The sequence below is a fragment of the Falco rusticolus genome, chromosome 3, assembly GCF_015220075.1.
Source record: "Falco rusticolus isolate bFalRus1 chromosome 3, bFalRus1.pri, whole genome shotgun sequence".
Classification (NCBI taxonomy): domain Eukaryota; kingdom Metazoa; phylum Chordata; class Aves; order Falconiformes; family Falconidae; genus Falco; species Falco rusticolus.
Genome location: NC_051189.1, coordinates 104141331 through 104426728, shown reverse-complemented (window position 1 = coordinate 104426728; position 285398 = coordinate 104141331). Strand labels below are relative to the sequence as shown.

Here is a 285398-nt window from a genome sequence, read left to right as displayed (position 1 = left end):
CCAGCTCCACAACAGATTTCTTGTTTTAAGGCAGACCAACAAGTATTGGCCCTGCTGTGCATAAATGTACATGCAGTAGAGGGGTGTCCTTATACTTCCACCTTCACTTAATCATTTAATTATTCATTGTGAGAGTCCACATATAGTAGCTATTTCATATTCTGCAAAATTCCCACCAATAAGGTACTACACAAACAGGAAAGCATCAGCATGGATTCACCGTCAGGGTAAGGGTCCACAGATAAAGCTTGAAGCGGCTTTCCCAGCCAGGTTCTCCCATCCTCAATGTGCCCTGTGGCACATCCAGTAAATCCGTGGAGACACCATGGCAAAATCCACTGGCCAAGCTCCTGCACAATCCCCTCTGTGTTCATCGGTGGTAAACAGAAGTGAAGCAGCAGCAGGGGCACTCAGGCTCTTAAAGTGGGTTTTATCAGCCTAACATGCACTATTAAACAGTGATATTAAACATTTACTCCCTTATAAAAGTGCAATTATCACAGCCCCTGTAACAGAGAACTAATTCTAAAGACAGCAGCATGAGGGAAGAGCTACAATATGTAGATGACTGATTTTATGGTTTTTTCCTTCACGGTAGTCAGCTTGTGAATAGCAAGTGCTTGGCTAACCTTTTACCAAAGGCTTGTGTAATTTCTTCTAAGTTCAGAGCACCAATAGCTCAGCAGGCTGCCTCTCACCACAGATGATGCTTTTACAGGAGGGTTATGTTCTTGAAGGAAGAGGGTCATAATAAGAAGGCAATAGCAGAGTGCTGCTGGGGCAGCCGAGCAGTAACACAGGCCATTCCCTACAGCCAGCTACCAGCGTGTCAAGAGTATCGTGGCCAAGTCTCCCAGGTCAGAATGTCGCAAAGCCTCCCCCAACCTGAAACCACCCCCACAGAGGAAAAGGGCACCCCTTCCAGTTCCACCAGTTTTGGGTGTCCAGGGACCGCAGCATGTGGGACCGGAGTGCTCGGTTCATATCACACACACACGGACCGGATCCTAAACCTTTACTGGAAGGTTTCTGCTTCGTTTTGGTGCTTTTGGTGCTGAGTAGGCAGCAGCCATCTAATCTGGGCAGCGAGCAGCAGGCAACTCCGCGTGCTTGTCAGCACCTGGGATCTGCAACGCTGACAGCTGTCCTGTACTTGAGAGCACTGGATCCCTTCGGATGGAACATCCATGCTCTAGGTTGCCTAGGCTGTCCCAATAACCAGGCAGAAGAAGTACAGTAACATCTCAATTAACAAGTTCCCATTGCCATCATCACCCCATTGCACACATCCCTCTGCAGAGGTGCAGTGTCAGGACAATACAGAATTCATACTGCTTAGATCCAAATCTACTCACCTTTTGGTTAGAAAAAAAAAATAATCCTGTTTTCCACAGAAAAGCTCACTCAGGAAAGATTTTTTTTTCTTCCAAATGTGCTTATTTTCTTGCAGTTTAAATTTGATGCTTTTTGCATCACAGACTGATTTGCTTACATTTCCATTCTCTGCTGAATAAAAATTCAGTTCTAGCAATTCTTCAGTAACTTATATTCACTGTGTTAACTGACCTTTAGTCACAGTGCAGTAGATATTCACATCACAGGAGAACACAGACTAAAAACTAAACCAAACCCCACATTCACCTGGGCTATGCTTACACTGCTGTCAACCATGCTTTCGGGGCTCTGCCTGAAATGTAGAAGCCTTCAAGCCAACAGTGTTTCTGAGAATTAAAATTTGTTCTAAAAATCTACACTGGAGATAATGAAGGTTCCATCAGAGAGCAGTTCAGACATTTGTCTCCCTTTTGGAATTAGATTAAGTACTCTCCCTGCTGAATGTGAAGTGGGAATCTGGATAATTCATGAAATTACACGCTCCGTTCATCTTAATCACTGTTCAGCTCTGAATCTCCTGCAAGGATATTTACCTGTAGAACCAGATTAGCTCTTGCTCTGTTATCTGAGGGCAGCATATGCTTTGAATTAGATTTTCAAATATTATCTCTCCACTTGTTCCCTTTGTTATATTTTCCAATTGAGAATTCCTCATGAAGTAGAAGATTTTTGACAGGTTGCAAACTAAAATTAAATGCAACATTAGGGCTTTTTCTCTCCTCATTCAACACAGAGCCCTTCACCTACCATCATGACAGATAGTAAGATTCTATTTACCGCTCTCACTTAATCAGAAATAAATTTTCTTACTGAAATTGTATTGTAGAATGACAAAATAATCTGTAATGAAAAGTAAAGCAACCACCATTATTTTATCTCCATGGTGTACATATCAAAAATTATTCAAAAGCCAATTCAAATGTCAAATAGTTGTGCTGAAGGGATTCCTGATCTACTATAAAAATGTAATCTGGAGACCACTACTCAGAAAGACTGGATTCTTTTTCACGTTTCATACTTTCTTTTCTGTCTTGCCATTCCACTGCTGCGAGGTGCTACAACGTGCAAAGAATCCGCTCTGGAGTGGCGTCCCGCATATTCCAAAGCCACAGACACGAATCTCTTGTTTTAACAACCGCTGCACTGGCAAAACTCCACCAGCTGCTTCTATTTTGGCTTCAAGGGAGCAGACAGGCAATGAAATTTGGTGACAGACACATCAGGCTGGTGCGCGCACACTTCATCGCAGAGCTGGGGGCTGCTTCAGCATCTCTCCTGGTGTGCCAGATGAAGCGTAGGTTTTGAGATCGTGCGTGTACCACAAGGTGTCACTCACATACCACTGACCATCCCGCGAATCCGCTGCTCAGAACGGGTCCTCCCTTCCGAGCTGGTCAAAGTTTTGACAAGGAGCTTTTTAAGGAAGGGTGGTCCAGAACATGACGCGTAGCACCTCCGTTTTACTCAGTGGTGGTGACAGACACCCCAAAGCCTTCTGAACTAACCCTGGCATGAAAACTTTCCCAGCCATCAGAATTATGCTAAACTCTTTCAAATCCCCCTCAAAATAATATTAGAAGTTTTCGGTGCAGCTGGACCAGAACAGAGTTACTACTGGTTGAAAAAGAAGAAAAAACAACCTTTTAGAAACATGGAAACATGAGCTTTCAGAAGAACCTTCTAAAAAGTTTTGCACATCCAACAACCATCACGGTGCAAACATGCACAAATAAGCATAGAAGGAAAGTGACAATTTGATTTGATCCTCCAAAGTGTGGTAGCAAGACTTATTAAGGCCGTGGCAGTTTGCACTATTGGTGAAGCTGGCTTGCTGTTCTCTGAAAGGAAAAACCTCTGACAGCTGCTATGCCATTACAAGGCAGCTCTACATCCCCAGAAGTTTACCAAAGAGATAGTTTAAAATGAAGATAGTTTGCGCAAATCACGCGCAGGAACTCAGAGGAGTAGAGAAAATCTTTTACACTTCGCGCATGAATAGGCTCCTGCCTGTTTCTTCTGTCGGAGCCTCTATCAGCTGTGGAGCAGGGGGCAGCATTCCTGCATTGCCTTTGCTGCTGGTCTGTGCCACGGCTTCCTGCCACCCCCTCCTCTCTGCCCGAGGTGCTTACATGCACTCTTTAGAAAACACTAGAGACCACTCCAGCGGTAGCAGAGCGCATTAAACTCTGATTAGAGTGCTGCCGCCATCCTTTCCCTGGAGACAAAGAATCCTCACCTAAGTGGCACTCACTCTGCTCACTCCTGGGTTTTGGAGCAAGCGCTGCCCACGGAGATGTTTAGAGCATGAAGCCTTGACAAGCCTCTATTGAGCATGTAGCACAATGCCAGCTTTGTCCAACTGAACAGGCTTGCCTTTCTTCCTGAATACAGATACAACCACAGGACTCTGAACCTCTCAGGAAAAGCAGAGTCCTCCAACACCGGGCTGGGGCACAGAACCAGCGCTGAATGAAGCCCTGGTAAGTGCTGGTAGAACAATGGTGAAGGGGTGGAGCATCAGCCATGCAAACATCAAATAAAGAGCAACCGCTTCTCTATAATACACCCCATCTCCCGCTGCAGGGGTGCAGGATGCACGAGCTCTAGGAGGAAACACCACCTAGCTAGTGGCAGTATCCCTCCGGAGCCCTCCTAACCCTACTGCACTCTGGAGGAGGACAGGACCGAGTGCTCAGCAAAGTGCGTTAGCACACAAGCCATCTTCTGCGAAACAGACACTGGAAATCAAAATGGCTGGGGTCTAAGCCAGAGGGCTTGCATGGACAAAAAGTCTCTTGCTCTGGAAATGGAAGTTAGCTTTCTTCCACAGCCTGATGAAGGGCACCGGGACCCTAAGGAAAAAACATGCTGCATGAAGTCCTCAGTACCCGGCACCCTGCTGGCACGGGCCACCACCTGCCTTCCACAGAAACACAGGTTCGTACTACAAGACACATTTAGAGGCAGAACTGGTTATCGGTATCTGCCTACAGCTTTTGCTTTAAAGAGATACCAAAGATCCATACGCAAATAAAAATCCTAAGTGGTGTAAACCACAATCACTAGAAATCGGTTTCTTGCACACATCACAGCTTTACGCACTCAGCATCACAGGCCTCCTGTAGTAGTCATGTAACATGAATACAATGAAAGATCCTTTCCTTTATAGTTAAAGTAAACACCATTAGCACTAGCAGCTTACCAGAACCCTTGCTCCTCAGATGGCATGAACAAACGAACACTACCCCCCTGTGCCTACCCAACTGCCCTTTAGGCAAATTGTTCTTAGCCCCAAGAACTGCAGGTCTGGCTGGAATGCGATTTTGCTGCAACAGGACAGGTCCTGTTTCCATACTGGTCATAACCAGCTTTTTGTTTACTCCTGTAAGTCAGGGGTTATAAAGAAAGCACTTATCTCTTTGAGCCATCATTGTTAAAGACAATTCATTCAAGACTGACGCAGTTAGTACAAAGTGTTCAAATGTAACAAGAAACAGGTATCTCCAGCCATCTCTTCCTGGATTTAGCTGTAAACTTGTGTTTCAGACTGATTTAGCTCTTTCAACAAGAGGAGAATTCTTAGAAACAAGTCAGAGGAGAGCACTCATGATTAGGACTAGCATTTGCTTTGAGCTATACCTAGTTAGATATCTGACTCCAGAGAACAGTCTTGCCTCCAGAAGGGCAGAAGCTTCCCTTCCAGCAAGCATCCAATTAATTTTTTTCAATTTGCTCCTGCATGATGGCTCTTGAAAATAAGTTCTGTTTTGGAGATGCAAAATTCTCATTTACCTTGTCTTTAGAAGGTGCATTTTCAGCAAAGCACAGATATCGCAGAGAATGTACATAAGGCAGAAAGGGGATCTTGTAGCTGGCAGGAATCATGATTTTCATAAATCAAACTTAAAACAGTTTGACAAACACACAAAGTCAGTCCTGAAGGAAATGGAAGCCTCCAGTATCAAGACTCTAAACAGAATCTAAAACTTTTGGGACACACAGACCAAGTGACAGTCACCATCAGAATACCCGATACTTCACTGGATAGAATGCTATATATATATATATATATATATTAAAAAAAAAACTAGACAGGGCACTTGTTCCCCACTGTTTAAAGCAAGACAAGTCAGTGATTTACTTGTGAAATTCCTTAGGGGAGAGTGAGAGCTTTCCAAAGGTCGTGGTCCTGGACTTTGTGTCACCCAGCAATAAAGAGCTGTGCGGTGTGCTGTAAAATGACACATCAGTAATATATACCTTGTCTTCAAACAATATTTACTGGAATGCTGGTAAAAGCAAGAACAATCAGACAGGCCTTCGAGATAGCGCCTGGGGCAGTGGGAACCGCATTGTACAAGAAAGGGGTAGGGTAGGGTGGCAATGCACAGCAGATTTAAGAGTTCCTTGCTAGTAGCAAAGAGGAAAAGCAGCATCAGTCTCGGTATACCTGGCCTTTGGGATGTGCATGCACCAGCTGGTCATAAACCTGGTGGCAGGCTAGAGGGTCCGTGTAACACAGAAAGCTGGTAAACAGCACAATTTGCCCACATGCAATTCAGTAAACCAAAGACAACAGACCAGGTTCTGGTGTAGAAGAACAGGGTTTAAGACTCCCCACATAAAAAGTCCACCTAAACCCACACATTTTCAGAAAAGATCCTGCTGTCAGTATCGTTAGGGCTGCAAGACCACAAATTCATCACTGCAATGGTCTTTCCTCGCATGCATTTATTTCAGGAAGATGCATGCGAGAAGCCCAGGTTGTCGCTGGGCAATAAGCATCATCCAATTTCATTATTTTCCATGGTGAGATTGGGTATTCCAGATTTATTATGTGCAGATATGGTACCAGCCTCAGAGCTTCTCAGACTCTTCAGTCTTCCTTGCCAATACTTGGAAGATTAGCAGAGGTAGCAGATTATCAACCACATACCAATAGCTAGAATCTTTGCCCAGAAAAACAGATATAAAGGACAAGTCCTCTTCTCTCCTTGAGCCCGTCTGGCCTCAGTAAAATCAATACACTCACAAGGGCATTTCTGCTGTTAAAAGCCAAATCTTTGCTCGGTTACATAAATCCAAGGGAGAGCTAGAGAAATCCTCTTTATACATGCTATACTCCAAAAACATCAAACCACACCTGTCCTAAGACTGAGCCGCACCTAATCCCTACCCTTGTGTCTGAAGTTGGATCCCATCTGATGAATCTGGAGATGCTGTTAGGAGCCTGGCTGTGTTATAGTAAGCCTTAAAAACTAATTAGCACTTGTTTGCTGTGATGTAAGAGAGAAGCTTCTAAATGTTGCTGATATAGTTGTACTCAATTTATAATAACGGTCGTTTTAAACAGCAAGAACAACAAACAGCTTTGTTCTAACTTTGAATGAGCCAGAGGAACGCAGGAAATACTTCAAATGCACAAAGTAATCTACACAAAGAGCAATATTATAAAGAAGTTTCAACAATCCTCCTCATTTCCAAAGTCCATAGAGAGTTGAATGCATACAATAATATAACTAGCACGTCAAAACCTTTCAGCTAGGTCACCCAGTCCCCTCACCATGGACCTACTCACATGAGATCTACTCAGAATTTGGGCTGGAGCATCAGTTATGCGAGTGGTATGGCTTTTGCCCTTCAGACAGAGAAAGACAAAGCAATCAGGCTGAGTATATGGGAGAGTAAAAATCTGCTTTGCCTCTCAAAATAGTTACATGTTCAGTCCTGGTTTAAACCTGCAACTCATGGGTCTTCGGAGCCTGATGTCTGATAGCTACCACTCTCCAGATCTCCTGCCCATTTTTCAGATCACCACCAGAGTCCATTCTCCCAATAGGAACCTCTGTCACAGAGTATAGCAGTTCTCCATGGAGCAACTACAACTCCCCAAGAAAAACCTGCCTCCCTCAAGCGTTTACTTTGTGGCTTGGCTCCCTGTGGAGCAATACTTTAACTACTGTTTTCCTCCCCCACTTCCCTGACTTCTATTGTTGGCCTGGCACTGGATTTAGCAAGCTTCAGGATGAGCTGGTTTTGTTAACAGATCTTCTTGTTCACCCTTTCTTCCCCAGTACTTCAGCATTCCTTTGCAGTTATAGCAGGACTTGGATATGTCGAGGAGGGCAGGGACACGGGCTCACAGGCAGAGCTACTGCGAGATGACACTCTTAGGTGAGAATGTCTGAAGCTGTTCCCATTTACTACTCACTCCCTGAGTTTTCAAGTGGTGCTTAAGTTCTCTATTTGCATTGCACTCCTAACACCATATAGCTAGAAAGTCTAGATATCACATCACACACTTACATAGAGCCTGAGCACTTGCCAGTCCTCAATATGCTCTCCACTAAGTCTGAAAATAATGCTGCCTTTTTGTTCTCACGTAACTTGTTGAAGGTCAATGAGGAAAGCCTAAAGGAAGGATTCTTGCATTGCAGTCGCAGAATTATCCCTCTGCTCACCCTGAATCCATACAGAAAGGCAATACACTCTCATTCGTTCGGGATGTTGTTCTGAGCATAACATAACTCTAATACTGAAGCACAATGGAAGAGATAAAGAGAGAACAGGGGTGAAGCCTGCAGGCTAATTTCCCAATCCTCACCTGAAGGCACAAACTGCAACACAAACAATAGTTTCAAGACAATATTCATATCAACAGGCATGTAAACACTCCTCAAATTCATCAGCTCATGAAAGCTGCTGCAAACTTGCATCAATGATATCTATTACAAATACAGAAAGCCTGATGTAGTTCTCTATGCCCGTGTTTCTTGCTCAGCCTGAACCTCTGCCCCATGCTTCAATGGGCTGTTAAAATGATAAAAAACTGATACACACACACACACCAAAAAAAAAAAATCATGGTATCATTTAAGTTAAAAAAGACCTTTAGGATCACCAGGTCCAACCAGCACTGCCAAGCCCACCACTAAACCATGTCCCCAAGCACCAAATTATGCGTATCATAAACACCCCCAGGGACAGTGATCCCACCACCTCCCTGGGCAGCCTGTTCCAGTGCTTAACCACCCTTTTGGTAAAGAAGGTTTTCCTGATGTCCAACCTAAATCTCCCCTGGTGCAACTTGAGGCTGTGAGTATTGTTGAGGGCAGATTTAAGATGATGCCTCTCAAGAGATAATTAAAACATTTTCCAAATTATGAAAGCAGAACTATAATAGTACACTTGGTAGACTGGAGCAACACCATTTGGAATTTCTTGGTTTCCTCTTGGTAGCTATTTTTTTTTTAAACAATGCTTCCTTTAAATTGTATTGAAGTTGAATTTCTTCCTTTTTTTATTTTTTTTATAAAAAGGAGGATAAAAGCTAATGTTCCAAAGGTTTTCAGCAGTGAAACACTCTGTGTGGTTCAGAGCACACCCTAATCTACCACACAATTAACTTAGTATCTTTGCCATCCTCCTTGGAAATTGATGAAAAAATAATTAACAATGGATGCTCACTTACAGCTCCTAAAAGCTGCCAGAATGATTGACAGCCCATAAAGAATGGAAGTGCAGAGCAGCAACAATATGAACAGAGCCAACTGCTTTGCTAGCACAAAAATTTGTGCCTTACAGGTGATAAAATGCATCCTCACTTGGTAGCCTACCTGATCTTTGACCATGGCTGAGACCACTAAGTCAGGAGCCAGCAAGTTATTCAGAGTCCCCTTTTTCATGGTGTGTGAATCTGGCCCCTGTCTGAGATTCTCCGCATTCGTATCAAACAGGAACGCTGCACTGGCCCAGCCCAGACGTGGGCTAGTAATGCACCCCATGCAGCACTGTCAGTGACCTGTAGGAACAAGAAGACGCTCCCTGCTCCTTCCTATATCATATTTACAACTCATGGCAGGGCAGGCAGAACCACCCACAGCACCCTCATCACAAACTCCGGAGAAGGAGAAAGGCAAGGTAAAGATTCCAACAGTGCCGACTAAGCACCCAAGTCAGAAGAGAATATAACAGAGCCCTTCAGCTGCGCGAGAACAGCGCTGCCCGGCTGCAGGCTAAATCCAGGGCACCCAAATCAGGTGGCAGGGATTTCTTTTCTTCCTTATTTTGTAACTAGCATTAAATCAACCGCCTTTAACTAACCACCTCCCATTCACCTAGTTTGAAGAGCTAGAATATTGACACCTGAAGGACTGACGGATTCAACAACTGATGCTAGGGGATTCAGCTATTTTCTGCCTTACCAAAGTGAGATTAGGCAACGAAAATCACAATTAAGCTCTCCTGATCATGGTTACAACAGGAAGTATTTCTCCATTATGTCTTCTTAGTCTTTTTTCACATTTCACTTCCCATCTTCAAGACTGACAATGTTAAACCTAGACAAAGAATTACACCATTACTTTCCGTGAGTCAGCTTTCTACCAGGAACATAAAAACAATCATCATCACTGGGCTGACTGAACTTCCCAGGGGGTTTCTTAAGAAAACATTTTATTTTGATAAAACCTGTCTTTCTTACTATGTAAAGCATAAAGGAAGTCTAACTGCAAAATAGCAACCCTTTCAGATTCAGGATTGCCAAGGTAAATAAATTTGAAAAGGGTTAAGAGTCAGCAAGATGTGCTTTCCTGGGGTTGGAAAAAAGCCCCGAGCAGTTTTGCCCAGGAGTAAAAGCCAGGCCCACAGAGAGGCACCAGTCAGCTGGAGACTGATCCAAACCCGAAAGAAAGTCCAAACGAAGCCTTTGGATGAAGACTGACATCATCCAGCAGTAATTTTCCTGACGCCACCCACAAGCAACACGTTAGAAAGGAGTGTTCACCGACTGTGCTTCCCCTGCTCTCTCTTCACACCCCCCCACCCTACAAAGCGCGAGTACCGACACAAGAGAGTACGGAAAGCACAACTAAAAGGAAGAAAAATGGGGGTTTGAATTCTGCTGCTGTTTCTTTTATTGGGTGGGGGAGAGGACAGTGCAAATACACAACCTAACATTCCTGTCCGGATGGATCTCGGATCGGCTGTACAGCTGCAGAAACCAGCAGGCAGCTTTGACTCCGGGGGGACAAGCCATTAAAAACACCCAGACAGACGCAGAGCAAAGCTACAGGGGACTGAAGCACCCACAAACCAGAGCTGCCCGCACGCCTGGGGCTGCCGTTTACCACAATCTCTGCGTGCTATTCGCAGCCTCCCAAGATACCCCCCACCGCTCCCCAGCCACCCCTGCATGGCTACGGCCAGGCTGCAGCACAGCCCCCCGGCCCGCCCCAGCACCTGGAGCAGCGCGAAGGCACATGCCAAGTACCCCCAGCAGTTCTGCCTGACCCGCTCCGCGCTCCGCAGCCCCAGCCCGTGTGCCGGGGGGCTGCGCCTGCCTGGACCCTGGCAGTGACCAGAGGGATCCGCTGCAGGAGGCACCAGCCCCCAGCTCCCCTCCGTGCGCCGCAGAAACGGGGCCACGAGCCCCTTCAGCCCCAGCCCTCACATCCTCAGGACCGCAGCTCTGCGCGGGTGTTGGAAGGCCAGTTCCAGCGCCAATCCCAGCGTTCTCAAGAGCCGCTTGCTCGGCGGCGGGCTGCAGGGGCTGTACTGGGGCCATCTTTACCACCTCAGAGGCAAGGAGCAGCCTTCACATCCAGCACCAAACACCACCTGGGAGCCTGCTCAAGCTCCGCTGCGCTGCCTGAAGAAGCCACACGCGCCAAACCGGCAGCGCGACACCGAGCACTGGGAGGGCCGGCGCTCAGGCGAGTACAGGACAGACACGCAGCATCCCAGAGCCTCCTCCGCTCAGCTTCCTACTGATAAGTGGGGTTGTCCACAGTTTGGGAAGCTCTACTTCTGTACCCACGTTGTGGAAATCTGCAGATAGGACACTCCAGACTCTTCAAGTCTCAGATTAGCCTGTGCAAACTCAACAGAAGAGCAAGAGCTGTATTTCTGGTTCATCTTGCTTGGGGATCCAAAAGACTATGATCCAGAATGTAACAAAACAAAAAAACCTCCCAAGCCCCAAAATACCAAACCCATAAAAACAAAATGCAAAACACTATGCCCCATGCCGCCCTGACTACAAAACTCAGAAGAGTCTGATGAAATTAGTATCACGTAAGTAATACTTTAAAACCTCAGAAAAATCAGTACTTCATCTGTGACACCAGCCACCGTGCTTAAGGAATACAAACCGCACCAAGAAATCAGGGCATGATCAAAGCCAAGATATGAGGTTTAATTTCATACCAAATTGCAGTGTGCAACACCATATTCCATCTAGATAATTGTCTATATCACTCCAGCGATAGCAACATAACTATCTGGCCTAAGTAAAATCTCCTCCTCTCCTGCTTTAACTGGCTCTTTAGTTAAGGTACAGACTGTAAACTCTCATCAAATAAGCATCCAGTTCAAGTTATCCTTCACCTTCACTGGGGCAAGAGCATTTTGTCAGGTATTTGACCCTGGAATTGCAGGTGCAACCTATTCCTTTAAGAAAGAAGGTATGGTTTACTTCATCCAGTTGTTGGCACATATATACAAATGGATTATCACAACTTGCATCAACTGTTCCATAACAGAAAGCTGTTATCACATTCGTCTATGTAGTCTGTCAGCGCAGGCAATAGAGAAAGCTAGGTCAGCGCGGATGCTGAAGGCTCGGCGAGGGAGCAGAGTGCTGTAGAGCATGCTTTTTCTCAGCTGCTTGGATTCAAAGCACAACATGAAACCGATCACACCTACTGCCTCTTTGACTTCTACTGAGTGAGGAAGAAGGTTCCCGAGGGTTTTATCTCATAGGCATGTGAAGTATGATATGGAGGCTCAGGACTGCACGCTCGAGGACAGATATGTAAAACTGTGTATTGGTGCCTGCCAGCTCTCTGAGGCAGCAGGACAGAAGCCAGCACTGATTCAGGAACTGTTTACCCACAGAGCTCCTTAGAGCCCATGGCTCTCGGACGGATGCGTTAGCCTGGGTGCACTCCCACACTATCAGGGCTGCGGGGGGTTTGGAGGAGAATTTGTTCAAATCCTGCTTATAACCGGGGCAGCAACAAAGCTACTGAAGGACTGTTTGCACCTATGTAAACTTGCCCTTATCAGATAAGGTCATGCTAAAAATAATTCTGTAGTGATAAGGGTCCCAAGACCTGAAGAATCTTGTGTCTCATCCATAATTTCTGCACTACCAAGACTGATTTGTGGTTTGCTTCTGATTTTAAAGGTCGTGGTCCAGCCAACGCCATTGAAATATGACTGACTGCCATTTTTGTCTTGTCTAGAATTTTGTGTGCTGGGAAGTGGACTGCCAAACCCATTCCACAGCAGTCAGGCTGAGAAACTTGCAGTCACTGAGTTGGGCTCAGTGTGAAATGGCAGCAGATGCTGATGAAAAACATTTTTTTTTCCTCATTGTAACATCTAATCACAAGTGTCCTCAGTCAAGTAAGGTCCTAAACCTTACTGCTTAATGGCTCATTTCTCAGTACACTATAAACTAGCAGCTAATATGTAATGTATAAAGTTGCATACAAAAAAAGATGCCTCCCCATAGTTGACTTATTCCTAAATTGTTATCTTCAGCACAATTACTGCTAAAAACATTTCTGTAGCTGTCTTAAGTTCTGCCAAAAATAGTTTGAGCAGCATTTAAAATTAGCTTCCTTGTGTGTGTGTAATATATATATTTAAAATGAACTCTTTCTGCAGGTCTCCCTTTTCCTTACCCCCATTGAAAGTTTCAGATTTCACTACACATCTAATAATTCTTCACGTAATAAGGAGCACCTACAAATGTTGGTGCCACCTCCTGTCCTCTGTAGGTTGTATCTTGGGGACCTGCAGCGTGAACACAATGGAAATAACAGAAAGCAGCAAAATGAGGTTTACGTTTGTAAGAAAAGATCATGCTGTAGGAAAGAACAGTTACGCATTGGTATTTAAAGTGGAGTAATCTCCATCAGAAAATAACTGGAGTTTTAGAGGCACTGGCATCAAGTTATGGTAATTTGATGAGCTGATGGACTATACCACAGCACTGTGGAACAGCCTGAGCATTTTAGGAAGTTGAGCATTCCTGTGGGGACTGGGATTGCGAAGCAGAAGAGAACATTACAATTTGATAGATGTAGAATTGCAACAAAACAGATGACTTCTTTATAAACAACACTCATTACAAAATCAGTATGACACATCTAAAACCTAACCCCTTCTGTATTAGTCCTGTTACAGAATACAGCAACCTCAATGGTAAAGACTGAATCATTTGGAGCGAACACCTCAGAGCTGCATCACATCTTATTGAAACTATCATTTAAAAACACTTTTAGCACTTACTAAGGGACGTATATCACCAGGCTCTGAAACAGGAAGTGCAATTATCTGAATACTGTTGCTTCTAATCAGTTAGCAATAAAACCATGTCAAGGCTATTAAAATGATAAACACTGTATCATTTCAGGTTTTTTTCTTCAGCAGGGAGCTTTAAAAATAAATGACAAAAATGCAAAGCAGCCTTTAGCCATTTCAACAAATCTCAGTGTTGGTAGCAAGAGCAACACAAGCACACTTCAGATATCAACAGTATCTTAATTGCATTCTTTCCAACAACTTAAAATGGCAACCGAATTAATTCCAAGTGCAAGCAGGTACAACTTTTGTTTTCTTAATCAAAGTTACTCTTACACCATCACAGGCACTAGCTTGGCGCAGCAGAGCTACACTTCTCTGCCAAGCTCAGCCATTTGTAGCAGACATTTCCATGCAGTCACACACTGCTGAATCTCTCCACCCAGTTACCTACAAATCTCAAGTAGGTGAGAGAGCCTCAAGCTTTTGTATTAACTTAGGTACTCTTCCATTCTCTTTGCCCACACAACTTCGATCGCGTCCTGTGTAACTGCAGAGGGACAAGAGCAAAATTGTTCCTTTTTCCTAATTAGCACCCAAGCTGCCCCCTGGCTTTTTTCTAGTTCCCTTCAATTTCTGCTATAGTTTTAACAGTTTTCAGCCGGCAGAGCTTACTGTCAGGGAGTTACAGATTTGTGCCTGTAATCCCAGGTGTATTTCCAAGCAATATTCCCAAGAATCTTTTGATGGAGGCAGGGGAGAGAAGCGTGTAAAAAAAAAAAAAAGAAAAAAAAGAATAAAGAAATAAAAACCACAACAAGAGACAACTTCAGAACACAGTTTCTGTGAACTTTGATTAACTCCTAGGGGAAGGCAGGTTGAACATAAGTCATTATGTTTGCACAAAGCTTTATGACTTCATCTAGCAAACCATGCAGTTTCAGAGGGGAAAATACTTTAGTGTCTGTATGCTGTATCATTTCTGTTTCATTCTTTATGCATATGACACCAGCCTTCTGGAGGACCTATAAGTAGTTAACAGATTTTAGTGAAACACAATGGTTTAGACTTACAAATTTAAGAAATGATTGTCACAGTCTTTCATCTACAATGCACTCACCTTCAGATGGTGTCATATGGATAAGGGAGACAGCTCCTCTCAGGTGTGCAAAATACAGTCTCAAATTGCTCCCTGTTGCTGTACATCCCCTTACAGCTCGCCCCAGTTCACTTACTGCCAATTTCACCTACTGAATTCAGTCAGGTGACTAATGAGAAGGACACTTAGTACTCCTTCTTCCTGAAGCCTGTAATATTTTGGTGTGCATGGTGGTCAGAGTCCATTTAACTGACAAATCCACTTTTAAGTCTTCCTGTCCCAGTGGAATAATTTTCCAGGTCAATTTCTCTTTGTATGCGACACTGTCACCTTGGCTTTGACAACAAAGTTTATTAGACTTTCCACAGTGCATGCACAGTGGGCATCAAAGCATTTGGCTTATTCTTACTCATCAGCATACTTCACTAAAAGTAGCATATTTCTCCTACATCAGGCTACTTCAGCTAGTTTTGCGAGGGAAAAGGGCACTGCTGAATTCAACTACTAGTATTTCAGACCATACGGCTCAGCATCCCATTTCCCTTGGCTCACCTCTGGGTATTATGGATTGTTTTGGCAAATGGAGTTACAAACACAAGATACGTTTGTAACAAAAGTACCAAATTCCCAGGAAGAGAAGGGAAAGAACACACTTTTTAAACTTAATCAGAGATCAGATATCCAAACTCTCCCTCAAACCCAAGACCAAAATCCTTCACTTCAGCTGATAAGAAATCATCCTGATTATCTCAGCTTCTGGTACATTTGGCACTGCTTAACAACATCCTTTTTTTAGTTTTCTTGCAACTCCTGCTATCTCCTTTGAATTTAAGCCAACATATGCCAATATAAAAACGGTGTCATTTGCTTATAAAGCTACATTCTCTGCCAAAGAGTTACTTCCATGCCACTACAGGCAAAACCATTATGGGTGGCTTTTGCCATATGGTTAAGGTAACAAGATGCGAAGATACAGTCTACAGAAGAAGAGCCTGGCTATCCTACTGTAGATCATTCAGCAGCCCTTTTTTTTTTTTTTAGAAAAAAAATCACCTTCAGTTCTTGTGGAGGCAATATGCCATATGAGCTGGAAGAATGATCTACTTTGGGTGTTAATTTTCCTACCTTCTTTCTGTACTTGAAGAGGAAACACATGAATGACCTCCACAGTCATTAAAAAAGCTCAAATGTTTATTTTGGCACAATTTAAAAATATACAAATACATTAAATATCAGGGTTCATTAAAGCAAATTTTTTAAAATATATATAGGTATGTATTATTATTTTAAAGGGGGATGGAAACCAAAACACCACATTATATATTTAATTTGACAGTGCAAACAAATGAGAAACTGTTTAGACCAGGAGTCCACTGTGTCAGACAGCAACACAAAAGCTGAACAGTTCCTGAAACACACACACACAAAAAGTAAAATATTTGCTGCATTTAAAAGAGTTTGCTGGGCTGGGGGAAAGAGTATGGGAAAGGGAAGAGATGTTATCATCGAGAAAAACTTGACTGCAGAGAAGTTAAAGCATTAGATGCTTGACATTAAGCTAAGTTACAAGACAGGATGAGATAGGGTTCAGACAGTACAATGACGTGAATGATCCTTCAATAATTTATGTATAGAAAGAATATATTAGCAACTAAGCAATATACAAGAATGCACTATCATCAACAGGTTTGCAAGCAGAAACTCCCTGCTTTCAAAGTTGCAGTTTCTTGGCATTATTTGCATAGTTACTCCTTTTCCTTCGCAGTTAGGAAAATATTCAGCAACTAAGTTCAGGAAAAACCTATGATCTCCAGACATAATTTCTACCTGTGGAAAATCGCAGCAGCACAAAGATAACAAGACATCAAAAATGACAGAAACAAAACTGCCACCTACTGAACTTGGAACATCTGAATTATAAAGCACATTTTATGTTGAAAGCTGAAGGGTCTCAAAATGGCTTTGTCTGCTGTCTTAACCTTCTCTTCTATTGGACAAAAACTAATTTATCATTGTGATAGACAATCTTAAATTTCTCCATACTGCAATTCAGGCTTGCCTTTTTTTTTTTTTGGCACAGGAGTCTCTCCATGGTTTGTTCTTTACCCCCAATCTTTGCCCTAACTTGTTTGGATGCTACAAGAGATCGCATTACCTTGTCAAGGGGAGCTACAAAATACAACTGCACTGAAACTTACATAGAAACAGGTCTATTCAACAGATAAATATATCTCCTCCCATTCCAGATCTCATCTTTTTGCTTTGAATAAGCTTTTAACCACAGAGAAAGGGAATCTGGGTCACAAGGTTTGGACTCTCCATATGGATGTCATGTCAACTCAAGACAGTTATGTTCACATTTTCCTGAAAAAGAGAACTGACTGTTCCAGTTTATGTTCATGCCAATGGATGCTGATGAAGAGCTTCCAAGTAATTTATTTTAGGAGCACAGACCCATAATGGAGTGCCAGCTAAACCAAAACAGGCAACAGCAACACAGGTAGGTGGGAACGCACAAGCTGCATAGTTATAATTTCACATACGGTGACAGTGACACTTCAACCAATTTAGCAACCTCAGGTTTTTCACTTATTTCCCAGTCACCCACTCTTATGCCCATACCACTGTGTCCATGATGCCAATATATGTGTTCACATGGCAACAGAGTCAACCATACCAGGAAATAAATTAGGGAAGGATAACCTAGCCAAGAAGTTATTTTACAGCTACTTTAATTTCCTGATCAAGTGACTACTCAGCCACACAGCTGGCATAAGATGGGCCAGAACAAGCATCTGAGAGCAGGGGTATTTAGGCTGGCACTTTCAACAAGGAAATACTTGTTGAGCTCTGTCATAAGGTGCTGGCCTGCAGATGTCAGGCACGTTAACAAAGGGCTTGACCAAAGAAACCCCTTATTGCATTGGCAGAAATTCACTTGACCTCTCCAGTTTGTCTCAGTACTCACCGAGATGTTTAATGGATGCACAGCTACCCTGCAGGAATTTTGGTTTCCCTTTAACTACTGTGTTAAAGGAAGGAAGCTATCAGAGACAGCCTTTGCAGGACAGACATAGCAGCCTATCAGTTACAAAGCCATAGCAAATGGCTCTTTATCCAAGGACAGAGTTGAAGCCAATTGGAAAAGCTTCCCAACAAATTCCCACCCTCGGGATTGGACCCATACCGACCATGGCCTTCAAAAGCACCAAGAACAACAGTATCTGGATAGTGGGTCTACATTCACAGTTAAAACCCAGGGTCAGCTATGTCATAGGCTGAAGAGGATGCTTCAGGAGGCATCGTTTTTTGCTTCAAAAGGATACTGCGTGTTAAGTATCGTTATACTGTCCTACAACATTAAAGCAGTGGCACTTAGTGTTAGCATTTACAAGTGGGTCCTTCAAACAAGTCCACATCCTTGAGTAATCGCAGTATTTTGTGTTGGCCTGCAGCACTGAGACATTCAGCTCTGGGGACACAGAACACATCACAACACAGGAAGAACTTGCCAAAACTAAAAGTGTACCAAAGAAAGGCAGATTCTTTAAAGACTTAAAACACAGCATCTGTAGGAGACAAATGAAACCACAGAGCTGGAATAGTGCATTTCAAGATCACCAAAGCAGTTCACCAAACTGGATGTAGCCTGCCATCAGTATCTTTGCATTAGTTCACTTCTCTGTTAACACTTGGCACAAACCCTTTGATACGGTAATTTGGCTTCCATTTAGGTCAGCTGCTTGCGATGTTTTCCTGGCACTTCAGTGGATTCAGAAAAAGTTTCTTCGACACTGTGTACACTTATAAATTCCTCAGTCAAGAATGAAGGCTAAACATTGCTGACCCTGGTTTCGGAAGAAGAGATCATAGCAGCAGATGCAGACGTCACTAGTGACCGTTCTCGTCTGACATATCGTGGCTTCCGAACTGAAATGGTGGGCACAGAAACATCATTAGCACCTGCTGTATAGACATGCCTTTATCATTAATTCATAATACCACATGCCATCCAATAATTCCTGACTGACCAAAGTCATTCTGGACCTTAAAAAAACCCACAAAACCAACCAACCAAAAACCCAAAACAAACCACAAAAACCCCTACAATGAGCTGATATAGCAAAAATCCACAAATAAACTTTTTTAAACAAGCTTCTAATGGCCTACTAAGTAAAGGTGCTCATTACAAACTGGCATTTCCGTTATTTGTGAGCATTTATAGCACTTTTTAAGCCCTAACAAAAGCCCCCTCAACTTGTACTTTCTTTTTAAACAGAAGTATGAATTAAGGTAAGGAAACTATGACTTTTCACAAGCAGCACTGGCTGTCAGTTTAACAGCCAGACCCAGACCAATTTTGGAACACATCTACAAAATGTTTAAAAGTTAAAGACTGCATTAATAAAAATCAAATTTTAATTATAGCATCTTGATTAAAAAGGCCTATGCATGCATAAGAAGTGAGACCAGAAAATTTGCTGAGCTTAGGTGGCCATTATTTCTCAAGTTTTTTTACAAGATGTGGTCTGTCTCACTTTTGAGTCACCAGGTTCTGTCATTGTCTTGAAAGTACACAGATCAAGCATAGAGACAAGATATTTTACTGTATTACCCTGGCCAAATAAATCCAGTTTCCTAGCCACTCTAAATTAAATTTCATGTATGTAAAATTTTCTGTCATTTGCAAAACATAACCTTCCCTACCTACTTCTTTTTGAACTTTGTTACATGGTCAGAGACACTTAAAAGAATGCCTCGATTTGATTAAGTGCAATCCAATGCCCTTTTAAATACGTATTTTGGGAGAGTCACATTTAGATATTTCATGCTTTATCAGGCTCCCACTGGCTCATTAATAAGAGCAGCACGTACTATTTCCTAGAAGTAGCACAAATTTAGAGGCCCACCAAAAAAGTTTTTGCTCTTAGATTACCCAGATCTGGTCTGAAACAGTGGACTAGAGCGCAAACTTCTCAGTAATACTTATATGTAGAAATTACGAAAAACTGGGGAGGAAAACTGAGACATGCCAATTAGTTGAAATCTTCCCCAAGAAATAAATTTCTGCTAGAGTTTCACATGAATTAAAGAGACAACCTACAAAAACTCCACACCTCACATACACACACAACTGTATATTGCAAACAGTCTGTGTTATTTGTTTGAAGAAGCTAATAATCTTCAAATCAGCAAGCCTGAAAATGAGTCAACATGGCATCATCAAGAAGATTCCAGTCCTGAAAATAGATCCCAGGCTGAATAATTTATTTTTGAGCACTTATGAAAAAATACTGCATCTAGTTGTAAGGCTCTGTCTGTTAGGGCAGGGAAGTCAGAGATCCATTTTAGGAGCTGTCAAAGATCTATTTTAACGTAAAGTACTCCATCAATACTGTATGCCTACATTAATTAAAACAATAAATCCTATCAAAAAGGTCTACTAGACAGATTTCACTGAATTTCTGTCCCCTCAACAGATTCCACAGTTTATACCAGGCTTTACAGGTGATTGTTTTGACTTTCTGTGTGTTCTTTGCATATCCACTTTGAGATAGTCATTGCCTGCTTTTCAATAATGAGCTGCATAAAAGGGAAGCCAACAGGTAAAATATTTATAGCAGCATGCCCCAGAGAACAGTTCCTCACCTGAAGAAGCTGGGGGAGGTATCATGGATGCCTGCATAACAGAAGAATGATCATGTCAAAAAAAGCACCTTTTGTCCTCACAGTCTTTCATTAAAAAACACAGGAACATTATTCTAGGGATCCGATGATATTTACTGTGTACATAGTCTTTCCTGGAGAAAGTAACTAGAATCCATACGGTCAGATATTCATCTTTCACCTTTTTTTCCAGTTTGGACAGAAAAACCCAAAACATCTTTTTTTTTTATTATTTCAGCCTCTCATACATCAGACTAAGTAGCTCCCTAATGAACTGGTAAAACTTTTGAGTTATTGCTTACTTTGTTTTATGGTTGCTTGTTCCTATTGGAAGGACAGAATTTACTTACTGTTTCACTAGGCTGGAGAACAGATGCTAAAAGAGAGAGAAAGAGAGAGACTAACCATCATTTATCTAGAAGGGTAGAACTGCTAGTTTTCTAAAAACACATGCATGCAACAGAATAGTTCTATTGTTAAAAAATAGATCTTTGTCACAAAGACTACCAAAATAGATCAGAACATTCAGAAATCCCATTAGTAGAATACATTGTCTGTAGGACTCTTTTCAAGATTAGAGATAAATGGTTGCAAAGGTCTCCAAGAACGACTTATTTTGCTTTCAAAGAAGGTAGCCACAGCAGTATCTCTCTAACATGAAGAGGTTTCAATAGGAAAAATGGCACTTTGAGCCAACTACCAGAAAAAGGCAGTACAAACATATAACAATTGAGCAGTGAAAGATGCAACCGTTTTATACAAGAAGTTGCTGCCTTTATTGGCCACATGATAATCATCATCCAGACAGAATGAAAGCTAACATGATAAAAAGCCAGATATTTTTTTCTAATGCTTCTCCTTCAAAGGGGGGACATCAACACTTCAGCCTGCTGGACCAGAGTGAGCTACCAGTACAAAATGGGGAAGTCAGGCCAGTATCACTGAAGCCTCAACAGAGGCCTGGTGCTCTGCCACCTTAGAAATGTCATAGGACAACAGGTCTTGACCCACTTAGAAACTGAAGGAGAATCTTGTACTAACTAAATCTACTTAAAGACACGTGCAAAAGCAACCTAGAGGTTTCAATATGGCAGTTGTGATTAGGAAACAAACAGTTCCTGTGGCACTGATCATTTTAGACTTCAGGCAGCTACTGTTGTATACTTTCACATGAAATTATACCCCAGAGACTGGAAATGTGATGTTCCATCAAGTTACTACTGACTAGATACAACATTCTTAGCCAAACAATGGATTTGTAGTGCTCCACCCACTCCTTTTTCTTTTTAAGCTTATTTCTATTGTGGTAGTCTAACTTGAGCTTGGTCCTGTAAGACATGAATGAAAATAAAAGGTCTATTTGTTCAGCAGACCCAACCAGTAACCAGCTTGCTTTCAACAGAAGGAGCTCTAACACAGCAAATGTTGTGATGGAGGTTGTCATGGGAATCATTCAAAGGGACTGCACAGAAGGGGTGAGACAGAGCCATAGATGAGCCTCAGCTTCATGCAAAACACTGGGTGAAATGGAGACTTCACCTAGACACACAGAACAACTTCACAGAAACTGAAGCATCTGAAAAAGCCAGCTACGTAAAGTCTTGGTGCGCTAAGGCTAAGCACATCCCAGGTATTCTCTCCCTAGCTTTTCTGGAATCACTTTGGCATAAAGTCAGATCACTGCATTTCAGTTACATGGCTTCATTTCTCAGTAACATGAATGGCAGAAATAAAGAAAAGATTTCATTATAAGTGAACACCTCAGCTTTTCTTTTTTTTAAAAAAAAGGCAGTTAACTCTTCCAAGCCCACATAAATCCTGCATTTAAAGGGCAAACACATGAATGAGTACTGCAATAATGAGGAACCTCAAATTCCATTCCCTTTCTCCTGCTGCTGATATAACTGAGGTAAGTAGACTGCCCTTTAGTATTATAGTTCCCTTCTCTTGAAACAAAGAATAAACAACTGCTATTTGTAAAGCTTTAGAAATGTCTGGCATTTTGTGTACTGAAATCAACAAGTGTTATTAAGTTCTATAAAAATGCCCTCTGTGCAAAAGCACCGCCTGACTTTTTTCTTCCTCCTTTTTGAAATCAGCTATCTAATATTCAGTGACATCTAATATCAAGCATTGTAGTCTGGTAAATCTTTGAAAGCTACAAAAAGCAATAGCTGGGTTAGTGAGAGATACTGTGTGATATGCACCCACCTAAGCACACTTAGACTGACCACACACATACTCTGCATTGCCATGAAAACATGATACTCCTAGCAGGAGAAAATTTGTCATTACTTTGCATTGCTTTGGATGATCAAAAGACATAGCAGGAGCTACATTAAGTTGGAACAGACATGAAGAAATTTAAAAGGTTTTAAATTAAGAAACAGAGCAAGGGCCAAAACTTCAGAGATTAAATAGACAATTAGAGGTATTTTACCTTTGTTTCTTCTGTAGAAAACATTAGGAAGTTTATTGGCACGTTTGAGGTAGAAGAAAGAAGCAACAGACAGAATCAGGAATAAACTGATGAAAAAAGTCCCTAAGATGAGAGAGGCTGCCACTTCTGGGCCCCCTGTACAGGAAATAAAAAAAAAAAAGGGGAAAAAAAAAGAGAGGGGAGGGAAAAGACTATTATTGACTAGAAATTTCTTCTAACAGAAGGGTAAAACAAAGGAAAAAAAACCCCAGTGATTTTTTTTAAATATACATGTAGACCTCACTGAAACATTTGCAAATGTATCTTTCAATACTCATTTCATTAAATGAGCAACTCCCCCAACCCCACCTGACAAATGTCAGGAAAGCCTTAGTCTCTACTTTCCTGAAGACAGTCACAATTTTTTCATCCATCATTCTGTTTCTTTTACATAACTTTCAAAACCAGTGCTGGGAGGCACTCAGCGTTAACATTCTTTTATTCCTTAAAGTCTCCTAAAGACGACATACCAGTGGTACAGTACACCCAGTATTATGTTTTCCACAAGTGACTGATATGGAAACCATCTCAGGGAGGCAGACGTTAGCAAACGGTGCCCTCCCTCCCCTCGATTCTGCTTTCCCTCAGAAAATGCCCTGTAAATTTATTCTGCTATTTTATTTATTTGGAATTATGATCCCAAAGAGGAAGTATTTTAAGAAACAAAAGTCGTTTATGATCTTGCAGACAAACTAAGACAACAGATCTATCTGATAAGCTCTGTTTGAGAAGTCCACACTCTGAAGAGCACCAGATACTTCAAGTATACACACATGGCAAATGTTAGAAAGGGCTCAGCAGCACCCAAGTTTGACATGGCTGTTTAGCATTCCTTTTTAAGAGTGCTGATGGTAAGCACTCACCCTGTAACACTAAATCACTTCATGCGGTATCCTATCTCTTCCTAAAGTGTGCAATGCTGCCATCTAAATATTCTCAATTTGTATTATTCTTACCAGTGTCGAACAAGTATTGTTAGGAGACTAAGCAGAAATGACTGGCCAGCAGTGATAAAAATCAACCTACAGAAAGGCTAACCAAGATGTAACCAACGTGTAACATATTGCCTCACTACTAAAATGAAAGCTCTTGCAGCATGAGGTTCAAGACTCAAGTTATGGGGTTTCATAAATCACCAGCTCAACCCGTACCAGAAGATCACTTGAAGATCACTAAGACAAGATGAAAGAACCATTTAGTAAAATAGTGTTACCTCAAAATTCAACTCTGAGACTTATAAAAGACTCTTTTTGACAAGAAGCAAGAAAAAGTAGAAATGGCTACTGCATTTAGAATTAAACATATGGTACAGAAAAACATTATTTTACAACTTGTTTCAAATGCCATGACATGAAGTGGCTGGTATGCAGTGAACAATCACAAAGCCTGCACTCAGTAACTATTTCCATTTACTCACCTATGTTCTGTATGAAAGGAGTTACGGTGCTTATATTCATTTGGAAATTCATTCCTCTGATACCAGCTGTAATCAAAAAGAATTTTTTAAAGTAAAATCCGACAAAACCTACAGATTTATTGAAAATCTTGGTAAAAAGCTATTACACTTCTCAGTAATTGTTTGACGTTGTATAAGAATCCCGATATCTCCCATGAAAAATCCATTCTTTACATCACTTCTGAGAATTTCAAAAAAAAAAAGGAAGCAGACAAGCATCATCACAATTTGTCCAAAAAAAAAATCATTCGCTAGTGCATTTCCCAGAAACTTAGATAAAGTTTCTTATCTCTTTCATTAAAAATATTTAGGAAGGAATTGAACGGTTCTCACCTTCCAAACAAAGAACACATACAAAATTAATCTAGCCTTCTTAATATAGATTTTTCAAAGAACTCAAGTACAGTCTGAGCTATTTTGTGCTCTGGAGAAGTCCCTAGCAAATGCCCACAGCAAATACCTTTTTCTCACAGCAGAAATTAAAGCAGCCACAAAATTCAGTATTCAATGTATATTTGATACAGGTCCCACCTTGTAAGTTTAATCATTTTGATGTTTAGGACTTTATTTTAAAAAATTACACTGGGCAGAATGATTTTTTTTCGGGGGTGGGGGTGGGGTGGGGTGGCTGTTAATGTTGCATTTGTCTTTGCAGATTAGGTACTGGAATAGTTCCACAGCACTCTGCAAAGTTTCTGCAAATTTTCCTTAAGTTTTGTTGCATGTTCAAAAGCTCAAAGTTACATCAGGACTTTGGAAAAAGTTGAAGTTTTACTGGAGGTGGGGGGGAATCTACAATATTTGATGCCTTCTTGAACAGTCTTTACTGCACCATGCATGCATGAAGAGATCTCAGTGCCAAAAAACACCCATCAAAATAAAGGAATGGTAAATGACTCACTATTTCTGCATTCAGTTAGATTGGAAGCAGACGAAACAGGAAGGGTTTCATTTTTGCATTTAATGCAGCTGCTACTACCATCTTCATTCCATCGCCTGTAACAACCTGCATAAGATGTACTGAAGTTTGAAAACAACAAAAGCGACACTGGAGATATTTCCTAGTCTTCAAAAAGAGGCAGGGGTAACAGAAATTCCCTCCCTTTGGTCTACTGGTTACAAGCATCACCTGCTTCCTATTATATTACACAAGTTAAAAGGTTTCATTTCAAAGTGTTTACTCCAGAAAAGATATAACCTTTTTGAGGGCCAAAAAGGAGTTACAAGCAAAGGACTCCCAGAGGGCAATTTCAGCACAGCTCCATTCACTGCTTCACATGTTTTAGTTTTGAGAAAAACAGGAAGCGTAACCACCTGTAACTATTCCAAACAATACTAGAAAAGCAGGAGAACTTTATGTTTATTTTCAGAGGTCATACACCATTGAAACAAAATGTAATGCCATTTTAATATATAGCACTGAAAACAGAAGTAGGCAGGGACAAAGATGCTAAGAACCAGAAAGAGTATACTTGGATGAAAAAAGATGCTGGCATCTCTATATTCAATCACTTGAAGTGCAGCAAGCTAAAAATATGAATACTGCCATAATACAGTCTTTTTCCTGTGCCTCAGTCCTGTCAAGTATTGTACTATTTGTTTCACTTTAAGAAGAACCCAAGCCTGTTTAAACTATACTGTGACAGATGGCGAGTGTTTTATATCAGTCACCCTACCATGCAAGCTGGAAACTGATTAAACTTTAATCTTGGCCTATGTCTTTGATGTTCAAATCTCAATTTATGTTTAAATGCACATGCTGCTATGTCTTTGTTAAGAAAAAAATATTTTAGGGCACATCTTCAGTAACAACTTCATTTTATACAATAAAGCTGTGGTGGTTTGACTTGAGACATGAAGATTCCTATTAGATCATATTACAGTCTACACTTAACAGAAAAAATACTGGGCTGGCTAAAATCCAGTTCTATAGAGCCCTGCACTGAACTGGTATCAATTATCCCATAAAGCAAACCATTAGTAAGGTGCTGATTTTAAAACAGCTCTGCTGCTATGTTTTCCTTAAGAGAGAAGCAGTATGTTTGATGCCCACAGTAATAAATTACTTCTGACATCTAATCTAAAACCAAACAGACTCGATGTAAGGGCAAAGACTTTCTACAGTAATAGGAAGGAAGCATCAAAGCACTCATCGGACACCAAAGATAGGTAGATTATCAATTTACAATAAGATTTAAAAGAACACAATCCCATAACTTAGAGACAATTGTTTATACCGTATCTAAGATCATTTAGAAGCAGAAATGAATGCAATAAATGAGGCAACAGTTAAGAGAAGCTAACAAACCAGTAAAAATAGATATGCTTAAAATGCTTTAACAACCAGCACAAAGAAGTGACTGAACCCAGAAGTGGACCCCAATTTTTAAAAAGTCATGAACTCTCCTGTTACTATGGGCTCTGAAGACATTTTCCCGCCTTTACTCTCAGATTTTAAATAAAACGGCATTAAAAAAAAGAAGTACCCTTTTGCTACTGCTGGGAGAGTGACACAAGTTTTTAACTCAATTTAGAAGAAAACAACTCTACATATATGGCACAAGGAAGAATGAGGCATTCTGTGCTAACAAGACAATATTGAAATTATTCTTAAAGTTCCCTTAGATACACATTACAGCATTTTTGCTTTTTTTTAATGCTCATTGTATGGGCTTTTAAGCATTTACAATAGCTCTTACATAATCCAACTTCACACTAAATAAAAGATAAAGAATAACCTTACTACTAGCTGTCTATTCTCCTTAACATGCAAAACCAACATTTCACATCATAAGAAACATTACCTTCTTTATACAGAGGAAGAAAGACTTCTATAGGTAGATGCACTAATAATTTTTTTTCACTCGTCAATTAATCAGGTGCTGTATTTTGGTGTTAACTGTCAAAAACAATCTGGAATTTTATTAAGCAATGACACACTATACCTGGACTGCACTGGTTGGTTACTGGACAGGAACTGTTTGAATCCAACATATCTACACAGCATTCTGTTTCTGAAACCTAAGAAAAGTAATTACATTTCATACAGGTAAGTTTACTAAAATGCTTCAACAACAAAAATCTATAGAGAACATAGAGGAATAAGCAGTAACTGCACTTAAAACGTGCTGCAACTTTTTCTTTTTGCATTAAGCAACCTTACAAGGAAAGAACAAGCTCAATGCACTATCAAGCTGATTTTGACCTGGCAGCAGCCACCCAAATGAACACTTTGAGAACAAACGCACACTTGGCTGTTGACATGAGACAAAGCCTCAAAAAACTGCTTTAGAAATGTCCTTCACTGAAGAATTTAGGAAGTGTAATTCAGAGGGCGAGTTATCCTTCCCACAGCATGACACAAATGCCCTGACAGGTTTCCTTAGAAATACTATTGGCAAAATAACTGGAAAAAACCAGTTTTCACTAAATGCCCATATTGCAAGTGATAACATCTATATTGGGCAGAGCAATCCAGCAGAACTACAAAAGCTTTTTCCTTCAACATTTAATATAGAAGAATAACCTCACATATCCAGAAGGCACATAGTTTATTTTTATTTTTTGTTTATATAAAGCCAGTTTCAAAATTATTTACAAATTACAACAAGCTGTGACATAAGCTTAGAGAGAAATGGTTGTTGAAAACCCTGTGGTTCTTTTGATAGATATTAGTAAAATCCCATATAGACCTGGGCATATATCCACTCTCTGGATCCGTACAAGAAAAATAAGCCACAGATTTCCCACACCTTTTACAGTTTTGCAGGTACATTACCCTAAAAAACACAGCAAGTGAAAACAGTCTTAAAAAGGGATGAAGGATTCTTGGTCAAAAGTAACAAGACCTGATCTATATTCAGCCATCGAAGGAACTTAAATATACCTAACACATAACAGCCAGTATTCTGCTTATCAGCAAACCCCATCAAATCCAGGGGTGGGAAAGCTCAAAGCTATCAGAAGAAATGGTTGGGACTGTCAAAACTGAAATTAGTAGGGTGACTTCACACTGTTAGTGCATCATGAGGAGGCAGACTACAGTAAAGAACTAGATCTATAGATAGCATGCTTAAGACCAGTTTCTTAGAAAGTTTTGTTGGCCAAACTCTCCTGCAAGCAGAATTTTAGTCTGACATTCTTCTACGACTGCAAGCAGTGTTTGCTTCAGAGCTTCTCAGTCATTTGAGAAGTTAACATTTGGGTATCCATATTTCAGATGGCTTGTAATTAAACTGCCAAGCAACTTGAAAAGTGTTTTTTTATCATCAAGGTGCTTTTTCTACATGGTGTGAGGCATTATCAGTTGCATCCCTGCTAGCCTACAAGCACACGACTAGGAAGAATTCAATGCTTTAATAGGCAATCAGCTATCATAGCAAATTGACTCACTGTAAAAGTTTCAGTTAATGACTGCTAGCAGTATAGGTCTTTCCTGTTGAATTAGAAAGCCTTCCATAAACTGCAATGTGAGAGGAAAATAATCCGATTCTTCTGTTTTCATAGCACCTAGCATGACAAAAAACATGATGAAGTACCTACCGAACTTTCAGTAGATTTGCTCACAACTTCTGCTATGAGTCTAGTTAAGAGAAGGACATATGGCACCTCCATGCCCAGGAAAGATGCAGATCTAAATAAGAACAGGGAAAGAAATTAGAATGTCTTATTAATGACAGAGAAGTTATACTTTCCCTTTGTCAAGGAACTTTTGCCAACACATTCCTTTTATTTGAATGCAAAGGCCTTTAAATCAAATATGCTAGGGAGGAATGACTTACCTTGCTTCAAGATACAAATTTGAGACAATCAGAATTTTCCCTCCAGCTGCAGAGGGGCAGGTTTCTGGCTATGGCAGACTGTGGTTGCTAAGAAACAAGGAGCCTTATCAGTTTGCTCCGAACTGGGCCATGCAGAGACTATTCCACACCCAGGATCTAAAAATCAATGTGATTGCAATAGAACAGTTACAGCCTGGCACCACCACTGATAAGCCTCCCCACAGCTACAGGCTCCTCTGGCTGCAGCATTGAACTCCAATGGATTTGTATCGGGACAGAGAACACATGCCACTTCGAAAAGGCAATACTGCAATTAATTTCTCCCATGACAGCACAGTCATGAAACATTAATGAAGTCTGTCTGTTAATAAGTAGTATTTCTCAATTGCCCAAGAACAGACCTTGTCAACGTGGAACAGAATATTGTTGACAGTCTGCTACAAGCCTTTTTCTCTTCCCCTCCACCTTTGCCATGCAGCTCCACACGTAACCTAAAGCAAGCCCACATTTCTTACATTAAATTGTTTGGATAAACTAAAAGGCACTATGTCATGCTTGATCTGCATTTTTCAGATATTCCCTATGTCAATATTATAATATCTGCCTATTTTCCAGTCAATATAATGTTGGAAGCCACATCCAGCTCTCAAAACTATTGTATGTGCAGCCTGGTAGCTTTAGGAAAACAGAGTCTTTCATACTATAAATAAAACATTGGGGCAGGCAAGGCCCTCTAACCAGAGCATAGTAAGAGGAAAGCATCTGACAGAAAGCGTTCAACTGTAGGAGAAAACTCCTTAGTGACTCATTTCACAAACTGAAATTCATTACTATTTTTGTTAAATAAAAATCCCGTGGATGAGTTTTCAATTACTGCAAAATATGTATCATGACCCTTGGCAAGTTGTTTTTCTGAAGAACAAAATCATTGAGCAGTTCCTGTGATTAATTTCCGTTCAGGTTTTTAAATCATTTACACATAGTCTGTTGCCTCAACTTCAAAATAAGATTAGTTCAGCTTGGTGGGAAAACTTGCTATTATCCCCTGCTGTCAGCTGAAGTCCCAGATCAAGGACTGAAAATCCTGAAAACCAAACTCATCTTACTGCTACAACTAATTTCCGCAGTTAGTGAGGACTGGGGCAGAGCAGGAAAAGCTTGCACTGTGGTAATACATTCCAATTTAAGCATAACAATGGATGTCAAGTCTGTCATTGTCAAGCTGCAGCACCCATCATTTCATCAGTTCACATTTACATACATATAAATAAAAAGACACCTATACTAAAATGAAAAGCAGACAGTCAGTAAGTGCACAACGTGTGCAATGCCAGCTGACAAAGGATGAGCCACTGCCTGATCAGCCTTGCTGCTGGCAATGTAGATTATAGGAACCAAGGAATGTCAGCAGCGATGAGCCTTTGTACACACAGAGGTCCTCCAGAATGAGATACTCGGTGCTAGTTAGCTTCAGAAATCGTACCGACACCACACCCTGGAGCAAAAATTAAGATGTATTATGGCAGTTCACAGAACAGCTGGAAAGTGATGGCACTGCCAAAAGCAGCAGGGAAAATTTAGCTTTGGGAATTCTACACAAAGATGGAAAGATACATTTCTGATCTACAGCTGAGCTTATAAATTGCTGACCAAAAAGCTTTAATGTTATTTGTCAACAACACCTGAGGTGACAAGGTACCTCAAATGCAAACACCTGTTTTAACAGAAAGGTGAAGTCATCTCAGAAGATAAAAGGAGACAAACTTTCTAGAGTGCAGTACATACCCCCAGAAGGCAAGAGCACCTAGCTTAGGGCTTTGATAGCAAGTTTCTTCTTGAGCACATCTGAGCAGGATAGAATCTACTTAGGACTCAAGAAACCCTTGCTGATGTAGGTGTTGCACCTGTGTAGGTTGACAGAGCTTTCCACTTGTGTATGACAGTATAAAAGAACTTATATAAATGCTATGAATAATTTTGGTTTAGATCACATTTGGTGTAACTTTAATATGCATGTTTAACCTTGTAAAACCAATATTTTTTTCTTTTTATACCTTTCTATTGCAGTAAAAATTGAGTATCACAAATCTAGGATTTTTCAAGGCAGTCCAGCAGAGTTTAATGTTAAACCAATCCTCACGATGTGCAAATGGATGGATGCATTTTAAACAAATACATATGCAGAGTTGTCCTTAATATCTATAAGCTTTCTACGATCTGTCTTCAGAAATGAGATATTGCTTCTTGGCTGAGAAAGTTTTCCTCTGGGGAAACCAGAGTTGGTAAAGACAGTTGCTGATAAATTCTTCATTGATTTGGATGCTACGTACAGATTTTTGTCAATACCCGATTATTATAATAGCTGTAAATACGAAAAAAAGGCAGATGAAGAAAGAATTTGCTTAAACAAGTATATTCTCGTTAGCTAGAAAAATACTTATTTTCAGGAACAAGTCATATTAAACAAGAAAACATTTGTGAAACTAGCCACTTTAAGTGCCAGATCTTCCTCTTTGTGCTATACAGCATAAATTCAGTATTGGTTGTTGTTGCATTAAAGGAGAACGGAATAATTTAGCAGGAAATACACTCACCCACCCCCTGCCTTCAGTGTACTGCCTTCTGTTTTTCCCTAAAGGGTTGTTATAATATTAGATCTGTAATTCCCCCCTCCAAGCAATGTCACAACAGTTGTATTTCCAGTCCTGAAATAAATCAAGATACTAATCAACAATACTGTTGCATTTATGGGCAGATACTTGTTCACAGCCACTAGTGATTGTAACAAACTAGAACATCTGCCCTGCAGCTGTTCCAACAGAAACAGGACACCAGATCTATTTGCTCTCAAATCATCAGCCAATATTTTTTATTTCTCTGAGAGAGAGACAATACCTAAGCCTTTTATATATATATATGTATATGTATTTGCTGTCATTTGGTTGGTTTTTGTTTGAACCGGTTTTAACTACAGTAAAAGGAAAGCAAGAGATGAACAAGCTGCTTTAAAGCTTCCAAACAAATGGGATTTATTTTATGTTTACTCAATTTACATTTTACTCCAGGTCCCAAAACCACTTCTTCACATCCTACTGGATTCTCTTATCAGCCAGTAAAAATTTGATGCTTATTAGCATAATATATAAATAACTTCTGTCTGAATAATGCAGAAATTCAAGTCATGAATGTAACACTAGGTATCTTTTTTTAGGGTAATGCCCACAAAAGACATCAGACTTAAGCATCTATAATCTTTCTATGCAGTAATATGAAAAATAGATACAATTTATTATAGAGATATAGATATATTATAGATAGTGTTTCCTAGAGTCTGGTTGTGCCACACCTCAACAAGGTTGGAAAGAGCTTGTGACTAGTAAATCAGAAAACAACTCAAGTGCATAACATCCAAGACAGCAACATCAAGTAGGGATTTGTACTGTTAATTGGCCTCCCCATACAAAACCACAGAAGTAACACAACTCATTGTACTGCTTTGCAGCCACAAGTCAATCAACCATTCTATTGCCAACACAAACAATATTTTACACCATAATTTTAACTTTAGAAAGGAAAAGAGTCCTACAGCCTCTAGGACATTCAGTATACACAAATACTAACCATGCCTCTCTGAATGAGGTAGCTGAAGGTTTTTTTAAATTAAGTACGTGAATTTGATCAGGACTGGACACCCACAGCAAAACAATTTACAAGCCTACAGAATGAGTCTCATGTTTGGCAGCATTTTCTCTTTGGATTATGGAAAAAAGATAATGTCATGCACAAACTGGAGCCTAGAGTAAAAAGTATTATGCCTGAGATGCCAGAAGAGTTCTGAGAACACAGACATTTTAATTAAAACAAGTATTTCACACCAGAGTTCTACATTTGAAACAAATCTCAAATCACTGTCAACTTGGATCTCAAGTGCCACAATACATGTAAGATAAACACATCAAGATTCACTAAGGGAATTCTTCCTCTTGTTGCTTTTAAAAAAGAATGCAAACAATTCATGAACACTAAGCACTAGAAGACTTGCCTCCCACTCCTGGAAGCAAGCATTCTTTAATTCATCATTATGTCCACATTTTCAGTATCTTTCTTGCCTGAAGTATTCTGGAGCATTGTTTGAGCAAGGTAATTTTTTCAGGTACATGGAAAAAGATGACAGTAAAAAGAAACATTGCCTAAATTTCAGGTAGTTTTATAATCCACTTGGCAGATCAGAGTCTGAAACTATACCACACTCATTCTGCTACCAAAGGCTTTTTAATTTTTATGTGACCTCAAATCAGTCATGATAAAACAGTGATACCAGAAAAGTCAAAATGTAGTCTCACAAACGACAGATTTGTAAAGGCCTGAACTCTCACTTACCAGCTCCTTCAGAGGTATGCACTAGAACACTGCATCTTCCTCAGCTCACACAGAACGCTTGTGGTATGCGGTTTACTGCTGATTTCTCATTAACACTGCAACTGTTTCACAATAAACCTGCATGGTAGAAGAGCAGATATGGGTTGTGCTTAGGACAATCTTGTATAAACAAGGCTGAAGGAGGACTTGTTTTTCCAGCTTTCTTAACATACACCCATGAAGAGAACTGCGATCCCCACCCTTACATCAAAATGATTATGTAATAGGCCAGCAACCAACAATTAAAAAAACACACCTTCTGCTCAAGACAATTAAGGTATCTACTTTAAGCTAGGCTTTGCTTTAAAAGCAGTTACATACCTGGAATGTGCCTAGAGCACACACTAATTCACACTAACTGAATTTACTGTCGCTCAGTCAACAAAAACTTGGCAGTAACACATTCTGCTGTTGCAACAGCCGTTGCAGCCTTGAAAAACTGTGAGCAGAAATGAATACTAGTGTGATTTGGTTGCCAGTAGTGTAGCCTACACTACAGGGAAAGATGCTTCGGAACCTGAACATATGCATGGCCTGTTTAGGGTCTGGGGGTTTCACCAAACAGTGCAACAAAAATGTGCGTACAGGGGTACGTATTTGCTCAAAGTTTCCCCAGGAAAAGAAAAACCCAACGAACAACAAAAAGCCATGGAACACCCACAACCCTAAAAAGTCTCACATTGCCAAAAAAAGGGTAGTAAACCGAGTTAACTAGGAAAAAAGTATCCAAAGTTTTACTGGGCCATGGGAACGAGACGATTGGTTTCCAAACGCCTCTCGAAAATACCACACTCCAACGCAAACCGTCTCAGGAAGGCAGGAGCCTTCAGCAAACCCGGGCACAGAAGAGCGCGGGGCGACTCTCCCCCGCTTCTCCCTACACGGCCACGGCCGCCGCCGCCCCCTCGCCCGCCGCCCGGCCCACCGCGAGCCCGGGGGAGGCTTTCACCCCGGGGATGCGCCCACCCCGCCGCACCGCTCGCTAAAGTCCTTCCAACCGGCGCTGCCCACCCCCAGGACGCCGCCGCCGGGGGCCGGCCCCAGCCCGCCAGGACACCGGAGCGGAGGGAGGCCCTGGGCCGCGGCCAGCACAGCGCTGCCCTCCCGGCGGCACTGGCGGGGCCCGCTACCGCCTGCGGCCGCACCGCCCTCCCCGCCTCGCCTCACCTGCCCGGCGGCGCCTCCCACGCCCCGAACAATGGGGCAACGCCCGGAGGCTCGCCACCCGCCCGGGGACTCGCTGCCCTCCTTCCCTCCCGCCTCCCTGCACGCCGCCGCCGCCCGGGCCTGCCTGACCACCAGCCTCCACCGCCTCCTTACCTGAGGAAGCAACCTCCGGCAGCACCGGCGGCAGGTTCCCTTTCGTACCCCCCGCCCTCAGGCGGCGCCCTGCCCGCTCCTTCCCACGGCGCCCTGGGAGCTGTAGTTCCCGCTGCTGGCCGACGCGCAGGTTCTCCGAGCGGGGCCGTTCGCTCAGAACTACAATTCCCAGCAGGCCTCGCGCAGCGCCCTACCTGTGCCCGCCTCCCCGCAGGTAACCCCCCTCCCCCCGCCCGCCCTCGGCGCCTCTCCCCCGCGCGGTGCCGCCTGGGAAAGGGAGTCCCGCGCCCGCAGCCAGGCCGAGGGCGGGCGGGGGCCGGCACTGCCACTCCCAGCGTGCCTAGCGCGGCCGCCGCCATTTTAGGCGTTGCTGGGCGACGGAGACGCCCCAGGAGGGACGGCGAAGCGCAGGCAGTCAGGCAGGGGGCTAAGGCCTTTTCACCCGTCCCTCGAGTCTTCCGCCAAGTGGGTGGTATCACGATCAAAGTGTTACAGATCTGCTGATAAGTTAGAATTAATTGACTTTATTTGATTTTATAAAATCATTTGGAATAAGAAATATATTTTAATGCAACTTGTAGTTGCACAGCAAAAGCTGCTATGAAATCCTCTGTACAGCCCTGTAGCAAGGCCAAAAGAATAGGTCAGAACCACCTAGTAGGAATGATTAGAACTTTGATAATAGACTTAAGATTCAAGATGATTGAAGATAATTAGATACAGTATTTACAGGTAAACTGGGGAGAGGATTTCTTTGTAGTTGACTAGTCTTCCGTATGTAGTAAGTGTATTGAAATGTCAGAATATAGAATTAGTGGGAACTGGGGAGAGTTGACTGGAACAACTTGTAGTTACCTGCCAAGAAACCGTGAACTTCAGTAAAAGGTAATTCGGCAGGTGGAGATCGCGACCACCGACTCATATACCACTTACCCAAATCGTACCCCAGACCCATTTCTGGACCTTTCTAACCTTTACTGCGCAGAATCAGCTATGGGAGGAGAGTATGTTAATGATTTTTGGGAAATACTATGATTATGCATGAATACTTAATGAATATGCATGAATAAGGTCTATATATGGTGTATGATTTTGAAACTTGGTGTGCGTTGATCGTGAGAGGACTCACTCACGCACCCGGCCATCAATAAAGAAGCGTCTGCTTATCTACATCACATTGGTGTCGATAAGTTCTTCATTCCGAGATTTCAGTAACAAAAGGATTAAATATTTCATTAAAGAGGCATCAGGATAGGGGACACAAGGAGGCTATGGCGCGTCTGAAATCCCCCCAGGCCTTTACTTCTTACACAGTCCCTTTGGTACCACCTGACAGGGGCCTCCTGACAAGCAGCAGGCTTCCAGAGACAGAAATGAAGCCTTGAGAAATGCAGCTCAATGCTCGTGTCCAACTGGTGACACCGCCACGGGGCTGCACACCCCGCACCCCGGTAGCAGCAGGTTAACAGCCACTGCTGAAATGTGGCAGAAAGGGCAGGATCTCTTAGCAAAACTAGGACTTGAAATGGGAGCCACGATAAAAGCTGCACTTCTGATCTGAAATCTACACCTTCGGTGCGACAGGAGTTACATAGCTCTTGAAGAGGAGAAATAAAATCTCCGCCAAGTTTGAGATGGCAGTACATTTTGCCACAAGTTTAAAATACGACGATTACGACAATGTCAAACATCATTTGGGGAAAGGTATAAACTCTATAGAATGCTTTTTTAAAAAAAGAAAATATTTTGACATATTTAAATTCTTTGAAAGTTGCTCTCTCTTGGACCACATACAAAAATATTTTTCCAGTAACGAAGAAAATAACTACTTGAGTGTAATAACTGAATATTTATATAACTGTGCAGAAGAAAACTAAACACAGCTCTCTACAAATTCCCTAATCTGGATACCTTAGAACTGCAATGTATTGTGATTTTTTTTTACCCCAAAGTAGGTGCAATGTTTCAGAGCAGACCCTAGAATCTCAAAGAAAGACTTAAGTGCACTACTTATTCTCAAGACTGAAGAAGTCGGCAGGAAAAAGCCTTCAATGAACTTTTGATACAGCAGTCTTAGAGTTTCTCCCACAAAGTGTGGGTATGCTAGAATTCAGCACACTTTGCTAGAGATGAAAGTGGGTGGACAGACTTGTTTGCTTTGTGCTCTGTGTCTAGCAGGCAATCATACAGCAAATGCAGCTTCTGATAAATATACAGAGTAGCAAAAGTGCTGAAACTGCATGTTTCAATTACGGCTAGAGAACCTTGAGATGCACAATTCATCCATTAGCAGAACATTTTAAACAATTCTCACATACCTTTGGATTCAGTAAGTTTACTGGATGCAAACATACACACAAAATTATGCTATGACAAAGTATTTTGACTTAAAAGCACTACTTCATCTCAGTATCAAATTCATCCTTACCTCTTCAAAGATTAAGCCTTCTGCCTTTTATTCTGTTCACTAGCTATACAACTTTTCAATGACTTCATAGCCAGGAAAAACATTTCTTGCCTTCTTTTCTTAGCTGTGTATTGTAGTTGGCATTACTTTGTAAATGTGTCACTTGAAATTTGTTCTGCAGCTTTTTAAGTTTTTTGTGATCCATTCCCACCCCAGCTTTCTATTGGCATTTCACAAAATAGGACACTTGGCTGAATACGTAGTGTGACAGTGTGATTGGAATTTTTCTTGCCTAACAGATACAGTGCATGTAAGAGGCTGTGATTTAAATCCTATAAATAGTTTAGTAGTTGACACCTAAACTTATTACATTTTTCCATAACCAGTTACACTATAAAACTCAGTATATTTCTTTCTCTAAACATGTCTGTGCAGGAAAAGATATGCTACTTTCAAGTTTATGGGTGGAGGAAGGAAAGGTAGAAATGGTGAGTTTTGAATTTAGGGTCAACATCCATCTTAATTTATAAGGCAGAAAAAAGTTCTGCCACATGGGCGGATATAACCAGGTTTTTTGGAGGTTTTGGTTTTTTGAGGTGGTTTTGGTTTTTTTTCCCCCTCATAATTCAGGGCACTGCTGTAAAATAAAATTGCTGGAAAAGAATTGTAGATGCTGGCAAAACAAATGAATACACTAAATATCTGTCTTTCTGGCTGGTCCCATAGTTATTGCCACTGCAGTACTAAAACTAAAGTACAGCCCTTCAAAACTAGGTTACTGCTCATGAACCACATATTTTACCAGAACAAAAGAGTGAGTAAATCAATGGGCCGTACGGTTCAAATAGCTTTTTGCTATGACCTTTCCAGTCTGAGGGTGGGGGGAAAGTGGGAGATTATGGAAAGTTCCATTGTGTGGAAAAATACAAGCTACTATGACAATTCACTACAATCAGATACATGATTAATAAAATCTTTTCAAAATGTGTCTACTATACCTCAATAGTGCTTTTAAAATAATTCCATGTTGAGTTTTTCCATTCAGCTCTGTTTATTAAGGTTCGCTCACACAACATGTCCAGACATCTCTTCAAAGTGATGTTGGCAGACTTAACTTTGCAGCGGTTTTAACTGTTGCATATGTTTTGAGTGCCTGGCAGAAAAGGTGTCAAACTTAACATTATTTTAGTAGACAGAAAATTACAAATTGCTTCAAAATAAACAAAACAACTATGATTGCATGTTACTTAAGGGAGAGATCTAATTATCAACTCTGTTGTCAGGCTGTGAGAAACAAAAAACCCCACTCTCTTAGATCATATTATCCATTTTCTCTGTAGGGTATTTCCAGTATATCTGTGTAATACGTAGGCATCTCCAGAAACTGATATAGCTGGGAGGAAACCACACTGCTTCTGCTGTGTTTAGGAGGTACCTCAGCATCCTGCATGTTTAAGTCTAGCCTTGCTTTTGCAGCAATTATATTAGTTAGATTTCTGTACTCGGCTTCCTGAGTTGTCTCTTTCTGCGTGCAACTGTCACTGAAGTGTTCTATCATTTTGACTTCCTGATTTGTGGCTTTTAACAATTGGTTGAGGCAGTTACCAAGATTTCCCCTAAGAGACAAAGCAAAACCACTCTCACTTTGCATGTTACATAGCAGCTCTGAAACAAAACAAAAAAAAAAATACAGTACACAGTTATTCAGGCGGTGATTTTCTTCAGAGAGATTTCTGTTCTATGCAACAGCTGCTGTTAGGAAAGATGTTCTGTAAAGTTGCTAAAGGCACGCTAGCAGGTAGCCTGATTCCTTTCATCCACAGCACAGACAATGACCAACTGCTTTCTGATACCGCTGTCTGAAAGGACGCTTTGATAGATTTGGGGAATGGGGTAGAAAGCTGGATGCCTCTGAGCCTGCTTTATTCCTTATCTCTTTGACCAATGACATTTTCCAGTGAATACCACATCCTTAAGGAAAAAGCTTAGAATATTGACTTATGTGGAGCATAACACCATCTGTACCAAATGCTGACAAGTTTTCCCAGATCTGACCTACTATACTTCTAGTAAATTAAAGCATCAGTTCTTACATGTACTTGCTCGCATTCAACCTGCCCCAAATTAGTTGTGATCTTTAATCTTCTACTCTGAAACTCTACCTGTTAGGCTGCTTGCCCTGACAGTGTCCCCAAATTGCATCACCTCAAATATCCAGGATTTCTTGTCACTGAGCAAGCGCTGCTGATTTCATATTGACAGTTTCAAAGGTCTGCTTTTGATCAAAGCAGGATTAGGAAGGCTTAAGACTTTTCTCTTTCAAATCAGCTTTAAATGATAAAAGTCTGTTGGTAGATTTGCATTAATATTAAGGAAAAGCTTGAAAGCTTTTTTTTTTTTTTTAAGAAGCATATAAAGTTATTTGTAATAGGGCTCAAACACCACATACCAGATGGTATATGATACTCCCTTTCACAAATACACTTGCTCATCCTGTACTTTTCCTGGAAGAGTACCTGGCTGACACACAGCGAGGCAGCCAAGCAGAAAGTTATTGCTCTTGAGCAGATATGACCTACATCCTACATAACAGATTAGTCAAAACATTAGTTGCCTTGTCAAGAGAATGACTGCTAGCATTGGCATAATTTTATGGTCTACTAATCCACTGGCAATATTTCTGTTAACTGGGGAAATACCTTGAAATATTCCTGACACACAGAGCAACCATTCAGCAGAACTACCTTACAGTGTGATCACATAGACTGGGGCAGTTTAACAATCGTAATTTTGAGCTTACGTAACTGTCAACTGAGAAATATGAAGAGGATTCCCTGATTTCTCATTGTTTGATTTATGGGAATTAAAGACTACTTTGATAAACACCTTTCAGCCAAGCCAAAAGATATTTCAAATGTTAGCTGTTTGAGCTAAAGCATACGGGTCTATCTACTGCCATGTATGATGCTCCTGTCAAGCAGAAGCCCTTTACTTGAGATTTCCTGCTCCCAATACACTCTTTACTTCTTTCATTTGCTCACTTTTTTGGGGAAGGGGGCAATTCCAGACCAGTTTTCACAGACAATTTGAGACTAACATAGCACCGTCAAGGTAACTTGCTCTACTATTATTATTATTAAGCTGCAATTTTTAATACTACCACGATGAACACGCACATCACTCGACTTACCAGCTATATTTTATTTAGAAGTTTCTTTTAAACAGCCTTTTCCCTTAAAGCAGTGCCCTAGAAACGAAAAATGAAATCACAACTGCTTTTTATGGTAAATCCTGAATGTTTAAGAGTAGAAGACAAATGAAAAGCAGTCACAGACATGGTGCATACAGGAGATGTTCCCAGAGTTGAAAACAAAACAACAGATGGGCATAATAGCTGTCCGGGTTACGCAGGGTATAAGATAAGCAAGTTACGGGCTACATGTAGTCTGATAATGAGCAAAAGGCATTCAAAACCAACAAGAAATTATTCTTATGTCCAAGGTTCCTATAATTTATGACAGAAGAATTCAAGTTCTTTTTTTTCCCCCAAGCTAGAACCACCCTGTATTACCTTCCTGCCTGTTAATTTCACAGTGCAAACATAGAAGTACCATTCCATTTAAAATATTTTGTGAGTCTGTGTTTAATATATACCAGCTGAATTTCAAGTTTTATCCTGAGAAATACAGCTAGAAAGAACTGAAGATAAAAGCAAGTAAGAACAAAAAGCAGTTCAAGAAAATCTGAAGTATTAATAAGAATATTGCATCGAAACTGAAGTTGTTCCTGTTCAACAAACAACAAACCCAAAACCAAAACAAAACTTCAAACCATGAAGGTCAGGAGCATACAATATTGTCCCCACTGATGGTAAACCTTCTTTCTGATCAAAGTATGGAAACCGATGCTCTGTAACTGTGTTTACTGTAAAAAATGTATTGCTACACTCTCACTGGTAATCTACTGCTGTGCTTGTGGTTTTACCGACACCAGTGGAAAGCTAGGAGTTATTGTAAGCGTAACGCTTATCAGATAGCCAAATGGCTTTGCCTGTAACATTATACTACTAATTGTAGTATACAATTAAAGAACAGAAGCTTGAAAACTTGTTTTGTACAGTGTTCTTCAACCTTTTCTGATTTTATATTTTTTAATTTTTTTTTTTAATTTTTAACAGAGGTGTAGAGTCCTTTATGAAAAATTCCTGTACAGGAGGAAATGCCTTTGTTTTTCTTAGCTAAATACCGATATATAAATCCCTTAAAAGTAACCTACATATTCTCAGATGTCTGCAAACCACAGATTAGGAACCACAGGCACAGCAAGTTTATTCTGCAAGGGGCTGTCATTATTATGGCTTGCTGTTTTGTGTGGTTTATTTTTTCCCCCCCTTTAATCTGTTGCTATTTTGCACATATATGAGCACTAGCAACCTCCTCAATTCTAGATCTATCCTACTGCTTTGGAGCCCATGTATATTTAAATTTGGCATTTCTAAGTGAACTACTCATTTGCATCAGGTGTTTTGTCATTAGGCAACAGTTGCAGGTTGACAACAGAGTTGTGGCATGCAAATTAAAAACCTTTTAGGCTTCATCTGGAAGTTAGACATGCTGGAAATTGCTCATCACCTTTATCTTGCCTTTGCCCTATACCTGCAGCATGCTAGTAGGACCCAAGAGCTGCTGTCTCACACCGGTGATGCTGTTCCACACCGTGAGCCCCATTCTGGCCGAGCGCAGCTATCACGCTGTGAAGTACTGCCCAGCGTATGACCCTGCCAACAAGAACCAGGCTGGGAGGAACCTGAATGTCATTACACCATGACCTGGACCATTATTTCTTAGCTTTGTCTACATTTATGATAGAACCTGAGATGTTAGCATGTATTTCTAGTAATTTTATAAAAAGCCTTCTCCCACATTGCGATACAATGACCCTATGTGCTCCTTGACCTTATAAATGCTGTTACACAAATTTGACACTGTATAAATGACAACTGCAGCTTGTAAATGCATAAAACCTCCTAAAAGTTGGTAAGCACTTTTGTATTTTCTTTGGTAAGGAACTATAATTTCTGCTTAGAAATCTAAGACCATAAATATTATGTAGTTTAATCAGTCTAAACACCTATATGTAACCAGAGGACCATAGCTTCCAAAGCAAATTGTCCCATTCTAAATATTAAAGACCGTGTTTACCTGGAAAAAAAGTATTGAAAATAATTATCCAGGTACAAAAATAGTCTACAGAACTAAGCAATTTGTATAGATTAATATAATACTGATTGAAAAATCAGTAGATTCCACTGTATTTAAACAAATTCCCCCTACAACTCAAACTATCTGCTGATTTGGGACATGAGAAGCATCTAGTTTTCCACTTAAACTATTTCTGTGTGGACATGGAAGCAATTCATGGCTATTTATGATGTCTGTTAGTTAAGCTTTTCTAGTACAAGAAGTTGTACTCTGCAAATTGTACAAGCAATATTATAGATTTGGGGTTTTTTCCTCTCTGTTGGTGTTCATTCTTTGTTATAAAAAACCCCAGTGTCCTCATATGCAAATATTTGTAAAGCAGGCAAAGGTAGGAGGTGGAAAAACATAAATATTCATCATTCTTAATGAAACATTTTTTTCTGCATGTTTAATTGAAGGTAAATTTATCAAATACGATAATTATATGAATTACAGCTAGTAAGGTTTAAATCTGGTTAGATTTCCATGGCTTTGCAAAAATTATCAATACCTTTCTCACAGGGGGAAGGGGAGGGAGGGAGAAAAGCCAGTCTTGAGGCTTTTGTTGCCAGTACAAAGATTAAATACAAGCTATATAAATATACGTGAAAGTGTATTAAAGTTGTAATACTGTCAGTAATATACAGCTTTAATTACTATCACATTGAAAAGAGATTTTCAGTGATATATTGACTTCCATTTAAGTTTTATTAAAAAGTAAATTGTATTCTGCTTTGCTAGAATTTTTCATGTGGCTTGATAAGCACAAAAATCAATGTCAGTGAAAGTATATATTTTAGCAGTCTGAAGAGATCAGTGTATTGCACAGGTGTCGCAGAATGTAATATGTCCTGGCACGCATCACGTGCTATAAAATTAACTGGAATATATGAATGAATGAGAAGTACCTGGGCAAGTTGAGCAGCAGTGGATCTTACCAAGTCGAGGGCAGGAGCAATCAGAAGAACTGCTACTGGTTTTAAAAATAGTGTCATGAATTCTGCATCCCCTGGATTTTTTGAGTTTCTGGTGGTGGTTGGTTTGTTGGTTTTGGGTTTTTTTTGTTTGTTTGTTTGTTTTCTTTTCTTGGTGGCTGATTAATTTACTGGAGAACTGCTATATGGAGTAGCACTGTTTTAAAAAATAAACTATGGTCTTAAAAGGGAAGACCTGCATTTAAAATTTCACTAGCTATTATCAATACAAGACTACGGATGAGCCTTTGGAACAGAGGCTATAGAAAGCTAGGGAGATTACTCTTGTCTCATGACCTTTCCAAAATGCCTTGCTCGGTTTAGAAGCCTAGCCATGCAAGAAAGTTTCCACAAGAAAAGTAGCTCTACAGCCCTAAGGGCCTCTTTTTCAGTAGTCTGAGTCTGGTAGAGGAACACTGCATCTATTTGTCTCCCTCCATGTGGTCCAGCCAACTTCCACTTGCCACGTAACAGGATAAACTGGGCATCTGCTTTTTTTGTTGTTGTTGTTTTGTTTTTTAATACAAACTCTGTAGCTCCATGCCGTTCTACAATGCAGTCACAACATGGCATTCACAACTTGCATTTGAATCTAAAGCATGCAAAAGCGTTGTTAAATACAATCATTGCACAGAGTGCGCTACCAAAGTCACTGCTCCGCAGGAAGTTTGGGCTATAAGGACATTTGGGCTATTGGAGAATATAACTATTAAATAAGACAGATACACCTCTGCCATGGGTCTTTTTATCTCCCCAGCATTTACTTAGAGCAATGATACAGTAGATAGCAACTTATTTTTTATACATATAAAATATATATTGTTTTATATATATATATATCCTTGCATATGTGTCTATATGTGTGGGTGCAGATGTAAAAACAGGAAAGATCACAGTCCTTTCAATATGTAAGGTATATGGTCACATATACAGAAGCAACTCATTTTTCCTTTTGCACCACAGAAAGGAGTCTTGAGCATCCCAGGCACATCTGAGCAGTTATCGGAGAGGCACAACTTCAAAAGCTGTGAAGAAAATCTGCTCTACTCTCCTGAAGAACTTCCTTATCTGTACTGATGCAAACTCCTGCATTTTTTCGCTGCCTTTTTCATGGTCACAATTCAAGGCATTCCTCCTTTATCAGCACCTCTTTCACATCTGTGCTCTGTTCATGGAAGACTCGGTTGCTGAGTCACAGAAAAATCAGTTCACAATTCAATACTTACACATTTTCCAGGGTGAGCAGAAAGAGGACTAGAGCATCCTGGAGAGAACAAGGTTAGCTTTAGGATTTCTTAAAAGGACGTGAGAGAATAGTCAAGCAAAGAATAAATCAAGAAACAGTAAAACCTCAGTTCCCTCAGTCCTGCGGAGCATTCAGAGATGGACTGTTTCTGAAAAAAATTACAGGACAGGAAGCAACAAGGAAACAGATTTGCGCAACAGGATTTCCTGCCAGGAGGCTTCTGTCTCAGCCACTGAAACTGGGCAATTTGATGGCTCTCCCACTTACAGGTTATGAGGTTTCTGCCATTTATTGAGCTGCCCCTGGGGGCTTACGTTTTCCATTCCTGAGCAAGCCGTTGATGCTTTGTAAATACCTTTCTCATACCCAGGAAATTCACAACATACTTCAAAAGGCATGAGTGTAGCTGCAGAAAGAAGGAGTCTGGCAACTTTTTTTATTGCTTTTATGAAAGTAAGTAATTCCCATAGTTTCTGAGAATAGCAGCACATGACACCCAGCCTCAGATTCATATCTCTGGATCTCTCCATTAAAGCTCAGGGCAATTTTGTCTCAGCTATTCTCACAGCTGAAAGCTTAACAGAATTTGTCTAGAAAAAGCTATTGCCTCCTACAAAACCTCACTTTTGCATTCCCAGACTGGCACAAATTCAGCTTTCAGCTGTCCTCTTGAATAACAGGAAAAATCCATTGCTAGCTTTAAAACATATTTTGATTTAAATCAGTTCAGCTTATGGCAAGAGAGGCTTATAGAAAATAACCTGTTCACTAAGTTTAGCTACCCAATACACATACTAGAAAGGAAATTCTCTTTGAAGAGTCACTGGTGACAACCTTATGCTATCTTCCATAAGACTGCTGAGTGACATAGCTTCCATAAAATAGAATTCACCACCAGCTTCCATCCTATAGCTCACAGCCTGTCAGAGAAGACATTAATGGACATCAGAATTGTAATTACAACTCACTTTCTTCAAATTAATCTTCCAACACTTGATTAGCGCTATCCTCTCTTCAGCTCATGAAAGAGAACCGCCGCCCCCCCCCCGCCAAGAAGAAAAAAATCCTCCCTAGCATTGGGCTTGCCTATCTATACTCCTCCAGTCCTCCCAAATTAACACCTACTCAATGGGCACACCTGCGGGAGCTTGCAAATCAGATCTCTCACCTGGAATATTTTTAACTTTATGCTTGCCTTATATTAAGCAAAAGATAAAATGATTTCTCTCTTTTCCCCCCTTCTTTTTTGTTTAACAGCTATTAAATCTCTCATTCCATATCTCCAGTTTTCTGGGTCCAGAAGCATGTCATCTCCACATGCAGCAGTATTTAATTACTACTTTGTCCACAGTAAATACGAATAAGTAAAATAAACAAAATGTTGTATGAGTAACTGAATGTTGATAAAGATTCTACAAGGAAAAGTAAATAACTAGACCCAGGGAAAAGCATAAACATGAATATGTCAATCAGTATAATGCAATAAAAAATTAAGGCATTCATCTGCCGGTTCATGGAAATGCATGTTTAACCCTTCAGAGAATAAAACTGAATGCTCACCCTAGTGTAACTTTTAGCATTTTGTCTGAAGATCTGAGGATGGGATGAGTGATGGGGAAGATATGTTCTAATCATGGCTCTGACAAGCTCTTTGGTGCCCAAGGCCATAGCTCCACAGGGGCTCCACGGGGTCTGGTGGGCACTGGTACCAGGTAGAGGTTCTGCCAGCTGCCTGTTCCTGTCCTACACGGTGCACCAATACAGCCATCAGGAGTGCTGGGAACCCAGATCCCTAAACCAGCCTGCTTCTCCTTCCCCATCACCTGGGGGCACGGGAGAGATGAGGCAGTGTGTGTCTATCCAGAGCTGGAAAGCCAGCACGTAATGGACATCCTTGCGGACACGGGACATGAGCAGAGGAATGAGCAGTTTTCCAGACACCCACTTACAGCTGTAAAATCCATACTGTACTATACTAGAATATCGCACTTGTGATCTGCTGCTTGCTGGAGGCTACCGCGCTCAGAATGACATCTTTAGGGCTGTAGTAGTTTAAAACTGCCTCAGCACACAGTCAACAGCGTAGGTTTAAAAAGCTCTCTTACAGCCAGCCACGTCTTGTCATAAACAAAAAAGCAGAATGAAGAGAGTTGTATTTTTGTTTCCTGGGGGTGGGTGCTTTGGGGTGGTGAGCATGAGATCAAAATCTCTGATAAAGTTCTCCATACAAAAAGGAATGTCCTACACACAAGATGCTTGGATCCCGTCGTGTTTGAGCTCACAGCTTATGCATTGCACAGCTTCTCTTTTCTCTTTCACTGTAAATACTGCAGGGACAAGCCAAGGCTTTCTGTGGGTCTTATAGCTCACCACAGTTACAAAAATAAAAACTGCTGCGCGCTCCTCTTGTTGCTAATAATAAGACTAAGTAGGATGTTCCCTGTTTTAAAGAAAGACCATGGAGATGGCCTGTCTTCTATAAATGCTTCATCTATCTTTTTCTGAAGTGACACCATTTGTAAGTGGTGCAGCACCATCTATCCCACTGATCAGGCAACAAGATACTATTTTCATGATATTACAGACTGTTTCCAGGACTATAATTCTCCCATCAACTCAGCACTGTGATTGCACTGCACTTGAAACATGAAAGGAGTAGGTATTGGTGGGTAAGACAGGCAGCTGTTTGTCATTCGAACTATTTCAAGAACATTTAAAGTAAGTATGAATGATGCACAAAATGAAAAGTATATAGCTAAAACTTGTTACAATGTATTTTGTTGTAGAATTCTTGCTTTTAGAAAATAGCAAAAAAGCAAGAAATGGAAAGACAAATCTTCCTTATGTTTGAGAAACTGAAGCCCCAAGATTCCCAAGCCCTTCAGAGATGCCAGACCTGTGAGTATTTAACTTTCCTTCTGTAAAGAGAGTGCCATGAAGTTAATAGGAACAGTCATTGATATAGCAGTTTGCATTTGGGTGATCATTTGAAATATGAGGTTTAATCGAAGTTGCAACTCAAAAAGTTGCCATCTAATGTTATCCCAATCATTTTCAGGACAAGGAAGAGAAAGAACAGCAACAGGTTCTAGAGCTTTTTAAAATTTTGTGTCTCCTTACCTATGTGAAGAGGTACCCAATGGACTGAACAGTGCTCATAAAGCAGTCATTCAGTCTGGCCAGTGTGTCCATCACAGGACGAGTCCTGGAGGCATGAACCAACCCCTTTAGCACTGGAGCCACACTTTCAAGTGTTACACATGACATGGAGGACTGAGACATTTGTTATACCACAGATCTGAAGACACACAGAACCAATGAATTGTAGTGCATCTCACAAATCTGCGAAGCAGTAGGCATGTCTTTATTTGTTTTCTTCTCCATTTTTGTCACCACTGTCATGGTTCACTGAGATCTTCCTAGGTTTTTTCCTCATCTCTGTTTCCCTGATGTCAGTTTTGATCAAAGGCCCTTTTATAACACAGAGACCTGTCACCTCCTGACACCTGCATCGTAACCAATATTTTTTTTAAGCCTAACAGGCTGTTCACAGGTCAGGAGGCACAAGATGTGGAAAAGAAAGGCACTCAGGGGACCCAGAGAAGCTTAATACTCTTCAAAAAAATCATATCATATTGATCATTAGCAAGAATGGCAAGAAGGATTAGAGAAACTTAATTATTTATTCCATGTTGATCGTACAAACATTTAAGATTGCACTTTGGAAAAGCAAATCGGTACACAGTTTAGCTGTACATATCATATCCCTTGCTAAAATACTGACTGTCTGCATTAGGTACGTTAAAAATACATCAAAGTCCCTGCAGAGGAGCTCTTCTCTCACTTGATGTTCTGATCAGTGAGGACTATTTACTTGAGGACTAACTAAATCCAGCTGTTGACCTTTCAGGGGGATGTTGCTTGGGTGATACTGTACCTGGGCGAAGGTCCAGACAAAGGGATGGGCAGCCTGCAACACAAATTTGCAATTATGGGAAGGCTGGAGGCCAGTCCTTTCCTGCCATAAGTTCAATCACTATATCTGTTCAGATATTTTTCTTTCACAAAAGGTCCACAGCTAAGCCAGAGAGCCTAAATATCTTCACTAATGTATTTCGCGGAGATGGAGTAGTGATAGGAGGAAACTCTAAGGCATGCAGGTCATGTAGCATCTTGAGGCATGTAAATCCATATGACATCCTTGAAAACTGAATTTAGAATCAGGTCTTGGGGGGGCTGCTACCTCAGATCCACAATCTAGAACTTAGTCTTTCATCCTGCTAACTAGATGGAGGATTTCTATGGAGAATATGCAGCAATTATATTTCAGCTTCAAAAGATTTCCTTCTTCTGTTGGAGTTTTTTACTCAGGATGAGTGGCAAGGCACAATGCTGAATTTTTGAGAGCCAAAGGTCTGTTCCTGGGAGCTGCTGAGCATCCTCATTTCCCACTGAACTCACTGTAAGTAGTTGTTGTTTAGCATAAGGTTAGGCTTGAAGGAAGTGAGCGTAAACCAACCCACAAACATTTGTATTTTATATGTAAACTAGATTTAGTATCTGTATTAACAGATGGAAAATGGATTGCACTGTGAATACAAATATTGTAATGTTCCTCTGTGTTTTATCACATGCATAAAGGATTCTGCCTTTCATTATTTGCAGAGGGCCAAATCCCACAGCCCTCTTCCAAGTTCTTCCTTCTGCCATGCTGGGACAGACAGCCCGTGGCTGGACAGAGTTCCTGCCCAGTAATTGCGCTGGAATATTGTTGTTACACTGGAACTGAAAGGCGCCAGTGCTCTGTGCTGTGCAAAGTGCTGCACAAAGGATACAGGGCATATCATTTAGAGCATGCAGTGTGTAAAGACCATGGCAGGATGATGTAAACAGAATGAGAGCAGCATTTACCTGTGCAACTGTACACATGCGTGCCTACGTGCACTGAAGGCAGGAGAGCTGCCCCGGGAGACGCCAAGGCTGCTTGAGTGCCAGGCTGCTTATTCCTCTGGACCTTGGATCCTCAGTGACTGTGAGCACACTGGGGAACTCCAGAGTGGCCCAGTGTAAAACCCGCTTGTATCCACTGAGGATCTGGTGAGTTATCCCCTAGTTTTGTTCTCTCTAGTCGCAAACTTACGATATGGCAGCTTTTGTGACTCTGCGGGTCCCTAGAGTGAACACCAAGTGACTTGGAGCTCGAGGCGAGAGCTGCGAAGGCCTTCAGTGTCCTACTTTGCTAAAATGGCATAATAAATATGTATATGGAAAACAGTAGAAATATATTAAAAGGACATCACTCAAGATTGCTCTTTCCCTTTGAATCATTAACTGAAATGATGTCTCTTGCTGGAACGCCGAGTATAAGAGTGTCTCTCCAGCTCAGATCTGCATGTCTGAAAGTGTTTGGGGACAGAACCAGACCCAGGGATGAAGTTATAAATTAAAATTTTATGAAGACACAAAGAACATCCTTTTGTTCTTTTTATATCTCCATATAAGGGTAATGGTGATAAATTATCTGATGCACTAGAAGGACATTTTACCCTTGCACCAATACTGACTGCTTTTCACTTTGCTTTATCTTGCTGGAACTCAGTTTACATGTCTGCATCTACTAATGTATTTACAAATCCGTATGAGGGTATGTTTTGCATTCTTGTCCTGCCACATTCTTTAAGACTGAAGTATAAATTGGTCTCTTCAGCATGAACAACTCACGAAGATATTTTTCTTACTGTATTTCTAGCCAGTCTCACATCAGGGATATTATCCTGTACTCCCTTAAGCAGTTGAATGATTAACTGTGTATGTTAGTAACACAAATGAATATCCAACTGCAGATATAATTACAAGAACTAGACTTATTATGCACTGGCCATAACTGAAGTATCACACTTGCAAAAACATTCAACCACTGTCTGGAGGAGTTCAATACTTCTCTATCAATACTTCTGAAACTCAAGGAATGCAAAGCAAATATAGACATCATATATGAAGCAGGGATATAAAATGATCAGAGTTTAAAAAGCACAGCTACAATGCCATGCCCTAAGTTTAACCATCACATCCATCATTTCTATGTTGCGTAGGTAGAGGGCAAAGAAGGACCGATTTCTCCCTAAGGGCTTTAGAGGAAGGGGCAGGGGGTGCGGGGTGGGGCAGGAAGGTAAGAAGCATTTGCCCACTGCAGAGTTTTAGGACTATGATACGGCTCAAGGATAATTAGGCTTCTGGGATGGGAAAGGGAAGGAGACAGTAGGTGGAGTCCTGTGCTTGCTCAGTGCGGGAGCACTACAGTGCTGCTGGGACCAAGGTGTGGTGGTGACCTTCCCGCAGCTGGAAGTTACAGAGGTACCACCTCCACCAGTCTGTTTGCTTTGCTGAGCTTCATGGAAAAGTGTCTTTATTGATTTCTCAGTCATACATAGGTACTGTGGGGGTTATATCTGTGGGGATAAGAGAAGGAAGACTGCTGAGTCATCCTTGAGGGTAGGGAGAATATGAAAAAGAGAACTTAGGGTCACGCTTGTCCTGCGAGAGTGCTAAGAACGTGTGTCAATCATCTGATCCTTCTCAAGTTGGTGGACTCCTGCTGGGTGAAGAAAGCAAAAGGGATCAACTCAGAACATACTATTTATAACCTGAAAAGATTAGGATTAGTAGAGAGCTCTCGGGGTATGAGCATTTACCACAGATGTCACAGAGAACCCTCTCCCTCATCACCACCAGATCTTTTTTGTAGTGATCTGATGGGGAGCCATGGGCTGGAATTCAGGTCTGGTGTCAGAAAACGTCCCTGGTCAGGTGCATTAGCATCCCAACACCCCCTTCCTGCCTGGATGTGCTCTGATGAGTGCAAACAACCCACACTGTGGGCTGAGGCATCTATTCTGCTGCTAGGATGCTGTACGGACACAAGTTGAGCTGAACCCTGTTCACTCGTGGAAGGGGAGACTGTTGCCAGCAGAGGCCAGGTGCCTTGTGACAGAAGGAGAAGTCACTGGAGAGGAGAAGCAAGATGTGCCTGCAGACATTCACTCCTCAGCTCTGACATCACAGGCCATTTCCCAAGTTCATCATGTCACCACACCGGGCCGGGAAATGAGTAACACTGCCGGAACATGACCTCTGCGGGACAATCATCAGAGCAATTATCAATGTGTTGGTGAGAGCATGTTAACGTTGCCCTTCACCTTGCTTCTATTGCCATCTCCTCTAGTCCTGCTGATAGTCTCCCTCATCAGCAACATGCTATGACTGCAGCTGCCCCTGGAAAACTTATTCTAGGGCTGGCAACAACAACAGCTGCCTTACTGGCCCACGGGAAGAGCATCCCCCTTGTGTTTTGGGCGAGTAATTACTTTGGTTCCCACGCACCACGCATGCAGTACACCTCAGCTCCAGCTGCACGTGGGCCACATACAGCAGCGAAGGAGCTGGCACTGCGGTTCTTGGGAACATCTATCGACCCTTTAACAAGGACCATTCCTTTTACAGGTCACATTGTGGGTGTTACCTTGACTGAAAGAACTGCCACACTCACGGAATACTTCCAAGGACCTTAATTCTGGTTTGATTTTCTCTTCCTTTGAGCTACTGTTCATGATTGTTGATGTCAAACTTTCCTTGCAAGCCACTTGTCACAGCACTCTCCAAACTATCAAGCTGCAACAAGGTCTTTTACCACCTCATCCAGCACACTCTTCATAAAGTCCCTCTGCTGCCTTGTCTCACCTCATCCAGGACCCACTCTCTTCTCTCTGCTTCTTCCTCGGCTGCTCCCCCTTCATTGGCTCTCAACCACTTAACTTAACCAGCCACACCTGCACCTTATCTACATCGGCCAACCCACCGCCCCTGAAGCCAACCCACAGTTGTATATTACCAATGCTAATTAACCCAGCTTCATTCCACTACACTTCCCCTTTTTTTTTCTTTTTTTATGTTTTTAACAATCATTACAACCTTTTTACAAATAAATTTTTCATACAGTCCTCTACAACTCCTCTACAGCCACTGTAGAAGCAGCATGGACATTTGGAAAGCCAACAGTCTCCTGGGCATGATATCATGGATCACCAATGATTTGTAGACCATGGTTTGGCCATTGCTCCAACTCACTTACTCCTTCAGAAACAATGGACTAGAAAAAACGACCTGACCTTATGTCTGGGGAATGGATGCTATTCTTGCTATTTGAGACTCTACCCGTGAGTGGCTGACTCACACAGCCTCGAGCCACTGAACAGTAATAGTCACGAGTTATATAGTATCAGCAAAATTGCTATGTTGCACCTGTACCTTGTAATGATTATCTAATCGTGGTGCTCCCTGGTGACTACAGGAAGCGAAGAACAGTGCAGTTAGGTGCCAGGTAGACCCAGTGTTTGAATGAAATTAAACTACAGAGGCACACGATTCCAGAAACACGGTTTACTAGTCAGTAAAGGTGGGCATCACTTAAGAGGACAGGAGTCACCGGAGGGGCACAGCCAGTGGCTTTATATAATAGAAGCATTTTTTCTCAAAATCTATATTAAGCTACCTTAGTGGACATTTGTTGGTAATGCACAACTCTGACGGTGTTTCCCACTCCACCACCTGTTTAAAGTCTTATCCCTCTGCTCTGGCAAGTGACTCGGCCGCTGCAAGGGGCACGGCTTGTCCAGGCATTGCCACTTGCACAGAGGTCACAACAGCATTTCTCAGTGTTGACTGGGCTTCCCATGTGCCACAAAACCTCCCCAGCTGTAAAATGAGATAATATCCTCGATAGTTACTGGAAGGCTCAGTTCACTATGTCTGTGAAGTGTCTTGAGATTGTCTGATAGAAACAGCTAGAGAAGGATAAAATATAATTACATTAAAAGTATCCCACGGTGAGTTCCCGTCTAGCTTATCTGATGACTCACCAAGGCTCTTTCCTGACAGTACATAATGCGTACTTTGGAATTTAAATAGCCCAGTCTAGCTGTAGGTGCAAACTGCAACACTGCCCCAATGATAAGCCTTCCCTGGTTAGGCAGCCAGCTGCACGTGAAGCCAGACAAATAAGAGAGCTCCACGAGTTAGGGAAACATCACTTAATGGTGCTGTTTACCACCCTGGAGCATTAATTGTATAGAGCATCAGGCCTCCTGACTCTGAGGAACGCTGTAGAACCAATAAGTGCTACTAGCTGGAGGCCAAAGAATTGTTTGCCAGGAAAACTCAGGCAGCAGTGGGTCTCACCACTTCTTCTGCACCCGATGAGCAGGCAACAGCGCAAGGTGGAGAGCTCAGCTACTGAGCGGGACCTGTGCCACCAGTCACAGGCGCTGGGTGTGGGGGGGTGTGTGCTGTATATTTTCACTGGTTTTCAGTAGTTTGGGAGCAGGCACATGAATGTGTCAGCTAACAGAAAACATAGTCTAAGTTGTATCCTCCTGCTGTAAGCGTTTAACCCTGCAGAGACTTCTGTTCCCTGTTGCACAAGCGTGTTTGGCTTAGACAGGCTTGTTCTCACCCAGTTAAAACCAGCACATCTGTCCTAAGCCATAGCTGTATTTTTCCCTTGAAAGTAAGGCGCAGCTCCATGAACCTACTAGACACGTCTTTTGTAGGCAGGAGTAACACTACCTGCACTGGAGTTTTGTCCTGAAAGGGCTGAGTCCAAAGCAGTTTGGCTCTTGACACTTGTGTTCTTCTGTAGCAACGTCTCCCTTGGGTTTCTCCAGCACAAAAGGCCTTCTAAATCCCCTCCAGGCTTTATAAATAGCTTTAGGATATAGCTCAACAAAGCAGAGCAGTAAACAATATCCAAAACATGAACAAAAAGGTATCACCACTAGATGTTCTAAGTGGTACCTAATAACGAGAAACTCACTAGCCTTGGGTGAAGGGAAAAAGAAATCAGAAAAAGTTTGTTGCTCTTTGCTTGGTCATTTCCGATTTTGATTTTTTCTTTCCACCCATCTTTATTTGGTGGCTTTAGCTTATCTACTGAGATTAATTACAGTGAGAATGAAAAGACTTATATACTTGGGCAGTAGAGGTAAAGACAAGCTGACGAAAGAGCCTAAAGCTATCACCAGCAGTCTGTTTTTATTACTTCGCGATATACTTTGCTTCGCTTCACAATAAGGAGCCTGGCTTGCAAGTTTTTAAATGGTCATGTCCTCAACCAGTTGGTAGTTGCTGTTAGAAATAATCCTCCTGAAAAGAATACATACCCTTTAGAAGACCTCACCACTTCACCCACAGTCCCGGATGAGATGGCAACGGTTACTGATGCTGGTAAAATATGGTGAGGTGATGGTGGGAGGGTCTGACAACTGAAAGCTTCGATACAGGTGGGATCCTACATCAGGTCGCTGGCTGGAGCCACTGTGACCAGCCCTATGTACCAGGCAACACCCACCCCTCCCAGGTTCCCATCTAAACACACAATCCAGACAAAGACTATGACCAAAAAACCAAAGACTTAAAATTCCTTTTCTGAACTTCTATTTCATTCACCTAATTAATTATTTATATAGGAAATGAGCCACAGAAGTCATTAATGGAAATTATTTTGCTCAAGGTCACAGTGCTTATACCAGAGAAATATATATCCTACATCTCATCCCGGTGTTCCAGTCACATCATCTTCATTCCTGCGTGGTTTAGCAAAAATCAGTTTAGAACAAGTAGTTTCTGCACACAGAGAATACCTCTGAGAAGCACCCGAGGTGTGCATGCGTAACACAAGTTCAAGGAAGTAACAGTATTAATAAAGTAACTGCTTCCATTTAGCACCACTGTTCCTTTAAGCACAAACATGAAGCATGTGCTCCCACAAGTGATTGCTCCCAGCCCTCTGGGATCCACCCACGACCAGCTGCAGCCTCCAACATGCTCAGTCTATTCCTCTGAGCAGAAGATAAAAATAACTGCAAGCCTCCCACTCACTTTTGGAAGCCAAGCCCTGCTCGTCATCCCAGCAGGGCGCTGGGTCTCCGCAGGCTGGGTCCTTGGGTACGCAGTGTATCCCCGCAGGGGGAGGAGCATGTGGCGTGTGTGGGGTGCTGGCGTGTGTGGGCTGCTGGCATGTGTGGGGTGCTGGCGTGTGTGGGGCAGCCCAGTTTGCCCCAGGTGCTCAGCTTCTGGGCTGGGCTCATCCCGTTCCCTGCAGCAGTCACGTTGAGGCTGGTGGCACCTCGCAGAGGCTGACACCCCGCAGCGCCGCAGCCTGCTCGCTGCAGGCAGCAATCCTGGCCTTAGCGGTGGGTAAAGGGCTTCAGATGCGCCTCTGTCCTTCAGAGCATGACCACAGAGTCAGCATTGCTCCGCTGACTACCAGGGAAAGGGTCTCAGCAAGACCCAAGCCAAGGACTTTTGTTCCTCAGTGTGTTACCGAATGTAACGTACCCCAGCAAGTTACTGAAAGGCTGTTAATTTTGAGCCCAGTTCACCAAAGTGCTTATGCAAGTGACTAAGCGAGCAAGACTTTTAAAAATCTGATTTACATCCATTCATCAGACATCCTGCTTTGTCAGCTGTAGACAGGGTTTGCTCCTGGCCTCACTCACCCCAAACAGCGACATAAATAGTTGGGGGAGCACAGTGGGCTGGTACCCCACTCAGCCCAGTGCGTGCGTTGCTGTCCCTGTGGTACACGCATGCTCCGCTGAAGGAGCTCTACCATCGAGATGCAGAGCTGGGAAAGTTTTAGTCTTGACCTGCTTTCTCCACTGAGGCATTTGTCTTCTAGTCACCCATGGAGCTCATCATGAGTCCACTGGAGGAGCAATGCTCTAGCCCAGATCCTTCTAACTGTGGAAGGATCAGGTAACCCTACTTTTAATCCTAAAACTGATTTAAAATGTTGGCAATTTCCACATGCTTCTTTTATTCTTAACAGCCTCCTTTTGGATTTCAGCTCACTAGAACTGAGCAGTGTGAGCTGAACTAGAAGAACATGGAAGCCAAAGCATCTGACTGCCACTGAAGTCTATGGGATTTAGACACTTCTCTGTCCCAAAAGATGGATACAGTTCCATATGTTTTTAGAGTGAAGTTTCTCAACCACTTTTTAGGAAAGGCCTTCCTGACACCACCCAGAAAAAAATCCACAGACCATGTTGTTGTTTCTTTGAGGAACCGAACAAAGAAAAGCAGTACTTGCAATAAAAAAAGAACGAGACTAAACCTTGAATGTTTGCCTGTTACTTCCCGCACCACCACGTAAACACACTTATTTCCTTATCTGCGTGTGAGTGTAAATTTGTTGCTTCTTTTTTCCGGATCATGGACTGATGTCCTTTGAACCACAAAAGGTTTGCAGGTCAAATAATATTTCTCTATGGCAATTATTACAGAAAGCTGCAAAGAATGAAATTCCTTCTCTGTGACAAGCCATACAGTATTATTTTAAACAATTGTATAGGAGCTTGAAGCAGACATACGATCATATAGAGTGGTTTGGTTAACTTTGTTTTGAAAAGTCTTTTTTGCTTTTTTTGCACTGCTTTCAGGCTTTCAAACTTATACCAGATTTTTCTGTTGCAACAGGGTTTTTTTTCTCAACCAGTCGCAAGAAATTTGACTGTCAGAATCTTGTTTCTGCTGTTAATCTAAGGCACTTTCAAATTATTTGCCCTTCAGGAAGAAACAAGAGAATCTGCCTTTTTAGGTGCCCTGAAATTTTCTTCCAGAAGATTTGCTGCCCCATGAAAACATGGCCAGTACATCTGACCCAGCCGGACCAGATTATGAAGGGCGATTAAAAAAACTCTCAAAGGTCATCGAAAAACTGTAAGAATTGGTCAGAAAGCAGGTGGCCTTCCCCAGTCCAGCGAAGATGAAGGAACAAGCATTTCTTACATCGCTTCCCTCGGGCAGGCTCCGGGTGTCCCGCAGCGCTGCCCCTTATCAGGAGCATTCCTGCCTGCTGTTTGTCACAAACCGGCCGGAGCGGGAGCGCGCAGCCCAGGCAGTGATTCAGTGGTGATGGGGAAGGGCAGGTGGAGCAGGTAAGTCACCTCCAGACAGGAGGGTATAAAAGACACTTGAATTACAGCAGCAGGGCCACTTGCACACCGGGAGCTGTTAGAGGTTACTTGTATTGCCAGACCTTCTGTGTGCTTGGAAGCGAGTCGGGAAGCTACCGGGGAGCTCGAATACCAGGAGGCAGCTTATAAATACAAAAGACCCTGAGCCTAAGACAATCCTCTGGAGAGAAGACTCTTCAGGGGTAGAAATCAAGAGCCCAGAACATGCTTTTCTCCTCCTAAACAGCACTTGAACAGGTATTTATAGACTTTAATCTGCTGTACACCTCTTAACTTGCTGGGTATTCAGTCTCTCTGAGTTAAAGATACCATTAGGGAATCATGCTACAGAACAGTTTTGGCCACTATCTTAACTGCGTACTCTCGTTTGTCTGGTTTTATGGTGTGGAAGTAGGTTTTCTAGGACTTGTTGAGAAGTGAAAAGTACTTAAGTACTTAGTTTTAAATCTGAGTTTACAAGTCTCTCCTGAATGGTTTTGTTATTTACTGATGTTCCCAAAGTTTCTGGAAAGCCCAGGTAAAGAGCTGGGAAAGTGAGGTAAACAGCTGCAGGGTCTGAGGGGATGCAGTGTGACCGTGCAGGTCTGAACAATTGAAGATATTGTCTTATATTAAAAAAAATAAATAAATCATGTGATCATGTAGCGCAGAAAAAAAAAAAAAAGGCCAATAGAAAAACAAAGAAATAAACCCCCCCAGACCCTAACTAATTCTATTGAGATTCCAGACTGCGTGTCTTCATTGGGGCTTTCCAGCTTTAGTGGCCGGCTCTCATTTCGTAGTACAGCAGGAGTGCAAGAGAAACCTTGGTCCCTGCGTTAGCTGCTGCCCAAACCCATTTTTTCTTTCTGAGCATCAGCATTACGGCAACACACCAAAAGACCCAAGCAGCGGGCAGAGGCTGACCTGTCCAGTGCGGCGCAGCGTGAGTTTAAACTGTCTTTCCCATGACTCTGTGCCCTGCTCCTTGTATCTTCCCAGTTTATCTTCCCAGTTTAAGTCAACTACCTGTGTCATGTCTGACCAAGGTGCCTCGTAACACCAAAATATTGATAAAAGTAAGTAGACTCAAAAGTTATTAAAACTAAGAAGCATCTATAGTGTCACGATCATCTGTAGCAAAGGCAAAACATGGGCAAAAGCTTCTATCTTCATTTAAAAGCAACCGTTGTGAGTAAACTTCCTCCAGTTTACTATCACAACACTGCTGTTGCTGTAGCTGTCACGTTACAAACTAGCAAAAACCCCAACAGAACAGCTTTTTCCCATAGGTTACGAAATTACAGTTTGCGCAAGCAAAGGCTCTCTCTTTCTGAGGTTACCAGGTTGCCACTGGTTTTGCTGCTCACCATCTCTGACAAACACTTGAAGCTTGAGGGACTGCAAAGAACTGGGCGTAGGGAATGCAGTTCTGCAAAACAGATTTAGTAAAAAAAAAACCAACCTAACTCAAAACAACTGGGGTTTTCCCTCACCTCTGTGCCAGCTTGGGCTCTGGATTTGTAATTCATCAGCATCTGCCAGATTGTGCTAAAACATGCACGGTGATCTGTAGCCAGAAAAAAATTTTAAAAAAAATTAAAAACCCATCACAACTTGCTGAAATGTGCAGATAGCCTGTGACTGAAAATTTAACTTGAGGAGAGGCTTCACAAAATTTTCTTCATTTAGAATAAGGGAAGAAAAAGAAGGAAGGTTCTTAAAGTTGGTTCCAGCTCCGGCAATGCTAGCTGTGATGGCAGAGGGGGGAATACTTCACTCTTAAATAATGGAGACTTTTTTGGTGCAATGTGAGGAATACGCAGTCTTTCTGATACCTCAAATTAGCTTTCTGTGCTGAGACGTGGAGTCTCTAGTCATGCTGGTGAGCCACTGCTGGAGTGATGGGAGACCTATAATTACAGCAGCAATCTGAACCTTTCTGGCTTGTCATCGGTAAATCTCCCAACACAAAGAATCAAGCCTAGCTAGTTCAGTGACACAGGCTACAAAAATGTTCCCCAGGCACACAGCATCAGGGCCATCGCTGGGAATTTCCTCCAGCTGAACAGTTGCTTTCAGGTAAAAGTGCTTGATAGCTGAAAAGTTGTATATATCTGAATATCTGCATGTATGCGAAGCTGCATGTCTAGCCTAGGGATAACTTGAGTTCAGGGCAACGCTTCGGTTGCTGAAAAGACTGGAGCGCATTGTAAACCAGTTTGCTAGAAGTGGCGTATCAGCCGCTCAGCTCGAGGCTCCTGCCTGCACACCACAACAAAGCAGAGAGCACATGGCAGCACACAGCAAGGCTTGGGCCGTGCTGGCACTGCTCCAGGGCCGAGGACAGGGAGGAACTGTGTTTCCCTAGGGAAACCAGAGCAACAAGGAAACAGCAAAGAATTCCCCTTGCTCTGGCGCCAAGGCCATTTCCTTCAATGTTGCTTTTCTTGCTGTGTCACAGTGACAAGACAGAAATGCTTCTTGTGCTGCTTGGAGTCAAGGATGAAATAAACTTTGCAAGATAAGGTGTTTCCTCACCTCCCTTGGGTTCTCCTGTGATATGGGGGGGGAGTTCAGACCCCGCTGTGGACAGACTAAACCAGGCAGCATCACCGGGTGGTGCCTCGCCTGCCTGCCAGGCATGAACCATGATTCAAGGCACAAAGCTCTGTCAGAGCACATCAAGAAAGATTAACCTCCCCCTCATCACCTCCACAACTGAACAGCGTTATCTGTCTCTTAGGCCTTGCTCATGCTGCCACCATAATATCTGAGTGCCTCCCAGACACTGGGAGACTGCCATAGCGAGGTCCCTGCTTGACCTCATGGAGTCTTCTGCTCTCCTCCCTGCTCAGGTTTCGGCGAGCACCAGCCGGGGTAGGTTTTTGTTGTGTTTTTTCTGCCCAGAGGGAGGCATGTATGGGGAAAGACTGCACCCATCTATAAGCCCATGGGGGTTCTGGTGAAAAGGCTTTGGCTGGATGGTGGATCTCTGCTGGTTGCTTGCTTCTTTGCAGGATGTTTAACTTCACCTTCGGTACGCAGCTTCAAACAGGCTACCTGTGTCATTCTCGTCTCTAGCAGGGATCTCTTCCAGGCTCAGGATGCCGTGGAAGTCACGAACTTGCTCTTTGTTCCTTTTAAGGGGTTACACACAGGCCTGGTGATGGGTGTGTTCAAATTGTTTGAAATGAAGGCTGTGGTTTTCTTCTCTTCTAGAGTCTCCCAGGGCTCTGTTCATTTCCTCGGGCTCCGTCATGTCGTGCTTCACGCAGCTGTGGCACTCCAGCACACCAGACTCCCCCACCAGCCCAGTCCCCACATCTCCAAGTGAAATCCCCATCCCCATCAGCCCCATCGTTGTCACCTCCCCAGGAGATGGCAAGAGGAAGGCAAGGTCCCCAACTGACAAGCCGGGGTCTCCAAACCCAACATCTCCGAAGCCAACCTCCCCTGTTGAGTGTTCCATTTGCTTCAACACCTACGACAATACCTTCAAGACGCCCAAGCTGCTCCAGTGCTCCCACGTGTTCTGCCTGGAGTGCGTGGCCCGCCTGAGCACGGGGCTGCCCCCAAACCAGCCAGAGGACCAGCTCCCCTGCCCCTTCTGCAGGCAGCTGACCAGCATCCCTCAGGAAGGTGCCCCAGCACTGGAGACCAGCAGGGAGCTCCTCGCCACGCTGCCTCCCGAACTCCAGCAGGAGAAGGTGCTCTGGATGGAAGGGACCAAGCTCTGCTGCCGTCAGTCTTCTGACGACCCTGAGAATCCAGACTCGTGTATCTCCATTGACGTTGCCATGAGCAAGCCAGAAAGCCCGGAGGCCCCCCCGGCAGGGTTAGCTGGGAGGCTGTCCCGCTGTGACATGTGCGATGACTGGAAACGCATCGTCCTCCTCTCCGCGTTGATCATCATCCTGTTCTGCATCATTCTGTGGCCAGTCCAGTGTGCCCTGAAGACAGGGAACCTCCGCTGCTTCACAAGGACTGTTGCAATGAGCAGGCCAGAGTATCTTCCCCCTAAACACACCACAGTGGCACCACCAGTGACACAACCCCCCTTCCAGTAGCAGCGAGGCTGCCAGCTCCCTCCCTGCAGCACGCGCGGCCGGCAGGACCAATGCCCCAGGCATGTTCCTTGTTTGCTGGCAGACCCTGTGGCCCACTCCCCACACTCCCCCTGTGCCTGCGCTTGAACACACGCATCCTCCTCCAGGAGTTCTGCCGAAACACTTGCCTGCCAAGCCGTCTCCAGCCCAGGAATGCTCCAAGGAGCTGCCTCAGCATCCTGCTGCCAAGCTCTCCATAGAAACGGAGCCTTCCAAGCAACAGGCAGGTTCCTCGGAGGTTTGCCACGAGTGGCACCGGCACCCACCGTGTGCTGCCTTGGATGGACCCCAGGTGACACTGGGTGCAATTCCTCTAACTCCCTCAGGGAATTAAAGGGCTATTTTTGCAAACTGAAGGATCTACCTGATTATTCCTAAGAGGAGCTGGGAACTGGAGGGTAAAGACATGTCAGAGTCGTATAAGCAGATGAAAATTATCCTTATTCCGCATGCCTGGGACATTTTCCAGGGCATTATTCAGTGCTGGTGGTGCAAATGCTGCCTCCTGCTGACACACCCGGGTCTGTCACCGCTACCCCCTTCCCGGCTGTGCTGCTATTCTGGTGAGCTTTTGAACGGAACAAAGCAGCCTTTCTACCCATTTTTTCCCTAAGATGACGCTTAAAAAAAAAATCACTCATCCCTACCTGGAAAGCGATTTTGAAGGCAGGGGGTGAGCACTGTTAGGACACTGACACAGTGGTACCACCCCGCCCCTCGAGTGACACCATCAGTGAACTTGATTCATACTCACAGACAAACTGTTACCACAACGATAGATGTTCCATCTTTTGAGAGCTTTACCCTCCTAATCTTAACGTGTCAGTATTAAGACACAGGCCAGTTCTTACACTTATATTTTTATTTGATCCAGTGATCTTCTGACAGTGATTAACAAAAGTCTTCATGATGACAGTGGCTTACAATTAAATGTTTTCTATTCAAACACATGGATGTAAGATGGCATTCTATGTAAGTACCATATGTGTATGTATTAAATTATGGTTTTATACAATGCAAGGTGTCAGTTTGTAGCAATTACTCCACATTTCCCTTCCTACCTGCAGCTGGAGGTGTTCGCTTAGCAGCCCCGAGTCCAGCTGCATTCCCAAATCATGGTAGCTACACAGCAGGTGGCATGTCTGTACTCTGGGTCGTACATCAGCTGTCCCAGCGTTGTACAATGCTGCACACATGGGCAGCTTTATCCTGTAAATCCACACTTACTACCATCTAGGTGGTGCTGCCCCAGATGCAACTTCCCTCTGTGTCTACCTGATTTGACCTGACCTGAAAAATGAGAAGCTGCAAAGACTGCTCATCTTTTGCTTCTTCCCAGCTGGATGAAAGTTGCTTCCAGTCTCCGTTTTCAGGAAATCTAATTTGAAATAGAAAAGGCTGAAGCAATGGCAGAAGTAACTCCAGTCTGTTGCTATGCAAAACTCCCATGGAAAGCCGCTGTGCGCTGTATCTGCAACACCTTTGTTGTTCAGCTGCAGGCTGGTATTATCTGCGCCAGCCATGTGTCTGCAGAAACTACTCCAGGCACTCTTAACAACTTCTGCCAAAGTCACTGGGCTTGACAGGGATTCTCACTTGTATCACCCTGTCCATTCCACTGTGCTTGCCACTGAAGGGATATCTTCACAGGACCAATTTAAACGTGCTCTTGGAAAAAGCGACTCACCAAGACTTAAGGCAGAGAAGGGACTTCCATTTTACCCGAGGTGCTTTTGGGGCTAAGCCCAGCAAACAGACACTAGTGCAGACGAAGTGCTTTGTCATCACATCTTCGTTACCACTCAGCTCCCACTGATGGGACCTAAGGGCAGGGGAGCGGGAAATAACATCTTCAGCCTATAAAATCTATTGTTACGGTGGCAACTGGGCCACAGAGATGTTCCCACAGTTCCAACTGCTCCCAATTGTCTGCCACAGCATCCTTGGGGGGGCTGTCCCTTTGCACCTCCCCTTCTCACTGTGGGCTTGGGAACACAGGCTGAAGGTTTAGCTGGAAGGCAGCTGAACCTCTCGCTCACGCATAACCAAAAGGAAGAGCCAAAGCAAGTGAAAATGGGGCCCTGAGCAGCAGCGTTTGGCGATGGGACACACTGGGGCTGCCCCATTGTCCGCATCAACTGTCAAGTCACTTTCCCAAAAAGTAAACTACTTCAGGAAAAAAAAACCAACACCAAAACAAAACCACCTGCCTTGAGAATATTCAATATTTATTAAAAGTGCAATAAAAATAAACAGTTCTCCTGTCCCTGGGACATGGGACCAGGAAGACCAGCCAGGAAATACAGCCAAGGTACATCATTGTGCTCTTGTTCAACCCCTTCTGCTCAACACTCGGAGCCGGCGCTCCAGGCACTAACACCCCCACCATGCAGCGAGCCCACCTTGTGCCAGGGACCTAGGAGGACCCCAGCATCAGCCCCACGTATGCTCTGGAGGTTCAGGCACTGGCCCTCAGACCCAAGGCTCCCCTCAGAGCACACTTCCAGACACGTGGATCCTGCAGGAAGGGGTTCTTTGGCAGGACTATTTGCAGGCCTTAGGGCTGGAACAGCAGGAAGCACTGGCAGTCACAAGTCAAGACTTATGACCAGAACTGGAATACTCCACTCAGTGACACGCTCATCTTCATAGCGCTGGTCAAGTCACAAACACTCCTACAACACCCTTACTCAGCAGACACAACACTTGCCATATAGTTGCAAGGGAGAAAGAAAAGAGGTCATGCAGCAAGGTAATGCAAGAGCTGCATCAAGCTTAGAGGGGCCCAGCTCAAAAAGTTCAGCTCCGTTAGTATTCGAGGCTGTTACTCACTAGGGGTGGCTAAAAGCACAGCGCACAGCCACAGCTGCTTTCCTGCCCTTCAGCACCCATCAGTTAGGTGAGATTTCACTTAGCTCAGCGCTGAGACCCACACAGCCAGGATGGAGATGCCCACCTCTGTCTCTCAGTTCTGCTATGAAACCCGCGTGCAGAGCGGCTAGCACTCCCAGGCACACACACGCGTCTGCTGTACTACAGCAGCAGGGCTTGCTCGGTGTGCTTTGGCAGGGTTGCATAGAAATCTAGAACCAGTACAGCCAAAAGGAAGTGTGAGAAGAGAACGAACAGAGGTGCAAATACCTGGGTCCAGGCAGTGCTCTCTATTTCTCACACTCACAGGCAGCAAAGTTACTCCAGGATTTAGTCTAAAAACACTTAGAAATGATTGACCTAATGAAAACATTGAAGTGTACTAACATTTTACTAACACCCTAAGTGGGCAACCCTGGAAAAGCTCCTAAGCAAATAGTTGTTTCCGTTCCTTTTAACAATTTGTATGTAAAAAATAAGAATCTTAAATTAAAAAAAAAAAAATTAAACTGAGCTTTGATGCCCTAATGAATGTCCAGAGGCACTTCCACATAAATATCAACCTACTGATACAGGGGAGAATGGGAGAAGATCCTTCTCACGAATAAGTTAGGTCAAGGCACGTTCTTAGGCGCAGACTCTGCTTGCTTCTTACAGTCAGCTTCTTCCTCGCTGAATCCAAGGTGCTTGGGGAAGGCAAGATGGGCAAAAAAAATTGTCTGCAACTGCAGAACTTGGGAAGGGTGGACGTAAACACTGTAAATCCTGCATTCCAAAAAACAAGAAGGAAGAAGGGTGGCAGGGTTTATAACTGGGAGAAAAGTGCATTGATAAGGCTACAGAGCTGAGACACTCCCAGCGTGTGAAGTCTTTCCTATTTGTTTGCATACAGTCTTGTTCTCCGAGTCTGACAGCCTCCTAACGTAACAGTCCAAAAAAACAGATCTCCCCCCACCCTGGTAACATTATAAATGTGTTTCCCTGTTCAGGTCCCGTTTTGCCATTCCCCCCTGTTCTCTGCCACAGCCACATTGTAGAATCACGCAAACATTTAGGTCGGAAAAGACCTTTAAGACCATCGAGTCCAACCGTTAACCTGGGACTGCCAAGTCCACCACTAAACATGTCCCTAAGTACAACGTCTTCAGGCTCCATCAGCTTTCATCAAAGCATAGCTGCCTTCCCTGATGCAGGCAGAGCCACGGAGGTCTGCATAAGCTGAGCTGAAGAGGAGGTAGGTCAAATGCAATGTAAACAGACTACGGTGACGCTCTCAGTTAATCAAGGGAAGCATTCCTACCTGTACAGCCTCCATACAGCTCACCTCCAGCTCCTTTATCGCCCTGTATTACTCATCCCTGAAACCTTTGGGCTTTTGATGTTAAGGTTCTCGTAGACGGAAGCTGACTCATCGTCAACCCTGTCAATAAACAAAGCCTTGTTATTAACAGCCTCACGGCTCTGGATCTTTTCCCAGAAGCAGGTGGCCAGTGGGAAGCGGGTAATGGCACAGCCAAGCTCCCTTTTTCCCTCCCAGCCTTGTAGATAGGATGACATCGGGGCACCCACTGTTCTCAAGCCCTGTTTTCTCTCCCCCTGGCCAGGCCACCCCTCCTAGGTTCAAATACAGCTTGGGGATGGAGCCTTGGACCTTCCCCCACGTCAGCCTTTCAAGGATGCAAAGTTCTTGCAGGATAGCGGATACAGTTCCCGGTGTTCCCTACTCCTACCTTCTCTACATATCCAATTTCTCTGGATTTTCTAAAGTGTAATGGGAGGAGAGGACGGCACCAAAGGCCAGAGCCAAGTACCCCTCAAGCAGGTTTGGCACCCAAGGGTGAACTCCCGGGGGCTCTCTGGAGCCGACCGTACCAGCCCAGCAGAGCTCTCCATGCTCGGCTCAGTCCTTGCCCCCATCATTTATTCTGAGTTGCAGTTTCAAAGTTGGGCATTTTAAACACGGCACAAACATTCCTAGAGCCCAGCGGGGAAGATCTCAGCTGGCCAGACCCCACAGGAAGGTTCACAACACCAGCGAAGGATCCAGAGTTGCCTTTAGCGCTGCATGAGAACAAGGTCTTTGCAGTTACTAACACACTGGGTGCAGTATGCAGGAGCCACCAGCACTCCAGCGGTGACCAAATGCCCAGAGAAGAACGTGTGACATCTCCTTTTGCTCTCCTCGTTTCAGTCGCATTTTTCATTCTGCGTGAGTCTAGCAACAGCATTTCTGCCTCCACTCTAACACCCGCTCCTCTGCTCCTGCCTAGTTCAAAACCAAATATGCAATTTCAAGGTGCCCAAAATCTCTTGTTATTACGTGTGACACACACCCCTACCCACTCACCTTCAACTTATAACCTCTCTTATCACTCACTGGTATCCCATTACTTGGGGCAAGAGGGAAGAACAGTGTGAGGTGTTTTATCTCTGCTTCTGTAAGGCACTCATGCTCCTTACTTAGCACATGCTCCCTCTCCACATGGGTGTGAATCCACCTCCCTCTGCTCTGCTCTCTTCCCGTCTTACTTCAGATTTTGCTATGAAAGTCCCTCAGTGGCAGTAGCACAGTTTCACTCGCTACCTGATTCTCCCAAGGCAAGGATATCGGGCTCGATTTCCTCCTCTCCTTTCCAGAAGCGTGGCACACAGGCAAGGTGCGCTGCCACCAGCCCTGATGATGGGGCGGTGGGGTCACCCCTCCATGCTTAGCCTTTCCCGTACGATACCCAGCAACTGGCCAGGTTTCAGGTATGGGAGAGGCAGGCTGGCAACAGATAAATACTGGGGCCTTTGCTCAAGCTGTTCTGTCTACTGCTGCAAGAGTTCTTAGCCCTGGGAGAGACGCTCAGCTTACACAGCCTGGGTCCGTGGTGAAGGGGGCTGCCCTTTGGCTCTGCCTTTTTCCATAGGAGAGTAGCCGATATTCAAGTAATCGCGCTCTTTCCTTTTATTCCTCTGGAAGAGAAAGCAAAGACAATAAAATCCCACTCAACGCAGATATAGAAGAAAGGTGCTGTATGCCAGCAGGGGACCAGTGGGTGTGGATTTATTTCCACGTGTTCAGGGCAGCATTGCAGCCCCAGGCAGATGGTGGGAGTGGAAGCGGTGCTTGGTGTGGGCCAACTTCTGCCCTTGCTTTTCCAACCAAGCCCAAGAGGACTCACCTGTTCTTCTTCCAACCTCTTCTGCTCAGCCTCAATGTACTGCTGAACAGCCATGTAAACAAACTTGTACTGTGCCTCCGTCTGCACCATGCCCGAACGCTGCCTGCGTACCATCTGGATAGTTTTGGGGATGTCGATATCGCAGTCCAAACCTGCCCAAGAGCGACAAGGTGAGGCTTAGGGAATGGGAATTAGATTGAACTTTGAAAGCTTTCAGTATCTCGCTGCACACAGTGTCAGCGAAGTCCCAGAATACTGTGAAAGGATTTGGTGCATCTCTATGCCTAGGACACTTCCCCCCCCCCCCCCCCCCCTTTTCACTTTTATCCCTGCCAGAGCACCTTGAAGTATGCATGGCTGAGGCAGGACTGACTTGCTTGGAGCAAGGGGAGTGAAGGGGAATTAGGTCTTTGCTGCAGCAACTTCCTGCAGATCCAGACATACCCCCTTGCACGGTTTATGAAATAGATACAACCGCTGCTGAAGAGGGTCCACCTGCCTCAAGGCTCCCAGGCCAGACCCAGAGATATTACAGAGAGTTCCACAACAGCTCTACAATTTCAGGGAAGGGTGACAGCCCTTCTACACAGAAGAGCCTGGGGGACTTTTTTCTAAAAGGGCTAATGGAGTCACACCCTTATGGAAGCTGTGTGCCCCCACCCTGCTCTCAATAAAAGAGGGCTGTCCAGGAGACCTTGAAATCCTGGCCCCACTGATACCAAGGAGAAGACTCTCCGGTGCTGTGTTGCTGAAAGCACCTCCCTTGCTAGAGGGCTGCCCACGTGCATGCCCATTTGGAGAGGGTTCACATTTCATTACGTTACAGCTCCGTTTCTTAGCCCGCAGAGAAACAGGGAACTGGGCACAGTGCAAAAGCCCTTCTCACCCTGCGTTCAGGTTAAGCCCACTGTTGCCCAGACAAGTCAAACCCACTGATCGGAGATCACGTACCCACTGCTTGCACAAGAGCAGGGTTATCCCGTAACTGGTCAGAGCAAGGCAAATGGTGAAACCCATGAGACAGACCAGGAGACATACCTTGCCGGTGAATAATATCCACCAGAATATCTATCACTATGATGGTGCCTGTGCGTCCTATTCCAGCACTGGAAAGAGAAAAGAAAAAAAAAAAAAAGTCACTGCAGGAAGAAACGTTCCCCAGAGTTAGTCATCTCAGCTCCCACACACGCCTGGTCCATCCTGGGCAGGTTTGGCATGGCTGCTATGAGATGAGCCCAGCCAAATGCCAACCATTACGAGATCAGAGTTGAGCAGGCTGCACCAGAGCTACCAACTCCAGATCAGGCCTGCTCTATCACCAGCAAGGCTCTGGAGGAGGGCTGTATTTTCCCACGTGTATACTTCTATCCCAATTGCCTACCATCAGCTAACGTGATGACCCAGCTGCAGGTGTAACAAAAAAAAAAAAAAAAAAAAGCGCGACACATTTCGATTACCCATCCCCACTGCAGTGCCCCTGTGCTGACAGCCCACTGGTTCGTACCTGCAGTGCACTATGATCGGCCCCGTGTCTGGAATGCTTCGCTGTGCCCGATTCACTTGGTCCAGAAAGCTCAAAACCCCTCCTGGTTCATTGGGCACCCCATGGTCTGGCCAGCTAAAATACTGATAGTGCTTCACCAGTCTCGGGCACTCATCCTGCAGGGAGCAGAGACCCACCACCTAGTCAGAAACCCCCTCCTCCCACCAGGAGGCTTCTCCTTCATTTCTTATTTCTCAAACCTGGGGCAAAAAATGGCCCAGAAATTCAGCAGTGGGACCATTAAGTGAAAAAATAATGATAAAACGGCCAAACTGAAACGCCACAGCTCCCTCCCCGGGGGTTCCAGCCCCGGCACGTTCCCAGCACACAGTCAGACAGCTGCAGAGGACTCACCTTGTCGGTCCGCACGATCTCCAGCTCCCGAAGGTAGTAGCCCTGGGCTTCCCGCTCGCTCACGTTCCGCACACAGATGCACCCGTACTCCTTGGTGCAACCCTTGTCCGGCCAGTAGCGGAAGCATTTGTTCTGCAGCAACACCAGAGAGCTGCTGGTTAGTGGAGACCGGGGAGCTGGAGGATGAACCCTCAGCACCTGGCGCAGGGGTGCTGCTGCACTCAAAGGGTGTGTGACCCCAGTGCAGACATTTAAAGCGGCCACACACAGAGCGTTTCCTTTGAACCGGGGCTGTACCCCAAAGGGCTGTTCCTATAGGAAGGACGCGATGCCTAGGGGGATCTCCCTCCCCAGAGTGATCTTCCTCCTCGCCTAGCCCCTGCCTCAGGCAGGCATCGCTGTGCCAAAGGCATAGTCCTGACACACTGCACCAACGGAGCTGTTGGTCTGGTCATCGCCTAATTCCTGAGGCCAGTTTCCATCCTAAGGGCCTACACGGTCTTCCTATACCCCTCCTGTCCTCCAGCCCACCCCCCCTTTGCTATAGTGACTTTGCCAATGCAAAAGAAGGTATGCGAGTAGCGCTACCTTTATCTCATGGCTGCACAAGGCTGTTGCAAGCACAGCCCCCACCTCATTCCTAAGCAGAGCAGCTAGTGCCAATCACAGTTAGCTCCTCTCTTTTCTAGGGACGGCTGTTCTGATAAATGGCTCTGTATGGAATTTCACTGTATTCTTTGGCCCCCACCAACCCACTCCTAGTGAAATGCACACAGGTGGTACACAGATAGGCTGTAGAATTACTTTTGTTCCTCACACAGCTTGCAACACCCCCCCTCCCCCCCCACTTTCCAGCTTGCTGTAACAGGCACGATGCTTTCTCTCTCTCTGTCACCTGCAATTCCCTAGAGCCTTGAAGCAAGTCATGCAAGGGGCACCCCATTAATATTTACAGGGCTGGGGAGGCTGCACAGAGCAAAGCGGTATGTTTCTTTCATGAAGAGCTAAAGCAACATTACAAGACAGAGGAGAAATGAAACGAAAGCCCGCCAGAGACAACTTAACCGAACACTATAGTACTAGCAGCAGGTAACTTTCAGGCTTGGGGACAGCACCCTATGAGTGCTCACCCTGCCCCGCTCCACCTCCTTAGTTGTCATGACAATGACGTGACTGTTCTCTTGATACACCATGGCCCAGAAGTCATTCACAGTTGTCTGCAGGCAGCCCTGGGTGGCTATATAGATCTTGCAGTGCTCAGAGTTCCTTCCATCTTCAGGGATGCTCTGAGGACCAAAGAAGAAGGGCAAAAAGCCAGCAATGCTGGAGTGAGGAATTGAGAATTGCTTTAGTGCACCTTCAGCAGCAAAATCTGCACACCTTGCCATGCAGGATTTCTGAGCTAGCTGATTTTCCTCAGCAGACCTGCAGACATGAACCCCTCTCATCACCAGCTTCAACAGAGTCGCCAGAAAAGTGCTCTGCCTGCCTCCAGGGACCTTTACGCTGCTGTACCGCACATTCCTGTGCCACAGCCTCTTGCCAGCAGGCAGCTGCACAAGGTGCAGGTGGATGTGGCTGCAGTGAAGCCACCTGAAGGTTGCCCAAAGGCTGGTGCTTAAGTGCCAGAGCAGCACTGCTGGAAATACAGCTTCAAGCAGCAATTAGCTTACAGATGACAATTATAATTTGACCTTAGAGACAATGTTCAATGACATAAGAGTCTTGGTCGATCCTCTAGGACCTCCTTAACAGGTAAGGAAAGGAGTGGATTAAGATAAACTTTCAGACAGGGACAAACAGGACATTGTAGAATGATGAGATCCCTTGGGATACAATAAGAAAAATCCAGTGTTTGGCCTGGACCCAGTGAAAAATACTGGTCCTGACAGTCCACTCCCTTAAGACTGACACCATTACGGCACTTACCCACCAGAAACACAGCAAGGGGCTGAAGACAGCCCCCACATGGTGTCTTCCCTCTCCCAAGTACCTTGATGTAGTTGGCATTGATGTAGTCTGACCCAGGCACGCTCTCATCTACATCTCGGAGTGCCACCCGTGTGGTATCAACTGAAGGAGAAGAGAGTCCGGAATGAACACAGGAACACATCACACACACAGGAGCACGGGTGGGCTTTGCTGCAGAGTGGTCACAGTGGCTTCCAGCGAGGGCTCCCGTAAGGCTCTTACTATGAAGTCACATGGGCAACTACTGCAGAAGAGGGCATAAAATGCTCTCCTGGTGACACTCGGCAGTACTCCACACCACCTGGCTCACAGTAACTTGGTGGACATCAGCAATACGCAGTGTTGCAGGCTAACCTGAGCTCAAGTTTTCCTGTATTTCCTTTGGAGGCTCTAGCTTGCTCTATAGGATTTTTGAACTACACTTGGGCTCTGAAGCATATTTAGACTCACTGCTAAATTGCTCTCCTCTCTTTGTGCTGTTTTCCACGCAAAAGGGAAGGACGAGGTTAGAAAGGGGATGACGAACACCGTGAGCTAACTGGACCACTCCACTAGGACAGGATACAGCTCTTTCTGATTCAGCTAGGATCAGAAAGCTCTGCAGGGTTACCCAGCCCCAGAGAAGGATGCAGAAACCGTCGTGAAAAAAAAAAACGAAACCGCTATTCAGTTCGTCCTTACAGGGAAGGATGTTCTTGTAGCGATTCTTAGCCTTGTTCTCTGGTCGCTGTCCCTCCTTCCTGGGGTAAAGGAGCTTGCACTCTTGCTGCTGCAGCATCTGTGGAGCAGAATACAAAAGAACAAACTATTCTGGGCAGACAAGGGGAGTCAGAAGCAAGGGAAGGGCTATTTCCACTAGCTGCTTGGCTTCCTAATGCGGAGAAGAGCAAAGGGAATGCTGACAGGAAGGGAAGGGGAGCCAAGAAGCAGCTTGATGAGAGAGTTAAGAAGTGGAGAAGGCACAAATCCCCGCAGGGAACAAAATGCAGGCAGTTCTAGGATGGGGAAGGAGAAACTGCCTTGGACATGAGGAAAAAGCAATGAAAAAAAGGACCAGGAAGTAACTCCAACACGGAAAACAGGGAAAGGAGAAACAGTGTTGAGAAGAGGTCCTCAGTGCTGGAAAACCATGATACTCCCACGCAAATAAAATATTCTGCACCTGCAGGCACAAGTGGGACAAAGCACAGAAGCATCCTGTACCTCAAACTCTTCCCAGAACCCTTGCTTGGCCTTCTCACTGTGATCTGCCATTTTGTTCAGCTCCTTCACTCTGTTTTCAATGTTAGCTGCATTGATGCGCGTGGCATTGAATGGCTGAAAGACAGATGAAGACAGAACAGAAATCACTTTCAATAACAGAAAGACAGGTAACTGTCCCCTTGAAAAAAACACAACCAAACAGTTCCCAAATCCCTGAGGGTCTTGGTAGGAGCTGGGTCCTTTCCTGAGACCCTGAGTGCAGGGCCAGGGACCTCTCTGGCAAGCATGAGCCTGGATGAGTGTGACAAATAGCCAGCGGGATGTTCTGGGAGCAGGGAGTTCCCAAAGAGCAGGGGCAGACCTTTGCACTCCCCCAGCTGTCTGGGCAAGCCCAGAACCAACAAATATGTGCTAGAGCAGCTATTACCTGCTTCAGATGAACCACAGCTCCAGATTTCTCCACCATGGGGTTTTTCTTATAGTGCTCCACCAGGTCAGTGAGCGTGTCAAACCTCTCTCCTCCCCCCACGTCGTACTTCCCGTCCGGCTGCGGGACAGAATGGCAATACCACAGGGAGACTCGAATGCACAGCTCCCAGCTGGGTCACCCACCCAGCGCCTATCGCAGGTGAGCAGGGACAGCACGTTTCCCACCTGGTAGTGGATCATCACATGGGTCACGTGTGGTTTCCGATCTCCTGTCTCCATCTTATCCTCATTTGTCAGCACCGACAATACAAAGTCTCCTGGTTTGCTCTGGCTCTCCCGCACCAGAAAGCTACCTGGCTTCCCCTTCTCTGTCAGAAGCTTCTCTGCCTCCTTGCCAGTGAGGTGCCCATGGTACCACCTAGGGAGCAGCAACAGAGAGCAAGGTCAGCTCAGAAACATACACAGCATTGCTTTTAGACATGGGCTACACTTGCTGCTGGGGACGGCGCTCATGGGAAACCCACTTCTAGGCTCCCAATCTGCTCAACCCACTGGCATGGCACTGGCTTACTTTGGCAACAGGCCCCAGCGACTTTCCTCCAACGCTACACAATGTCACACCAGTACCATAGCCTGAGGCTGGAAGCATCAGGACTTTGCTCAATCCTCCAGCCAAATGTGACATGGCATCGGTATATTAAACTGCCGTGTGACACATGACAAGCACTGTCACCTAGGGATAGGGCTCTGACGAAGCTGTAAGAAACACAAATCTGGCAGTTCTTACTTGAAGGTGGCTACATTCTTCTTTGTTTTTTAATATGGAAGAAAAAGAATGCTTGGAGTCAGCAGGCTGCGGTATCAGACAGCAACATGGGCAAACTGACCAGGAACAAGATGCTTTGACACAGTTTGGGAATGACTTTCAGAAGGATCCTCCTGGCCAAGTCACTAACTCAGCTCAGGTCTGGCTAAGGGAGAACAGAAGTGCCCTGCACGCCCGCCTGGAGTGGCAAAACCGGGTTCCCCACTGTGCCTACGAGGCTTCTCTCCCTCCAGCCTTCCCTGCGGCCGCGTCTGCAACCAGTGGCAATTACAAGGTGCGGAGGTTTGTGCTCAGCCCTTCCCAAGCCTCACTGTGTGGGCACGAGTTACTCCACCTCTCCATCCGTGTACATCTCGCATGCATGTGCCCCTGTTTCTCTACCTAATCTCTCATAATCCTTTCTCTTGGTCTGCTGACACGCTTACACCGCAGCCCAGTGAAACGCAGGCTACCTTTGAACTGGCTCGGCCAGAAGCCTGTAGCAGCCGTGCCACGATGCCTCGGGGTCAAGCACAGGATAATCTGCCCGTCCCCGGCCATGCCCTCCGCAGCAACCACGGCAGCGCCGTGCGAGCTCCATGCTCTGGCGAGGCAGCTCCCCCGCGGCGTGCATGGCAGCTCCCCAGGCCGGCACGCCTCACGGGCCAGTGCTTGGCCGCAGCCTTCCGTAGGCACAGGTGGCCGTCTGGAGTGAAGCAGAGCTGCTTTTTGCCTCTGAGCCTTCAATCCCCACACGCCATCAAGGGCTCTGGGCAGATGCCACGGGTTCCACTGGGAAGGCGCTGGCTCCGGGCCTGCAGCCACGCTGCCAGGAGTTCAGAGAGGCTCAAAAATAACCTTCCAGGGGCGATGCAATGGCATCACGTCACGTCTCAGCAACTTTGTCCCAGGGGACGGAGTTTATAGAATGGCAGTCTGCAATGCCAAGCCTTTCGAGTCCTGACTGAGCACGCTGTAATGGCAGCCATGTCAGGCCTGGCTGGGAAGACCCCTAAAGGGCCAGACTCCTTCCCCCTGGCTGAAGAAGGCATTAGGATCATGGGGCCGCAGCAGTCCTGCTGCTGCAGAGGGCAGAACCTCGGGCCAAGTACCTCGGTGCCTGCTTACAACACTGCTGCTATTCAGCCCCAGGTCTTGGAAACTGCTACCCTGACACATCCCACTATATTCTGACACCATCGTCAGTTCGTGTATTTAGAGGACTTGGACCCTTCCTTCTGCCTGATGCCACCAGATGTGTGGTCTGGAGCAGAAATCTTTACCGAGCTTCCTTGCCAAGCCAGACTTTCCTTGGCAGGAAAAGAGGGGGAAACCCAGCTGAAGGGGGTTTCCACTTTTCCTGAGCTTCTGCTAACATGAGCAGCTGCCCGGCTGCTTTTCACCCTGTGATCTGGGACGAGTAAAGAAACCACCCTGGCAACAAAGGGAGCACATGAGCTGGAGGGACTTCCCAGCGCCACGGCCCGCCGGCTCACATGACAGCGCGAGGGGAGCACCTCTGCCCTGTTTCAGGAACCGAGACCAGTCACAGCTTCACCTTACCCTGGCTGCTAAAGTTAGAGTGGTTAGGAGCCTGCTCTGGCATCACCGGCTGCCTGACTAGGCATTCCCCTTTCCAACCCCCCGCGTCAGCTGCTGCATATGACACTGGGGAAACTGAGGGGGAGGAAAAGGAAAAAAAGGGGTCACTGGAGTGTCACAGACAAAGAGGAGGAAAGAAGGTCACTAATGGGCTGGTGGAAACATCCTGAAGTAGCCCAAGGCAAGCAGCTTCTCGAAGCGAGCCAGCCATTCCCACCCCTGCAAGGCAGCAGCGCGCTGCTGCGAGGACGAGCAGCGGTTACAGACGGAGGCGGGCTGGGGGAAGGCTTCTCACAGCACCTTTCCACTCACCGTCCTGAAGGCAGACAAGTCACTTGCAAGTGTTTTGTTTCTTTTAAAACCAAAGCTATGTGTCTCCTAGGACATACCTGCAGGACCCTTTGCAGATGGACTCATGCTGCTCATGTTGGATGCTCTGAGCAATCTGATCTAGTTGAAGATGTCCCAGCTCATTACAGGGGGGCTGGACTAGATGACCTTTAAAGGTCCCTTCCAACCCAAACCACTCTATGATTCTACCATTTTATGTTCCCTGTTGCCTAAAAGCTAGAAAAAGCTTATTGCTACATGCTGACACTGAGCAAGTATCAGCTTCTGGGCCTAGCCATCTTTTCTGGTCATGTCTGCACGCAGAGCCACTAAGGAACCACCATCCCAGAGGTGGGCAGCTTTTGGGTCGCGACAGCTAAATCACACCCAGGCACACTCTGTTTCGGGCCCCTTTCCAAACCCAGGCCAGGCGCAGCTGTCCAGCCTGAGCCATCTGGGAAGACAGCAGCACCGCCACTGGGAGAGGCTGTTGGAGAGCCTGGCTTACCTCTCTGAGGTGGGGTCCTGGCAGTTGAGAGGGTACTTCAGCTCGATGACATTGCTGTTCTTCTCCCGCAGCAGCCCCTGCTGCTCGGTGTAGTACTGTACCAGCTCTGCAAGAGTGGCAAACTTCTCACCTCCATACAGGTCATAGTAATCCCCTGTGTTCTGGATCTTAATGTGCGTCACCTCATCGTTTCTTCTGAGGAAGGAAGGCAAACAAGACTGTGAGCATGAGGGAATGGAAACCCAGCACCGGCCTTCAGAGTCCAGCTGCCTCCTGACCACCACCCACCTCTTCACACTGCACCACACGCTCCCCTCTCGCTCAGATGCCGCTCATGCTGGCCACCCTTCTACAGCAGGGGAAGGGATGGATGCTCCTTGGCCAAGGTTACTGAGCCAAGAACTGCCTTGAGCTCCCACTCTGCTCCCAGGAAACCTCACCCACTGCACAGGAGATGAATAATTCCTCCTCTGCCATCCCTTCGTTTATCCTACACTACTTACCCTCTCAGCTGGATGAGTCCCTGACCTCACTCTGGTTTACAGTAAACAATTTCCTATGCACAAGGGTACTCGCTATCATCTAATTAGTTTTAAAAAAGCAGGGGCAAAAAAAAAAAAAAATCACTCAAACCAATATATTGCCTAATATTTGCAAACCCTATAAACTGTACTGAAAGGGTTAATACTTTCCCCTCTCCAGTGGTGCCCTCCAGGCTCAAGGGAATATGGCTGGGTGCCTTTATCAGCTTGTTCCAAGAGCCTCCTCAACTGGCAAAGCCCTGCCTCCTTCCTCAGAGGGCCACACTAACCTCTGAGAGGCAGGTTAATTGCATTTTAAATGCACTTAGCAGCAGCCCCCCTGAGCCGGGGAGACATGGCTGGAAGCCCGATGCTTGATGGACGAGCTGGGTCAGAGAGAGATTCGTAAATCTGGGCAAATTTCTCATTCTTTACCCTGCTGAGTGGCTCCCAGCCTCTCTCAATTTGTTGCCAAAGCAACCGTGACAGCAAGATGCAGGAGACTCAAGGTGGTGCACCAGGTCAGACAGAAAAGCCATTTTGTGGAGTGGGGAATTTGAAAAGCTGCAGTGGTCGCTGCACAAGGTTAAATGGAAGGAAGAGCTGGACCATGGCAGGAGCTCTGGGGCTCTCAGCAGTGGTCTCGCCTGTATCTCTGCTACCTTTCTGCAGCAGGGTACAGCCCCACAGCAATGTAATGACAGTCCAGGTATCTGGATGGTACTGGATATCTGGCCCCAGCTCCACACCACCATCTCCTGTTTAGCTTTCCTGGGCCGTAGGTACCGTCTGCCTGAGTCTGGACTCCACCTCTTGATTTCAGGGACAGGTTAAGATCTGGCTCTCAAATACAAGCAATGGCAAAAGGCTCCACCTGCCTTAGGGGATTCTGGCACAGCCCAGCTATGTCAGAGAGATGTGCACACCAGGGTGTGTGCTAGCCTCATTTCACCATGCTTGTCGCTCCCTAAGATTCCCGGTATCATTCTAAGTCTGCACAGGTTTACAGCAGTGTCATTTTATTTTGATATCTTTGTGCAAATTCCTCTAGTCTAGACAAGTGCTTGGAGCAGCACCAAGGTGACCAAGATCTCCAGCAGAGGGGATCCAGCTGCTTTTCCAGCCAGCCTCACACATGCAAGACTTGGCTCCTCAGGCAAGGTGAGAAATGACCTCCCTGGTACGTCCTCGAGTACTACACTGGCAACTGCAAGGTCTCATGGAAGTCCACCTGGGAGGACCCTGCTGACTTTGCAATAACTCACTCTCCCAAAAAGGCCTAACAGCAGACGACATCAAATTTCATGAGCCTGGGGCTGTGTATCTGCAGGACTGTGGGGTGACTGGCGAAGGGCACTCATACACGGTGACACACTGTCACACACGGTGACCACCGTGACGGGATGGTCACTACCACTACCACCACTACCATCAACTACCACTTGTGTTGCCCTGAGGTGTGGCTACCTTTATGTAACTACTGCCACGGATTTTGCTATTTCCACATCTTTAACAGTCATGTGAGGGGCTCGACATGTGCACAAGCAGATTAAATGCTGACTGTCCAAGAGCCATGCTAGAGTACACAGCAGCAGCACAGCAACGAGACAAGGCCAAGCTGGAACCTGGCGATGAAATCTGCGTGCTAAAACTTGCAGAGCCCACAGAAACATTAACAGCAGTGTGTTAGCACAGCCACTGAGCCCTTCCTCCAGATCAGCCTTTATTAGAGGCATGATTTATGATTAGATAGCAACCCTCTTAGCCACATTCAAGCTACAGTCACTACGTCATGTGGTTCTCCCTAGAACGCTGCCCTGACAGACGGCCGTATTCCCACTTACTCCATCCCAGTTGCTAAAGAGGACTGTCAACGTAGAACCAACAGTTCCAGTTCGTGCTCACACAGCCCTTCTTGGATGCTTTGTCTGGCACTGAGGTGGTTTCCAGTTGGTGTCAATTCAGCGACAACAACCAACTGAGTGTGAACAGCCAGAGGCAGGATCCGCAGTATTACCATCATCCCACATTAACAGCAGAAGAAAATCAGCAAGAGACTGACAAACAGGTCTGAGATGTGAAAATCTGCATCTGGATCCTGAAGAGTCACACTAGACCTTGACAACAAGGTCTTGGAGGCAGAACCCAACCGTCTGTAACATAGGAAAGCGATGCCCAGGAGCAGCACTCCTGGGTGTTTAGAGACATGTGGTTACTCTGGCACGTATAGCTCTGAGCCGGCCCGCCATGCCAACTCCAGCTGTCCTACGGGCAAAGACTTCAAAAGTTTGGCAATATTTGCATCCAGGGTATGAACAGAACTCACGAGATGGAAATGAAACCTGGCTGTGAAATTCAGATCCCGGCCAGCACTCTGATGACAATGCCTCTTCTCCCAGAGGAGCTGGCACGTGAAGCGCTTCTGCCATTCACGCCAGCAGCTGGACGAGAAGAGCCTTTGTGCCTCACAGAAGGCAGCAGACAAAACTGTGGTTTTGCCATTTGGCCTGAGGCTCAAAAGCTCCCTTCTTTCCACAGCTCCATCCCCACATCCCCACCCCATTACAGACCTACAAAGGCTCAGTTCACAGACCCACTCTCCACCCCCCAGGCCTTTAAGCACTTCAGGGATGAAAAGCAGAGAGATAATCAGCGTCATTTATCCCATGAGCCCTCAAGGCCATGCTAAACACAAAGGGCATTGATCGATCCCCATTTCCTTCCCATTTTCTTCTCTTAATGCTTGCGTCATCTCTGCAGCTCCAAACCGGGCAGCAGAACTGGACAGCAGAGTAGCAGCATCCATTGAAACCATGTCCTCGACACGCTGGCTGGTGAAATAAAGTACAAAGGAGATGCCCAAAGTACTCAGCTGCCCTGTGCTGGAGGGCATAGCTACTTCTGAATAACACACAGCTCTCATACAGGATGCAGCGCTGTTTAATAGCAGATGTCAGCTTTTTTGGCAGCTTCAGAGTCGCCTCCATTCCAAGCTAAGCTTCTTTACGCTATCAGCACAACTCCTTAGCTAGTTATCTAGGAGGGTTTCTTGATCCAGAATATTCCCACTTGTGAATCTGTGTCCATACTGCAGTGACAACCAGTGCAGATTCAGCCTGCTCTTCTTCACAACAGAGCACAGTCAATAAGAAGAGGAAAAAAACCAAACAGACCCTTTTTTGTCATTGAAAGCAAAAGAAACACTTTAAATGTCAGAAATACCTTTGCCTGTTGCACCCCCAAAAGTATTTTGTCATGTGCTTTTCCTGCCTGTGTCAGAGAAAGCCTAGGGCTTCACAGTGTGCACATATGAACCCTCTGACAAGCTGCAAAAAGCAACCTAAAAAAACCCCGAAGACTCTCCACAGAAAAACCAAGATGACTCTCCCACAGGGTTTAGAAACTTTGCTGAATGTTTGCTTTCAATTAAATGAGAGCTTGGGCTCTCAGAGAAAACTCACTATCCGCTAATACAACCCGACTGACACTCGCATGCAATGCAGCTCAGACACAGCCAAGTGAACTCTAGACAGGAGGTATGCGTTTTGAGTTCTTCACAGCTGATTCCTAGGAAGATGCAATTCAGCTGACTGCCTGCTCACTTAAGGTGTGAGAAGCTCCAGAAGCTGCACAGGGACCAAGGACATCCAACTGCCCAGCGAACCATTTCCCTATAGGGCATTTATGCTTTTTGCATTCCTGAAGGTGCTTCCTGCTCCAAAGAGACCCAGCCTTTTGCCCTAGGAAGGGATGTGAAGCAAAGACCATTTGCCAACCATCTGCCATCAAAAGGAGGCCCTCAACATACTCCTCTGCCCTGCGAAACTTGCAAATAGCAGCACACATGCACAAGTCAGCCAAAGGCATCCACCTGCTTGTATTACACCTCCAACTGAATGATTTGCTTCCAAATAAATTTGAGCCACTCCAGGACAAAAGTCCATTGTCAGAGGAAAACATGCTTTCTTAAGGGAAGAGGGATCTTGTGGTAAAAGCACTAAGCCACAATTTGACAATGTGATGTTCAGCACCTCCTCAAAGGCTTGCACAGTGACTCCAGCCCACCGTTTGTTTCCTAGCTGTACCGTGGACAATGCTTCCCTTAGCTGGCTGGACTACCTTGGAAGAAGCAGAACCAGGCTTATCTCTCACTGAATGTTTCTGAGAGGTAGGCCAGGATTAACAGGGCTTTAATAGGGCTGGCAGGTGCTATGATGATGAGACACAAGGACAACTACTTCAGAGAAAAGCTTCTTTAAGCCTTTTCTTCTCCACATCCAACTTTCTTCCCGTCCACAGGCAGCGACTCAACCCACCTAAGATCCCCCCCTAGTACTGATTTTGTCCTTCTTGTGGAGCACATATTCTATAGGGCAAAATCCTCCTTGATTGCATGTCTTAACCTGTACCCAGAGTGTATTTGTACATGCCTTTTGAAAAAAAAAAAGTCCAGTTACATATAGGAACGCTCAGTGGAAGCGTTAACAGGGAAACTGCTCTGGAAGACTATGGCTCTAACAAGAGTTTGTTACCCAGAAACACTTTGTACTGTATCCCATGAATGAGGATAAGATCTGTTCCCATAAAACGTGACCCAATTTCCAAATTAACAGGGTCTCTGACAGACTGTTCTTAACTGTCTTGGCATCTGCATTACTGTTGTGGCCACAGGCCAAGCACCACTTCGGCAAACTTTCAACATGCTTCTTCCCTTTGTTCAGGCTATTTACCCAGACCTGGCCAAATCTGTAAGAAGCTGTTCACTTTCTTCAGAAGCAATTCTAAACACTTGGTCTTCTGAAAGCATGCTCTGGCAGATCCCAGCAAGCACTGAAGGCTGGAAACACGGGGCACTGTCTGTGTGGCCGCCCGTATTTCTTCCCCAACAGCTCTCACTTTCAAAGGGAGGTCTATTTTGTTTAGAATCACAATTAAAAATTGGGAGACTCGGTATCAAAAGCAAACCCAGTACCAGGTCCTTCTAGGAAGCAAGCTGTGACATAGCACACAATCAAGGCAAGGAAGCTTTTCTAACAGCCCTTCACCAGAACTGCGACATGCAAATAAACTCTACTTGCATCCTCCAAAAACCCCCCAACTAGCTCTGCTCCCACCACACAGAACAGCTTCCACAGCTGCCCGGCAAGCCCAGCTCCAGCCTCCAGCCCCTGCCAGGCGCAGAAGCTGTGACATCCCTCCAAACAGCCCCATTCAGCGCAGGTTTTGCGTGCCACTCTGAAGAAAGCATGAAGTGCCAGAGTGCTGCCATTGCCTTGGGCAAACACTGGCACTCCCAGCCTGCAGGAGCAATCCCTGCAACAAGGAGTATCACCCACATTAAGTGACCCACTGATACAGATCTCTTACTGTCTGGGTTGAGGCAACAGTGAAATACCTCCGGAGAGCAGCGCTGCAGCAACTGCATGGAACGAAACAGGACAGCTCACGTACAGACGCAGCGGATATTACTACAGCCTTACTCAAAATGACTCTCCATCATCATTACAGTTCTGCTGAAGTTGCCAGACCACTTTCCTCCCTGTTGATGTGCTCCATGTATTTGCCAAAGCACCCAAAGAAGAAGATGAGCCAATAAATTCCAATTCAGTACCCAGTACTGACGTAGCACCAGCACACCAGAGACCTCTCAGGAACACAGCCCTCTGGGCACCGGACCGCGGCCAGTGGGTCCGATCCCTGGGGTGGAACAACTGCTTGAGCTTCTCTTCGGAGACATCCCAGGAAGGAGCATGTTTAAGAGGAAGGGCTGACGAAGGGAGCCACGTCTGGCCGATTACAAGCTGCCAGTAGTTTGGACTCTGAGCTGAGGATTTTTTGAAGAATTTTCTTCTATAATTTTCAGACCAGGACAAACATCACCCGTTAATTAACTGTATCACGTCCCCTCCATGTGGCTTGCCTCTTTCTCTTAAGAGCTGAAAACAAAGCCCTGTGAAGACTAGTTGGCAATGGCAAAGGCTAAAAGAGTAACACAGAGGTAAAGAAAGAAAGAGAGGGAAAGCAGCCACAGAGTTTCATGGAAATCTTCTCATAATTCTGCAGAATTATTTCCTAGCCTCTCTTCAGGGACACATATCTGGATACACACCAGCACATGGTCACTTGGTGTGTGGTCTGGTCAGCCAAAACGCCATCGCCTGCTTTCCTTTCAGCCCACATCCTCTCTGTAATTAAAACGAGCTGCATTTCCCCTCACTGGCTTTCAAAAACCCTTGAAGAAGCTGAAGAGGGGTTGAAAGAAAGAGGAATTGTTTTCCTAAAGGTACGCTCTCCTACTGACACCTCTATTTTAGGTAGTTTTTTAAAAGATACCAATATTGTTTCCTTTGAAAACCTTTATTTCTCAGGAAGCAAAAACATGTATCGATGTGTCCAGTTCCAAGATAAAAAACCCCACGCAAACAACAACAAAAAAACAAACAAAAGAAACCCAAACAAAAAACTCTGTCAGGATACAATTCTAGGTGAGAATAACACATTTGTTATTTGTGTGTGTGTAATGTAACAGGGAAAGAGGAAAACCATAGCGGGAAGACGGCCACCCAAGTTTTCAGCTCTCACAGCGCATAAAGCTACTCATTCTATACTTTGTTGGGTGTTGCAGCTCTAATTCCCAAGAACATTTAAGCACGTGTTTTGGAGCCATCAGCAGTGGGCAAAAAGCGTATCGCTCAGATGAAGTATGAGCAAAACTGGTCTACCTAACCTGGGACTATGTCCAAGCAAGTTTTCTGTACCTGAGACTACAGGGCAACCCCTGCCTCAAAACATGGAATAGAGATGGGATGAGCCAGGAAAGAGCAAGGACTTGCAGGTAGAAGTAGTCAGCGAAAGAATTCTTTCCTTATCTTTGATTTGTGATGCCCCAAAGCTCAACACATTGCCTCTAAGCTTGTGTGTCTTATTTAATGTGCTTTCCTGGAAACATGGTATGTGTCACAGTATTGGTTTACTCAGAACTGTGAGAGCTGGTCAGACTTTCCACTGAGGTACAATCTGTCAGTGGGTTGTGGTGATGCTGTTCAATATTCAATATTAAGGCATGCTGTATTGCTCTGCTCTTAACTTGCCTCTCATTACGGCAAGGCACTGTTCATGCATTAGGGCATTAATTGGGCTCTATCTTATGGCCAAACTAATACTGTTATTAAATATTTACAGCAACACAAAGGTCTCCCTGCAGTAGGAATTGGTCCAACCCCCCTCCAATAAGCTGATGCTCCCCTTTCCTCCCTCCTCTCTGCTTTCTGTCACAGAGAAAGCAGAAAGGGGTGAAGAAATAGTAGCAATAATAGAACTGCTCTGATACTCCATGGGCAGCCCCATAGCTGTCCCACGGGAGGCCAAGATTTTATCCGTCTCAACACGTGCCACAGCTGGAAAAGGGGAGGCAGCGGATCAGCAGAGGTGGAAGACGACAAACCACAACAGCAGAAACACACATGGCCTTTGGCTGAGGCACAGGGACAGAGCTCAGGGAAGAAAACCATGCAGACTTGTGGACTGACTCCACAGCACAAGGCACGAGTGCAGTAATGCAGGTGTGGGAACTCGCCCTCTTGGCAAAGCCATTTACCTTGCTATTTCGGGGTAATTATGCTGCTTGCTGGGTATCTTTCCACATCAGGACACTGTTGCACAGCCATAACCTGCATCTGCTTGCACACCGCCTGGCTAAGCAGGTGCTGTCAGTACTTCACTTTACAATCAGACACCTCTCTGACTCACAAAATGACACAAAAAGAGACGCGAAGCTCACATGAAGATAACCCCCCGTTTTACACGTATTCCCTTGCTGTCATAGCTTGCTCAAGGCAGCTTTCTGTGGCTGGGTTTATTTTCCATTTTAATTAGAAGCACTTCCTGCCTCTCTCATTACCTCATAGCCACTCCTGATTGTGAGATTACTGGGGAGCTAGCGAAGTCAGATCCAAACGCTCCCTACCCAGCCTATGCACGAGAAAAGCTGGACTTCTTCCCTTCTGCTGTGTTGCGCCGTAGCAGAAGAAGCTGTGGTTGGTCAAAGCCACCCTAGAGGCAAAGGGCCAGACTGCTGGGATGCATTCCCCAACACAAAAGGAAGCATTTGAAAAAATAAGGCAGCTGCAAACCCTCCCTCTTGCCAAGCAAAGAAATGACTGCACCTGGCAGAGAGGGCAGAGAGGAGTGCTGTTCAAGTCTGCGGACAATTGCAAGGGGGGAAGAAATAAGACCAAGAAGCCTTTCATCTGAGCAGTTAAGGCAACAAGGAGAGAGGGTGATGTCTCAGCGGAGCCAGGCAGGCATTGCCACGCTGCCAGCTGCGGGGCAGAGGTGCACATGGAGGGACCGAGGCTCAGACTCTGCTGGTACTCCTCACGTCCTGCTGGATGTCACTGCCCTGACAGGTGGAAATGCTCTGTCAATTCTGTTGTTTGCACAAAGTTTCTCTAAACATAGTGTTGGTCAAAGGATTTATAAACTCACTGGAGTTTCCTAAACAAGATGAGGGCTGTTTAAGTTAAACAGAAGCCACCACAAGAAAAGAAGTCTGTGTTGCAAGTGCCTGGAGAAACCTTTGCTGAGCTACTTCTCTGCAAGGCACCAGCTGGATGCCACCTTGAGCCCACAACTTGCTTCTTTTATTTCAGGGACTCACTGGGTCAATGTTACTCTTTGCCTCCTCCCTTTCATTCATCTTCAAAAAGTTCTACCCAGTGCCTCCGCTCCACTGCATTGTACGGGGCTACAGTCACAAAGACCGTTGGCAAAACCGCAGCCTTCCTTTCTGCAGTTGCTTTGGCCCCAAAGAACACAAGAGCACTTTACAGGTGATGCACATGACTGTGTCTGGTAACATGGGCACTGTGAGGCTGGTCAGTGAGCTCAGCCTCTTACGGAGGCGTGCCTGGGATCCCTGATAGACACAGAACACAAGTCTCTCCCAAAAGCAACTATATTAAGTTCCTTTAAAACTGGACTGAGATAATAGAATCACAGAACCATTTGGACTGGAAAAGACCTTCAAGATCATCAAGTCCAACCATTAACCCAGCACTGCCAAGCCCACCGCTGAACCATGTCCTCAAGCACTGCATCCACATGTTTTTAAACACCTCCAGGGACGTTGATGCCACCGCCTCCCTGGGCAGCCTGTTCCAATGCTTGACCACCCTTTCAGTGAAGAATTTTTTCCTAATCCCCAATCTAAACCTGCCCCGGTGCAATTTGAGGCCGTTTCCTCTTGTCCTACCACTTGCTATCTGGGAGGAGAGACCAGCCCCACCTCACTACACCCTCTTGTCAGGCAGTTGCGGAGAGTGAGAAGGTCCCCCCGAGCCCCCTCCTCTCTGCACTGAACACCCCCAGTTCCCTCAGCCACTCCACATAAATTCCTGCTGGGCTTGAACATACTCCCCCAGAAAATAAGCAGGCTTGTTGTTACCTTCCCTCCTCTGGCAACAGTGGCTCTGGAAAAACACGCCACAAGCACAGAGCCAGCCCTGGCTGGGCAGGGGCACGTGCAACCCACAGGGATGAACAAACCCAGAGTAGGGGGGTGGGAAGCGGTGTGTGCCTTTTGGCACAGCTCCTGCAGCGATGGGGGGGGAGTTTACTTTGGGTGGTACCACAGAGGGGTCATCTCTCCCCTTGCCCATCCATCAGTCAGAGCAGGGTGTGCTGGACAGCTTGAGACAGCCCCTTCCTCCTCCACAACCCGCCGGCTGCTGTCGGCTTACCTGACAGAGAGAGTGAAATCTCCTGGGTTGCTCTTACTGGGTCGAGCCAGAAAGCTGCCATGGACACCTCTGGTCAGGAGCAGCTTCTCTGCCTCAATTCCGCTGATGTTGGGATGAAACCACCTGCAAAGTGCAAACATGACATTTGAAATGGCAGTTAGCCTGGGCTTGCCCTGCCTGCCTTCCCTGCTGCCCGGGGGCAGACCCCACTTTCCTACCTGCAAGGCAGGTCCAGAGCCCCAGTCCTGCCCACCCTCCTCCCCACCACCTCACGGGGCTCAGCTTCCACTCAGAAAACCCTTCCCTTCAGATGTCACCGTGGAGAAAGTCTTCTCAGACATTTCTCAAGAGAGGTCTCTTCCCAAAGGACTTTGTCCTCCTGTCCCTCAGATCAGGCAAGAGCAAGAGCCCCACACGCTTTCTGTGGCACGGGCAGGAGATTCCCTCTCAGGAGGAAACCACTGGCTGAGAAAACAGCTTTGACTTTTCTGGGTCCAGGTCTGATCCTGGCCAGATGCTTCCCACCCTGCCAGGCTCATGCCCTTGGAGCTGCCAGATGAACTGGGCCCAAGAAAAGACCTGCGTCCCTGAGGGTGCTTAATAGAAATGCCTGAAGGGTTTCCTGGCATGTGTCACAACAGGAAAAAAGAAAAAACCAGAAAAAGCTCTAATATCAAGGGCCCTAAAGCTCTTGTTCTCCTCAGGGAGAACACAAGCCTCAGGACTTTGATCTCTCCCATTTCAAGTTTGTTAGGAAGAGGGGATGCTCAGAGCTGGAGAGCAGGCGGCTTTGCTTTGATGCTCTGTGCGGGAAGGAAAGGCGCGCTCTGGTCTGCAATACGCTGCAGCAGCAACAAGCCCGTGTACTGCCAAAGGATTTCTCAAGCACTGGTGCAAACGCAAGGGCAAGAGCATGTTCCCAGGTCTCCCTCTCTGCCCTGCCCACCAAAGATAACAAGTCTGCTCCAGCCTCAGCTAAGACAGCTTTGACTCTTCAACTTCAGGTGAAGCAGCCGCTTTTAAACTCATAATTAGTCATAGCCCAAGCTGTGGTGCTGCAGCCACCTTTCCCAAGAGCAGAGAGGAAAACGACCCCAGCTGCACAACTGCTGGGTCAAAAGCAAAGTTCTCTGCAGGGGACCAGCGCACAGCCAGGGGAGCAGCAGCAAAGGGAACGCTGCTGGAAAGCAACAGCGCGGTCGGTGCTCACGGGCAGCAGGGCATCATCGAAAAGGGACAGGCAGACAGCTCACCCTAAGGGGAAAAACGTTTCATCATATCGTGAGCTACTTTAGCACAATCCTTGTATTTTAAGTGTCACCCTACTGACCTCATTTCTGATGCTATCAGTCTTGACCAAGTTTTCTTGATGGAACTGCAAGACACTGTGTTTCCCCAGGCTTTAATGCCTACTAAATATGCATACTAGACCAATGATTCCCCATGTGGCACCAGCTTTACGGTTCGATCTTTCAGAAGCTGCTGAAAATCCACTTTCTAAATGCCAGGCTATTTTGAGTAATCTCACAAGTCACACAAAGAGCACCCCAAACAGAGTCACTCCATTCTGAAAGTATTGCTCAGTTTTAGATCGTGCCAGGAGACATTTCTGCATGGGACTGCTGTAATATTTTTTGTGAGCAAAGAGGAGGACATGAGCCACAACTAACACTGTATGACAACAAAGCTAGCTTACTGAGGGTTTCTGGCCAGCACCAACTGCAAGAAAAGAAGCTGCACACTCAAAACTCCCTTCAGAGTAAAAGGGCGATGTTTTAAGAGTTCCTGCATAGGCAGACACAACTGCTGCACCACTCTGAACCAAACGGCCCAGAACTGCAACGCTTAGTTTTACCAGCAAAGTGAAATGTGGGTTCTCAAGAGGAGCATATCTGGAAACATTTAGTAAGCTAATTTCTTGTATACAGCTGACTGTGGATCAGACTAGCCAACACACTGTCCCCCACAAAGGGTTTGCGAGTTTATCTCGATTTCTGCAGAGAAATGTGTAACCCAGCATCTCGCTGAGCGCCTGCGTTAGGAAATACACCCAAAGACTAAACCTACAACCATAAGCACAGGCACACTCATTAGAATGTGTTTGTCCCCAAAATACACATAGAAAAGGTCAAGAAATGTCACCATCTCCTCCACAATTTGGGATTTCCTCCCTCCCACCGCAAGCTAAACAGTTTTGATTAAAGATCCTTGAATTCTGGAGGAGGAGAGGTCTGTTAGGGAAGGGCCATGGAAACAGATGGTAAACAGGAATCCCAGCATTTCCAAGCCTTATATTCCTGACATCCCAAGAGTGACACGCTTTCATAAATCCACTGTCTGCTGGGCCAGCACTTAACCGTGCCGCAAAACTGCTACTGGCACAGCAATGAATGCCTCTAATGGAGCTTAATGGAGCTCAGGGACAACACAAAGCTGCCAAAGGCCACACATAACGTTTCCACTGAATGCCTAATGGCAATAAAACCAGCACAATATTGCTAGCCAGAATGCAGTAGGAAATACCTAAGGAAACATCTCTAGTAGAAGTGGGATGAGAGCTCCTGCAGGCATGTACCCCTAGCTGCGAGCACACAGCAGTTCTGAGTATCTCAGTGTAACAGCAGCACCTGCCCAGGGGTGTGCACCCCTCAAAGGCTGCCCTGACACCTCCCCTCATTCCCCTGTCACTCAAGGCTCCCCCATAAATACTTGCTGTCCTGGGATGTGGTACCTCAGCCAGAGCCAGACCTGTGTGATGCTGAGAACTTTGTGTAGGCTGTCAGCGTCAGGGAGAGGGCAGAGGTGCTGGGGCTGTAAATCTTCCAGCATCTGAGACACTCTGCTCCCACAAGGAAGGTGGCAACAGAAACAAAAGGACCTTATGTCCAACATCCCTCCAAGTGGAAGAATGAGTGCTTTGGAAGGGAGGACCACAACCCTCTTCCTTTTCCACCGCAACAGCTGTTGACCACAGCTACAAAATCAGTTTGCATCAGCCCCTTTTCAGCATCCTTTCTCTCGGTGAAATACTGAGAGGGAATAGCAGAGGCCACTTACTCTGCAAACACTCAGCAGTAGGAGAGCACTGTAAAACAAGACAGGGAAGGAGTACACTGGGGGCGAATCTGGGGCTCTGTCGACTTTGATGTTGTCTCTGTGTCACTAAACAGAAAACTAAATGCTAAACGCCCTTTCCCTTAATGACTCCCACTGCTTGGACAGGAACCAATTCATACATGCATACACGGACAGATTGTTATTTAGCTTGGAAGAAGCACAAACAATGAGCTGAGGAGAAAACCTTTGCAGCCCCCATGAACAGAAGAGTGAGGAAAGGTTATTTCCCAATTCAGCATTGAAAAAAAGATAAGAATGAAAAAAAAGAGGCAAAGCCCTCTTCAAGCATAGGCACCTCTCCCATGGATTTCCAGAACAAAGCAAACCTCCTCGCACAGCTCATCTTCGGAGGGCTGCATGTGGACGGGAGCGTATTGCTTGGCACTACTGCACACAGTCCGCCTTCTTGAGCCAGGGAAGACGCTACAGGCCTGTCGCAGGGTATTCTCAAATTCAAGGTAGTCTCCATTTGGGAATTCTGGTCCCAAAACTGAGCACTTGCTCCCCAGAGGCTTTTCTGCCTGGACTACATAAGAATTTGCAAAATCCAGGAGGTTTGTTGCAGCGCACATCCTCAACCCCTCGGGCAACTCAGAGAGGTCCAAATAACTCAGCCCCCACCCCTCCCACTCGCAGGCGATTCTGGCACACCTACTCCCACATCCCAGCTCGCTCCCTGTTCCTGTAACAGTGGAATAAAAAACAACAGCAAAACCAGCCAAAACTGAACTTAAGGATCTTTGGTTCGTGGGGGTTGCCCCATCCTACTCGTGTACACCAAGAGCCTTCTCTAAAGCTCTCTGCTTTTTCATCCTGTGGGTGAAGGCACAAGTGCCACGGCCACCGCAGAGCCCAAGGTGCTTTTATCAATACAGCTTGTTTTTCCCCTGGCCTGCAGCAAGCCGTACGTGCAGAAGGCATCTTTAGAGCTGTTTTTCACGATGGTTTTTACTGGAGTACATTTGTTGGTAAGCAAAACCAACCCACAACAGAGCAGACGAGAAGAAAGCACCAGCCCACACATCTCTCACTAAATGGCAACACTAAAATGTGCAAAGAGCCTTCGACAGCCCCACCGCCTGCAAGCTGCAGCCGTGCATCAGAGGAGCAAGCACCACCCACTCACAGGGGAGCCCTGGGCTTTGGGTCACATCTTCTGGACTCACAGATTGTTTACAGGAAGATCTGCAATGTTTTGAGAAAGAAAGCAAAGGAAGAGAACCCAAACTAGATCCCCAGCAGACCCAACCTAGATCTCCAGCACAGCGGGGGAGAAAATGTGCATTGTTACTATACCGTCACTGTTTTGATGTCAGCAAACTGCATTATTGTGCAGTAGGTCATTCAAGTCACCGCTCGATTTTTAGTGTTATTGCAGAACTGAGTCAATCCTAAAGAACTGCTTCAAGTAAGAGCGGGGATCTAGCAACTCTTCAACTCTACCGCTACAATCAAACATACAGTCTACTTTGGGCAATACTCCTTTTCCCTGAAGAGAAATGCATTTCCCTTCCATCGTTCAATCCAGCTAAAATCAAACTTAAATTAAAAAAGCCACCCATAAGTGCCTTTCAGGAACCAAAGCTACAGAAAGAAATTTATTAAAATAAAGAGAGAAAAGGGAGGGACTTGCATGTAGTGTTATCCCCAGCACAGGCTAACAGAAAGACAGCGTTGGGGCTGCCGGGAGGGACCCTGCAGAGCGGGAGGGGGCTCTGTGTCGGGCTGGGGCCAGGCTGGCCAGTGCACCAGAGAACGTTCATGCTTCTGCATGTTCAGAAGCAGAAAGGTCCAGCAGCCATGAGGCCACCAGAAAGCCTGCCGTGAGAAACCCAGCATGGCTGAGGGTGCCACGGGGGTGGCAGTCGCTGACGTGGCATGCCCTCAACACCACCTTCCTTGCGGGGAGCCCCTCAGAACACCAGCCCCAGCTCTGAACTCCTCCAGCAGCACCAGCTCTTCGCCAGCTCCGGCAGCCTGCAGCTGGCCCGCGTCCAGCAGCTCCCACCGCCCGAAAGCCTCGTGCGTGCTGATGGATGGACCGCTCGAGCGCCCCAGCCAGCATGGGCAGATCTGGGTGCGGGGCTGACAGAGGCAGATCAGCTTCGGCGGCTGAGATTTACCCACTTACACAAAAGGGCAAACCTTAGGCCAGCTGTCCCTCGCCTGTGCTCTGACCGATGCAATGGCTACAGGCCCTTCCTGAGACCCTGTGGGTACGAAGATAGCGACGGTGGTGACACAGCCCCCCAGGCCCAGGGAAATCAGATACAGGGACCTCTGGCTTCAAGCAGGTCCCTGGGTGGGAGCAACATTCCAACAGAAGCTCTGGAAAAGCAAACCTTTCTCCGTGTTAAAAGTTATCAAACAATTTCTCTTTAATTACGAAAGAGTCATCGTTTCCATACAGTATTACTCATTTCCTCTGTAACATGAGCAGGAATGCTTTCTTCTGCTGGAATGCATCCTTGTGCCCCTGTCTTGGGATAAAACAGAACAAATAGTTGAGCAACACCGTTACACCCTCAGAAATCTATAAAACAAGGCATTATTAAAAGCCTGGCTGGGAATGCCAGTGTTCTAAGCAGCTCCAGCAAACGTCCCATGGATAAAAAGCATCATACCTGAAACGATACTTCTGAAATGATTCAGAGGCCGCTGAATGCGGCATTGGGGAAGCAGGGTGCCAGCACCCAGACCCACCAGCAGATGAACTCTTGAAAATGACTGTCTGAGGTATAACAGAGGGATACAGGTCCCAGCTAATGCTTACAGGGCTAACCTATGGGTAAACAATGAAGTTCCTAAGTGAGGCCCCAAAGGAGATGGAAGCACCTTACTCCAGATCAGCACTTTTCCTTTTTCCCTCCTCTCATACAGCTCATGGAAGGCACAAAGCGCATCTCATGCAGAAGAGAAAGCTGCCAAGGAACACACTGGCTGCTGAGACTCACAGACCAGCAGACCCAGGATGGTTACCCCAGGACACTGCCCAAACGAAAGCCAGAGCCACCCCCAAAGACCTGAAAGCAGCTGCCACAGGGTTGGAAACCGCGTGTGCCCAGGGCTTCACCGCACTTATTCCCGGGCACCCCGGAGAAGCCACCCCCAGGCACACAGCTACTGCAGCTCCCGTACTGCCCGCATCTAAAAGCTGATTTAGTCCAACGCTAGCAAGAGAATTTGGAGCATTTTTAAGGGTAATTTTTTTTTTTTTTTAAGCTTAGAGAGGATCAAAGCAAATGTGGCTCAAGAGACAACGCCTACGCACTTCGTGTGTGGTTAGCACTGTTTGGTTCAACACAAACTCCAACCCAGCAAGCTGAGGTGGTTCAAGAAACTGGAAAACACAGAGGAGGGGACCAACCACCACCAGACTTCCCTTCTGCTATGCTGCAGCCTCCCAGCACTAGCCAGGAGCAAGGGTCAGCGCTCACAGCAGAGGCTGTCGATACAGGGCACAGGGACCCCCAGGTTCCCCAGCCAGAGCCCCCTCGCCTCCCACCGCAGTGAAGGAAGGGCAGGATGTGAACCCTGCCCTTGGAAGCCACCAGGCAAATAAACAACTGAAGCTTCTTCCAGCAGAGAAATGAGGCTGACCTGTGACAGCAGGCGTAAATTGGGGCAATGCAGCGTTTGCAAGACTTCAGTTTCCTATTCACCAAATGGGAAGAAGTCTTCGGAGCTGCTTAAAGGACCCAGACGCTTACCCATTTAAAGAGAATATAAAGATCCATCAGTTTGTTCTTGTGCTTGCACACAGCAGAAACACTCCTTTCAGCGCTGAACAGCGAAGGACACACACCAGCTGAGCTCCCACAGCATAGCTGAAGCAGAAGCGAGGCCGAGACAGCCACAGAAGCAATTCCCTCTCTGTAAGGCTATCAAATCCATAGAATGGAACCAACAGAATCATAGAATAGAATCATCAAATCATTTAGGTTGGAAAAGACCTTTGAGATCATTGAAGTCAACCATAAACCCAACACTACCAAGTCCACCACTAAACCAGGTCCCTATGTGCCACAAGCTTCTGGGTGGCACGAACACTGCTGTCCTGTCCCTGCGAGAGACCTCTGCTACGGAGGAGGAGGAGCACCCATGCATCAGGGTCCTGGCTTGGAGAACAGAGGAGCCTCAAAAGGGAGGCAGACTTATACTGGGACTGCGCCCCTGCTGCCTCTGGGAACAGCAAGGCGCCACAGCACAGTTTGCTCTCTGCAGGCAGCCTGTGGCCAGGGAATACCATGGCCACGCTCTCAGCCAGGTTGCTCTGGCCTCCCAGCTGCCTGGCCACTTGGCCACCCCGGTTATGGGAGGAGACCCAGAGCCAACTAATATTTAGACCCACTTGTCAAGAGTGCTATCTGCTGAAGAGACTGCTATGCGTCACGCTCAGTGGTTTCCAAGAGGAATGAAAAAGGCATCCCTCACTTGAATGTTTGGAGTTTTCTGCAGATACGGTTTGGGATCGGCAGCAGCTACAGCATCGCAGTGATCCAAAGGGCAGCGGGAACTTGCTTGTGTGAGCGGGGTGCTCCTCGCAGACCGCCTGGGGTGAAGCTGACAAGGAAGCCTGTACTGTGAGAAACCAGCAGCAGACCACATGCTGCCAGCAGCTCTTCAGCTTATAAACCCCTCAGGCTGCAAAAGGAAGAGTAAACCTCCTAGAAACCACTCAGGACCCCATGTAAAACAGAAAGCATCCAGAGTGTCAGTAGTGCTAACTTCAAGCATCGAACAATGTGGTTAGATTTGGAGTGTAGGGTTTGACATAGAAAACAGTAAAAGCACGGCTGTATTCTCCTCATTAGAAGACACTCAGGGTCACCCTATCCAAGCTTTTCTCTGGATTCACCAGGGCTTAAGGTTTGCTCTGCTCAGTACTGTTCTGATACTTGCTGGATACAAGTGGCGACTCCGAGAAAGGTGCTTCATTTGCACCAGGACCAGCAACAGTGCACCACATGGTGATGCTGACACACTAAGCAAAGATGCTAAAACATTGGCTGTCAGCAAAAATCCACAGCAAAGTGCTTGCATAGCATGGCATGGCACTTCCCAGGCCATCGGGGGGGTGGGGTGGGGGGGCAATGACAGATTTTCCTAAAAAGATGGAAATAAGCAATTCCATGTTAGCTGAGGGAGAGGTCATACTTGTCCTGTGACATTAAGGCTTAATTTAGCATACTGTGCATTTACTGTTCAGCAAGGCTGCTGTTGGTTTGAAGATGTTTCCATGCTGGATTATTAGCATTCACACCTTCGTTGAAAGCTGCTCTACACAGACATGGCTGCATATAAAGCACTTCTCAAACCTGACGGAGCTGCAGCCGCCTCCTTTGTTGGTTCTAGTCTGGTTCAATTCAAATCCCATCAGAAGACTCATTATACCAAGCACAGCCTCAAGGGAGTGTATTAAATAAATATACCCTGCACATCTATGCAGTTCTACCTACAGGTAAATATTTTCATTTTCCAGAAGCAATTAGCATCACAACAGCTAACCATGCCAGTGCACGTCATCTAATATCCCCCAAGACTTTCGTAAATAACTTCAAAACAAACTAACAAAAAATCCTTACTACATTTCTAAGTCAGCATACCCGTTTCCACAGCAGGTACAGGAGTCTGCATTGCATTCTCTGGGGTGCAACAGTCACTTCTATGGAAACCGGCTTGCTTCCCCAAATATTTTACACAGCGTTTTCCTAATGGATCTCACACTACGGTGAGAATAGTTAACGACTTTCCCTGAGAAGGCACATGTCTTATTTTCACCAAATTCCAGTAGAATCTAGTTGTCTAACGTCCTCTGGCTCATTTAAAGCGCCCAACTTTTGCACAAACCAAATTCTCACCACCAGCACAAACAGCCAACTCAAAGCAAACAAGGTGTTCATGCAGAAGGTCTGGCCTCTCTCCACTGCCATTTACTCCAACGCTTAAGGAACAGCACAAGCAACAGCAAGTAGCAGATGGACTGGTTACTGAGGCCCTGAACCTGCACAGAGGTTGGCGAGATTGCTCCCAACAAGCAGATTTGGAGTTTCCAGCCAGTTCTCAAATTGCCTTAGAAAGAAGATGATGCTCCAGCCTTCCCCAGCCTCCCTGATCACCCCACAGGCTGGGCAGAGGCCTCCAAGCCACTCCATACCCCTCTGCCGACAGGGCTGGACACCCAAAAACTCCAGTGATAAATCTGGGACAGACAGGCACAGAAGCTTGGGTCAACCTGTACTTCATGTGGCATCACTGAAGTCACCTGGTTCTTGACAAACCCTTCAATAAAAGGAACACAGGCTCTCACAGTACAAGAGCAGGTAAGCAGGGTAAAACCCTGCCATGCTTTTGACATGAGTAACCAACTCCCCAACTGACCTGTCGAGAAGAGAGCAGCATTAAGTAGCAAGGATGAAAAGGTGTGCAGGGTTGGAAGAGACTGGAGACCTTTCTTTGCTGCACAGCAGAAGTCAGGCTCTCACTTCAGGAGGGGCAGATCAGTAGTTTCTGCAGGCAAACTCTGGCTATTCGCAGGGTTTTGTAGACTCCTCTTTTAAGCTGCTGATGTGCCCCACTGGATTTGATACCACAAGGAAGAGCAGACGCTAGAACTCCTTTTGTGTGCAGTGGCCAGCCTAGGCTGAGGATGCACACACGTTTCCCACCAGCCCCACCTCCTTCAGCAAGGCCAGGTTTCCATTAACATCTGTGAAAAGAGCCAGGGTTTTGCTTAGTTTGGTTTTTTTTTTTTCCCCTGTTCAATTTTCAAGGCTTATGGTTAGTGAACATGTGTGCACAGAGGGACTTCCCCAGAGAAAACACAAGCAGAGCACCATTATCGGGGAGAAGAGCTGAGACAAAGTACCCCAGCAGGTACATGCTCAGCGAGGCGATGGTGGGCACAGGCAGCTTTGGGGTGCCGATCAGCCTAACTGCGCATTACACGTGGCCAGGGCGCTGCAGAACTCTTCTGCCAGGCTCAGGTCAAAGAGGGTCTCACCAAAGCAGCATGAGAGCCACAGACATGAAACCAGGTGCCCCGGTCCTGCATACCAGAGCCCAGGCTGCTAGCCCACTGGCAAGCCCCAGTGAAGCCCCTGGTGCTGTTTCTAACAGCTAGCAACACAGCCGTGAAGGGTGACCAGCACCGCCCAGGCACCATGCCTCACTCCACCGCTGGAACTGCTGCAGGGGCTGCTCAGAGCCCCTGGCCGTTCACTGCCCACCCGAACCCCTGGGGGAAGCCCTCCCGCCAGCTCTCTGGAGAGCCACGCTCCCTTCCCAGCAAGCCACTGCCTTCTCAGCAGCTTTTGAAGCCTGCTAGCGCATCAGAGCTCAAAGCAAAGGCAACTTTCCCGTTCCATTCAGTGGTCTCTGGGCCAGTCCCTTCTGAGACCACCCCCAGCCCACCGCTCTTGTGTGGAATGTGTCGCTCGTGCTGGCACAGAGTGGGCATCAAACAGCCTGGGCTGCAGCAACGGAAACCTCAAACCGACATCTCTGCCCATCAGGTGCTGGCCTTCCTGAAAGGCAAGGCAGAGCCGCAGCCCACCTAACGCCTCTTTACATCACATTCAGAGAGGGGTTTTAATTCACCACCCACGTTTCAGTTTGAAACTCAAATAGCACAGCCAGAAATGGTTTCATGTACAGCTCTTCACTTTTCCATAAATGTCACTTTCAAGGCAGTGCACTGGGCAGACTGGTTTCAGTCAAAGCAACTGGTTTTAGCAAGGGATTAGCAGTGGCCTCTGACTACACGGGTGAGATCGGTTTTATGACTTTGTCATTTCACTGCAGCTTCAGTCCTGTCCCTGGAGGAAGGTGGCTGGACAGACCCGCAGCTGCCACCCTGGGGGAGGGGGTGGCTTTTGCTCAAACAGGAAGAGGAGAGTACACATACAAAACTCAGAAACAGCAGTAAAAGCACTCCAGGAGCTCTTTGCTGCAGGCCTTACGAAAACAGGAGCAGGCAACACCCTCCTGGCAGGGAGCTGGTGCAGACAATTTCCATTTACTGGCTCTGGAACCTCAGCTGGCATTAATTGTTAATTAATATAAATTCACATCTGTCCTATCTCCCTGACACATGCAAGACTCTGCACTCATCTACTCCCTATGATTCAGTCCCTGCATCTAAATTATTCTAGTCCATGCTTGCCATTGGCACATCTTCCTCTTTTCACGTGCTGTCCCATTCATTTACCTTCTGAGCCACCCCCACCATCTCCCCCACCTCCTGAAAGCCGCGGTACATTCATGATCTGTCACAGTCTCTTAGCAAACGGTTTCAAGTTGATTCAGTGTCTAAAGCAATGATTTTGCCTAAGAAACTAGATAGCTTGTTAAATACGGCTGACATCAGAACAGAGAAATCACTCCAAGAACAAATACCACAAAAAACTCCCGTCACATAAATAGCAGCCAGTTAAGGCTACGCATCAGTCCCTCTGCCTGGGATGGATGCACAGACAAACATCATCTGGGGGACCTGGCATCTCTCTGTGGTCCCAGATTCTCTGCTTTGCAAAGGCTGCAAGAGTTCACACTGCTTCACTGTTTTAGTGTGAAACTGTTAAAATTAGCATTTTGACCGATGCTCTTTCCACTTCAGAAACAGACCCCACTCTTTTCTCATAACTCACCAACACAAACCAAAGCACACAGCCCAGTATGCCCCCCTCCACCTCTGGAGCCAGTGACCGGCCATTTACCCCCAGAGATGTAGCAGCTACGCCGTCCATGCCAGCACTGCTCCAGCTGTGTCCAGGAACAATGCTCCCTTAGACACAGCCTGGACCAATAAAGGTGTAACCAAGTCCTCTGAGCTGCCTTCAGGTTTAAAGCCTACAGTGACAAGTGCAGCCACAGAAGCCCTTCATTCAAGCACATTAAGGCACTTCCACATCTTAACTCGCTTTACAGCACAGTCAGGATGGGGAGCAAAGCCCCACTGTGACAGGTACTACAGAAAGCTCTCAGAGGGCCAGCCCTGCAACAGCATCTCATGATGCAAAGTCTGAGAAGAGCAGCGTGGGAGAGGCCAGAAGTAGTGTGGCTTGCTGAAGTTTACCCAGCGAGATCAGGACTAGGACTGGCACTTCACACTCCTATTAAATGCAGCCTCCAAGCTGGGCCTGATTTCCATTAAGGTTGATCCGCCTGGAAGGACAAAAGCCTGAGAAGGACCCGAAGCTTGCAGGCTGACTAGTGACTGCCAGTGGCATCTGGCAGTGACCCCTGTGCTCCCCACGGCTCCCTCAGCCTGGGCTCCATCGCCGACTGCCCGCTCGCTGAAAGCGCCTCTGCCCCGCGCAGCCCAGAGCACGAGCACGGGGGAAAAGAAGAGTCTGTGAGTACAAGCTCACTTCTCTAAAAAGGCTAAGATCTAAGATGTGAAGAGTCAAAAATGCAATCACACAGTCACCTGTTACCTCTCTGGGGAAACCCATGACTATTAATCAGGTCATCGGCTCAAAAATAGCAATTTCCACAAGAAAAGCCAGAACTGCAAATGCAGACCTTCCCTTTGTGGCAAGTACTTCACAGTGCACCGGCACATGGGTTTCACTGTCTGTGTCAAGAAGCCTGGGTGAACTTTACAGACAAAAGGTCATATTCATACCCTTCTCACTAGATACCCAGTGTGACAGCCTTGCTAAAAGGAGGGGGCGGGGGGGGGGGGGGAAGAGGGATAAAGGCCTGCCACAGTCCTGTTTTCCTTTTGACCCAAGCAAGCACTTGTCAGGCAGGAGGCTGTGACACAAAGCACTTCAGCCCAGTACCCCCCTACGGACTCTCGGGGTCTGCAGAGGCTCTCTGCCCCAGCCAGCACAACAGCCGTGGGCACGGATGCGGCAGCTTGGCCGCTGCAGGCAGAACAGCCCATCAGCACATCTCTTCTGCATCCGCCTCAGCTACTCACAGGAAAGCCAGGATGACTGCCTGCTGACAGCTCAGCCAGGGCCTCTGGCACACAAGCTGCCCCATTTCTGACACTGATTTAGTCACACACCTGTTCCAGCGACACTTCTATCTGGATCTTTCAGCTCTAGTTTGAGAGGCATGGCTCACCCTGGCTTCAGGAGAGATGGAGGAAGATCTGCAGGTCTAAAGGGGCGAACAGCTCACGGGAGATGCCGATTTCACAGCTACTAGTCTCAGCGATCCTTCCAGCAGCCAAGGTGAGTCTAGGCTATACCCAAGCCGAGGTGGCTGCAGAGAGTCTGATCTCACCCCGCACACACGTTAAGCCAGAGCATTCCATGGCTCTGCCTATCGCAGGGGCTTCCTCACAGCCCATCCCGCGCTGCCGATACGGAAAACCTCCTTCAGCATCGTGTCTTGCGCTCCCCAGATAAAGGCTCTGCAGTGACAAGGAAAGGAAGAAGGAAGCTGGGGACAAAATTAAGATCCAGGACACAACAATACACCATTTGCAGACAAAAAGGACAGCATGCCCTGGAGGACTCAAACAAACAGTAAGGCACTAGAGCACGAGTGCGTGACCTGGCTTTCAACAGCAGCGTGAAGCGGAATTGCATTACATGCTCGCACAGGCGCACATAAAGTGTGTGAAAGAGACTGTCACCTGCCTGCCATATTGCTGTCTCCTCCTCACTCATCTCAGTGAGCAGCTGCTGCCCATTTCACTCCCACCAAGCCCAGCTCTGGTACCCTCTGGGAGCCTGCAGCAGATGAGGTGCACGTACAAGAAACGGGAGGGATTATGCCTGTGTCATCCTGAAGGTCTCCCATCACTCATGGTCCACTGTTTTGCAAACACTTAGTCTAGCAGCTCCGGTCCTTAGAGCAACAGCTTGTGAACACTCAGCACATCTGTTGCTCAAGCTCTCCCCTTGCTCAAAATGCTTCCTACAACAACGTCCCAGCACCCTGCGTGCTTGCTTTCTGCCAGGCTGGCTGCAGCTGCAGAACCAGCAGCTCCCGGTTTCTCTTCGGCCAACTTGTGCAGCCAGGAGAGTCTGTCCAAAGGGTGTAAAGCCAGCATTAGGCCACAGGGGTGGTACAGGGGACGTTTACCATGCGTCAGAGAAAAGTCTAACTGATCTGCTCTGCTGTGGATCAGTGCAAAGCCTGTGGCTACCATATGCAGCATGCCTAACCATAGCTGCGGAACGACACTGTGAAAGATCAGGCTTCAGCTGGTCCTCTCTAGCCACAGGATGAGATGCTTCAAACTAAGAACTGAAGTCAGGAAGGAAGGAGGAGTTTAGTTAGAGAGCTTGGCCTCCCACCACAAGTGCAAATTTACATTTTCACTTCCAAAATAAGATGCTACACGCTCTTGCTCGGATGCAAGAGTTCCTTCTTTAGAGCATCACACAGTTATCTAGCCCACAAGGGCTTATCCCCATCAGTTTACATGTGTTATCAACAGACCCATGCCAGAACACTCTGAGGACAGAGTCAAATCAGAAGGAAGGCTGTAGAAATAGTGGCATATGAGCCATAACAGACAAAGAAAATGGGCCATTTATAGAGCAGCTCCAGCCAAGTCTCAAAGCTGCTACTGTAGATGCAGCTAGTTCTAGGCAATAGCCAAGAGAAGAGCATGCCCTGTGAAAAGGTCTCCCCTACGCTCAGTTTCTCTGGGCATAGCAGAGCCCTCCTAGCATGGGCCACCAACACTGCAAGGTAGCTTTTTTTTTTTTTTCCAGAAAGACTACTTTCTGCACCTCAGTAGCTTCCCTTGTTCATGTTTGGAAGTGGACAATGCAGCATCTTGCAAACTTTTCCTTTTGGCCCGCGTAGCACAGTCTCTCCAGTTGCACCTGAAGGCAGATATCAGAAAGCAGCACAGGGGGTCTCCCACGGACATCTGACTCAAGAGAGTAGGAGAAACCAAGCCCCTATTCTACCTCAGGGTGCTAGGTCAGAACGGACTGCCCTACCACCACATTGCAATATGGCATTAAACCATACACCCTGTGCTTCCCCAAAAGGGCTCCACAAAATTCATAACACAGCAAAGAATCCCAGCACGCTGGCATACAGCAAACCTGGCATGTTAACACCTGCCTTTGTGTGTAAATCTGTCAGTGAAGTTTCCCATTCTCGAGCACTGAAATGGGACGTAGTATTTCCACTCGTCATGCATTTGATTTTAACCCATGGCCACCTCAAAGGTCGGTTTGGCTGCTCAGGAAATAAACTGCGCACACAAACACAGCCCCTCTGTGCTGCCAAGAATGCCTGTCAGTTATAGGATACCCACATGATTCGAGCAGAGGGGCATTGTGTAAACTTTAACTCAAATTCTATGACAAGTGCACTAAAAGCTTGGGGCAGAGACTGCAGGCTAAGCCATCCATCTGCCTTTCCTCAGAGGGTTGTCTTTGATAAAGGACAAATCCTAAACCTGCCATCTCTCCCCTCAAACCATTCACACCAGTGAAGGATTTGGCTTTCAACCTATCACTAAAATTTCTAGCTGGTAGAAATCCAGGTGTGAAGTCGCTGGGGAGGGAAGATGACGGATTAGCACCTTTCTTTGTCATCTGCAGAGAAGAACCAACGGGACTTTGAGGAAAGACCACAAGAGGCTGGAAAGGGCATCAGTGCTACCCTGGGAAATGGTGCGTATTCCCATGGGCAGCAGAGGACTTCAGACACCAGATGCCTTTACAGATGCTCCAGCCAGGAGCTATGGCCGCTCGGCAGCTCAGCACAAGGCTGCTCTGGGAGGTCAGCAGGGCGTAAGCAGCACGCCAGGAACCGTTTGGCTTGTTAACGCTCCCCAAATGACTTTCCCACTGCTACCCCAGCCTCCACGCTGCCTGCACCCATTTAGGAGCAATTGCACATCCAACGGGTGCCTTCAGGAGCAAAACCTCTTCCAGTACCCAGCTGGTACAAGTAAATGCCACCGACCTTGCTGTGAGTTTACAGCCTAATACCCCAAGAGCAGAGGCTCTCACTCAGACAGTTGCGGGTTTTTTTTCCAAAGCAAGCATAAAAATCCCTTACCGCATTAATTTCCCCATTCAAATTCCAAATATTTGCTTATTCTGGAAACAACATCAACATTCAGCATGCTGGGTCCTCAACAGTGCACTCGGCTTTGAGGCTTGCCCCCACCTGTGGTCCACGGGTCCTCACCCTGCCCTGCCATCTGCCCCGGGCTTTGGGACCCCTCCACCCTGCACCGCCAGCCCTCGGCGTGGCGGGGGGCAGGGGGGCAGCTGCCAGCTCAGCACACGGTTTAGCATGTGGAGGCAGAGGGCAGAAAGCTGCAGCAGGAGCCTGAAACTGCTGGGGGAAAAAAAAAAAAAGAAAAAAAAAAAAAAAGACCAAAATTTTGCCTGACAGTTCTCGGTTTCCACAGAATGGGAGAGGCAGACCTGGTTTTATCAGGCCAACGTGCATTTCCACACCCAGCTATACTCACCTGCACTAGCAGGAAACTGGCAGCTGGGGCTCTTCCAAGTTGCCCAGAGGATTTACACCCATGTTCTCTTAATTAAAACAAGGTGTAGCCAAGTCCTTCAAGCTGTTTTGAACGCATCAGCCCCAAAGGTGTGTGAGATTATTATTTTCAGCTGCAGCTTTCAAATTTTCTCATTTAATTCTCCAAAATGAACTTATATTTGCATCAGCCTTTTCTACTCCAAGGGTATTCCACTGACAGGCCCACCATCAACACCAAGCTACACCTTAACCTCAGCCTGAGGCCTCAAAGGTCTAATAGTAGCACAAATCTCTTTTGAACTCCCTCCGTTCATGGAAGTTTACTGGCCTGAATATTACAAATGGTTTTGTTCTCATAAAGCAAACTTGTTTTTAACTGTCTGGCCCACCTGCCAGACAGTTGGATCATTAAAAATATGTATCACCGGCCAGCACCGAAAGTAGCCAGCTGTCATTTAACTGACAAGCTTCCTCGTGGAGCAGAAAAGTATTTGTTTAGCTGCTTTGCTATGGTCCAGTGAAGCAGAACACACCCAAAGAAGAGACCAGAAAGGGAGAAACCCCTCACTTATGCAACACGTGAGAGAACAGCCTTGCAGTAAGGTTAGTGCAAAAGCCTTGGGATGCTCTTGAGATACAAAGGAATGTAAACGACCAACAAGCTGTAGCAGCTTTAATCATCTGAATCCCTGCAGAGTGCTGCAGACCAGCCCACACCCTCTGCACGCCCATGGAAGGACGGAAGGAGGGAAGGAAGGAAAACCCAAGGCATGCTCCGCATTACACTCCGTGGCAAAAAGCCATAGCCACTTGCACAATGATCCCATTGCATTTAACAACCTCAAACACTGCTTCAGCCACAGCCAGTTCCTGCCCTGGACCCATTCCCTGCACTTCCAGCAGACAGGATTGCTTTCCTTGCACACATGCTCTCTGGCTGTCCCCCCCCCGGCCTGGCAAAGGGATCATTTCACACTCCCTTCCCTACTCCAAGCAGACCCCTTCACATCTGGCTGCTTTTCCAGTACGTGCCCCGTAGAATCTTCACTACCTTACAAACTGCTCTTCTGACTAAATGCCATTTCATGCAGTTCGTAGGTATTTGCAAAATTCAGCTAGAGGTGACTAGCACCTTGAAATTACAACGCTCCCACACAGGCAAGCTAGCTGTCGGTGCATGAAAGTGTGCTCAGCTAGAGACACGGCAAGGCAAATGAAGAGATAAGCGAGTAACTATTAACATAGCGTTGCTAAAAAGGTAATACAAGATAAAAATCTAATAACATCACAAAACGACAAACTGCTCACAGCAGGGGTAACTCTCCCAGACCGCAGTCAGCACCAAAAGCCTCTACAGTAATCATATAAATGAAACTGCTAACACACCATTTCCCAGTGCTGATGCCAGCACAAGGAGAAAGTTGCCATCGCCCATGTGCTGCAGAGGCACCTGAAGGGTAGTTTCCACTGGCAAATTTTGTATTTCTGCAAAGAATTTGCTAGTCTGTGGCTAGCAAGCACTGTTAATCACCATTCCCTCCCTAAAAGCACCCACACCTTTGTAGGTGCCCTCTGACTGTTACTAGCTCACAACCTCCTATAGCACCAGTGGAACCTTTCTGTGCAATTTAAACGACACAGATGATCTCCGTGCCTTCTCCCCTGTGCTTCATTCCCACTCAGAAATATCAGCTTTGTTAAAAATAGAAGCTGGACGTACACCGAACAGATATCCTACCTCACCATAACTGGTCAAGGCTCCTGACCCGGCAGAGTAGGCAGAGAGAGTCGTTAGTCCACAGAAACCACACGACAGCTCAAAAGGCAGTAAGATTCGTAGGATATGGGAGATGGGAAGAGCTTGCTCTAGGATGCAGAAGGCAGTTTGCTGCCCGACAGGAACGTTCCAGCCTCCAGCATCCTTCAGGAGGGTTGGCCAAGGTGGTGGAGCCTGGAAAGTTTCAAGTGAAGAAGCGACAGCTAGTTATTTACCAAAAAACAGCCCAGCTTATTCTGGAAGGGAGTAGGGGTGGAGAGAAGAAAAGGAAGTCATCTCATTCTCTTATCAGTACAAAGCCAGCAACTGTGAATTGAGTGCTGAGAAGGGGACTGGGGAGGGTAACCACCACACACACATGGTACGTGACGACATCTGTCAGTTTATGGGCAGCCAAAGCTGAAGAAAGAGAAAGAACAAAGAATGGCTAATGGGCAAAGCTCTGTTCCATGGAGCTCCTGTATCTAAACAGCACTTCCTATGGAATCATCCCCCTCCATGCAAGGCAGCAAGACAGAGTTCTGCTCCAGACCTTCAGTGCTGAGTGACTTTGCTGAAACAGCCGTCATCACCTTCAGCACAGCTGGGAGGGGAAAGCACCAGCTCCCGGGTCCGGGCTCTGCTCCTGCCGGGAACAGGACTGCCACACTCCTTTTGGGAAAAATCTTCAAGCTACTCAGATGCCCCAAAACATCTTTGCATCCCTGCTTGCTTTTTGGGGTCTCCTAATTTCGGCTTCAAAAGCAATCCCTTCATTTGGCTCTGACTCACCTCCTCTGCCCCCCAAGCAGGGTTCATACATAACCCTTGGGCACCTTATCTCTCCGCTCCTGGGGGAAACACGCTGCCCTGCTCGCCACGTTAAGCAGCACGTTAAGACAGCTGTACCTCAAGCTCAGAAATGTTTCTACACAGCCCTTCTGAGGTCGCTTTTTCTGGACGGTTGACGGGAGCGTGTAGACCACATAGCTGTAAGGCACCCAAGTTAAGAGTCCAGTCCCTTCGTTCAGGCGCGGAGAGAAACAGTCACTTCCTGAGGGTGATGCAGAGCAGAACCCAGTTCCCTCTGCCCAGACAGGGCACCCATTACCACTTAGCACAGGTGCCTCAAGTTAGACAGCCCAAGCATCTCAACAGGTCCAGGTCCAGGGCTTAACGTGGAGATAGCAAGGCTTAGAGGGAGAAATAACATCTTTTATTAGATCAGATGATATAATTGGAAAATATAGACAAGCTTTCAGGCACACAGACCTTTCCTCAGGCCACGCCTGGGCAGAAAAAACTTGTGTTCTCAGTCCTGCCAGAAACTAAAGGCGGCAGTGACAGAGGACAACTCCACTCTTCCAAATGGAGCCCAAACCCACCAATCTCCCGCTCTTGCCTCAGCAAGCTAGGGAGGAAGACCACAACACCCAGTCCTAGCAATCCTGGGATCATTACGGCCCTGCAACCGCATGACTGGCCAAATAGCTCACTCCTACCTCATTCTTTAACACCCTTCTGTCACCAGCTTCATAGAGCAGGAGAAACAAGGGCTCAGAAAGCTGTCCTCCTGTGGGCTGGCAAACAACTAAATATACATCAGTCAAGGTATTAAATAGCTGGGAATGCGGCTGCCTCTGCCATCCTGAGTATTTAGTCCATTATCCCACAGACACTTAGCACAATTATGGTTGCTCTGCGGCTAGCCTTTAATGTGCCAGCGGAGCAGCTGAGGCACAGAGGGGATTAGAGATCACCAACAGACTCAACCGCAGAGCAAAGCTGAGCACGCTGGAAGCCCTGTCTCGCTGCAGCGAGCTCGGAAATGCTGGGTGGGACTGGGGACTGCCCCGCAGAGCCTGGCTGGTCTCGGGGAGGGGGGCAGGAGGTGAACAGAACGGAGCTCAGTCTGGTTTTAGGGTTTGCCCCCACCCAAGTGGCTCCTAGAACAAGAGCTGGACTTCCCATCCTGCTAGAGTAGGAAGAGCAGCTCTTAACCTCAAGAAGGATGCTTACTTCCAAATCAGGAGGAAAAACTAACAACCCCAGAGGGAGACTGAGAGCAACTCAGGGGTGTAATTCCGGCTAGCGCAGAAAATCCAGGCAGCCCTCTGGTAGTGCCGAGCTTCCCCAGGTGCCAGATGCAGGTGGTGGGGACAGCCCTCAGAACAACACTTCACATGGGGACCTTGGAACGCTGCAGTTGGGGCAGTGAGGTGCTGAGGCTGAAATGCTTTGCTGCAGGACATGCAAAGCGTCAGTGGCAGGGCAGCACTAGCACTGCACCTTCCCTTTACTCAGCGCAGTTCAGTACCCCCTCTGCAGCTCCTGCTGTGCCAGCTATGATGGGCAAAAGGGAGGCGTCCAGACTAGAGGCAGAGTTTCGATGTTTCCTAGGTTAACTGCCATAAGACATCTGCTCAGCCAGAACCTGTCATCCCTACTTTCTCATGCGAGCATTGTAGCTTCCCTGACAATGCCACCATCCTGAACAGATGCCACTCTGTACAGCAGCCACCAAACAGCACCCCAAACGAGCAATGTTCCTGCCATAGTTTTCCCTGGATTTGGTGAGGTTTCAGCATTTGGAAACAACCTTTACTGCATCTTGGAGTGAACACAGGCAGCACACACTGCAGAGGTGTCAAAGAGTAAAAAACACCAACCGCTGCTCCCGTGCAAGCTGCCTGCCCTTGGTTCCTATGCTGGTGAAGGCTTTTAAGCTCCCATGGACCCTAGACAGCCTTTAAAGTGCCAGGGAGGCTTAGCATGGCCATTCTGCACGAGGCTGCACTGGCTCCTGGATCTGCTTTTTCATCCTTTCTCCATTTCTCTGGGTCACTCCCTACGCCCAGCAATGTTGTGTTCCATAATATGCAAGTCCTGGAAAAGCAACTCTAAGCCATGGCTCATGGCCAGCCCTGCACAGTACTTACAAACCCAGGAGGCCCCTTTTTCAGGGATATTTCTGCATCTCTTCTCATAGAAGCCAATGCTGCGCTAGTAGGAAAAGGAGGATTCTACACAGTAGTACAGCCTCAAAACACTTTGCTGTCTCTGGGAAGGGCATTGCTTGGAACTGGCACTTGAGCTCTCTTCTTATCCCTAGATTACCAGCAGAAGACAGATCTTCTGCTGCGATTACCCGAACAGCCAACAGGCAAACTCTTCTGATGACACACAACAAAATATCCAAGGAATAAAAATGCATCCTAGCTCTCTGTCGTCATTCCAAGGCTGAAAGCAACACTGGAAAACAAGCCACGTTCTGCCAAGGATCTGCATCTAGCTATCAAAGGCATCAACAGTTTCACAACTAGAAGAGGACTTTTCTTTATTTACTGCCAGAACTTCCGAGCAAACCTGTGCTTTAAAATATACACCAGTTTCCTACTTAACACTCGTGATTTTCCTCTGCTCGTGTAGGCAGACAGCACTACCCACCAATGGTCAGACACAAGAGATGCCAGAGATAACAGCTGCAATGATACAGCAAAAAGGAGGGGGGGGGAAGCAGGTTACATTGTGCTGGCCTCCTGTGGAGCCGAGTCTTCCCTCTCCACAATACATGTGTCCTACCATGTTTAGACAGACTGCCCACAGAGCTCTTCTGTTGCTGAGGCCTCGGAGCTCAGTGCTAGAAGCAAACTAACATGGGACTAAAACTTGTGTCTCGTGAAACCGTAGCAGTGCCCAAACCCCGTCAGTCCCGTATACAGAGGCCAGACTTCCATTCCCTTCCTTTGTGAAGGGTGCAGACGGCAGCAAAGCCTGCGTGTGGAAGACGTGTATCGCCCACGCCTGCTGCAAGCTACTGCTGCGAAGGGCTGCGCAGCCCCTGCTCCCGGCAGCTCCCACATCGCACTCTTCGCTGCTCCCGGGATGAAGGAGCCGACCCGCCAGCAGCACGCGGGAAGCAGCCACGGAGGGCACCCATCGCAGGGCTGGGGGAGAATGCTGAGCAAGGAGACACCTCCGCTTTCTTCAGCATCACCCGGACTCACTGATTTCAAGTCTTCCCACCTACTCAGCACTGGTCAAAAATCTCTAATTGAGCCTTCAGGATGCTGTGTTTAAATATAACCCACAGGACATTTATCGTTTGAAACCAGACTGCTAGAGCTAGGGCAGCAGTTTGCATGAGGTCCTGCGCTCTCTTCCTCAAGCCCTCTCCTGTATGCTTTGTTAAGGTGCTTCATTGTCACAGTGAGGGTTCTTCACAGAGTTCAGACTACATCTCAGCTTTCTCATGTAGTCTCTGCCTGACAGCATCACGCTCCTCGCTGCTCTTTAGCCATCCCTTTGTGCAGAAGCCTGTTCAGTGTTCCCTCCTCCCCCAACACGCTGGCCAGAACCCTGTGCCCTGACCCAAGTAAACCTGCAGCGGCTGAGGCAAGAGCCTTCTTCTGGGATAAATAGTTGTATAAGCCAAAGAGGAGACAAGAAATGGCTGTCTGCCTTTACATTAGACAGAGTCGCTGCCCCAACATCTGTGCATGAAGTGCAAGGTGACAAAAGGTGGGAAGGCTGCCCCGGCTGATGCCACCACCCCAGCTGCAGGAGCTGATGGTTCGTAGGATGGCTTATCACACAGGAGGGACCATATGCAGACAGCCTGCACTACTACCTGTCCCACGACCAGCAGCTGGCTGCTCTGAGGCACTCATCTAAACACAGCCGTGGGAAACACCAGCCCATTTTCATTTACATCAGTCTGATGACCCTTATTTCTGTGGCTTATGCCCAGCTCCGCTCAACACCAAGCTAGGGGGTTAAGGTTTGGAGAAGTCTGTTCAGATCCCAGAGATGCATTGTATCCCTCTTCTCCCAGAGGTCAGGAGGGACACCAAAACTGGCCAGTTTCAACCCAGTCAAACACTTCAAAACCATGCCCTCCTCGCTAAATTGCACTTGTTGAAGTACACCAGTTCCTCTTAGCTTTGACCATCATGATGACAACACTGAAAGTTTCCACTGCTTTAAAGCTACAGCAGCAACAAATACTTACACCCCCGCGTTCCAGCCTTCCCCAGAGCAGGACTGAAACTCTGTTCTGAGACACAGATGACAGCAGGCGGTGGGTCGGTGCAACTCAGAGAGCAAAGGGGCATTGCTATTGCAGCACATCCTTCCCTTGCACAGATTGGAATAAGCCCTGACTAAAGACATGCCAGGGAGTGGGATCTGCAGTCTGTATGGCAGGTCATGACCAAAGGGCAAGTAACAGGCTTGCGATGCACACGCAGCTGCACCTACCTGCCCTCTTGCCAAGACAGCCCCCAGGACAACCCTGAGCCCTGCCTTCTAGGGAAAGAAAGAAGTCAACACACCCAGCTTGCCAAGACAGCCTCCAGGATGATCCTGAGCCCTGTCTCCTAGGGAAAGGCTAGAGAGAAGGAAGTCAACACAAAGCCTGGCAAGGCAGAGGCACAGCAGCTGCCCCCAGGGCAGTGGTTACACCTCAGTGCCCAAGGGCAGCCCCCTGCCGAAGTGCCAGCCTGGCTCTTTTAAGTTCCTTTGCTCCATCTGGTGGTTAGACAGTTTTTAAAGCTGCGCAGAGCAAACAGGCGCTGCTCCCTTGGCATGGCCTGCTCATCTTCTGGGGTATCCGTTGGGAGAGGTTGAAGAGAAGCTTGGGATGAGCCACCTTGGTGAGTGCAGGGAAGCACCTGGAATGAGCAGATGGCCGCTGCACGCTCATGCAAGGAGATCGCCCCCACATCGGATGACCAGGGTCGTTTTGAGTATAAGAACCTGGAGAATCAGTTAGGCTTGCCCATGCAAACCCCAAGGATGGCCACTTTCTACAGCAGCAGTCCTCAGGCTGGCACTCCACAGGAATGTTTTGAGAGCAAGCAAAGCAGCAGCAGTCGGGCCAGAGGCGCTGCACCTGACAGCAGCAGAGAGAGGGAATCATTTGGCTCCCACCTTTCACGTGGGATGACGAGAGTTGGATAACGCTTAAGCATTCAGACCCGGGCTATGGGAAAACAAGTGGGCTCCACCCAGCCAGAAGTAAACCGACTTATCGTTAGGATGATGCCAAGGGCAGAAAACCCCTGATCCATCCTCCCAGGCGCAGAGGAAAACCAAGAGCAGCCCCCAAGGCAGCACAGACAGCCCAGGAGCTTTCACCATGAACCAGGCCCTTCCTCACTCAGCAGATGTCTCTCCAAGTACCACAACAAAATAAACAAGGCAATAAGGAAGCAAGGAAGAGCAAAGCCTTATGCTACAGCATCTTGGCTTCCCCAGGCTCCCTCCCACTTGGCTCCAGGACCAGCAGGAGGAGAGGAGATTCCTGCTGTGTTGCCCCTACCCTGACACACCACCTTTGCCTGCCATGGTCTGCCTGAGCCCACGGCATCACGTGCATTCCTGCTGAGTGCAGAAATCCTCAGCTTTCAGGATTATATAACCTGACGAGCTAATTAAAAATGAGGAGGTTTATTTTGGACCCGGGCAGGGTGACAAGACAAAAATATAACCCATAGCAGGCCCACGTCCCCTTTGAAGAGTCGCCAAGGCTATTTTTTAACTAGATACATCTTGAAGAATTGGAGAGTAAAAAAAATACCACAGATATATTTAGAATTAATCAGTGGCAGGACTTCTTAACTTCTTAGAGAGGAGACTGATGGAAATATTCAGGAGGGTGGGAGGAAGGGGGGGAACAAACAAACAAACAAAAACCTACCCCCAAAAAAAACCAAGCCAAAGGCAAATATAGCCCTGGCAACTACCTTACTGGTAGGGATGCTGCTCAAGGGTGTGAAAGGGGACTTTTTGTTGTTTTGAAATTAAATCTTTGTCACCTTCCCACCCTCTTGAAATCCCCAAGGCCAAATAACATGTCCTGAGGGATGGGCTCTCCTCTGCCTGTGTCAAGTACCCGCAGGTACCCCAACTCCCAAGGCTGCTGAAGCCGTCAGCTTCCCCCTGCCACGTGCCCAGCGTGGCAGGCGGTGGAGGGCAATGGCAAGCTGCAGCAAAGCCCTAGCCTGCGAGCAATCCCACCCTTACCCTGGAGGTAGCATCTAGCAGAGAGCCCCGGCACAACGGCTGGTGGTACTGCTGACTGCTTACCGCCCTGTCACTGAGAGCAGGTCTGCCCTCAGTTTCCCAGACTGGAATCATGCAGCTTTTACAAATACTTCAAAAGCTCGTTGGAGCAGCGGGGAAGCTGCACGTTCCAATCCCCTGCCTGTGTCCGATTCGTATTTTTAAGGCAGGTCTTTTACCATTTTTTTGTCATCCTCTTGGCACCCTCAGTGCCCCTCTCCTCAAATGCATCACCATGTCAAGCCAGAGAGTCCAAACTGCTCATCTCTGCTGCTCTTACCAGCTCACGCTCTGACAGAGGTGAGCTGCACCCCAGAAAGCGAGGAAGAAGGAAACAGGGTTTTCCGTGCAGGGTGGGAAGGGGGACCAAAGACCCTGGTTGGCACGGCTGTGCCACCCTGGATGGAGCACAGGGCCATGGGAGGGAAAGGGAACTGTCTCCTTGGGGTGCTGTGCAGGCTGCCCTCAGTCAGCTCCCCTCGGCTGGGTCCAGGGCTGGGGAGAGACAGTTCCCTTGAAAGCTAACTGGTACGTTCAGTCTGACCAAACATGGAACTTGCAAAACGTAGCATTTGGGGGGTGGGGGGCTAGGGGAAGCCACATTCTCTTAGGCACCACAGACGTGAACTGCAGTTTGCAGCCTTATTCTCAGTTTCAGCACCCCAGGGACAGAGCTAGGAAGCAGCCCAGCGCTGGAAGCAGCAGCCCAGTGGAAAGGGGAGAGGCATGGCCAGGTATGGAGAAGGGCTCCCTGGCCTGACCAGATGAAAGACAGCCTCTCTCCTCCTGCCAACTCCAGGCAGCTGGTTCTCCACTCTCACACAGCTCCTCCACCCCAGCATAGAGCAGTAGACTTCTTGTTCTGCATCTGCTCACAAGGAGAAGCCTTCTTATCTAGCTGTTCTGGTGCAGGCTATTGCAATGCAATTTAAAGTGAAAAAACCCCTTTTGTCGCACCCACAGGAGATTAGCAGGCAGCTAAATAGAGTCACAGTAAACTGTCCAGATAAATGACGGTACTTTGGGAATAGGAGGAATTTCCAGACCTTATTATCCTAAGGTCTCAGGCAGGTCCTTCCTCAGCTGGATAGGAAAAGGAAAGGATGGGATTGCACGAAAAGCCCTTGTGCATCAACAGCACAGACATCTTCCAGCTAACATGAAAGGTGACGCAGAGGCATGAGGATCGCCTGGACTGTAGGATGAAACCGAGAAACTCATCCTGCCTCAGCATGGCAGTGGAGACTGCTGCCCAAGACACTGGAAACCTGCACAGCAACCCCATGTCTGTGCATGAGAGGGACCACGTGGAGGTGCACATGGAGACTGCCTGCATTTGGCATGTGCCTTTCCCTGCCTTTGGTGCCTTTTCTCCCAGGTCAGCAAGCAGTCCCACGCCTGTGCTGGCATTTTCCTTGGGGAGATCAAGAGATACCAGCCACAGCAAGCACAGGCTGGGAACCTCCCCCACCAGCTTTGTGCACAGGAAACCTCGAGTAGATACTTGCTCAGAGACAGGGCTCTTCACCTGATAATGTAATCAGGACCGCTGCAGTGAACCCCAGCCCAGCCTAGAAACTCAGCTCACCCTCTTCCTCCCCCAGTGCTTCTTTTCCACACCAAGAAGCTGCAACAAGGAAGATAAACTTGATCACCCCTGCTGTGAGAGGCTTTCCCCAGCCCTTAAACCCTGGCAAAGTGGGCTGTAGGGAATGCTGGCTGTGATTCACCCCTGGGCATGCACATGCTCCTGCCAGCAGCCACAAGCAACGGGAGCCAGCAGCCACGGCTGGACTGGGTGACCTCCTCCTCAAGGCACTTCAGGAGCCCGCTCACTGCTCCTGGTGATGGGGACAGAACAGAGCTCATCTGTCTCCCAGACAGGGGTCCATGGAGGTCTCACAGCCTCTTCTGGGCAGAACGAGGGGCCAGACAGACAGAGCAGAGCAGAAAGGCTGGGGCTGCAGTATGGAGAGACTGAGCCATCCCCACATTAACAATCACAAGGGCATTTCAAAGAAAATGCAGCAGAGGATGATGTTTTCTCTTGTCACATGAAAAGTTCTGTGTCAGTCCAGACAATCTCCAACGCAGAGCCAAAGGGGCGCAAGGTACAGCCCTGCTCCTCCAAGGCCCCAGAGCCGATACTCAGTCACACACATCCCAGGCCACCTGACAGATGCTTTTATGCTGCGGGATCATGGCAACATCCTTTTCCGCATGTGACCTGCCTTGGGAACCTGTTGACAATGAAAGTTCAGGAGGAGATGCTGCAGTGTTCGTCTCTTCCAGGTATGTCCCTCATCCACTGCAATCAGGCAGGGGTCTTTGGAGAGAATATTGATACCAGCACGCATGATGAACTATTATGCAGAAAAAAAACGCGTATACAGGAAGCACACAGTTCCTGATTTCCAGCTTGGTTTAATGCAAAGAATTTCCTTCTTCCCTTCAGACTCATGCAGGAAGCCTGCAAACCAGACCAGCCCCGTAATCTGATTAGGCTCCATCCTACGCACATTTCCTGGAACATGCAATTGGACTGCAGAAGCCACTTTCCATCCCTCCCCACCACTCACATCAGAAGGTAGCACGTGCAGCCCTGCCCAAACCACTGCCATTTGGGGTCAAGGCAGTGAAAAAAGCAACAGAATAAACCCATTCCTACTGCAGAAAAAGGATTAATCTCTGCTTAAAGAACTGCAGCCTTAGGAGTTCTCCTCCCCTCCACTCAGCCGAGGGTGTGGGCCCATTTTCTAGCTTGGAAATAGGTGTTAGCTTTGTTCATCCCTCAGGGCAGGATAGAAACCCAAGTATCAGCATTGGGGAAGTAAGTTTTTAATGAGCCATTGGGAATCAAAGGGCATCTACCACTGCAAGGGAGGGGAGGGTGAACACCACAGAGACACTATGGAGACAGGTGATGAGATGGCAGGTACTAAAAGCGGTCGCCAGCTGGAACAGAAGAACTCTCAGCTCCAGGTTCCTCACTTGCAAGACCCTCCCATAGTGGGACCAGGGTGCTGGTTTGCTCAGGGAGTGACGGGGTGATCAGCACTAGGGATAAGGAGCCCGTTGGCTAGGCCAGTCCTTTTCAAATTGGATCAACAAGACAAAGCCCCAGTTACAGGATACAAACGTTCCCTCCAGCTGCCTTAGATGGCATCAGGGAGAGATCCAGCACGTAGTGAAAGGCCATTGCTGGGAAAAGCTGCAATGAGAGCAGGGTTTGCCTTGCTGAGCAGAGGAAGACCAATGCTTGCCCTTTGCACACCAAGAAGTGTCTCCAGTCAGGCTCTGGGACTGCACGAGCGCAGGTTTTCTGTGGCCATGCTCATGGCACTGAGACTCCGTCCCGCTTTCTGAGGAGCAGCAGCTCTGGCCACAGAGCCACAGGCACGCTTCTGCTGGGTCCCCACCGTGTGCCTTGGCCAGCTGAGCCATCCTTGGGGGAGAAGGCTCTCGTTGCAGGGGCAGCTCAGGCACTGTGGGCACTGGGAGCAGCTTCCCCCATGCCTATGGGCTGGCTTGCAGTGGTCACGCAGCTCCATGCCGAGCGAGACCTGCACCTGGACACCTGGGCGAGTCCAGCTGGCTACGGCCTGCCGCTGGCAGAGCTCCGCTGGACCACAAAGCTCCGATTCATTCATTCAGGTGCCTCTGAGGCTCCCGAGAAGAATCGTCTCCTAGAAACCCAATTAATTTAAAGCCTGCTGGAAGCAGCAGCGAGCAGCTCCAGTACCACCCAGCCACAAAGGAAACTCGCCCTTGATCCAGCTTTGGCAGTACCAGCTGGAAGACTGGCTTCCTCTTCGGTGCGCTTTGCCTTTCCCTGCCGCTGCAGACAGCGAGGAATTCTCCTTGGCAGCCCGCAAAAGAAATACATACAGATGCATCCGAGAAATGCGTTCCAGGGCCCAGAGCGCTTCATTTGTCTTGGGACCATAACAACAGCAGCTCACTTCTGCCTTGGGAAAACCAGAGGATACTGGAAATCACTCAGATCCAAACCCTCTCCCAGGCAGGCTAGTTTTCTCTTTGAGCTAGGGCATTAACCGTTCTTATTCCCGTCACTGGAAAAGGGGAGAGAACAGTGTATTTATGCATTGTCATGACCTCCAGTAGGAACTCAACCCTATCTGGAAATAACGAGAGGCTGGTGCTTGGAGTTGAAGTGAAATTTAAGTTGCTGCCAATGTTCTCATCCTCATTTACCACAGCAAAGCCTCGTGCAAAAGCACGTCTGCTCCTTGCACTGCATTTCTCATCTCTCACCTCCCACCTGTCACAGGCAGAGTACGTACGGGCAGTCTCAGCACACATTTGCAAGAACCCTGCACAAAAGCCTTTAAGCTTTGATTTTCCTGTACTAATAGTGCCTGTGTCCAAAGACATCTTCATACAGTCTGGCCAGAGAGAGAAAACCAGGGAAAATCTGAGCCGAGATTCGCGTGCAGCCACAGCAAAGAAGGGAAGCAAAAGGCATCAGCTGCCTTGCTGGGAAGGTCTTGTGAAGCCTGCTTATCTGAGCGAGCCACCGCAAAGGAAGCCAGGGCATGAATTCAAGCTGCTGCTGTGACCTGTCTCCAGCCACCCAGGCTGACTGACCCTTTTTGTGCTGGAGCTGAGCACAAGCTGGCTCCAGAGCCAAGTGATGAGGTACTGCCTGAAGAGGTGGAAATGAACAGCTCACAAAAATCTGCCAGAGGACATTTCTGAGCTTACAACTCTGGGCCGGCACTTCAGAGACGCAGCAGCCCTGGGCTTGAGCATGCTGCTGCCAGCGAGATCCGCAATCATCCTGGTTCTAGCCACCATTACCCTAAGCTCTGCCCATGATGTGTTTGTTGATGAATATCCACGATGCCAAAACACTGACCTGGTTTTGCTTCCTGAACCAGAAATTACCACCTCCCCACCACTACCCAGGTTGCCAAAGTAAGCAGCTATTGCAAATACTCAAGGTTAATATTTACATTTGGATTCAGTGCAGGAAGCATGTGTTTTCTCACTGGTAAAGGGAGCAAGAAAGCTGGGGCCACACGAAAAAGTCCGCTGGTCAGGGGACTGGCATTGTATTTCCTGTCCCTGCAGCAAATGCTCAAGGTTGGACAGCAAGCAAGGTTTCAGGATACAGCTGGATGCATTTGGTGCCTCAGATGCACAGCAGTGTGGCCTGCACAAGGACGGTAAACCATCCTGGAGAAAGCACATGCAGGACTTTGGCCAGTCCCAACTGACCAGCCACGCTGCAGCAGCCCTGCTTCCACTCGTCATTACAAGTGATCTGAGACTTCCAAGGGAACCACCCACAACACACCATAAAATCAGCACAGATAAAGTAATTCAGCTTAGCAGTAAACTAGGTTTTTAAAAGGTTCATCAGAATGCAGGAAAAAAGTTGTCAAACAAGCGTATGCAGCTCTGGATATGAGATACCACTCAGCAACTCTTTGTCAAGCCTACTACAGCAATGGAAGCATTTCACCCAGCGCGCCGCTCCCCCCAGCACTGCGATCCAGCTTGTCCACTGCCCTGAGAACTGGAGACTTGGTCCCTTCAGTCTCAGCGTTCCCCTCCCGGGGCAGCCTCACCCTGCCACCCCTCCTCAGAGTCTCCAGGACAGGAGCTGTGCAAACCAGCCGGGCTCCGGGCGCTGCGCGGCAGCATCCCTCCAGCCGGCTGTGAGCACGGGCAGGGAGACCCGGGCCGAAGGGGTTTTACACACCCACAGCAGCTGGCTAATGCACACAGGCACGTTGTGGCCCTGGAGGAGACAGCACTGTCACCGCTACCATGGCCTCGGAGCCAAGAAGGAAGGCTCCTCTCATACATGCACAGGCAAGGAGAGTAACTGCTATCGGAAGGGCATCACAGAAGTTGGGCTACCCACTTTCTGAACCAATAAAAGAGTAACTATGTTTTCTCATGGTTCTCACATTTTCACACTGCTACAGAGCCGAAACGCACGTTGGAAATATCCAGGCACTGCTCCCCCGGAGAAGGGGCCAGGAACGAATCTTCTTTGTGTTTCTCACCCCCACCCTAGTAGCCACGTCAAGGACATCACTAAACTTAGGGTACCTGCTTCCTGAGATGAGAAAATTGACTAATCACTTTTTTACTCATATGGAACCCAAAGCCACATTCCGAATGTCCAGCCATTGCTCCCATGGAGGAGCAGCCAGGAAGGAATTATCTTTGTGGTTCTCACCCTGCCCTGGTAACCATGTGAGGGACATGACAAAAGTTCTGATACCAGCTTTCTGGGGTGAGAAAATTGAATGCTCACTTTTGCACTCGTACAGACTCAAATGCTCCATGGAACCATCCAGCCACAACTCCACCAGAGAAGGTGCCAGGAAGGATTTCTCTCGGTGGTTCTCAATTTGCCCTGGTAGCCATGTGAAGGACATCACAAAAGTTGGGCTACCTGCTTTCTGAACCAATAAAAGGCTCCACACCAGGACCTGCTTCACCAGCAGTAGCAGCACTTGAAGCACCAGAACCACAGTACAAAGAGCGATGAGGAGAAGAGCCTCCATAACCTATCGCACACAGGCACCAATTCTGTGACAGTAGCACTCAGTCCTGCAGAACCAGGGCAACCTTTGGAGAGACAATCAGGCTCTGGAAGCTGGCATTTACTCATTTCCTCCAGACTTTCCCTTCCTCCCAGCCATCGCATCCCAGGAAACATGGCTGTAAAGAAGCCTGCCCTGCAGACCAGGGCAACGCACAAGCCAGCTGCCACCTACCAAGTGCTCCAGACACAGTGCAACTCCTTTCTAGAAAAAGAAACTAAGCATTTGGGATCTGCAAGCCGCAGATCAGCAATGGGGATGTGAGGTTTATCCACCAAGATCTCTACATGACAGCAAAAGGCCGCTCATCGCACCCGAGCGGACGTACGCACCAAAGCAGGGGAGGGGCAGCAGTAACCCAGACTCCCAGGCTCTCGCTGTTGCAGAAGAGCCAGGATTTCTCTGTTCGAGCTGGGGGTGGTCCGCCCCTGACCTCCAAACCCTTCCTGCAGCTGAGAGGTCACATGCCAGTAAAGCGGGGAGAGGGAAAGAAACAGTCAATTCTTTCAACAAGTGTTTTTAGGAAATGAGGCAGTAAGGCCATAGCAGCAGCCTGGAGCTCAGTATTTGCAACAGCTTTGTGGTTTAGCCTGATGGCAACAAACTTGTTTTATTTCTGCATCAGGGCTTGATTCTCCCTCATGTCACACATGTGCACAGACCCCACACTGACACATGGCCGCTGCTTTCCAGGCTGTCCCCTCGGAAGACCATAAGCAGTGTGACCAGCATCTGCCAGTCCTTGACACCTCTCCCCTTGGCACGGTCACTAGGAAAGCTTACCAAGCAAGTCAGACACCCAGACAGAGGTTTATTTTGCCTTTTGCATGCCTTCCTTGAAAAGAATACGCACACAGGTAGCAGGTCAGGTAGGCTCCAAACCTGAGTCCCAGTCCACAATCACACTTGTATCCAAACCAGCTCCCAGGACTTGCGGCTGGTGTCAGCCCCACAGCAGCCCGCTGACGCAAGGCAAACATGCAGCCACAGAAGTGGCCCTTGAAGAGAGGAACCAGCACCTCAGTTGGGATAGAGCTACTGAGAAATTGCTTCCTCGCAGATCCCCCTGCTTCGCAGCACCCTCTTTCAGCACAACAGGCCAACTGTACACTGGCTTTCAGCAGCTCCACACCACCAGCCTTTGTAAGTCTGCCCGTAACCCCATTAATGCCAAAGCGCCTTTAATTCCAAGGGTTCCCATGCGAGCCTGAACGACCTGCAAGAAAGGCTGCAGGTACAATGCCAACAGCATGCAAAGGACCTACTATTTTAGCACTTCAGTTGGGCCTTGCAGTGACCGTCCCTTGTGAGGGACCGCTGGAGCCTCTCAACACTCCACCAGCACAGGTCCTGATCTCAACAGATCCACCTGGTCAGAACCAGGCTGTGCTTTGAGCCAGCGGGAGAACAGCATCAGCCAGGGTTCAAGCCAACAAGAAAGATGCCATACAAAACTGGCAGGCGCCCTACACATTGCTAGCCAAGAGAACAAGGCTGGGACTGAGCCAAGCATGGGGGAAAAGGATCTGAACAGCGTTACAGAACCAGGAGCAGCAAAACCAGCACTCCAGTGCACAGGCACGGGGCAAGAGATGCAGGTAGCAATCAACCCCCAGCACAAAAGCCAGCCCACACGGCTCTGACCCCTTCACAGCAGCAGGACTGCTAGCGAGCCAGGTTTCTCAGGTCTCCTGCAAGGGCTGAACTGGCAGCAGCATTACAACCATTTTGCTGTCTCTAGCAGTCTGCTGCCCTAGGTAACTGCCCAACAGGGTGGAGCCAGCAAGGTATAGGCAGTGTAGACAAATATTGACTTCCCTGTGAGCACAGAGAGCACTACCAGAGCAGAGAATGAAATCCAGGGGCCCACAGTCCCAGCCCTCTGCTTTTTACTCCATCACCCATCAGCAAGCATGTTTCGTAACTTAATGTGGCACCGCCCAGATGAGCACTGCCTCTTCCTAAATGCTCCTGTACGCTTTGAACCAGACATTCACAAAAGACGTCTCAGCACTTGTACGGGACAGACAGCCGCTGCTGGACTGCAAAAAGCGACCCAATAAACCATAAAACAACCAAGCCCCTGAATCCTGGTGTTGCAGGAACGTGTGTGAGGAGAACAGGGAGTTATTAGGTGTCCAAGAGATGGCTGCGGAAACCCCACTCATGACCTGCCCGTGTTCGGTCCCGTACCAAAACCAAACAAGCACTGCCTGTCCTGTAACCGATCCCATTTCTCAGCTTGAAGTGACTGGTCAGCTGTACGGCTGCTCCCCAGCCACCACCCTCCTCCGGGTTTTTCGAAACACGCTTGCCTTCTAAGAGCAACAAACCGCTTTTTTCAGGTCACCTGAAGGCTGCCTCCGTGAAAGGCCAGACAAGAATCAAGAACCTCCAAACCAAGTATTAAGAACCCCCCAGCACTGCAGCATGGGGAGCTGGGCACAGCCGGTGCCCTGAGCTGGCTGGCAAACAGGCACAGAAACGGACCATCCACCGGGACGGCTGGTGCCCACTTTTGAAGCTGTGGCAGAGAAGGAACAGGGTGACACCCGTAAGTCAGACAGGCTCCTGCCACCACCGAGACATAGAGACTGAAGCTCTGAAACAGCTTCTTTGGGAGAAGCTGGGGGAGGCACCCACACCGCACCAGATGCACCAGAGTATCTTTTTCTCAGCTCACAGCCCACAAGGAGATTTCAAACAAGTTGTAAAGCTTGGCCCCGTTTTGACATTCCCTCTTCAGCATCTCTAGCACGGATTTCAGAGCCAGCCAACACATGATGCCTTAAGGTAGCAGGCTTCTCCCGCGGGCACGCAGCGCAATTCTGCACAGGCGGCAGGGGCAGCCCGAAGAGCCGGCAGGCCTGGGGCAGGGCTCCGGGGCAGAGGCTCCGGGGCAGGGATCTCACAGCTACCGCGCCGCGGCCCGCGCCCGCCCGCAGCCCGGCACCCCGCCGCCCGCCCGCCCGCAGCCGGGTCCCGCCGCCGCGGGGGCAGGTCCGAGCCGGCGGCGGGGCCCGGCGCTCAGCCCTTACCTGCGGGAGGTCATGGCTCCGCCGAGCTCCGCGCAGCGGCCCCGGCCCCGCACCGACTGCCCGCGCCGCTGCGCCCGGCGGGGCGCCTGGGCCACGGGCCGGCGGGGAAACCCCTCCCTGTGACGCGGCGGAATCCCCGCCCTCCGCCCCGCCCCCGGGCCCCGGGCCCCGCCTCCTGCCCCGTCCCCGCTCCGGGGCCAGCGCCCCCCGCCCGGCCGCGGCGGCACCGGGGAAGAGGGAGCCCCGGGCCGCCGGGTCGGTGACACAAGGCGGGCGGGCACCGCGCCGGGCCCCGGGCAGGCACCGCGCCGCCTGCGCTCCCCCCGGAGCTGCCCCCGCGCTGGGCCAGCGCCCCGCTGCCCCCCGGCTGGCGAGGATGCTCTCCGTGCCTGGCGCATCCCCGCTCCCACGGGCCCCCAGTCCCGACAGCGCGTGCGATGTCACGCCGGCAGCAGCTTCGGGCGGCGCTCGGTACCCAAACGCTGTTGAAGGGCTAGAATTTGGTGGCGAGCTCCCGAAGACCTGGGAGCCGTGCCGCCAAGGGAAGGAAGCCAGCGGCCGGACACGGCATGGCTCTGGCGAGGCTCGGCCACGTTTGCTGTTACCCCTGAACACCCCCGGCTCAGGGGCCGTCTGGAGTCAGGAGGGCACAACGTTCCCGGAGCGGGTTCCCTGCTCTCATCCCAACACCCATGGCGAGACAGGGATGGCGGCACCCAAATCCTCCACTGGGGTGGGATGGGGTCAGGAGTGCTATAGGCACACTATATGCTCAATACAAATAGAGCACATTTTGCCATCTGAAGTGTAAATTCAGAGGCCTTTAACAAACTCCTGTCAAATACATGTTGCTTTGCATAAAAGACAGAAATTAACCCCCCAAAAATGCCCTGAATCTGGCACCTTTCATGAATGCTGGGTGAGAAAACAAAGCCAGCTGTCCAAGAGAGAGAAAAAGCCGCGATACAGCTAGTGAGCCCCCCCGCAGTCTACCCATAGTGGCAAAAATAGCAGGTTTATAACTATAATAAGACTCAGCGAATTCCATGTCTATTCGGGGAATACCCAGAGAGCTGGCAGACGGAGCCAGCTCATTTCTCAGCAAGGAGGACTGGCGGGTTGCATAGCTTTCCTGCATGCCATCGGATTGCTCACGGGGCAACAAGGACCACAGAGGCCAAATAGCAACCCTGATAACAACGACCCCTGTCCTCTCCTTCCTTGTTTCCCCTGCCTTCGAGGCTCCCAGTTACTGGGACCTTCTGTGATAGCACTGAGACTTCATTGTGAGACACCAAACTGTGACTTCTGTGTGTCCCATCTCATACAGCCGGGGGAACAAGACCCTTTCTCAGGGCAACCAATGCACATGGTCAGGAAGGGACTCCTGTTCAGCTTCTTGGTTAAAAACAGACCAAAAGGAAACCCCTGGAACAGATCTCCCTGCTTCTGGTTCCTAGACTATGCAACCGGGACGCAGATAACTGGTGAAAATGGCCCTATCCTGCAAGATCATGGCCCTCCTGTCTTCAGTCCCTTGGAATGCTTTGATCTCATGGAAATACCCAGCAGAGAAATCCAGACTCTGGCCTAGGAGCTCTCTGCAGCTGGAACATCGCATTTTGTTGGTGTTGGGCTGGTGCCAGTCCCTCAGGGGACCCGTTGCAACAGAAACACACCATGACCATGGCGGAGGTGCTAGATGTCTGTGTGACCCCATTTGCTCTCTAACCTGCTCAGTCTCAGCTGGTGGCTGGGCGGGAGAGCCTTTAGTGCTGGCTGGGGGTTACCCTGCTGCACTTCCCCCAACAAGGACAGATCTTTCTGGCTGCCAGGTGGTTGCTGGAGGCACCTGCTCCATGGTGTGCCAGGGCTGGGGCAGCAGCCAGGCTCCTGTGTGCCCGCTATAGCTGGGCCGGAGAGCAGGAGAAAGTGGGTTTCAGCACCCTGCTCAGGAGCTCTAGAGCCTGATATTCCTGCCCCAGCCCTGAGGCATTTCCTGGTGCAGGCAGAGGAGAGCATATTTTTAGCTCTAATCTATATGTTCTGGGAATATCTACAGGGGTGGGAGGGTGACTGGCAATGTCACGTGCTAATAGCCAGGACAATACTAGCAGCATGGCTAAGAGCAAAAAAAAGTGAGAACACTCCTGGGGAGGCATAATGTTTGTCTTGCAATTATAGAGCGTGTGCCTGGGCTGGAGAATTCCCAGGGGACAGGGCAGAAGGCCCTCTGTGAGAACAGGGCTGATGTGCCACCAAAATGTGGGGATTGCTGGAGAGGGGAAGCAGTCACACGGGACAGGAGATCGAAGAGAAAGCTCATGAGGAACCTGTGTCCAGGCTCCTCTCTGGGTTAAGACACCAGACTTCGGGGAGTGTCTCTGATGTCAGGTTCTGGGAACAGCGCTCCCAGGTGCCTTTAATGTCTGCAGCGGGGGCAGCTATAAAGATCCCATTTCAGCTGCATCAGTCATCCAGAGGAGCGCCCAGTACTACTCAAAGTCACTTATTTTCTCCTGAACCATTCATTGATACAGGCACCAATTCACACGCTTGCTCTTTCATCTGCAGGCTGGTAAGGGATAGCTGGGTACCAGGATGCAGCCACATCACATAGCTTTCCAACACCTGGTGCTGCAAATGCAGAAGCGACTTGGATTCCAGCCTGACAGAAGGGGGTTCCTCAGGTGTACTTTGACCAGATGTTGCAAACTAGAGCTAGTCCCATTCCCCCAGGTCCCTGTGGGGCCAGACCCTCATGTTACATCCACCTGGGAGGCTGCAGCTCAGGCAGCCTAGCACCACTGGTTTTGCTTCCGTCCAGTCCCCCCATCAGCTGCCCCACCACCCTGCCGAAGCCTCAGCTCAGTGGTTCAAGAATGGAGAAAGCTGCTCTCAGCCCCAGACTGAAGCTCCTTGGCACAGAGAGGCTCACAACTGGCAGTCAGGGTGAGCTGCTCTCAGAGGCTGGGGGTGCCAAAGCAAGCTGAGGATGGGCAAGACTGTCCAACCCCAACTGCTCTCTCCTCCTGGAGGATATTGCCTGCTTGCCTTTGCTCCCAGCAAGTGCAGTTGGGCTTGATGCATGCACGGTGTGTTCCTGAGGGTACTGCGCAGGCTGCTCTCTGAGCACAGGCTGCCAGGAAGCGTGGCCAGGCCATTCCCCTGAGTCCTGTCTGCTGCGTGCCCAAGTGTGCCCCCAGCGTGGCTCCTGTCCTTCTTCCTCTTTCCTCTCACAATGGGTTTTTCTAGCCTGTAGTAAAACCACCCCATCCAGCTGCCAGAGCTCAGCATTTCCTTCTGCCCAAGACGATAGCTTTTTCTCCTACTGCTTTGCAGCAAGCTGGCAAAATGCCTGTGAAAGAGGTACTGACTTCACAAGTCTGCGCCTGTTGTGGCATAATAAGGTCATTGTCAAGAAGATGCTGCACCAGGAGGCTGATCTTGAGCAAAGCATGGCCCCAGTTGCAAGCTCTGCAACCCCCGTGGCTGTTCAAACACTGGCCTCATTGTTTCCCATTGTGAGTCTTCAGCATCTCATTGTCCATTGAAACGCCAGTTCCTACTGAGCTGATGCAGACACCAATAAGCGTGCATCATTGCTGGATATGAAGATGCCTCCATTTGCTAAATTAGCCGTCTCCCAGGCAGCAGGAAACCCACAGACTTTTTTTTACTTCATGCCACTTGGATGAACATGAGCTCCTGAGTAAACAAAATTCTCCATCTCCTACCTCCTTTTCTTGCAGAAAGATGAAGCTGCAGAGATCTCGGGTTCTGGCCAGGTGGAAAGGCACCACTAAGAAGACCTGTTCAGGAACTTAGATGCTGGTACACCTGAAACCACCATCCTGCTTGCATGCTTGCAACTGACTTTCCATAGCTCCTGGCTTTGAGGGTAAAGCCCATGGAAACCGTTGCCATCAGTGAGAAGCGGGCCACAGAAACATCACTTCAGTCTTGTTGACACATGTTGCAGCATAATCAAACTATTAGACTGCAACAAGGCTTTACCGGTGGTCAGGTTCTACTGTCTGTGCTGTTTCTCCTTCCTCCAGAGGTGAGGCCAGGCCAGGCCACCCCCCCCTCCTCAGGGCTATTTAACCACTTAGCAGGAATGAGCTACAGCTGCATATCATCCATGTTAATCAACTCACTGCCACTGAGGCAAGGCCACAGCTGCATGTTATCAATGCTAACCAACCCACTACCTTCATTCCTCTACAGACATGGTGTGATGCCAACAGGATACAAAGCCTCTTCTGAAAACACTCCCTAAGGAGAGGCGATAAAAGCATGCACAGCGAAGAACAAGCCGGTGGATGCTGGAAAAAGTGAAACCAGGGTGCAATCAGAGGGCCACAAAGGAGGGGAAGTGAAGACACACAGGAGTCTTTCTCCTCCAAACACTGGGTGGCTAGAGCTCAGGTTGGCGCTCACGAAGAGGCTGCATTTAGGAGGTTCAGCAGCTACCTGCATGAGCCACGGTGGTTCCAAGGGAAACAGAAAGGGAGATGCAGATTTGACTTCACACAGTATCTGCCCAGGAGACGGATATACATCAGTGAGCAAACATGAGGCACACAGTACAAAAAGAATAAAAAAGCAACAGGCCCCTTAAAAACATATTTAATAGTTTTCAAACTTTATTTCATGGTGATTGACGAAAGACACAAGTTAGTAATGGTTATATCATGCTGCTCCTCTACTGTGCATTGCCCTTCAGAATTCATACAGCAGTTCACAATGGTCATTAATTTACCCTATAAATGAAGCCACATGGACATCTTTTTTTTAAAAAAAAAGCAAAAAAAAAAAAAACCAAACCAAACAAAAAACACCAGAGAAAAAAACAGAAACCTCAATGTTTTGTTTTTTTTTTTTCCTTGTACATACATGTTATAAATGCTATTAAAAATAAAGCCAAAGTTAAGTGCACAGCCCCTAGGGAGCACCGCTGAAACTGACCTTGGTTCAAGATGCTTGACGAGGACGCAAGGTCCCGTTTTAAGGCATTTCCAAGCCCCAGCAAAAGCAGACAGAGTTTTTGTTTTTGTTTAGTTGTTTTTTTCTTTTTCCTTTTTGCAGTGACCCAGGCTTCATTTCAGTGGCATTCTAGAAAATTAGCAGCTTCCTCTGCGCATGCCCCTCCCCCTCTGGAGTTGGCACATCCAGCCCTCAGTCTCAGCCAACGCGGTTGCATTGCCCAGCTAGAACTTGCGTTCTCAAAACACAGATCGAGGGTCTCACACTTCCCTCCCATCCCACCCCATCCTGCAGTCCTAGTTAGCCCCTGTCCATCTACAACTCATGATCAAAATACAGCAGTCCATCCCTTTCACAACACAGTCACGTTACCCCCCACCAGCAACCACGATTTATATACAGTAGCCACTTAAAATGTGGTATTGCCACACACACAGCTACACACACACACACACACACACACACACACAGAGAGCGGAGTCTCCATCCCACAGAGGCACAGGCCCCTGTGAAATATTTAACCACTGGATTTTTAGAGGAATGTCAATAGATTAGGCATATTATTATTTTTAATTAAAAAAAAAAAAAAGAAGAAAGAAAAAAGAAACCCAAGTGGTTTTATACTGTGTTCTTCCCCTTCGTTAAACCATCTGTGTTCAGAGCTCACCCTGAGAAAAGTAATTTGACTCTTCGTGGTTCAAATTAGTGCCAAGAAACAACATTTCTAAAGGGTGCACTGCTTTGTAAAGGTACACTATGAGGTGTGCTAGAAATTTAAGGTAAAACTGCAAAATGATGGCACCCTAGATGTTAATTAACACTTGATACCTGGCAGGATCCTTCAGATGAATTCTGTATGCTCCATAAGGCTGGTTTTACAGAGAGCACTGCCAGCTGCCATCCCAGGGTGGGAAAGGGACACGGCTGTGTCCCAGTGGTGGAAAGGGACATAGATGCTACGCAGCATCAGTAAATTCTTCCCACGGAGAAGGAACCTGAATGGAGTAGGTAATTTCTTTCACAGCTGCAATCCGTTTGCTCTTCTCCTGTTTACAGGAGATTCAGTGTTTGCATGCAAATGTGTGCTGGTTAACAGACACTCGCAAACACACATACATTCATTCAGAGACACACATACTGGCTTTGTAACTGGCACCACAGTATTTGCTTTCAGGAGGAAGAAAACACTTTAAAATCCTCCTGCCAGTCACTACTGCCTCAACAGCTGACTCATGCCCCGTTCCCATTTCCATTGAAGCTATTGCTGCTGGGCTGGCAGTATCCAGAGGAGCTTTGATCATGGTGTGGAAGACCCTGCATTGCAAAAAACTTGAAGTCAAAGGTAAAACTCCCATTGTTCTTCACCGGAGATGCTCTACCAGCTCTACAGAGATTCACGTGCTGGCCAGCTGCAAGCATCCTCATGGCAGACAAAGGGCACGTCATGCCCGGAGGCTGGGAAATGGACATGGGTCACGGAAGGACACACCCAACAGATCTTTTTTAAAGTGAAAAGGGACCCAGTCCCCCTGCCCTCGCAGCCCATTTGACAGCGCTGGAAGAGGGAGAGCACTTCCAGCTCCTGAAGACGTGCTGCAAGTTCTCGCTGGTGCACGGGAAGGCAATGCTCGGTACACAGAAGCTCTTGGGAAGAGCAGCCAGGGCAAGCAGGTGGTTAGGACATGTCTGGATAAACACAAAGCGTGGAAATGAGGTTTCACAGCTGCTTCTGCACATGTCCAAGAGGAGGAGGAGGAGGAGAGCCAACAGAGAAATCAACATTTCCCCCACAGCACCTCTCAGTCCAGCAAACAGTCATAAGACAACCAAAGAGCAATGCTTTTCTGCCTGCTCAGAGCAGACCTTGGTCTCTCTTCCAGTGCACGGCATCCCTGATTTTAACAGAGCATAAAGGAGAAAAGCACTTGAGATCCTTACACACATAAATTATAGTGAGAGGAAGGGGCGAGAGGAGGGAGATGGGGTGAACACAGGGCCAGGAGAAGGCTTGGCAGAGCCAGGCCCCAAAGCAGGGTGGCAATTCCCACTTCTCTGATGGCCGCTTCCCCACTCAGCCAGCATGGCAGAGGGGACTTCCGAGGCCAGGCCTGAGATGGGAAGGCAGCAAATCCACGAAGGCCACATGTCTCGCCAGCACCAGCATCCTTTCCCCCGCGGGTGTGAACAACAACCCAAAAACACAAGTAAGGAGGGGGAAAAATAACCTGAAAAGAAGCTTCAAGTATGAATAAGATTTACAATGCAGGTGCAACGGGGATGTTCTTCTGTCACTTCTTGGAGACTTGGTTCAAGGTTTGTTCTTTGTTGCTGCTGTTTGATTAGAGTCTGACTGACCTGGATAGACTGCAACCGAACAAATAACCCAAAAGAAAAGGTGTTTCCTCCCCTCCCTTTCCCCCCTCCCCCCAAAATATAAAAAGCAATAAGTTTACAAAAATAGAAAATAATTACAGCAATAGGCAGGAGGGAGGGAAGGAGAAGGAAGGGTCTCTGGGGGTCTATTTGGCTGAGCAGTGTAATATTGTGGGGTTGTTTAAAGCGTCCTCCACCAGATGCAGTTCTTGGCGGTCGACAATCACGTCCCTTATGCAGCCAATAAAGCCAGTGCTGTAGGCCTTGGGCAGCTTGTGAGCCACGCTCAGCTTCTCCATTCCCCCTGCAAGAGACAGCGCAGAAGGTCAGGGGGGAGGACAGGGGACATGGCTGTGCCAGCAGCCTGCCCCAGGCAGCGTCGTGCATGCAGGTGCTGCCGGGAATACCTTTACCACAGCAGGGGAAAAACCTCTTTACTGGCTAGTACTTATTTCCACTCGAGTCAGAGAAATGCCACTTCCAACCAATACATACAGGTTTCCCATTAAAACAGTAACTTGAATTCTAAAATACCAGCTGAACTTAAAATACTTCATTTCCTTGGAGGTTGGTCCCAAATTCAAACTGCATTTTGTTTCAGTTACTGAAATGTCAGCTATGGCTCATTCCAGGCCCTGAAATTACAAAGGGCTGATTGCAAACACAACCTTTGGAAAAGCCAGTGGGAAAGCCAAGCAATTTTCTCATGGAAAAATTTTGCTTTCCACGTAACTTCTAGGTTGATTTCTAGGCACCTGGGACACTGCCTTCTCAGAGGTAAGGCTACGTTTTTGAATATGAACTCCTCTGAAGTCAGCTTAGACCTGAAACTACAGGCTTCGACTGGGAAGATAAGAACAGATGCTTCCGAAAAGTGTAAATACAATCTAATTTACTGTTTCTTCATTACAGGTGATCGAAATCCCCAAATGAACATTTCTGCCATGGATTTCTGTGGTCCTTGCGGCCCCTTGCAATCAGGAACACTAGGACTGCCACGGCACCTGCCTGAGGAGAAGCCCAGTCCTAAACTTACAGATGGAGAGCTGAGCCATGCAAGTTCCTCAAGGGATGAGCAAAGCCCAGGACCTGCAGCATCCCCGATCACTGGGCATCCTTCCTTCATCCCTTTGGGCTCCAAAACGGACTTTACCATCCACTTAGCTCAGATTCGTACTGGTTGTAGTTAAAGCACAATTATCCTGCGCTTGTGGGTGGATTTCTTGCCTATTTAAGCTGTTACGGGACAAATCTAACCTCTGTCTGTGCTGGCAGATCCGCCACAGGCAGTACGAGATCGATGCAATGGGCCAAACTCTGTTTGCAGGATCAAAATACTTATGTCAACACAAATGGAACTGACTGCTGCAGACAGGGGCACGCTCTGGCATGCCTGCTTATTCTGTTACGCAAATAAGCAACATTCAAAGCCTGGGTATTTCCGTATTTCCAGACAGAAGTACCCTTCTCCCCATTCAGCCATTTCACCCTTGGGAACCCAAGTTACCCAAGCAAGTAGCATTTGGGAGGCTCGTGAGCTGACAGAGGCTTCCACATGTGTGGGAACTGGGCAGGCGGGAGCACTCCCAGGCTGAAGAGGGAGAGGGTGCTCCCCTCAGGGGACACGGTGACATGGAAAGGGCTGGCATTTGGTAAATCCAACCCTTTGTCCCTCATCTGCCGCTAGCATCCTGCCCTAGCAGGCAGAGAACAAGTAAGGGACTTTTAACGTCAAACCTGTCAAAGCCACTTGGGAGGCAAAGGTGTTGCATTGACACAAGTGAGGGAGCATCAGCATCCCAGCTCCAGCTCTGGGCCCCTCAGCAAGGGGCGCAGGGGAGGTTCACCCTTTGCACACCGACTCACCCAGCCACAGGGCCCCATCTGTATCTAGCTGTGTTGCACCAAGCGGAGAGGAGCCAGCAATGGGGGCTTCGTTGCCGACTTGAAGGGAACCTTCTCTCTGTACCCTGCTCCCGGAGGGAGGGAGGAAGAAACAGAAGATGATTAGCAACCTTAGAGGGAAAGCCCAGAGCTGCCCTCTGCTTTACACTAAAGCCAAACGCTGGGCACCGTCAGCCCTACTCCGCCTGGAGCAGAGCAGGGAGCAGAGCTCTCCCTCGGGCCACGTAGCACAGCACGGTCCTCGGTCCTTGGAGCACCGCGCAGCAGTGGCGAGCACTCCCCTCCGGCATCCCCCGCGCATCCCACCGCCCCGCTGCCGGCCCTGCCAGCAGCCACAGCTTCCCCTCGCACCCTCCAGAGCCACCAGCAGAAATCCCCGGCATGCCAGCCGCATGACCCGCTCACCACTCCCACCACCAATAAAAATAAAAGAGACGGCTCAGGCTCAACATGAACAGAATGTCAAACCCTCAGCCAGCTAAAATAAAAGGCATGAACCTTTCGTACCTCCTTGAGCCTGCCCCTTTGACATTTCCAGGCGTGCCACAACACGCACCCCTCCAGCGCAGCACTGCCCACATGCCTCTCCTCTATTATTATCCAAGAAGAGGAGTGACCCTCGGGGATCACAGGGCACGGAGCCACGGCCATGACTCAGGCTCCCTAGTTCCCAGCTTGCCCATCCCACAGCAGCCTGCCACGGCCCTGCTCCCCCCTCCTGCCAGCCTTCACACCTGTACGCTTTGATGTGAATCCACTGGTTGGTGTTGACTGGGACCGTGGATCGTAGGATGACAGGCTTGGAGCCGAGGTCGTAGGTCATCTGTACAAAGCCATCCACTATGGCGAGGGCGATGTAGTCTGATCGCTCCAGCCCCTTCCCGCTCCACAGGATCAGCCCCTGAGTGGCTTCTGTTTTGATGCTTAGTTCGAAGTGGTTGGATTGCAGGGCCTTCTCGCTGCAGGGCAGATGGGAGCAGGGAAGAAGACAGAGCGGAGTTAAAGACATGGCTACAAAAGCAACAGGCAGGCAGGCAGCTCCTCAGAGCAGCCTTCTCTGCTGTTCCCAGTCAACTAGCTCACCTGCTGAGGGTAACCTTCAATCAACCTTTGGCATCGGGCTATGCACGGGGTCTCAGTCCCTACCTGCTGCACTTGAGGGGTCGCGGCCTTTGCAACATCCCAAGCCTGCTCAGGCGGCCTGGCGCATGGCAGGGGGAGCAGATGGAACGCTCTAAACCATGCCACAGGATCAAAGCAATGGCCCTCTGGAGGTCTCTAACCCAGCTCCTGCTCAGAGCAGCACCACTGCTAGACAAGGGCAGCTGTGGCTCTGCCCAGCTGAGCTTGGGAACACGGGGACTGGAGCTCCTTCATCCTCCTGCTGACCTGAGAGGGGGCTGCACCGTTCTCCTGGGCATGAAGTGTTTCCCCCTACATCCAGCTTGAACCTTTAAAGACACAGTCTGGGGCTATTGCCCCTTGCTTTTGCCCTCCCTAAGCATAAAGTTCATGTACATCAACCCCTGCAAGCTGCGATACGCAAGTCTTGGTTTTGCCTCCTCATATGCAGATGCTGAAGGAAGAGCAGGGTTATGTGGGTTGGTCAACAGCACCAGGCTGGCCCCAGTCTGGCCAGCAGAAGGGTTTTCCCCACAGAGCTGCCTCTGATTTGAGAGAGGTCAGAACAAAGGGGGCTCTGTTGGCCACATGGGGAGGGCTGCGACCAGCAGCTGTGCTGGGGTCAAGCACCATTTCACTATCCTGCTGGCAGGCATCCAAGGTGCAAGCAGAGCTGGGGTGCCTGGGGACCACCGCTCCCCACGCCATCACCACACAGCCACCAGCCTCAGAGGTACGTGCTCTACTGCTGCCTCTGCTTGACAAAAGCCACACGGGAACCCAAGGCTGGGGACTGTGAGACGATGAGCACCCTGTGGTTTGAAGGGGTTGGAGACTGTCCACAGAGGCAGCAAAGCCTTCTTACTCCTAGATGCAGTGTCTTTTCCCAAGGGAGGAATGAAGGGAGGACAGGGTTTCTCCCACATTGGCATCCCCATCTTTGCTCAGTCCCTTTTGGAACAGGCAAAAGGCTCCTGGTGACAGGTGAAGTTGCCATATGGAGTCACCATCCACTCTCCTGGGATGCTCTGAGACACACTGCTGACACATGTGCACACACAGACCAGACAACACGGGCAACACAGACAGCTTTTTATTCCCAAGGGACACTGTGCCCAAAGGGCTGGACAAGGGCTCTGCATGCAGCCTGCTGTATTGTCAAGGCAGCTTGGCCTCTCCCCTCACTTGCAGCTATTTGCTGTCTAGTCCCCAAGAGCAAGGGGCAGAGCTGCAGCCACACAGGAGCTGCTGTTCCTATGCTTGGAGAGACAGGGCTTCCTTCATGTTTACTCCCATCACCTGCAGAGCTGTATCCCTTATAAATAAAAAGCCAAGGGTATGGACACACAGAACACGCAGGGGGACAGAGACATGCTGATGCAGCAACAGCAGAGCACGAGACACACGAGCTGAAAGCCTGGCACAGACTCACCTGGGCTCCACAGGATAGTCCAGCGCTTCGGGACTTAGATGCAGGAAGAAAGGGGAGCATGCGATAAGCGCAGGACAGCAGAGGAGACCCTTCCCTCCCACCCCGCTCACAGACAGGGAACAGCCCCGCTCAACTGCAACAGCTCTTCACCCTACACGACGCTCAAGCTGAGAAAACCACCCAGCACGAGCAGGAAGCCTCAGCCACCGTCCCTGGGGCTGCGTTTCCTCAAGCCAGTGAGACAAGTTTCCAAGTTGTTGCTTAGCCAGGCTGAGCATAATAATGCCAACGAGAATGCAGCCCTGTCCCACCGGGCAGGGTCTCTGCAATGCTCCCCCGGGCAGGGCGATCAGTGCTCCTGCCAGTCACCCCTGCTGCCCTACTGGCAGGACAGAGGGAAGCGCTGCTGGGGGAACGGAGCTTTTGGTCCATGGCCCTGCACCAGGACCCCTTCCTGGGCAGATCTTCAGGCAGGTCTCAGGCTGGTTCTTGGGGACGCCACAGAGCAGGCCCCCACCGAGCTAGATAGGGTCACACAAGGCCTCTGAGTCAGCCTTGGGGCACTTGGGCAGTGGGACGTGCATGGAGAAGGGGAAACCCAGGACTCCAGCTGTCCTGCTGGCACTGCCTGGGGGTGTTAGGGGCTACAGGCTGGCATTACAATCAGCTCCAACAAGACGTATATATAAAAATGTATGTTCACAGGAAAAAAAAAAAAAAAAAGTATGGGCATGTCATGGCCAGCAGAGCCCAGAGAAGCAATTGGGACGTTAGTCCTGCCCAAGGCACACCCTGGTGTCTGCCTGGAGGCAGAAGAAACTACTTTTTATGGGCAGCCCAATGGGTCCTTTGGTCCTGGCAGGGCCACTGAGTGCTGCGGCCAAGTCCCAGCAGAGGGATCTGGGGAGAAGTGCTAAGCTCTCTTGCAGGATGGGGCATGCACAGCCAAAATAGGCTGGCTTGGGCCGGAACAAGGCTGGGAACGGTGACCTTCCCTTTGCAGAGCACTGGGAGAGGCAGGACACAAAGGTAGCAGGTTTCTGCTCATCTGCAGGGATGTGGCTCATGTCTGCACAGAGGGACAGCTGGGCACTCTGCCACGTGGCAGAGTAGTCGTGCAGGCCGCTACATGCCCCTCGTGGCTATAGGGCACTGTCTAGCTCAGGAGGATACTTGGCTCCTAAAAAGCCCTTTCCAAAACACCACAGCACCTCCCAAACCGTCATGAACATGCAGGAGATGGGCTCTGTGGCTCCTCAGGTGTTAACATGCATGCATGCACACAGCTCAGCCTCCTGAGCCTCTGCCTGACCCCAGCTTGTAGAAAATGAGGTGAAATGGGGATGTAACAAGGCAGGTATCACTCAGACTCCCCCACACAGCGGGCAATACAGCTGCATGAACCAGTGCTTCTCTTCCACTCCTGCTGCTACAGCAGGAGAGACAGGCAGCAAATCAACAGCTGTCAAGCCCGCTCTGGGGAAGGAGCCCTTCTCCCCATCCGCCTGCCCAGGCCCCTCTTCTGCCCCCCAGCTGCACTGCACATTGCAAGGCATTGCCCAGGCCGCATTCCCCGGACTGGGGAACACTTCTAGCACCCAGCCTGGCCTCCTCACTACAGCAGCAATGCCATATTCTGCTGGAAAAATCAGGCCAGGATTAGCACCCCTTACTTCCATCGCCAACGCCTTTGCCGCTGATGGAAGAGGGAAATCACAGGAATTTTCTTCCTCTGTGCTCACCCACTTCAACTAAGGGTAAGTTGCAGCGTGCTGCCAGGACATCTGCCTGCTGCAGAGCCAGGCAGCGGAGCTCCTGCTGCATCTTGGCTGTGTTTGGGCCCTGGTACTGCCACAAGAGCTGTGGTCAGTACCTGTGTCCTCGTCACCCTGAAACGGGAATCCCTGCCCATGGCAACCCCCTGGGAGAGTGCCTGTATTCCTCCTGCCACACCTGCCCTGCGCTCCCGGCTCCCCTGCGGGTGGGCACTCAGGGGGGCAAGGGGAGATGTGGTGGAGGGCAGATGGCTGCAGGGAGGACTGTACTTACGCGGGGATCTCATTGGTCAGGTGGCTTGAAAACAAAGAAACAAGGACACTGAGAAGAGACAGACAGACAGAGACCGACAAACAACAGCTCAACAGAGGTGCCCTCCCAGGCAGGGTGCTAGGGCAGCAGGGGGTCGGAGGGTGCAAGATGCAGATTGATGGAGCCTGATCCAACACCCTGTCTCAGTGCCACGGAGCTGGGAATTAGCCCCGGGGGCTGCAGGAGCACATTGCTGAGGAAGGGTACCAAGCCAGACCGCAGTGGACCGAGAGTCTCCTGTTGGAGAAATACCCAGTCCAGGGGCTGAGGACCTCAGTCCACAGCTGTGTAGCAAGCCCTGCTCACCTGGAGAGAGAAGCCCCAGGGACCAGTACAGCCACAGAAACCACAGCACCTAAACACGTACTCCTAGCCCCGGGAGTCAGGGTCGAGCAGATGCTGGAGAAGGCTCGACAGTCCCTGCAGCAGCGACAGCCCATCCCTTGCTGTGCAGCCAGGGAGACAAAGGACCTGGCAGGCAGAACACCTCTCCCCTCAGCACAGCTCACCCAGCCCACAACCTGCTCCTGAGCACGCGGGCAAAGAATGGCAACGACCAGGAGCAGGGCATGGGCCACATTAACCACCTTCATGGGCTGCACTCAGCCAGCTTCATCCCACTTCCAAACCAGACTCTGCTAACGCAGAACGTGGCACACACGCTGCAGAACGAGAGCAGCCAGACCTGAAGCTGGCCAGGCACTGCCATTGTGGGGAAAGCCCTCTGCCAGCAAGGCTCCTTCAGGGGTGAGGGCTGGAAGTGATGGCTCACAGCCCCAGTTTGCCTTGCTCCCCTCTGAGTGCTGCACTCGGACTTCAGCCCTAGCTCCTCCTCCTGCCAACAGCCCTAACTCCTTCTCTTGTCCTTGGTTCAGCTCAGCAGCCAAGTTACCTCTTCGTCACGGCATTGTGGTACTCCATGTATGTCCTACCATCAAAAGCAATGGCCTCTGCATCTCCAGCAGCCTTCTCAATGATCACTGGAGGTGGGAAAAAGAAGAGCTGTCAGGCAACGTAGCATGGCCTGTCCATCCTCAGAGACTAGGAAAATCCCCCTTTACACTGCGCAATCCTAACAGGACGAAGGCATGCACAAACCTGCCATCCCTTGGAGCGCATCAGCACTGTGGCACTCTGAGCAAGCCCCTGGAAAGCTTTACTGTGGCTTTAGAGCCCATGAGTCCAGACAATCTCCCTGTTTTGCAGCCAGCTGCCATGGAATCTGCAGCCTTGTTGGCTTCCTGGCTGAAGCTGGGGAGGAACCCGGGGGCTTGGTGCTGGCCCAGGTGCTAAACTCAGGGAGGTCGTAGGAAAGAAACCCTGATCTGGAGACAGCTAGGCGCTGCGCTGGCCCTCCAGGTGAATCTGCTACAGCACCAAACCACATTTCCCGGCCCCAGGCTGCTCCCCCCGAGCACAGCAACATGAGACAGGATCGCAGTGCACTGACGGGAGGAGGTGACAGGGCTGGGTGATCTACCTGTGGGCAGCAGCATTTGCCCTGCTGCATACAGTGTAACGCCTGCATTTCTGAGAAACGACATAGCCCCGACTTCACAGCTGCACCACAGCACCAACCTGCGAATGCCACCGCTTGTCTCCCCTGGGTTCCTCCCAGCAGCCACAACAAGGACAAGACCCCAGGCTCGGCCCAAGCCGTGTGCTGTCCTGCTGCCACCAGCTAATCATCCAGCAGTTTCAGTGCCGTGTCTGGCTAGTGGATGAGGGTCCACGTCCAGCCCCACCCTGGCAGCCTCACCTTTCTCACAGTGAGCTCCAGAGAAGCCCCTCTGGCAGGCACACTCATAGCTCTCTAGCCGGGGGCTGCAAGTGCCTCCGTTCTGGCAAGGATTGGGTTTCTGGGTACAGGGGTGGCCTCGGAAGGGGGAGATCTCAATGGCGCTGCGGATGTTCTGCTCCTTCAGCACAGGCACTCCCTTGATGGAGATCTGGCAGATATAAGCAAGAAGAAGCCCAAGGGTCAGGGTTCACCGCCCCACCTCTCCACGGCGCTGGCGGGGGGACAGAGGCCAATATCCTCGGGGGGAGGAGGAGATGGGAAGCCAGACCCATGTGTTCCTGTAATGCATGCCCATCTCCCCTTCTGCCCCTTTTCAACTGGGTGTACCCCCATGCACATGGGCCCACAGGCTGGGGCAGCCCACCCAGGCTCGTCCTTGCTCTCCTTTAGCGGTGCCAATGCAGGTGGCACGTCTCCCAGCCAGACACCTGCCCTGGGCCACCCAGTCAGGCCTTACCCTCTGCACAGCTCCATCGAAGCTGGTGGAGATGGCGGCTGCTCGAGCTAGCTTGCTGAAATCAGGGGCTCCCCCAACATAAAACGGCTCCTTCAGGTTCAGGAAGGTGTGAGGCACCTGGGGAGGACAGGGGAGAAGGTGACATGGAGAAGACACCAGGCTATCCCTAAGCTGCAAGCAGGGCACTTGGCCCAGCTCCGCGGGGACTAAAGGATGCTGCAAGCAGGGCAGCACTGCAGGCGGAGCAGGCACCCGTGCACAGCCAGAAGCCGGGCTGGTGGGAAAGAAAGCAACAGCCACCTGCCCCCCGCGCTCCCCCACTCACTGCCTTCTTCCCTCAAGGCACGGACTGTGTCCTGCAGCAAGGCTGCTGCAGGCACCTCTGCAGGGGCTGGGCAGGACAGCCCTGCCCGAGGGCAGGCAGGCAGGAGGTGGGCCAGGCAGGGAGAGGCAGGCTAGGCTCTGCATCCCGCTTGGGACCACATCTGCACCTCCTCCGTTCCCTGGACTGCCCCAGTCCAGCTGTCCCGCACGCCCTGCAGCCCTTCCCTGCCCTGCCACCGGGACCTACGGCTGGTCACCAGCCACAGCACTGCCGGCACGAGCCGGTGCCGAGCACAGGGAGGCGATGAGCTCCATGGATCTGGCACCAAACAGGCTGTCTAAAGGGTGCTGGGAGAAACGGGCCTCCAGTGAACCTCCTCATGCCAAGCTGCAAGGTCTTGCCTGCCAACAGGCACGCAAGGAAAAGATTTTCTGAGAATTTAATTTTGGGGAGATGCTCTCAGGTGTGGAGGCCTCCAGTTCTGCGTGGCTCCCAAAACCAAGTAAACAAATATTGCTTCCCTCTCACCAGGGCTAATGCTTAAACCCAAACGCATACCGGAGGGATTTAGCTTGGATTCATCCAGCTGCTACAGGTCCCCTACAGCACATGGCTAGAGGAGGTTCTCCTGCATCTCACGTGGCTGTGTGTTTGGAGGAGAAAGGCTCCCTCCTTGCTGTCACCCTGCAGCCCCAACTGCACAGCACAGAAAGTCCAGGTGAGTCTTCAGCCACATGGTTCACTTGGCACACAACAGAAGCGATGTCCCTTCCCGAGCACCTGGGATGGAGCCCGAGGCACAGCAGCGAGGCAAAGATGCAGTTATATGAATCACTAGCTAATGCTTTGTGGAGTTAACACAAGAAACATGACCAGATTAATTGAAATGCTGTAACTGGCTGGAAATTAATGATGGGAGAGGATACAAGTGTCTCTAATCTACAGAGATCCTACAGCTGCTTGGTCAGATGGGAAGGGGAGTGGGTGAGACACTGAGATCTGAATGGAAAACGAAAAAGAACAACGTGCCAATGGCAAATGAGATGGAGGTGCAGTGGGTCATACTTATCTTTACCTTACGGGATTTCTGGGATCCAGACAGCAGGGGAGGGAAAAATACGAATGAAAATCAAAGGGAGAGAGAGAAAGAGAGAGAGAAAAAAGGAAGATCAGTGGGTAACATTGTAACACGCGGGGCTGCAAGACCACTGCAGCAGCCAGTGCCTGGGGTATCCAGGGAAGGGGAAGGGGAGCTGGAGAAGGCAACAGGAGGGGCCGCTGCCAGCCGGGGTAGCCTTCGCCTGGAGAGAAGCTTGAGACACTGAGAGTGAAGGGAGGAAGAAATCCCTTCTTTTGCAGGAATGATGTGGATCTCAGGGAAGAGTTCAGCAGCAGATGGGGCTTTTTCTGCATTACCAGTTTCCCTGCTGGAAAGGTGGATGAAAGGAAGGCCAGCGGCCCTGCCATGACACCCAGGGAACTGCTGTTCGTGCAGAGACAGAAGTGCAGAGGGGACAGGGCACAGGGAGAAGTCAGAGAGGTAGGCTGCCAGCTGGGAAACAGAGGAGAGAAGGCACTGACGGGTTCCGCAGCAACAGTGCAACGGGGCTTCTACTGCCCCGTGACCTCCTCCCGCTGAGCTCTGCACCCAGCATCAAGGGCACCGGCTGATACCCCCACGGGCCAACACGGCGGCAGCCCGGGCTGCCAGGGGGCCTTGGGTACCGACCCCGACAAGGACAGTCGAGGACCTGCAAACAAAGGCCAAGGGGCGTGTGCACGTGTGTGAGGGGGGGCTCCATCGAACACATTCCTGAAACCAAGGCCCCCAGGAGTCAGGGCATGCGTGTCACTGGCGAAGGCGCTGCAGCTCTGCGTGGCAAGGGGCAAGGAGGGGGAAGAGCTGGGAGAAGCGCGCAGCTGCGGTCCTACAGCACCGGTACCAGGCTGCAGAGCGGCTAAGAGAGGCGGGCAAGCTCTGCCCCGCAGCATCCTTTTCTCCTCAGGTCTTGCCCTCTCCTCCTCTGCCCTTGAAGACATGCACCACAGGGTGCCCTTGAGCCTGGGAACTTCTCAGCTCATGTCACACATGACAGGAGCAAGGCTGGAAGCCCAGAGGGCTCTCCCTCCTGGCCCCATCAGCTTACCGGTGACTCTCCCATCACCCTCTCGCCATTGTTGATCCTCATTACTCCTTTGCGCCCATTCCTCTCCAACAGGACACTTATCCAGGTGTTGAGGGGAACCTGCTCTTTGCTCCTGGTGATAAGAAGGGAGGAGAAGACACACGGGTGAGAGCTCTGCCACCACCACCTGCAAACACAGCACTGTAAACCTCCCCTGACCACCTTGGGCTGCCCAGGCCACCGCAGCCCGGCCAGCTTGGGCTGCCCCTGCTCACAGCCAGCCCGGCATTAGCCTGGGAAAGAGGCACAAGCCAGGGACAGGCCCAGCTTTGCTCTGTCCCACAGAGGGACAGCTGACCAAAAACCATTACTGCAAACAGCCAAGGCCAGTATGAAGTCTGCTCCCCCCCTGCCTCCCAGGGTTCCTTACGAACTGGGGGTGTCTAGTCTGGAGGAGACTCAGGGACCCCTCATTGCTCCCTACAGCTACCTGAAAGGCGGCTGTAGCAAGCTGGGGTCAGTCTCTTCTACCAGGTAACAATTGACAGGACAAGATGAAATGGCCTCAAGCTATGCCAGGGGAGATTTAGATTGGACATTAGGAAAAATTTCTTCACTGAAAGGGTGGCCAAGCATTGGAACAGGCTGCCCAGGGAGGTGGTGGCATCAACATCCCTGGAGGTGTTTAAAAAATGCAGAGATGCAGTGCTTGAGGACATGGTTCAGCGGTGGGCTTGGCAGTGCTGGGTTAATGGTTGGACTTGAAGCTTTTAAAGGTCTTTTCCAACCTACTCAACCAATCCAACCCGACTCTATGATTTTCTGGGAGGGGAGCTCAAAGCCAGTGCTGGACACCTAAGGCTGTCCCTCAGGCCTCCGCTGCCACGTCCCCATGATGAGCAGCTCTACAGCCTGCAGCCCATCCTACCTGAGCACAGCTGCCCCTTTGCCCAGGTCGTATCTGTACTCCAGGTAGCCATCGTGTAAGCCCAGAGAGACAAAGTCCCCTTTGCCATCTGTCTTCTGGCCATTGTAGAAGATCATGCCACTGGGGTTCTTGGCCAGGAAAACAACTTCCATGGACATTTTGTCCCTGAGGAGAGAAGGATTATGGATACTCTCCAATCCAGCTGCCCATGCACTCTCTTCCCTTGGCCCCATGTGCCAAGCCCTTGGAACACTTCTGCCTGCCTGGGACTACAGGTACGGCAGAGAGATGCCGCCCCTGTAAGGCATCCTTGCCAGGCAAGAGGCACGTCTGCCACATTCGAGATGGTGCTTTGTGGTGCCCATTTACCCCGCCTGTTGTAATGCCAAGCACATGGGGCGCAGTGCTGGCTCAGCCTGGCTGCAGGCATTCTGGCGATGCCAGCTCCTCTGGAAAAGAGCTCCAGCAGGCAAAAGGGAAGACCCCTGGGGAGAGCCAGCGTGTGACAGGCGAGGCTCAGAGCCTGAGCTCTCTCCCCCGAACCAGCCACGCAGACGATGCACTCGCCTGCCCCTCTCCCATTCCCTGGCACTTACTGCAGGTCAGGAACGAAGGTCTGCAGCCCATTCAGCTCCAGGTAGGAGAAGCCATTGAACTCCGGGAGGAAGGGCATGGTGTGGTCCTGCTCTGTCACTGGGCACAAATGAGGGAATGGTGAGGAAGAGGAGGCAGAGCAGCTTCAGCCAGTGCCCCAGAGGCACAGTGGGCAAGGCCTCCTGGCCACCCAGGCTGGGGAAATCAGCACCTTCAGTTCCACCCCCTTCCCCAGACCCACTCCTCTGCCAGCTCCCATCCCACCTAGCTCGCAGAAGTCTCCTTCCCGGCCCATGGGACAGGTGCACAAGGCACCTCCCTCTGGCAGCACCAGACAGGTGGCAGAGACGTGGCAGGGCGTAGGGTCACAGGGATTCCTCTCATCGGCACACGTCGGGCCTGCAGCAGAAAAGGCAGTCTGTCAGCTCAGCATCCCAAACCAACAGCCATCAGGCACGATCTGGCCAGAGACAAATGTCTCTGATGTCTCCCAATGCCCTGCCAGAATCAGTTGGGTTCCCATGACTCAAGAAGCCCCCCTCAGCGGACCCCAGAAATGGCAGATGATACCCTTGCCAGACTATGCCCCTAAAATGCAAGAGGAAACTTTTTTGCGCATGAGAACAGATCCTGGCCCTTGCCTTATGTGCATACGAACAGGTCTACGTTCTCAATGTATTGACTTGACTGGATGCAGCTTCATCCTATTCTTCCTCCTCTAATGCACTGCTGACACTCCACACCACATCCCTCCCCGCTGTAGCTCATAACACGAGCCCCAGGGGCTGTGAGAACCTTCAGGGCCAGGCAGCGGGATCAGGAGCCCCAGCAATGCTCGCTCTGCAGCCCCTTCCCCGTACCAGTGTAGGTGTAGAGACACTCGCAGTGGAACATCTCTGCCTCCTTGACATGACAGATGCCACCATGGTGACAGGGGTTGGGGTGACAGGGGTCGTTGCCACACTCGCCCACCCCGCTGCCATACAGCACATCACTGCCTTTCTCCCGCAGGTCGTACATCTGGTTGTTCACGTCCAGGAGACGGATGCAGCCCTTCAGGCCAGCTGTAGCTGTGGTACGATCTGCCACCCTGCAAGGACAGAGGACAAAGTGGGTGGGGGTTTTGTCCCCCGAGGACAAAAATGCAGAGGCCCTCCAAGCATCTGGGTCAGGCTGCGCTTCCCAGCAGGGCATTCAGAGGCCCCCCCGGCCCAGAGAAGCCCCACTCTACAACAACCCTCCAGCCACTGCCTGAAGCCTACTGGCAGGCAGGGAGCTGCAGCCACCACAGATGCTCTGCCCGCAGCAGCAGCGGATGCTGTGACACCCAGGGCAGCACCCAGTGCCCTCACTCACACAGCCATTTGGTCCTCCGGCGCTCCCCCGATGAACAGGTCCGTGTCAAGGTTGAGCCCGTCAGTGCCCGTCGGGCTCTCCCCGCTGACGTGGGGCTCCCCATCGACAGACAGCATGCCGCTGCGGCGGTTGCGGTTCACCACTAACTGGTGCCACTTGCCAGGCTCAACACGGACTTTGCTGGTGATGACGCCCGTGCCGGAGCCAGTGTTAAACCTGGAGCAGAAGAGGGGAGGCCTGTGTCTTCTGCCACCTGCACAAAGGTGGCATCTGTGCCATGGCACAGGGGCTGCTGCATCCCAGGGAGGAGCTGGGAGCACTCAGGAGCCCCCCTCCCTCCCCAGCTCTGGATCAGGCTGCATGCACCATCCCCTGCTGAGCATCACAACTGACCGCCTGAGAGCTCCTCTGGGCTTTGCAGCCTCCAGAGATCTGCCCTCCACCTCGCCTTACTCCAAATCTGCACCTTTGGCTTGTGGAACTGGAAAATTCATTTCAGTTCACATTTCTGGGGCCGTTTTCCCTTTCTTTTTTCCTCTGCATTTCTTTTTTCCTCTGCATTTCTTTTTCCAGTACAAAAACAGCGCCAAAAAAAAGACTTCTCACTTCCTCAAAAAAATCAACCTCCCACACCTTTTAGCTTTCAGACTGAAATAAGCAAATTAACTTCCTTGAAAAGTGTCAAGGAGAATGAGTGCCCTTAGTATTCCTATTGCATTGGAAAAAATGCTCCTCCTGTTCTTGTTCACTTGATGCTACTGTTTCTTATCCTCCAAGTTTGAGCCCAGCACCCTCCTGGTGTTCTGCAAGGACCATTCTGGCAAGAACGGCTCCTCTGCTTCTTTCACATCCTGCAGGGCTGAGGGGAAGCACACCCACCTGAGCTCCACATAGCTGCCAACCAGCGCCAGGGAAATGAAGTCTTTGCCGCGGTTCTGCCCGTTGTAGAGCAGCAGCCCGCCAAGCTCCACAGTCCTGAACTCCATGGCGATGCGCACGGTGTGGTACGCCTTCATCATCTTGAAGGCCAGGTAGGACTTGCCACCAAAGCTGGGGATGAAGTACCTGATAGCTGCAAGAGCCAGGGAGGGTAGAGATAGGAAGAGGGGATGAAGTAGAGGAGGAAATAGAAGGACAGAGAGCAGATAAAGGCCAGACATGAGCCCATGAACATTTTCCTACTCATACAAAGAGAGCTTTTGTGAAATGACAGAAAGAAGCTTGCTCTCCTCTCTGGGTCAATGCTCCTGTGCAACCATCCCCTGTCACCACCTCCTAGACACTCATAATGGTAGCAACCAACTCCTCCCATGGTGGCATGCCCCCCAGAGATTGCTCCCAGGCTTTAGAGATCTGTGGTACCGCTTCCCAAGCACTTGGCTTCAGGGTGCTGTCCCCGCCAGCTCCTCCCAGGTAAGGACCAGAGCTGTCGGTCCTTTCCATGCCCAGCTAGCACATCCCCTGTGCCGTCAGCTGAGCTCCGCTGCGCACACAGTTCCCTGTAACTCAACTTCCCAGCTCCCTGGATAATTTTTACCTGTCCCTTCCAGAATCCCACATGACAGACTTACATTCATCACTCCAGGCTTTTATTTATTGTAGCTGAGATTTTCCAAGGGATCTGGAAGGCCAAGCCCTATTAAAATTAATAAGGCTGGACACCTACATATAGTAGCAGCTTTGAGCACTCCAGCTCAAGCTTTAGGGAAAAGCTTTTCAGGAATAAGGACTCACAATGCCCAGAGCCCCTGGCGTGACACCAGACTACCAGTGGGAGCTCACAGTAAATAACAGCAGCTCTGGTTAAGCGTGCTGCCAGCCTGCAGCTGTTTGCTAAGAAGCTCTGAGCACCGGGAAATAGAGCCTGAATTATCGGCGCACATCTCCTGGTGTTCAAGAGGACAGTTAGTACCTGTCTCTCAGTTACGCCAGCCAGCAGTTACTAGCTGTAGAAGCTGCGAGTGACAATGCCGTGAGCCAAGATAAAAAAGCAGCAGCTCACAATTTCCATGCTTGAGGGCACTAGTACAGCAGAAGTGGAGCCAAGAAGAAACTGCTCCCAGCACCTTCTTACCCTGCAGCCTTGCCGTGCTCGCCTCTTACAATGCATGGTGCATGTACAACCTGTTCATGGCAGAGCTAAGGGAGCCGGTTAAACTGGCCCCTGTGGTGCCTCCTGCCCGGTGCACGTGCAGTGCCAGTGCTGGTGATGGGGCTGGGTTCACACCTGCCCCCGTGTCTCTCCATCACCATGCAGTCAATGCAGTTTGCTGGACTACTGACAGACAGGGGTCAGAGACACGTACGTTTCTCACAGACGGCTCCCCCTTTGCCGGCTGGGCAGCTGCAGGTGAATTCCTTCCCGTCATCCTCGCAGGTGCCACCGTGCAGGCAGGGGTGAGAGTCGCAGGGCCGCATGGGTTTCTTCGTGGCAGGGGGCTGGCGCGTGGGCTTCCACCGGGTGGTGGCCGGGAGGGTGGAGGTGGGTCTCTTGGTGCTTGCAGCTCCTGCCGTCTTGCTGCTGGGTTGGCCCGCGGCATCTGGGCGCAGGACGTGGACTGTGGTGGCAGCAGCGGCCGTGGTGTATCGCCGGGTGGTGGCAGGTGCCATGGTGGTGGCCGTGGTTGTGGTCACAGTGGTGGTGAAGAGCCTGGGGATCCAGTCTGGAACACAGCAAAGGGCAGGTGGAGGCTCGCGCTGTGCAACCCTCCCTGCGGGCTGGGAAAGTTGCTTGGGCTTTTGGGGCGAGACGGCAGCCAGAGGCTCAGACGGATCGCTCCCCTGGGCTGAGCTGAGAACAAGTCCAGGTACATGGACTAACCTCCGGGCCCTGGCTCCGGGCAGCACCGTCTGGGGAAGCATTTGATGGGTTACTGCTACAGATGAAAGGCCCTGGCAAGACCAGAGGAGCCAGCCTGCCCGTTTGAAAGCCTAAACCAAGAGAGGGGGACTGACCGCAGACAGAGGGGGCTCACCGAAGTCCATGAATTTGACGTGCTCCTGCTGGGGCTTCTTCACCAGGATGGTCTTCTTCTTGGAAGCTTTGATCTGCTTCAGCAGCGCCCCTTGGACGTCAGCTGCTGTGTAGGAAGTGGCTGATGGTAGCCAGGAGGAGAAAGGAGAAAGGCAAGGGTGAAGATGCAGGCTCACCTAGAAGTTTCCCTCTCACGACCTCCCTATGTTATATCTGAGTCATCCCTTTCCCTAGGAAAATGCTCCCAGCCCTCCAGGCACCAGCTCAGGGTGCACCTCCTCCCAGCTCTTCTCACAGCATCTGTTGATTTTGCTGGACAGAAGACATAGCCCCAGCAAATTTTAATAAGGTTCTTTCATGCTCCTCGCAGCACATGTGTTTCTCAGGCCGGCAGCCCCACTGGGAGCACCTGCCCTCTCCTCAGGCACACGCCACAGTGCATCAGCACCGGGAAGGCTCCTACCTGGGTCAAAGTGGGACTCCACAATGACACGGACAGCGCTGCTCTGCCCCAGGTCTCGGACACGGATACTCTTGAAATCCTTCTTAACGTCAGAATTGCGGAAAAGCTCATCCAGCTAGTTGGTCGGAGGTGAAGGAGAAAAGATAAACAAACCAGTTAATGGGGAGATCCTAGAACATCTGTCCTTTCAGTAAAAGATCTTGAGTCTCACCGAGTCTCCTTGGTTTCAACCCACACGGGTTTGCATCCAAACCTTTGCAAGACATCCCACTGACCACACAGAGAACAGGGCACCGTTGTGCAGGGCAATCATTTCAGGCGGTCCCTATTCTTTATGGCCCGCAGTCAAAAGGTAAGAACAGGATCCCGAAATAGTGTGGGGAAGGCGAGCTATCCCCACCATAGCTGTGAAAAAGAATGGAACAGAGCCAGACCAGAGACACCTTGCAGTTCATATAGGGATTTTTTACTGTGTGGCATCTAAGTCTTAGTGATCTCTTCTAAAGCTCTGTAAACCTGCTTAGGCACTTTGGAAAATCCCATAAAGCACCATTCTGCATCTTTAAGTACCTGACTGCCTTTTAAAACTTGGCTCTCAGACATTGCAGGATTTGTCTGAAGTCACACGAAGGAGACAGTGACAGCCCAAGGCTTACAGAAAGTCGGGGCTGTAACACCCCTGCTAGCTACCTCTCCAGACTCACATCGGACCAGCAGCTGTCACAGCTAGAGGCCACCGCTTCCCTCCCTCGGCTTCACGGCAAAGGCAGAAAAGAAAGTAATTAACTGACTAATGGTCTCACGGTATAGCCTCCTCCTATAAATTCGGGCACAGTGATCTCAGAGGGGTAAAGGAGCATATCGCATCCATGGGCATTTGCAGGCACGTTGCACGGGGACAACAGGTCTCTGCAGCACGGGGCTGGGGCAGGAACCCTCAGCCCAGCCATGTGCCTGTGCCATGCCTTCATTTCCCCCAGCCTGGGAAGACAGAAGCCAGCAGCGTCTCTTGCCTTGCTGGGGAGGGGAGAATGCACGAACGTGTGAATGAAGCTTTCGTGTGCGTGTTTGTATCCTCGGATAGAAGTCACTGTTGTATTGGGAAATATTGCTATTGTGATACAGAACTGCATGAACCATATGGTCCATATGCCAGGCACACATCTGCTTATATGACTGTACCAAGGGCTTGCCAACTTCTAAGTGCAGCTTGGAACCAGCTCTGAATATGTTAATCTCCTTGCAAAGATGCTTTGTATTTGCTGTGCCACACTGCAGGCTACAGTAGAATGTTGCTACCCCATCCAGTGCTTCCTTGGCATACCCATATGTACACACATCGCCACGCAAAGTCCGCCTACTCCAGGAGCTGGCAATGCAGGGGAGTTCTTCCTAAAGGTGGGAGACTTGAGTTTACACAAGCAGCTTCCCAAGTTGTGTAGCTGAACTGGGGGGGCAAAGGGGTTTTGGATACATTTTTGCCTAAGGGCTCTTCATGGAGGTATGGACACTTTGGGAAATCCAGGGTGTTAAGGCAGAACTTCTCATCTAAACAGCTCCATCACCAAGATCAAGCTGAGAAAGGATAACTTTTGGTCCAAAACATAACAAAGGATGGAACCCACTGAGACACAGCATGTGGCAGAGGCTAATAACACATGTAGATTAAAAAGCGATCGGACAAATTCACAGAGGGCACCTTTTAGAACTGGTGCATCATTTCCTTACACTCTTTTAAGTGCCCACCCCACAAAGGCATTGGCCCTGACAATAACCCATGTTCACTTCCAGCTTTTGTAGGTTAAGCCCATCTCAAAAAAAACCACCAGACCCAACATGATGCAATGCTCCTCCAAGGTACTCAACACGTTTTGCAGATAGGTCTCTGTGCTCCGATTTGACAGACAGCTATGACAGGCCACTGCCTCCCCAGAAGCTATTGCGAGTGAGAAGGCAAAGCAGGAGGAAACCCACGGTGGTTCCCCTGGTTGGGACGACAGAGCATCTGCAGCTGCGGAGGGTGGCGTTGGCACAGGGTACTACAGACTGCGCACCCGGGGAGCAGCGCTCAGCAAGCAGGCAGCGCTCAGTCCCCTCTTTGGCAGTGTGGCTGGAATGAAGTGCAGCAGGCAGGTGAGCAGGGCTTGCTACACAGCTGTGGACTGAGGTCCTCAGCCCCTGGACTGGGTATTTCTCCAACAGGAGACTCTCGGTCCACTGCGGTCTGGCTTGGTACCCTTCCTCAGCAATGTGCTCCTGCAGCCCCCGGGGCTAATTCCCAGCTCCGTGGCACTGAGACAGGGTGTTGGATCAGGCTCCATCAATCTGCATCTTGCACCCTCCGACCCCCTGCTGCCCTAGCACCCTGCCTGGGAGGGCACCTCTGTTGAGCTGTTGTTTGTCAGTCTCTGTCTGTCTGTCTCTTCTCAGTGTCCTTGTTTCTTTGTTTTCAAGCCACCTGACCAATGAGATCCCCGCGTAAGTACAGTCCTCCCTGCAGCCATCTGCCCTCCACCACATCTCCCCTTGCCCCCCTGAGTGCCCACCCGCAGGGGAGCCGGGAGCGCAGGGCAGGTGTGGCAGGAGGAATACAGGCACTCTCCCAGGGGGCTGCCGTGGGCAGGGATTCCCATTTCAGGGTGACGAGGACACAGGTACTGACCACAGCTCTTGTGGCAGTACCAGGGCCCAAACACAGCCAAGATGCAGCAGGAGCTCCGCTGCCTGGCTCTGCTGCAGGCAGATGTCCTGGCAGCACGCTGCAACTTACCCTTAGTTGAAGTGGGTGAGCACAGAGGAAGAAAATTCCTGTGATTTCCCTCTTCCATCAGCGGCAAAGGCGTTGGCGATGGAAGTAAGGGGTGCTAATCCTGGCCTGATTTTTCCAGCAGAATATGGCATTGCTGCTGTAGTGAGGAGGCCAGGCTGGGTGCTAGAAGTGTTCCCCAGTCCGGGGAATGCGGCCTGGGCAATGCCTTGCAATGTGCAGTGCAGCTGGGGGGCAGAAGAGGGGCCTGGGCAGGCGGATGGGGAGAAGGGCTCCTTCCCCAGAGCGGGCTTGACAGCTGTTGATTTGCTGCCTGTCTCTCCTGCTGAGCAGCAGGAGTGGAAGAGAAGCACTGGTTCATGCAGCTGTATTGCCCGCTGTGTGGGGGAGTCTGAGTGATACCTGCCTTGTTACATCCCCATTTCACCTCATTTTCTACAAGCTGGGGTCAAGCAGAGGCTCAGGAGGCTGAGCTGTGTGCATGCATGCATGTTAACACCTGAGCAGCCACAGTGAGCATGCCACAGGCTGGCTTCCCGTAGGAACCCGGCCACTGGAACAGACAAGCCTGCTGATGAGCAGCAGCTCAGAGAAAGCCTGCTCGCTTCAGCCAGTTGCTTCTGGAGGTGAATATTTGGGGTTTAGCTGTCTGCCCACCACAGCACAGGCAGGGGTGGGCAGGGTCCTCTCTTCTTTTGCTGAGGCCAGAAAAACCCTAGCCAGACCCTAGGTCAATGCAAAGAACTCACCGCGCTCTCAATGCTCCTGGCCGTCTCCCCAAAGAGCTCTGACTTGGGGTCAGCCATCTCCGGTGTGTAGAACAGCTCCTGGCCTTCCACCTCCTCCAAGATGAGGACTCCTTGGAAGACTTTGGTAGCTATGGGAGGGAGGGTAAACAAGACAAAACGCCTTTAGTCGGCTTGTGGGCAGGGGACAGGCGTGTGGCTGACAGCCGCAAGGAGCGTTCGAGTCCCTGGGGGGAAAGGGTGATGGCAGTGTGCGGGTAGTGCCAGTGTTGGGGTTAGTCTGGATGGGTCTGGGAGAGCGCCATGGAGGATTAGTATCAGAGGGTGCTGGAGCAGATGGCAAAGACCAGGCTGGAGATGGCAGCTTTTACCATACGGTTTCCTCTGAGCTCCGGCCCGGATAGCAGCCCCCCTGCACTGGCTGAGTAACAAGAGAAAGACGTTAGCCAGAGCAGCACATAGTCAATACGGCAGGATCAGACACGGGCATGCAGAAGAGGGCAGAGGAGGTGACATGTGAACTCTGGACAAGGAGAAGACCTGTGCTGGGAAAGGGAAGCAGAGACCCTGCCAGCTAACAGGCTGTGGCCAGCCTTGCAAAACCAAACCGAAACTGCAACAGGAACCCACAGTGTGGCTCCTTCTAGGGGAGCTGTGGGGTGCAGAGGCAGCTATAGAAAGATCCCCGCTGTGGGTAACCATGCTGGAGGTTCCCAGCAGCTGTCCTTCCGTGGGTTAAAAGGGGAAGGAGGTGTCCAGAGGAAAAGGGGAAGTCTGCTGGAAACCCCAAGGAACAGGAGCAGTTAAAAAGGACCTCAGTGAGCAGTGAGGAAACAGCTGGGAGACGGCTCCAGAGCAACAATTCTTAGGGTAACAAGGATGCATGTACAACATACATGACTGAGCACAGGTGGCTCAGTGTTTCCTCAATATGGACTCAACATGGTGTGGAAGGGACTGCGAGTAGGCAAGACAGATCCTGCCTAGGTCATGAGAGCACTGTGCACCCCTAGCAACCACAGCGCGAGCCCAGAAGCTCAGACTTCACAGGAAGCCCAGCAGGGACACAGGGGCTACTGCTGCTCTCCTCGCCTACCCTGGCACCAAACGGGTCCTGGTCAGCCCAGTTTCCTTCACAGCCATCAGCACAGATAAAATGGGAATCCAAGAAATTCCCTCATTCCCCCTAGTGCCAGTCGTGAGCTCTGCAGAGGCCTGGGCAAAACACTGGTCAAATTTTTAAGGCTGTAGCAGTCAATGAAGAAAATGGTCACCTAAACGAAGAAAACTGCAGAGTGCCCTGGCTCCCCACATGAACAGCAGCACCCACCCACCCAAGCACTAGGGCTGGCTGCTGGGCGCTGTGGCAGGTGGGCACGTCTGCCAGCTCCCACGGCTCAGCACATCCCCTTGAACGTCCCCTCAGGGACACAGCAGCCCCCTGCCTGCACACAGGAACCGTGCTCGCTGCCAGCTGGGCAAGCACAGCACCGTGCTGCTCTCCTGGTGGGCATCTCTCAGTGGCATCCCTCCCCCTCCTGCACCCTGCAAGAGCTCAGCCTGACCCCTGACCGCCGAAAGGGAGCCCAGAGCTCAGCCCCGAGGACAAACTCACCCGGACAGTTGCTGCCTTCCGCATCAGCAGCCGCAGTCTTGCCATCAGAGCAGCATCCCAGTGGGGTGTTGTAACATGTCGCCCTCTCAATGGCTGGGGTGGAAGTTACCTGGCTTTCCTCCACCTCCTCTTCCCCTGCAGGGCATTAAGAGGAGCGTTTGCCAGCAGGAGGTAAGACCTCACCTCTGTGTCAGAGAACAAGGCTGAGAGACAGCTTCATTTCATCGTGAGAGACAGGCTACGGTTTAGCCCGCGACCGACCTGCTGAGCCGATGAAGCTCACACTCACCAGCAGAGCCTGCCCCACTAGACTCCTGGTCTCCGCTGATGCCCATCTCTTGGTCTCCACTGCCTTCTGCACTGCCTGATTCAACGTAGGCAGGCTGGGTGGTGGCCAGGACCACTGGTGCGGTGGAGAGAGGGCGGACAGTGGTCTTATACACCCCGTGGGTCACCCATGGTGTAGTGGCTGGTCTGGCAGTCGTGATGCGCCTTGTTGTAGGGTGACCTCTTTCAGTAGGCCTGGCTTCCAACAGCAGGGAGCTGGCAGCCACCTCGGTGGGCTCTGGAGCCCGGGTGGTGAGCCGCAGTGGCGGAGGAAGGATTAACTTGTCCAAGGGCAGTGTGGGCAGCGGTGTGGGTGGTGACGTGTGGCTTGTGTGAGTGATGGACTCTGAAAGGAGCAGCAGGACAGGGCAGGTAAGGAGGGGGCAGGTCTGGGAAAAGCTGGCCGTGACACTTGGAAGCATGCTGCAAACCCTCAGGCACCTGCCCTGGGCAGCACATCTGCTGTGCCATGAGGTCACGGCACAGTGAGGAACTGCAGAGGGAAGCAGCCAGCGTCAGGTCCAGCATCAGGCCAGAGAGCTGGCACTGCCCCAGCACTGACAGCAGCAAACACTCACCGTGGCACTGCCCCACATGCTTCACTGTGATGACCTGTCCCTGCCGGCAAGCGATGGTCTTCAGCTGGCACTGGTCCCCATAAGTGACACCATCTGAGCCACACACCTGGGAAGCAGAAGGGAAATGTGAGCTGCGCCTCTGTCCTCCTCCAGGTGCTGGGCAAAAGAAAGCGGTCTCTAAATGCTGGAAGCAGAGGCTTTGCAGGGGTCCCCCTGAGGCAGAGGCGATGGTCTGCACAGAGAGACCCAAGACCAAGAAGCAGAGCGGCTCAGAGGTGCCAGATGGGGCACAGAGCATCCAGCTCTGCTGGGAGACATCTACGACTCACATGTCACCCCTCCCCACGTGCTGAAGACTGCGATCGAACGTGCACACCTGCTTCTTGGGGGTGGGGGAAGAGACATCAGACTCCCACGCTGCCTCCGCCAGCCCAACACAACTGAGCTAGCCACACGTCCCCACACAGGCCACTCAGCCCCCACGGCTGCCTCTCCCACAAACCTTGGTCATGTTGGCCTCCGAGCAGAGCGGGGATGGGCACTCACAGTGGGCAAAGCCGTTGACTTCCACGCACGAGGCCCCAAACTCACAGCTCATTTCCTCGCAGGATTTTGGGGCTGATGGGTCTGGGGTAGGGAGAGAAGCGGAAAGAGATGACCAACAACGCACATACCAATCACGCAGAAACGGGCTATGCTGAATCAAGATCCCTCTCTCCTCCCAGTGGGTCCTGGCTCTCCCTGGCACTCGCCAGAGCCATCCAGACCAGTGGACAAGACAGACTTTCATCAGACAGAGAAACAGTCCCCCGTGCCCTGAGTGCGTTCAGCTAATAGGAACCCAGCCAGGAACAGAGGCCAGGGCCCCTTTCCCCCAAAGCACAAGCACGCAGGGTGGGAGGGATGCTTTTCTTTCACAAGCCTATGTGTTGCCCTGCCACAGCACCCAAGCACCCACTTCCCGGTGCCCCACACAATCCCTCTGGTACATGGCTCCCTCACCTTTCTCACAGCCAGTCATGCCCAGCTTGCTGCCATTGGGGCACTGGTTGCACTTCATGCCAGTGATACCCGTCTTGCAGGAGCACAGTCCAGTCATCTGCTCACAGTCGTCACGCACTGAACCCACCGGGTCGCAGTTACAGGCTGGGCAAGACGAGGAAAAAGACATTGTTTTGCGGGTGGATTTGTGGAGCCAGCAGCAGAGTCACTCAGGTCCCACAGCAATCCAAGACAAGAGCAAGGAGAAGGGTTCAGGGGACGACCATAATGCTCACTGCTGCTCGCTACCTCCTGACCCCAGACTGGCTGCAGGAACCTGCCTCCTGCACCCGCTACCCTCTGATCATGGTCCTGCAGCTTGTGATCCCACATCCACCCCCCAGAGTCGCATTCCCATCAGCACTAAAGATCTATGTGGCTCCAGTAGGAACGTTCACCCACCCCAGGGGTCCTTTTCCTCTCTCTGGGGAAGGATAAAGGAGAGGGAGTATAGAGGAGTAGGAGGGTAGCGGCCACTGGTGTCTGTCTAGTTTGAGGTCAGAGGATGTTGCCTACTGACATTTGTGATTCTGGTTTGACAGCGAGACCCCGCTCTTATTTAAAGACTACAGGTGAATTAAGTACAAAATTGGGAAGACATTTCAGCAGTGCGATGCCTTTGCTGTTACAAAGCTGACATCCTATTTCCACTTTAAGCTTTCTGGCTCTGACCTACTGAAATCCTGACATGCCAGCGTTTGGACAAGCACTCATTCCTGGAGCTGTGCAAGGAACCCAGGAGGCTGCCTGCCTGTCCCCTCTTCAAAGCACAAAGCATCCTTCCTCCCCTTCAGCGGCACAGTGGTGTCTCCAGCTTGCTCCCTCCGAGCAGGGCACTCGGCCTCAGTCCTTTGGCCAGGGGCTTAGGCCAGGTGGGAGCCTGAGACATACCTACCACTCAGCAAATAGCTGTCTGTGACTTTGGCGAGAGATGGGTACAATCATATTCTCTATTGTTTGCAACCCCCTCCCAATAACTCCTCTTCCCCCTGGCTGTTCTGGCCTCTGCCTAGTTTGCACCGGATTTCTTGGGTGGGTGTCCAATGCAATTTGAAATCAAGAGGGCTTTTTTTCTCTTAGTTTACAGCTGTTTTCACATGGCTATCCCTGGCGGGGTCAGCAGCAACGTGCAAAACCACTGCCTCGTTCCTTCCACTTCAGACCCATCCCCTCACAACTGTCCAGCCTCACGCAGGGACAGCGGGGCCCATCCACGCTGGGCTCCAGCAGCCCTACGGAACATCTGACCAGGGAGCGGGCCCATGGAAGGAGACTTCATCCCCTAGGCAAGCTGCACCAAGGGGGAGCACAGCATCCCTGCAGTGCTTTGGGCCGCGCTGTCTCTCCTGCACGGAGCGAGTCATCAAGCTCTGCAAAAGCAGCCGCGGCAGGTGACTTGCAACAGGACCAGCGTTTGGCCCATCGTTTTAAACAGCACAGTACTCGCCGTGCCTTGAGCCCCACCGAGCAGGGCAGGGAGCCATGCCAGCAGAGCTGCATGGGATGGGGAGTGATGGGCCAGCCCTGCCTGCACTCACGCGTGCAGCCGCTCTTGCTGTCAGTGACGATGCCGCGGAAATTCCAGAAGCCGGGCTCGCAGCGGTCGCACTTCAGGCCCCCCACGCCTGGCTTGCAGGAGCACTGCCCAGTCGCGGGGTCACAGGCTCCGCCGTAGGAGCCATAGGTGTTGCACTGGCAGGTGCCTGCGGGCAGAGGGAGAGTGCATGAGGCTGAGTCCTGGCCAGGGAGCAGGGGGGATGCTGAGGGGCTGCATCATGCTGGAGGCACCGACTGCTGAGCCAACCAAGCTGCTCAGCCAGGGCAGGAACGTGGTCTCGCGCCAGACAGGAGGTTTCACCAGCTGCTCTCAATTCTTCTCCTCTGCCCCAGCTGCAAGGGGGAACTAAACCTTCAGAGATCAGACCACTTGCTTTGCTGTTATCAAGAACTCCTCTCTCATTAACATCAAAGAGGAAGGAAGCTATTAGAAGTTTATTATTAATTCATTAATTAGGAACCTGATGGAGGGAAATGATCCAAAGATAGACAGAGAGACGCTCCCTTTATCCAGAGGGAGCAGCAGAAAAGGGACACAGGGCACAGCTGGATAGAAAGGGAGACCTTGGGAGCAGCAAGTAGGGTGCATGAGCACATCCCCAGACTGCCAGCGGCAGGGAAATGGCATGTCCAGAACAGGCAGCAATGGATAAATCTGCCCTAGGGGCTTCAGGCTGCTGGTTAAGTGGTAATTACCTCCTGATGTACGCTTGCTGCCAACACAGGGCCACAGGTGGGACAGAAACTGGTGGGATACTGAATCCCAGTCAATTGCAAAGCTGTGTCCATGGATTGGAGGGCAGAGGAGAAGACTCCCATCAGAGACACAGAGGAACATCGCTACCAACCACCACTGGCAGGGTGATGCTGATAGCCAAGTGCTCATGCCCTCCCTAGCCTCCCCTGACCAGCTCCTCCCAGCTCTGCTAGCCCCTCTCACCCAGCGCACCTCACCCCACCCCACCTCTGCTCTTCCCGCACCCACCTCAGCCTCCAGCTAGCCCCATGCACCCCCTGCCAGGAGATGTCTGGACATTCTCTGAATTATGCTGCTTTTTAAATTATACAGCACATTAAACAGCACTACATCCTCATCAAGCAGGCATTAGCCAGGCCCAAGCACGGCATGAGTCGTGTCTCCACGGGGTAATGTGTTTCCCTAACAGGCGGTCACAGCCTCAGCTGTTAAGAGTTTGCTAATGCCTTTCAAAATGCACCTTCTGCTAAAGTGCTGGCTCCGATGATTATTTAATAAATATTAATGAAACATTTGCCAGCTCAGCTTCCTGCACAGTGCAGTCACCCACTAGTCACTGGCCCTGGGGTGGCCTGCAGAAGGTCCCTAGGTGAACCTGAAAGCTCTGTTCCACCTTGTAGTGCAAGGATCCAAGCAGTATTTTTTACCATTCAGGCCAGTGAAAAACCTCTAGCAATGATCTGAAGGCACAGAGGGCATGGTACAGCCCTAGGGGCACCTTCTGGGGCATCCAGCATAGACTCAGCACCAAATTCTGAGCCCCATCCTGCCCTAATGCATTTCAGAAGGACTTAGACCTGAAAGTTGACTCAGGGCTTTTGAAAGGACAAGAGCATCACTAGTAGACATAGAAGGTGAAGCATGCATGCACATCTCCATATGTGCATGCTGTGAGCCTGGAGCTGGGATAAACGGAGGCTTTTTGAGCCTGGGAGGTCACTAGTTAGCTACAAAATGGGGAGGGTCCACTTTCCTTTGTTTCCCCTGGGATGGGATCCCAAGTACCCCCTCCACCTGATCTCTCCTGCCTTCCAAGCACCCTTGAAGGTCCTTCTTGCCCCCCGCCAGGTGGGAACACAAAATTCACTTACTTGGGCATCCAGCTGCACCCACTCCAAGTGCCAAGGTCATGTTGTCTGGGCAGCACCCGTAGATGGTCTGGCTGCAGTGCACAACCAGGAGAGGTGGCGGGGTTGTGGCAAGGGCTGCAGAGGAAGGCAGAGAGGTACAGGTTATCCCTGGCACACAGGCTGCCGCAGGGAAGTCCTGCCAATGTCTGATTGAGCAGCTAGCAGCATTCCTGCAAAACCAGGTGGTCCTTGCAGACATGCCGGGAACAGGTGATGAGGTGAGGTCCTACCCTTGGCCAGGGGAAGCACAGGGCACAATACAGGAATGATGCAGCAGGGATCAGCAAATCAACACAGACACTGCTGTGTCCTTGGTAAGCACTTCCTTGCGTGGCCCCAGGGAAAGGGCATGTGGTATTGCTGGGCACCAGGCTGGGGACCAGTGCACACAGCTTCTGTCAGCCTGGGGGGCTGGCTGCCTTCGGGGGACTCACCACGGCAGGCTCCTTGGCTAGTGACATAGAGATCCTGGCGTTTTTCACACCGTGTCTTCTTCAGTTCACACTCGTTGGTGTAGGTCACACCATCAGAGCCACACACCTGCCAGAACAGGGAGGGAAGCCGCTCAGGGCAGTCCCTGGCACAGGAAGGCAGGTTCCCTATCCATGGGATGCCCTCTCCTGCCCAGGAAGCATGCGGGAAGGCCACGAGGGAGAAGAGAGGAGAGGAGCGAGGACCGCAGGCAGGCAGCCCAGAACCGCTCAGCATGCTTACCGGGTTGCGCGGCACTGCCAGGCAGGTGAAGTCACACACACAGCGGTCATCCTCTGCATCCTCGTCCCACCAGCCCCCGTACTGTCGGCACCGGTCCTGTTCACACTCAGTGCCGTCACCAGAGCCCGAGCCCCCTGAGCCACACTCTGTAGCAAAGGAGGACCATGGTGAGAAAGGGCTCACACAGCAGGGCAGAGTTAGCAGCAAGCAGAGGGGATGGGGCCAAAGCCCCCTCCATCCTGGGCCCACACGTATTAGGATGCTTATGCCCGGACCTCAGAGAAGATCCCTCTCCCTTGGAGAAAGCAGATTCTCCCATCACTGTCACAGGCTTGTGCAAAGCCTGCATAATGACAGCTGCAAAGGGATGCTCTAGCAGGTGCCCTGAGGTGATCTTCTCTGCAGCAGGCGCAAAAGCAAGGATCCTGCGGCTACCAGTACCCTGTAGGCTACCTGGAGATCAGCCATGAGCAGGAGGAAGGGCTGCCACTTGACTTAGCGACAGTTTAATTCCATCCTTTGATCCAATTCTTTCTTCTTCTGCCCTCCCAAACACATAGCGCAGCAGGGAGATTGATGCTGCTAACAGAAATATGGAAACCAGAGCAGAGGAAGGGATGGAGTTTGGGTTTAGCCTGAAGTTCAGTTAGGCAGATATTCTTAACAATATATAAACTCTATCCCTAGCCTGGCTGCCTCTTCACAAGATGCTCAGCAATCCAGCAGCAAGAGATGTTGCTGATTTCAAAGGCTTTTTAAAGGGGAAAGGGGGGGGGCGGGAAGGAAAACCTGGCCCTTTTTCTTGAGTGATCAAAGGCTGGGATTTGGCATTACACAGAGAATTATTTAAGATCTTTTCCCAGAGGGACATCAACCTGAAATGCCCCAAGGAGGGCTGTGATCAAACACCATGTTATGTCTTCTCTTCTCCCTAAGCTCTGCCACAGCACTGAAGTCCTTTCCAGCCAGACTATGTGTGCAATGAGCCAGAGGATCTCAGCTCACCGGGTCAGCACATCCGAGCACCAAGGTTTGTGTGCCTCCTGTACTCGGATTCAGCCAGCGTTAACCCACAGTTTTTCCCCTACAGTGGGAAAACTCAGCAGCTTCTTAGTTCTTAGCTTGACTGAGCAAGGTACAGCCAACGCCACGACCTTCCCTGGCGCTTGGTACCGAGTCAATAGTGGCCACAGGCCAGGCCCCCGAGCAGCCCCTGGGGCAGAGGGGAGCAAAGCAGCAGCCAGGCTCCCTGCCCCGGGAACAGCCCTGTTTCCCCCAGCCAAGGCCCACTGAAGTGTGAAATTAAAGCAGTGATAAACTCCTCACCCAGCCGATGAGCTGAAGTCATCTCTCATTACTGCCGAATACAGAAAGACGAAGGGGAAAGGGAGGCGGCAGCCCGGGTGCTGGGTGGCAGTGGCCGGCCAGCCAGGAGGGAAGGAGAGGCACGAGACCTGCTGTGCTGGGGATGTTTGGGGTGTCACAGGGCACTGTGCTGGAGCAAGGCTCACGTGGCAGTCAGGCACAGCAGAGCAGCGAGGGGAGAGCCCACTGTGTGCAGCCTTTCCGTCACTCTTTCCCCCACCTTTCACACCTGCACAGCTGGAGAAACAGTGGCAACCTACCATCCTCACATGGCCCCATCCTAGCAACCTCGATGCTCTTCTTCTGCTGGCAGGAGGCCACCTGCAGTTCACACTGGTTGTCGTAGGTGAGACCATCGCTCCCACACACCGGGGCGAAGGGCTGCCTCTCGCAGCGCGGGCACACGCACTGCCCACCCACGCACTTGCTGCCAAAGGAGCACACTGTGCTGCCGCAGGACTCTGTGGGCAAGAGGGAGGAACCACAGTGAGACATTGTAGGGACCTTTGTGGCCAGCTGCCCAGCGTCACAGAGCTGTGGACCGGTAGTGCCATGCCATCAGAGGCAAGGACAGAAGTCCTCCTTCCCCAGAGTGCTTTGGTATTGCTTATTTAAACCGTGCAAAGAGTCTGCAACAGACAGGTGCCAGTCCTGAGCACTTCTGATCCCCATCAGCACCCACAGATGGTGTGTCCAATCCCATTTACTCTCATGGTATATCCCGATTTCAGCCTCCTCCTGCTCACAGCGCCCCCAGAGCACTGAGAGTCATCTGTCACACTCAGTCACTCTTCTCTCCTAAATTTAGCATGGATATCCATGTTCAGCCCTGGAACACCAGACCCAGCTGGACAGGTTTTATGAGGCTCAAAGCATTGCTTTTACTGAAGTACCATTTGTCCTAATGAAGAACCTAGGTAGGGCTTTTAATACATTAAGAAATTAGCACAGACAGCTCCCTGGGCTGATGAGTGGGGAGAAAACACAGGAGCAAAGAGGAATTGACCCCAAGGGACGGAGGGAAGGAAAAGCTATGGAGATGAAATGCATGATCAAATAGACCTTTGATGCTTCTAGTTCTGGTGGTAGCTACTAACATGCCTGTAGCCCAATTTCTTTGCTTGGCTCAGACAAGTAACAAAGAGGGTAGATACTACCTACAAGGCATAGCTGAGGAAACTAAAACAGCTGGGGCTAAAAAGAAGCTGCTTGAGATACTCAAGATGCCCAATTCACATGAAGCTGAAAGGGAAGACCATGCCAGACAAGGTGAAAAGCCTCAGGCAGGGTGTCTGAGTGACCACGCAGGCCCAGGCTGCATTTGGATATCTGGAGCCAATATCCTCCTGGCAAGTCCTGTCCACAACGAATAAAGGCACCAGGAGGAGTGCTAGAGAAAGCCTCCACACCTCCTGACCCTGGGGCTTCTCTCGTGCCTCCTAAGGCTGGCAAACCCATGGGCTGCAAGTGCTACAAATGACCAGTAAGCCTTGGACAGCCGTGGCCAGGGCACCTCGGCGGGGCCTGGGCAGCCAGTGGGGCCGAGCATCTGCTCTCTGAAATGCCACTAGCAGGAGTGAGACGAGGGAAGAAGGGGACCTTGCCAGACTCACTGCAGTCTCCTTGGGCAGCCACCAAAATGTTCGTCTGCTGCGTGCACGCCCGGACGTGGAGCTCACACTCGCTACCGTACGTGTTGCCATCTGTCCCGCACACGGGCTGCGAGGAGGGAACGCACTCTGTGGGGCACACGCACCGTCCCGTCTCTGCCTCGCAGATGGCCCCAAACTGGCACTTGCCGCAACGGTCTGTGCAGACGAAGAACAAAACTGTTAGGTTAAAACAACAGGTCAGGTCAGGCAGGTGTCACTGGCTAATGAAGTGCTAGAGCAGAAATAAAACCCCACTGCAACCTCCTCCTCCAGCCTCAGAGCTGGAGCCCCAGGGCACAGAGCAAAGGAAGGAGCCGAGAGAGGGCTGCAGGAGGAGGTTAGAGTCAGGCTGGGAGGCAGAAAGGCAGTAACTACTCATAAAAGCCGACAGGGCCAGGAGTAACTATGGTGAAATGTCACCGGGGCTGTGAGCCGTCATAGCTAAATAGGAGGCGGGAGAGCGCATGGGGCTGAGTGCAATTACGAGGAGTGATAAATGAGCTCCAGCCTTGGGAGGAGGAGCGCAGCATCCCCAGCAGCAAGTGGCCAGTCCCTAGGGCAGAGAGGCAGCAGGATGCACACATGGCCAGTCAGCAGGGCGGGAGGAGGCAGCTGGCCAGGAAGGGGGATACTGTCTTCTCTTGGTTTATCAGCGTGCCAGCAGTGCCGGACACACGTATAACATAGCACCAATTCACAGCGTCCTGCTGCCTCCCCCAACGGGACCCTCAGCCTGCCTGCTGCAAACACACACAGAGCACACACGTGCAGGATCGGGTCAGAGAAGACATTTATCTTTGTAATAACTCACTTGCAAAGGAGCTATCACTCACTGCAGGAGAGACCAGACTCCAGCCAGCACATCTCCTGACTCCTGGGTATTTAGTGATTCACGGCTTCATTTTCTCCTTCAAACACCCCTCTTCCCTCCCTGCCATCCAGTTCATGAGGAATTGGCTCAAAGACAGTTTTTCTTATTTTCCTTTCACACAGCAGCTGCTGCCTTCACATGGGGGAGGGAAGAAGCAACAACCCCCTGCTTGGCTTGTGCAGACTGTTGGCCAGGAGGTTTCTATCTACAGCACAAAGCTTGCAGCCATGCCTGGCCTCTGCAGGTCGGGAGGGGCTGCTCGAGGCAGCCTGCGTGCAGACAAGGACACTTCTTTCCTACAGGGCACTCAAGTGCATGTGCCCAATAGCTGAGGTATTTGCATCCTTTCTCCTGTAACTGCGTGGAGTTGGTACAGGCATTTTCTTCTGACCTGAATCCCACTAGGCCCTCTGCTACGCTGCAGCAGAGAGCTCAGGTTGGATGGCATCTTCCTCCTCTGAAGGATGGGTCATCCTTTTCTCTGCTGTCTCAAAGCCCTTACAGCTCATGAGCATGTAGGACTGCAAGCAGGACTGCACAGTGGCAGCTCAGTGGGGAAATCATAGAAGCATTTAGGTTGGAAAAGACCTTTAAGACCACCAAGCCTAGTCGTTAACCCAGCACTGCCCAGCCCACCACTACACCACATCCCCGAGTACCACATCTACACATTTTTTAAACACTTCCAGGGATGGTGATTGTAAGGTATCAAGCCTAGCTTTGGCAGGGGCACTGCTATGCCACACACACCAGCCTTAGCTGGAGAGACAGGCAACAGCTCCTGACACCCAGCCTGAAGGTTAGGGGCAGAAAGACTGTATTTTGACAAAACCGCCGTGAGTTTCCCTACCTGAACATCCCGGCAGATTTTGTCCTGGGAGAACCCAGCTAGCCCAGGCTGTGCCTGTGTGCAAACACTTTCTGACTGGCAAAGTTGTGCTGGCACAAAGAGAACGCTTGCAGATGGAACTGCTGCGTGTGGGTCCGAGTCGGGCTCTCGCTAGGGAAGAGGATGAAGCCTGCTCCATGGGGGAGCTTACTTCATCCTGTGCCTCCGACCTAGCCACCTCCTCACCAGGGCAGCTTACAGGGTAAGGTCTGCTGGGTCAGGGGACAGTGCAGGCAGCAGTGCCAGGGCTGGCTTGCACAGAGAGGCAACTCACACCTGCCTTAACGTAAGGCTTTCTCCGCTGCCTTGCGTCCCTCGGTGGGAAGGCAGTGGTCAGGCTCCTTCCCGGATTCCCTCCTCACATCCTCCCACTGAGCCTGCTTTGGTTCTGACCCACCAGACAGTGGGAAAAGGAGCTCCCCAGGCAGCAGCCGCTGCACACCCCGCATGAGGAGCCACTGGCTTTCCTGACACACCAAACAGGCATCGCATGAGCCCAGCAGGCTCCCTCCTGCCCTCCTGATCCATGGCAGCAGTCAAAGCACAAATACAACCCAAAGGCGTCTCTCCCCACGGCCAGGGCCACACTCATGTTTCAGGTATCGTCTGCTCCCACCAAGCAAACACAGGCTGAGGCCAACAGCACGAGAACGAGGAACCCCCCGAGATCGGCTCTTACCACAAGGCCCCTTGTGTTTCACTTTGATGTCTCTCTTGAGGACACAGGCCATGGAGTCAAGCTCGCACGGGTTGCCATAGGTGCGGTTGTCGGTGCCGCACACGGGGTCGTAGCGGCCCTGGCACACCTGCTGACACTCGCACACAGCCTCCTGGTTCTTCACCACACACGTGGCCCCAAAGGTGCACTCCACACTCAGGCACGGGCTGGGAGTGCCCAGGTCTGCAGAGGGGACAGGAGGGAAAGGCACCGGTCTGAATCTGCTGCTTCCTCAGCTCCCACAGGGCACTGTGCACAGCAAGGCATGCCAGCATCCCCAGCCTCAGGTCCACGCCTGCCTCCCCCAAGCTGTGGCAAATGCACAGAGCTCCTGGCCTCGGCAACTGCCCAGCCCCTGCACCCTCCATGCCGTCCCGACATGCCTGGCTCAGCATCTTCCCCATGCTTGGCAGAGGTTAGGGATGGGAAGCAGGCACAAGATCTTCTCCCTGCACACCTCGAAGAGGAACCCTGCCTCATCTCCCCTGCCCCATCTTCATCCCAGCTACATTCCGCCCCGAGGGGCTGGCCTGAGGTAAGATCAGCCCTGTGGGTTTCTGCACCAAACCCCAATGCCTGGGTCTCCCCAGCAGCTCACAGCCAGCAACAAGAACAAGCATCATGTGCTGAGGGAGGGCAACACAGACTGAGGTCCCTTGTTGCCAGGAGGGGAGTCAGCACTTCTTTTCCCAGGCAGCAGTGGTGACGTGAGCCTGCCTGTGAAGCCAGATCGGAATGACCAGCTCTGTGGCAGAGGACAGGGCAGGAGGGAGCAGAAAGTCAGCCCTCCTCCACACAGGCCTTGATGCCTCCAGGACACTCGCGACATCATCACAAGGACCTGGCACCGGCTGCCGAACCCTCAGTAGCCAAACAGCTCACACAGGGATAGCTCCTATCACTGAGGCCCACATCCTCAGAATCATTCTGTCCCCTGAACAGCTCATCCTGATACCCGCTGAGGCCATGCCCAGGAAGACCTGGCTGGAGAGGACACCTGCGGTTGGCTTCACCACACAGCCTGTCCCTCCCCTCAGCGGCTCGGCTCCCTTTCCCTCCTCTTGCAAGCTGGTGTTGGAAAGGCCAGGGAGCTTGCTGTGCGGCAGGATGAAGAGACCTGGTGCCCTTGCTTGGGGACGGGCAATGCCCCACAGCATGGGCTGCAGGCTGAGAGGCAGCAGTCCCCTCTGCTCACAATCTGGAGCTGCTTAATCAAAGTCAGCCGAGCAGGCGGCACCTTCCCTGCAAGATGCCTGGCAGTGACGAGGTGAGCAGCCAAGCCTGGCGGTGACAGCCAAGAGAAGAGGCTGCGTTCGGCTCCCTAGTACAGCTCTGCAACTGCTCGCAGGGAAAGTCCTGCAATTCCAGCCGGCTCCCAGCCTGCTCGCTGAAGGCAGGCATGCCTCTCCAGGAACTCCCCCCACCATCCAGAAGCCAAGCCAGGCAGCTAAAAGACAGGACCGGCTGAGCTGCTGGGGAGAGACCCAGCACTGCCCAGCAACCCCTTCTTGTGCCTCAAGACAAAAGCCCTGAGGACCTGGGGCAAGGAAAGGACACAGATTTAATCCGCACTGAACACTGACAAGGACACATGACAAAACGGATGGGGGGAACAGACAATGTGAGCAAGACGAGATGGAAGCAACAGGCAAACAGCGCAGCCCCCCACCAACACCAAACAGCGAGGCAGGCACGAAGCCGGGGTGCGGTGGGAAAGATAAAGCCCTCCAGAGCCTGCTGGCATGGCACAGGGCACGGGGCAACAGGTCTGGTTTTCCTCCCCTGCTCTGACTAAGGCGGCATATCTGCAGAGCAAGAGCAAGGCTTGAGCCCTCAGGAATCTGGCTGCATGCTGCCAACCAGCAAGGAAATGGCCCATAGCACGGACACAGGCAAGCCTGGATTTTGGATTTGGCTCTAAACACCTACCAAGTCAAAACTTAAGAGCACAGGGTCTGCAAAGGAACAGGGAAGAGGGGGACAAGTTCAGGGACACGGCCACTACTTCAACCCAGCCTCTTCAACTGTATTCCCAACTTCCCTGCAGCTGAAGTTTGAGAGCAGCTCCCAAGGACCAGGAACCACTCCCTGCTGTGCTCAGCCCTGTGATGCTGCTCACATCTCCCGCTTCTGTTTCACCTTTTTAAAAGAACACCTGTACCATAACCGTGTCCCCTAAACACACAGAGACCTACGCTTGCATGGAGAAACACCTCTGCTGGCCACAATTAGGCAGTAAGGATGCACTGAGCTAGGCTTGAGGCAATTACATTCGCTCATGTAAAATCTGAATTCACATTCCTGTCTTGGGGAGCAAGGGAGTAGTAAGTGAGAGTGCAGGGAGGTGCCAGGCATGATGGAGAACACTACCCTGACATTCCTTGCCTTTCTCAAGCAGGCAAACCTGCAGAGATGCAGCACATGAAGTTCCTTCACAGCCTGAATCTCAGCCTGTGAAATTTTGCATGCAGCCTTGGGCACCTGCAGACGTCAATGGGGATTTTGGCACCAGTTTTCATGTGGGTGGATATAATGAGGACCTACCGAGCGAGGACCTTAGGCTGTGCTATAATCAAGACCTGCTTTGATTCCTGGCCCTTCTCCATCTTGTAGGCAGGGAAACCAAGGCACAGAGCAAGCAAAATGCTCGTTCTGTGCTCTGATTCAAGGGCACAATCCCTCACCTGCTGCCGCGCTTTGCAGAAACCTAACCAAGCCCTGGGACCAGGGGACACTGAGCTCTCCTGCAAGCCCCGCCTGTGGATGGCTATGGAGAAGAGGCCTGAAGCTGCTTTATAACTCATCACGCCCCATAGACCTGTGCCCATGACACCCAGTGGGCTCCGGAACCAGCTCCGCAGGGACACGGGAGTATTCCTAGGGAAAAACCACATCTGAGCACAGACAGCTCCTCAGTGCTTGCAAAAGACACGGGGCACTTTGCTGGGCACTGAGGAGGGGAGCTGCAATCCCTGCAGAGCCCCTGCCCACCGGACCGGCACAGACAAGCGTGACACACACTACAGAGAGCAAAGGGACAAGCATCACAGTCCCAAGCAGGCAAAAGTCTCTGGGAAGGAGGAGGTGGGGAAGAAAGGGGGGTTAGTTGGGGGCAAAAGGAGAGGTAAGATCTATCAGGAGCAGTCCAGACTGACGTATCAGATGAAGAGGGGCTTGCTAAGGAGTAGGGGGCTCACAGCACCCACCTCTGCTCCCACTCTCATTTGCCTCGAAGGGTCAAGCCACAGCAAGCATCAGACAAGACCCCCACTGCACTGCAAGGCATTTCCATTCCAGCAGGAAGTGTTTGGGGCGAGGGATGGGAGCAAACCCAGGGCAATCTCTCCATCCCAGGGGCTCTCAAGCAAAACTAGAGAGGTGGGGAGCAGTGAGAAGAGGCCAGGACTGTCACTGGCTACGGAGAAGGGGAGAAAGCCGACCTCCTAGCAGAGATGTCCGGGTAGGGAGCAGAAGGGTGCTGCGAGGACACAATTCCTTCCTCCAAACAGGCAACACTGTAAAACACAAGACACAGACGAAAAAGGAAAGAGAGAGAGAGAGAGAGCGGAGGGAGAAAGAGAGTGGGAGGGGAGAGAGCAGAGAGAGGCAGGGAGGAAAAGACAGATGCAACTAGACACCTTCCCTCCACCTCCTGTCCACATTGGTCTCATCCCATCCCTTCTTTCTCAGCCGCACCATCATGGTGTCAAAGTAGAGAAGGACCAAAAACACGGCCTGGACTGTTTTGTTTGGCTTTGTCTCCTTTGCCTTGCTACTGCAAAAGACAGCAGCAGAGCTCAGAGTTCATTAGACAGGTACCTGTGAAACATTAAAACACTGCGACCACACTAACAGCCTGTCTTTCGTTCCCTTCCTTTCCCCAGCTGCGTGCATCTCCTGCATCCCCACAGCATGGAGGCATGGATGAACAGCTCCTGGCCCCAGGTGCTGGATGCAGCAGAGCCGGTAGCTCCCTCGGCCCCTGCCCTCACCCACTGCCACCACGGTCCTGCCCCAGCCGGTGCCGGTGAACTGCACCCTGCAACCGAGGAAGCCTCGGCCAGGCAGCCAGCCAGGAGAGAAGGCAGCACCACCAGCAGTGCTCATGCTGAGAAGACCTGTCTTGACACGCAGTCTGGCAAGCAACATCACCACCCCATCCCCGTTTCTAAATCTGTTTCCCACCTCGCACTGAGTCTGAATTGGTGACACAGAGGAGGACGTGCTTCATTTCCAAAGGGCAGCACCGAGCTCAGGGAGGAGATGCTTTCCTAAGCTGATGGGTGGCCAAAGGCTTGTCCACGCCTCGTGGTGGTTTGCTGCAGGGCTGCCTGGTGCTGTCACATGGACTTTGAAATCTGAGGCTTTGGCAGACCGAGCCCCAGCTTTGATTTACTTCCCCCAGACTGCGAGCTTAGTTTGCTCCTACCCCACAAGGAGGCAGGCCCTGAAAGCAGACATGTGCATCTGCAGTCCTCGCCTGGGGGAAGAGAAGTTGGAGGGAAGCTAAAATAAAAGAGAGGAAGATGGAGAGAGGAATGGCAGATGCACAGGGACCATATCCTGCTGTCCACTGGCCTCACTCCACTGATCATGGTGGAGCTGGTGCATGTCTGACAGCAGGGTAACTAGCCGCACGAGTTCGCTGCTCACCCCAGAAATTCGGGAAGCCTTAGCAAGCACCTGACTAGAGGAGGCAGAGGGGAAGGTTTGCAGAGAACCCAGGGCCCGGCCACCCAGCTGCAAACAACCACCTCCTGGCCCCTCGGTCCCAGAGCTGCCTCAGGGCCCGGCCACAGGCCCCTCGCTTTGCCCCGGGCCCCTGCCCCAGGGCAGCCCGCCGGGCCAGCAGCAGCCCCCGAGGCCGGTCAGACGCCAGCACAGCTCCACAGTGGCGCGCAGGGCAGCACCAGAGCCAGGCCTGGCGGCGTGCAGGCCCTCCCGGCAAGGCTCCGGCTTGCCATCCGGCACCGGCTCCCCGCAGCCCGGGCGGACGGGGGACTCGAAGGTGCCTCTTGCCCTCCCTGTAGGAAGAACTTGGGGAACTGACTCCTCATCATTCAACCAGCAGAAACACAATGAAACCGATGATTAAAAACAACAGTTGTGATTATAATGAGTGTGATTTTGGGAGCCTGACAAGGAGTTTTCAAGCAGCTGGGCCTGGCAGCATTAAAAACCTACTGCAGGAGCACAAAGCCAACAAAACAGACCTGCAACATGGGGCCTAATTTTCAAGTACTTCAAAAGGTTTGATACAGTGATACCTTATAAAACATCAGCTTAAAATAATAGGACACAGTTCTAGATCTAGTAAAACCAATTCGAGCTGAAATGAACAGTCCTTCCAACTATACAAATCAATCCAGTGAGCGTGTTTCACCTCCTTCAGTTTCTGTGCAGTAATTTTTAAACTGGACGTTCCCAACATCCTAGGGACCCAAAGCCCCATCCTATCACATACACCCCGGTCAAAAGCTTCTCCCAGAGATGAGACAAAGACATGGCGAGACCTCCAGAGAGCGGGCGCGCTGGGAGGAGTTCCTTACGGAGTGTACCTGGAGCTGAGAGAAGCGGGCAGGCATGGAGGGGGAGCATGGAAGGAGCTGGGGGCTGGCACTACCCTGGGAGGAGGCATGAATGGCGTGGGCTGTGCAGGAACTGCGTGGTGGCGAATGTGCACCTGGTCATGGCGGTGAATGAGAGAAACCAGCTGGACATCACAGACAGTTTGGTACTGTTCAAACACAAATGATTCTTCCCCGTGTTACTGAGCACATCAGACAGAGACAAGACCAAGGAGGAACACACACACGCGCGCGCGCGCGCGCACACACACACACACACACACACACACACACACGAGGGCTGCTGACTGCTGGAAGGAAAAAGAACAGGGAGGAACCAATCTCCAGGGCTTGTCAGCCGCAAGACTGAAGAGAGCCTGTGGCTTGCTCAGACGGTGAGCCCCTGCTCACAACTTACCTGCAGCTTTCCAGCATCAACGCGAGCACCACAGCCTGCACAGAAGGGACTGATGCAGGCTGGGCTTAAAGTGGCTGCTGGGGCTGGGAAGTGAGAGGTGCGGGGGTACCAGTGTTCCTGCGGGCAACCAGCCCGGTGGCACCAGTGCTTACCACAGGGTCCACTGTGCTTTACTGGGATGGCAGCCTTCTGGTGGCACTCAGCTTTCCGGCGCTCACAGTCGTTGCTGTATGTCCGGCTGTCCTGGGCGCAGACAGGCCGGTAGGCACCATCGCAGGTGATGCGGTCACAGGAGCAGCGCGTGGTGCCGCGGCGGTTCAGGCAGACAGCATTGAACTTGCACTCGCCCTTGCACTTGTCTGGGAGGAGAGAGGACAGCACCGCTTGCACCCACCCCGGGGACAGGGGAAGGGGGTATACTCGCGTTGCCAAGAACATGGCATGGAGCAGCAGGGAAGGTCAGCAACCCGAATGCTCCTGCTCCCCAGGAAGCAGAGAGGTACTTACCCTGATGCTGGCACTGCCCTGAACGCACCTTCTGGATCTCCAGTCCCCGGATGGCCCCTGAGCGCCCCATCATGCACTCGTTGTCATAAGTCACCCCATCATCACCACAGACGAGCTCCCTCTTTGGGGGACAGTTCTCAGGGCGGGAGAGCAGGTCCGCCCTTCGGGTGCGGGGGTTCACCCGGCAAACACGATTCATGTCGTTAAGGATGCCTTTACAAGGGTCTGCGCACAGAGGTAGAGCAGATGGTTAGGTACACTCACATCTTGCCCAGTGCAGTGGTTCCCAGCCTGCCCTCCTCCCACCTGCTGGCCCTGGGAGCCTCCAGACCCTCCCCACTGGCACTGAGCGTGTGCCTACCTCTTCCTCGAGACTGGACATCTGTAGGGCTCTGCACACCTAGGGACTCATTCTTTACTGAGCTGCACACATGCCCTTTCCAAAGTGATTGCTGGATGGGAAGAGCTCTGCCTTTTTTCCCCCTCCTGAGCTGCCTACATCGCCTCTGCCAAGGGGACAGGGCTTTCTCCCCCAACCCGGGTGAACCTACCGAGTCCAAGCTCACTGGGCACTGCAGGATGCCTGGTACTCCCATCCCACTCCTCCCACTCTCCCTTCCAGTCTTCCCGAAGTGCTGGAAGAGCCCTGAAGGCAGCCAGGGCCGCATGCTGCCTTTTCCCACTGCTCTAATCTGGGTTTATCCAGATCATCCTCTCTGATGAGCTGAGCGCACATTAGCATATCAAAGGCATGGGCAAAACAGGTGCTGACTGTTCTCTAATCCCTACTCTCCCCTAGTTTTTTCTCCTCCTTGCCAAGCCCGTACCTGGAGAGTGCTGATTCATAGTCTACAATTGCATAAACATGACCCAGTGTTTACACCCTTTAATCCTACTAGTATGAAATCCCTGCATTGACCACAGTCCCAGGCTGGTGAGGGGAGGAAACAGGTATCCCATTTCCAGTCTCTTGCAAGCAGGTGAGGAAAATCCCTTTCCACCACCCTCACATCCCTTGGAGAAGGCTGGCCTAGGACAGGATCACAGCTGAAGTCTTTTGCTTTGCCCACTTCAGCACACACAGTACTCATGGAAACGAAGCAGATGAAGGAGCTCCTGCAGGACCTACCCAATCCATCTCTCATTCCCCCTCGGGCAAGAGCTGCCCATGCCCACTGCTGCCCTGCAGTCACACCAGCAGACAGGCAGGGATGTGTTACCTCCTTGGAGGCCTCTACAAATGCCAACAAAATCACAAGAATGTCTCGCGTGGGCTCAGGGAGCTGTGCGTAAATAAGGCTGCTGTAGTGGGGCAGGGATGCGGCACAGTTGAGGAAATGGGGACTGCAGCACGAGGCTTGGGGATGAGGCAGATGCACAGACATACCTCAGGGACTGCATGATGAGGATATTTGAGATGTGCTCTGCCTGTAACGATCATTTCCCACCCTCTCTCCTACCCTGCAGTACATCCTCAAGCCTTAGGGCGTACGCCCTAGAGCCCAAATACCTTCAAGTATTTTGGGGTTCTGTAGCCCAGCCACTCAACCCAGACTGCCTGAGTTTCTGCTGATGCCCAGCTAAAATCAGAACCTCAAAGAAGCAGTGAGGCTTAAAGCCTATTCTCTGCCCTAGAAACCTGAGGCACTCAGCATCAGGGTCCATCACCTCTTTTGCACCTCCCACTTGCACCCATCTCGCCCTACTTGGACTTGAGCACTAAAAGCACAATTAAAAGCTCTTCCAGGTTTGCAGCCTGCCCAAACACACTCCCACACTCCTTCCCCTGGGGACAAACACTGGTCTGGCACGTGTCCTGGCTGATCTCACAGTTTTCCTAATGAATACAGTTGCTTTTAATTACCAGTATCCACAGCCACCATTAGCCAAAGAGGAAGCCATCCTCAGAGTGGCAGGACTGTGTTTGCACCCTGGGATCTGTGCCTGGCGGGCTCCTTTAATTAGAAGGAGCTGCCTGCCCGCAAGCCCTGGGACGCCAGCTAGCAGCAGGCTTCTTGCCAAAAGCAGCAGCCGGGGGACTCCAGCCAGGGGAAGCAGCAGGAGGGAAAGGAGGTGGCACAGATGTTGCAACTCCTCTCTAGGTCAGTAGGTCCCAAGCAGAAACACCCACAGCCAAATGCTACAGGGAAAGCACTGGCTTAGTCCGAGTTTCAGAAGCCACCACCCACAGGCTGACCTTCTTCTGCCCAGCCCACATTTTTGAGCTGATGATAGCAGGCGTGCGGGCAAGCTTTTCTCCCCAGTCCTTGCCATTTCCCACTCGTTTGCCCTCAATGCTCCTGATGCAGAGGGAAACGTTTTTAAAAAGCAATACCCTCAGTGAGACAGGGGACTCACCACAAGCGCCATCGAACTTCTTGAAAACATTCTCCTGCTTGTCGCAGGCATGCTTGTTGAGGTCGCACTCGCTGCGGTAGTCTTTGCCGTCGCTGCCACACACTGTGCTCTCGGGCATGCCGCTGCAGGACGACGGGCAGACGCACTTGGCCGACTGGCCATCAGTGGAGCGGACGCATGTGCTGCCAAAGCTGCAGGTCACTTCTGTGCAGGGGTCCTTGGAGCCTGCAGGAGAGAGAAGGGGGCACAGCAGAGGTGTGAGCACAGCAAGCCATGCCCCTGGGCTGCCCTCTCCCGCTCGCCTCTCTCACAGGACAAGTAAGCCTGACACACCACAATATCTACCTAGACAGCCCCAGTCCCTCCAGGTGCCCAGGAACGTACACAATGGTGATGGATGACCTTCCATCAGCTTTAGCAGATGCTGGAGCCAGTGCCACGTACCTGGTCCTGAGCAGCGAGCTCATCCACCCCAATGTCCGTGGAGGCAGGCAGGATCATGAGGCTGTAGGATCAGCCCCAAACCCACAGCACGGGAGGAAGGGAGCTCACGCCCCACCTGGCACTTCAGGCAGAGCCCCTCCTTTCCAAACCTCTCAGCCTCACTGCTGTGAGCTCCCTTCCCTGCACATGCTCTCCGAGAGCCTCTTGCTTCAGCAAACAAGCAAAACAAGGGTCCTTAAGGCATCTCCTGCAAACCATAATTAGAGGAAGAGCTCAAGGAGCAATTTCCTCACTGACAGGGAAGGGCCAAAACTTATTTGCCAGCTTTTTTTGCCTTCCCCCCCCGCTTTATTCGTCACTTTTTAATGATTATTATTTTAAATAAATCACTCGGCACTCTCTCCTCTCTGACAAGAGCCCCAGCAGGAGTGCTGGGTGCAGATTTATCGCAAGCCAGAGCACCACATGAGAGAAAGGTCAAATTAATTTACTCTGAGATGAGGAGACTGGGGTCTCATTTACACAGCTCCGTGCTCACAGCTGGTGAATGTCAGGCTGGGGAAGGGCTTTCATCAGCCCACCCGGCCTGTGCATATGCCTGGTCCATCCAACTCCAAGTTCTAGCTGTGGCAGACGTGACCCACCCCGGGAAAGCAGCATGGGGCAGTAGGCAGAGCTGCCCGAGGCAGAGGCCTGTTCCCCACTGGGCTGCCACACACCTCTTGAATGGCCTTTGATCACTGGTCTCCCTGCTTATTAAACTCCGCTGATGAGCAAGGCAGAGCTGGTGACGCTCTCAGTGTCCCTTCCCATCAGACCTGTCCCCATCCCACAGGCAGAGCTGGTGATGCTCTCATGTCCCTTCCTATCAGACCTGTCCCCATCCCACAGGACGACACCAGCACCACAGTGATGACACGAGCTCAGGACAAGTCTCCCTGGTCTCACACAGTTGCCTCCTGAAAGCAGGGAAGCCTGCCCTTGCACTCACCACACGGTCCCTTGCTGATGACTTTGATCCGCCTCTGTTGGTTGCACTGAGCCTTCTCCAGCTCACACTCGTTGCTGTAGGTGGAATAGTCAGAGCCGCAGACAGGAGCCACCACAACAGGGCAAGCTGTCTTTTTGCAGATGCAGGAGGCCTGGGAGGGGTCAGTGGGGCTCCTCTCGCACACCGCCCCGAACCCACACAGCATCCCTCGACACGCTGTGGGCACACACACATGGAGAGACAGGTGAGCCATGGCTGCTCCTCTGCAAACAGGAGGGGTGCAGACCAGCACCAGGGTACAGGCACCCACCCAGGCCTCCCCCCTCTCCCCAGCAGAGCTGCTCACACCACTCAGGCTCAGAGAGGGGCTGCAGCCCTCTGGGTGTCCAGGACTGCAAGGATAGTGCCAGCGAGAGGAGGATGCTCTAGGCACAGCAAGGTCCTTTCCTGGCTTACGGCAAGGATGTCATCGTATCAGCACGCTGCCTCTCGCTGCCTGCCAGGAACCAGGCAGTTAAGTTGGGTCCCCCTACAGTATTTGAGCTGTGCCCGACAAGAAGGGTCTGCCCTGTCAGGGCTGCTGCGCCCTGAGCCCCCATCTCCCACCTGTGCCCAGAGCATGGGTATGAAGCAAAGGCACCAGCAACCTCAGCGCCTGCTCCATTGTGCCTCTACTGTGCGGAGCAGACAGCACGGAGGCCATGGGGAAGGACAACATGAACAGTGGGGTTGGTAAAGCCTGTGACCCAGAGCAAGCTTCCTCTGAAGGGAGGCTGTCCTGGAAAGCAGCACCCTCTGCCCTCAGGCACCACGCTCCCATCCCATGTGGATGAGTGACTTGAGCAATGCTGCCCTTTGAGAGCAGCCAGGTGAGGCAGGATAAGTGCTAGGCACCCTCATCCCACGCGAGGACAGGGAGGAAAGAGGCTGGGCTACAGCATGGTCCAAAAGGAGCTAACAAACCCATGGCCAGCCCTCTTGCCTCCTTTGTGCCTCTTCTCACTCCAGGCTGCCCGTTCCGCTTATTGCCAGCATGAACTGGAGAAAGAAAGGTCTGTCACCAGCTCTGCACCACAGCAGGAGGACCAAGTGCAGCTCATGGCCAGGGAGGTGCCTCCAACCCCTCCACCCTCCACTACAGACATGGAGGAGCATCCCCAGGGCTCCAGAAAGCACTTGCTCTGTCCAAGGCTCTTCTGCTCAAGCCCTTGTGAGTCCTTCACAACACATGTTTTCTGCTAACCAGCAAGAGAAAGGGAAGTCAAGGAATAGGGAAGAAAACGTCATCACCTGTCCCAGTGTGGGACAGATTGTCCCACACAAGACGCTGCTTTATTCATTGCCGTTTATGCAAAGCAGCTGAATCACGTGGCTGTGTCTCTCTGAAGGAGATGCACAAATCTCTTTATCACATCCACTAATCAGAACAGCCAGCACAGACCAGTTCAGCATCTGAATTGCTAATGCGGTAGGAAGTGTAATTCTTCAGTTGGAGGGAGGAAGGGAGAAGACAGGTGTCTCTGGACTCACTGTCTGCAGGTGAGACAGCGACAGCAAGAGATGCCAGAGCTTTCTGCCCAGTGGTTAAAGCCATGGGCACAGCCCTCCACTCCCAACTGGTGCCACTGGGCAGGTACTTATGCGCAGGTGGTCAGGCACATACCGCACGCACGCTGCACTGCCCTGCATGCACAGCTGCTGCGCCAAGTGCGGTCCCTGCACCGGCACCCACCGCACCGCCACTGCGCCCATGTGCAGCGGCACCCCTGCCACCCCCCAGCACACCTGACTGCCCCACGCTCTCCTACGCACACAGCATACGTTGGAAGTGGAGACTGACCTACATAATGAAAGAGAAATCATAAAAGCAAAATAAAATGCTCGACAGTGGCTCATTTACACTTCAATTCCCAGGCGTTTGCCTTTGACTGCCTTGAGATTTTGAGCTCATATGCACAGCAAGGACGCACACTAAGAGACTAATATCATCAAATAAAAAAGAACTCTGTTTCTCTCCCGCCCAATATCTAAAAGCAATTCGTCATTTTTATGAAGCGTTCAGGATAGTTTCTCCTGCTCTTTCCATTGCTGCTCTTCCTCTCTCTTTCCTCCTCCCCCTAAAAATGCAGATAAGTGTGTTGAGCTCTGAGATTAGAGGGTGCAGGGGAGGTGTGCGAGTGAGGAATGTGAAATGCAGGACGAGTGGGGATTCAACCCCCACCCTGAGGCGCAGGTCTGTGGAGCTGAAGTGTAACTGTGTAGTGCATAATCAGCTGCCAGTTGCAGGGGAGGCAGAAGTGGAGCTGCCTTAGAGATCAGACCTACAGAGGGAAGGCGAGGGGAGGGGAGCCGAGCGCAGGCAGCTGGTGCATGCAGCAGTTGCAGGATGCAGAGGCAGCGTGGAGTGGAGTTCCATCAGGTGCCTGCTTGAAGGCGAGCGGGGAGAGGCACCCATCTGAAGGCACTTGCCTTCAGGACACGCCAGCCCAGGTCCAGCAGCACACCCGTAGATAGGGAAACCAAGGTAGGAAGCATGTCCCGGGTTCCCAAGCAGATGACAGGGACAGCGCTCTCCTTTTTTGAGGTCTTCTGTTCTTGTCCTTTGCCCCGAGTACGGGAAAGGAGCCTCACCCATCCAAGGCAATGGAGCCTCACACATCCCAGGCAGAAGCTTCTGAAGTGAACGGTCAGCCCAAGTCTGGTTCCACCCAAACTGAGAAAGCTTCCAGTGGGACCCAACTCAGGGCAGCACCACGCACATCAAAAAGCCTGTCCTAAGACCCTTGGTGCTATTTTTGGGTGCATTTTCCCTCCCACCCAGCTCAGGCAGCAGCGGCACTTTTGCCTTTGGTGCCCTGCCGCCCGCTCCTCCTCCTGGGCACCCAGCACCCAGCCTGCAGACCCGACAGGAAAACGCTCTCAGCACTGGACGGCTCTTCTGGAGGAATTATCACGTTGTTCATGGTTTTGACATTTCTTCAAAGAAACTTTTTTAATTGTTCATTCAGATTTGGAGCCAAACTGGGTCTTGGCACCTCTGAAGTGATTCTCCCTGTAATTTTTTTGCCCACATATACTTAAGAATCTCTTAATCTGAAGTGATAAAAGCCATGACAAAAAGGCCACAAAGTATTATAAAGTTACTTGGGTTGAACCACATAAAGAAAACTGATATTTTATCAGAACTGAAGTTTCCGTCTATCCTTACCCCCAGAACTGTATTTCATAAACACATTAGGGACACAATAGCCCAATATGCGAGCAAAAGAGATGACACAAAGGGTATTTATTTCCCTCCTGTTCCACATCAACTGAATGTTGTAAAAGTGAGCTTTTACAGCATCGCTGTTTGACAGACACCTTCCCACTCCCTTCCAACAAGCTCCATCCCTGGGAGAGAAGCCTGCACACCACAGTGCCTCAGAGCTCGTTCCGACTCAAAGGGATGGCCCGGCTGCCCTGCGGACGCACGGGCAGGATGGAGAGCAATGGTATGGTGGGGTGCAACCCCCAAACACCAGGTTTTGGTCCTTCCTGCGGATGAGGACCCAGCTTCGCTGAGTTTTGTTGATCGGGCCAAGAAGCAGACAAAGCAAGAATGAAAAATGCTTCAAACCAGAAACAAATTGTGACAAGCAGATTGGTTAAGTTTTTTTCACTTCTAATCATCGCTGCTGCTGCTGCTGGGGAAGAAGCCTATTTGTTCACAGCAGATGATTTTGAAAACTCACCCATCCAATGCTGGGATGCAGTTCAACGATGCAAGCTCAGAACACCAACAAGAATAAAATAAAATGCCTTAATTCCCCTGCCAGACCCAGGAGATGAAACATGTTTATTATGCCTGCTAAGATGATGCAACCCAGCAAGCTCTGCAAAAGATGAAATTCAAAGGGAGCTTCCTTCTTCCCCAACATCTCTCTCTGTCTTTCTCTAATTTTACCTGGGAGGACTGAAGAAGGGTAACCATCACTGACGCAGACGGAATAAAATCTGGGAAGTTAGAAGCAAAAAGAAGAGCCAACCAGCCCAGTTCCAGGGTACTTGGCACTGACTAGCCCTCCACATCCCAATCCCCGTGCAGAGCTGCTTTGCTGGGTGTGGACAGAAGGCAGCAATAAGTGAGGCACTCCTGTCCTAACACTTCTATGTGACAGCCTGAACAAATTCCATGCAGCACATAAAGCATACAGAAGTACAAAGACCTCTTAAATTTGATTCCTGACAGCACTGGTGAAGACCGTGCTATCCAAAGCACCCCACAAGTGAGGGGCTGCAGACCACTGTTCCCAGCACTGCTGCTATTTCAGGTGCCCAGGGGCCGGGCCCTGCTCTGCTGGGCATCAGGCCACGATACAACAAAGAGATGAGACAAGCATGAAGCTTGAGATGAGATGGGGCAGCCAGGAGCGCAGAGCTGGTGCTCGCCAGCACAGCCAGGCAATGATCTGGCTGCCCACCTGCCTGGAACAAGCCCCAGAGACCAGGGGCGCATGAAGGGACCAGGGCTCTGCCTGCCTGCTGCCCCTCCAGTGACACCTGCACAACATCACCAGCACAGCGACCACACATCTTCCTACCAGTGTGCCTTCTGCATCACTCAACAGACATACCAGGGCAGCGTTCTGTCAAAATCAAGCCCGAAACCTGCCTTATCCACAGCAACGCTGCAGCGGGAGGCTTCTGAGCCAGCTAGGACAGGCATCTCTGCAGGGTGGACGCTGGAAGGCAGCGGCAAACCAGAGTCAGCATGAGCTTGCAACAGATGGAGCCCCTGCTCGAGATGGTGGGGGCTGCAGCCTTTTGTGCTGTTCCCCGCTTGCAGAGGGGAGATGGGATCTCTCAGAGCCTGTTCAAGACTGTGCTCCAAAACTGCCTACAAAGTACATGGCAAGGCTGTCCAGCAAGGTCAGAGAGCAGACTATATCTAAAGCAAACCGCGGCTCTGGTTAAATCATCCTAGTGCTGCAGAGATGAGGCACAGCAAGGCATTTGGCAAACAATGAGAGCAGCACTTATCTGGAGCAGAAAAAAGCTATAGCTAGGAGCTGACCTTTCCCAAACCTCCTGAGCCACCGAAGACGAGGGAGAGAAACAGCTAAAGTGAGGTATCCATACAACACTCGAGCAAGCTGTACAGAACAAAAGGGAGGGCTTGGGCTTATTGTAACCATGCTGAATACCAGCCAAGCCTCTCCGTGTCTCTTAGCAGCACTGGAGCAAAACCAGGATAATAAATAACAATAACAACAACAATAATAATAAAAATGTGCACCTCCTGTAGAGGAGGAGAAAAGCAAAAGGTGTTGCTACAAATAATTCATGGCACTGTGCTTCCCGCCACAACTGAGTCAGCACGACTCCATGGGCGGACACAGCAGTCTCAGCAGCCCCAGACCGAGCCTGCAAAAGCAAGAAAGGCTTTTAGAAGAGATCAGGGATAGGGGAAAGACCTGACTGGGTTCAGAGCCTCGGCTCCAGCTCAGGTACACCATGCTCTGACCGAATCACTCCTGCAGTGACTGCCTGGTTCAAGGTAAAGAGCACAAAGGGATGCTAATGAGGGTTTCCTGGCCTCTGGCTAATTGGGGAAGGTGAGGGGCACAGCAAAGTGCTCTGGCCTCTCCTCTGAACAGCCCAGAGGGGAAGAAGGTCAGAGCAGTGCCTCAGCCTGGAGAACATGCAGTTGCATTCTCCAACAGGCAACAGGACCGTGCTGGGCAGCTCCCATCCCACAACAGCTGGAGCAGGGGTGGCCTCTGCCTGCCTGCCAGCTGCCTCCTGCCCCTCCAGAGATGGGCAGATGGTGGAGTGAACCTGGGTGCCACTGTGGTGCCCCTTAAACCACACAACTGCCTACAGGGCAGATGTGGCTGGCCTGGGGTGGGGTGGGGGGGCTCACAGTGTGGGGTGTTTGCAGAAAATACTGGGGGGCAAGGAGGGATGGCTCTTCCCAAAAGGCAGCAGGGCAGGGGCACCAGCCACGCACAGCCACCAAGTGACAGTCACCTATGGAAACACCTTCCCCAGCCTGCCGGTGCTTCTCCAGACCAACACATGGAAAGGCAGGTACCAATAAACCACGAGTGAAGAAAAAGGGAAAGGAGAGAGATAACAAGCTGAGAGGAGCTTCTGGAAGCCTATCCATGCTGGCAGCTGAAATTGGGGTGGGAAGAGCAAGAGTCAGGGTTGCAGAGTCCTTCTCACTGCGGTCCGGGCCAAGAGCTGCTGGCATTCATCAGAACCAAGCTGCTCCTGCAGAAAGAACGACTACACATTGCACCAGGTGTAACGACACCGGTTCAGATCCAAACCTCCCATCCCATCCATGACACTTTCTCAGGCAGCCCCCTAATTAGCACCAGGGAGGGAGTGGGATGCTTCATTACCAGGGAAGCCCCTGCCAAGGTTCAGCTCAGCATCTTCTTGGGCAGGCTGTGCAGGCACAGGTGGCTGGTACTCCACGAGTAGCTGCCAGGGCAGATGGCACCAGCTCCACCTCCTCACATCCAACAGCGCCCACAGATGCCCAAAACGGCTGTAAGGACAGCTGAGAATAGGGCAGCTCCACTGTGCCCAGCAGGGAGGGCCAGAGCCACCACGAGAATGGCTATGAGCTGCATGTGGCTCTGCTCTGCAGAGAGCTGCAGGAGTTGGTGCAAGGCTGCAGGCAGCTTGGGAGAAGACTGGGAGAAGACTGCTGTTGAAGTTAAGGCTCCACTTCAGCTGGGCCCAAGAGAATGGGAAAAATGAAGATGCTGCACAGCACACACACATGTACTGGCCTGTCCCAGAGCGCTCCCAGGCAGGAGCTGGCGAGACTATTCCACCAAGTGAGCACCCGTAACAATACACGTATGCAGAAGGCTTGCCCTGTGCCTCAGCAACCCCTTGTCTCCATACCCACGCACACCCTCAGCGCCTTGCCCTGTACACTCCTTCAGTCCCCTGCACCCTAAAAACAGCAGCAGCCAAGGCTTCAAGTTGCACACCCCAGCCTGGAGCCAGCACCCTCCTCTTCTCTCTCAGCTGCCAGTTGTGGCCATGCCACCATTTGCACCAAGTGCTCCACGTAGCGCTCTTAGGCCAGCTTCTCAATCCATACCGGCCTTCTTCCGAGCCTCCTGGACCAGAGCAGTGAGGACAAGCAGCAGGGAAAGAGCAGCCAGCTGCAGGCAGGGAGGATGGGGACCAGCTTCTGCTTCCAGCTTCAGAGCTTCCAGCTTCAGCCCCCCCACCCAGTTCTGCACCTTGGTTCTCCCGTTTACAAAAAATACAGATAACAATAATCACCAAACCCCCAGTGTCAGTAGCTAAGTAGCTCAATATAAGTAGTAGGGATTAATAACAAGCTGGCTTCGTCAAGTGCTTTGAGATCTTGAGGTGAAGAGCTCTACCTAATAAGCCCCAAACATTCACGTGAAAATGTTTCTCCAGCTTAATAACAATAATCATAAATGTAATGTCAAAATTGCTCTTTTCCACTGTACAGAAAAGAAAAAAATGCTACTGGAGCAGCTTGTCGACTGCTTATTGCACCCTGCCAGGCCCTCTGCAGCGTCGCCTGCCTGCCCACGCGCCCCGGCCACCGAGAGCAGCACCCAGAGGGGCTTGGGTGGGCTCACGGCTCCTCCCCGCCAGGACCGAAGCTTCCTCCTCAGCAAGAATATTGCCAAGGGAGAAGAAGGAGGAGGAGGAGGAGGAGGAGGGGTTGGGGGGCCTGAGCACCCACAGAAGAGGGGGACGCCGGGAAAACGCGCAGGCGATTCCTGGCAGCTCCCCCCTCCCCAGCCAAGCCTGCCTGCTGGAGGCAGAACGTGCGTCTGCCAGCCTGGACCCGCTCCAGATCCCAGGGGAGTCCATCCCTTCTCCAAACGGGCCGAGAAAAACAATCAGAAAAGCACAGCCAGAAACTCGATTAACAGCTCGTGGGTGGGAGATGAGAGGGGGGATGGGTGTACCTGGTTTCATGGCTTAAAGTGTCTCCAGTGACAGGGAAGGGGTAGGAGAGAGGAAAGGCTAACAACGCACGAAGCCACGCAGTGTGCTCCGGACAGACACAGCCATAAGTCCCTGCAGCAAGGGCTGCAGACAGGAGACGAGACACTTCCCTGCAGAACACCCAGGAAGGTCAGGGCAACCGGTGCCTCTGGGGACCTGCTGGGAGCTGAACCGCTGGCACTGGGCGTTCTTGTTTGCAGGAAGAGCCTGAAACTGAAGAATGAGGATGTCCGTGCCAAACGTGCAAGGTGGCTGCCTTTTAATCTAATGCTACTGGATTAAAAACACTCTCTGGGAAGTGGTGGGTGCTCCCCTGCAAAAGCTGTTTAAAGCAGACTGGACTGGGGAATACAGAGTGGAGAGCAGCCCTGACCTGGCTAGGCTGGGCAGCTGAGGGAACAACCTGTGATGCTCCAATACATCATTTAACCCCTAACGCACACACTGATGGGCACTGAGCTGATGTGCACCTCTGCGTCCCACCTACCACCACTCAGCCCCTGGGTGTGTGTGGGTGTGTGTCACTAGTGACTTGTCCTGTCCCAATTCTTGTTAAATACCTACACTAGAGAGGCAAAGCCACCCTCGTGGAGCCAGCAAGAAGCCACTTGAAGCACCAGACAGCACCCTTGGAGCCCAGTGGGCTACTGGGGGAGCTGCCATCCACAGCTCCTCTGCCATGAGACAAGCAGCACAAGCAGAGCCGCAGCCGGCACGCCTGACAGCACGGGGTGAGGGTGCCTGCACAGTAAATCCCGGGTGCCGAGGCTGAGCCCCCCTGCCGGAGAAGGGGCAGGGATCCACCAGGACAGCCTGAGCAGGCCTGCTCTACGCCAGGACAGCGCTGGTGCACCATGAGCAGGGCAGAGCCGCTTTGGGGGCTTCCCTGTGCCAAAAGAGCAGAGGGAAACGCGAGGCCCCAGGGACGGCGCGGTGTGCGTGTCAGGATGGCGAAGGCCAGCATTAATTCTGCATGAGCGCGAGATGCCCGTTGCCATGGAGATCGGTGAGGCTGGCGCTCCAGCCCAGACTCTCGCCTGTGCACATTTACTCCTCTTCCCAGGCCCACCCTCCCTGCCATCAATATTAATTGCATCAGCCAGGGCTGGCTCGGTGAGGGAGCAGGAGCCGCCTGCCCTGCTCGGAGGCCTCGGCTGCAGGGCCAGGAGAGCCGCAGGCAGGCACCGGCAGCAGAGCCAGGGTGCCCACCCCACAGCCCTGGCTAAAGGCCACCCGGCACCCCCAGGCCACGCTGAGATGGGCACTGGCTCTCCTGGGAAAGGAGCACAAACCGTGTGTCAGTAACACCACACCGCTTAACCCGGGTACTTTTGCTTAGAGCCCCTACCCCCCAGCGCAGCCAGGGCAGCTGCAGGGACACACCAGCACCAAGTCCTCGAGCCCCAGTTCTGCCCATCATCACCCACTTCACACCCCGTCCCTGCCAACAACGTGGGACTTCACGCAACGGCACCAGCGTGGGTCTGGAAAGCTGCAGTCAGCCTCACCAAGCAGCAGCAGGCCAGGGGCTAAAGGCACTGCCAGCACCTCCGCGTACAGCCCTCCAGGACCAAAGGGGATGGGGAAGGCAGCACCCCTCCTCGCTCGTCAGGATTGGGCACATCTGTATTTCCACAGTTTAGCTGAGGAGGTCAGCTACACTGCAGCTGCAAATCTGTGGTCCACAAAGCCACAAGAACTTCTCCAGAAAAAGCCCCCAAACCACTTTAAAAGTTTTCAAGCCAACACGTTCTAAGGATGGAAGGTCCTTAAGAAGCTGAGAGAATAGTAGGCATCCACTACCCAGTTTGGAAGCCTCTGTGGTGCTCTCAGCTCTCCAAGGATCTTTCTTGCACAGCTCTATGTGTGACAGAGATCTCTGGGAAACCAGGCATCTTCTCGTGAGACCACGGTGTGGTAGTTCAGCACCCCCAAACACAATCCATGCCACCGTGTCCCTTGGGGAGACAGTGAGGGGAAGCCCAGAAACATGGCCATCACCAGCCACAACCTTTTATACAGCCCAGCTGCCTGAAAAAAACTCTTCACTTTTTAAAAGTGAAATAATAAATAAATAAATAAATAAATAGAAATAAAAAAATGAAATCTAACATGCGAGCAGCAGTGGCAGAGCAGTCAGCACTGCAGCCCCTGTGCCCCCAGGAAAGGCAGCCTGGCACCTCGCAGGGCTGACACCAGCAATTTGGGCAGCACTGGTCACTGTGGACAAAGGAGGAGCAGGAGGAGAGCCGAGTACACCATCTATAACTGGGGTTCAGGAGGGGTGGGCAGCAAGGAAAAAAAGTTGATCATTTGGAAGATCTAAAAGCAAAATCACATGCTGGAGGCAGAGAGATGGCAGTGAGCAAGGCGAAGGCAGTACCCGGGGTGCGCTGGGCAGGGTGGAGCAGGGAGGTGTTGAAAGCATCTTGTTCTTGGGTCTAAAACATCAAAGTCACTCTTGCAAATCAAACATCATCTTAAAAGACTCATTAATCTGTCACAAACCCCCTGTGAGAGCAGCTCTGAGCAGACTGTCACGGCTCCTAATCACTGGAAGAATTCATCAGCCTCCATCAGAGAGAGGAGCGGTTTGGAAACGTGCTCCACAAGGGATGCGAGGAAGGAGCCAGCCTCAGCAGCAGGCTCCCCCTGCCCTGCCTGCACACCCCAGTGCACACAGACCCCCCCCAGCCTCACCACAGAGCAAGCTGCCAAGAGCAGGAATCTGCCCCGAGGAGCCACGCCGCAGCAGAACACCCAAAGCTCAACACACACACAGAGCGCACCCAGGTGGGATGGCAGCCCCTCTGTAGCCCACAAGAAGGAGGGAGGCAAGGGAAAGGCAAAAATTGGATTGTTTTAACCTGCTCCCACCTGCCTGCAGAGGCCAGGCTGTGCAAAACAGAATGTTTACAAATCAGGGAGATTAGCTCAGCAAGGCAAGGAGGGCTGCAGCAGCCTCTGGATGCCTGGAAGGAAAGACGGCTCCTCCCCAGCCGCAGCAGGTCCAAAGGCCGCCCTCAGCTGCAGGGCTGGCAGCGCCCGCACAGCGCCCTTCACCGCCTTTCCCAGGCCCCAGGCTGCCCGGCACTCTGCAAGCTCCGCTCGTGCGCTTTGCCAGGAGCTTGCTCCTGCCATGGGGGTCTCAGCCAGCTCCACACCTCCTGCTGTCCATCGCTCTCCCTCTGCGCTTCACAGGAAGCATTCAGCGCAGCGACTGCATCCCTAAGCCACAGGGTCTGAACTGACCTGGCCTCCCCTCAGCTGCACGCTGTATCCCACCACACACGAGCCCACCCCAGGCTGCCCCTTTGCTGCAGGGCAGAGGGCTGCCCACCCCGCCACCTTTGGCAGCAGCTCTGCACCAAGTGCCACATCCAGGAGAGGAGGCACTCGGCCTTGGTCACCCTGGCAGGCAGAGCACCTGTTCATGCAGCACAGACAGACTCCCGTACTGCCCCGGCCCCACAGCCTCATCCCGGAGGAGCTGGATCCCCACTTCTAGCAGAAGATGCTTGGGACGCCTGCCTTGGCCGAGCACCACCCAGCATACCTGCAGCGCGTGTGGCTGCACAGCTACAGCCACTCCAGTCCTCAGCAAACACCTGCCACTGAAACAGCAAGACTGTTTGTGTCACTGTGACCTCAGGGCACGTTCTTACAAAAAACACGTTCACTTGGCCAGAAATCCTCTGCCACAGCACAGCACCAGGCAGTATTTGCAGTGGGTTAACTCAGGAGCTGGTAGTGATGCACTAGCTCTCTCTGAAAGGTATCACACACTGACTTCAGCGTGACACGACCAAGGGGAAGAGAAGACAAAGCAAGACAAAACTCTGTTTCTTTGTCACAATGCTCTGAGACTATACGCTGGAAGGATAGTCCTGGGAGATGTGAGGCAGGGAAGTGGGGAGAGCGAGGCAAGCTTGGGGGTCTGCAACCTTAGCAAGGACCCAACACAGGTCAAAACAGGAACACCCTAGCAGATCTCCCATCTACTCTTCCTCTAACACTTAAGCCACATATCATGAAAGTGCATAAATTGATCCCCAAGAGAACGCTCAAACCTCACTGTAAATGGAGAAGAAAATGCTCTCAAGAGATCAAAAGTGGTGTCTAATAATTGCTGCTACCTTATCTACCACTCAGCTTTTGAAGAGCTATGTTTAGCATCTCTCCTCTCTCCAGAGCAACCCCGAAGCAGCCTGAGCTGGTTCGGCTGAAGCACACTTTGCTGTGATGCTCAGGGTGCAAAACCCAGGCAGGATAACAGCCACTCCCACTGCAGCAGCGGGCAAGAAAGCCGGGCTGGGCCCTGGGGCGATGGCATGGGGGTGAAGCTGCACAAGCAGAGCCCAGTCCTGGCTCCCCAGCCGCTGCCTCACTGCCATAGGGTGTGACCATGAGCAAGAAAAAAGGAAGGGGAAGCCAAAGATGTAACCACGGTGGCTTCACTGTGGGACCCCTGGGCCAGGCAGGGGACGGAGAGCATGAATTGCTCAAGATCCTGGAGCAAACAGAAGAGCACCCTGGGACACCCCCACGCCCAAGGCAGTGGGTGCAAGTGCCATAGCGGCAGTGCAGGAGGTCAGCACTTCAGTCTGCGCTGCAACGAAGTCTTAGAGGAGGAATAGGCACTGTGTAATTAAAAGTGAGCAGCTGCTGAGAAGCCTGGTACAAAAATTTCACCTTGCACAGAGAGAGTGATTTTTTTCTGTTCCGTGATGTGTGACAAGACTCCCCGCCCGCCACGCTCCAACACTCCAAGTCCCTTCTCACTCAGCCACACCAGCCTCAGCTGACACAGCCAGAGGTGCAGAAACAACTGCCCACTGCTCCTGCTACCGGAGCATCTGCACCGAGCTGCCACAGCCCTGGGGCAGCCCGTGCCCCAAACAGAGGGGCACCCCTTCCCCACACACACTTGTTCCACTTCTTGACCCAGAGGAGCACCAGCAAGGCTTAACATCAGCCCCACTGTTTGACAGCGTTTGCCAGGTGGGGAGCTGACATGGGTGGACACCACAGCCCAAGGCTGTAGCGAGATGGAATACTGCTGGAGCGGATCATTTTCCCTGCTCTGGCTGCTGCAACTCAGCTCCCAGCATTTCAAACCGCATGCGTAGGAGAGGGCTGGGGACGGGAAAAGCACGGGTGTGAAAAGAAGAGAGCGTGGGGTGGTCAGAAAAGACTGGGGGCTGCAAAATGCATCTATGGGCAGACAAAAAAAGACAGATCTGCAGCACCTTCCTGTTCTAGTGAGATTCAGCCCAGCCACGAAGACTGTGCTATGAATTCATTTTGCAGCATCCAAGTCTTATATTGGCCTGTGTCAAAAGAGAAATAGGCTGGGATTAGCAGCCAAAGCCAGCAGGGTGTTCCAGTACTGCCACGCACAAAAGGAACAAAATCGAAGAGCTTGTGTTTTATTTTAAGTTATATTTGTATGGCTTTCTTCCCAGGGTGGCTAGGTGTCCCCTCCCCGTCCCCCTGAGCAGGCGCAGAGCTGCCCAGAAAGCAACCTGGCTCCTTTGAGAAACGAAAAGCCCAGGGCTGCCTCCCAGTATTTTCTCCAACAGAGACTGGAGAAGGAAGGGCTCAGCATGAATTTGGCAGTGGGAGGAGGTTACGGACAGCATGGACATCTCCTGAGGCACGAACCAGCCCCAGCCTTCTCACCGCCGCACCGCAGGATTTACCTTCAGGGCTGCAGGTAGGCTGCGGGCAGCATGCAGAACTAGGCAAAGCAGGCGACCAGAGGTAAGCACCACAATTATTTCCCCCTCCCTACATCTGTGCCAATAGGTTACTGGCCAGAGGAAGCTGCTCACCAGAATTATGGGATGCTAATTAAAAATCGAATAAAAGGAAGGAGCATCTTTTCCTGATGAAGTATCAAACAGGAGGAGCAAGACCAGGACCTCTGATACGTGGCTGCAGCGCTCTGTGCCCACAAGCACCACTGCCCTGCGCAGCCAGCTAAAGCCTCTCCCCACGCACTGCCCTCCCCATGCCCAGGCATCACCTCCTCAGCTGCCAGCACATGCAGACACAGCGCTGGAAAAGAGCAGGGACGTCGCGAAACTCCAGTTCCCAACACCAGTTGGCTGTCCCTAGCAGAATGGTCACTTTTGCAGGGTGGCAAGACACACGCACCCTCCAGGTTTCTCCTGCTGCCTCAGCACAGCCATGGTAACGCTCTGCCCAAACTCATCAAGTCATCTTTAGCAGTCCTGGGTTCACGGTTGGACTTGATGATCCTAAAGGTCTTTTCCAACCTAAATGATTCTGTGATTCTACCTACAGGCGAGGAGCATTTCCTAACATGCCCCCGGCATGGATCAGATGCTCCATAACACATGGCACTGTTCACAGCCCATGAAGGCAGATACAGCCACCAGCAGGGATGCTGGGAACTGGTCCTCACAGTGCTGCCGGTGGCTGTCTCTCCATGGCAGAGGGGACACTAGTTGAAGAGGGAGCCGCTGGAGGGGAAAGGGAGCTAGACCTGATGAGGCAAAGCTGTAACAGGGTGCCAAAGAGAGGGCATCCAGCAGCCAGGTGAAAGACAATGCCCAGGAACGAGAGCACTGTAGGAATAATCCACTAACCGATTTCCTATGCAGACTTGAAAAGCCACCTGCACCAGCATTTTCTTTGCTTAACCCCATGCCTGGACCTGTTCTGCAAACCCTGTATTTATGGGGCTGCCAGGCACAAGAAAGCATTTTTCCAGTATTCATTTTCTCAGATGTCCTCATGTGTCACTGCTGATTTTATGCATCCACAAATAACCGTTTAGAGCTGCTCCCTTGGCCTGTGTGACAGGTTGGGCCAGCATCACTCTATCCACACTTGCCAAAATGAAACGGGTGTCCAGCCCTCTCAGCCTTCTCGGATGCTTCCAAACCCTGCAGACAGGACCCACAGCTGGTTGGTGCCATTAACACACGGGTAACAGCGAAAGGGCTGGCTCCCACCACCCTGGCGAGCTACCACAACTCTCCCTGTCCATGAGGGATGCTCGCTCAATGCTCAAGCCATGCTGAAGCAAGATGTAGCTCTGAGATTAGGGTGCACTCCTGTGCTTGATCCAGGAAGGAACCCCAATGTGCCAGACCACAGAGCTGGTGATAGCAAGAGAGGCCAAAGAGGCTGCCCGAGCCTGTGTGGCTCCAAGAGGGCTTCTTTCTCCCTAGCATGGCAGGGAGAGCAGCACCGGCAGAGGACACGGCTGCCGCTTACCCTGCACTGCTACGCTATCTGCCCCTTGCTGCTGATCACACTGGGGGGGCTTGCCCGCACCAGGAACGGGAGCAGAGCGTGCGCGCAGGCATGGCCAGAGCCAGCACCGCCACCAGGAAGGCAGAGCCCTGCTCTCCTCCCACACAAGCTCCACACAGCTTTGTGTCCCTCTTGCTGCTCTCAGCTCCAGAGCTGTCTGCTGTGCCACCGTGCTCCACCTGGACCTTGCTCCCAGGCACCCCAGCCAAAGGGGCTTTCCACGCCACTTCGGAGCACCCAGGGGAGGAGGGCGGCAGGAAGAGAGGGACTACAGGGAGCTGGGTGCCTCATCCTATTGATCCACCTGAGCAGGCAGCCCAGCTCTCAGCCAGCCTGGCTTCAGGGCTCTCTGAGGGCTTATTGTTCTCCCTGCCCTCTGCAGAGCAAACAACAAAAGCAATCTTGCCTCCCGCACACACGGCTCCACCAAGGGATGCTAGAAACAAACAGAAATCAAACCTCTCATCACAGATGCGGCAAGAACAAGGAGAGGGGAGGAGGTACCCTCCAAATCCTCCCCCACCATTTATTTGCCCTCAGGGGATGCAGGAAAGCACAGCCCACCCTGCCTGCCCCCTGCATCACACCTGCCATCCCCTCCTCCAGAGCACTCCTGCCCTGGGGGGCCGCAGCTGAGCCAACATCCACCCCCTTTCCAGCTCCCCACACAGACACTCCCCAGCTCCTGCCTACCAAGAAAGAAGAATTAGCCAGCTTGGATGCCCCGGGCCAGTCCTCAGCTGGGGAAAAGGCAACAGCCTTCGTGGAGCACTGCATTTAAGTCAGCCAGGCCTTAAGCTCTATAGAGTCTTAACAACCTGCTGCCCAGCTGCGGGAATGCCAGCAGCATGGGAGATTTGAGAGAAAGCACTGAGTTAACAGCATTAACGGCCTTGCTTCAAAACGAAGCAGAGACCACTCTATAAATCAATGTGTGGCTGAAGAGTTTTCTAGGGTGCAAATTGGTATTGGGAGGAAAGGAAGAGATAAACAGCACACACAGTGCTAATTAGAGCCGTCTCCCTGCTGCCTGGCAAATCCCTCACCTCCAGCATCGCCGAGCACCAGAGGAGTGATCATGGCTCCAGCACCTTTTGCATATGCAGGGTCTTTGCAGAAGAGATGCCCAAGGTGCGGGAAGCCAATTCCTTTATATGAAAACCGGGGTCTGACGTTGCCAGGGCAGATGATTATTTCTGTCCAGCTTTGGCCCTGTTGTTTGGAAGGGGACAGGACCGCAGCAAACCTTCCAGCAGCAGCATTTCCAGCTAGAAACACCATGATGCAGATCCCCAGCTGGTACCGGTGGGCAGAGATCTGTTGGCTCACGGCACAGGCTGCCAGCTGGTGGCAACCCACTGCTCACCGCAAAGCTACGTGGACTTGCTGAAGATGAGGATCTAGCCCAGAAGATAAAGAGGCGACAATCCTTAAGGAGCCCAGATGGAGAAGAAGCAATCAAGGGGCCCTGCTGTGCTCGGTGCTGGCACTGTCACAGGCTCGTACTGGGACACACCCCAGAGCACTCACTGCCTGCCGAGACCCACCGAGTGCTCGCCTGCCACTTCTGTCATGCCACCAGGTACCGCCTGCGGAGGGGAACGTGGCAAGGCACAGACCCTCCTCTGCCCATCCCTCTCGGATGCAGCTGGTTAGGGGAAGGGAGAAGGGTTCAGCGGCTCCCCAGCCAGGACAGTCAGGCACATTCTGACTCGTCCAACACCTCGTCCCACCAAAGCCACCCTGACAGCAAGCCTAGGACAGGGGAGCCATGGCCCTCGCTCAGCAAACCCCAGCCAAATCCCAGCAGTTTACAAGCACAAGCGCAGCATAGCCCCGTCTAAGTCAGTGGATTTATACACAGGACCAGAGCCACGTCTCCAAGCCAGCCCAGGCAATGAACACTGCCCGTCTCTCCAGCACAGCAGCAGCAGGGACCAACACCCTTACGCCAGAGGGGACCTCTTCCCCATGCCCCCTGCTCCCCTCTGCCCAGGAACACTTCCCAGAGATGACCTGAGGCATTTGCACTGTATTAGACTTGCAAAAGGAGGCGCCTCATTTGGCATTCCACCAAGGGTGGTAGTTTTCCATCTCCTGTGGGGACCAGAGATCTTTTGGAGTATGTCATCTGGATGGGCTGGGCTGCTAATATTTTGGAGCCGTAAGCTAGGAGTTACACCTACGTTCGTTTTTATTTTTGCTTTAGATGCTTTCTCTGGTCCAATTATAGATTAATCACATTTTATCTAGCATCCGTTTCTCCCCCGCCTCCTTCCCCACCCCCATCAGAGAAGGAATGAAAGAAAGAAACAAACATATTATTAATTGGCTGCTGTTTTCTGCTGGGTTCCTATCTGTGCACATGAAACTAGGGAGGCTGGGGAAGGTGACTGCACACCCTGCCAGCAGAAAACAGGGCATTTTAAGCCTGATTTTCAGAGAAAATAAAGCTCCTATGATGACAGATTTAGATTGGATATTAGGAAGAAATTCTTCGCTATGAGGGTGGTGTGGTGAAGCACTGGCAGAGGCTGCCCAGAGCAGCTGGGGGTGCCCCATCCCTGGCAGGGCTCAAGGCCAGGCTGGACGGGGCCGGGAGCCACCAGGGCTGGTGGAAGGTGTCCCTGCCCATGGCAGGGGGTTGGAACTAGATGATCTTTAAGACCACTTCCAACTTAAACCATTCTATGATTCTATGACATTATCTGAGCAAATGCATGCCTGCCTGCACCTAACAGCTTTTGAAGTTGTTGACTGTTCACAGCATGGCCTCAAAACCCAAAGTTTCTACAGGTCTGTGAAACCAGAAGGTTTTAGTAAGCCTAGAGAAAAGTGTGAGGTGCTGGTGAGTACACTGCTCATCAGACACCAGGGAATCCATAGGTGAGTCAATCCATAGGTGCATGCCACAAGTCCAGGGAAAATGCAAGTCCATAGGAAACTCAGGTGCTGTCCTACCTGCTCTGCCAGGGAAGGACGAAGGATTCTGGAAGAGGACAAGGAAAGCACCATACCACCTCATGACTGGCAAGGTGAACATTTGGAGGTTGGGAGGGAATTGTTAGGAGAGCTCAGAAGCAGAAACCTGTGGGACCCAAGCAAGAATGGGAAGGGAAGGAGGGCTGCATTACAGCCCCCCCACAACTTACATGCCCATAACCTTTCTGGCCAGGGCAGTGGACATACCTGATGTCCAACTGAACACCAGCTTCCAGTTTGCTCTTGATGCTGATAAAGCTGAAATCTTTTGCCAGCTGGAGCACAAGCCCAACAGATTTTTCAGTAGCATTTATACAGTGTTAGTGGCTGACTGATTCAAGGCTGGATGGGCTGTGATGATTCAACTTTGGCTCCACAGCAGAAGCAGTAATTTAATAAACAGCCAATATCATCTCAGCAACCTCTGCTCGCCTCAAAAATCACCTCTCCCTAAGCTGCTCAGCCCATGTCCCATGTACCTGTGCTGGATAGATTCCTTCCTGCTTTGTGCCCATTTAACCTCCTGCTGCTGTGAGCCAGTACAACCCACTCCACTCCTTTCCCAGCAAGAGTAAGACTTGCTAAGGCAGCAGAGAGTCCCAGGGAGACACCGTGTCCACATCCCTCCCTGCCTGGCTATGCCTGCTCTCAGGGCAGTGTGGGTGGTGGTGGGCTGCCCAGACCACAGCATGACACAGCCTCAAGCTCCAGGCCCCACAAGCTGAAACTAGTCAGCTCCTAAACTCTCTTCCCCTGGCTTGCTCCGACACTACACAAAAAAAACCCACCCTTGGAGGGACCAAGGGAGGCAGAACACTGTTTCTCACCGTCTTTCCCTCAGCGGCAACTCTGCCACATACCATAAGCCACATGCTATTGTTCTTTTCTTTTTTTCCTCTGTGCTTGCAGAGCAGCACGCCCCTCTGCACCTCCTTCTGCTTCCCTCCTCCTTTTGCCAACATCCAAGAAGACCCTTCAGGGACAAACACAGAATAGCCACCAGATTCAACACTTCTGCTTTTAAGATCCCTTTCTCCAGTCCCTCCCTTCCACAGCCTCAACAGATGAACCAGCAAAGCTCTGCAAACTGCTGGAGCACATGGAAGATCCCATCTCCTTTTCCAGCCCTTCACTGCAGCCGTCAAGGCAACCCTCTGCAGAGAAGGGGCTGCTGTGCCTCCCAGGGAGCAAAGAGGGACAGTTGCTCTGCCCTGGCTCCTCACCCCAGAGGGCCATGCTCCTGCATCCCCCAGGCAGGGGCAAGGGCACGATGCAGTGCTGCTCCGGGCACAGAGAGCCGCCAGTCAGCTGCAAAATAGATCACTGGGTCAGGAGGCACCGCTCCACCACCAGCTGCGGAAGCACGAGAGGCTCAAGTGATTTGCTCTTAAGTGCATCCTGAGCACAGAAACCGAGCTCCAGCAAGTCACGGTGTACTTACCATCTCGTGGCGTCGGTGGCGTCTGAGTAAAATAACTATTGGGCTTGTCTGCAAAGAAACAGAAAACACAGGGCTATCAGCAGTTCCCTTTTGCACACTCTTGTGCCTCTGCCCCCCCACCCCTCCTCCCTCTACACCTCTATCCACAGCTCCCCAGCAGCATTTTGGCCAGCACTTCATCCCTTTGGCACACATACCCTGCACAAGCAGGCACCAACTCCCAGGGAATTCCAGGGAGGTCCTGCAGCAAGAAGGAAGCAGCAGGAACAGGAGCCACGAGCCCCAGCTCTCCTACTTGTATCAATGGAGCATCTCTGGCTTACGGATCTGGCAGCAGCCCTCTTCTGCCTGGCAGGGCTGGGGCCTGCCTCAGCCCGTCGTGTGCCATTTCACCAGGGCTGCGATGCAAATCGTGCTGCCTATCACCTCTCACACACGCGCCCACCCAGGCACGGACCCACCAAGTCATTTGGGTTGAGCAGGACAGCAGCCGGGAACGCTGCAGTCTCCAAGGCGAGAAGGCAAAGGTGGGAGAAAGGGGGAACCTGGGGCAGCAGAAGGGGAAAGCTCCCAGGGACACGACCGCAGGTCCCAGAGCAAGGTGGCACAACCTCACCACCATCCAGCCCTCTACATTTGGGTAACTTCTGGTAAAGCAGGGGGATGAGCTCTACACAGGCTCCATAGACCCTGCCATTCTGAGTGGGAAACATCCCAAAGCCAGTGTCAAACTGGGCTCTGCTCTCTATTAAGCAATGTGCCCAGGGTCACAAAGCCAGGCTGTAGCAAAGAGCACATCACTTCCTACAGGCCAGGCTCTCCCCCTACCATCGCCTGGGCCCTGCTCCCACCAGTGATTTTCAAATGCATTTGTGTGTTTTACAGTTTTACACAGCTTTTTGTCTAACCACACACACTCCAAGGGAAACAGTGCATCCTAAAGCTAGGCTGGAGGATTTGCCTGCCCTCTAAAGGTTTTTCTCACAGCAGGTGTTCAGCACTTCCCAGCATCAAGGAGGTCAAAGACACTGCTGCACAATGGAGTCTTCCTCTACAGTAGCTGGCAATACATGGATGTACCCACACCCAAGTGTGCGATCTACTCAGCCACACCAGGGATCAAACCAACAGCCTAACCACAGGGAAAACTCATCTGTCTTGCTCCAGCCCTCTGCTGATTCTTCAGAGTAAGAGAGCATATAAAGAGCAAGGATCCTGCAGCAGCCTAGGAGACACACCTCCCACCCATCCCATACAGTGACAGGGTCCCACAGTTCAGCAGTTTGCTTGTAACAAGGCAGCAGAAGCAGCCCCTGGCCAGGGCAGGACTCACAGGAGCCCATCGTTTGCCCCTCACCTCCCACACAGCCCTGCTGAGATCCCCACCTTGCAAACAGATGCACTGCATCCCCTCAGAAGCATCACTCACCCTCAGACCTCAAGCAGCAGATCAGGACACACAGTATTTTGGGAGGTGGGGAACGCAACGTGGGACACAGAGGGTGCTGGTGTGGCTGAGAGCACAAGTGCATCATGCATGGTGGGGAGCTGGGGCTGGCCCATGCACGCCCGCCTTCGCAGCTTCACTCTGCAGCTCTGGACCAACATCACCTCAGGGAAAAGTGGGGGCAGAGCTGCAGAACAGGCTGTTGCCTCCCCAGCTTCTCCCCAGGCGGCAGCGGTCAAGCAATGAGGGCCCGGGTGCAGGGCGAAGCCCAGCCGGCGGCTGGCAGCATCGGGAGGGCTGTCCCCAGCCAGAGCCCCGTTATGCCAGCTGACCTAACCCTTGCCTCTCCCTCCCCTGCTCCTCCCACGCGCCCAGGGACACCTACAGTTGTTGAGGAAGAGCAGCACAGCAAATCCCAGCGTCGAGGTGGCCAGGAGGATGAGGCAGATGTTGCATGGGATCATGAAATACCGCACCACCAAGGAGACCTTGTGCTGGTACATACGGTCCCGCTCCAAGGCCCCCGGAGCCATGGGGTACTGGCAAGCCGTCATGCTCAGCTGTCACGCTGCGGGCCAAAGCTCAACCCGCCACCGACCCATCCAAGGCAGAGTAGCCACAAGGCTCACATGGGTCCCTCTTCCTTCCCTCCCTGGTCGTCTTTGGCAGCTGCAAGACTTTAAGTTTTTCCAGAAGTTCCCATCCTCTGCTTGCAGGAGGGCAGGGCAGGCCGGGGGCACCTTCAGGAGCAAGAGTTTGTCCCCACATCTGCCATCTCAGAGGCACAGCCTAGGGGTCTGGTCCAAGCCCACCCCAGGGGGACACACGCACAGTCTGGTGCGCAATAATCCCTATTCCAGCACAGGAGGTGTCAATCCACAGCCGCCCGCAGAAAGCAACCTCAACAACCCCAGGCAAAAGTGCTACACGCTCAAGTTCCGTGGCCAAGCCCAGCGGCACTGGGACAAGCTGCTACCGGCGTGGGCACGGTGGGCGCTGCCGCAGCACCAACACCGGCTGGCTCCCGAGTGCAGGGCTGGGACAGAGACGGTGTCAGGGGGTGCGGGCATGGGACCCCTCCCAGGCTCGCAGCCTCGGCAACCCCCGCGCCCTCTTGGCGGGGACGGGAGGGGAGGTCTCAGCACCCCGGCAGCCGCTCAGCTCCCCGCTCAGGCTCCGTACCACCGCGCTCCAGCAACACTGAGCTTCCTCGGCGGTCCTGGCGTCTCCTCCGGCGGCTGCTCCGGGGCAGGCACTCCCACGCCCACCGGCTGCTGACCCCTCCGGGACAGGTCCTCGGCACCGGGAGCAGCCCAGCGCTGCTCAGTCGGCCCCCGCCCCGGCTGAGGGCTGCCGTTCCCTCTTCCACGCCAAGGCTCCTTTCACCGCCGCTGCGCATCCATCCCTGCTCCGCTCCGCTCTCCTCCGGGGCAGCCGGTGCCCAGCGCTCCCCCGCCGCTGCCGCCGCTCAGCCCAGCCAGGCGCCAGCTCCCCAGCACCCTCCCAGCCCTCCCATGAGCAAGGAGCCGCAGCCCGGCTTCCCCCGCTCGGCGAGCCGCTGTCTCGCCGGCAAAGAGCAACGCTCCCCAGCACGGGCACCGGCCCCGTCACCGCCACGGCGGCCGCCGCAGCAGGGCAGCTCCCCTCACGCCGCTGGGACATGCCAGTCCTTCCCGGAGAGGTTCCAGCTCCCGGCGGAGCCCGGCATGGAGAGGCGGCACAGACGCTCGGATAGCGACGGGAGCGGCGGCCACCCTTGCCTGGGTGGGTGGGTGGGTGGGCGAGTGGGTGGGCGCAGCCAGCGAGGCAGCTCGGAACCCCCGTGCCAGCACCCGCGGCCCCACGCCGAGACAACGGAGCACGGATGGGAGAGGAGCCGGCGCGGCCGCCGAGCGCCCACCCCACGCCCTGAAGTTTCCCCGCCCGCTCCTCTGCCCCGCGGGGCCCGGCAGCCCCCCGCCCTGCGCCGGCAGCGGGGCTCCCGCCCGCCCCCTCGGCTCCGGGAAGCAGGGGGGGGCTGGGGGGGGCGAGCCCCTGCCCCGCCGGCCAACAAAGGGGAGGCGAAGGCGAACGGGCGCGGCGCAGACAAAGAGCAGGAGGCGGCGGGGTCGCGCTGCCCCGGCTCCCCCGGGACCTCTGCGCAGGCAGGGCGGGGGGGGGCGGCTCCGGGCACCCCCCCCCCCACCCCCGGGGGGGGGGAAGCTCATCGCCCCGCCGCTTCCCCGCCCCGCCTGCCCCATTCGCCCACTCGAGATGCTGAAAGGCGGGGAAAGTCCGCACGCGCTCCCCAGCATTAACCCCCCCTCTCCTTCCAGGGGCTTCCCGCGGGGGCCGAGACCCCCTGGGCCAGCAGAGCCACGCAGAGGGGCAGGAGCAGCCCCTTCTTGCCGTTTTCTAGGATATTTGTTCCAGAGGGTGGGAGGCACAGCCCAGCACACCCCACGGACCGGGGGCAGCCCCACCCCAAAACACCGGGGGAGCCGGACGGGGGCTGCAACCGCAGGGACCCCGCTGAGTCGGGACCCGCTGCGGGCCGGTGCTGGCACACCAGCTGGATGGGGGGCAGGGAGCACGGAGGGGTGAAGTGCTGCGACACGCGTGCACCATCAAGCTGTGCTGCTCCCTTCCTTGCCTACCTGCGTACCCCTACCCCCAGGAAGCCAGAAGCCTTGAGTCGCTGCTTCCCTGAGGTGGGATGCTGCCAGCAAGGACAGGAAAGCTGCCAAGAGGAGATCTGGGCTGAAAGCCAAAGGGAGGTCAGGGCCAAAAGCCAGATTTCTTGAGTGAAGGTCCAGCAACGGGGCAAGAGCGAATGGCAGGGCAGGGCAGCAGCTACAGCCCAAGCACTCCCAAAGGCAGCAATACCTGGCACCCAAGGCTCCCTGGGACCCCACTCCACACCTGCTCCCCACAGCCCCTCTCCAGGCTGAAGACCTGTCTCTAGTGAGACAGCACCCCTGGCAAAACACACGGCTCCCAGCAAGCCGTTCCCCTGCCCGCAGTACCACGCACCCAGAGCACCATGACTTGCCACCTCGTTTCTAAGGCACCATCATCCTTAGCAAACTGGCTGAGCTCCTCCTCACCACAGAGGAATAAAGCAACTCTGGAGACTACGAACAAAACCCTGCAAGAGGAAGGCCCTCCAGTTACAGAGCCACCTGAACACAAAGTCTGGGCTGATTATACACAGTTCTGCAGTTTCAGAGTCTGGTTTATCATCCAAGCCATGGGACAGGAGGCCCTCCCGGTCCCCCAGGCACGGCGGAGGGACTGTTTGTACCCTGCTGCATCGTGCAAAGCAAGGAAGGAGTCCTCAAACACCCATCCCATGCTCATAGGGCAAGATGAGTACTGTGCACTCGTTCTGTGCTTGTAGGGCAAGATGAGCACTGTGGAGACGTGGCAGTGGGTAACCCGGCTGTCATCAAAACTGGGAAGCTCATTGCAGAGAAGCTCGCTTTAAGTTCCTCCTGTCTCCCCCTGCTCGGCACCGACCAGGCAGCTGCTGCAGCCAGGAAGGGAAGCACAGCTTCCCCCCAGCCACTGCCAGCGGCCACCACCACCTCGCCTGGCTGCTCGGCCCCCCTCTCCTCTCCCCTTCTCTCCCACCACCAGCGGGGTGCTGTGCCTCCATGCGAGGCTGGTACAACTGGCCTGCCAGTGACACTGGCTGCAGGGGGTCTCCTCCTCCTCTCTCCCCCAGGGAGGTGCCCAGCTGGATGGACAAGCAGCCTTCGCACAACCCACTCCTCCCAAAGACAACAACAACTTGAGATGGGAGAATAACCCTTGCTGGCAGCATGTACCCCTCCCAGTCCCGACCTGCTCTAGCTGTGCTGCCCCTCCCTCCCTCACCTTGGCAATTCGCCTGGAGCCCCTGGGACACAAACACTAAAGCTGAATCCACCCACTCTCCGCTCCAGCGAGGAGATGCAGAGGAGACTGGGTGGTCCTTTAGCAGGGCATCTCAGGCACCACGAGTCAGCAGGTTGCCGCGTCTCCTTGTAGGATTGGCACAAGCTGCCCTACAGCTGCACCACAAAGCCACGCTGCTCCTCTGCTGGAGACGTGGGCTGGGAGCATCCTGGGTGTCCCAAGACCGCAGATGCAACTTGCCAAGAGCAGTACAGGGAAGAAGAAAAATGGAGAAAGGAGGAAAGAAATCCAAGTCACGTCCCAGACATTGCTCCTCTTTAAACCTGCATCACTCCCTCTCCTCCCAGGGACTTGCAGAACATGAACCCAGCTTGCTGTGAGGCATGGGCTGCATCCTAACCACCCTGACAGGAGGAGAGCCCACATGAACAGGGTGCCCGATGGCCTCATGTCCAAGGAGTAAGGCAGTCCCAACACAAGCAGGGGCTGCAAAAAGCCCAAGTACTACAAGGGTTCAGTGGGAAACACTCTGCCAAACCCTCTCTCCCCAGCAGACCCCTGCCAGGAACACATCTCGGGAGCCCCCTCACAAGCAAAGCCCTCTGCCAGGGAGAGCACTGGTGAACCAGGTGGGAAAGGGCCTCTGGTGCTGGCTGAGGAGCCATGGGGCTGCCTCCTGGGACATGGCACAACACCCCTCCCTTCACCAGGGATGAAGCACGAGGGCTGGCTGAGCAGGTTGGAGCACCTCAGCAACTGGATACAGACCTCTAACCTCACCGAACACAGAGCCCCCACCCCTCCAACCCAGTATTTTCCTCTCAAAGGGTAAGCTCAAGTTCCTGCCACTACTGCCCTGTTCCTAGCATCCTCCCCAGCTACTACAGCCCCCTGGGAGTTTCTAGAGCATCACACAAGAAGCCAAGACCTTCCCAAAAAGAAAGCAGAGTGCCCTGGCCCTCTCCTCTGCCTGGTCACCATGTGACCAGCTTGGCCTGGTCCTTCTGCTCTGCCTGGTCCTGCATCTTTCCGCTCTGCCCTGGGACACAGGTGCCAAACTCCTGTCCAATGCCTTCACCAGAGCACTGTCACACTGACACTGGCCCAGAAGCATCCTTCTCACCTCCTGGCTTGCTCCTGAACACACTACAACAACATACCAGAAGAACTACCCCCAGGTAGGACTTCAGAGCCATGCTCCCCTGGCAATTCCAGCACATGCAGGCTAAGGCCAGAGGCTTGGCTTCGAATAAAGAAAGAAAAAATCCCCAGAGGGAAGCGAGGACATTTGCATCCTCCTGCAAGCGATGCAAGCGTGTTTTCACATGCAAATCAGCCACTGCACAGTCCTCCCTTTCTTCCCAGGTCTGCAAGGACTCTGTCCCCTCCAGCCATTTGGGGGCCACTTTTAGGGGCAGCGCTGCCTCTGATCTAAACAGCCTTTGTGTCCTGGAAGAGGCATGTTCAAACTCCAGCATGGGCAGATCAGCGCATCACTCTCTTGGAAAAGACAAACACTTGCACCTTTTCAGCCCTGCAAAGTCTTTCCGATGAGACTTTATAATCAGAAGAACCAGTTGCACTGGGGAGACATCACACTTGCCTTGTTCGACTTGCAGGTCATTGGTTTTTGTCTGTTATTGTCCCCTCACCCTGTTCCCAGAGCTGGCTGCAGGCAGACACCCCTGTACGGCTGCGGCATTTCACAAATGCCCGCATCCTTTTGTGCCAGCCACAGCATGAAGGGACAGCCGGTCTCCACCACCACCACTCCCTCTGCTGACCGTGCCCACCACACAGCCCTTCCCTCTACACTTCTGACACCAGTGCATGAAGGACCAGGCAGGAAAACACAGCAAGACCTAACAAGGCGAAGAGAACATAAAACCCACCTTTGGCTCAGAAGTGAGCAGCTCAGAAGGGCTAGCCAGCGAGCCCAGCAGCACTAAATGCACACCACCAGCTCCAGGTGAAGTGGAAAGGGGTAGCTGTGCATGAGCCAGAGGCACCTGAGGCATCGGGACAGCTTGGTCCCCCGGTACCTCTACGTCCGGCTCAGTCCGCACTGGGACAGCCCAGCCTGGCCAGCCCTGGGCAGAGGGGACCCATCCCTCAGCCACGCTGAGGCCCCAGAGCAGCCCACCATCCCCACTCCGAGCAATGCTGCACACCTGTGCTGACTTTCTCCCCTTCCTCTTCCTGGGGACTGGGAGCTGCCTGGCTAGGGCTGCAGGTGTTCAGAGGAGGGCCAGCCCCAGCAGGGAGCAAGAGGCAGAAAGTCACCACATCTGCCAGGACAGGGGACAGCCAGCTAATTTAACACCCTCAGACACAGCTGCTATTCCTCTACTAGAGGCAAGAAAACATTATCTTTGAGCTCATCCATATTCCTCCCTGCCCAGTTTTCTAAATGAAAGTGTTCAGTGCATTAAGGCCTCCATGTGGTCACCAGCCAGTTTAAAGCCTGGTGCCATCAATGGGTTTATTTCTGGGCTTTCACAGTGAGGATGATGTCGTAGCTGCTGCCAAAATGCAGCAAACGGGCAGAAGGGGCTGGGCTGGGTGCAGCTGGCTGTGCTTAGTGTGGCAGGACGGTAGTTTCACCCTCTTGCTTCTGAGCTGGCAGGAGATGCGTATGGCACATCAGCACTGGGAGCAGCACGACCCATGACCCATGCACGCTGCCCTGCATCTCTACGCTGCCCTCCGACGGGGGACTCACGGGCACCTCATGGGACTCTGCGCCCTCAAGCCACCCATTACTTGGGAAGAGATAACACCAGCAGGAACCACCAGTTTCATTTCTTTCACCTCCCCATTTCTGCCTACCAGATACCAGATACCAGCCTGCAACATCAAAAATCAGTGCTACGTTGGGAACTGACTGACAGCTGTCAATCTCTCCCTCCTCACTGAGCTAGAGACCTTGCAGAAGCCCCCCCAGCTCCTGCTGTTGCCAGGCTGATTCCCCACCTGGTTCCCTTCTTGCTAATCCTGTTTGGCAGGGAGCTAATTGGGATTTATCTGACAGCACCCAATGCCTAGAGAGCCATTTTGTGCTTCCTCTGGGGAGGGCAAGGAGGAGGAGGAGGGGGAGGGGGAGGAGGAAGCCTGCAGAAGGCATTTGCACATTCTCCCTTCCTCATTCCCTCCTGCAGTTTTACAGGCTAATTACCAGCATTAGGGAGAAAGGAGCAGGAGGGGGAGAAAGTGGGGATTTTAATTATTTCATTTAACACTTGGCAGGACCCAGCTTGACTCCTGCTGAGCAGCACTTGGAAATAAGGAGCTTTTAAACCCTATCAACGGGAGACGGGGGAGCGAGCGTGGGATATGGGGCTGGGGTGGCCAGCCTCATGGCTAGGTTGGTGCATGTGCTGGGAGTGGAAAGGGGCGTTAATTCACACCATCGCTAATAAACAGCTGTGCCAGGCGCTGCCAGACAAGGGGTGCCTGGCTGCCTCTTCTGAAAAGCAGGGCTTCCCCACTTAATGACTTTGTCCTGAAACAGACCCCTCCTACCATGCAACACTGGACCATGCAGCTGTCTTCCAGATGTGCTTGGGGATGCCTGAGCATGGAACGGGCCACATGTGTATGCCCCAGGGAATACAGATCACCCTCTCCCAGAACTGCTGACCCTTCTCCAAGCAGGTGGTGTGCACACCACAGCCTGTGCACATGCTGCAAATACAGCCCCCCCCTGTTAACAGATGTCCCCCCACACGCACTGCACAACCCCCACACCTCTTCCACCTAGCCACCCATATGTGATGGTGACTGGGGTTTACGATGTTTCTGCCTTCCCTCCTTAAAAAAAATTAACCCCCCCCCAAGGTTTGCATGCAGAACTTGGTGTCCAGATCTAAAAGTACACAGCTGCTCCCCAAAAGCACACACACAGCAAAGCAAAAGCAACCCAGAGGAGGGAGGTAACGCATCTCAGTGCTGAGCCACAGGAGCCCAAGCACCCTTTGCCCAGCCCTGTCACCCTCTGCCTTCACAAACTGCCGCCCCAGGTGACTGCTCACTCGAGCTGCTGGGCTGCTGCAGGCCCCCGTGCTCCTGGCCCTGACTCCCCACCCCCCAAGAGCCCAACTTGCAGGCTCCAAATGGGGCAGCCGGGCTTGAACCCCCAGCCCCAGAGGACTTTCCAGACCAAGGCACCCAGCCAGGGATTTCACGCCTTCAGCAGCCACCGCCTCCCTCCCCGGTGGCTCCCTGCAGCCGTGCTGCCCGCACTGCTGCCCGCCGCGGGACTGCCCTTCAGGGGCGACACCGAGAACAGCCGAGCCAGGGCGATGCTGGGACAAGGGCCCCCTCGAGTCTGTCCCCCTGCGGTCTCCGGACGCTCGGGGGGTGCAGCACTACCGCTCCGAGCCCGCGGCCGCAGAGGCTGGGTGCAGCCAGCCCGGCTCCTCCGGCGGTCTCACACCGCCACCTGCCGCCCTCGCCAGCCCCGCCGCGCTGCCAGGGGAGCCCAGCGGCTGCCGGCAGCACCGGCACGGCGGGGATGATGCTACAGCAGCGCGAGATTGACGAGGAAGGCAAGCCTCTCCCTTGCTGGGGGACAAACAGACCGTTCAGCCACTTCAGTCTGCCCTGGACTTACGTTGTCCTGTGGCTACTGCCTCCCCGAGACAGCATCAACTCCCTCCGCCAGAGGAAGAGCCTTGCCTAACTACTGGAGTGGCTAGAGCAAACCACCCAACCCTTCATCCTCTCCGCGTGCTGATCGAGTTGGCTGAGCTGCGAGATGTCACTTCTGCCAACCCTCTTCCAAACATACACCAGCTGCTTTGCAAGCTGATGTAAACTTGTTCATCTGCAAGGGGGCGTGAGGATCAGCTGGTGTTGCAGAGTTCCTCAAGGATATGATAACGTGGGGGGTGCAAATAGGATAAAACAGTAGAAAACAAATGATGAAACAAACCTACAGCACATTTCTGGAGCAAACACACAGCAAGATAAAATTAGCACGTATCCCTGGCACGCTGGATACCTTCCCACTGAGAAAGCAGCTGCCACCAGAGTGCTTCCAGACTATGAATGACATTCTTTAGCAACAGGGGTGGGGTATGTCTCATACCAGGTCTGCTCAAAAGAGCAGCATTGGCAGGAGTTAGGGTACTGCCAGTAACCTCAGAATCCTACAACCACATCAGCAGAGCACAACATGATGCTAGTGAGAACCAGGCATGCAGAGAGCGCCAAAGCAGAAGCACCTCACTAAAACACCTCAATTCCTACCCACCCAGAACAACACTCAACGAGCAGCGGTGGTGGGGTGATGCAGGAATGGCCAGCACAGACCCTGAGCAAAGGTGAGCCACGCTGACAGCAGCAGCATGCCTGTACCGTGCCAGCTGTACAATGTGCTGCAGGCAGAGGGAGTGCTGGCAGCAATATTGAGGAAAGGGCCTGTCAGTCTTCACCCAGAGCTGCTCTAGAGAGCAGAAGCTGAACACCATGCCACAGGGCACCCAGCACCTCTCTGCCACCTCCTCCCAGCCAGGAGCAGCGGGTTTGCCCCCAGTTCAGCCGGAGGCCTCACCCTGCTCCGACCCTGGGCCTGGAGCTGAGTTACACCAGCCAAATGTTCTCACCGCACCTCTCCCACAAGTCAGCCCGGACACAAGAAAGCCTGCAAAGGCTAGATATTGCACCCGCACCGCTGGGTGATGCAGCTCGGTGCCAGTCAGCACCAGCGCCTGCCGTGGAGGCAGCGTGCGGGGCTCCCTGCGAGCAGCTCCGAGGCAGGCGCCCGGTCGTGGCTGCGTCCGGCACCCACTGCAGAAAAAAGCATCAACCCCGGGCCCCGGTCCAAGCTGTCTGGTGCAGCAGAGCTTTGTTAACCACTTCCCAGAAAGCAGACAAACCACAAGAGCCACGGAGCAGTGCAAGACAGACCTCCTGGGAACGCACAGAGCCAGACTTACCGCAGAGCGAGAGGCGGCCGCATCGTCCCCTCCTGCAGAGGGAGACAGGCGGCCCATCGCCCAGCTCTGCTGCGGTGCTGCTTGGACAGACCCTGCGCAGCCTGGTTCCTGGGGGAGAGCGATGCCTCCTGAGCTACGCAGCAAGGTGACGAGAGCTCAAGCACATCACTAGAAAGGAAACACCCAGCAAAAATGTGTGCTTGCACAGGCCCTCAGGGGAAGTGGGCAACTGCTCCAGGTGGACTGGGAAGGCAGGAGCAGCAAGAGCCTACGAAGGAGCAGAAAGAAAAGGACACCCTCTCCTCTGATCAACTGCGGTCCTGCTCGCAGCTTGCTCACAGGCACGTGGCGTGCATGAGATGCATCCAGCACACAGAGGTGTGCTGGATGGAGACACAGCAACGGGGAGTGGGCAGCCCCAGGAACACAGACCCTTTTTCTCCTGCTCACCTGCTGTCTGGAGAGCCAGAAGCAGGCGGCATCCAGCCACTGCGCCGTCAACCAGGCGCAGCTGAAAGTAAAATTTTTGTGCCAGCGTTGCAAGCAGGGAACAAGCATCCAGCATCCAGTCGGTGGGGCTGCTGGCAGCAGCGCCCGCACGCAGAGGAAGAGCAGAACACTCTCCCACCGGGAAAAGCGCGGTTAATGCATCCCAGGGCCGAGAGGCACAGGAAGCATCATCCGGCAGGGGATGCTGTCGGCTCGGATAGCTTCCCTCCTTGCTCCTGGACCCAGAGAGGCCCAGGATCCAGGCCAGGAGCAGGCAGCTTTCAATAAAACTTTTACGTCCCTCTGTTCCCTCTCCAGCACCTTTGCAGGAAGGGCACATTTCCAAGCAAACCCTCAGCCTACCCCTCCCGATCTGCACAGTGTGGCCCATATATTATACATCATGAGGGGCACAAAACAGGGAGGAAATACGGCAGCAATAGTTTTAAACAGCTCACCAGCCTCAGCTGGTCCAGGCCTGGTGTAACTCCCTTTTCCTCGGTTCGGAGGGATTTGAGGCAGCCAGCCACAATGCCCAGAGCAAGGCTAGCTGAGCTGCCAAGGCTCTGTCCCATCCCACCCCAAAAAGCCAGCTGCTTACACAGCTACCTACATGGGTCAGCAGTGAACCTAAAAGTCTCAAGATGAGCACAGTGTGGGCAGAAGAGCACCCCGAAGTCAAAGCTGGCGCAGAGAAGCGTTTTGATGCCTCTACACCCAAGCCTGTCCATGGCAAACAAGGACCTGGGACCTCGCGCCACAGCAGGGCAGCTGCTCGGGCACGCTGGAGAGGGGCAGCAGCAGCACTGGGAGGCTGTCCTCCAGCCTGAGCCACCCGTGCAACCAACTGATGTGCACAGAGGTTCGTGCATACAGGGAGAGGGTATGAGATGAACTGCCAGTCCCAACCACATGCCAAACACCTTTCTTACATATGCTCTGTATCCACAGCCACCAAACAAAAGAGCTGGCCATGAGGCTCCCGGGATGCCAGGATTCCCAGCACCAGGGATCACAGGGAAGTGGGCACCCAGCCAGCCTGCAGCCATGTACACTGCATGCCCTTCCCTCACCCGCTAAGGGCTGCTCTCATCAGCCAGGGCACACACATGGTTTGTTTTAATGACTGGGATTCACTGTTTAAAACGACTGTCCCTGTGGATGACAGCTGGGGCTGCTGCTGACACGGTGCAGGGCAGGTGAGGCGAGGGAACCAGAGGAGCAGGGACAGGAGGGACAGAACACCTTATGGGCTTTGACCCATACCCACACTTCACTTGCTTTTGCTAGAAAGACACCCAGAAGAATTGTCTGTGGCACGTTTGCCCACACCTGCAGCTTCACAGCTGAGCCAGAATGGGGGGCGCACATAGCCCCTGCTCTCACCCTGCTGGCAGCAATGCTCTGCCCTTCTTCATTAATTGCAGCAGGTGCAGCAGGTGCCACAAAACCCCCAGGCCAGGTCAACAGGCAAGCCCATCCCTTTTACCTCCAGTGTGAGCTGGGGCAGCGCTCTCCCCCCACCCTCCCCAGGAAGCTGAAGGTGAGAGGCTGAGGATGGAGTTGGAAATGAGGCAAGCACTAGGTGAAAAGTGTCCTTAGATCACAGTTTCGCACCCACAGCACTCCAGAGGCTTGGTGCTGCAGCAGCTGTCTCTTGCTTTGTGCAAGGACAGTGGCAATCCAATTGAGTCCAGGCAACAATGTCAGGCTGAGCAACATGGAGGCAGAGGGGAAAGCAGTTCTTCAAACTGTGATCTAAAAGCAATAGCTTCCTTTGAGGTGAGCGCACACTCTGCAGCCAGAAGGCCACGTGGATGGGTGTGCCTGTACCCACCTCCAGAAGGTTTCTATTGCTCCAGCACATCCTGGGTGGATGGAAGAATGACATGGACTAGTCAGCGAGTCTGATGGTGGATGGAAAAAATGGTAATTTTTTGCATGACACACCACCACTTACCAGCAAGAAGCTTCCTATGTTCTTTAGAAAGCAGGGGAGGGGCAGGGAGAAAAAGGAGAGAACAAAACAGTTAGAAACAAGAAAACAAGGCAGCTAACCCAAGCTTTCCTACCCTCCCCCAACCCCCCTCCTCCAGCGCTCTGCTATTGATACCACCTGGGGCAGCTTCCAGCTGTCTCTTCCATCCCTTTCGAGGCAGCATCAGACAGGCACTAGCTCCCAAAACACCCCATGGTGGCCAGGTGGCTGGCACCTGTATCCTGGGGAGGAATTCCCTATCCCTGGCCCAGCGTTCCTACATCGCATACAGAGGAAGCAGGAGAAAAACAACAGCTCACAGGTAGCAGATGTGGGCATTTTTGCCACATGTGGCAGGCCCCGAGAGGTAGCCCAGCCACCCCAACTGTGCCTCCAGAGACCCACACACAGCCCGGGGCTGGGTGCTGAGGGGGCAGTATGACCGGCACTGCCACCTTTGTTTGCAACACAGGAACACGCTGTTTCCCCAGTAAAACCCCGATTCTTCCAGTAGAAACCCTCATTTCAGGAGCATCGCTTGTCCCCTCTGAGTTTATTTCCATCTCCGACTTCTAAACCCATTGATTTAAATCCGTGTTCGTGGGACAATGGGCTCCCAGATCTGCAGAGAGCCAGAAAACAGCAGGATCCTGATGTTACTGATGATATTGCACACTGCAACAGCCTAAAATCACGCACAGCAAAAGAAGGGAGAAACAGAGAGCCCCAGAACTGTAACACTAAATACATGCAAATGACAATAAAAAAACCCATCAGGAACACCTCAGCACTAACCGCTGACTATCAGCCACACAGCACAAGCACGCTGGATTAGATAGCACGGTTGATCTGATCCACGGAGAAGGCTGCACTCCTGCCTTACAAGGATGGCTAAAGGAGGTCCTGGAGAAACTAACAAGTGCAGCCAAAGGCTCGGGAGCCAACATGCATTAACTGTTAAACTTCACGGGTTGCCTTGCCAATACATGATTTTCTGAAACAAAGTGCACAATTTGGAAATGTTCCGGAGCTGAGCTATCCACAGCCATGCCAAGTTCCCAATGCAGGCTCCCAGGGATCCGATGTTTCCCATCCAACTCAAAGGGGCACATCCTTTACCATCACAGCTTGATACCTCCTATCCAAATGCATCACCTGGGCCAGAATTACTTTTGAAGTCTAGGGAACCAGAGCACAAGATGAAAGGAGGTTCCCAACTCACATGATGAAAGAAAAGGTTAACAGTCAAACAGCTGAGCGTTTCAATAGTTGTTATTGAGCATGGCTTATTTGTCTGCCAAGTGATCTACGGCAGTACTGAAGTCCTGTAACCGTTGCAACATTCATTCTAGGCACCTACGGCACTAGGAGCTGTCCTCACATCCAGGTCCTTGTCCCACCAGGACATGGGTATCTCCTAGTGTGAAATGCAACCCTTAACCCCTCTTTTCTACTCCACCCAGCCCACTCTGCCCCCTCCCAGGCCCACACAACAGCTACCAGATATTTAAGAGCAGGGTGGAGTTTGCAGCAAGTGGTGCTGCTTGTGTGCCCTTCTCAGGCCGGAGGCTCAGAGGCTGCTGGAAGAGGACAGGTGTGGAGCCCCAGGGGAAGCACGGCCAGATGGGTGGGATGCAGGGGATGGAAGTGGGCGACTTCTCAGGGAAAGGGAGCGTGCTGGGCCACACAGCAGAGGAAACTGAGCAGGAGGAAGACAAGGAAGCAGCTGGAACAGAGAGCCTCACCCACTGCCCCAGCACCCGGGCTGAGGCCTCCCACGTGCTCTGCATGCCACGTTAGCAGCAGCTCCCACAATGGACTGTGGGACATGGGTAATGTGACACTGTGAAGAGTCCTGACAGCTCACTGAGACTATTAGGGGAAAAACAAAGTGAGCATTGAGGGCTGGAGACGGCCCCATGCCAAGGAAGTGACGTGCAGCCTTCTCCATTGGCAACCAGGAGCCCTCTCAGCTATAACCTGTTGGGAGATGCAGAGAAGAAAGGAAAAGGAGAAAACCAGCTTAAATATATCCCAGAACAGCACAGCTACTTGGGGATTTTTATTTGTAAAAAGAGGAAGAAAGAAATGAAAGCCAAGACTCCATGGCCAGCCCTGGTGCAGATGAAATATCAGTGTCTGGCTGCAGGAATGCGGTGCTCCCTTCTTTTCTTCTCTCCAATGCCTCTGAATTGAAGTGATGTGGATTGTGCCGCCCCACAGTCACATCCTTCTGTGAGCTGACAGCAGAGGTGGCTCTTCTGGGACCCTGGACAGCAGGGATTGCTGGAGGGAATGGGCCCCCCCTCCTCTTACTCCGCTACCCCAGGGGAAGCGGCAGAGCCCTTTCTGGCCAAGGCAGCCCCTCTGCAGAGCCCTCTTGTCAAGGTGAAAAGGCAGCACAAGAACAGCAGCAATGCATTTGGGACAGCAGAACAGACTTGATTTTGCCAGGGTACAGGAAGGTGTCAGGGGCTTTTGTTGAGGCATTCAGATACAGAAGCCCTGGGGACAAGCACGCTTGGCTGGGCTTTCTACAAAGCTTTCCTACAAAAGCCCACCGGGGTTTTCAGGGGATTTGACTGTACCTCTGCCCCTCGCCAAGGGAAAGGATGCAAATGCCTGAGTGGGAGACAGGCAGTCACTGCGGGGAACAGAATGCAGGCAGTTTTAGGTGTTGTGGATTTGGGGGGACACTCCCATTAAGACAGGGCAGCCTGAGGTTCCCTGCCCTTGCGGCGTGGGTGTAAAGGCAGCTCACCCAGCTCAGCCTGTTCACCTCAGGCACGGTGGCAAAATGCCAGCAGCTGTCGCACGTCATTTACCGTGCACACAGCACTTCTCACCCAACAGCCCTGCAGCAGGCAGGTCCCTCAGCTGCTGGCACAAGCACTGCAGCCCTGGCATCCCAGGAAACCCCCTGGCAGGGCACCATGTCACACCACCGCATCCTGGCAAGGAATTCAAGCATCATCTAACATGCATGGGACAAGTAACATGCCCAAGGCCACAGAGTGAGAAACTGTGGCAGAGGTATGCAGCACACACAGAAGTCAGAATAGCTCACTTTCCACATGCCAAAGCACGGCATTCCCAAAGCAGCACCTTTTCTTTAAGGTACCCCTGCAGGTAGGTTCAGCTGGGGTGTGGGGGTCCAGCTGGGGCTCTGTGCGGGATAATGGAGTGTCACTGCCTGCCTGTTCAATACCAACTGAAGCTTTCATATGCAGATACCAAAACCTGATGTTCACCGGGTTTGTAACAGCAGCTGCTTTTCAGAGTCAGGGAAAACCAGAAGGTGACAAAGAGAAGATGAAGATGCCTGGCCAAACCCCACACGGAGCTGCCAACTGCAGTGCCGCAGCCCTCAGGAAATGGCAATTGCAGCTTTGTAGCACTAGAAGAGACGACACCAGTGCTGCTCCAGGCCCAAATCCCACCTGGCTGCCAGGGCTGCAGAACAGGGAGGAGCACATGGGATGAGGGCTGGGTGGAAAAAGAGTGTTGGTTTTCCCTGTGAGTGATGCTAGCTCTAGTCTACCGGTGGGAAACAGAATCCCAGAAGGGTTAAGGGACTCGAAACACACTCTCTCAGGCTGGCGTGGCCACAGCAAGACTGAACACTTGACCCCGTGGAGCCAGAAGCCGCCTGTGACTCACGGAGGCAGCCCGGGCCGCTCCGCTCAGCAGCAGCCTCCCACCCACACAGCCCTGCACCAGCGCCGGCACCTCTGGACCGAGTCCCAGCCACCCCAGCCCCTTCCCACACATGCTGACCTGCAGCGCTTCCACCCCGCGGCTCCGGGCCCCTCTTCCTCAGGCTTGGGAGATCGCGCCAGTCCATCAGCGTGCACACGCTCTCCCTCTCATTTTTAGAACAAAAGTGCAATTGAGATGAGTTAACCCCAGAGCCTGACCTGCCTTTCAACTCCAGCATATTTCACTGGGCTTTGATTTTCCCTTCAGCATGCTGTGGCTCAGTCAAGCAGCTGCTAACATCAAGAAGGGGAAAATAAGTTTATTTTACTATACATTAAATAAAAAAAAATAAAAAAAGAAAGGAGAGTGGGAGGCTCTGTTCCAAGGTCAGGCACTTGACTGCAGAAAAGCCTCCCTGGACAGAACCGCGCTGGGATCGGGGAGCACGGCCGAGCTTTGCGGAGAAGCAGCGCAGAGCAGCAGGTGTTCGTGCCATGCCCGGGGGGCGCAGGCCAGCGCAGCCCTGGCTGCAGCAAAGGGGACCTACCCCTCCAGAGCACCCAGGACGTGCCTGTTGGCTTACTGCTGCCAGGGGCCGAGCCACTCTGTCGTAAAAAGCCATACTTCTGAGAAAACACGACTCGGACAAGTCACCCAACACAGCTGTCACAAGGCCAGAACTATCTCTCCAGCCACCCAGACCAACGCACACCCCAAAACCGTTTCCCTGCCGCTTGGGTCAGGAGAACTCACCGAGGCAAGCTGTCCTTTGGGCAAGCCCTGCCTGGAGGTCCCAACCTGAAGAGGCAGCCCTGGGAGCTGGCCTTGCAGAAAGACACTGCTAACTAAACACAGGCTCAGCCCCGGGGTTCGCAGGAGGGTGGGAGGTCTCCTCTGCAAATCTTCCTGCCTGCCCACTGGGATGGGCACAGGTACTGGATATTTACAGAATCACAGCACGGTCAGGGTTGGAAGGGACCTCTGGAGATCATCTCATCCAACCCTCTGCTAAAGCAGGCTCTCCTACACCAGGCTGCAGAGAGTCACATCCAGGTAGGTTTTGATTGTCTCCAGAGGACATTCCACAGCCTCCCTGGACTGCCTGCAGAGCCAGAAGGGCAGGCTCCGAGAGGCCAGGAGGGATCCCTGACGGATCCCAGGAATCCAACACTGGTGTTTTCTTTGCTCTCACACTAACGTCCCCGATAAGCCTGCCAGTGAGATCCAGGTTGGACTGTCTCATTCCCAAGGAAACAAGCCAAGGGTTCCCACGCCACCTTCCCGCTGCTCAGTGCACAAAAGCAACACAGACTTCCTGAAATCCCTCTCTCCATGACCCTCCCTACTGTTTCTCTGCATCCTGCTCCAAGGCCACGCTCTGTAGTGAGATAACAAGGCACTTGCTGCCAAAACCAGCAGCCGGAGGGGCCCAGGACCCACGCAAATCTGCATTCAAACAAAGACCTGATCTGAATGTCAGAAACTGCAGATGAAGCCCTACGGTCTGGGCTTACTGAATTCACCTAAAGCCAAAGCGGGATCTCTGGAAGAGCTTGGGACCTGGATGCCAAGGTCCCACCAAAAGCTGGGGGCACTCTGGCACCTGCCTCCAGCCGCAGCGGGCAGCCGGGCGGGCGGCAGCTCAGCCCTGCAGCAGCGGGCACCTCTGCCATGCCTCCCACACCCGGTGACCGAGACAAGGGGCTGGAGAAAGAACAGCCAGAGAGAATTTCAATCCCTTTAAACATTCAATCTGCACACAAAGCAACGAAACCCAAGCAATCGCACACTAAAAAAGAAAATTTCTCCATTTTCTTTGCAGTCAGCACTTGATTCTAAAATTTTCTTAAGTCTGGGGCATCCAAGCATCCCTGCTCTTGTCAATTACACACTAATTAAACACATTACACTCGCTCTCAAAAACATATCAATCAATTGGCATGCGATCAGCATCTAATAATTGCTGCTACTGAAATTCAGCCTCCCCAGAGAGGTGCAGTTTTTGTGTGTTAATTGTTTAGGTTTGGCAAGCGAGATGGGAGTTAACGAGCAGTCCAACTGCCACCTTGGGAGGAGGGTGCTGCAGAAGGCAGAAGAGGCAGCAGGGATTTTCCCACCTTCCTCCATTACCAAGCTCCGAAGAACAGTCCTCAAAACACAGCCAGAATTGGAACCAGATGTGTAGGAAGTGTCTCATTAGCAGTAATTGCTTTGCAAGGATTTGAGGTTTCCCCTCTGTGCCACCACCAAACACACTTTTAAGAAGCTGCCGTGGGTTGGGTACCAGGATGCACTGGTGGGGGCGGGAAGGAAAAAAACCCACAGGGCAGAGTCTCTACTACACTAACATTTTTATTGAAGCCAGGGAAAAGTTTACTCAAGACTGGGCTGGCTGCAGGCATCAGCCTGCCGAGCGGCAGAGGATCACCACTCCAGCAGATTAAGCTAAAAAAACTCAGCATCTCAAACCCTCTTTCTTGAGCGTGGCTCATCACGGCCAAATGATTCATGAAATAGCCTTGTGATTAGCTCTCTTGCACCCTCCCTGCCTTCATAAGGGGGAAAACAAGCACAAGACACTCCAGGAACTTGTCTCCTTCCCTGTAACTCAAGGCTGATTAGAGGATCTGGCAGGGACTCAGGGCTTCCCTTACCCAACTATCCCCGTGTGTAATTTTACCTGCAGAGCGATTTTCCTTGGATTACAGGGCTGAACCCTGAACAAATCAAAGCCAAAGACACAAAATAAGAACAGGTCAATCAGGCCTGTGCACAGAAGTGCAGAGCTGTTTCTGTTCCCCAGAAAAGGGAGACCCAAAGCAAGGCAGGAGAGCCACGAGCCGCCTCGGGGACGGGACAAGACCAGAGACCCCCTCAGCTCAGCCCTTGGCTCCTCTGAGTCCCTGTGGCACCGAGAACCATTGTTTTCTCCCTGCTGCACAAGTTCCCCACAATAGATGACAACTTACCACCTACATCATCCCTTTATTCTTGCGCTGAATTTAAACTTCTTCAAATACAAATGCAGGCAGAATCTCAGATTCATAGCAGACTGTCTTCATGGTCCTGCCTTCCCGCACACCACACCAGCTTCGATCACACCTCAGAAATGCAGAGGGACGCGGTGGTTAAGCAGCCAGCACTCCCGGCTGGGCCGTACCGCACGGCTGTCCTCCACAGCCGCTCTCGTCCCCTCCTGGGGTTGCTGAGCTGGCGCCAGCCCCTGCTGCAGGGACCCTGGCATCTTATCCCCAGACAGAAAACCCTGGGAAGCAGCACCGGAATCCCCCCACAGGCATCCCTCAGGGAGGGGCAGGAGCTACTAGGATAGGAAGCGGAACAGGAGAGGGTGTCACCTGCCACCCACCACACTACGCTCACCAGCAGTGCGGCACTTTGTCGCCTTGCTAGAGCTGGGTGAGTCCATGCCCCAAGCCACCTCGCTGTCCCAAGTGCCAGCCCCTACAACTGGGGTAGTGCCAGGGACCCCAGTCCCAGCTGGGGCATGCTCCCAGGAGGAGACCCTCGCTGTAGGATCACTCTTCCCCCCATTTCCTTCTCCAGCCTGCGCAAGACAAAGGACCCAGTCTTTGCTAGACATTAACTGTAACAGCAGCCCCCAGGGACAGGGTGGAAGAGCGATTCGAATGTCAAAGGAGGAGCAGGCACCCGCATTATTTTTGGTGAGATGAGCATAATTAAGAGCCTGCAAATCTCCTGTATTCCTTGGGCTCCTTTCTCAAGTCCCTTTAGCATGCTGTATCCCCTCTTCACTCCCCCTCCCCAACACCAGCAGAGCTCAGATCGCAGTCTCCAGGGCTAAGACAATAGCTGCTTATGTTCTAAACTAGCGCTGCTTTCTGGGAAGAGAGCCAGGCCTGGCAGCTCTCAGCAGCAGGGAATAAAAGACGTGTTTGTGCTATGGAGCCCCTCTGCACCAGTGGGGCACCCTCAAAGGGAGGCAAAGCCATCAGCCTGCTGGGGATCCGAAACAGAAACGCAGACAGATGCCCTGGGCTTAGCGAGAGGGGAGTGAGAAAGACCACAGAACCGCAATAGAAGAGAGCGCCTTGTTCAAGCAAGCTGTACAACCGGCAGCAAGCAAGGCTCCCGGGCACAAGCAGATGCACAGCATCCCCCCGACAAGAGCTGAGCTGAAGCTGCAGCACATCAGGCTGCTGAAATCAGTGGGAACCGAGGACGCTCCGAATACTGGGGCCACTCGAAGCAGGAGGCAGGTCCATGGTAGAACATGGGCACCATCCCCACCAAGACCACGCTGCATGTCAGCAGGGTCCATCTGAGCATGAACAACAGTGATCTTGGCTGCAGCGGAGCTCCCCCCACCCCGCAGCAGGGAGCGGGCACAGGCAGGCAGCCTTGTGTTTTGCCAGTCGTTTCTTCATGCTCGCTGCTGCCAAGCCTGAGCGCGCAGTCCCAGGGGATCTGTCTCCTCCTCCGCAGCATGGCACTGGACGCCTGTGCTGCAGGCAAGATGACAGGAGGTGCCCTTTGCTCCCTCTAGAAGTCCCTGGCGAGGCAGAGGGTCCCATGCTGCAGGGGCCACGGATGTCCTAGTGGCAGTCAAGCCTGGGCAGCGGCAGACCAGACCCACCCCAAAGCCTGAACACTGCTCCACTGCTTTTGCACCCTGTGTGTAGCTGGCCAGGAGGCGATGAAATCACACGCTTGTCCTCTTCGCCATCACAGCCACTTCAAGTGCAGCAGGGTGGGAAGCTCAGCACAAGAGGTGACACCCACCTTGGCTGCTGCCCTTTGTGGAAGAGCCCAGGGTCAGCAGAGACCACACCACGGGCAGGCACCACACTCAGTACAAGCTACGGCTGGCTGCCTGTCCAGGTCAGAAAGCAGGAATGCCTTCCTCAGGCCAGGGCTGCATCCCCTGCCTCCAGCCAGGGACACGGGTCCAGCCTCAAGACCAGCCGTCCTGCCTGCTGCCGACAGAGGCATCACACCAAACTGGTGAGGCTAAAAGCACACAGGGCCTTCCCACGCAGGGAATTTTCTGGGCTGAGCAGCAAGTGCAGCAGCCAGCCTGCAACCCCATTAGCTACCCAGTATGGATACTGCCCCTGTCCTTGACAACACAGCCTTTTGCCACCTCTACCATGCCCCCGGCAGTACATAAGTCATTTCTTGATATCCTTCCTCCCAGCACTGCTGTCAGATGCAATAACCAACACCAGTGTCTTTAAAATGTCCGTGTTTCAATGCTGTGGAACAAAATGCAAATCAATTAATCTAAAATAAAATGTTTTAAAAAAAATGGAGAAAAAAAAATCAAACTGGCCTCTTCTTCTTCTTTCTTTTTATGAAGCTTTAAGATTGCTTTTTGACTGTCCTGAATAATTGACGTTAACATGAAAATTTAAAGTCTTTCAAGATTTCATTAAAATTTATTCTCCTTCCCTTTGGAGAATTGTCATTGCCGAGTCCCATGTAGGGCAGACAACACAAGCAGCTGCCTCCATTCACAGCATTTAACTTCATTCTCTCTGGCTAAAGAAAATTCCCTCTTAATTGTTTAATGGAGACCCTGAAATAACATACGTCACTGCTCCCCATCATCAGTTTACTAATCCCACTCCCACCCGATTCCAGCACAAATCCTGCATTTACCCTACCTCCTTCAACCCATTTAAGCTGCACCATTTCCCCACCACTCCTCCTGCCACAGCAGGAGCACAGCACGAGAACGGGCTCCTGCACTGAGCCAGCGAGGCAGCCCCCTTCACCCCTTCCTTGCACTAGCTAGGTGCCGTCTTCCCTTCCCAGCATCACATATTCACTGGTGGGCACGGCCCTTCATAGATGAATGAAGTCTTGCATCTCTCAGCAGCAGGGATCCGAAGAAACCCTCTAGCGTAAGCCAGCCTCTAGCAAAGGGCAGTAAGCAGACACTTGTGCAAGGGCAGCACTACCATCATGGTCCATTCCAGGATGCCCAGTGCTGGTGGCCATGGTCCTTCTCAGCATGCTGCCCTGTGGGAAGCAGTGGTTCTGGTGGAGGGGGGAAAATGTGACTGCAGCACTGCAGGAGCACCCGAGCAAAGGCGGTCCCCGGAGCAGCAGGGGAGCATAGCCTGGCACAGCCCTGGGAGAGAGGGGGATTCGCAGGGCACTGCAAAGGGGTCCCACACCCAGCAAGCATCCCATTCCTGGAGCAGCAGTGGAGAGCTTGTCCTGCTCCCACTGCTAGCCTCAGCAGGCAGCTGCCCAGCTCCTTCCTAACAGCGAACTGCCACATCCAATTAGGTTTCCCATGAAGAGAGCAGCCCTAGCCCAGGAAACCCAAGACAAATGGCAATGTTTTTAGAAATATGTATTTTTAAATTGCAAGGCTCCAAGTTGTCTTTAAAAGGCCAAAATGTGTTTCCCTGGAGCAGCTGCAATGCAGGAATGGCAGCCCTCGGTTGGGCCATCATATAACTTAATGCACACAAGGAAAACAGCAGAGACCAGGAGAAAGAAAAATAAAAAATTGAAGGCTCGAGCTGGTGTTAGTGCTCTTAAAACGGTGCCGAGGCTATCAAACCCCACCAGGCTTCCCTGTGAGTGCTGCTCTGCGGCACCCTCGGCAGCCGGGGCTGCACCGAGAGGGTCGGGTTTCCTATTAAATCACAGCACCAGACTGGCGGCACTGTTACCAATTAAGTGTTATAACCTTCAGCGAAGCTTTCCCAATTTACCCCACTTGACCAACTGACCCTGAAGATTTTGAACAGCCTCTATAAATCCTACTGATCTTTACCGAAGTCAAACTCATACGGGTTTTGTTTCCAGAAGGGAAATTATCACGGAGCAAGAATGTGGTACTTGCACTGACCATTAACCTCACACTTTCAAGCACAAGCTGACCCTTTTCTCTTCTTGGTAAATGGAGAAGCTGGCACTTCAGAAGATATATGCTCCAAAAGGCTCCCAGCAGCAATACTAGCACCGAGTGCTCACTTCTCCACACGCTCATTCCTAAGTAAACCTTCCAAGCATCGGAACAGGCTGCCCAGGGAGGTGGTGGAATCACCATCCCTGGAGGTGTTTAACAAATGTGTAGATGTGGTTTAGTGATGGACTTGGCAGTGCTGGGTTAACCTGGACCTGAAGATCTCAAAAAGTCTTTTTCAACCTAAATGATTCTATGATTGGAGGGAAAACCACTGCCCTTCCAGCTGCAAGGGGAGCCAGGGCAGAGGCTGCCTTCACTCTCAGGGCTCCCTTCTCACAGCAGGGCTCATGCATACCCTCTTCCAAAAGGATGTAACAAGGATCAAGCTACAGCCATCATGCCCAGCAGTTAGTGCCAAGACCAAGGACTACAGCATGAGTTCATGCTCAGGAGACCAGGGAAAAGACAGAACACAAGGCAAGGATGCAGTGCTCTGGTTCCCAGGACATTTCCTTCCTGACCCATCAAGACAGGCCAGGTCCAGCACACAAGCAGCTGGGAGGAGAGCACCAGCAGGGTATCTCCCACTACCATGAGATTTTTCTGGACCACAAGTGGTAAAGCACGAGAGATTTAAAGTCCTTTCCAGGTACGTTATGTACTAAAGGGTACAGCAAAATCAAGAGACAGATGCCAGGATGCAGAACAGTTTCTAGCTGCAAAGAGCAAACAGGGCTATTATAAGGCATCATTAGCACAAAAGAAAACAGGCTGGGAGACAGCATGGCACAAAAGCCCACAGCCAGGTGAAGCAGGATTAGAGGTAGCAGCCAGTCACTCCAAGCAAACAAGTTTTCAGCCAGTAATAGAGGCCAGCAAAGCTGGCAGTGTGGTTCAGTGAAGGGCTTGTAGCTGCCCATTCCAAAGCCTTAGGGGTAAAACAAGGAAAAAACCAAAATAACCCTCATTAAAAACTGCCTCCCCCCTACTTCTCTAAGCCAACACGTTGTCGGTGGTCCAAAGCAAAAGCCTGACAGCATCCAACCGCACTAGGTCGCTTCTGCTTCAGTGTTGCAACTCTCAGCATTTCCTCTTGCCTGCCCCTAACATGTTCTCCTGCAGAACTCTAAAGGCTCTGCATCATATCTGCCTGCAGGAGGGCCAGGAAGACAAGCTGGGGTCTTTTCTCTGATCACGGAGCTTTAATGGTCCTAGCAGGAAGCAGAGAAGGTCAAGATTTTTTTGTTATTGTTTTTTAAAAAGAAGATTTTAAACTGAACAGAGAAGAAAGGTTCAATCCATCTACAAGGACATCTGGTGTGGGTCCCAGTGTGAATGTGGGAGCGTCAAAAGAAGCCAGCCCTGTCACCCTTCCTGGTTTGGAAAGCATCACCACCAACTCTGACTGCTCGTACAGAGATGCAGAAGAAAAGCCCCCAGTTTAAAGCATTCCAGATATCCTTATCTCCACCTTCATGATTCCTGCCCAGCCACTGACACTTAATCGAGCAGTTGATACAGAGGCACAGCCCATCCCACTTCTGCAAAGTGAAAGTTTTATTCCCACTCCTCTAACAACAAGGAGAAAGGGGCAGAGGTGGTTTCTTTTGTGGCAGTGGGCAAGTAGGACAAGCTTTTTCTGTCCCCTTTCCCCTTGTGCTCTGCTCACCCCTGCCACCCGCACAGGAGAGCTCCCTTCCCGCAGAGAAGCTCTTCAGGCAGCCGTGCACGCTCACTGCTGCCTGGGCTAGCGACTGCCCAGGAACTGGCTGACCCAAGTAATCAGCCTCCCATGCACACACTCTGCTCCCTTGAAGCCGTAAGTTCCCATCACACAAGGCGTCCTTGTGTGTCAGGACCGAATGCGTCCCAGCCTCCCCTGCCCCACTTACAGTCCAAGAAAGGAGATAAATGCTGTTCTTACCTAGTAATGAATAATCCAGAATCCACATGGGAGAGGACAGCACATGCAAAAAAATGAGAGCAAAAAACAGTTGGTCAGACCAGAGTAAACTCTGCCCACGGACTGGCAAAGCAGAGCTGCTCTGCTCCGCTGCTCGCTGGGCAGGGCAGCCCCGAGCTGGGGCGAGGGAGCAGCCACTGTGCTCAGCCAGCTCCGGCTCTGCCCCCTCACCCCCTGCACGGCAGCTTCCCCACCCCACTCTTGCTCACCCCCAGGAGCCACCAGCTGCTCAGTGGACCTGCTCAGCATCACCCCTCACCTGCACCGACTCCGAGCCACGGAAATGGTGTGGGTCAAAGGCCCACGAAGAACAGCCCGGATAAAGGCAAGGGAGAAACCACAACCCCTGCAGGGACTCCGGCAGAAGGCAGATAAGCCCTATCAGTGGCGCAGAGGACAGTGAAGCCCCTGGCTCCTGCCACACTGCTGACAAGCAGCTCAGGGAGCAGGCCTGACCCCCGCAGGATCAGGCACCCTGAGTCCTGGGGGCAGCAGCATACCCACACCTCTTCTGTGTGCTACAACAAAAGTTAACCCAACACGGGGGAAAGCAGACAGATTAAGCAGAAGAGCGCTTGCCTTTCCCCAGGCAGGGGAGATGCCCAAGCAGTGCTTGAGCCAACCAGATAAAGGAGATGCCCACTAAAAGCCACACAAATTGTGTACTTGGTGGCAGGGAAGAGGCAGGGTGGTAAGGGCCAGCACAGCTGGGTAACATCAGCTAGCGCAGTGTGAAATGGGTGACACACCTCAAGGGAAAAGGGTCCAGCTGCCAAAAAAACAGCCAAGAGGCATCTATCAGGAGCCCTGCCAAGACAGAGGGGTATTCAAAGGATGCACACACAGCAAGGATGGGGAGGAAGAAAGCAGCAACCAAGCTGATCTCTTCCCACAGCTCCCCTCACGCTAGATTTCCACAAAGCCTCAGACCTCTCTGTGCCAAAGGCATGCACTCTGCAGTGCGGCAGCCAGGGTATTACATGGGATATCAGCAGAGAGGCCGGGGGGGCGGGCGGTAGGGGGTGGGCAGGGGAGAAAGAAACAGGAGGTGAGCAAGCAAGCAGACTCTCCTGCCCTGGAGGTCCCAGGTCCATCTGTCTTGTGTCACCACATGCACCAAACGCCTCCTAGCTTATATGGCAAAGGCTAGCAGGACCTCCAAAGGCTGCTGGCTGGCAACTCCACTACCACCTCTTCCTCCCCAACCTCCCCACCATGTCTGTTCTGTAGAACACAGTCAGACCCCCTTCCTCCTCTGCTGCAAGGGATACACCTGAACTGCTCCGTAGGGGGGAACACACAACTCTTAAGACTTATTCTGCAGTCCCCTCTGAGGGCTGGGATAGGTGGACAAAGTGCAGGAGACCTGAAGGAGCCAATGAATCCCAGTCAGCTGGAGCAGCCAAAAGCAAGAAACTACTGCTGGCCCACACTGCGCCAGCCTCATTTCCTTATGGCAGGTTTTAATCTCCTGATTGGGCTGCAGTGACGCTCCCAGCGCAGGGACAGGGTTCTGCAGCTGAAGTCACCTGAATGGCTCAGAAAAAGCTGGTCAAGAGCCAGGGCTAGAAAAGCCCCAACACCTCCACCGGCACTCGGGACAACCCAGCCCTCTCCCTCACCCTCCCCTGGAGATACTGCTCTGCTGAAACAGGGGGAGAAGCCATGGGACAACAGGGGCTCACCAGAGGTGACCTGAGGATGTAAGTGGTAGGCACTGGAAAGGTTTGCTGCCGGTTCAAGAGAGCGGCTTGCTGTCCATACACAGCACTCCCTCGCACCCAGTGCTGGCACATAAAGCAACAGGAACAAACGCAGTTTTTGCATTAACTGTGCGAAGTGACCATGGAAGAGGACTTGGGCCTGCACTTGCTGATCCTGCCCCAGCCCTGATAAAGCAGTTACGAACCCTGGTAAGTCCCCTTGCTATCTCTTTCAGTTGACCGCTTATTTGTCCACTCTTCCCATAAAAACGCAGCATGTCCCTACTTTGCTTGGCTCAGAAGATGCCTGCAGATGGGCAGCTCGCCCTTGCCACAGCAGCAGGGCAGACCTGGCTTAACTGTCCTCTGGAGAAAGGCAAGACCTGGGACTGTGAGCAGCCCAGGAATCAAGACACCAGGAGATGCCCCTCCACGTTTAACTGAAGGGCCAACCCCCAGGGTGCCCTGGCTGTTCTCTCCTTACAGCTCCAACCGCCCCAGCATGGAGCCTGAACATTGTGCTGCACCAGGGAGCTGGCTGGTGCTCAGCCCCAGGGGCCAGCCCACCCATTCACCCAGCTGGTCCCTCCAGGCTGTGGTGTGGCGTAAAACTGCTCTAGATCAGGAGCAGAGTCCTGTCCTAGCAGCGGGCATGCCCTTGGGACTGCATCAATCTCACTCCATTTTAACACAGAGTGCCACTCCTGCACTTTCCCTCCTTGGTGAACGAGGAGATACCCCTCCAAAAGGGTGCCGAGACCAAAATGCAGGTTAGAGGTGCTCTAAAATTCCCTTAAGATCAGCATGGTGGACTGTACAGACCCAGAGAGCAGGTAGAAACGACACCAACATAAGCCTCCTGGAAGGGGTTTGGGATCAGCGGGCCAGAGGAAAGCGGAGTCACATACCCAGAGCACATACCCTGGCTCCCGTAGCAAGGGAGTGCGCATCTCTCCCAAAGCAGCAAGGCCAAAAGGGCAGCAAGAGCCCAGCAGAGCTGGGGAACAGCAGCAAACAGCTGCTGCCAATGCTCCAGCCAGCAAGGGTTGCCAAGGCTGCTGGGCTCTGTATATGCAGCAACAACCTTTGAAGTCAGGGCAGCGGAATGTGCCCCGCTGCTCTCTGCCAAGGCAAGGCAGGAGACACTGCACTCCTGCAGCCACCTCTCTGCCCTTCACCTGCAGCCTAGCCTGCAACCATCCCCGCAGTACACAGAAGTGGGGGGTCCACACTCCACTGTGCCTGGAGACAGTGGTCCACAGCAGGCCAGAAGGAGCAAGCTACAACCATAAAGCATCTTGCCCTCAAAGCACTTGTTTCCCAGGAGAACGGTACGTGGCAGCCAGAGGACAATGCCCACCAGCCTGGCTACGTCCCACTGCCTGCCTGTGACACAGGTGACAGCTCTCCCCTCTCCAGCCCCACAAATCTCCCATCCTTAAGCTGCTCTGACAGCCCCTTCTCTGCGGGAGGCATCTCGCTGTACACATCCTTTATTGATCGATGCCATGGGCTCCTTCTAAACAAATTCCAACAAATTTTGGGTGTTGATCGCCACGTAGGCAGTTTTCTGCCTGTAAACAATTATTCCTGTATTTTGACACCCCCATAGCGTAGTCAGACCATCTGTCTGAACTACAAGGCTGTTAACTGGTGTTAAACTGCCATTAGCTGCAGATGCAGAGCTACCACCAGGATTAGTTTGAAACAACCATCAAACCCGCAAAACACACACGCAAGTTAAGATGCGGTCGAAATGAACCGGCAGAGCCAATTATCTGTACCCTATGGGTATTAAGTGCCACGCAGACCCCACAGCCTCACCATGCAGCTTCCACAGCCTGAGTTGTGACTGACCAAGACTCCCACATAGCGTGGCCAACTGGTTCCCACCCCAGCTGGGAGCAGCACCCCGCATAACACCCAGATCTCCCACATCGTTCACAGCGTGACTCCTCTAACAGGTCAGCGTTACACTGGCCGGTTTCCAGCCCTGCTCCAGGGCACAGAACATAACACATTAAGATGTAAGACATGCAAGATCTACTGTGAAGGGAAAGCCTTTAATCCGAGGCAGGCTTCAAGCAAGCGCCAGCTCCTTTCAACTCTATCCTCACAGCTGCGTCACCATGCTGGTGGAGGACCGGCTGTCGCTCAGGAGGAGCGTGGCAGCGACGGTAATGCTTACAAGACACGGGCAGCGCAGATTCCCATCCTCACCAACTGCTGCAGGGCTGCTGATCATACAGGCTGGAGTCAGAAGGGTACACGTCCATACGCTCAGATGTAACGCCATCCCACGTCCCGTGCTATAGGCACCGTGACACGTGGAGAGGCAGGCACGCGCCATCCTGAGCTGCATGCAGGCCGAGTGCAGTGAAGCTGCTTCTGCCAAGGACTCTGGGCCATACATTTGTCTGAACCACAACCACTCTGCGAGCGATGTGCCACGTAGAGACCTGCCTGTCTGGCAGAGCAGGGAGCAGAGCCCTGTAGTCCCACCTTGCTTAGGTCCCATTACGCCCCATGTAATGGGGTGCAGAAGCCACAGGGCCAGGCAGCCGGGGGGAGAAAGAGAAACTCCCTCTGACAAGACAGCGGCTCCTGCGCAAAGCTCTGATCATGCCAGAATGTGTCTGAAGCCCCTCTGCAGGGTGCCCCCCTGCAGCAAGGGCAAGCCGTGCACCCCTTCCATTCAGGCAGAAACTCTGTGGGTCCCACCAACACTGCGCACAGCCCAGGTGCCCCTCCACAGCCGCTGCAGCATTCTTCCCCCTCCCGCAGTGCGTGCTTCCTGCAGGGAGCTCCCAAACCTCCCCCTGCACCTGGAGCTGTGAGAGGCAAGTGGGGTCTCCTGCACAAAAGCCCCAGCACCGTTAACACCTTGGTGCACTCCCCTTCCCCACAACAGGAGCCACCGCCTCGCCCCACAGCCAGGAGCCCGCCAAACAGACTAACCCGCAGCAGCGCGCAAAGCGCCCGTCCTCTGCAGCCTAGTCCTTGCAAATCTGCATGCACAGTGTCAGAGTGCAGACCTCTGCGGTGCAGGAGGAAAAGCCTCTGCTGGAAAGTGGAGCAAAAGGCACAGAATATGTGCGAAGGAGCCAGCCCGCCACTGGACTCTGCTAGGGAAACAGAAGTCCCAGAGCAGTATTTTCTCTTATCGTGACAGCTGCCGTGGCCAGAAGGTCCCTAGAGGCTGGAGGCTCACTGGCTAGGTTCACGGGGCAGGGGCTCCAGCCCACACTGCCACTTCCCTTCATCCTCCGGCAGAAAGACACCAACCCGCGCAGGGACCGATTTCCAGGGGCAGCACTTCACCAAAGGGTTCCCACGCTTTGGCTGGGTGGAGGGGGTGTGATATTCAACATCCTCCCTCTGGGGAAGAAGAAAGCACTTATCACACACTTCTTTTTCTGCAGAGACAGCCTAACACTGCAGACACAGACGCTGGCAGACAGGGAACAGGCAGCTCCCCTTGGGCACATGAGAGCCCAGCGCTCCCACCAGCCAGCCCCGCCAAGGGTGATGCTCCCAGAGAGCAGGGCCAGGCTCTGCGGGAGCCACACACTCACCAAGGTGACCTCTGCCAACTTGGGCACGGCCACCAACCCTCTGGGTAGGAGAGGGGCATAAACACAGCCTCCTGCCTTCAGAGGCATCTCTTGCCTTTTGTTTCCTCCACTCTTCTGGTCGCTCTCCTGCGGGTGGGGTTGTAAAAGCCCAGCCTGAGGCACAAAGGCAAAGCTCCCTGGGAAATGAGCGTGTGGGGAAGACAGGCTAAACCTGGATGACCTGTATGTAGTTCCTGCACTAGACTCTGCACAACAGTAGCACATGGGTAAGCATGATGTCAAGGTGAGTTCAGAGCAGCTACACTTAATGCAGAAGGCAACACTGCACACCCTGTACTCCCACCAGCAAGGCTGCTCCCAGATCTGTACCCTGAGCAGAGGATGCTTCTAGCTTTTGGAAGGCTACACACCACCATCCACGCACCCTCAAGTCCCAGCCACCTTCTCCCACCAGTCCTGCCCAGCTCCCTTCTGGCTCTGTGGCATTTAAATCCAGATGTCACAAGCAGAGCTGCAAGACGGGATGTTGCTGAAAGCATCACTTGCAGCCTCAAGGGAGCCAGGCTGCACTTCCACAAGGCCTTCACAGAGTCTAGAAAAGACTCCCTTGGGCAAAGAAAGTGCAAGTCCAGCTGGCTAAGAGTCTAACTGAGAGCTGTCTGGGAGAAATTACCAGTCTAGAAAAACAATTCCAGGCTGGGTTTCTTTAGATTGCCTCCTGCTTCAGTGCCTGGGAACTGGGTCCCAGCCAGCAGCTCTGAGATCAGCAGACAAGGGTTCTCATGAGCCAGAAGAGCATGAAGTAGATCAGCTGGTGTCAGTAGGAAGCTTGGGACGAAGGCAGAATTTAGGAGGAATTTGGCAGAGATGCCCCCTCCCAGCTTGAATCCAAAGCAGAGATACTCCCAGGCAACCAAAGTTTCACCCGCTAACAAACTTCCAAGCTATTTCTATCTACCGTCAGCTTTGCTTTCCCCCGCAAACGGAAGGGTTGTGTTCTGTCCATACCAATTTGCCCATGCTGCTACGAAAACCCACTGAAAAGAGACTCCTAGTACTTTACCCCAAAGAGCACTTGAGATCTGCACATCCAGCACTCGGACACAGCTCCCTACAGCAAGCACCGCAGCACAACCAGGCACCAAGCAAGCTGCTGTTCCTCTCCCCGCTTTGCTGAGCAAACAAGGTGTTACCCTGGGGAAAGCAGAGCAGGTACCAGTGCCTGTCTGGAGTGCACTGCCTCTTCAAGCATGCCCAGGGCAAGCTCCCTTCACAATGAGACTAGCAAAAGGCAAGTAACAGGCTAGCTCAGGATATACGCTTATGCCCTTCATCCCATGGAGGCAGCTCAGAAATCCCTCCTGTGGTTTGTTAGCAAATAAAGTCTGCAACATGAGCTGGCCTTGGAACTGCCCTGCCGGGGAGCGAAACACCCTGCAAACCAGGGAGCTGTCAAAGCCCCAGCAAGATCAGAACTTGTGGTAGGACCCTGCAGGGAAGGATGAGGAAGCAAGATGGCTCCTTTCCCAGGGGATGAGAATTCAGCACACTTGGGGAGAGAAAAATCAAGTTCATCTGAAAAGAAAAACCACACTGTGCAAGATTGGAAGTATATGTTTACCCTGCACCACATCAGACAGCCGGCTCCGACAGAGCACCCTTCTAGGCTTCTGAGGAAGCCATTAGTAGCAGGGTGTTTGGTTTTTAACTGGAGTTGCAGGCCTATAACAATAGCAGTATCAGCATTAGCTAGCTAGAAAGCCTTGTGGTTTGCTCCCCAGCTCAGACAGAGGACTGCAGCTGACAGCCCCTGGGAGTGGGGTGCAGCCCCACTGATCCCTACCCACAGCAGCAGCCCGGCATGGGCAGCCAGCTTGCAGCAGGGAAGCAAACTGAGGCAGGACATCACAAGTGCAGCTGCATCACCTGAGCCTGGGCTGCCATTGGGAGCACATCTCAATTCTGCCTGGGAAAAAGACCAAGAAGGTGGCAGATGAACCATAGCCAGCACAGGGCTTGATGAGCAGATGCAAGAAGAATGTCTCCCTGCAGGTGAGGTGGGAGAGGCAGGGATCCAAGCCTGCCTGCACTGCCAGCCACAATTCACCACCCCAGAGCCTCCCGGCTCCAAGCAGCTCAGCCTAGAATCCAGTCTCCTCTCCAGCGATGGGAAAGCTGCCGCCTGCAGCTTAGGGTGAGACTGGCTGACAGACCAACCTGGATCTGTAAGACACTCTCAGGTCTCACCAACCATCCCTCATATTCCAGTTGGCACCTTAGAAGCAGGACTGCCACACACAGGCTCTCCAGCCCAGTGTTGCACAGCTGCCGAGGCCAGCTCCAGCTTCTCCCCATGCTGGCAAGTGGCCCTTGCCAGGCTTGGCAGTGCCAGCCCCCCGGCCCTAGGTGTGAGGAATCTGCTCCTATCATTCCTCAGGCAAGCAGGTAAAAGTGGCCTCAGATCCTGAGAGATGCCCAGGCACCTGCAACTCACCCCTCTGCCCCACCAGGATGTATGATTTGATCTGGGGGCCAAGAATTTCTCAGGGAAATCCAAGGGCACGGCTTCTGCAAACCTGTGAAAGCATCAGATCCCTTTGACATGAGCTCGAAGCTCAGACATCCTTTTTCCTAATTTAGCAGGGCCACTGCTGGAGGCAGAAACTTCTCTCCCGCATCCCCAGGTCTGAAGGCTTGCCCAGGACTTTCTGTCAGTACCTTTTAAGGCTGGCCTGGGTTATTGCTCAAGATCCCTCAGCACGTGATGGAGGCTCTTGGTCTACCACAAAGCAGCGCTGCCCCTAGGCTCAGCCAGCTGCGTACTTCCCCCAGTAAGTGGGTGGGAAAACCCAGCCTTTGATGTTCCACTGAGCGGCTCCAAAACAAAGATGGACTACAGGAGATAAAAACACCAAACAAACTTCACAACAGGATATATCCGGTAGATAAAGTGGGAAAGAATTTCATTTCCATGGAAGGCAGACTGCCTGTGGTCCATGGAATAACCAAAGGGCGGCTGTTTTCCACTCCCAGCACACACCGCCTTTTGCAGACATCACACCAGCAGGGCACAGGCTGGGTGGTACAGACTGCCCAAAACCTGCATGAGGGCTCCGGGAGAACCCATCCTGACAAAACTGCTCCCTGCGCACATGCTCAGCAGGTACCAGTTCTGGGCAAGGCAGCTTCCCCACAGCCTTACCTCAGCCTGCCCAGAGAGCAAGAGCCTTCCCCAGGTACCTGCAGCTGGACACTATTCAGTTCATCGTTCACATGGTCAGCACGACAGGCAGACACAAGCGAGCAGGTGGGGAAACAGTCTGAAAACCCATGGCAATCCACTGCTAATGCGGATCTCTACTGGAAACCAGAACCAATGACTAGCACAGACCAACAGAGCCACGGCTGCTCAATCCAGAGGAACAGCATCGGAGGCCTGAGGTGATCCACTGCTTTCAAGTACATAAGCAGCTTCTAAGCAGAAGAGGGAGCAGGCTGTTCTCTGTATCAGGGTGTACAGGTAAGATGCCCTGTGCAAGTTGCTACCCTTAATTGAGGCAGGCCATCCCAGAAAGCAAGCTTCCATCATATTTCTGTAGCCATTTCCCCACCTTTCATGATCTTTGTAAGCCAAAGCATCAAGAAGCTTAACAAGTCTGGCTCCATCTTCCAGCAGCCCAGACCATGGCACCCTCACAGGCAGCACAGTGAAGAGAGGAAGGTGCTTGCATGAACACCACGCTGCAGCCAGGCATTTTACAGGTTGACGGGGCAGGACAGCCTCACAAAGCTGCTTTTCTTCCCAGCTCCAGCAGGCCCATGACCACCCCCTCCCCACTTCCTCTCACCATCCCCTCCCCTGAGGGGAGCCCCAAAGCTCAACAGTGACACCGATGAGCCCAGCACATGGGGCTTTGCTGCTGCAAAGCCCAGCTTCAGGGAGCAGGGAGGGAATAAAGGAACAATGAGCCACAAGCCTCATTTGCAGTCTGGCAATGCCACCTCTACTATTTAAGCCGCAACCAGAGCCCTCTGCCACCACATCTACGCAATAATTTAAACACGCAAAACTGGCAGAAATGGAAGTTTTTACAAAGCTGAAAGAAAGGCTGTCATGTGGCAAGGCTTGATGGAGGAGCTTTGTGCAAACCACTGCCAGCCCTGCCGTGGTGAGCCCAGGGCTCTGTTCAACAGAGACACAAGAGAGGGACCAGCTGGTGCAGCACATCACCATGAACATCAAGGGTTGCCCAGGAAGCATGCAGATCCCTCCACCCCACATCTGCTATTCACTGCTCTAGTTCACCTGTCAAGAGAAGGCTGCGCTCAGCCTAGACACCAGCGTTACGCAGTCCTGCTCCAAGAAGCCCTGTGTCCCCTCGTATTGTGTCTGGCCACGCAAGACATACCAGGGGGCTCAGCCTTGCAGCGCCTGTCCGGGGTAAAGTAACAGCTCTCGCGAGTGTTATGAAGAGACAAAAACCTGCACTACCAGAAGCAGCAGGACCGCTACCCCTGGCACCCCTCTCAGCCCGGCTCTCCACTCACAGGCCAAGCCGAGCGCCTTATGAACCACCTCCCAAATTCAGCTTTTGCACACCAACAGGGGCCCCTAGAGAAGCCTGGGAACAAGCAACCACCTGAGGTCAGCTTAAGCTAGCTGGCTGATTTGGACCTTGCAGTTCTTCTGCCTTGAGGGACAGCACAGTCCAGAGGCACAGGTGAGCCCTTGGGCCACCTAACCCCAAAGATCTGGTCGAAGCAGTGGAGCACAACCCCAGCCAACAAGGCAGAGCCGTGAGCAGAAGACCTGACCAAGCAGAGCAGAATTCTGCTTTCATGAGAAGTACCTCTAGGGACACAGGGTAATCCTTCAGCATCCTCCAAGGAAACTCTCCAGCCATACTATTCCACCAAGCAAAACAGGGCTTGTTCTGAGAGCTAAATATATGCCTCAGTCCCCAGGGATAACTGACAAACCCTGGCAACAGAGCTGCAGGAACCCTGATAATATTGTAGGATTTGCCCAGCCCTCTAAGAATAACTGCGCTGCCTATGAGAACATCACAGGAATCAGCTCCCTCGTGCCCGCTACACCCCTGGTACCACGCAGAAGCCAGAAACCCGCTGCTCTGGGGCAGGACTGAAAGAACATGCATTTGCAGACTAGTTCATTATTGCCTGAAATGGAAAACTGCTTTTTCTACAGGATTAGAAGTTTCACCCTCCACTTCCTGCGGAGAACAGTGCAGCGCTGTGCCTGGTGCAGTCCCGCCCGGGTGTCAGTGGAAAATAACCAGCAGTTCTCTCCATAAAGAGATTAAGACCTTTTTACATGAACAACAACTGAAGAGGGAGGGAAGGGGAACTCTGTGGGAAGCACATGCACGCTGGACATCATGCTCCTACTCATCAGGCATGAGCTGCTAAGCCAGCAGCAGCTGCCTAGGAGGGCAGAGCACACCTCCACCGCAGCAGGGATGGCCCCAAGTTTCCCCAGCCATTCCAGGGCAGCACTACCTTTCCTTGCTGGAGCTCCACAGGCACGCCAACTCCAGCTTCACTGCAGCTCCCCACCCCACAGCCTCCTGTGGAAGGAGAGGAATAGCTCCCAGCCTTGCAGCATCTAAGCAAGTTCACACAAGAAGCCCCCAGTAAGGCAGGGACCCCAGCTGCTTTCCAGCAGCCTCACACCCTAACCACCAGACCCAGCTTTGCACCAGTGCTGCTCTTCAGCTGGGCACCTTCCCCAGCCCATCTGAGGTGCTGCCTGCCTGGCATCCCCTTTACATCCTTTGACAGACTCTAGCATTGCCTAAATTCTCTCCAAGAAGCACCAGTACTGCAGGAAAGTCACTGGCACTGTTAAAAGAGGTGTATGCCTCTGCATCCAGGGGTGCTCAGGGGAGGCATAGCTGGCATTCCAGGCTGGCAGACCTCTGGCAGCACATAATCCACCTGACCAGGGCACATGCCAGAACAGGTTACGCAAACAGAGCACACACACACGCGCTGCGTGCTGTGAGGGAGAGCAGTCTTGGGCAGGGAAAGGGGAAAAAGCCTGGAGAAGGAGCTGTATCTTCCCTACATGTGTAAAGGTCCTCAATCCTTCCAGCTGGGGTGCAGAGCACTCTGATCCTTCCAGCTCACCACTGGCAAGTCAGCATGACAGACATTTGTCCTTTCTGCGTGCTGCAGAGGGAGAAATAAGAGATTCAATCCCGTCTCCTCATCTTGCCCCAGTCCCCCCAGGGAACGGCACACAGCAGGGCTGTTCTGCCATCATTGTCACCCTCATCCGGGCACTGCGACCACAAGCTGGGACACATGCTCGAACAGCACTCACCGGGCTGCTGCTGCATCCCCCTGCCTGCCACCCCACCTGCTGTGTGGAGCAGAGCAGGAAGAGGCAGGCTGAGGATGGAGCGCTCCCGTAGCCCACATGACATCACCTGCTGGGCCAGGAACGCAGGGTAACAGCGGCCCAGCTGAAGGGAAAGCAGGTCAGGAGGGGACTGGAGAGAGACAAGGCTTCTTAGGCAAGTTTTTGCAGCACAAGCACCTGCCCGGCCTTGCGCTGAGGAAGCCACGTGCCCGCCCTGCAAACGGCAAGCGCCCAAGCATGCACACACAGGCAGGCATGCGGGCCTCCCTGCTCCTCACAGGCTGGGGCACAGCAGGCCACCCCAGGAGGGAGCAGTGTGGGGACTGAAGCCCTGGCAGCTCCCATACAGAGCCTGGCTTTGCATCCCCCTCCCTGTGCCTGGGCACAGCAAGCAGGCAGGATGTGACAGCCGCTGCTCCCAGACTGCGGCTCACCTTCTCCTTCCAAGCCTTATGGTGATGATGCTGGAGGAGAAAGCAGAATGAGAGAGGCCACTGCAGCAGGACCAACAATCCCTCTGGTTCATATCCTGCTGCTGACAGCAGATGTTTAACAGAAGAGTGCCAGAGCCAAGAGCTGGGCGAGCTTGCCTATACGCTGTACCATCCCCCGATCTGGAAAACAGCTCTTCGGGGACTTCCTCAGTCAGAATGGGCTTAACTTACACAATTGCCAAATAACTGATTGACCCACCCATCATGATTTTGCCTAATCCTTTTTCAACCCCTTAATATTTCTGGCTCTTACACCATACATTGGCAACAAATTCCTTAATTTAACTTGTCTCTGTGTAAGGGTGTCCTTCCCTTTGAGCCTGCTGTCTAGCTCCTCCACCCCTCCAACCTTTTAACAGCAGCAAATTCCCCTCTTATACATGGAGCTGCATCGCGCCCCTTTACACGGACCCTCCTTTCCAAGGGAAAGCCTGTCCCAAGCCAAGAGGCCCCAGCAGCCCTCTGGGAAGAGCTGTGGGCTGCTTGGTCCTGCTGAGACACGCCAGCAGCAGCACGCAAAAGCCAGAAAGAAGCATGGTGTTTAAGAGTCGGGTACGTTACTCTTCAAAGACAAGGCTGGAAGCCCCTCTGCAGTGGGCAGCCTCTATTAGGACCCTTCCTCTCCCTGCCATGCACCCTTGTGCCCAAAGCCACCACACCTGAAGCCTGCCAGTGACACAGCAGAGCGGTGGCCCAACTCCAGCCCAGTGGCTCCCTCCCCTCCCGGCCCATAGCAGCAGGCACAGGGCACCATGCACTTGGTGTCCCCAACCACAGCAGCAAGAAGCTGTACCAAGTGACCAATGATTTCCCTCCTCCATCCTAAGCTTGTGGGGATCCAGAAGTTTGGCACTCAAGATGGAAACTTAACCAACAGCAAGGGAACCACGCCCCAGAGAGCTGCCAGAGACAAAGAGCAACCCATGGAGAAGGGGGCTCTCTCTCACCAGGGTGACGACCTGTCACCTGTCACCGCATCTCCATAACATTGTTTGCAGGCAACCTCACTGCCCAGGAATGCAGCTGGCACATGGGAGCTGGGAGACCTGCTGAGGTTAGGAAATGCTTCCTGCACAGAAGAGCTCACTCCTCAGCACATCTATTAAACAAAGCCACAAGTGACCTGGCTACTTATCTGAGGAACACCAGTCGGCCCTGGAAAGGAAGGCTGCCAGACAACTGCAGCTCCAGCAGCCAGCTCCAGGACACCAGGTCACCTAAAGTGTGCACAGGTCATAAAGAATCACTGACTCATTCAGGTTGGAAAAGACCTACAAGATCGTCAAGTCCAACCATTACCCCTGCGCTGCCCAGCCCACCACTAAGCCACGTCCCTAAGCACCACACACTCAGGATGCAGGAGCTGTAGCTGCACACATCCTGGGCCTGAAGCTTCCCCATACCCAAATCTACCTTTTACCCAATCCACTTAGATATACATCCTCCAAGACTTCCAAATACCAAGCTGGTGCTCTGCTTGCTGCAGAGATGCCCTGTAAGAGCTACCTGGCCTTTGTGATATGGCTTACTTGGCACTACTGAAGACAGCCCCCAGGCTTTCATGACCCATTAAAAATGAAGAAACAGGTGGTTTTCTGCAGAGAAGCAGGGCTGTGGTAAGGGAGAGGGAGCAGCAGGCTGCAGGGTGGGGTATGGGGCAGCAGGCCACCTGAGGGACACAGCACGAGGTCACTGCATCCCCCAGGTGCCAGCCCAGGCAGAGTCCACCCCAGCACAGCCTGGGAGCAAACACCTCTCTCCCAAAGCCCTGCATCCAATCAGCCTGCCTCTGCTGCACTGGTATTCCAACCAGAAGGCAAACACAGGAAGAAATAGGAGACTTTTTGCAAGTTTTGGTCTCTGCTTAGTCTGGGATGAGTTTGTTAAGGCGGCAACCACGCTGAAAGCAGCAGAACTGCTCACCTAGAAGGAGCTCAAGTGGCTCCTCATGACAGTTTCCCCATGCAACTGCCAGGAGCTTCTACTGATCCTAGTTTATCTCTTAGATAAACAGCATCAGTTAAAACAATTTGCTCAGGGATTTTATCACTACATAAACAGACAGCCCAGTGTAACAAGGAAAGCAGAGAGAGAAACTGGCTGTAAGCAGGAGACTGACAAATAAAACAGACAAAGCCCCCTTGTTTTCTCAAAGGCTGACTCCCCAAGAGCACAACTGTCCCAAATGAAACCACAGACTATCCCATGCCAAGCTCTCACCAACCTGAACCAACAGGAATGGCTCCCACAGCCCAGTCAAAAGATTTTGCTTGGATAATAATCGAGGAACAGAACTCTGTTCCAACCCCATACCGCCGATAGATCTGTTCATTTGTAAAGGTTTCGGGTACCAACAGAATGAGAAGTAGAAGAAAAAGGATGAGCCCAAATGGAATTCCCTGGCAAAATATCACTGTAGACAAGGTGGAGCCACAGTATGATCCTGCACCTCCTGTGGCAGAGAAAAAGCTCCTGCACCACGTTAAAAATGCAACTGAAAACACTGAAGAGGATCCCAATTACATAAATGGGAAGACCCCCAGGGAAGAGCAGACTCCTCAGATGCTTGCCCTGGTGTGTAACTGGACTGCAGCACCCCGTGACACACAGGCACCCCACCCCCCAGCCCCTCTCCTGCTGGGTGTCTGTTTCAAATGCAGCCATCCACGAGTTACAGGATCAGTTCTGAATTTAAAGCAAGGACCTTTCTGGTCTGCTGCACAACACCGGCCGCTGGGTTTTCCCCAGCAATCGCATACTAGCATCTAAAAATCAATGCATGTCCTCTTCTACCAGGACAGCCAAGAGAAAGAAGGCTGCAGCGCTTGATGTCGCAGGGACCCAGACAGGAGATGACCAGCAACAAGAGACCACCCCACTCGTGCTGGGGAAGGATGCCACCCCTGCCTGCACCCCTGGGTGGTCAGTGCCACCACCGGTGCCGCGCCATCGCCCCAGCACAGCTGGGATCACCCCGCTCCCCACACCAGCCCTTTCCTGCAGGCAGGCTGCTCCTCCTACACCTCGAGCAGATCCCGACGAGCAGGGTTTCTCCTGCCAGCCTACCTGGCTGTGCTATGACTGGAATGCTGCCCTGGCTGCCCGCCCAGCTGCTGCCCGTTAGCACAAGAATGGATTAAGGTTTATCGGCAGAAAGGTGCAAGGCGGAGGGCTGGTACTGCTGGCAGGCAGTGCCCAGCCGAGCCCAGGGAAGCACCACTGGCCAGGGCTGGCTGCATGGAGGGACAGGGAAACGGCCTCCAGGGCACTGAAACCCAAGGAAAGGGTCCAAAGCCACCCCTGCCCACCTACTGCCTCGGCTCTCGTGGGTTCGAGATGCACACCTCAAACAGCACACAGTCACTTTGCTCCTTCCCAGGTGGTTTCTTGCTCAGCCTCTGCTGGCACCCATGGGAAACACTGCCCAGGGGATGAGGCCGGGTGAGCCCCAGCCTGCCCTGGCCCTCGGACCCGCAGAGCCCTGTGGGTACCGCTGTGGGTACCGCTGTGGGCACTGGGGTGAGGGTCCCAGCACTGCTGAAAAGACAAGAGAGCAGCCCCCCCCCCCCAAGTACGGATGAACTGAGCCCCACGTACGGAGGCACAGCTCCCAGAACACGCTCTAACCTCTTTTTCGAGTTTCTACTTTCTTCCCAATCTCGGATGATTTTTACATTCCACAGGAAGCAGGAACCTCACCATGTTATGTTAACATGTATGGTGAGAGCATGCAGAGCTGAAAATACACCTTACAGCTCCAGCTGGTCAACTGGCTTTTTTTGTGTCTGTGCCCATCGCTGCCAGCTGCTTCCCAGGCCACAGGGATCAGGAAGGTCTGTCTGCTTGGGGCTGTCCTGTCTGAGGTGGGAAGCCAGGATCCAGCCCGCCCGGTGCAGTCAGAGATTCATCCAGATCACTTTTACACCCTCACCACCACTTCTTTGAGGCTGATGCTTCCTTAATAATGCAGATATTCCTTGATTTTACAGAAGCACTTGAAGGCCTGAACTGACCCAAGGCCCCCAGAGCACTGTTGTGTTTTTTTTTTTTCCCAGAAACAGAGTGAGACATGGTGCTTCTTGGCCAAGGAGAACAGCTTCAGAGCCAAGGCAATCAAAATTTGGCAGCCAAATCAGAGCTGGCAAGCAATGTATTGGTTGATTTTCCATCCTCCGCCCTCCAGTGACTTTTTTCTTCTGAACCCCAAAACTGCAGAAGTACTGCAAGTGCTGGGAGACCACAACTCACTCAACCCTTTGGATACCGACACCAAGCACCTGGCAGTTTCTGTTTGGGTAGGAGCTAACACATGCCCAGCCAGGCGAAAGGCTTTGGCTACAATCCTCCACCAAACATTGCCACAACACAACAGGCTGGGAAGAAGTTTAAAGACTAGTTTTGAGAACATGAAGTTAGCCTCAGAATGGGGGGTTGAGTTCAACACCACATGGAGCGCACACACCAGGGGCAAGCTGTTACAAATCAACTCTGATCATCCCTCCTGGCCTTTGGGTTGTGCAGCAGGAGGTGTCCTTCCAGCCTGCAGCTATATTTCAGAGGAATAGATAAATTTCACTGGTGGCATTTATGCTAGAAGGAAGACACGAGCTAGCTCCAGCTGTGCTCTCCTCAGCTAAAGAGCAATTTCAGTGCCTCTTCTATTTGCCTACCCTTCCAGACCAGCAAGGATGCTAGGATTTTACACTGCAGAGAAGAGAACAAGCCTAGGTACAACCTAGCAGGTGGGTAATCAGTTATCCTGAGCTTTCCCCTTCTACTGCTGGCAGCCATGAGCAGCCCACCGAGTTAGGACTCCTGAGTCCCATCCCCTGCTTGGTCACAGACTTGCTCTGCAAACTGGGACTGGACCGTATTGCTGCTTACTTACTGTACCTGTCTCAGTCTGCAGAAATGCAGACAGCACTTAGGGAATTAAATGGCTTGTTAACATGGGCAAATTGCTTTAAAGCCTTTAAGGAAAAGATAACTGCTTTACACCATTCTCCAACAAATTCTGAGCCTCTGCACTTCCCTCTCTCCCCAGGAGACAGCAGTTTAGATGAGGCCAATTCCAACCCAAAGCACCCCTGCACGTCTGAAGAGAGTTGCAAGCTGGTCTCCATGCCTGACCAGCCCCACTCACCTGAACCATGGAAGTGAGGACTAAATACCCAAAGAGAGGCAGTGCGTTTGGGAGCAGAGAGATCAGCAAAACCTCCCTCAGCCTTTCCCTGTTCCCTGTGTTTTAACCAAGCATCACCCACAAATCACAGATGCCAAGGCACAGCCAGTCCTCCAGTTCACTTAAGCTAATTAGTATCCCTGCAAGACAGAGAGCACAGTGGTCTAATATTAGACAGAAGATGCACTTACAGCCCATCAAGATGACACAACATCCTCTGGGAGCGTGCAGTTCTCGGTTCCAACATCCACTGCTATTCAGGGGAAAAAAAAAAAAAAAAAGGATAGGAAGAGGCAGCCTGTCATGGAAGATGTTATAGTTTGTCTCCTGAATCTGGAGAGGGGCTGCAGAGCCATTTTAACCTGCTTTTCTTCTCCCAAAAAGACAGCCTGAGAAAAGATAATGGAATAAGCAAACTACAGAACCAGGCTACAAGCAAAGCCCAGCTGTGAAAGAGCATCTCTAGCTTATGAACAGTGAGTAGATGTGCTGGTCCTCTTTCAGGGCAGAAATCCACTAAACCCAAGAAATCCAGCTAAATCCATGTGGCCTCAACTTGAGGAGGAAAATCCACTGCCTAGTTACTCTACGAATGACATACACAGGCTCCCCTCTGCAGCAAACGCCAGCCACTGCTCCTGCTCCCCCAGCCGCTTAAAGACCCGGCTACAGCAGGTTTTGTTGCAAAACACATTTTACCAGCAGGCTCCTGCGTGAGCCACAAGATCTCTGCTGCCTGACACTGCCTCTGGGATGGGACAAAGTAGCTGTGTGTCAGCACAAGGCGAGGCAAACGGGGACTACATTTTACTGAGCAGAGAAAGCGGCTGTCGGGTGAAGCCGCAATATGGACCTAAGGAGGCAAGGGGAATTAACAGCGCTGGGATCTGGCCAAGGCACAAGAGCTCACAGAGATACTGGTCAGCTCAAGGCCTCAGCTGTGATGGTGCTAGAGATCATTCATAAAGCAACCAGCAACACGAGAAAGCGGATGAGATACCAGGTAGGCGAGGGCAAGCTGAGCAAGACCAGCAATTCACAGGGGCTTGAGGCAGCACCAGGGACACAGCCCAGCCCGTGCCGCTCCACCACCGGCCACCCTGTTCCACTTGCCACTGCCGAGTGTGGGAAGATTAACGGAGACTGATGTGGCTGCTGGACACAGAAGAGCCAGGGGAGTAAAAAATTAGAAGGAAATAAGAAAGAGTGGTTTGAAACCTCACACATTCTTACTTTGTAGTCTGTGCTGCAGCCAGACTGAAATTAGCCAAATTGAGTATGAATTATTGAAAGCACTAGAGTCCCATTTCCTTTGCTAATCAAAGAAAAAGATTTCAAGGAGCTGAAAATGTGGGAAGAGAAGCAGTTTTTTAAAGGGGGGGAAAAAAAAAAGAAAAAGGCATGGCTAGAATGGCTTTTGTAAGGAGGGAGCAGCCTGCAGAGCACTGCTTACCTCCCCCCCACAGCCCATCGGGGAGAGGAGGCTATCCATCCTGTCCAGGGGCACAGGGCTGCTCCGTCCCCACCCTGGCCACAGCACATCAAAGAGCTCTCCTGCTCCTGGAAGTCATCCCAAAGGAATGCAGGATCTTTGCGGAGTGTTTAATAAGATAAACAGACCCAAGCCCCACTCTCGGGTAAGAATTAGCACAGAGCAAGCCCAGGCGGGTGCCGGCAGTTCCAGCAGACGCCTGGCAGCTCTGACAGGCAGATGCCCCTGGGCTCGCGGGCAAAGGCTGGTCCGTCCGGTGCTGCCCATCGCCTCGCCACGGCGCAGCACAGCCCAAAGGCTGGGGCAGGTCAGCTCTGTCCTGCCCACCAGCAGAGCCCAGCTCCCAGGCTTTATCTGGAAGTCAGATGAGTACTAAGCCATTTCCCTCGTATCCCTGCTGCTGACCTGCGTGCCCATACGCCCCAGCCCTGGGCTGGAGAGAGTCCACAACCAACAGCACAAACCCTGGCTGCACCAAAGGGAGAGCTCTGCCCACCTCGGGCCACAGGAGCCAGCGATTTGCAGCACAGAGAAACAGAGTTGAGATCTGCCCCTGCCAGAAAGGCAGGGCCACTCTGTCCTAGGTGGCTGCAAATTGGTTACAGCATTAAAACAATCTAAATTCATACATGTGACTGTCTGGCTGCACTCTGCAAGCAGCCACACCTGTACATTTAATTTACACTTCCAGCACATACAGTGTGACAGGGCTGACTGCTCCCTCCCATGTTTGATGCTGTGCAAAGAGATACAGAGCAGACGGGGAAGCAAGTGACAGGGAAGGTTTGGACAGAAGCAGTTACAGCACAGCAACACCTCTTGTTAAAGTTACAGATTTGTGGCCTGGTGACACTGTGACCAAAACCAGTATGTAACAGTTCACACCGCACAGGCTGCCTGCAAAGCCTGGTGCCACAGCCTGCGGCACCAGCAGTGCTGACCTCCGTACGTGAGCTAAAGCGGTGTGGGCCCAGGTGTAGAGAACAGGCCCCTGACCTCTCACCCAGCTGGAGGAAGAAGGGAGGGACGCAGCTCCCCGTTTTACATGATGGCTCCAGGATGGGGTGGGGGGATGTCAGAGAGAGGCAAGGAGACAGAAAAGCTGCACTCAAGTCCTGCCACGTGTGGACTCCTTGATAAACCGGTCAAAACAGTTCTGCAAAGCCAGGAGATGCAAAGAGGATGAAGGAGATGCTAGAGTCAGAGATCTGCAGGCATTCAGTTTAGGAGATGCTCAGAGGGAAAGATTCAGAGCCAGCCTTGTCAACAGGAACAGTGATGCCTGCCAGTAGGAAGCATCACTGGCACCCACTCCCTGTCACCCCCGCAGCGGGATTTCCTCTTCTGCCACCCCCAGCACCACCACCAAAGGTTTCACATGCCTGCGGAGGAGCTCCCTGCAGCAACCCCCTGCCTGGGAGCACTGCAACACAGCTCTTGACAAGTCCCCTGAGCACGGCTGGTGCTGCACAAACATCCTGCAGCGGGAAGCACCCAAAGGAGGCTGCAAGGACTGAGCATGGGACATGGAAATGTTTCTGACCAGGGCCAACAGGAACTCATACTACCTTTTCCACCCTTCTACCCCATGTCTGTACAAAAAGGATGAAACAGGGAGAATGCTGCTTCCTTGCACATTCCCACCAGTCAAGAGGTAACATACCAGCCCCAGACCAGCGCTGATCAGTATCCAGCAGTTCAAGAGGAAAACACATGGCAGAAGGACGTGCAAAGATTGCCAGAGCCCCCAGCAGCAGCTCCCCCTCCGTACCACGGCAGACGGCAAGCCATGGTCCCCCTCCAAGTTATTAGTGGAGCAAACAAAGGAAAAGCAGAACCAAGAGCACATGGCCGGGGCCCAGCACTTGTCAAAACTGCACAGCCAGCACCACCAAGAGATACACCGTCTGTGCTGCTGACCGAGAAGCCCTAGCCGATCCCATAGAGAAATGCAGCAGGATGTGCCAGAGTGGGAAGTGGGGCCAAAGAAGCCTTCTCAGACCAGTAGCCTCCCACACCAGATTAAAATTCCATAGGAATTTGCTAAACAAATCTACTCTCTTAGCTACTGCCATAAACCCATGGGATGTTTTGCATTACTACCATGCAAGGCAGGGAGGAAACAGACCCTTAGGCTTGGCCCACGCACAGGGCCCCCCACGCTAGCCGCAGGAGCGCCTGCTGCAAACACTGCTCCAGCCAGCGCAGCAGGGTCAGGGCTGCGGACAGGGCAGGCGGGCTTCTGCAGCATCACCCATGGTACCCGGCTCCATCGCCCCGAAGTGCCAGCACCTCCTCCATCGGCACACCCCTGCTGTGCCCGGCCCAGCCTGACATAGCAGCCCTGTGAGGAGAACTGCTCCAGCCCCAGCAGCCAGCTGTGCTGCCCCAGTGCCTGGATGGGGAGGTGGGAAGGGGTCCCCAGGAGTGCTCAGCCGTGGATTCTCTCCTCTCAGTTTACTACATCTTAGAGCTGCTGGCTAACTCTCTCACCCTCCCGAGACAGAGGTGTTGATGCTGTTCCCATTATCTTCAATTCAAAATAGATCCAAGAAGGGGAGGGAAGGAAAGAAAAACCTTCTTTAAGAAGAAACCCACACTAACCCTCTTCCTGCCCCCTCCCTCGCCTGCTCTGAGGCACAATGAAATGCCAGGGATGGATTAAAAAGAAATAGTTGCAGGGGTGGAAAAGGGCTGCAGAGACCAGAGCATGGGAAGTGACCACAGCCCAAATCACCTAACACAAACCCATGCCAGCAATTTCCTTGCTGAGAGGAGCCCACTATGCATGCCTTGCAGTCTCTGTAAGGAGTCTGAAAAGAAAATTTTGCATGGGCTGGTTTACAAGAACAAAACGTCTCAGTTCCATGGAGGCAGAGACCTGAAAAGAAAGAGGACAGAATAAAAGTGAACAGGCAGAAGACAAAACAGAATGGACAGTGGAACTCAAAGGGAAATGCTTTCAAAGCAGTCCCACTCCCAAGACGACATGGGAGAACCGAGGCTGCCGGGTGGATGCAGTTCTTCCACAGGAGTCATTATTAGAGTCGCCCCAGAGATGAAAAGTCAGAGGAGAGTTCTGGACTGGCTAGAATCAGAATTTCACTAAGAGCTAAGTGACATTTTTAAACATATGGAGCATCTGCAGCACACCGCACGTTGAAGACAAGCCAGAGCAGCTAGCTTAATTACAGGCATCTATATGGAAAAGTTTCAAAGGCCTCTGTGCTGTCCTCACAGCAGCACCCCAAGACAACATGTTGCCCCCCCCACACACACCCCAGCTGCTAGGCTGGGTGACACACAGCACCAAAGGTGACCATCCCAGCACAACACGTCCCCACCTCGCTGCCCACCCAGAGGGAGCAGCCCCAGGCCCACAGCAGGGCTGGAGCAGGCAGCAGGGGAGCTACGGAGGAGCCCCGTGGAAGCACGAGCACAGCACTCGCCCCAAGCACTCTCAGCAGCCAGTCCAGAAAGGGTTCGAGACAGCTGCTACAGGTGCACATAGTGGGTCAGTCCTCAGCCTTGCTCTCACTGCTGGGATGATTCCCATCGGGGAAGCAGAGATTGCCTGCGCTCTGCCCCTAATGCAGGCACATCCATCCTTACCAAAAGGCTTAACCACCCCCCTAACATGGTTCATAGGCCCTATTTACCATGTCACACGAAAAGCTGCGGTGACACTGCATTAGTTAAAGCACAGAGCAAGAGTTTCTTGAAGATGTGCTGGATGCGCTGCTCTGGGATGAGGGTCTCAAGCCGGTAGCAGGACCTGTTGCAACAGCGTGTACTGACTGTACCCAATGCCAACAGGTTTCACCACACACCATACTTGTGAAGCCAACATACATGGCTTCTCCCCCGAAGGTTCAAAGTCCACACACATCTCCAAAGCTAGCCAAGCAGTCTCGGCTGGGGCAATTGCCCCAGCGCTAATGTAAATTGTGCCACAAGCAAGGCACTATTTAAGAGGAGCTCTGGGTTCTCATTAACCAAGGCCCTAACAAGGGTTTAATCTGAACTTCCTTCCACCCAGACAGCTCAGTGTGGAGTCACACAGCCCCTCCCACACTATACACACACACAAAAAAATCTTTATTTTCTTCAAGTACAGTTGCGATCAAAGTGAAACATGAGACACAAACAGGGGAACAATCTCCCAGGGATTAGTCGGTGCTGAACTCCAGAAGAGCGCGCTTGATGGTGCTGTCAGGGGAGAGCAAGGGGAGGAAAGCACTGCACCTTAGCACGGAGCCGGCCAGTGCTGCGCCTGGGGAAGCTCTAACACCTGGACAGCGACTCCAGCCCTCCCCATGCAGTACCAGCATCCACAGCACAAATACAGCAAGGCTGTGGCTCATCAGGCTAATTCTTTCCCCAGAAAGCCGCATCCAGATGTCTTGAAGAACAAGAGGAAATCCACCCCCAGCACTGTGCAGCACCTCGTGCTGCTCAGGGCCAGCTCCCCTTCCGTGCATTCTGCCACGGAGGCACCAGAGCAAATGTCCTTCTTCACCCAGGGACCCAGTCCAAGCCTGTGCCCCAGCCTCCCGCACAAGCCCCAGAGCTGCTCCTCAGCCTTTCAGCACCAAAACACACCCTCAGTGCAGAAGGCAGTTTGCAGAGCTTAACTGAAGTCTTTCATTTTGACTACAGCTGGTCAAAACATTTTTACCACAATTAAGTGTAATCAAAACACACAGTTTTTACTCTAAATCGGAGCTGTTTCACAGAGATGCCCTGGTTTGAACTTCCCTCTTAGACAGACAAGATTTTAATGTCTAGGATTTTTCCAAGCTGGAGTGACAGGAGATGAAGATACTCAAAACGTCAATGTTTTTCCACTCAGGTGCCACCATTCTTCCAATTCTTTCTGCAAAAGCACTCAAAGGTTTGTTTTTAAACTCTAAGTGCAGCAAAGAGCAGTGTTCTGGGCAACTTTGCTTTGAACCCTCCTGTGGGGAGCTGATGGGTAACAAGTCCTGGAACTAAATTCTCAGACTCAGAGCTCAGCAATGGTTCCCAGGGTGGCAGAAGCAGGTTCTCATGCCTGGGTTTGCATGGCTTCCCAGAAGCCAGCAGGCAGCTGCCCTGGGTGAGCTGAAAGGGACTTTCACAGACCTCAGGAGAGGCCTGAGCTTTGGGTAGGGCTCGAGGGAAACCGAGGTTTTGGCGGTCAATTTGTTCCATGCTATCTACAGCAAACCTGGTAGCACACAGGATACTCACATAACAACCAGGCTTCCGAGATGTGGGAAGAAGAAAAGCAAGTGCACTGGATATGACAAGCAAGGTGGGTTTATCAAGGCAAGGGAAACAGCTGACAAGCCAGCTGGATGCCAAAATAAGAATCACTGCATCTCCCCCAAGCAACACCTTTTGACCTCCTCGAGACACTGGTAACTCAAGGTTGCCTTGGTTTTGTAATTTCTCAGCAACACGCAGTCCGGACGGGTCTCCACCAGTTTGGAGAAATCAGGTCCACTGCACCTGGCAAGTTGCCTGTGGGCTGTTTTCCAGCCCTCCCCAGCCCCTGCTCCAGCCCCTACTCCGCATGCTGACAGCATCCCAGTGAGCCTTCAGGAAGAGGGGTCTGCTTCGCTAAAGGAAGCAAGCTGTGCAGCAAACAATCTTCAGAGAAGAGAGGAGTCCCAGAAAGAATCACCTGCTGCCTGGCATGCATCAGGAAAGGTTAACACAGCAAGGAGGAAAGATAAACCCACCTATAGCTATACGGACTTGCAAGTTAAGTACCTGGTAAAGGAGAGTTCAGACATGCACAGCTTTAGTGCCTTCAACTCCCTCGCACAACAGCATGGGAGCCACACCAAGCAAATCTTTCCATGATACCACATCACAGGGCATGCTTATAGACAGACACATCCAGCTACAGCCCAGTGCACGCAGGCACTTCGCACCTCTCCCCTCCTGGGACCAAGACACCAGTACTGCTGCAGGATATAGCAATGCTGGGAATGACCGTCCCATCACCACCCCAGCCTGCTGCAAAAAGAGCTGTCCACGGCTAGAATGTGTCCCCAGCTGCAACAGGTCCCAGCCCAGCTCCAGCGCAGCCAGCCCCGACACACCACTACACAAACAGTTTTGAATTTTCCCCCACTAAAGGCAAAAGCAGGAATGAAAGGGTCCCAATTCCACATCGAATCTACAGTATTAGAAGGAAAACTAGACCTCCCCTCATCTCCCAGGGGCCTTAAGGGACAAAATCCTTCCCCACAAATGGGAACCACCCAGCTCAGCCACCCCAGCTCACACCCACTTCGTGCAAAATCAGCATGCCAAAGAACACAGCAAATCAAGTCAAAATTCTTCCTAATGTTTGCTCAGGTTTAACAAAAAAAAAAAAACAAACCCACACACACATTCTTTCTCCCCCCTCCCTCTCCACTAGGTACAAGGAAGGAGCAGGACTGATACATTCCAAGTGCAATATGAGATATATACAGATACATATGTATTCAGGTAAAAAACCTCCTAAAAAAAATGCCTTACAAAACCCACTTGAGACAGGCACTTCTTGTGAGCTGCTCTGCTGAACTAGCTCTCTCCCAGCCTCCCAGACAGAGAGCTCGGTCATTTACCTCTGTCAGCATTCACAGCTGGAAAAAGGGGTTATGGCCTCCCCTCTGCACATCCAAGGGGAGGAGGGAGCTGATCCGCACGTTTATTTGTTGCCTGCACAGAATTCCTGCATTCCTTCCCTTGTTTACTCATCTGCTCTCAGGACACACTCAGATCCCAGCAAAGGGCTTTTGGGGCACGACATTCCCCCATGAGCTTCGAGCTCTTGCTGGAACACAGGACAAGCATAAAGTGGGGAAGAGAGAAGCCAAAGAATGGGTTGTTACAGAAACGTTTTCAAGGTGGTGGGGCAACAAGTAGAAGCAAGTCTCTCCAGCTCTGCTCTCCATGGAGGCACATCTCCACACCTGGAGGTCTAAGACACTATTAAAAAGAGCACATATGGGCTGTCTCCCCCTCAGCTCTTCCCAACAGCTATGTTGTTACACCCACAGCACACTAGTAACTCTGCCATCCTCTTTGCCATGGCCACGTCAGCACTCCTCACATTGTCCCACAGACAGCTACAAGTCAACTCACCTCATCTGAGCTCTTTCAGGAGCAGACACAAAGGTTCCAGAGAGGTTAATGTACGAGGGATACAGGGCTTCACCACAACAATTCAGAAGCATGCCTCATACCCCCAGAAATCACCCAACTGCTTGGGCTCAGCTTGGTTCCGACTTAGTTATACCCTGGAGAAGCAAGCTTTACCCCCATGCAGAACTCAGCTGGCTTCTCAGGACTCCACAAGGCTGACTTGGCAAGCAAAGAAGCTAGGGGTGACCACCACGAGGGACATGCCTTCACCACAGGATTAACCCATTAACTTACTAGCTCTGAATCCATGGGAGGGGGAGGGATACAATAAATCTAACTCTGGTGTGAGGAGTCTAAATTCCCTGGTAAGTGCTTGCCACAGACTTGTGGCAGGACAGGACTTGCAGTGGGGATGCTCCCAACCACACTGGACTCATTGCACAGAGGACTGAGAACCTGCATCAAACCTGGAGCAAAGATAATATAAAACAACTTTGCTTGGCTATACCTTGGTTGCAACCACTGCCTCTGACAACCAGGTCAACGCCAGGCACTGTCCTCATGACAAGTGAGTCCACAGAGCAGTATGACCCTGCCCTAGACACATGTAGCAGCAGGACTGATCAGTCTCATCACCAGCGAGATCGTTTGCCAATCAATCATTTACAAGCTAAGAGCACAAGGTGGCCAACAGAGCCAGGGCTTGGCTGCTACTGCATCTGCATGCCCAGAGCACCCCAGGGAAAGCCAGGCACCCACACTCCAGCCTCACCTTCCACGCAGTGCTCCACCTCCTCCAGGTTGCGCAGCGTTATCCGCATGAGGCTGGAGTTCAGCATCAGCTCATTGCGGTGTGCTGGCCACATGTACTGCGGGGCAGGGTTGACGAAGAAAATCCGCGTGTCCCCAGTCGAGACTTGATTGTCACAGATTAATGGGTCCCCGAAGCCACCGATAACCACTTTGTTCCCACCATCCAAGAGGATCTCGTGAGTGACGATGTCTTTGCCTTTCAGATAACGCCAGACTCTCACCTTGAAGGAGAGGAAGAAAGAACATGTGAGACCACTTCACAGCCACAGACAGTTGGCACTTTCTGGCCTGGCTAGATTTTATCATGTTGTCACAAGATGCACAGGAGGGGTTCACAGGCTGGCAAAGCCTTCCAGCAGAGCTAATTTCATTAGACACCCTTCTAAAAGTACAAAATGCGTGGGCAACCAAGGCAAAAGCATGAACTACTCTTTCTGCCAAAGCTGCACCCAGCTCTCCAGCCCAGGCACTTGGCACTGCTGGCCCTGCCCCCACACAGCCTCGTGGGGAGCAAAGGGGGACAAGACTCGTGTCACAAGGGGCCCCTCGGCCAGGCAGGTTCTCCAACGAGGGACAGAGACCTCTTGTCCCCCAGGGCACGCCTCTCCCCTTTGCACTGGGACACACTGCCCTCGGTGCCGATACCCAGGATTTGCCTTCAGCTGTGCCCAGAGCTGCTACCAAGCGTGCCACCGGCCCAGTCGCTGCTGTGGGGATGCCCCACACCAAACCCTACAGCCAGCCACCTTGACTAGCCTCCCTGGAGGCCCACAAACCAAAACAGCCCACCTCCTTCGTCTCATCACTGACTGGGGAGGGCTCGCCTTCCCCACCCCAAGTGCAAACACCCAGCAAGCCCCGGCACAAAGGGGCTGGCGGCGGCAGAAATGCCCCTTTCCTTTGTTCGAGCAAGAACAATAGCTCCAGATAAGCTGCCGCTTCTCAGCGGACACTGGAGAGCCACCAGCAGGCACGGCTGCTACTCGGAGACCCAGCGACCAGCCTCCTGCATGGTGCAGGGGAGCCCGGCAGGGCCAGCAAGGTGGGGGCTCTCCCGGGACAGCAGAGCAGGGGTGGGAGAAGGGATGAGCAGATCCCGCAGCCTCAGCGAGGCAGTTCAGCTCGGACCAGGAAGGCTGCTCAAGAGTTCCCCGGCAGTAGGAGAAGCCTCTGCTGTATGCAACCAGTGAGACTGAGGATGAGCTAATCGACTTCTTCCCTCCAATATTGTTCTAACCTTTATGCCCACAACAGCCATTCCAGTTGCCACCTGGTTACGGCTGGGAATGCTGCTCTCCAACAAGCAACACCGCACTTAGCCAGGGGAAGCTGGAAGAGACTCAGCCAGGAAAGTAATTTATATTAAAAAAATATTCAGAACTGACTCAGTCCTGCCCATTACTAATAAAGAATTCAAATTCATAGCAGGAGATTCTGGACTAGATGCTGGGACAGAAGCGAGATCCAGCTTGCCTACCACTGACCCTTTCTACATAGACGAGCTGGGACCCCATCATCTGCAGACACAGGGTGAGGGACACAATTCAAGCCCTATCAAGGGCAGCATGCAAGTGTCAGCCTGGCCAGAGGAACCCCCTTGCCACTCCCAGGCAGCATCATTCAGGGTGACACTCCAGCTGGTACAGCTCTCCCAGAGATATCCTGACTCGCAACAAAAATCTCAGTGGTGAAATGCACCAAGGGAGAAGAAAACACATCTGAATAAAAAAACACCTTGAAGGGAACATTAAGTGGCTGGAAGGTCCTAACTGGGGAGGACTGCACAACAAGCACTGTCCATCCGTGGGGGAGGCTCTGAACAGGAGCCTTAGAACAGGGGCAGGAGAAGGCAGGCGGGTTGGGTGAATGGAAGAAGGGAATTTTCTGGCTCTGAAAAGCCACTGGTACCTTGGGAAGACAAAAGGCAGAGCAGATAATATTCCATGTAGAAGTGTCAAAGGTAACTTACGTTACTACAAAGACTAAAGAAAACCTTTGCCTTAGCAGGCTGGATTTGCTAAAAAATGTGGAGGATTTGGCAGGAGGAGCCCATTTTCCTTTACTTATCCAAACTTCAGGAAGAAAAACAAGTCCTGGTCACAAGAGTTAGCCCCACTCTCTCCATCCCACTGCCAGCAGTGCTAGAGCAGTCTCCTTGGACCTCTTTGCTGGCTCATCCCCCTGCCTAAAACCAGCAAGATCTACACACAGCTGCAAGCCAGCCCCTCTCCAGCAAGCTACCCCAAACAAACCCCCACACAGCAGAGAAGAAGCAGCCCTAAAATGGCTCTAGTGCACACGGGACACCAGAGACATGTCCCCATCCATGCTCATCATGACCCTTCCAATGGGTCAGAAATCCTCCTGCTCCTGCAATTCTACTGCAGGGGGAAACAGGACACAGAGATGAGTTGTCGAGTTGCATGTAACAGGAACAGCTCATCAGAGAGCTGCCTGAGGTTTTGGCTCGGAGCAAGGGCGTTTCTCTAGCAAGAGTGGCTGCTGTAGTGCATGGGTATTACTGTGACCACAGGCATCCCGGGCCCGGCATGCTCAGGGCACACTTTATCACGCTCTGCCAGCATATCCCCTCCTACTGCAGCCCAAGTGCACAGTCACCTGCATTCTCCAGCCGTCTTCACCACCCAAGGAGCACTCCAGCACACCGCGCCAAGACCAGAGCAGTCAGGGAGGTGGTGGCTCAGAGATAAGGGGGCTCTTGATCCCCTCTCTGTGACTCCGAAGGGAACACCAGGGGCCGAGAAAGCATGCTCGCAGGAAGGTGGGCAGACGGGTCTCTCCTGCCCTTGAGGGACTCCAGGGGCGGCAGGGACGCAGGCAGTTGTTCACACTACAGCTTCTATGCTTGACATAGGGGTTGGGGGACTTGTTACAGTTGAGAAAAGCACAGAGCACATACTATCCCCCTTGAGAATGATCCATTTTTATAGTTATCTGCAACTACAGCTCACTGGCTTCTGCCCTTCAAGTCCATCACATTCCCCTCTGGGCTTCCTCAAGACTGTTCAGACAGAGAGACTCTTATTCTTTGCCAAATACCTCCATCCCATTGCTTAGTGACTACAGAAGACACACACACACACAAAAGATCTGACACCACAAAGTGCAAAATAAGAGGGTAAAAACATTGGGAGCTAGGGGGAATGCAAGTCATGACTTCTAACCAATCTTGCAATTTTTTGAAGCCCTAACTCCAGAATTTCAGTGGTGTGAGCTCAGCGCTATCTCAGTCCGGATCAAGAGGCTTCAAGGTCCACAATGATTTTGAGCAGAACTCCCACACACCGTCCCTGCCATGACCAGGAGCAGGCAGCTACAGGTGCTGGGGCAAGGGCATAGAGCCGTCCCACTGCCACAGGAGCAAGCAGGCTGGGGTGAGACACCCCCTGCTCAGCATGAGATTCACCTGTTGAGCTGAAAAAGGGAACAGATTCAGTGTTGCTTGTACTCTACAGGTGCAACTGAAGGTTAAGAATAATGTTTAGGAGTGTATTTTGTTCTCGTATCCTCCTACTTCTCACACCTTCTCCTTAAGGTGTAATATTTGCCTGCCTTGCAGAAGGCCTCTGGACCTGACGGGTCTCAGCTCCTCCCACAGCCCAGCAGGTCCCATATGTTAGAGAGGTGAGCCCTGTTCTCCTGCATACCCAAGATCAAAAACCATCCCAGGACTAAACACCACTGTGACAGATCCTCTCTGGAAGCTGCACATGCCTTAGCTGCTCCCAGACACACAGAGGTTAGCCAGAGACATTGCACCCACGTGCCCTCACACTCATTTGTCTTCCAGCACGAAGGGAGTCAGCTCCCCTTGGGCCAGTGCTAAGCAATGCCACAGCAACCAAAGGACAAGCAATAACTTATACACAGGCTCCCATCCCTCCCCACACAGCCCAAGTCCAAGCTGCTGCGCGAGGGTAAGAAGAGCGGCTGAGAACGCAACGCCTTCAAAGCCGTTTGCGCAAAGAAGCCTGCTCGAAAAGCCGACTGCTCAGTTGTACACAGCCCCGTCAGCAGGAGTTCTGTTCTGGAGAGAGCTGGCAGCCAACCGGCAAACAGAGGGAGCTTCAGATGGCAAGGAAGGGTAGCTGTGAGAGGCAGCTTTCCTCCCCTCTGATCTTACAGGAATCCCAGAACGGACTCGGACACCTGCTCCACTGCGCGCAGGTGGTGCCGTGCGAGGCAGCCCCCCTCAAAGAGCCAGTCTGGGGCCACGTGCAGACACGACACCTCAGGTGAGCAGAGGCGGCAGGGTGCTAAGGAGCACCGCATTAGTGCAAGCCTCCTTGCCCGCCTCCCCACCTGGGACCAGCTGTTTCTCCAGCGTTTCGCAGCAGCACAGCTCCCTGTGGTTGCGCTTCTCCCCACAGTCAAGTTAAGACACCTTCCTGCAGCCCCACCAGCCCCACCTCCCCTTCCCTCAGCAGCAGCCTGCAGCCCGCAGGGCAGGCTGCTCGCTGCAAGGTGAGGTGCACAAGCAGCCAGGGCAAAAAACACCAGGAACACAAAGGAGACAAAAGGAAAAAAATACTCCAGGCAGGCAGAGCGCACAGCCCGAGGCTTGGGCTGAGAGGTAGCGGTCAGGCACTTTCACAGCTAGGTCTAAAGGGGAAGAAAGGCTAAAGCCTACCCCCTGTTCTGAAGCAGATTGTAATTGGAGTTAATTAGCATGGCTGTTGTAGTCATACACCTCAGAGCCAGGCCACAGCATTCACAAGCAACATCAGAGTCCACCAGTGCTCTCCCCACCCTTATCCTCTATAATGAATGGACACGAAGACACCAAAGACCAAGAAATTACCTGTAGGGCATCCCATTCATCATTACACACAATTAGGACTTTGTCACTGGTGACTCACCGACTACATCAAGGACTGGGGAAGAAAAGGGAGAGAGAAAAAATTGGGCTAGAATCTAGTTCCAAGAGGTCCCTTCCCTACAGCAGATTCACTCACCCTCTTGCCAGTGAGCACATAAAACACTGGATTAAGACTGTTACAAGACTCCTGGCAGCTACAGGGAGGCAGAGTAAGAACAGTGAAAACTTTAAGCAGATCCTTGCAAGGATATATTTTAAGTGCAGTACAAAACCAGAAAGTAAAAGAATTTTCCACTGCGCCATGGGGGCCCATCCCACAGTAGGGAACGGGACCACCCCTACAGTGCTAGCAAGTTCCTGCCAGGAAGATGCTCCGAGAAACACCAGCCTTGGTCTTGCAAAGAAAGATGAGAAGTTCGAGCACGGTCTCCTCAAGAAGGCAGCTGTCACTCTGGGCAGAAGTAAGAGGAGCCACCACCAGAACTCAGCAGTTCTGGGTAGCAAAGCTCAGGCTCTGCTTGTAGCTTCACAGGCAGCTCTGCCAACCGCTTCCCTCCTGACCATGCACTGACCCTCTCCCTCACCACTCTCTGTGCCTTTCCCTGGCAGAAGCTAGATGCCCTTTCCCTAGGAGCTAGCACAGCACCAAACCCACCTCCAGCCCTGGCAGGAAAACAGCAGCCGCCGTTACCCCCCAAAATATGGGCCCTATTGTCTGGAACAGGATCCACATCCTTTTCAACACTTCCTATAGCACATATAGAACCTGCATTTGTCCTATAAATAGAAGCTCCCTTCATAAATGTCAGGTCAGACCAGAATAAGGTACATCAGAGGACTCAAAAGTAGGAAGGGGCAATGCCAGCACACAGGCTGTAAATAGGATGAAGAGCAGCACCGCCAGCTTGGGAAGAAGAGCAAGCCCTGGGCTGCAGCTAGAAGCAAGCACAGCGCCTAGCTCCCACGTCAAATCCCTCGGCGAAGCAGCACATCAGCCAGTCTGCGTGAATTTCAGGAGTTCTGTCAGCCTGTTCTTCCTTGCTACTCACCTCCTCTAGCAGCAAACGAATGGCTGGTAGCTACTGACGCGTGTTTATCCAACATTAACCTCACGTTTCTTCTCAGTTGTAATGTGCTTCATCTATCAAGAGGCTTCAGCAGGGAGGGTTGAGAGTTGAACTAGGAAGAACAATGCACTAATGCAGCACCCACAGATACTCACATACCTGCTCCCTCACAGACCACCCAGCACCAGTAACACCCGCCGTGTTGGGTGTGGGCTCCAGGGCACTCCTCCCGCACACTTGGCCCTTGCCTTTCCTCTTCAGATAAAGAAGAACCTGACAAGAGATAACTGTGGTATTTGGAGGTTACCCCAGGGCCTAAGGAATGGTTTAGAGTATGACAGTGAGGAAGCGGACACTGAGTGTTCTCACCAGGTAACCAGCAAGATCCTTTCTGCACCTGGGCTTGTTCCAGCTCCACAGGGCAGCAGGAGCCAGCGGTCACCTTTAATGCCCTAGCTGCCCTTTCAGAATCTAAGGTGCTTGGTAAAAAAAAAAAAAACCAAGCCAAACCAATATGCAAGCCTGCCTAACCCTGCAACCCAGCATCAGCAGAATCCACAGCAATTTCAAATCTTTGAGATCTTGGAGTGAAACAGGCCAACAGCTGCTGCAAAAATACACATTTACAAGTCAAAGTCACTAGCGTTACACCCTCCTAAATCACAGTTAGGAGATATTTACCTGCTTTCAGGTCCTTAAGACACCCCAAGTCCCATTTCAAAGCTTTTTTTTTTTTTCCTGCAAACGCACCATGAACATACCCTTAAAAACTACACAGAAAAGACTGATGTGTAGGTAAAGGGACTGAAGAACCACCATTCCAAGAAAATTGCTTAATGTCACAGCACGACTGGGAGAGCCAGCGGCACTGCCACAGCGAGACAGGATGGGCACTTCCATCCAAGGTAGGAGAGTGCATTTTTCTCCTTTCACTTTCTCTTACAGGACTCTGGGACTGGAAAGGTATCTTGGCACCATGTTCTGGACTTCAGGTGCTGTTATGACACATGTAATTGGCAGACGCGAAATCCCACACTGAACTCCGGAGTAAGTCACACAAGCCTTCTCCGCAGCATTGCTTGGGATGGCTGAGGGAAAGGCAGGCGAGAGACTCTCTTCGCAAGCCGAGCGATGCAGACTGTGTTTCAAATAAAGCCACCCCCAGCAGACCGCATTCCTCCCCACATGTTGCTCCTTAGCTGCTCTTACTTGGACTTGATGGCACACTTTCAAAGGCAAAGCTGCTGAGCAAGCAGGTTTACCATCACAGGAAGAACGGATTTCCTGGCCCAGAGTCTTGCTCTAATGCAGCAAGATGAAGCCTGGATTTTACGCTAGCCAGACACCTTAACAGGCATCTGCAGTGGGAGGAAAGAGACCCTTTTTTCTAGATGAGCATTTCTGCCTCATCACTAGCCTCACTGGACCACCTCCTGCCTACTTACACAGACACCTGTGCCCCAGCATCAGGTGGCCCACATCCATACAGCCATATGTGCCCCAAGCTGCCGCAGGACACCGGCTGCTCGCAGCAGCTTATTAGTTTTCTACATAGCACCCAGGATGTGCCAGACACTTTGCAAACATACGGTCTCTGCACTAGCCTGGAGGGGCTGTGATCTAATTTACAAGAGAAGGGTACAGATTGTGTGGTATCGAAAGGGGCAGAGCAGTGGGAGCAAGCGTGAAGCAGCGGGCACCAGCTGGACAGGCAGAAGCTGTTCGACTACTTTACTGGGCTGAGAGATGCTCCAAAACAGAGGGCAGCGTCGTGGGATGAAGTTAACCTTCCTCTGCACCGGTAGACCTCTCCCACCAACGCGCTGCTGCGCATCACCCCGGGCCCTGCTTAGCACTAACCACAGGCAGGAACCGCAGCACTTTTTAAGGATGGGTAGAAAAGGGGACGGGAAGAAGAGGAAAAGACAATGTGGCAGCATGTCCTCCTAAGCGAGATTCCTGCCCCGGGAAGGGTTAAGCCATACAGCACGTTTTCTGACAGTCAGACGGATGGTGTTTCAGGTTGCTCAGTACTTTACATTCTCTCAGCTTGGGGGGGGGAGGGGGGTTAAAAAAAAAAAAAAAAGAGAGAGAGAAAAAAACCCCAAAACCCATAGCCAGAGGCTAGATTCGTAGTTAAACAATAGCTAGAGCTAGAGGAACTCAAGATGCTGCTAAAGTAAACGGGGAGCTGCCCTGAACACCTTCCCCGTCAGCCTCAGCCCTGCCAGAGAGAAAGTTGGGAGCCAGCCCCGCATCACGGCAAGGAGGGAAATGCCCATAAAAAGCAACCTTGAGAGATTCCCCTCGACACAGCTGTGGGAGCTCCAGCGGGGAGAGACTCCGCAGTCTAAAAATACATAATTACACACCAAAGCTCCAGCGCACATACAATAAAAACCACATGCGCCCGGCCGGGGAGGCGCCCGCTCGGGGCCGAAAGTTTCCCCCCGCCGCCCCCCCGCCCCTTACCTTGCAGGAGTAGGTGTGGTGCACGGGGTCCACGTTCATGATCTCCTCCACCGTGCCCGTCAGCACCACGTTGGCCTCCTCCTCCCGCCGCTCCAGCTCCCGCTCGGGGCACGTCGCCCCGCCGCCGCCCAGCGCCAGCAGCGCCAGCAGCGCCAGCAGCGCCCGGCCGCCCGCCGCTCGCCCCCCCATGGCCCGCCCGGCCGCTCCCGGCCCCGGGGCACCCCGACGGCGCGGGCAGACAAAGCGACCCCCGCTCGCAGGCAGCGCTGGCGCGGAGAGAAGGACTACTTTTGTTCGGGGAGGTGAAAAGAAGGAAAGAAAGAGAGGGAGGGAGGGAAAGAGGGAGGGGAGAGCAGGGGAGGGGAGAAGGAAGAAAATCCCAAGAGGAGGAGGAGGAGGAGGAGGAGGAGGAGATAGCTCTCCCCGAAGCGGCGGCCGGCGAGAAGCGCTCGGTCCTCCGCCTTAGCCCCTGTAAGAAAGCCCGTAGATTTGCATGCAATCTGAATTGCTGATAAGGAGGGAGCGGGGGCAGGGGGGGAGAGGAGGGAGGGGGTAGAGGAAGGAGGGAGGGAGGCAGCCAGCCCCGCTGCCGGCTCTTATTGCAGAGCTGCCGAGGACGCCACCCCCAGGAAAGGGAGCTCGCATCAGGTTAATGGATAATCAGCGCGCCAACGTGAGGAGACTTTTAAAGGTGTAGGGCCGCTGCCGAGCGGCTGCCGGCCCCGCCAGCCGCCCGCGCCCCCGCGGCACCTGGCGCCCTGCCCGCCCCCGGCCGCGGCCCGGAGCCCCCGGAGCCCAGGGTCCCCCGCTCCGCAGCCCGCACCCGCGGGGGTGCGCAGGGCGGCCGGGTCGTGCGGCTGCAGGAGGGGTCCGGACCCCCGCGCTTCCCCCCCCTGCCGCCCCCAGCTCAGCCTTGGCATCGCGGGGGGGCTGCTGCCAGCGCTGCCCCCCTTCTCCCGATGGGGAAACTGAGGGCTGGGCAGCCCACGAGTCCTCTGTCCCCAGGCACCCGCGCCTGGTCCCTCACCGTCCCCCCAGCTACCAGGGGGAGATGGCACGGGGGCTGCCCATGCCTTGCCCGAACCAGGGCAAAGCCACCCTCCCGGGGCATGGCCTGCGCCTTCCCCTGGAGCGCTCTGACCTCTTGCCCCAGCTTTCTCCAGGGACTGGACGTCAATTTTTCCAGATGTCGTGTGCAATTACTGCAAATATAAAATGAAAAGTTAAGTGGCACCAGGGGAGGGATATTGTTTCTCCTCTCCATAAATTAGCCATCCCCCAGAGGCATTTTACAAGGCTGTTTTACTTGATGGCCCTAAACAAGTCATGTTTGTGACCCAGGGCCAAGCAGGTGAGTTACAGATCACAGGGTGAAGTGGAACCACACCGGTGCCACGATGCCAGTAGAGGACATTGTCCTGCCCCTGTGTCGTTCTCTGATGAGAATGTTTTAATACACGGCAGCATCCTGCATTGTAAGGGTTTGCAGATGACCATCCATCCTGTTCGTCCTCAAAGTTCTCAGCAGTGCTGCTTGTGCTGTTTGCCTCTGCAGTTGTGTATGTGCCAATCTTTTTTCTCTCCTTCGGAACATAAACAGAAATTAACTACAAAATAGGAATAAATTAATCTTACTGAGTGTTCAAAATGCTGTCCAAGCCTACCTTTACCCTGAAGAGGATGCATACCAGAGATCGCATAAATCTGTCTGGAGATATCACAACTGCTGTGGGTTTTACAGGGAAAGCATACTGTACATGTTCAGCTTTAAACCATGCACTTGGCATTTCCGCAGTGACTTCGGTCTCAACACTGGGGCTGTTCTTGTAAACCCCGCACCGTCTTCCCTGTCCTCTTCTGCTCAAAGCTTTGATTTCTGTCCCCTAAAACTGAGTTCCCAGTCCAACACCAAAGGAAGGCTGCCTGTTCAAAAGCATGTGGTATTTAACCACCTCAGTGAGGACCTTCGAGACACAATTTTCAGGAGAAACTGGCCCAGAGCATACTGAGGTCTGCAGAAAACCTGGCTTCATCTGGCAGGGCTTAACTCTTCAAAACCTGCCAAGCTTCTGTACCCTCCTCTAGACACCACAGGGAAGACATGGGTCCCTGTGCTCTCTGGGAAGGTGCTGCAGGGCAAAGGGACCCAAAGCAGGACACACAATGTCGGGTTTTCTGCCTGTGTCAACTGAAAAACTTCACCGAAATGTGTGGTTACTGGATGGGGGCAAGGGAGCAGCATTCAGCTGCAGCGGGAAGACTCCATCACAAGCCAAGAGCAAGGCAGAGTCCAGGCTCTGCAGTCATCACTGTTACGCAGTGGAGGTTTAGCACAAAGGACTCCATTATTACATTGCTGCTATTATAAACTCAAGCAATCAGCTAAAAATATTTCAGTGCCTGGCAGATTATTTTTGCTATTTTAATTATTAATTTTTATTGTATTCCTCGAGCGCTGCTCAACTGTAAATCACAGAAACAACCTCAGTTTGAGGTGGAAGAAACCAGCTGTAACATTCTGCTCCCACACTTTGCAAAGAGGAGAGGAGAAGAATTATTTACGCTGTGTTTGTACTATTTTCTGTTTGTTAGTTCTCTCCTCCTAGCCCCACCCCGCCATCTGCTTTCAAAGCTGTGAAGAGAAAAATGGATTTCACAGGCTTTTCTGATGTATTTGCCCCTATACAGCCAGTTCTTTGAGTGGGCTTACTCAGTCTTGTAGGCTTTCTGGTGGAGGTGCCACACAAGCCTCCCAGGGTCTCAGCTCTCTTTTCCATGGGCAGGTTTAGTAAAGTTCACAGGGAGGAGGCAGCTGGCTTTTTCAAAGCACAGCACCGAAAGGCAAGCAAGTCACTCTGAGCACCCTTTTTCGGGATGATGTGTGCTGGGAAGCAGCACGGAGCAGCACATTCCCGCACGGCATCGCTCTGCTCCACCACCGCTGTGCTGAAGCCTCACGCTGACAAGAGGAGAAACCGGCCAAGAAAACTGTGGGAAAACTGAAACAAACTCTTTGGTAAATCAGTGCGCAAAATAAATAAACTCTGTAACCGAAAAAAATACATAAATCACCGGGGTTTGTGTGGGCTCTTTACAAGACAGCTATTGTAAACGTGGGGCTCGCAAAGGCTTCCATGAACTAAGCTTACAAGTGAAGTAGCTCAGTCAGTAACTCTGAAAAATCAAGAGAGCTTGGAAAACTGGCAAGGACTTAGGCAGCATTTGCTTTCTGTCACCTCTGCATGTGCTTGGATGGCATTTCCAAGATTTGCTTGCAGGAGGGGCCTAAAATTTTGAGGCAGAGGAGAAGGAGAAGGAGAAGGAGAAGGAGAAGGAGAAGGAGAAGGAGAAGGGGAAGGGGAAGGGGAAGGGGAAGGAGAAGGAGAAGGAGAAGGGGAAAGGGAAGGAGAAGGAAAAGGGGAAAGGGAAGGGGAAGGGGAAGGAGAAGGAAAAGGGGAAAGGGAAGGGGAAGGGGAAGGAGAAGGGGAAGGAGAAGGAGAAGGGGAAGGAGAGAGGAGGAGAGGACAGAAGAGGCAAGAGGAGGACAGGAGGAGAGTAAAGAGAGAAGAGGAGCAGAGAGCACTGTGATAGTTCCAATCAGGTAGTTCCAGCGGTTTCATAAACTGCTCTGGTGTTGAGAGACCACTGCTAGCGCTGGACGGCTGAGCAACGCTGACCTTTAGACACCTGTTTAACTCCCAGCCCCCAGCAAGCTTCGGTGATGTCCGCAGCATTTCTTACACATCTGAAGTTAACTGCCTGGGTAAGGCTTTGCCTGATCAGGGCTTTTCCCTCCAGCGGTAGCAGCTGTCACATTTTCCACAGAACTGTAATTTTTTTTCATGTCCTTTGAAGATTTTCCCAATTTTAACAACTCATGGCACAGGCAAATGAGCTTCTTTTAGGCTGGGCTCAGTAACTCTGTAAAGGTCTCTCGTTTATTGCGAGTTATTGCCTCCTCAGAATGACTGTACGGACACTCCTGCTGCACTCAGCAGTTTCATGCCAGCATCTCTCTGTCGTTTGACCCCGGAGCACTTCCCTTTCAGAATCTTTGTTATCACAGCTCTCAGCCAAGGCTATCACAAGCGTCATACCTTCATTCTCTGTCTGCTCCCCTTGGAGGGGGGGCTGGTGTCAGTGGGCAGGTGCTCAGTGCTTGCTGAGAGCAGATCCTTTAAGGTATATCAGGTTAGGTATCCAAAAGTCGCAGCAGCTGCAGTGTCAGTAACCACAGGGTAAACCCCTCCATCTGCTCTCCTGTGAGAACAGCCAGGAGTCGAGAGTGCAGCCCCTCATTCGCACCAGTGTGGCGCACACATCATAGCAGGAGACGCACAAGATTTTAGGCCAAGCCTTCAAAGAAAATAAAAGACCTGTGCGAATACCCTGGCAAAGCAAAATAGAGCCCCAGCATTAATCAGAAATTGTTCCCCAGGGGTGAGAAAGAGTGTCCCCATTCCTGCTTGAGCTGGCCCCTGGTTTCTTCACTGGTTGCCTCTACACCCCCCCTGGCTGGTTTTTCTTCTCCAAGCCTCTCCATCTCTGATAAGCTCCAAGACATGTTTTAATGGGGGTTTCCCCCCCTGCCTTTTCTCTTTCAAGTTAATCCCTCTTGGTGGTTTCTGACATTGTCAAATGGCTTTTGTGTACTGTCAGAAAATCTCTTGATGTAGCTACAGAGCAGCTGCTAACAAGTTGCCCCTGGGATCCTACATCTATGAGGCTGTCTGCCTGTATAATGATTTTCAAATAAGTAAATCTATTAATGAGATCTTGGTGGGAGCGGGGCTGAGGGCTGGGGAGCAGCTCCCTGTCAGAGGACCCACACAAGAGGGGCTTCATCCTGCAGCAGCCCCCAGCAGGTTCGCCTTGCTGCGATGGGCACCATGGCATCACAAGGGGAGTCACAGAGAGCTGCTGTCCCTAGACAGCACAGGGAACATGAGCCACCCGGATCAGTGGCCAGCACTGGCTGCAGCACAGGCGCGTGGCAGCAACCTGCACAGCCCTTTCCCTTTAGTTACAAGGGGAAAGCGAGGAACAAATGGGGATCTGTCACATGCTGTAAGTAAGACTCAAGAGATGAATTCAAGAAGTCAGTCTCCTCTTCCCCAGGATCAGGGTGGCAGCCTTAGTGTTGAGTTAAAAATTCAGAGCTAGTCTTCTGGGTTTGTCACTTCTGCCCCAAGACTGAGGAGCTACCAGGATCCAAGCTTTTCTCAACAGCATGATCCTAAACCTTCAACTTTAAAACCAGGAAACTATGCTGAGATTTGCACATATTCACACAACTGAAGGTGACAGAATATAAAAATCCAAACCACTGAGTATTATGAGCACTGTGGTACAATAACAGGTTACGAGGAATTCAGCCTGGACATATCCAACACCTGCACCCTGGTTTACGATGGCAATGAGATGAAGGGCTGCAGCCATGCAGGGAGCCGGGTTTGTTCCCACATACAGCAGATCAGAGCAGCAGTCAGTTCCCAGGACCCCAGACCCAAAAGGCTTTGGCAGAGGCAGAGAGAGGGGCCAGGACCCTCCACCCAGCTCGGGTCTGGCTCGGTGGCATGGGCTGTGTCTGCACACAGGACTGGGGAGGAGGTGTGCTGGCTGTGGCACTGGCTGTACTCTTCCCTCATGCTGGAACCAGCCCCGGGATCTCATGCAGATGGGTACTTTTCCCTCTGAGTCAGCAGCAAGCCTGGGCCCTTGCTCCGTACAAGGGGCAGGCTTCAAGCTCACAAAAATAGGCTTGGTTTAGCATTGCAAGGGGGACCAAGCATCAGCACAGGGCACGCACACACATACAGGTGCCATTTTGCTGTGGTTTCGGTGGCCGTGAACCTCCAGCATGTTTTAGGACTTAACCTAGCAACCTCTCAGCTTGGAGGCAAAAGCATCCAGTGAACCACAATGACTTTTTTAATTAAAAAAAAAAAAAAAGAAAGAAGAAAAAGGAAAGATGCAAAAAGAAAATTCAGTGTGAACTTCAGGGCAAGTGATCCTCCATTATCAAATGCCATCTTAAAAAGTGCATGGGGCTAATTGAATTACTCTTGCTAGATTTCTATGTAGCCATGAAGTCTTCTTAATGTGGATTGATAGCATAAATCTGTTCTCCATTGAGGAAAAAAGTGAACACTGGCCCCTGACATCTATCTTTCTTTCCAGAAATCCCATCTAACTGGACGTCTCCCTAGGCCACTTCCAAGAGAAAGATGTCTCTATCCATTACCTCTGACATGCAGCAGCAAAAGGAAGTGAGGTCCGTTCACATCTAATTACTCCCACTCCTGGATTTATTACAATCATGCCAGGATTAATTGAGAAAGTAAAAATGCTTAGTTAGGTGATCAATCTTCCCCGAGTTACTTACCTTGTCACTCGCTAATAACTGTAAAATAAAAAAGCCCCTCTTCGCTGCATCTCAGCAAATGGATTTCTATAATACATTGCTAGGAATCTTTAAAAGGCATTTGAAACCAGTAAGGAGACAAATTGGATTAGCTGGAGAGAAAGTGCAACCAAAGCATTTTTTTCATTACCATAAAGCAAAAATTTCAGCTCTCCAACGCTCAGGTGGCGATGCAGAGACAGCACCTGGCCCCGTGCCAGGCTCATGGACCCTGGCTGTCCCACGGCACCAGTATGATGCCTGGGGCAGTGCTGGCAGGAGCTGTGGGGCAGGCTTTGACGCGGGAGTTACGGGTACAGCAACGGGGGGCTGGAGAATATTCTGAGTGAAACACAAAGAGCCTTTCCTGGTTTAAAGACCAGGTCATTTTTTCACACCAGAGACACATATTCTTGTGTAAGGGACACGGGTTTTTGCACAGCTGAAACTGGGTGGACCCAGTCACTGCTCTCATCTTGCCCACCTCCCACTGTGGGGGTCCCTGGGCTGCCACAGTGTGTCCCCAGGAGCCAGGGCAGCTATTTAGGTTTAGATCTCCTAGCTGGTTTCCCCCAGATGGCCACTCCGTGTGAAGGCAGCTGGAAGGATGTTACTCTCTTCAAGATCAGAGCTCTCTCCCTGTCAAATTTGGCTCAACCTTTATTGCAAGAAACACACACGATACACACTGCTAATAACCCAGCCCTGTTCTTCCGCAAAATCTCATCCGAGAGAAATATTCCATTTTCCTTCTGCAACAAGCTCCTTAAAATCAGAAGCTCCCGCAGACAGGGCAGCCCTGGTTCCCACCGATCCTGGGCGCCGAGGGCTGCAGGAGAGGTGGGCGGCAGCAGCGGCTGTCCCGTGTGCCCTGCTGCGGGCTTGGGCCGGCATCCCCAGCGCTGGTGGCGGAACTGGCAGATGCCACAAAGGCACCCAGCTTTCAGGAGCCCTCCTCTAATGGGAAACATTGAGGGTGCTGGGAAGCCGGACTCAAGCTGAAAGAGAAGGCATTAAGATTCAGGGCATGCGGGGATCAGGCTTTTCCCTTTCCCCCCTTTTTCAAGGAGCGAGGAGCCAAGGTTTTAGCACTCTGTTAGAGGGCCCTTGGCAACCCCTTCAAAGCTGCTGGCGGCCGGAGCTGCTGCCCGGCTCCCCTCCACTGGGCTCCTCTCACAAAAGGTCTGTGTAGTGCCCAGTGATGCTGCCAGGCTGGAATGCCCACAGGCTGGCAGGGAGGGACCCAGTCCTCCCAGCTTGTGGTTTCACACTCGCCTAAACCCATTTCATAGTTAAAGGCAGGATTTATTGGGCCAGACTCTCAGGGAGATAGAGGCTTTTGTGTTGAATTTTATCCAAACCAGTTAATGCAGCTGCTGCTGTTGCCATTAGCACAGGGAAAAGAAAAGAAGAAAGAAAGAAAAAAAAAAGGGGGGGAAAAAAAGAGAAAAAGACATTGAAACTATCAGCTTCTAAAAGATTTCTTCTTCTATCTGCAAATCAATTTCTTAGCACGCACACATAGAATGACCAGGAAATATTTCATCCTCTGGGTGCCAAGCTGAGAGAAGCCAGCACTGAGAGATCCTGCCTCAGTTGAATCTCCCAAATGCTCTCCTCTGCATTCATTATTCTGTGCACACAGGGAGCAGGGACTCAGGCTGAGTTAACCTCTTGCTGCCTGCTCTGCCACAGCTAAGTGAAGGGATGCTGCTGAGGCAGAGCAAGGCCACCCAGCCCTGGGTGCAGTGCAGGTCACTGCCCTTCTTTGTCTTACCTTTTCCTGATCGAGCAAGGGTGAAGGAGATGCCACAGTTTTATGTGAGCCTTGATGGCTCATCAGGCTGGTGTGGGCAGGGCAGGCAGAGCAGGCAGTGGAGCACCCAAGGGAGAGCTGCCAAGCAGCTCCTCTCATCGCTGCAGGCAATTGGCAGCAAGGGTGTCCTGCTTCTGCCTGTGGTGCACTAGGCTTTCGTATCGGGCAAGATCCTGAACATCACTTGACATCCTTCTCCATCAAATATTTATTTGGTTCTGCAGGTCATGGGCTGAGCGTGCTGGGGCAGGCCCTGTGCTGTAGGAACCCATGCCCAGTTTAACATCTCCTGTCTTAATTCAGGTCGCACAGGAAGAGGGAGCAGGAGACCCGAGAGCTGAGGCTGCTGTCTGCCTCCTGGCCAGGGGATGAGCAGGCTTATGGTAGGAGTCCCTCCTCATTACTGTAGCAGCCCAGGCTTTGAGTCCTCCAGCAAAGCCCAGCTGCGTCTGGGGTGCATTGCCAAGCCATTGCCAGCTGAAGGTCTGGCTGCACCCAGCAACGTGGTCAAAGGGGATGGAGGAAGGCAGCCTGCCCTCCAAGTAACCCTCCCCACCTGGCACCTAATGGACTCTACAGAAGTCTCCTTTCCCCAAACCTGTCTGCCGGATGCACTGCTAAGAGCTGAATCCAAATAGAAGGCCTGGTGTTGAGAAGTGACAACCAAAAAATTAGGTGCACACACCCAAGCAAAAAGGGAGAGTCAGCATCATGCGATGTGCCAGGTTGGAGCAGGAGTGGTGGACACAGCACTCCCAGCAGAGATCATGCCTCTCCCCAGCACCCACAGCGACCAGCTGCCCCACACACCTCACCGGCTGGGCTTCAGCAGACCCCTGCATTCAGCCTGACCAAAGCAATGGCTGCTCCCACAACGCTGCAGTACCTGAGAGCCGAGCTCCCCTTAACACCTTTATCTTCACAACTGCTCCATGAAGCAGCTACTGCACAGTCATATGTACTCTTATTGGTCTAGGAAGCGTTGGCAGCACTAAGTGACTGGCCCAGAATGATAAAGGAAGTCTGAGGCACAGCACCAACCAGAAAGATGCCTTCCCCTCCAACTTTCTTTGCTAACCCGGTCTGAGGCGAGGAGAGCACACAGCAGGGAGAGCCTTTTCACGGCAGGGTGCAAGCCTCTTCCAGCTGCAGGAGCTGCTGCACCTGGGGCGGGGGGAAGCAGGCAGCTCCCTCTGCCTGGCAGAGTAACAGCCTGTCTGGTGGATGCATGGCCATGGGACCACTGCAGTAAAAGACCCCAAGCAAGGTACCACCTCGCTGCCAAGGCGACTTAGCTTGCTGCAGGGAGCAGGGGGCGAGTCAAGGAGCCAAACGCAGCAGGGCTGGGGACTGAGCCTCCATATATTGTGTCATCTACTTAGGGCCTGTCAGGGGAACCACATTCTGACTCCCTTTGGCAGCAATAGGCAGAGCCTTTCAATTAAACAAAGTGCTTCAGTGAATTGCTGCCTCATCCATTAGGCTCATCTGACTCAGGCACTTGCAGACTGTCTGCTCTCCATTGCACTTCATTTGGGAAATTGGTTTCGTTAAAAAAGCAGAAAGGAAGAGGAAAGGATGAAGCCTGTGCAAGGGGAAAGAAATGACCCCACCATAACAAACCAAATCTTGCAGCCACAGGCAGGCTGGGCTTTTAGCTCTTTAACAGCAGAGGCAGCTCCTGGCAGACTGGTGCAACGTTCAGGTCAGGGGAAAAACCTGGCAACGTTTGCAGTCAGGTAAGGCAGGCAGGGAGACAAATGCACAGGATACCAAAGCAGAAGGCACTTCACATTCACATGCATGGGTCCCTCCTCCGTGGCCACTGTCATCTCCTGCGGCGTGGGGTGGTGCAGAGCTGCAGGTCCTGGCCCAGGCTTGCGGCAGGGTGTGAGTGACTGACCTAAGGAGCAACTCAGCCCCTCAGTGGGCTGAGGCAGTGTTGTTCTCCAGCTGCGCTGCTCTCAGATCAGATGGCTGGTACAGAAAAACCAAGTCCTGTTCTTTCCCTGTAGTCATATAAGTTTTCTTTGTTAGGCAATAGCTGGAAAACAGCTGCTCCCGAGCTGAGGGCTTGTTCAGACACATAATCCTCACTGAGAAGCCAGGCCACTTACAAGGGTGAACAGCTCTCTGTGAGGATCTTAAAACTGAGCAGCTCCTCATGTCCTGGCTGCATAATGCACCCATGCTATCGGCTGCCCAAACTGGAGGCCATCCGGACAGTGCGTGCATTGACACCCCAGGTGGCCAAGCAGTGGCTGGGTCCCCAGCAGGCAGGGGGACACTGCACCGGCACTACAGGGAAGCCAGCAGCCTCTGCCAGCAATGGCTTGGCCCTGCTGGAAGATGGTGAGGATGGAGATCTGGGCAGGAAGGAGGCCCTGGTAAACACAGAACCACAGAATCATTTAGGATGAAAAAGACCTTTGAGGTTATCAAGTCCAACCGTTAACCCAGCACTACCAAGCCCACCACTGAACCATGTCCCCAAGCACTGCATCTACACATTTTTTAAACACTTCCAGGGATGGCGATTGCACCACCTCCCTGGGCAGCCTGTTCCAATGCTTGACCACCCTTTCAGTGAATAAAATTTTCAAGACCTGGTGTGGTTGGGGCTGGAGAAGCTGACTGAAGCTGCCCGAGTTGTGCCCCCGTGAAAGGAGGGCTCCTGGCTCTTCTTGTCCCCTGCCAGAGCTGTAAAGAGCGTTAGAAATAAGAAGCTGTGTTGCAGAGCTGTCGGAATTGGGGCTGACCCTGTCTTATTTACTGGATTGTCAATAAGTTAAAACTAAAGCAAAACATGCCCAAATAGTGTGGAAATGGACCAGGGCCAGAAGTCTTATGTCCAGAGGCTTTGAGGGGGGTGGGGGGGTGGGGGGAGGTAAGGGAAGCTAATTAGTCTTGTTGCTCTTGGTTTAGAAATTCAAATCAAAGCTCGGGCCTGGGACCAGAGGTTTGCCCAGGGCTTACTTATGGTCTAGTCAAGCAGGATTTGTTGCAAGCAACCTACTCGATTTTGGCTTTATAATTCAGTTGGTCAAATCCACTTTTGGAAACGATTAGTGCCCTGGATATCTCTACAGCAAGTGGGAGATGTCTCCCTCATGGATGTTGATAGCTACAAGGGAAGCAATAGCAGGGCTGACCTCAGTCTGAGAAAGGCTGGCATAACCCATCCGCTTCTCCCTGGCAAGGCACTATTCTTCATTTACTTACACTTATTGTAGCAAGCATGGCCAAATCAGGCTTGCTGGTGCTAGCCCCTGCACCGAAACAGACTCACAAGTCTCAGGCCTTAGAAATCCTCTCACATCACTGTTTCCTGCTTTTAAAAGACCTGCTTCACCTCAAGCCAGAGCACCATTCCAGTCAGAACCAGTTTGAAGCCAAGCCAATCTTTCCTCCTGAGCTGTGCTTTTCTCCCAGCTTGGGCGGTCTGGTCCACTCCAGCCGCACCAGCAGGAAAGAACAAGAAGACTGCGGGGTCTGGAAGCAGCATCCCTCTCCCCTCACCTCCCACTAGTGTGGCGACACACTGCCAAAGCCAAAGGAGATGCTTCAAAATGAAACTGATCCCAGTGGTGGTCCTGGGTTGGGGATCAGAAGGAAAGTGTGCTGCTTGCCTGCTGCGGCCAGACAGGACAGGTCGCTGTAACAAAAGCAAATGTAACTCCAGCACCCTGGGACCTGAGGGCAGAGGCCTTGGCATGAGTCTGCCTCTGTCTGGGCCAGAGGAGACAAAGCTCTCTCCAAGTGAAGTCTCCCTCACATCTCTCCGACTTGTTTTCATCAAGGCCTTCCACTTCGTTCCTCTCCTGGCCAGGGAGCTGGTTCTGCTGACGGTGAGTCCCTCTCACAAGTGCTATTCCTGGGTCAGCCAATACCATATTCATTCTTTTCCTTCCTTGCAAGACTGGAAGAAAATCAAGGCTGAATTTGCAAAAGTGAGACAGGAAAAGAATGTTCAATTAAAAACACAATATAAGCAGGGCTGACCCAGGAGAATTAATACAGCTAAAGTAAAAGGCTGGCTTGAGGCTTTGGCAGCAGGAAAGCTTCTATGAAATGAAATGCCATAAACCTTTACCAAGTGGGAAACAATAACAGCGCCAAGATGCAGTACTTAAATATTACTCATACTGATTGAGTTATTGACTGGCTATTGCTATGCAGCCCCTGTGACAGAAACAAGGAAATCAGGTCCTAAGTAATTAACATGCTGGCACAGGGGGAAACTCAGGAGAGGAGAAGGGAGGAGCCAGGAGGACAGGACTATTGTGCTCTACCACAACATGAGCACCAGCCCGACCTCCTTCTGCTCCAGAGCAGGATCTCCCAAATAGACAACCTGCCACAGGTCACCACAGAGCAGCAGCAGCCGTGAAAGGCATTTAAGAGAGTCTCAGCCTCTTCCCTGAAAGCAAAGCCCATGGCAAGCACAAGTGGCTCAGATCTTCCTCCAGCACTGTAGGCAGGTCTTCTCAGGGGCAGGTGAGACCAGGTGCAACGAGGCGGCTTGGCAATTCTTACCGTGGTCTTGCTTTGGGCTGACAAGACCCAGACATTAGAGTAACGCTGGCATTGCACTGCCTTGTTCCTCTGGCTCTGGCTGCCAGGAGAGAACGGCACAGCCCCTCACGTAGCACCCAGTCCTGCTCCCTTCCTGCAGACAGGAGGTGGCTTTTCCAGCTCTAGCACCCTGTGCTAGGGTGAGCCTTTCTGGGCTGTCATCCAGCTGCATGGCTGGAAGACAGAGACAGTGCAGAGTATCCCTTTGTGAGTGAGATGAAGCTCACAGGGCCCTGGGCCATTTGCCTTTCCAATTAACCAGCCTGTCTCCTTGCCAAGAGCTGACCCTGCAGCTGCCAGGCAGCCGATGGCCATGGGTGGCCCTGACGCTTTGATGTGTTCCCACTCAAACTTTTGGTCCCCCACTGAAAGCCCTTCTTTGCCCTTTAGCACCCCCAGGCACAGAGCCACATTGTTAACAGGCTTGGAGCGCTGAGGTGACCAAGTTGCCCTCCTGTAGGTTTATCCTTACAAGGCATGGTGGGAAGTGTGACCTGCTGCTGCCTGGACAGGAGAAGACATGGGTAGAGGCATCATCAGCATTGGAGATGGGATGCAACCCCGAGACCAGTCTGTTCTGCTGCTTCTCTGGTCCCACCTGGCATTCTCAGGTGCCCTGCAAGGCAGGTGTCACCTAAGCAAGCCAGGCAGGAGGTACAGTCCCAACAGAAACGCCACCGTGGTTTCTTACCGATTGTTGTCTTGCTTGTATGAAGCAGCGGAGAAAAGCTGGGAAGGAGCTGGGCTTAGGCAGAAAAGCGCAGCCAGCCACGTACTGGAAGAGGCATCCAGCCCCAAGCCTGGGATGGGCGGCCCCTCTGCTCATGTGCCCAAGCGAGCGCAAGTCCCTCTTCCAGCCCTCCCCCGGCTGGGGCAGGCTGTCCCCGCCGCAGCAAACGCTAGAGGAAAGTGGCCTCTCGTGGATGAAAGCTGCGCTGCAGCGCAGACCGGCAGCGGGCCCGCACCCCGCGGCAGCCCCGGGCCCGGCGGCACCTGCCCGGCACCGGCCGCCCGACGGGGCGGACGCGGCGGGCCCGAGGGGCGGCGCGGGTGGGGGGCGCTGGGCACGCTGCGGTGCTCGGCCCGAGGTCTGCAGCGCCCGCGCCGGCCGGGGAAGGGGCGGCCGGGGGGGAAGGGGCGGCTCGGGGAGCCCGGCTCGGGGAAGGGGCGGCTCGCGGGGAAGGGGCGGCCGAGGGGAAGGGGCGGCTCGGGGAGCCCGGCTCGGGGAAGGGGCGGCTCGGGGGGAAGGGGCGGCCGGGGGGAAGGGGCGGCTCGGGGAGCCCGGCTCGGGGAAGGGGCGGCTCGGGGAGCCCGGCTCGGGGAAGGGGCGGCTCGGGGGGAAGGGGCGGCCGAGGGGAAGGGGCGGCTCGGGGAGCCCGGCTCGGGGAAGGGGCGGCTCGGGCCGGGGGGCTTCCCGCGGGCGATGGGCGCGAGCTGCCCCGCTCCCCCGGCAGAGACACCGCTCTGTACCGTCACCTTTTCAGCGCTTGCCGGCTCCCTGCGGGCTCCGGCGGAGCACCCCGGATCACAGAATCATTCAGGTTGGAAAAGACCTTTGAGATCATCAAATCCAACCGTTGAGCCAGCACTGCCCAGACCACCGCTAAGCCACCCCCAAGCACTGCATCTCTGCATTTTTTAAACACCCCAGGGACGTTGATGCCACCACCTCCCTGGGCACCTGTTCCGTGCTGGACACCCTTTCAGTGAATTTTCTCCTAATCCCCAATCTAAACCTGCCCTGGTGCAACTCGAGGCGTTTCCTCTTGTCCTGTCGCTTGTTACCTGGGAGAAGGGACCGACCCCACCTCGCTACACCCTCCTGTCAGGCAGCTGTGGAGAGCGAGAAGGTCCCCCCGAGCCCCCTCCTCCCCAGGTTGACTCTCCCCAGCTGCGCCCCGTCAGCCCTGTGCCCCAGCCCCCTGCCCGGCTCTGGACACGCTCCAGCCCCTCAGTGTCCCCTTGCAGCGGGGGGCCCGGTCCCGAGCGCAGCCCGGCATCGGCAGCGCGGCCAGGGCTGAGCCCGGCGCCTCCTCCTGCCAGGCCGGGGCGCCCGGTGCCGCCGCCCGATCGCGCCCCTCCGCCGCCCGGGGCTCGCACGGCGGGGCCCAGCCGCGGGCCGGGGCCGGCAGGGGGCACGAGCGGCCCGCGGTGCCGTGCCGTGCCGTGGGGCCGGTGCCGCGCTGCCCCCGGGCCGGGGCTTGCCGGGGCTCGTTGCAGCCCCTCGGAGCGGCCGGGGCCGTGGCCAGCGCGCGCGGCGGGGGCTCACGCGTCTGGTCCTCAGCCTGAGCACGAGCGGCTCGAAAACAAACTTCGTCGCCTTTTGCGTGCACGGAGCCCCAGCGTTAGCTCGCCCTCGGCGGCAGAGACCTTATTAAAACATCAGAACGGACAGCCAGCCGGCAGGGGCCGGGCTGGTGGTGACAAGGAGCCGCACTGGACCGAGCGTGTTGGGGCAGCTCTGGCTGAGCATCCCCTCCTGCTGCGCTCCCACACCAGCTCGCTGCTGCGTGGCGGGAGAGAGCTGGCTTCGTCCGGGTCGGAGCAGCAGGAGAACGCGGCCCAGCTCTGCGTTCACAAACCATTTTGTCCCGAACAGCAGGACAGCGCTCTGGGGAGAAGGTTCCTGCTGCCGCAGATACCACTTGTCCCAGGGCAGCTTTAGCAAGGATGAGCCAGGCTGCAGCAGCCGTCGGTGGGGAGGCAGGATCCAGTCCCAGCACTCTGCTGTCCCACAGAGTGCCCAGGACCCCTGAGCGGCCCAAGTGCTACAGGGTGGTCAAGGCACGGGGCAGGTACATGACTGTCCCGCACATCCAGAGTGAGCCAACGGCAGAGCTCGCTAAAGCACAGCTCACAAGACATGGTCATAGCATGTGCCTGCCGCTTGCCAGGGTGCACAGTGCCTAAAGAAAACATACTGGGTTGCAAAACACAAACGTTTGGCACAAAGTACTACTTTGCTGCCGGTTCCAGACCATGGTGACATTCCAGTCTGAAAGCCCCTGTGTTCACGTTTCTAAGAAAGCCTAAGAATGAGCCACAATTTCGTATCCTTCTCTCCTTCCCTGGCACAGCCAGCTGCCAACTATGATGAGGGACCACAGTCCCCTAAGGGGGGCGATGTGATGGAAAGAGGCGGGTGCTGCCAAACTGCTGTGCTGGAGAAAAATCCAGCCTTAGTACCCAACCCAGATCCCACACCCTGCACAATGCGGGCTGGCCCCGCTATTGTCCAAGGGAGGCAGAAGGGGTTCATAGCAAATATTATTCTGCTGGCTGAGATTCATCAAGTCAGTGGCTTGCTCATGGGCATAGAGTCATCAAAGCGTCCGTCAGAGCTAACCGGCACTGACAGCCACACAGCAGGAACAATGGGGCCATAACACTTATTAATCATATCCCTCCCCATTGAACCCGACCCATCAATCAGTCGCCTTGGTCTTGTACTTTGAATTCCCCGAGCTGCGAGCTGCCGATCCCATGGCTCTCCCAGTGGGGGACCAGACGGAGGGACACGCCGTTGCTGGGGCAACACTTGCCGCCGTTTCCTGTTTCCCCAGATGTCAGCCATGTGTTTCCATAAGAACCAGGATTGTCCCCAAACCAGATGGAGCCACAGGGCGCTTTCACAGGCACTGCGGCAGCTGTGGCAGCCCCTCGCACACAGATGTTGTTGTGGCTGTCCCTGTACCCTGGTGGCCCTTCTCGCTGGCCTGTGCATAGCATGGGAGGAATGAGCAGGTACTTCTAAGAGCCTCCAAAATGCAGTGACTTCTCACAGCAACTGACATCCAGTCTCCGTCTCACTTGTGGGTGCAACAGAGCACTGGCATGGAGATACTGAAATGTCTCTGACATTTTCCTTCACAACTTCCACTCACATTGGGAGTCTGGATATCCATTTTACAAAGCCTTGGGCCTTTTGAGAAACTGTAAGTCTAATCTCTCAAAACTTCAGCCCATCTGCATCAAATAGCCCAAGGTTAGCCTGACTAACGCATCAAAGTGGGGAAGTATGAGGCCTGATTAAAGCTTTTTCAACACAGGCTTTTTTTTTTGTCCCTTGGCTTCGGAACCATTCCCTCTAAGTGCTTGAGACATATGCAGAGCACATTGCATGAAAAATTGCACATGCTGCCCATATGGATGGCTCCAGAGCTCCCCAGGGAGCAGAGGGCAGTCCAGAAAAGAGTCAGAGAGTGCTGCTGGGGCTACTGTTTGACTTACTGAGCAGGGCTATGGCTGCTTGTTCTTCATGCCTCTGTGGTCAGCGTCAAACGCTGTGGGGAATTCACAGCTCATTTTATCACATGAAGGAACTGCCTGTTTTCTACTCAGCTACCCACCTTCCTTTGCACTTTGTCCTTTGGGCTGCCAAGGCTCTGGTTCAGAAGATGCTTAAAGCCTCCTTCCCTGTAGCCATGTGGGCAGGCTGGCTGCTGAGACCTGCAGAGAACAGAAATGCGTGCAGCAGGCTGGAGGCAGGCAGCTCAGATAAATAACAGATATTCTTGCTGGAACCTGTAGCCAGTTTGCAAGCTTTCCTTTTGTTATAGACTAAGGATTTGGCCCCATTAAAGGGATCTCACCATCCAGCTCCACTGAAATCCTCTAGGCAGAAATCTGTATGAATGCAGTTCCTCCTTTCCACCTAAAGCCAAAACAAAACACCCAGTTCAAAAGCTCAGAACTCAGGAGACAGTCCTGCACCCAAAAGTTGTGCCTTGGCCATAGCTCCTGTTGGGAGTATCCCAGGAAAAAGGCCCCTGCAATCCTACTAAAGTTTTGAAGGCTCCTGACAGCACCCACTCCCCAGCTCATTCCTTAGGGAAAGGCTGTCTCCCTAAGCACAGGGCTGGAAAGCTGATGGTGATACCTGGGGAATTTTACTCGTATGCTTAACTGTAGATGCTGTGGCTAACGTATCCATGGCATTGCCGAGCTGTACAACACTGTGTTACGTAGTTCAGCTACTAGTAGAACGCTGTGTTGTACAGCTTAGCTACTAAGTAGCTAAGCACCAGTCCGAAACCAAGACATGAGCCCAGAGTGCTGAAACAGGGCCAGGAGAAGGTCATAAAGGATGAGAAGAGGAAGATGACAAAGAGGAGGATGAAGATGTCCCAAATGACCACCAGGGGACCCCTGACCCATTAGGCCACACATGCATAGTAAGAGCGTAGTGATAAGTAGTTCACGGAACTGTAACGAATATGCTAATATTTTCTCAGAAATGTGATTAATATGTATAGGTGGGCCATATAAAGATAAACAGTGAACAAAGTCAGGATGCGCAGTGGGCGGAACTTATCTCCCATGCATCTGGTGCCAAAAATAAAGAATGCCTGCTTTCCAACGCTCCATCCTGGGTATTAGAGTTTTGTCCCCAGTTTTTCGTTATCAATGGTGAGGGCCACACTGAGCCTGAGCTTGCAGTTCCATCTCCAAGTTACTGTTTTGCTCTTTCTTTCTTTCTTTCCTCTGACCGTTTGCTCTGGAAGGACGGGACTCAAGGACAGCTGCTCCCATGCTGCATGCAGCACTGATGGTGCTGAGAATTCCTGCTCCCCCTCCGTGACATAGACTGCCTGGTGCTGAGCAGTGCCTGCTGGCAAACCACACCTGGGAGAGGGTGGCTTCAGGCGACGCTTAGTCTCCGCTGCTGGTCTGCAGTCCTGAACAGTGTAAGAAGTAGGTGTAAAGCAAGCTGAGCAGCAGGCTATAGCACCCAGCACCACATCACCCAGCCACAGCACGGACGTGTGCAGCCAAAGGGCTTGTGAGTCCTGGGTGGAAACAGAGCCGCTGAAGTAGTTCGGGTCTCCTGCCCTAGGCAACCCTCGCCCCTCCAGTGCCCTTCCCCACACCCAGATCCCCCTCCCAGTGGGAGCCTCTGTCCCCTTGATCTTCAAGCAAGGCAGCTCCCAGGATAACTGGCCTTTTTGTGCCTGTGGAGCAGACGGTGCGAGGAGCCAGCGGAGCGGGGCCGCCCTTGCCCAGCACACAGGATTAGGGCTGGGGAACAGGTGGCTAATTCCCCCCCGCACAATGCAGCATGGCAACCCAGGCAATGCTGCTGCTGACCCACAGGCCACAGGAACATGTTAACAATTTCCAGGTCAGTGGAGGGAAGGAATGGCAATTTTTTCTGCTCCAGAGGATAACAGGATATGGTTTTCACAGCCCCCACCACAGCCCAGAAGTCAGACTCAAGGAACAGTAATGTTATCCTCACCTTCCTTTATCCTCAGCCCCAGGAGGGTCAGACCCCTCCACGTCCCCAGGTGTGAGCACAAGCCCTGCACACTGGCCGCAGGGTGTGAAAGGCCCCATGCTGCCCATGCACCAGCCATCCCCGCTGTCTAGAGTGGGGGCAGTGCAACGAGATGCTCCTGAACACCCCGTCCACCCAAGATCCAGCACCCCAGAGACATCATGGGGCTGACACCTTGGTGGTACCCAGACAGCGGCTGGTGTTAGCATCATCCCCATGGAGCCGTAGCTGCGGACATCCCTCTGACCCATACCTGGTTACACTGTAGCTTCCCAGGTCACAGCCTGCATCCCCTGTCCCTCGGCTTGCAGCAGTCACAGATTTCTTCAGGTCACGTTCCCATGGAGCCCTTGTAAAAAGCTCTTTCATTTCCACAGGCCCTTCATGCTTGAGCTGGCAAGCAGCAGCAAGGCCAGTGCCGAGCCTGGTCATTATGTCTCCCTCCTTCTGGTTTCTTCTTTGGAAATAGCTCTTCTGGGCAGACAGAGCTGAAGGAAGTTTCTTAGAGAAGGTGAAAAACAAGGGAAAAAGGAAAGGAAAAAGACAAAAATAAACTACTCCATTCCACCATTTTGCTTTATGACAGAATGCCTATATTTCCTGGGAGTCGTGAGGGTCCTTTCCCTCTGGGCAGCTACACATGAATATTATTATCCTGCTGGCTGCGAAATAGCTTTGTAGTGCTCCTCAGCAGCAGCAATAAAACAGTGAGGAGCTCTCAAAGGAGAGCTAATGAGAGCTGGGCCAGTTTGAAGGTGCTGACAGGTGACCTCAGGCACCACAAGTCCTTTCCCTAGATTTTCTTCAAGTATAACATACAGCCGCATGCTTTGCGCCCCTTGGTCAGCCCACAGGCACACAGCCCACAGGTCACCCCACAGGTGGGGCAGGGGCTTTCTGCCTGCGGCCATGCCACGCTTCATGAAGGGTGGAAATCAAGGGGTTATTCCTATCCTTATCGGTCTGAGGCTGCGAGCCAGCAGGCTGTGAAGGCAAGGCAAGGCAAGGCCAGCCTTCTGGCACCAGGGCAAGTGCACAGAGCCTCTCTGCAAGTCCTACCTGCACATGGGGAGAGTCTCAGGGGTACTGCAAGGACAGACACTTCCCATTTTCTGTCTTATATAACCTGCTGATAACAGCATGGCAGTGGTTTCTTCAAGTCCTTCCTGAAGCAACTGAGCTTAACCAGTGCTGCTGCTGCTGCAAGGTCACAGCCCATCTCTGCCCTGCTTGATGGCCAGCTCAGCGGAGCTGTGACACCTTTGCCTCTCCAGCCCTCTGGCAATCCCACTCTCCAGAGCAATGTGGGAAGAGAAAATGGCAGTGGGAGAAGGTGTAAGGAGGCACAGACACGCTGGGTTCAGATCCCAGCTCTCGCTGACCTGCTGTGCAACCTCAGCTACCCTCCTCTGCGCTTCTTTCCCCCACCCGGGAAGCAGGGGTGATGACGCTTTGCTCCATTGAGTCCCGCAGCAGAAAAAGATGCTGTAAAAGGACTAAGCAGTAGCTCCCCTCCCCTGTGCTGCATTCCCACACTTGCTTCTCTCTCTCTCTTTCCCCCCTTAATGAGATTAAGTGAGAATAAATTATGCAGAGCCCACCCCTCTCTCCTCACCCCCACCCCCACGAAGCTGCCCTGCATGGTTTCTAATTAGCATCATTAATGGAGGAGGGGGGCAGCCTTGCTGCCACAGTGCTTTAACAATCAGAGCTGTCAGCGAGGCCCTCGCTGCTGTTAAAGTGTCCCAGAGCTTTTGTCCCTGGGCAAAAGGGAGCCCTGGACTTAAGACCACTTTTCCTTTGTGCTGGGAAAGGGCAGCGGGAGGGGAGGCTCTCCTTTCCCTGCGCTGTCCCTGGGACCACCAGGAGAGAGCCACCGAAGCCCTCTCTCCAGCCAGGTGACCCCTGGCAGGGGTGGATTTTGCCCAGGGCTCCAGGCTGGCGAGGGGCGCTGCCTGCTCCGTTCAAGCTCGGCGTGGCCTCACCGGAGGAAGAATACAAGCAGGTGGCTGCTTCTGTCCTCCCCCCCGGCTAGCCCTCCCCGGGCCCATCCCGGGGGTGGCGGGCAGCACCGGCCAGCCCTGCCATGGCCCCTAATGAGCAGCAGAAGGGGGCACGTCGGGAGCGGATGTGTTAACGGTTTCTGGTTCAATGGAGGGAAAAATCCCCACAAAGGAAGGTGTACAAATATTGTGGGAAATCTATTGGCCCCTTAATATTTGATGAAGGCCCAGGCCATTCAGCCATGGTGAATTCCGCAGCAAGGTCTCATTCAGCCAGCATCAATGGGAAACTTTTAATTGAGAGGCACTTCATTCAGGGGCTGTGGGTCATTCAGTGTGAGGGGCTTTCAGGGAGAACAGAGAGCCATGTCTTTCCAAGTTGCACCAGAAGAAAAGCCACTGTTTCCTGCTCTGGGAGCTTGAATGCTGAGGGCTCTAATCCCCCCAAAGGGAAAACTGATTCCATTTTTAAAAATTCATTTCTCAAATAACAAAAAGGGAGGAAGGACAAAAAGGAAGGTAGCAAGGGATAGGGCTGGGCAGGAGAGCGCTGCCCTGCAGAGGTGGCTCCGTTGCCAGGAAAAAGGCTGAATGCCTTGGGATACCCTTTCCTGGGGAGCAATCCCTCTCCCCGCTCAGAGGGGCTGGCTGCTCTCTGCCAGCACCCACCCACTCCAGCGCCCGGGCACCTCCGAGGCTCCTCTGCCCGGGGCCACAAAGCAGAGGAGCACGTCTGGGCTTAAGAGAGGTTGTTCTCCAGCCTCGGAGGTCAGCACTGACATTTGTCCTGTGCAGCCAGACAGCAAAGGCGGAGAGGAAGGGGAGGGAGAAAAGCCCTTTCACCCAGGGACCCAAGCCTCTGCCGAGCCTTTAACTGGGGCCACAACAGCAGCAGCCCCGACCCTGCTGTCATGACAGCTCCCTTGCTTTCTCCATTCACACCAGCAGCCTGGGAGTCTGTCATGAGGCCGAGCATCCTGCCCTGGCCTCACACGGGGATGGCCAGCACTGTACGGCAATGCAGTTGTTCTCCGCTTGTACCCCGTCCCCAACATGTGGGTACAAGGTGGGTACCAGCAGGTGGGTACCCCCAGCCAGAGGATGGCAGGGGGATGCTCATTTGCCTGGAGGCTCAACTGCTTCACTTTAGTTTTTCCTCTCCATTTTTGCGGGGGGGAGATGTCTTGCAGAAGGCAGGGGGTATCGTTGCCAGGAGCAGTGGCCCATTCCCCTTTCTTATGGTGCAGCATCTGGAAGGGACCAAAGTGACAGCCAAAGGGCAGGACCGGCATCTCTCCCCCAAGCCAAGGGACAGAAGGGCACCATCAGCCTGTCTGTGCAGCCACGCAATCTGGCTGCCTGGGCACGCTGCCCTGGAAGGGCAGGAGGTTAAAGCTTTGATGCACATGAGAGGCAGCAGGAGCTTTTGCTTCAGCATCTAAGAGCTTCAGAGCAGGATTTAAAATGCAGCTTCCTCCATCCTACCTGCTGCAAGAATGTGCGGTGCAGAATGGCATGTCAGGGCAAGGAGGGAGTTCAGATGCCCAGCCCTGAGGTCAGGATGTCTAGCAGGGGGGGCAGGCGGGCACACCCCACCAGTGCTTTATTTCACAGCTGCTAAGGATCTGCTACCAACATGAGCACTGGGGAAAATGCACCCTGTGAGCCTCCTCCTGTCTGGGATGGAGCTTGCTTTCTTCAGCTGTTCTTGCCCTGGGGCAGGGTGCCTACCTGCTTCTGCACACGCAGTGGGCACCCCAGGGTGCAGCTGCGGTCTGTCAGGGTTGACACCTTTGGAGCACTGTGCCAGGCAGGGAGCTCAACCTCCAGGGTCTCACCTAGCGCCCTGGCAACAGCAGTGGCGGTGACATGGGGACCTTGGGGCTGTTATCCCTCCCCCCCCATTAGTCACCTGTGTTTGAATATGCTTTCGGAGTGTAAGAACATACACGCTTTTAGGCAGCACATAGGAAGGTGCCTCATTGCTCTGTTCCTGGCATGCCTTTGGATGCCCCAGTCTCGAATGCGTAATTTAGATACTGCAGTTGTGGGAAGAGTCAAATGAGAAAGAGATGGGATCCCGCGTCTTTTCCCCCCTCTGACTTTTTTGAGGGTCCCTTCTGGGACACACAGCACCCTTTGCATGACCTCCTTTCTTGTCCCTCCCCCTCCACTCCCAAGCTATAACAAGGCATTGCAATAAGTTACGGCGGCAGCTGGGTTAAAAATGTGCTTTTCGAAGGCTAGGTGTCATAAACTCACAATAGGCTGGGCTGAGAAGGACACCCTGCCCCACTGCTCTGCTCTTCACTCCCCCAGCTGTAAAGAAAGATGAAGAAGGAATTAAAGAGCTGTTGGAGGGGAGGGACACTCCTCATTAAGTCTCCTACACTGCGGTTTCCAGGGAGACAGCTCCTGGTGCTGCATCCCTCTCCCATCCTGCTGTGGCCTTTTGCAAGTTACAGTAGTGGCGGCTGCTGTTTTCCCTCTGTTCCCAGCTGTCTGCCAGGCGCTCTCCCAGGGTCTCTGGCCCAAGGTGGGCTTGACACCATATGGAAGAGAAAAGAGCCCCCTGGTACATATGACCTGTTGGGAGGGGGAAGGAAAGGGAGGTGGAGTTTGCGCCTATAAGGAGCTGGGAGGGACTGACACACACTGGCAGTGTTACATACAGATAAACTAGGCTCTTCCTTTTTTCTGTAAGTGGTGCAGAGTAAGCTGCATAGTATTTCCAGTGCTGCGTGATACAGCTGTGATGGGAAGTCATTAAAATGCCCATATGCTATGATCTGTGATCTTTTGGGAAGACTAGCCAGTGGGAGGCATACAGCCACTGCTGAGCCCAAGATGCTCTTGCAAATGAACAGCTAGCAGCGGGAGTGAAAGTTTCAGCACATGCTGGCTGTGAGTGGCAGTCGGAGTCCGGGCTCCTGCAAGGTCTCTTACCCCTCATGGCCTCACAGCTATGGACAGTGAGTCCCTCCATATCTCTGCATGTAGAGGAAAAGACAGGTCAGGCTTCCGGGAGCCCAAAGACTAGGAGCAGGTCACATCATACATGAAAGATGTGAAAGGGCGTCCCTCTACTCTGGAAAATATTGAAAGGTTCGCAAATGGACAGAGACTACAGACCCCTGCGCAGCCCTACACGAGTTCTGAAGCAGCTAGCTTGAGTAACCGCAGCAGCAGTAACCAAGTGGCTGTCATGCAGGCAAATCCAGGGCCCTGCCTGGAAACAGGGAAAGCCAGAAAGGACATTAATTCTACATTAATTAAGTGTCTTTTACTGGTTTTTATTTTGCATCCCCCCAAGTCCCAGTGTGTTGAAGTGCCTGTGCAGTCTTATCACCATACAGCAGCCCACACCAAGAGGTGGGCACAGCTCTAGTGCAGCTCATGTTTGTAGAACAGCAGCAGGACACCTTGGTATGGCTGTGGCCACAGCGAATTCAAATTCATTGGTATGTGCATGCACAGGGGTAAGATTAGAAGAGAGCAGTAGAGACACGCCTGATTTAGCCTTCATCCATACTTGTGTGTTTCTGTAGAGAACATTTTTAATAACAGATGCCTGAATACAGCGGTCATTAATGGTGACTGGTACATTCTGCATACACAGGAGTTTGTTTATGTGTCTACTAATGAAGAAGCGATGCCCAAACTTACAGCTGAGATGGGACTTCCCCATCACACGCACAGGCTCAGGCGTGTGCCATGGTGTCGGGCATCCAGGGCATGGCTCAAGCCCCGCTTGGGAATTGTTGCTCGAAGCTTGACCAGCTGCTGCTTTGGGGGCTGAAATCTCCTGCATGCTGTGCACCCTCCCCTGCCTTTAAGAGCTTGTGGGCACCCACAGAGGAGAACCTAAGGGGGGGGGGAAACATCTGTAGAGGTGGCCCCCACCCACTCCATCCACCCCTGGGCACCTCTGCTCCAGCTGCCACGGGAAAGAACCACAACTCCCGGCATGCCCAACATGAGCACAGCGTGCCCAGGTGGCCTCTCAGACTGATTCCTTTACACATGAGCAACCAATCAGTCCATGCATGAGCACCCATTTTGTACATGCATGAAAGCCGCACATGTTCATGCATGACTGCCCCGCTAATTTATGCATGAGGTCCCAATTAGTACACACACAGCACCTGATCAGTTTCATGCAAGAACACCCAATTAATTTATGTTTGATTGCTCAATTACGTCACACATGAGCACCCAATAAATTCACATATGAGCTGTTTGCTCATGCCTGAGCTCCCAATTAGAACATGTATGAGCGAACATTTGCATCACACCTGAGCACCCAATTAATTTATGCATGAGCGCTTGGTAGCATCATGCCTGGGTGCCCAATTACACCATGCATGAGCACCCAATCAGCTCTTGCATGAGCACCTGATTACTACCTGCATGACTGACCAATTATTCATGCAGGAGTGCTCTGTTAGCGCACACCTGAGCACACGATTAGCTCACGCATGAGCGTCATGTTGGACACACAGGGCAGGTTTCAGCAGCTGGGAGGTGACGTGTGGGAAGAAGGCACAAACTGCACGCTGCCATCATGGTTGCTTCCAGTCAGGTCTGAAATGTAATGTCCCATCACAGGCAGAAGCATCAGCCCAGCAGAGCACAGACAGACTGAGGAGTGTCAGCCACGATGGGAGGAAACTCGGGAGGAGGCGGGCGAGGAGGCTCAGGGAGATGCTGGAGGAGGTAGAGATGGTGGAGGAGACCTACACAAAAATCCGACTTCTAGAGAAAGTTTAATTAAGAAGGGCAGAGGTTTTCCTAAAACAAGCTAAAAATTATGCCAGTTTTCTCTTTATTTCACTTTTCTTCCTCCGTTGTGGGTGGGATGATGGAAACCTATTCTGGTGAGCAAATGATAAATGAGCTTCAGTCCCCTGCACCCCCAGCCAGGCAGAGCTCACACGCAGACCCCAAGAGCTCCCTTTGCTTTCACCTGTGATGCTGCAAAGAGGTTCTGTCATTTAGCAACCTGAGCATCCACGGAACAGCTCTGTCCAGCTTTTGTATTGCTCTGCTTTCTTACTTTTCCCTCAAAACACCTTTGCTGCAGCTCCCAGACAGATGCTAACTGCATTCTTTCTTTGGGGACACTCCAAAAAGAAAGATTTCTCTAGTTCTCGCTGCCTCAGGACTGACTAGAGGCAGAGCTGCCCCGGGGTCAGACAGCCAGCCAGCCTGACTAGCACACATTTACCCCATCTCCCCTCGCCAGAGCTCTTTGCGCAAAAGGGGGTTGCAGCTTTGATGAAGTGTCATGGTTTAACCCCAGCTGGCAACTAAGTACCACACAGCCACTCGCTTGCTCCCCTGCACCCTGGCAGGATGGGGAGAATTGGGAAAAGGGTAGAATTTGTGGGTTGAGATATTAAGAATTTAATAATTGAAATAAAATAATAATAATAACAACAATTGTAATGAAAAGGAGAGAGAGAGAGAGAGGAATAAAACCCAAAGGGTAAAAAAACCAAGTGACGCACAATACAATCGCTCACCCCCTGCTGACTGATGCCCAGCCAGTCCCTGAGCAGCAATCGGCCCCTCCCGGCCAACTCTCCCCAGTTTATATACTGAGTATGACCTTCTAAGGTATGGAATAGCCCTTCAGCTAGTTTGGATCAGCTGTTCTGGCTATGCTCCCTCCTGGCTTCTAGTGCACCTCCTCACTGGCAGAGCATGGAAAACCTGGAAAGTCCTTGATTTAGAGTAAGCCCTACTTAACAACTAAAACATCAGTGCGTTATCAATGTTGTTTCCATACTAAATCAAAAACACAGCACTGAACCAGCTACTAAGAAGAAAATTAACTCTAGCCCAGCCAAAACCAGGACATGAAGTCAGGATTAATGCAAATTAATCTGGAGGTGACCTGTCTGCATTAAGTGGATTGACATACACCTGGTGCCTCTCACCGGCTTTTGTCCCATTTTTTGAGTCCAGCACAAATAACCGGAGGGGGAAGTGTGGCCAGGGGGCTGGTGGAGAGGAGTAAGGGCAGGAGCTGTCAGCTGGCCAAGCACAGCCCTGTGAAGAGCCTCCCCAGCCAGGGCACCTTCCCATGCAGGGAGCTCAAGAGGTACTCCAGGATGTCCCCAGTACCAAGAGCCAAGCTGGTCCTCCAGCCACAAGAGGAGCCTCCGGGGTAAGAGAAGGGTCTCTTCAGCCATTTGTACTTACTGACACATGGAATCAAAGCGTTTTTTGTCCCAGGAGGTCTTGGGTCATGCCCAGGGCCTTTAACCCACCTCCCCAGCAGTCACCAGTGGCAGCAACCGGCTAGGACACCCTCTTGACTATTAACACTGATGGGTAGAGCAAGTAACTCTTTAAATATCTTCCCTCAAATCAATTCAGTGTTGAACTTCCCTGCTGCTGCCAGCACAAGGGAAAGCCCCCAGCCATCCCAGCTACTGGTAATGAAGGATACCCCTCTGGGCTGGCCTGTGTGGGAGAGGGAGCACAGCACCCCAGCTGCTGTGGACCGCTGCCTGCCCAGGTACCAGACACTGTGCAGGTAGACCAGCCTGCCCAGACCTAGGTGGGCCTGCCCAGGTGCTTAAGCAGAGTTCCTGGATTTTAAACTGGAGGGAGCTCTGAGTCTGGGCTTGGTCAAACCCATCAGACCCCACAAATGGAAGGGCCTTGATTTGGACCAGTTTGCCCAGTGAAAAATCAGCTGTATGCACAGAAGTGTGCACTTCTCCAGTTGCTTGCTCCAAACATACAGGCGCTGGGGTAGAAAAGCATGAGAAGTGTCAGGGCAGGCAGGTGCGGGAGCTGCTTGCCCAGCAATTACCTCAGTTTTGGCTCCCCTGGAAGCAGGTCACACGTCCTCTGCAAGCTCCCGGCGATGCACAGGGACCTGGGAGGAGAGGTCTGGGCAAACCAAAAGCTGACCGGTGACGGCCACCAAAGGAGTCACTGGAAGGAGAACAAGAGTGAAGGGAGACAACAGAAGGCTGATGGAGGAAAAAGGTGCAGGGAAAATAGAGCAATATGAAGAGCATAAAAGAGAAAAACGGAGTATATAAATAGCCAAAAAAGAAAGGAACAAGAGAAGATGGAGAAGGGAAAGTAAGGAGAGCAGAGGAAGGGATAAAGAGCTGTGCCAAGTACTCCCCGTCTTGTCCTTAAAGCCCTAAGCTGATCCAGCAGAGGCAGGTATTTACAGGACAGGCTCAGATTTCCCAGCTTGTTCCCAGTCTTGGCACAAAAGCCAAGAGTAGACGCAGAAGAGGGACAGAGAATGGCAACAGGGCCCATGAAAGCCCCCGACAAAACCCATTGACATGGCGGTCCTGTTCCCATCTGTCAGCAGCCACTCAGTGAAAGGGTGTGAAGGGGAGGGGGGCAGGCAGTGTGAATCAAGGGCTGACACAAAGAGGAAGAGACTGATTATGCTGTTATTTCTCCACTTTCAAACCCCATTAGGGGATGTGCCAGGCTTTTCTCAGGGTCTTTGGGATGCTTAAGCTGCCCATTTAGCAGCTGGAACGGTCCAATTAAAAGAAAGACAAAGGAGGAGCCCAGCCGGTCTTAATTGGAATGGGTTTCAGTCTAATGAGGATTAGGTTCAAGAACAGACCTAAGGGAGCAATCCAATACCCATTACCCTCCTGGACTGCACCACAGCCAGGGCCGCTGGCCATGCCACCAGCCTTTTAACCAGCACACGGCATGGCAGGCCTGGCACGCTAACAGCTCAGTGCAAGGGGAACAAGAGCAGCCCCTTCCCCAGCCCCAGGGGCAGCAGCCCAGACCTTCAGACTACGCACTCGCCCTGCCATTTGGAGGTGAGCATCCTGAGCTTACCTGTCCCAGTGCTGGGCGCACTGTGCCTAGCAGGGAGGCGGGCAGGAGGCTCGAACAAGGACCGTTGCTCACCTCCCTTCGCATCCTGCTGGCTCTCCCATGCCCTGCAGAAGGGACATGCCACTGAACATCACTGGGAAGCCTTGGCTGCCACTCCAGCGTCTGGGAACAGGCTGAGGAAGGGTTGGCTTCCCCAGCCTGAAGCTCAGCCTCCTCCACCCTCTCCCTCCCCTGCAGCTTTCTCACAGCAGAGCCTGCGGACAGGCAGGGCTTCCCCTGGCCACCGATCACAGTGGCTGGTCCCACCGTCCCGCCCTTCGCTCCCACGTCACCCCCTGCGCGCCCTTTGCCGTGAGCTCTGCCCTGCAATCACCCACACCTGCACTTTCTGGAAAGCCCTATTTAACTTGGGGTGGAATGCATGTGGTGTCGCTTCAAGTTGAAGGCTTTTTAATTATTAAAATTCTGCAAAACCTCAACTCTACAGCTGTGGAATGAGATTACATATATATATACTTATGTATATATATATATAAAGCTTTAGCATTGTCCAGATTAGGTTGGATTTTCACAGGGATGGCAAAAGCCGTACGTCTGGTACAGGGTTCTTCCTCACTCCTTTCTCCTGTCTCGGTGTTAAGTTGGAGAGTGCTGGAACAGCACAACAGAAAAGCCAGCAATCTTTTTTTTTTTTTTTTTTTTTTAATTTGTGCAAAACCTGGTTCCCCCTCTTTTAAGGGCCAGCTGAATGATTTTGATAGTCATTTTTCCAGCAGCCCTTCTACTCCAAAGCTGGAAAATTATAGCCCAGATGTTACAAACTCATCCGGGAGCTGAGGGCAGGGATGCCCTGAGCTACCTGCCCTGCGGTCCCGCAGCAGCAGCGCTGGCTCTGGCAGGCAGCCGCGCTTCCCTCCTTGCCCGGGGATGCGGAGCCCGCCGGGGGGACCCTTCTGCCTCGGCACCACCCCCGAGAGGGCTTCTTGGGTCTGTTCCTGCCACCGCCGCCCCGGCCCCATCCCGAGCGCCGGCAGCCGGCACCGCGCGGGGGCACTCGCGGCCCGGAGCGGGGACACCGGCGGCCCGGAGCGGGGACACCGGCGGCCCGGAGCGGGGGCACTCGCAGACCCCCAGAGCCCGAGCGATGACCCCGGCCTCGCAGCAGCCTCCGGCCCTCCGTGCCGCCTGGAAGCCGGTGCCGGAGCCGTGCTGCCCGCTGCCGGGGGGCGCTGCCTTCCTCGAGGTTTATTCGCCGCCCCTCCATCCCCAACAGCCGGGGGGGCAGCCGGCAGCAGCCCGCGGCCCAGGGGCTGAACCCCCCGGCGGGCGTGCTGTACCGGCCGCCGGAGGGATGCCCAGGTCCCCGGGGGGTCCCCGCCCGGCCCCGCCGGGACGCAGCGCGGTTCCACGAGAGGGCAGCGC

General features: G+C 51.5%; 4 protein-coding genes and 3 long non-coding RNA genes across 11 annotated transcripts; 2 read left to right on the top strand and 5 right to left on the bottom strand.

The window, feature by feature from the left end:
• Window positions 1-16866: 16866 nt before the first annotated feature.
• On the bottom strand, window positions 16867-29641 carry C3H1orf159 (chromosome 3 C1orf159 homolog). The gene is made up of 9 exons (XM_037381521.1): window positions 29591-29641; window positions 28951-29041; window positions 27354-27429; window positions 25310-25414; window positions 24370-24435; window positions 22914-23048; window positions 20824-20849; window positions 20456-20486; window positions 16867-18736 (listed from the first exon to the last, which is right to left on the bottom strand). Exons 2-9 carry the CDS (start codon window positions 29020-29022, stop codon window positions 18639-18641), a joined length of 609 nt encoding a protein of 202 aa, XP_037237418.1. The 5' UTR covers window positions 29023-29041; window positions 29591-29641; the 3' UTR covers window positions 16867-18638.
• LOC119145238 lies at window positions 29637-35040 on the bottom strand. Of its 2 annotated transcripts, none has more exons than XR_005103361.1 (3): window positions 34929-35040; window positions 33570-33686; window positions 29637-29680 (listed from the first exon to the last, which is right to left on the bottom strand). It is a non-coding gene; the product is annotated as an uncharacterized LOC119145238 (long non-coding RNA). The 2 variants fall into 2 exon arrangements; XR_005103362.1 differs by lacking the exon at window positions 29637-29680 and adding an exon at window positions 33108-33308.
• Window positions 35041-55710: 20670 nt separating this feature from the next.
• LOC119145665 lies at window positions 55711-56807 on the top strand. The gene is made up of 3 exons (XR_005103482.1): window positions 55711-55793; window positions 56530-56606; window positions 56698-56807. It is a non-coding gene; the product is annotated as an uncharacterized LOC119145665 (long non-coding RNA).
• Window positions 56808-60636: 3829 nt separating this feature from the next.
• On the top strand, window positions 60637-61878 carry RNF223 (ring finger protein 223). The gene is made up of 2 exons (XM_037382341.1): window positions 60637-60688; window positions 61031-61878. The coding sequence occupies exons 1-2, from the start codon at window positions 60637-60639 to the stop codon at window positions 61876-61878; spliced, it is 900 nt and encodes a 299-aa protein (XP_037238238.1).
• A 2245-nt stretch (window positions 61879-64123) lies between these two features.
• LOC119144991 (tyrosine-protein phosphatase non-receptor type 11-like) lies at window positions 64124-122058 on the bottom strand. Its single transcript, XM_037380986.1, has 16 exons — window positions 121956-122058; window positions 86962-87084; window positions 76701-76895; window positions 73681-73873; window positions 73454-73573; window positions 73027-73140; window positions 72505-72601; window positions 71846-71925; window positions 70983-71138; window positions 69853-69984; window positions 69460-69614; window positions 68994-69061; window positions 67956-68107; window positions 67646-67746; window positions 66089-66208; window positions 64124-65553 (listed from the first exon to the last, which is right to left on the bottom strand). Exons 1-15 carry the CDS (start codon window positions 121967-121969, stop codon window positions 66124-66126), a joined length of 1785 nt encoding a protein of 594 aa, XP_037236883.1. The 5' UTR covers window positions 121970-122058; the 3' UTR covers window positions 64124-65553; window positions 66089-66123.
• A 4524-nt stretch (window positions 122059-126582) lies between these two features.
• On the bottom strand, window positions 126583-255607 carry AGRN (agrin). 4 transcript variants are annotated; one of them, XM_037381072.1, is made up of 38 exons: window positions 255061-255607; window positions 246641-246902; window positions 207326-207346; window positions 193612-193659; window positions 173901-174116; window positions 172466-172690; window positions 170108-170332; window positions 169753-169959; window positions 163577-163798; window positions 161099-161293; window positions 159746-159946; window positions 158121-158266; window positions 157841-157946; window positions 157368-157481; window positions 155501-155665; window positions 153924-154067; window positions 153424-153548; window positions 152922-153027; window positions 152306-152689; window positions 152017-152151; window positions 150405-150532; window positions 146889-147003; window positions 146427-146546; window positions 145758-146114; window positions 144331-144523; window positions 143452-143667; window positions 142956-143185; window positions 142360-142494; window positions 142098-142194; window positions 141502-141666; window positions 140595-140706; window positions 139523-139534; window positions 138123-138239; window positions 137624-137813; window positions 136757-136844; window positions 131957-132181; window positions 131184-131287; window positions 126583-129621 (listed from the first exon to the last, which is right to left on the bottom strand). In XM_037381072.1, the coding sequence occupies exons 1-38, from the start codon at window positions 255247-255249 to the stop codon at window positions 129464-129466; spliced, it is 6198 nt and encodes a 2065-aa protein (XP_037236969.1). In that variant the 5' UTR covers window positions 255250-255607; the 3' UTR covers window positions 126583-129463. The 4 variants fall into 4 exon arrangements, with proteins under 4 accessions (XP_037236969.1, XP_037236970.1, XP_037236971.1 ...); XM_037381073.1 differs by lacking the exon at window positions 139523-139534; XM_037381074.1 differs by lacking the exon at window positions 207326-207346.
• A 16596-nt stretch (window positions 255608-272203) lies between these two features.
• On the bottom strand, window positions 272204-283345 carry LOC119145496. The gene is made up of 3 exons (XR_005103430.1): window positions 282961-283345; window positions 274385-274632; window positions 272204-272303 (listed from the first exon to the last, which is right to left on the bottom strand). It is a non-coding gene; the product is annotated as an uncharacterized LOC119145496 (long non-coding RNA).
• Window positions 283346-285398: the final 2053 nt, after the last annotated feature.

Bases quoted from the DNA above. Each gene is read 5' to 3' on its own strand.
- C3H1orf159 (XM_037381521.1), bottom strand. From the start codon at position 29,022: ATGGAGGTGCCATATGTCCTTCTCTTAACTAGACTCATAGCAGAAGTT. The intron at 20,850-22,913 runs GTAAAATACCTC...TCTCTCTTTTAG, and splicing joins TTTCTACAGAAGAAACAAAG to CATCTGTTCTCCAGCCTAGT. The intron at 20,487-20,823 runs GTAAGTAAATTC...TCTGTTATGCAG, and splicing joins TTCTCCAGCCTAGTGAAACA to GCATCCATGATACCTCCCCC.
- RNF223 (XM_037382341.1), top strand. From the start codon at position 60,637: ATGGAGTCTTCTGCTCTCCTCCCTGCTCAGGTTTCGGCGAGCACCAGC. The intron at 60,689-61,030 runs GTAGGTTTTTGT...CTTCTCTTCTAG, and splicing joins TTCGGCGAGCACCAGCCGGG to AGTCTCCCAGGGCTCTGTTC.
- LOC119144991 (XM_037380986.1), bottom strand. The intron at 73,141-73,453 runs GTAATAGCTGCT...TCTGTCTTTCAG, and splicing joins CTGTGGTTCATCTGAAGCAG to CCATTCAATGCCACGCGCAT. The intron at 69,985-70,982 runs GTGAGCACTCAT...GTGTTGCTGCAG, and splicing joins AGGAGGTGGAGCGGGGCAGG to AACAAATGCTTCCGCTACTG.
- AGRN (XM_037381072.1), bottom strand. From the start codon at position 255,249: ATGGGGGGGCGAGCGGCGGGCGGCCGGGCGCTGCTGGCGCTGCTGGCG. The intron at 158,267-159,745 runs GTAGGTTGCCAC...CCTTTGCTACAG, and splicing joins GATGGGGCCATGTGAGGATG to AGTGTGGCTCAGGGGGCTCG. The intron at 143,668-144,330 runs GTGGGTGTGCTT...CTTCTGCTCCAG, and splicing joins GGCAGCTATGTGGAGCTCAG to GTTTAACACTGGCTCCGGCA.